Below are 288,358 nucleotides of genomic sequence, written 5' to 3' on the forward strand. Positions count from 1 at the left end.
TAGATTTTGAAGATAACATAAAAAATGTAAACTATTGCACTAATAGTTTCTATACTGCTCACATTTTGAAATATTTTGAATACATTGGATTAAATAAAATTAAATACTATTGAATTTAATTTCACCTGTTTCTTTTTTTATTTTTAAGTGTGGCTATTAGAAAAGCTTAACATACATATATAGTGTGGCTGTATTTCTATTACATTGCTGTGATCCTTCAGTCCATCATGTAGATCATTTCTTGGTGGTAAGCCTGTCTTCTGTTTTTTCTGAATTCTTGCAGTGCTAAGCAGAATTTTCTGAGGGGAAAACACTAAAAAATGGTGCTTGTTAACTGGTTACTGCTGAGCTAACTTCCCCAAAACATCTTTTTTTTTTTTTTAATGCTGTTATTCTAGTTGCAGAATCTACAGATTTCCTATTGTTAACTGTCTCAAAGTCAGATTGCTTTGCCTGGTTCCCCAAATCCTGTTACACTTGTCCTAAAGTAGTACCCCTGTCCTTCATTCTGTTTTCCAAGCTATTTGAAGTCTTTGTGCTTTGTGCAGGCTGCTCCTGCTCAATAGTTCTCTCCCTAGGTTCTCATCTGAAACAAGCCAATCTTCAAGATATGGCTTCAAAGTTCTACCTCCCACATGATGTTCTTTTCTGTTTATTGGAACTCACCCTGATGTCCACCTAGTTATTATTTGTCAGAATTATAGTTTAAACTGTAATTTATTTAATTACTCAGCATCTTCATTGCCATTACAATCCAACTTAATTCCACAAATATTTTTTAAACCCTGTACCAAAAATGGGGCTAGGTGAGCAGGAGGATCACCTTTATAAAAGGCCTAGGTTTGGAATTGGCCCTATAAATAAGTATGAGACACATGCTCCTGCTCATTGCCTTTATTAGCATAGACCTGACCACAGGCAAGGGCCATGTTTATTCTAATTACATAACCCCCATATTAGAAATTGCTAGTAAGACACCAACATGCCAAAACATTTAAATGGCCTCACCCAGGGTTCAAATCCCATGAGCTAGGAGTGGAAACTCTGGGGTCTAATCAAAAGTGTCTCCTTAGTTTTCTTTTTCATGAATGAAAGATCACTGTTTAAACAGCTTCTTGTTATACATGGAAGGCCTTATTGCCAGATGTTTTACACTCTGCAGTCAGATTACTTTGGATTTGAATTTCGACTCCTCCAATGAGTAGCTCATTGTAACCTGGGCAAATCACGAAATTCCACATCTCATTTTCCTATATGTACAATGAAGATAACAATATTACAAGGTTGTGATAGGGGTTAAATGACGCAGAATACTCAATGTTAGCCCTCAGTGTATGTCCCTACAAGACTATTTCTCTCCCTTATAACGTAAGACTGTCTTGTCTTTTTTCTATGCGTTCCTCTAGTTTCCAGGGCGGTGCCTGCTTCAAAACTGCAGATGAATAAACGTAGAATGAACAAACAAGTCCATCAGGTCACTTTTATTTCTGCATTTCCCATGCTGTGCCAAATGAGCAAAGCTAAGAAAGCAGGTGAAAGTGGTCTTTTTGTAAAATATCTTCCCTTACCGGGTTTTACCCGAGGCCCTCAACGACGGGCACATCTCAAAGCCGGGGAAGCTCACAGCGGGCCGAGCCAGTCACAGCGCTTTTCAGGGATCACCTTGCGCTCAGGGTCTGGCGTGGAGATGGGCTGGCCGGCTTCCCGGAACGTTCGGCGCAGGCGCAGCGCGCCCGGGGTCTGCGTTCCTTCCTGCGGCGCCACCCGGAAGTCGCGGCCGGTCCCTTCCTCCCTCCGCCCCCCCTCGCCGGCAGGGGCGGTGCGTGCGGGGCGGTCCGGCGAGGAGGCGGGACACGTCGGCGCTAGAACCACCGCCGCCGCAACTCCTGTTCCATCTGCCGCTTCCTGGGGTGAGTCCGCCCGCGGTCCCGGCGGCGTCAGGTGCGTTTCCCCAGCCGGGCTCCTGCCTGCGTCCGCCGCCGCCGCCGCCGTCGCTGTTCCGGGCTCCCTGCCCCGCTGCCGAGATGGCGACTCGCTCCTGCCGGGAGAAGGCTCAGAAGCTGAACGAGCAGCACCAGCTCATCCTGTCCAAGCTGCTGAGGGAGGAGGACAACAAGTACTGCGCCGACTGCGAGGCCAAAGGTAGCGCGGACGTCCCCTTCTCTGATCCGGGCCTCCTGCCGCCGGTGACCTTCCCGTGGCCGCGGTGCCCCGGGCCCGAGCGGAGGCGGCGGCTGCGCCCGGTCGGCCCCGGCCCTGAAGGGAGGGCGGGCGCGGGGCTGCAGTGGACCCTCACCTCCGCCCAGAACGGCGGTGAGGTCAGGCCCACGGACGCCGTCCCAGCCTCTGCTCCTACCCGGCCCCGGGGTTGAGCCCAGTGTCCGCGTCGCGAAGCTCGGACCCTGCACCGGGCCGGGGCGGGGGGGCGGGGCGGGGCGGGTCTAGGAGCGCGGACCCGGCGCCGGCCTGGGCAGTGCTGGGGGTTAAAGGGTTGCCCTTCTCCCGCCGTGGCTCTCAGGTACCTCTGTGGGTGAGGCTACCCTTAAGTCTCCTTCCCCGTAACTTCCTCCTCCCTCTCCCAGCTCCGATGCTCGGTATTCCAGGTGGAACCCTACCTGCCTGCCCGCCCACCCGACAGCTTTTGTACAGGGCTTTTGCTTCTGCTTCCTGAGAAAGAGTATAGGATGGTGGTCCTTATTGGTGGGTTGTAGTTTTACTGAATTTGGGAGGGGTCATTATTATTATCATTAGTAGTAGTAGTATTTCTTACTTTGGATATTAGCCAGATTGAACAGGAATTTTATTACACGAGTCTCTTGGACAGTGGGCTTCTGTTCCTGAAGATTTTATTAATTAGATTGTCTCTCAACCGCTTATTTGGGCGAATATGTGAACACAGGTTTGTGTGCCCCATAAGCGTTCAAGGTACATTTTAAAGATTCAGAGATGGAAAAAAAAAATCTAATTTTAATTTGTTCAGTTGGAGGGCTTTCAGCCTCAGCCTTTGGAATATTTTTAGCCTATATGTTTTGGATTTGGAGATCTGATTTATATTTAATGTCTTATAACTAATCTCATGGGAGAAGTTTCAGATTTTTAAAACCAAATCTCTCATGTGGTTATGAAGAGATCTTGCTTATTTGTAAATTGGTTTGTTTGTTTATTCGGTGAGAAATAGGTAGTTCTCCAGAACAGGAGTCAGACAGTCAGTCTTTGGGAATGTCATTTAAGATTTCTGCATTATTTGACCTAGACTTTTCCTGAAGCTTTACTGTTCTTCCAAAATACTGTACAAATGAGTCACATTTCAGTAGGCTGATGTTTGATTTGACTAAGCCACACAGCATCAGTAAGTTACTTTACTACCATAACAGGTTCTGGATTACTGTAACTAGACCATCTTATGAGCATTTTTCAATATAGTAACTTGATTGCACAAACCTTATATTTAGTCTATGTGACCTTTCAGGTGATGAATTAAAAATGCCTGATTATTGTAGTAATATTTGTTTACCTGATATTATGTGTGTGGTGTTTTTTGGGGAATACTGTTCTTTATTGAGGCTCAATTGCTCACTCATCACTGCACTAGTAGAACACTGTATTTAGGAAGTAAGGAAGGAGGAAAGCATGACACAGGTGCAGTATCCTGTTATTGATACTACTCTTACCAAATCTGTTGAGCAACTGGAGAATAAGAACAGGCAAATGGAGCTGCACTTTCTCCCCCTGGCCTCATTCATGATTCTGTTGGTTATTAGTTGGTGGCACTTTATGGAGCAGTGAGGATTTAGAGCCCCTTGCAACTCTATCTGATTCATTAGTTTAAAACTTGGGCTGCATGTTGTCATCCTTTTTTTTTCTCTCTTTCAATTCTTTGTCTTTTTTTAAAGATTAAAATATACTGTTACTTGATTTCATTAATTAAGGAAATATATATCTCTTTAATTCTGCTGTAAAACATATATATAACTCTTATTGACCTATGAGGATTTGAACCGTGCTCTCTTTAAGGCAAAGTTAAACATTTGACAAGTCTAATCATACTAGTGTCCTGGTGCACGGATTCATGCAAATTGAAAGGAAATTAATTAGAAGAAATATTTTAATACCGCTATTTGCCCTTTATAATAGAAGTGTCAACCAAATTCACGATCGACAATGACAGATAGAAACACATGCATATGACTGGCGTCAGCAAGAGCTTTATTAGTATATGTATCCCACATGTGTGAGTCAACTTATCCTTTTATATATATACATATATATATATATATATATATAGATATATATATATAATAAACTTGTTTAATTAGACCTGCTTTCTGATGTAGCTAAACTTTTTCCAGCCCAGTGAAGCACCCCAACTTCTCTTTCAGGTAATTGTCAGCAACACAGCAGTAAATACCAATACAAAGCAGATTATTATTGTAGATCACGCAGGGATAACAAAGGGTAAAATATTTAACTGCAGCAGTGTTTGACTATATTCTGCGCAGTGAGAAAACCTGAAGTCATTTTCAAGGTCCACCATTCTTTTTTTTTTAGTTGGTCAAGTTTTTAAACTTTCTAAATCTCCGTTTTCTGGCTAATGAAAAGAAAATAGGATTCTACCGAGTCTCTTATCTACCTACTCCAGGACTTCTGTGAGGATCAAATGAGATGAGGCACGGGAAAACGCTTCACAAACATTTGGTTAAAGTGTAAAATGTTTGCACCTGCCTATAAAGCAAGTCGTGTTCCTGGGCTGAAGAAACTCCAAGGAGGCTAGTTGCTAGGGAGAGGAAGTCGGGCGTTGCTATGTGATGTCATTACCCGGAGCCCACAGCGATGGTTTCAGGCTGGGCTGTGGGTTGCATTTTGTGCCATGGGGTTTTGGCAGCGTTGGCTGCGATTTGGTGGGGTGTCACTGGAGTGGTGATGGGGCCTGTGTCCCATTTGGGTGAAGCCGAGTGTTGGTTTGTTGGTGCCAGACAGGTCTGTGGTGCTATTTATTTTTAAACTAGAGGTCTGGTGCATGAAATTGTGCAATGGGGGACAGGGGGTCCTTCAGCCCCGCCTGTGCCCTCTTGCAGTCCAGGACCCCTCACTCCTTACCATGCGCCCCGCCTGCTCACTGCTCCTTACTGCTCAGCTTGCTGCTCCTTAGTGCTGCCGTGGAGGCGGGAGAGGCTCCTGCCACTGCTTGCTGCCCTGGCCATCCGTGAGCCCAGCTTCTGGCTGAGCGACGCTCCCCCTGTGGGAGCGCACTGACCACTAGGGGGCAGCTCCTGCATTGAGCGTCTGCCCCCTGGTGGTCAGTGCACATCATAGGACCGGTCGTTCTGGTTGTTCCGCCGTAATGGTCGCTTAGGCTTTTATTATATAGACTAGAGACCCGGTGCATGAAATTCGTGCATGGGGGTGTGTGTCCCTCAGCCCAGCCTGCACCCTCTCCAATCTGGGACCCCTCGAGGGATGTCCGACTGCCCGTTTAGGCCCGATCCTGGTAGGATCGGGCAGTCAGACATCCCTCTCACAATCCAGGACTGCTGGCTCCCAACTGCTCACCTGCCTGCCTTCCTGATTGCCGCTAACTGCTTCTGCCTGCCATCCTGATCACCCCCTAACCACTCCCCTGCCAGCCTGATTGATGCCTAACTGCTCCCCTGTCAGCCTGATTGCCCCTAACTGCCCTCCCCTGCAGGCCTGGTCACCCCTAACTGCCCTCCCCTTCAGGCCTGGTCCCCCCAAACTGATCTCCCCTGCAACCCTGGGTCCCCCCCAACTGCCCTTCCCTGTAGGCCTGGTTGCCCCCAATTTCCCTCCCCTGCTGGCCTGATTGTCCCCAACTGCCCTCCCCTGCAGGCTTGATCGCCTCCAACTGCCCTCCCTTGTAGGCCTGGTCCCTCCCAACTGCCCTCCCCTGCTGGCCATCATGTGGTGGCCATCTTGTGTCCACATGGAGGCAGCCATCTTTGACCATATGGGGGCAGCCATCTTTGACAACATGGGGGCAGCCATCTTGTGTGTTGGAGTGATGGTCAATTTGCATATTACACTTTTATTAGATAGGATACTGTACTTTGTTAAACTCAAGCGTTTTCCTGCTGCTGCTGCTACTACTACTACTAGTCTTTACACTGCATGAAATAAATTGATTTTTCCTTCTATTTCTTGAGAGCTTGTTTGAAGGTTCTAGCAGGGGAGCGCAGCTACTCGTATACCCTTGACCGAAGACCGGTCCTCTCCTCTGGGGGGAAGGTCGTCCTCTTCGACCGAGCGTGCAGCTTCGGGAGGGACGCACATGGATCGGTGAGGGAGGAGGGGGACACCCGCCTAGCCAGCCAGATCAGCCGAATCAACCCTGGCGATCAATGGGGTGACAGATGTCGCAGCCAGATCGCCCTCACATCCATTCCTTCTATTTCTTTTTTTTTTTTTCAATTTTTTTAATTAAGGTATTATACGTGTACATATCTTACCATTGCCACCCCCCCACCCCACTCCCATATATGCCCTCACCCCCCAGAGTTTTGCATCCATTGGTTATGCTTATATGCATGCATACAAGTCCTTTGATTGATCTCTTATCTCCCCCACCTTTCCCTAACTTTCCCCCTGTAATTTGACAGTCTGTTTGATGCTTTACTGTTTCTGTATCTGTCTTTTTGTTCAAGTTTATATGTTCTTTATTATCCATAAATGAGTGAGATCATGTGGTATTTTTCTTTCATTGACTGGCTTATTTCACTTAACATAATGTTCTCCAATTCCATCCAGGTTGCTGCAAATGATGAGAATTCCTTCTTTTTTATGGCAGCATAGTATTCCATTGTGTAGATGTACCACAGTTTTCTGATCCAGTCATCTGCTGACGGGCACCTAGGCTGTTTCCAAATCTTAGCTATGGTGAATTGTGCTGCTATGAACATAGGGGTGCATATATCCTTTCTGATTGGTGTTTTTAGTTTCTTCGGATATATTCCCAGGAGTGGGATTACTGGGTCAAATGGGAGTTCCATTTTCAGTTTTTTGAGGAAACTCCATACTGTTCTCCACAGTGGCTGCACCAGTCTGCATTCCCACCAGCAGTGCACGAGGGTTCCTTTTTCTCCGCATCCTCGCCAACACTTGTCGTTTGTTGATTTGTTGATGATAGCCATTCTGACAGGTGTGAGATGGTACCGCATTGTTGTTTTGATTTGCATCTCTCGGATAATTACTGACGTTGAGCATGTTTTCATGTGTCTCTTGGCCTTCCTTCTGTCTTCTTTTGAAAAGATTCTATTTAGGTCTGTTGCCCATTTTTTTATTGGATCATTTATCTTCCTTTTATTAAGTTGTATAAGTTGCCTGTAGATGTTGGAGATTAAACCTTTATCAGTGATGCCATTTGCAAATATGTTCTCCCATGCAGTAGGCCTTCTTGTTGTTTTGTTGATGGTTTCTTTTGCTGTGAAAAAGCTTTTTATTTTGATGTAGTCCCATTTGTTAATTTTCTCTTTAGCTTCCATTGCCCTAGGGGCAGTGTCAGTGAAGAATTTCTTTTGGCATATGTCTGAGATTTTGCTGCCTGTGGATTGCTCTAGTATTTTTATGGTTTCCCGTCTTATGTTTAAGTCCTGTATCCATTTTGAGTTTATTTTTGTGTATGGCGTAAGTTGGTGATCAAGCTTCATTTTTTTGCATGTATCTGTCCAATTTTTCCCACCATTTCTTGATAAAAACTCTCAACAAGGTGGGAATAGAAGGCTCATACCTCAACATGATAAAATCTATATATGATAAACCCACAGCAAACATCATACTCAATGGACAAAAACTAAAAACATTTCCCCTAAGAACAGGAACAAGACAGGGATGCCCACTCTCACCACTCCTGTTTGACATAGTACTGGAAGTATTAACTATCGCAATTAGGCAAGAAGAAGAAATAAGAGGCATCCAAATTGGAAAAGAACAAGTAAAGCTGTCTTTATTTGCAGACGACATGATACTGTACATAAAAAATCCGAAAGACTCCGTCAAAAAACTAATAGACTTAATAAATGAATTCGGTAATGTAGCAGGATACAAAATTAACGCCAAGAAATCTATGGCCTTTCTATACACCAATAGTGAACTTACAGACAGAGAGACTAAAAACGCAATCCCATTTACCATTGCACCAAAAAAATTAAGATACGTAGGAATAAACTTAACTAAGGAGGTAAAAGACCTATACGCAGAAAACTACAGGACACTGAAAAAAGAGATAGAGGAAAACGTAAACAGATGGAAGAACATACCATGTTCATGGATTGGTAGAATCAACATCATTAAAATGTCCATACTACCCAAAGCAATCTATAGATTCAATGCACTCCCCATTAAAATACCAATGGCATATTTCACAGACCTTGAAAGAACTCTCCAAAAATTCATCTGGAATAAAAAAAGACCCCGAATAGCCACAGCAATCCTGAGAAAGAAGAATAAAGTAGGCGGGATCTCAATACCAGATTTCAAGCTGTATTACAAAGCCACTGTTCTCAAAACAGCCTGGTACTGGCACAAGAACAGAGATATAGATCAATGGAACAGAATAGAGAATCCAGATATCAACCCAAACCACTATGCTCAATTAATATTTGACAAAGGAGGCATGAACATACAATGGAGTCAAGACAGTCTCTCCTTCTATTTCTTAATAGGACATCAAAAAAACTTTAAGTTCCAATTATCAAAAGTGTTGACTGACTGCCTTACATTCTGACCACTGGGAAAAGTTAATTTAACAAACAAGATTTTCTTGGCAAATCAGTATTTTCTACAAAGATTAGGTATCATGTCAAATACTGTTGAGTGTGCTAAAAAGTTTTGGGTTATGGTCCAGAAACTAGTTAGGGAACTTAGTAGACATGAAACAATGATCAGTTAAATTCTAATCTATGTGTAGACTATAGATTAGTTAAATTTAGCAATGGGAGAGCTTAGTGTGATCTGGAGATGGTAGAACTTTAAGGTTGGAAGTTAAAAAAAATCAACTAATAACATTACATATATATGTATAAGTTGTATAGTGCTTCCCTCTAGCCAGGTACTGTTGTGAACACTGCATATATTAATTTAATCCTCAAAACAACCTTTTGAGGTAGGTACTATTATCCCATCTTACAAACAAGTAAACTGAGGCACACAGAGCTTAAGTAGCTTTCTCAAGGTTATATAGCTAGGAAATGATAGAGCCAGAAGTTTTTTCTTTTTTAAAAAGAAGTTTTTTAAATTGATTTTAGTGAGAGAGGGAGAGAGCGACAGAAACATTGAACATCTGTCTCTCTTATGCCCCCCACTAGGGATCAAGCCTGCAACCCAGGCCTGCACCCTGACCAGGAAGTGAACCCGTGATCTCTTGGTGCATGGGATGATGCTCAACCCGCTGAGCCTGACGGCCAGGCAGAGAGGCAGAAATTTTTTCATTGAAAGAAATTTTATTTATTATTTATTTATTTATTTAAAATATATTTTTATTGATTTCAGAGAGGAAGGGAGGGAGGGAGGGAGAGAGAGAGAGAGAGAGAGAGAGAGAGAGAGAGAGAGAGATGGACACATCAATGATGAGAGAGAGGCAGCACGCCCCCTACTGGGGATCGAGCCTGCAACCTGGACATGTGCCCTTGACCGGAATTGACCGGAATTGAACCCAGGATCCTTCAGTCCTCAGGCCAACACTCTATCTACTGAGCCAAACCCATTAGGGCTACCCTAGCTTTTTTAATCATAAAAACAACATGACAAAATTGAAAGAGCATTGGCTTAGGTTAAGTTAGTAAAGCTAGGTTTGAGTTCAAGCTTTGCCTCTGATTTGCTTGGTGACCAGTTATCTGTGTATTCATTAAGCCTTAGGCTAAAGAGTTACAGTAAAACCTTGATGTAATGGATTAATTCTGGTAAGGGGGTGTCCGTTAAAGCGGAAAGTCGGTTACATAATGAAGTAGGTTTTCTGAGCATGTATGTTAAAAAATTGACAAATTAGTTTACCTGTTTTTACTTATGTGGACACGTTTGTGTAATTAAAATTAAGTGTATGAAAAGTTTAATTTCACAGAAAATTTTTCTATATGTATTACTGTAATTTTAAATTTATACTGAATAGGTCTAGTAAATGCATGTATTCACCAGTTACCAGGAGTAAACAAATGCACATGCCTGGGGCATGGCTTAGTAAGGGTGGGAACATCAGCTGGTACCCATTCAGACTGCTGCAGTGTGATGGTGTGCTAAACATTCACTGAATGATTACCAGCGGTGACTCTTAGATTTAAATATATAGACTATAGTTGTAGATACGTAATATTTATGTCGGCAAAATTACTACAGTGTTTTTTTCCACTAACATATGGCCTATTTTGCCTAATTTGTTAAAAATAACTGAATTAATAACAAAAAATAACCTGTTAATTTAATTATAAACATACGTTGGTTAAAAACATTTAAAGATTAACAGGATGTTAATTTTTACATATGACATATGGATCAGAAATTTTGTCCGTTACATCTGAAGTTCATTAAATCGAGGTCTGCAAAATTGAGGGTTTATTGTATTTCAACTCTGATGTGATCTGTATTCTTTTCTAAATCCCATGCCTCATGTCATTTGTGTCAGTATTGACTGTTAATTTAAAATGTCTGTTATTGAGGGTTTATATTTTTGTCTTACTGAACTTGAGCTTATGATGAAATCTTTGTATTTTTTAAAGCTTTTCATTGATGACTTAGGTCTTGCTAAGCAAATTTACCTGGTATTATCTTTAATTATCTCAAGCCATATCATATACCTCATAGGAATAGTTCTCTAGGTGAGGAGTCCTTTTGATTGAAACTGTATTTTTAAGCTTTCTTGGAGAAAAATAAAATCAAAGAAAGCACTACCTCTTAAGTAACTACTAAAGTCAGGATCCCTTTATTCATCATTTTAAAGAAACGATCTACAGGTTTGTTAAATTTTCGGTCACCATGTACCTTTATCAATGTCAGTATTTTCTACTTACAATGCTAGACAGAGTTAACTCTGAATGGCTTTTAGCTATAGTACCATATAGAAAGGATTTTAAAAAATATTTCACATAAAACAGAGCTAAGATAAGTATGTGCAAATTTCATGCCCACATATATTTTGAATGGTAAATGAAATGTGAGGATTTTGAGGGTCCAAAGAGGAGAGAATTATAAGCTTTTTAGTAATTCTCCATTCTCTCTGCCCTCGGGTGCGCCCCCACCCCCCCATATACCCCCCACAATTTTTGGTCTCCATTTCACAAGAGAGATAAGTGATTGCTTTTAGGAATAACTGTTAATAGACCTTCAGAGGTCTGTCAATAATCTTTTGTAAAGAGTGCATTTCAATGACCAGTGATCACATGAAATTCAAACTTAAAAAGAAAATAAAGGGAATTTTTAAAACTCTGTGGGAAATCATATGCAAGATAGCTTTACCTTCCAATATAAGAAAATGCATAAAAAATATGGTTTGCCCTGTCCTGGTGGCTCAGTTGGTTGGAGCATTGTCCTGTACACCAAAAGGTTGTGGGTTTGATTCCAGGTCGGGGCACATGTGGGAGCCAATCAATATTTCTCTCTCCCTCTCTCCCACTCTCCCACTCTCCCACTCTCCCACTCTCCTACTCTCCTTCTCTCCTTCTCTCCCTCTCTCCCCCTCTCCCTCTCCCTCTCTCTCTTTCTCCTTTTCTCTCTAAAAGTCAATAAAAATATATCCTTGGGTGAGGATTAAGAAATAAAATTTTTGTTTAGTCTAGATGTTTATGCATTCTACTCTTGAAAGTTGCTTTTTGGTGTGGGGTGGTGATGGTGCATGGTACCAAAAAACAGGCAGAAGTATTTTATTGAAGTGAAATGATCATCACTGGTGTATTAATTTTCTTTTTTTTTTTTTGTCAAAAAATATGGATATTTTATTCCTGCTCTGGGAAATGAAGAAAGAGAAAGATAGAGAATATATCCTTCCACAAACCATTCTAATTTAGCTGACATTAATGTCACAAGTTGGGAACTGATAGTGAGAAAAAGCTAAAGCAAATATATGTATGTATAAGTACATACATATTTTTTCAGATCTTAGTCCAGTGATGGCGAACCTATGACACGCATGTCAGCACTGACACACGTAGCCATTTCTGATGACACGCGGCCGCTGAGGCGGCCGCATGCCGAGGATGAAACATTTGCTGCTCCTGAGGATGAAACATTTGCGAAATAATGTTTTTTCCTCAAAGTGACACACTACCCGAGTTATGCTCAGTTTTTTGGCGAAGTTTGACACACCAAGCTCAAAAGGTTGCCCATCACTGTAGACTTAGTCTCAGAATTGTTTACATATTTACTCCATTTTTTGTTTATAAATACCCTTAAGTCATCAAATGCATCTTAATACTACTACCTCTGCCTCTTCACCAATCATTTAATATTGTTTCGATTGTATTTTCTGTTTGTGTTTTAATCACTTCCTTGATTGGTCAAACTATACATTAGAAGATTTATGGGATAAATTTGCTTTAAATTATGCTCTATGCATCACAATTACCCATTACATGATTTCTTTCATTATCATTTGGAACTTCACACATCTTGTAATTCTTTACGTAGACTATTTCAGCTTCTAGTGCTGTACATATCTACATCTTCTGGAGGGGACTGTCCATGACCCATGAGCTTGGGGTCAGGCATAAACTATGTAGCACCTGAGGTGAATTCTGATTTTGTCTTCATTTCAGATCTGAGTTCTGTTGGCAAACCCACTGAGTGCTTCGGGTTGTGAGCTGTTTTTGCAGGTATTTCTATTTCAGCAGAGCTTTCTAGCTTAATTTTTTCTTTAGGTTCAGGAAGTGACTCCTTTTTATTGTTTTTTTGTCCACAGTGATTTAACTGCTTCATAAATGTTCTGACTTGTAGCATATGCCTTTTTCCCGGTGACCTTTGCAATTATTACGGACTGAACTGGGTAACGAACAGTTGCTCCTAAAGTGGCCAATCCCGATGGATAAGCAATTTTCTTAAATCTAGAACCTTTTCTTGCTGAAACCAAGCCTGCTAATCCTGAAACTGTAATCACTCCAATTTTCGGAAGAAAATCTCGTGGTGGATTCTTCAGATAAACATGTGCATCTTTTCCAAATTGAACTGTATCCATTATCCCATTTTTCACAAAGACATAAACACCCTTGCACCAGCCAATATAACGACCAGTTGTAGTGCGGATGGAGGCAAAGCCCATTTGTAAATTACCAGGCTGCTCTTCAACATATTTAGATTGAAGAGGTGGTGAAGTATATATGGGGAGCTGCTCTGGTTTCATTAGCTGCTTTTTGGATTCCTCTTCTTTGGCTGCATGCACACTTATAGATGCAAATATCAGCCCTGCAGGAATGATTGTCAGTTTTCTCATCCTTACGGCCGCCATGTCTGTGACCCTGTCACACCCAAGTTTTCAGACGGAGACTGGTGTATTAATTTTCTACTGCTGCTATAACAAATCACATCAGAACTGACCCACCCAGAAGACACTGCGGCTGTAACTGGAACTGTTAAGTCTAACAAAACACCAATACCAAGTTAGCTATGATGCAGGATTAGAAAGCTACAGTTGTCTTACAACATATATAAGTTGTCAATTGGGTCCTAGAATGTGGGATTTAGCCAAGCATCCATATCAAAACTGCTTCTTCACACGAGAAGTTGGATTCTAACATTCTGTGATCTTATTTATTTCTTTTTATTATTATTATTTTTTAATTTCTTTATTGATTAAGGTGTCACATATTTGTCCTCATCCCCCCATTCCCATCCCACACCCCTCCCCATCGATGCCCCCACCCCCGTGTTGTCCTTAACCATTGGTTAGGCTCGTATGCATGCACACAAGACCTTTGGTTGATCTCTCCCCCCTACCCCCACCTTCTCCTACCCTCCCTCTGAGGCCTGACAGTCCGATCGATGCCTCCTTGTTTCTGGGTCTGTTCTTGTTCATCAGTCTATGTTGTTCATCATTTCCCCTAGATGAGTGAGATCATGTGTTACTAGAAATATACTTATAAGAACTGAATGTGAGACGAGCAATAATGGTTATGCTGACAGGCAAATGAATCAGTCTGTAGTGAGTTTCTTTCTGGACCAACAGTTCTTTTGAGACCCAATTTCAATGTCCACCGGTTCCTTATGTGTACATGTCGGCACTGACTTTTCAGCTCTGGAGGGTGGACAAATGGTGGTAATGCAGGTCTGACTCCCTCTGGTTTGGTCTCGCCCGGACCCAGGGGCATGGCTTCACCCAGACTCAGGGGCGCGTGGCCTCACCCGGACTCAGGGGCGTGCGGCCTCACCCGGACCTGGGACCCAGCCTCACCCGGATCCAGGGGCGCACGGCCTCACCCGGACCCGGGATCCAGCTTCACCCGGACCCAGGGGCGCGCAGCCTCACCCGTACCCAGGATCCAGCTACACCCAGACCCGGGGGCGTGCGGCCTCACCGGGCCCGGGACCCAGCCTCACCCGGACCCAGGGGCGCGCGGCCTCACCCGGACCCGGGGGCGTGCGGCCTCACCTGGACCCGGGATCCAGCCTCATCCGGACCCAGGGGTGCGGCCTCACCCGGACCCGGGACCCAGCCTCACCCAGACCCACGGGCGTGAGGCCTCACCCAGACCCAGGGGTGTGTGGCCTCACCCGGGCCCAGGGGTGCGCAGCCTCGCCCAGACCCGGGACCCAGCCTCACCCGGACCCGTTACTCAGCCTCATCCTGACCCGGGTCCCAGTGGGGCTTCGTCTTCCCGATCCCAACTTTCATCGGTCAATTCCTTCTCAGCAATTCCTCCGGCCATTTTCTCAAAGCTCCGGGGTGGCTGCCGCGGAACTCGCTGGGCAGCGGGCTCGGCGAAGCTCCGGTGTGCCCGGTGCGCGGTGGCGGACTGGTCCGGGGTTGCTGCGTCGGTGCTCGGGTCTCCAGCGGTGGCCGGTCGTCGGGCGTGCGCACCTGGCCGCTTCCGGGGCGCTGAGATTCTCGAAGGACTCGGAGGTCAGCAAGCGCGGAGTCTCCCACCCCATGTCTCCCAGGGGCTCATCTGTCTGTGCTCGGCAGCGAGTGGAGCCGTCCCCTCAGCCGGAGACCGCCGGGGGAACTGCGCCGAGCACGTTCCAGGCCGCCATTGTGTCGCCAGAGCCGTAGTTCTTAAAGTGTGATCTTTGGCTCACCGGCATCAGCATCATCCCGCGTACCCCTCTCTTTTATTCTAGTTGTAGAGCATCTGCTCAGCCAGCCCTCCGGTGGTTCTGGATGGTGTCTGCTCTGTTTTCCATTGTAGTTTCAAAATTGTTGTGGTAGGCAACAATCAGGCTTCCGCCCTATGCCTCCATCTTGGTCCTCCTTTGTGTATTTAAGTCTTGATTGTTGTTGGTGTCACTGGGAGGAATTTTCCTCCAGGCCAATTGGCTGTGAGGACCTGCTGTATCTATAAAGGAAGAGTTGCTGTGCAGGAGACACGTTTATTGGCCGGGACTTGTTCCAGTAGGGCTTTGGTGCTCACTGAGTCTGCCTCTTGAATGTGTCCTTTATGCGAGTGGTTGAAATCTGGTGTCGTCTCACACCGACCACTAGATGCCCTCGTTTCTGGGTCTCCAATGGGGTGCAGGTCAGCTACTGTCTGAGGCCACTCAGCAGGAGTTACAGCAAAAACTGCAGTTTTCTCCTCTTGCTTGAGTGTTTTTGGAGCAGTCTGACTGGAACTGCAGTTTATTTGGTTAAGCTGCCACAGGGCAGGCCATTTATATGCAAAAGCTGCTGTTTGGAGCCTGGGCGGGTTTGTAGAATGTGCGGGGCGGGGTCTCAGGGAGTCACTAGGCTAGGGCGTGGCAAACAGCAATGGCTGCAAGTCTGCCTTTTCTGCCTTTCTGTGTTTCCAAGTCCCCGCGTCCCGTGCTTCAGTGCAGCAAACACTGATTGCTGGGCGCACCCCTGCAAGAAAGTCACTCTCATCCTCCGACACGATGGCCGAGAGTCCAGCCTCTCCCCGTAGGTGTCTGGGTCTCCCGCGCGTCCCCAGAAACTGGATTTCAGAGTGATGGGGAGCTAATATCCCCTAGGGTTGGGAAAAAAAACCGTGCGTCCCTTCACCCGCCACCAGCCTGATTCACGCGCCTCTGCACCTCAGCTACTCCACGTCTGTTCCTTCTTTTTCCTTCTTAGTTGTAAATCTACCATTCAGCCAGCTCTCCTGTGGCTCTGGGTGGCAGACGCCTTGTCCTTTAGTTGCATTCTTGAAATTGTGCACAGCGCAGTTCATCTGTCTAACCTTGCCGCCATCTTGGTTCTCCTCTCCTTATCACATTCTGTGATCTTGTCTTCCTGCAGAAAACAGCCAAAAAGGGCAGGATGATGGAAGATAGTGTCCATCTCACTTTTGCTTTTATTTTTTAAAAATATATTTTTTATTTCAGAGAGGAAGGGAGAGAGAGAGAGAGGAAGGGGGGGGGGAGAGGGAGGGAGGGAGGGGAGAGAGAGAGAGAAAGAGAGAGAGAGAGAGAGAGAGAGAGAGAAAGAGAAACATCAATGATGAGAGAATCATCCATCTGCTGTCCCCCACATATCCCACACTGGGGATTGAGCCTGCAACCCAGGCATATGCCCTGACCAGGAATCAAACTGTGACCTCCTGGTTCATAGCTTGACGCTCAATCACTGAGCCATGTCTGCTGGGCTCACTTTTGCTCTTAAATATTTCATAAATGTATCTAATTGGTGTAAACTAATTCTCATTCAGAACTCTTAACTACAAAGGAATCTTAGAAAAAAATGTTTTAGCTTTCTGTTCTCTGAATACACGAAGGCACTCCAGAAATAGGGTGGAATAGAGGTTGTGTGATCAAGTCAGCAAATTTCTTGTATCAGAATGAATAGAACATCCACATCTTGACCTGAAGAGAACCAGAAAGTCCTCAGTCAACCAATTTTTGTGTGTCTTTGGTTCTTTCTGTATCTCTGGGTATTTTAAAGGACTCTTCATGCCTGCTTTATTCTTTATTGAGTACTTTTCCTTACTTGTTGATTCGCTTGCCATATACTTCATTAGCTCCTAAGTCTATGTGAACTACTATTTGCCTTCCTGTAGGTGGTTGTCTCTTTTTTTGGGGGGTAATATTCCATATTCCTGGGTAGATGACTTGGCCCATCCTGGGCCAAATGCCCACCTCTGGTCATTTTAGCTTGGAGGCAGGAGGATTGCAAGAATAGCAAGTAGGAGTTTTCTTTTCTGTGGCCTAGATCAGGCAAGTTCTTTAAGAAGGAGGTGTGGTGAAATAAGTCAGTCAGAGAAAGACAATCACATGATCTCACTCATTTGTGGAATCTAATGGACAAAATAAACTGATGAACAAAGGAGATCCAGAGACATAGAAGCATTGGGTCTCAGAGGGAAGATGGGGGTGGGTGGGGAGGGATCAACCAAAGAATTTATATGCATACTAGTATATGCATAATCCTTGGACACAGACAGTGGTGTGGTGAAGGCCTGGAGTGCGGGGTGGGGGGCATACGAGGTAGAGGGGGTCAGTGGGGAAAAGAAAGGGGAGATCTATAATACTTTCAACAATAAATATAAATTTAAAGAAAGAAGGAAGTATGGCATAAATAGTTAATATATCAATGCAAGATTTAGAGGAAAATTTGATTCAAAACAGAGACACATCAGTTGGTTTCCTCCACTCCTACTGGGGCCAGGGTTTGAACCTGCAACCTAGGTTTCCTTGACCAGGAACTGAACCCGAGACCCTTTGGTGTGCGGGCCTATACTCTACCCACTGAGCAACTCTGGCCAGGGCTATGGGCATTTGCTTTCTAATTTTTGTGGTTACAAACAGCACACAACTATTTCCTCAGAATAAAATCTCTTATGTGAAAGATGTATGGTAGAGTATACCTGATTAAAGCCTGTTTGATTTGTACTACCTGGAATTGGAGCCAGTTTACCTTCCTACCGCTAGTATATAAAGTCTGGCTGACTCTGTACCCAACCTGTCACTGGGTATTCACGATTTTAAGTTTTTTTAAAAAAATCTTCACTTGATATGTTTACTGGTTTTAGAGAGGGGAAAGCGGGGTGGGGGCGGGAGAGTGAGAGAGAGAGAGAAAGAAAGAAACATGGATGGGAGAGAGAAACATTGATCAGTTGCCTCTTGCACCCGCCCTGACTAGGGATTGAATCCATAACCTGGATATGTGCCCTGACTTGGAATCAAATCCACAAACTTTTGGTGTATGGGACGTCGCTCCAACCAACTGAGCTACCTGGCCAGGGCTGGGCATTCATGTTTTTGAAAAGTTTCCTTAATATAGTTGGTGCAAATGGTATCACTGCATTTTGTATTTTCATGATACTCTCCAATATGCTTATTGGTCATTTCCATTTTTTTAATGACTTGTCCCTTCAATTTGGGGGCAATGGTGGACTATCTTTTTCACATTTTTCTATTGACTAGTCACATTGGACCATAACACAAAATTCCAGACAACATTCCTCTGGTAGGCCACACTTTTTTTAATTTAAATATATATTTTATTGATTTTTTACATAGAGGAAGGGAGAAGGATAGAGAGTTAGAAACATTGATGAGAGAGAAACATCAATCAGCTGCCTCCTGCACACCTCCTACTGGGGATGTGCCCACAACCAAGGTACATGCCCTTGACCAGAATCGAACCTGGGACCCTTCAGTCCGCAGGCTGACGCTCTATCCACTGAGCCAAACCGGCCAGGGCTAGGCCACACTTTTCAATCCTAGATTCTGTAAACCCACGAATAAGAGATGTTTGAGCATTTTGGACAGATTTTCAGTCTCTGATCTACATTTTTTTGTAACTATGAAATGAAAGAAAGTTTAGAAATAAAAGAGACCAGGCATGGTATCTGGTCTAATCTCCTATTAGAGTGATGAAGCAGATCAAGAGAGGTTAAATTACTTGCTCAAAGCTGTGTCCAAGTTATCTGGAAACCTGTCTTGCTTTGTGCACCCACAAATGAATGTCACCCTTGTAAAAGGTCACTTTAGCCCTAGCCGGTTTGATTCAGTGGATAGAGCATCGACCTGTGGACCAAAGGGTCCCAGGTTCGATTTCGGTCAAGGGCACATACCCTGTTGCAGGCTCCTCCCTAACCCTGTCCCTGGTCAGGGCTTGTGCAGGAGGCAACCAATTGGTGTGTTTCTCTCACTTCGATGTTTCTCTCTTTCCCTCTTTCTTCCACTCTCCCTAAAAATCAATAGAAAAATATCCTTGGGTGAGGATTAACAAAAAAAAACAACAACAAAAAAGTCACTTTAAGCTTTTTATTTTTTTCCATTTGCTTTACTTTCAGCCTTGTACACAGTGAGAAAGGAGATAAATTCTGGGTTTTCATATTTAACCAAACCTTTGTGTAAGGGCAGAATATCAAATTAATAACCAGAGTGAGGAATGATTACACATTAAATATTTACTTAATCGGTTTATTTAAACAGATTTGGCAATAATGTAAACATGTTTTGAAACTTGGAATGCTGTTTATTGGAGGTGTTAACAAGAAGCAAATGTTATCATGAAAACTGTAAATAGTGTGGAGAATAGCTTAAAAGTGAGAGGTGTTTGTAAATATTGTCCAGTCTAGTTTAAAAGAGAGAGGCATTTGTAAATATTGGATATCTTTGGGCTTGAGAGAGAAATTTGCAAATAAAAAGTACTAGCCTGTTTGTGAAAGAGTAAACAAAATAAAGGAAATCTGTAATGTGCTTGCTTAAACTTTGAACTTTTAAAGTCAATTTTGAATGATGCTAAACCCCTGAACAGAGAAATAGGTTTGACAAGGCTTAAACTTTAGGACAGTTAGGTGAAACAAGAGTTATTGATTGTTAAAATTAAGCTTTATTTCATTTTTTCCTTTTATCTTTTACCATGCTGATCAGTAAATTCTTAAATGATTACCATTGTTTAACATCTTTGCCAAAGTAAATCAGCATTTGGAAAATAGCAGGTGAATGTTTTCCCCTTAAGAACCTCTAAGTTTTCAGTATCCTTATATTTTGAATTTATTTATGTATCTTTCTTCTTCCCAAGTTTAAGGGATGACTATAATAAAAATATGGTTATATAATATATAGCAACATATTATTTCTTCCCCCAATTGACTGAGTATTGCTTTGCTGTTTTTGAGAGGCTGCTGGTTCATTAGCAAAAGCATAGACTTTGAAGGCTGACTGCTCGGGATTAAAACTGCAGTTTTCCCATTGCTGATTTCTTTCTTTCTCCTCCCTCCCTCTTTCCCTCCCTCCCCTCTTTCCTCTCCTCTTTCCCTCTTTTTCCTCCTTCCTTCTTTGAGGTGGGAGTGTGCTATTTAAACTTAAGCCTCATGTCATTACATGTAAAATGTGTCACAGGGATGTGAGGATTAACTGAGTTTGTGAAGTAATGTCTGGCACAAAGTAGCGTTTGATAATTATGTCAGGTTTCTCTTCTTTTTAAGCACTCAGTCATTTCTTTGCAGGAAGCATTTGTGAATTATATTTTGTTTGGTAAACAATGTAATTGAACAGATTTTGAGACTAGATCCACACAAGAATACTTTTTGGAAGGTTCAGGAAAAAGTAGTCTCTCTCTGTCTCTCTCTCTCTCTCTATATATATATATACACACATATATATATATATCTATAGATATATGTCTATATATCTACCTCTATATATATATACACACACATATATAGATAGATATATATCTATAGATATAGATATATATCTACATATATCTATAGATATATATATCTACATATGGCTATATATCTATATCTATAGATATGTATATATATCTATCTGCTGTTCCACTAGAGTAGACATTAGGAAAAGGTATGAGAGGTATGCAACAGAAGCCCTGTCCTGCCCTTTAGGAGTCTTGCCTTAAGGAGACAGATAGTCCATAAGCACAGAGTACATTCTGGATACCTGAGTGGAAAGAATAGTGCAAGCATTAAGTGTTACAGAAGTTCAGTGAAAGTTGAAATCACCAAGAGTGGAAGTTGGGGGAAGCCTTTTAATAAAAGAGGTAGTTCTTGAGGAAGAGTAGAATCAAACTTAAAGGAGAAAAGTGGCAAAATTATTCTAGGTAGGGAGAAGCTGGTAAACAGGTTAGTGCATAGGATTAGTGCACATGCTTTTTACTAGTACATTCCTGGAGGCAGGTATAAGGTACCAGGCAGAAATTTAGGGGAGGGTGATACAGAGGGGAGTGATTGTTGATTTGGGAGCTGTCTGCATGGAAATGTTTGCTAAAGCCACGAGTGGATTAGACACTTGTAGATCAGAGAGTCTGTGACCAAGACCGTAGGAAGTAAAATCACTGTGAAGGAATTGAATGATTCCTGGAAGACTGCAAGGAAAACTAGAACACAAGAGCCTCAGGACAAGTGTGTTGTGAGAAATGGTTATAGTCAGGAAAATTAAACGCAATAGGGAGGTAAAAGGGACTAGAAAAGGGCATTTTATTTTGGTAGACCTTAAAACTATTTTCTAGCTCTTAAGAAAGACTAAGAAAGTCTTAGTGAAACTGAAAGACTTTTGAAACTTGAACCCAATCTGCTTTTAGGCTGTTTTTACCTGCTGTGCATAGTCAAGGAAGTGAATCTTCAATATGTTGGCACCATTTCTCAAGTTTTCTCAGGCAAATGTTTGCCGTTTTTTTAGCACCTTTACCACATTTCATTACTTGTTTTGTTTCCTGCATTTAGTTTACTTTTGAAATGAATGCTTTATTTTCCCATAGAATTCGGACAACTTTTATACTCTGTGATGAAGTTATGTATAATTTATTTTGCACCTCAAGGAGTATTGTTAATATATATGTAAATGGCCTTGATAATAAGGCTTGGGTGACATTTTATTTGTCAGGGTTATTTTGTTTTGTTTTTTATAGTTAACTCTTGGATAAACCGATAAAATTGACAAAAACTGATTTTGGGGAGAATTGTCAGTTTATTTTTGAAAAATATACATTTATTTTTAGCATATCCTCTCTTATTTTCAAGAAGTACAATTACTTTTGTGAAAGTGAATATACTATGTCTTTAGATTGAGTGTATTGGACTAAACATTAAATTGGCATGTGGTGTTTATAACATATCTACCCTCTGCTGGTGAAAATGCATTATTACTCTTAATACAGTACCTTCAGTGATTTCTTTGGATTAAATAATACTGTATAATATTATAGAGTGACCATAAAATTAAACTTGGGAAAAATACCTTTATTGTTTGAAAGGAATAGATTTTTTTTTAGGGCAGCCCTGCACAATGAATTATTCTGCCCAAACAGCTATGGCTGAGAAATATTATACTGACTTATTATTAGATTGATGATTATTATGTGTGTGTTTGTGTGTATTATTTTTGAATTTTTCTGTAAGTTCTAAATATGCTCTGTTCAATGTGATATGTGGTAGCCACTAGTCATATGTGGCTATTTAATTGAAGTTAAATATTCATTTCCTTCATTCCACTAGCCTCATATCAAGGCTTAATAGCCATACATGGCTAGTTGCTACTGTGCTAGATTAAAGACTATCACAGAAAGTTCAACTCAGAGTCATGTTCTAATTTTTAAATTTTATATAATAAGGATTATTATTTTTATGAAGTAATCATTGTTCTTGAATTTGAAATGAATTTTTTTCCACATACCTTTTTAACATAAAATCAGTTTATCAATAAAGAACTCCAGTTAACTTAGTAAGGGAATTTGTTTAGGAAGATTTTAGTTAATATTTTTTTGTTACTATATAATTTACATACCTTACATATATTTATTACCAGATGATTACAGTATATAGTTTTCTCAATGTAGAACATTGAGCATTTCTAGTGTTTTTTTTTTCCTTTGTTTTGAAGATTAAAGTTACTAGTAACTTAAAAATATGGCCATATTTTCTCTGTGCCGTTTAATTGAGGTAATAGCTCCTTCCTCTTTTTGGTGTATGTTTGGGGTGAAAAGAGAGAAACAAAGACTTTATGACAGTGTGAATCATAGCATAATATATGTTGGTTAAAAAAAAATAAGACACTTTGCCCAGCTACCTCTAATGGTAACATCTTGAGAAATGATAGTACAATATCTTAACCAGGATTTTGACATGATGAGATCTATTCATTTTACTGTGATTTCTACAGTTTTATTTCTACTCACACATATGTACATACGTATGTATTTAGTTCTATACAGTTTTATCACATCTGCCACCATGGTCAAAATGTAGTACAGTTCCATAACCACTAGGATCTCTTGTGTTGCCCTCTTATAGTAACACACACCTTCCTCCCATTCCTCCCCACCTACTCTCTTTCCCCAATCTGTTTTCTACTTATAAAATTTTGTCATTTCAGCCGAAACCGGTTTGGCTCAGTGGATAGAGCGTCGGCCTGCGGACTCAAGGGTCCCAGGTTCGATTCCGGTCAGGGGCATGTACCTTGGTTGCGGGCACATCCCCAATAGGGGGTGTGCAAGAGGCAGCTGATCGATGTTTCTCTCTCATCGATGTTTCTAACTCTCTATCCCTCTCTCTTCCTCTCTGTAAAAAATCAATAAAATATATTAAAAAAAAAATTTTGTCATTTCAAAATCCTCCTATACAATAAAAGGGTAATATGCAAATCGACAAAACGGTGGAATGACTGGTCGCTGTGATGTGCACTGACCACCAGGGGGCAGACACTCAACGCTGGAGCTTCCCCCTGGTGGTCAGTATGCTCACACAGGGGAAGCGTGCCCTGAGCCGGGCTCACGGCAGTGGTGGGAGCCTCTCTCACCTCCGTGGCGGTGCTAAGGATGTCCAACTGCTGGGAGTGGACATCCCCTAGGGGCTCTTGGACTGCAAGAAGGCACAGGCTGGGCTGAGGGACCACCCCCCCCACCCCAGTGCACGAATCTCATGCACTGGGCCTCTAGTTGTTATATAAATGGAATCATATGATACTTTTTAAATTGACTTTATTACTCAGTGTAATTCTTTGGAGATTTATTCATTTTTCATATATTAATAGTTACCTTTTTGATAATAAGTAGAATTTTATGGTATGTATGTATCTATGTACCATAGTTTTAACCATTCATGTAGTGAAGGACCTCTGGGCCATTTCTAGTTTTTGACTATTACAAATAAAGCTCTACATTTATGTACAGGTTTTCATTTGTACATAAGCTTTTATTTCTCTGGTAAATGCCCAGTAGTGCAATTGCTGGGTTGTATGGTAATTGCATATTTAGAATCACAAAATTGCCAGACATTTCCAAAATGGCTGTATTATTTTACATTTCTACCAGTAATACATGAGTGATCCAATATCTCTACATCTTTGCCAGGATTTGGTGTTGTCACTGTTTTTTATTTTAGTCATTTTGTTAGGTGTGTAATGGTAGTGATGCTGGTTTTGATTTGCATTTTCCTACTGACTAATGGTGTTGAATATCTTTTCATGTGCTTATTTTCCATCTGTAATATCCTCTAAAGTGAAATATCTGTTAGTCTTTCATTTTTTTAATGGCTTTAAATAATTTTTTGTCTTTCAATTATACAATATTATATTGTTTCAGGTGTACAACCCAGTGATAAGACATTACATAACTTACCAAGTATCATCCCGATAAATCTACTACACATCTTACACCATACCTTGTTGTTACAGTATTATTGACAATACTAGAGGCCCGGTGCACGAAATTCGTGCACGGAGGGGGGTTGTCCCTCAGCCCAGCCTGTACCCTCTCCAATCTGGGACCCCTTGAGGGATGTCCACCGGGATTGGGCCTAAACGGGCAGTCGGACATCCCTCTCACAATCCAGGACTGCTGGCTCCCAACTGCTTCCTGCCTGCCTTCCTGATTGCCCCTAACCGCTTTTGCCTGCCAGCCTGATCACCCCCTAACCACTCTGCTGCCAGCCTGTTTGCCCCCAACTTCCCTCCTCTGCCGGCCTGGTTACCCCTAACTGCCCTCTCCTGCAGGGTTGATCACCTCCAACTGCCCTCCCTTGCAGGCCTGGTCCTTCTCAACTGCCCTCCCTTGCAGGCCGGGTGCCTCCCAACTGCCCTCTCCTGCTGGCCATCTTGTGGTGGCCATCCTGTGTCCACATGGAGGCAGGATCTTTGACCACATGGGGGCAGCTATATTGTGTGTTGCAGTAATGATCAATCTTCATATTACTCTTTTATTGGATAGGATAGAGGCCTGGTACAGGGGTGGGGGCCAGCTGGTTTGCCCTGAAGGGCGTCTCGGATCAGGTGGGGGTTCCCTTGTGGTGTGGGGCGGCCTGAGCGAGGGGCCTGTGGTGGTTTGCAGGCGGGCCACGCCCCCTGGCAACGCAAGCAGAGGCCCTAGTATCTGGAATTTATTTTCCTTCTACAATTGAAACTTTGTAGCCTGGAGCGGAGCCAAGCCTGGAGCTCCCTCCGAGGCCGCAGCCATTTGTGTTGGGGTTATAATTGAAACTTTGTTGCCTTAAGCAGGTGGGCCTGGCCAGGGTGTGCGGAAAGCTTTGCTTCCCCTGTTGCCAGCGGCAACCCTGGCCTGCTCTCTCAAGCTCCATTCTGCCGCCATTTGTTTGAATTTGTTTACCTTCTATAATTGAAACTTTGTATCTTGAGTGGAGGCTTAGGCCTGGCAAGGGCAGGCGGAAAGCTTGGCTTCCTCTGTTACCTAGGAAACCTTGCTCTCTGTGGCTGCAGCCATCTTGGTTTGGGTTAATTTGCATACTCGCTCTGATTGGATGGTGGGCGTGGCTTGTGGGCGTGGCTTGTGGGCGTGTCGGAGGTACGGTCAATTTGCATATTTGTCTATTATTAGACAAGATATGCCCTATGCCAAACTTTACATCCCTATGACAATTCTGTAACTACCAATTTGTACTTTTAAAAAAATATATATGTTTTTACTGATTTCAGAGAGAGGAAGGGAGAGGGAAAGAAGGAGAGAAACATCAATGATGAGAGAGAATCATTGATTGGCTGCCTCCTGCATGCTCCCTACTGGGGATTGAGCCCACAACCCGGGCATTGCCCTGACCAGGAATCAAACAATGCTACAGTCAATTGAGTCACACCCTCCAGGGCCCAATTTGTACTTCCTAATTCCTTCATCTTTTTCACTCTTCCCCCTAACTCCCCTCTCATTTTAAAGAAGATCCTGTGACATTTCTTGTAGTACTGGTTTGGTGGTGATGAATTCCTTTAGCTTTTTCTTGTCTGGGAAACTCTTTATCTGTTTTTCAATTCTAAATGATAGCTTTGCTGGGTAGAGTAATCTTGGTTATAGGTTCTTGCTTTACATGACTTTGGATATTTCATGCCAATCCATTCTGGCCTGTGAAGTTTCTGCTGAGAAATTAGCTGACAGTCTTATGGGAGCTCCCTTGTGATAACTGCTTTTCTTTTGATGTCTTTAAGATTCTCTCTTTGTCTCTTTGACTTTATTACTCAGTGTAATTCTTTGGAGGTTTATTCATTTTGCATGTATTAATAGTTCTTACCTTTTTGATAATTAGTAGAATTATTGATATTTTAATTATGATGTGTCTTGTTATGGGCCTCTGTGGGTTTATCTTGTTTGGGACTTTCTGTGCTTCCTGGACTTGTATATCTATTTCCTTCACCAGGTTAGGAAAGTTTTCGGTCTTTTTTTTCACATAGTTTTTTGTGTGTTTTTTTAATCTTCACTGGGGAATATTTTTTCCCATTGATTTTTTAGAGAGAGTGGAAGGGAGGGGCAGGGGAGAGATGAGAGGAAGAACATTGATGTGAGAGAGCCACATCAGTTGGTTGCCTCCTACACTCACCCCAACTGGGCTAGGGAACCTGCAACCCAGGTATGTGCCCTTGACCGGAATATAACCCCTGGCCCTTCATTTTGCAGGCCAGTACTCTTACCATTGAGCCAAGCTAGCCAGAGCTTTCACATAGGTTTTTAGTTCCTTGGTCTCTCTTCTCCTTCTGGCACCCCCGTGATGCAAATGTTGGTGTGCTTAAAGTTGTCTCAACACTATCCTCTTTTTTTAAATTCATTTTTCTGTGTGCTGTCTTAATTGGGTGTTTTCTGCTTCCTTGCTTTTCAAATCTCTGATTTGATTCTTTTTATCTTCTACTCCACTATTGATTCCCTGTTTTGGTTAATGTGTTCCTTTATTTCTGACTGGTTCTTTTTTCTGTTTCCTATCTGTTTGTTGAAATTCTCACTGAGATCATTGAGGATCCTTATAACCAGTGTTTTGATTTCTGCATCTGGAAGATTGCTTGTCCCCATTTTATTTAGTTCTTTTCCTGGAGTTTTCTTTTCTTTCATTTGGGACCTGTTTCTTTATCTCCTTATTTTGGCAGCCTCCCTATATTGGTTTCTATGTATTAGGTAGAGTTGCTGTGTCTCCTGGGCATGGTAAAGTGGCCTTTTGTAGTAGGAGCTCTTTAGGGTCCAGTGGCATAGCCTCCCCAATCACCCGAGCTGGGCACTGAGGGTGTGCTGCCCATAAACTGTGTACACCCTTCTGTTGTAGTTAAGTCTTGATTTCTGTTGGCACGTCAATGTACGAGATTTACCCCAGGCAGATTGGCTGCAAGGACTGGCTGTGACCACTATGGAGTATCAGCTGGACTTACTTCAGTGGGACTCTGGTGCCCACTGAGTTAGCCCCTTGAGTGTTTTACTTGTGGAGGTGTTTGTGAGGTACTTAAACATGGTGCAGAGCTGCCACTGGGTGCACTGGCTCTGGGGCTTCCTAGGAGCTGCAGGCCAAGGTTAACTGCCATCAGTGTCCTGCCCGGGGTCACCTGGCTTGAGCTACAAAGCGATCTGCAGATGGCTGCTACTTGTGCTGTGAACCAAGGCCAGCTGCTGATAGTGGCAGGCCTGGAGCTACTTAGGAAGAGACACATGGCACCTGAGGCCAGATGCTGCTTGTTTGAGAGATTTTAGGACAGTCTGAAGCATGAACCAAGACAGGCCTTTTGTATGGAAAAGCCACTGGAAACAGCAAGTTGGGCAGGGCAAGGTCTCAGGGAAGTATCAGGGTGGGGTCAACAATGTTAGCGAGGTTGATGGGAGACAGATATGGTGCTTGCCTGCTGGCTCTGTGGGAGGAGGGCTTAGAAAAGGAATAGTGGCCTCTGCCAGAACTTTTGTCTGGGAGAAAGCTGTTCCGGCTCTCCCTCAGTCTGTCTCAGTCACATTCCCACTGGTTATATTTACAGCCAGAAGTTATGGGGACTTCTCTTCCTGGCACTGAAACCTTTTGCTGGGTAGGGCCTGGTGTGGGGCTGGGACCCCTCCTCAGGTGGGACCTCTGCTGCCAAGATATTCCTCCCGATTTTTAACTTCTACAAATGGGTGTGGGACCAGTCCATTCACCATCTCTGCCTCTCCTACCAGTTTTTTTTTATTGATTTTTTTTACAGAGAGGAAGGGAGAGGGATAGAAAGTTAGAAACATCGATGAGAGAGAAACATGGATCAGCTGCCTCCTGCACACTCCCCACTGGGTATGTGCCTGCAACCAAGGTACATGCCCTTGTCCAGAATCGAACCTGGGACCCTTCAGTCTGCAGGCCGATGCTCTATCCACTGAGCCAAACCAGTCAGGGTTCCTACCAGTTTTGATGTGGTTTCTTTTTTTTTTTTTTTGTTTTTTATATATTTTTTTATTCTACCTTCCCCTCCCAATCCCCATGCTTGTCTCCAAGACCTGAAACTGACAGCCACCCTCAGTCAGTCAGTGTGGTGGCCGTGGGGCTGCTGTCGCACTGGAATGGAACCCGTCAGCCACAGCAGGGCCACAGGTCACGATGTGGTTTCTTTATTATCCTTAATTGTAGGACTCCTGTTCAGCTAGATTTCAGGAGATTCTGAATGATGATTTTTCTGTAGTTTAGTTGTAATTTCAGTGTGGTTGTGGGAGGACTGGAGTACCATATTTACCTAGTTCTCCATCTTAACCAATGGTTTAATCTTCAGTCTTTCATTTTCTATTTGGATTTTTTTCACTGTTGATTTTTAAAAAAATAGACTTTTTAAGAGCAATTTTAGGTTCACAGTAATATTGAATAAAAGGTACAATGATTTCCCATATATCCGCTCCCTCTACACATGGATAGCCTCCCTCATTGTCAAAATACTGTTGAGTTTTGAAAGTGCTTATATATTCTACGTACTAGTCCTTTGTCAGATATATATAAATATTTTCTACTCTAGCTTGTCTTTTTTTTTTTTAATCCGAGGATATATTTTCCTTTTTTTTTTTTTTAAGAGAGAGAGAATGGATGGAGGGGAGGGGAGAGGGGGCACACGTGCATGAGAAACATTGATGTGAGAGAGACAATTGATTGGTTGCCTTCCATTTGCACCCTGAACTGGCCAGGGATGGAGCCTGTAACCGAGGTACCTGGCCTTGACTGGGAATTGAACCTGCGATCCTTTGGTTCATGGGCTGATGCTCTAAACACTGGGCCAAACCGTCCAAGGCTGTAGCTTGTCTTTATATAATTGTCACATGGTCTTTTATAGATCAAAGTTTTTAATTTTGATGAGGTCCAATTTATTGATTTCTCCTTTTATGAAAACTTTTTCTTTTATGGTTTGGCAAGTCTGAGAACTCTTTCCTAACCCAAATCCTGAAGTTTTCTTCCCATGTTGTTTTCTAAAAGTTTTATAGTTCAGTATTTATGGCCATGATCCACTTTGAGGTGCTTTTTGTATATGATACAAGGTATAGATCAAAGTTAATTTTTTTTAATGTATGGATATTCAATTCTTTCAGCAGCATTTCCTGAAAAGATTATTTTTTCTTCCCTGAAATTGACTATTTCAGAAATCGATTGACCATGTATGTCTGGGAGTATTTCTGGATTTCATTATGTTCAGTTGATCTATTTTCATGCCATTGTTACAGTGTCTATAATGCTGTCTTTATAAGTCTTGAAGTCAGGTAGTATAAAGTCCTTCAACTTTGTTATTCTTTTTCAGAGTGTTTTTGCTATTCCAGCTTCCCTGAACTTCCATATGAATTTTAGAATCAGTTTGTTAGTTTCTGCAAAGTAATCTTCTGGGATATTAATTTGAATTGCTTTGAGCCTATATATCCATTTAGGAGAGAATTGACATCTTTTACAATAGTGAGTCTTCTAATCCATAAACCAAGTATATCTCAACATTTATTTAGATCTAATTTAATTTCTCTCAGCAATATTTTATAGTTTTCAGTGTAGAGGTCTCTTGTCAACTTTATCTCTAAGTAGTTTTTATTTTTAAATGTTATTGTAATGGTATTTTTTAAATTTCAGCTTCTGATTGTTGTTGGAATATGGAAATACAATAGGTTTTTGCATATTCATCTTTTGTCCTGCAACCTTGATAACTCATGTATTTGTTTTAGTAGCTTTTTTGTAGATCCTGTAAGATCTTCTACATAGCTGATGTCATCTTAAAAAATGACAATTTTTTTACTTCCTCTCCAATTTGGATGCTTTTATTTCCTTTTTCTAACTTTATTTCACTAGCTAGAACCTTCAGTAAAATAGAAGTGGTGAGAATGGAGTTGGTTGTCCCCTTAAATATGATGTTAGCTATAGGTTTTTCATAGAATATTTTTATGAAGTTCAAGAAGTTACCTTGAACTAGAGATTGAGCCTGAAACCCGGTTACCTGCCCCAACTGGGAATTGAACCGTGGCCTCCTCGTTCATGGGTCACTGCTCAACCACTGAGCACACTAGCCAGGCTTTTTTTTTTTTTTTTTTCTTATGTAGTTTTGCTTTCATAGTTCTTTAATATAATGAATTACATTGATTTTGCATGTTAAACTAACCTTGCATTCTTGGGACAAACCACACTTGGCCATGATGTAGTATTATCTTTTTTATCTGTCCCTGGATTTGATTTGCTAAAACATTATTAAAAATTTTTGCAAATATTCATGAAGGTTGTTGATCTGAAGGTTTTGTTTCTTGTTATATCCTTGTCTGGTTTTGGTATCAGGGTTTTGTTGGCCTCTTAGAAAGAATTGGGAAATATCCCTGCCCTTCGCTCCCTTTAGTTTCCTGAAGCATTTGTGTAGAATTTGTATGCTTGGTAGATTTCCCTAGTGAAACCACTTGAGCTTGGAGTTTTTTCCGGTGGAAAGTTTTTAATTACAGATTCAGGTTCTTTAGTAGATATTGGGCTACTCAGGTTATTACAATTTTTTCCTTCTAGAAAGATCTCATTTGTGTCCTTCAGGGTATTAGTGAACTCATTGTAAAGTATGAATGTGAAGTTATTCATAATATTTCCTTATTATCTTTCTAATACTTACAGAATCTGGTGATGTCTCTTCTCCCATTTCTGATATTGATGCTTTGTGTTTTCACTTCTTTCCTAATCAGTCGGGCTAGAGGCTTATCAATTTTATTGATATTCTGAAATGATTACCTTTTATTTTAATTGACTTTGTTTTTCTTCCTGTTCTCTATATTATTGATTTCTGGCCTGATCTTTATGTCACCTTTGTTTTTGAAAGATATTTTAGTATGGTAAACAGTTCTAGGTGGATAGTATTTTACTTTCTGTACTTTTAAGATGTTGTTTTACTGATTTCTACCTTGTTTTGTTTCTGATGAGAAATCTGTCATCATATTTGTTCCTTTGTACATAATATGTTCTTTTTCCCCCAGATGCTTCAAGATTTTTCTACTTATCTCTAGTTTTAAGCAATTATATTATGGTGTACCTTTAGGTGATTTTCTTCATGTTTCTTGTATTTGGGATTCTTTGAAATTTTTGGTCCTGTAGTTATATATTTTTCAGAAATTGGGAAATATTTCTGCAGTTATTTAAGTACTTTTTTCTGTTACCTTATCCTAATTCAGGGATTCCAATTACAAATTAATTAGGCTGCTGAAAATGGTGAGTGTGTGTATGTGTGTGTGTGTGCGCGTGTTTTGTCTTGGTGTTTCATTTTGGATAGGGTGTCCCATACAAATTCTCTCTTTGTCTTTTGCCCTTGGCATGATTTTTGTCCAGTCTCTTCCCGTACCCCCCACACAGACACCCCTTTCCCCCAGGGAATTATAAATCCACTCCCATTCTATGCCTCTGATTCTATTATGTTCACCAGTTTATTCTGTTCCTCAGATTTTTAATTCACTTGATTTTTAGGATCACTTGTTTATAGATAAGTATTTGTTGTTCATAATTTTTATCTTTACTTTTTTCCTCTTTTTAAAGAATACCTTTCAGCATTTCATATAATACTGGTTTGGTGGTGATGAACTCCTTTAGCTTTTTCTTATCTGTGAAGCTCTTTATCTGCCCTTCAATTCTGAATGATAACTTTGCTGGGTAGAGTACTCTTGGTTGTAGGTTCTTGCTATTCATCACTTTGAATAATTCTTGCCATTCCCGTCTGGCCTGCAGAGTTTCTGTTGAGAAATCAGCTGACAGTCATATGGGTGCTCCCTTGTAGGTAACTGTTTTTCTCTTGCTGCTTGTAAGATTCTCTCTTTGTCTTTTGCCCTTGGCATTTTAATTATGATGTGTCTTGGTGTGGTCCTCTTTGGATTCCTCTTGTTTGGGGTTCTGTGCGCTTCCTGGACTTGTAAGTCTATTTCTTTCACCAGGTGGGGGAAGTTTTCTGTCATTATTTCTTCAAATAGGTTTTCAGTATCTTGCTCTCTCTCTTCTTCTGGCACCCCAAAAATTCGGATATTGGTACGCTTAAAGCCATCCCAGAGGCTCCTTATGCTATCCTCACACTTTTGGGTTCTTCTTTCTTTCCGCCTCTCTAGTTGGGTGTTTTTTTTCTTCCTCATATTCCAGATCTTTGGTTTGTCTCTGAGTACGGTGGTCTGCAGTTGAGTTTCTGTATATTCTTTATTTCAGACAGTGTATGCATAATTTCTGACTGATCCTTTTCCATTTTTTTGGTATTCTCATTAAGGTCCTTGAAGGTCTCTTCAAGTTTCTCTGCGGTTTTTAGAAGATTCTTGGGTAACCTTATAAATGTGGTTCTGAACACTGTGTCGTCCATTAGTTTGCTTTCCTCCATCTCTCCTACTCGTCTCTGCATTTTGGCTGCCTCCCTGTGTTGATGGAGTGGCTTTGTGTGGTCAGTGACCTATAGGGGCCGGTAGCTCAGCTTCCCCAATCACTCTAGGTAGTCGCTCTTGGTACACCCCTTTGTGGGCTGAGTGGAAAGTCTTGGTGTAGTTAAAAGCCTTGATTGCTGTTGGTACACTGGGAGGATTTGACCTCCAGGCCAATTGGCTGTGAGGACCTGCTGTTTCTATAACGGAAGAATTGCTGTGCTGGAGACACAGTAGGGCTTTGGTGCTCACTGAGTCTGCCTCTTGAATGTGTCCCTTATGAGAGTGGTTGAAATCTGGTGTTGTCCCCACCGACCACTAGATACCCTAGTGTCTGGATCTCCAATGGGGTGCAGGTCTGAGGCCTCCCAGCAGGAGCTACAGCAAGAGCTACAGTTTTCTCCTCTTTGCTTGGGCGGTTTTGGAGCAGTCTGACTGGAGCTGCAGTTAATTTGGTTGAGCTGCCACAGAACAGGCCATTTATATGTAAAAGCCGCTGTGTGGAGCCTGGGCGGGTTTGTAGAATGTGCGGGGCGGGGTCTCAGGGCGGGGCGGTGTCTCAGGGCGTCACTAGGCTGGGGCGTGGCCAATGGCCATGGCTGCCGTCAGCAGTGTCTGCCTTTCCACGTTTCCAAGTCCCCGTGTCCCGCGCTCCAGCGCAGCAAACCCTGATTGCTGGGCGCACCTCTGCAGAAAAGTCACTCTGACTCTCCGACCGATGGCCGAGAGTCCAGCTTCTCCCCATAGGCGTCTGGGTCCCCCGCGTGTCCCCAGAAACTGGAGTTCAGAGTGATCGGGAGTTTGTCTCCCTTCGGTTTGAAGAAAAGCCGCGCGCCCAGTCGCCCGCCACCAGCCCGCTTCGCGCGCGCCTCTGTACCTCAGCTCTCCAGCGTTTGCGTTCCCTTCTCTCCTTAGTTGTAAATCTACCACTCAGCCAGCTTTCCCGTGGTTCTGGGTGGTAGACGTTTTGTTTTTTAGTTGTATTTTTGAAATTGTTGTGCGAGGCGGCAGTTTAGTTGTTTAACTTTGTCGCCATCTTGGTTCCTCTTGCTTTTTCTTTCTTTGGTGCAGTTATTTGTAACTATCTACTCTTCCAGATCTTGCTTTTTAAGTCTTGTTAGGTGAAACTGGAGCAGTGTTTACCCTAGAGTTAATTTTTCCCATTAGTGAGGCAAAGATTCTTTGGATTACCATATCTAATGTGCCATGAATGATTAAGGTTTTTAGTCTGGCATACACATATTCCTGACTGTTCTGAGCTTTAAGATTGTTCCAATTGTTTTGAGTAGTTCTTTCTCTACCTTTTTAAGTTTCCTCACTTGTATGTAATGGTTAATAATGCGAATTTTTTTCAATAGATGGAGTTACCCATATGTTGATATACATGCGATTTGATATGTATGCTATTTTCTTGTAGTGACAGCAAGCTTCAAAACTTCATGTCAAATTTTCTGAAGGTGTTAACATCATAGATATCTTTACGCTTAAAAATGTTGAATTTCGTGCCAAAAAAAGAGCATTTGCGGGAAGTTTTAATTCATTACTTTATTTTGAAGAAAAGTGCTGCTGAAAGTTATCATATACTTCAGGAAGCTTATGGTGAACATGCTCCATCTCAAGATACTTGTGAACGCTGATTTAAACGCTTTAAAAGTGATGATTTCAATGTGAAAGACAAAAGAACGTCCAGGTCAACCGAAAAAGTTTGAAGACCAACAATTACAAGCATTATTGGATGAAGATGCGTGTCAAACTCAAAAACAACTTGCAGAAAGATTAAATGTTGCTCAGCAAACAATTTCCGATCGTTTACAAGCAATGGGAAAGATTTCAAAGGAAGAAAAATGGGTGCCACATCAACTGAACGAAAGACAAATGGAAAACCAAAAAGTCATCAGTAAAATGTTGCTTCAATGGCACGAAAGAAAGTCTTTTTTGCTTCCAATTGTGACTGGCGATGAAAAGTGATTTTGAGAATCCCAAACGCTCAAAATCATGGGTTGATCCAGGTCAACCATCAACATCTACTGCAAGGCCAAATCGCTTCGGAAAGAAGACAATGCTTTGTGTTTGGTGGGATCAGGAAGGTGTGGTGTATTATGAGCTTCTGAAACCAGGTGAAACTGTTAATACTGATCGCTATTGACAACAAATAATCAATTTGAACCACGCTTTGCTTTGATCGTGAAACGACCAGAATGGGCCAGAAAACACGGCAAAGTAATTTTGCTTCATGATAAAGCACCATTACACACTTCAAAACCAGTTAAAGACAGGTTAAAAGATCTTGCCTGGGAAGTATTAACCAACCTGCTGTATTCACCAGACCTTGCTTCTTCAGATTACCTCTTGTTATGATCGATGGCACACGCACTTTCTGAGCAGCACTTCAAAACGTACGAAGAAGTGGAAAATTGGTTTGCCTCAAAACAAGAAAAGTTCTATTGGGACGGTATCCACAAATTACCTGAAAGATGGGGGAAATGTGTAGATAGCGATGGACATTACTTTGAATAAAGCACTTTTGATGTTTCTCTTGAAATTATCATGTTTTCTTTGATTACAAAATCCGTATTATTAACCAGTACATCTGGTATTAATAAGTACTCAAGGGTGACCTTTTGCAGATCGATCTAAGGAGTTCTCAGTGCATCTCTCTCCTCTCTTGTACACTGCCTAATGAAATGTAGCAACGTTGGTCTCTATGGACTCCCAGCTCCAGGTCCTCGAGTTAAGGAGACCACTGGGGCCCTTCTGGGTTTATCTTTCCTGTGCCATGGCCAGGAAACTTTGCCCCAGGCAGAACTGAGTTCATTGTAGTCCTCTCACCTAGTTTGTTTTCATCTCTTCAGGAATGTTGTTTTACATATTTCGTTTGGTTTTATTTATTTATTTATTTTAAAAATATATTTTATTGATTTTCCACAGAGTGGAAGGGAGAGGGACAGAGAGCTAGAAACATCGATGAGAGAGAAACATCGACCAGCTGCCTCCTGCACACCCCCTACTGGGGATGTGCCCGCAACCAAGGTACATGCCCTTGACCGGAATCGAACCTGGGACCCTTCAGTCCGCAGACCGACGCTCTATCCACTGATCCAAACCGGTTTTGGCATTTCGTTTGGTTTTAAAGTTCTTTAAACTGTAGGTAAATTCAGTGTCTGTTCATATTGTTTATAAATAGAACTCAGTATAGCATTTTAGTAGGAAAAAGGCATGGAAAGAAAATTACTTGAAACCTTTTGTTTCTTTTTACTAAAACAAACTTTTCCTAGGTTCTTGGAAGAAAATAGTGCTAACCTAAAAAATAAAAAGCCAAAGTGAGAGGCAACAAACTGTTTATTTTAGATCAAAGAATAAGCTATCTGAGAAGTATTGATTCAGGCAGAAACTCAAATACTGTACTGATTATGGGGTCAAGGGGTGGGGTATTTATGAGAAAGGGAAGGTAAATAATTCCATAAATAGGGATTTCTATTGGTGCTAATAAACCAGGGAAGGAATTTCTACACATGTGCTAAGTTGTTCTTTACCTTACTTATAACATGGTGATGCTAATTCTACAGACTTTATAATTTTTAGCCTCATAGTCAAGGATGTCTGCTTTCCTGTTAGCTTTACAAACAGTTGTTTGGAATACAGTGCTGTGTGGCCTATTCCAAAGGTTATTTTTCCCAGTTCAAACATTCCAGATGTTTGAGGAGTAAGATAAGCAAAGTAATTCAATTCTTCTGAGATGGCGTCTCCTTATATATCATTTTCACAATAGTTATATTTAAAATATTTTAGAGCATCTGTTACTAACACAATATAGGAGAAAATATGGAACTATTGATGTTGCTACTACTGACAAGTGTTGCAAAACAAGTTAATCTACTAAATCAGTCTCCCCATTCTCTGAAGGCTAAATCAATTTATAGAGGAAATCTCTTATGATGTGCTCTTCATATATAAATTTGATGTTATTTTGCTGACTACTGATATCACAAATTTTTTTAATATCAAATGAAAATATTTGCTTATATTCTGTGGCATATTATTAAATACTAGAGGTCTGGTGCACGAAATTTGTGCACTCAGGGGAGTCCCTCAGCCCAGCCTGCACCCTCTCCCAGTCCGGGAGCCCTCGGGGGATGTCTGACTGACAGCTTAGGCCCGTTCCCCGGAGGGAGCAGGCCTAAGCCATCAGGCGGACATCCTTAATGCAGCAGAGGAGGTGGGAGAGGCTCCCACCACCACCGCTGCGCTCGCCAGCCTGTGAGCCCAGCTTCTGGCTGAGCGGCGCTCCCCCTGTGGGAGTGCACTGACCACCAGGGGGCAGCTCCTGCATTGAGCATCTTCCTCCTGGTGGTCAGTGTGTGTCATAGCGACCAGTTCTGCAGTTTGGTTGACTTGCATATTAGCCTTTTATTATATACTAGAGGCCCAGTGCATGATCGAATCATGCACGTGTAGGGTCCCCTACATGCTTTCGTTTTCGATCACGGGGGAACTGGGTGCCTGTCTGCTGGTGCACCAGGCCTTTCAGAAGCCTCCGGTGCGGCAAAGGCTTCTGAAAGGCCTGGTGCCTGAGCGGACAGGCACCCAGCTCCCACGCTTTTGCTTTTGATCGCTGGTGCACCAGGCCTTTCAGAAAAGGCCTGGTACCTGAGTGGACAGGCACCTAGCTCCCCTGCTTTTGATGGTCTGCGGTGGGACGTGAGCTCGCTGCCCCAGAGGCCCCTTCTGTGCCGCAGCACAGCCATGGCACAGACGCTGAGCTCGAGCCACCGCTGGCGATGCGAGCTCAGCGTCCCACTGGCCCAATCGGCCACCCCGGCCACCCCACGTCCCGCCCCCCCGGCCTCCTGGCCAATCGCGGGCATAGCGAAGGTACGGTCAATTTGCATATTTGTCTATTATTAGGTAGGAAGATTTCATGTTTCAAAGATCATCTCATTCTATTTTGTACTATTTAAAACATCCATTTATATACTCATAGCTTGCTCAAACTGGTACAGAATTTAACTTAGTCTTTGCATTTATTCTTCATGCTAGAAGTGTAAGCAAGCATCTTAAGGCATTTTTAAAAAGCAACAGTTCTAATATAGAAAGACACAAACTATTAAAATTATTTTTTCCACTTCAAGCAGAAGGCTGGTATTAAGCCAGCATCTAAATATGAAGAAAAAGCAAGTTGCTTCTTGTTAATATGTAGTTAACAAACAAGTGCAAAGTATGAAAAAAAATTGAGGCTTTTTAAATTATATTTTCTTTTAAAAAATGTATATTTTTATTGATTTCAGAGAGGAAGGGAAAGTGAGAGAGAGAGACAGAGACGTCAGTGATGAGAGAGAATCACTGATCCGCTGCCTCCTTCTGCCTCCTGCACGCCCCACACTGGGGATCAAGCCCACAACTCAGGCATGTGCCCCAACTGACTGGGAATTGAACTATGACCTCCTGGGTCATAGGTTGATGCTCAGCCATTGAGCCACACCAGCCGGGGTATTATATTTTCTTAAGCTGTGATTTTATTCATCTCACTGGCTTTTTCAAAATTGTTCAATGACTCCTTGTTGCTAGTAATATAACATCAAATTTGGGAGTTAAGGTTCTTTGCATTGTCTTCAGCCTATATTTTCACTTACGCTAACCCTCTTTGTTTTCTGCTAGCTGTTGGTGACCAAAGATACTATGTGCTTCTACCTCTTCTTGTGCTGTGGTTTTTATCCTACCAGAGTAATGTCAGGGCCTGAAGGCTATTTCCTCTGTCTGGAACCCTTTCCCCAGATATGTAATTGGCTTCTTGCTTTAGAACTTTGTTCAAATGCCACTTTATCAGTGTTGTGTTCCCTGGCCATTGTATTTAAACTAGCATCCCATCTTTTTTCTAAGCACTTCCTATTCTTTTTACCTATTTAATTTTATTTTCTCCTTAGCATTTATCAGAATCTGACATCCTATACATTTTGTAACGTGTTTGTCTCCTTGCTCCACTGAATATATAGCTCAAGAGGGAAGGGACTTTAATCTGTTTTATTTTCCTACATCTAGAAAGTTCTTGGCACATAGTAAGCATTCAGCACATTTTTTATGACAATGAGTCAATGAATGAGTGAATGAATAATTAGCTTTCTAAGTCTTTTCTGCTCATCCAACTCTCATTTATCTTTCCAGGCCCACTTCAAAGTTGCACCACATTCACGAAGCTGCCTTTGAATGAAGCTGTCTCTAGTTACTTCAAAGTAGCCCATCATGATTTTTTTTTCCTCCTTTGAACTCGTGGTATTTTCATATCAGTATGAGAGAATTTTCTAATAGATATAATTATACATGATTGGAGAAAGCTGCAAGATGGGATCATTCTATGACTTAAATTGTTTAAAGAGTGACAGAATGACCCAGTCAGTAAAGAAGATGAGAGTTGATATTTAGTAGTCTTCCTTTATCTGTGGGGCATACATCCTAAGATCCCCTCGTGGATGTCTGAAACCAAAGATATTCCAAACCCTATATATGTTGTTTTTTTCCTATACACACATACATACCTGTGATAAGTTTAATTTATAAGTTAGACACAGTAAGAGATTAACAATGATAACTAATAATAAAATAGAACATTTATAATAGTATACTGCAATAATGTTATGTAAATGTGGTTTCTCAAAATATCTTATTGTAATCATCCCTTATTTTTTGTTAATGGTTTGATATTACTCGTTTCAGGGGGATCCCTTGCTGAAGTCTTCATATAGGCTCAGTGCTTTCTGGAGCAACACTGCCCATCACTTAGTACACATTTTCTTTTCATATTTTCCATACACAGGTTTAATGCCTTTTTCATTTTAACCAAGCACTTATACACTGTGGCTGTAAGTTATGCACTGGGAGATGCAGCAGCAAAACTAGCACAGCATGAATTTCTTTCTTCACAATTTCAAGATAGAAGATTCATTCTTACTGTAGATCTTAGCACCTCAATATATATATATTTTTCCTTATTGAGAACTTTAAACCATTCACTTTAAAGCTTCTCTTTAGCTTATTCGAATTGTCAGTATCACTACCCTTGTCCATTGGGGCCATTATTAAGTAAAATAGAGTTATTTGAACAGAAGCACTGCATTACCAGGACAATCAGTCTGATAACTGAGACAGCTAAGTGACTAACAGCTGGGGAACTGGGGAATACATATATCCAGCTTGTATATGCTAGACAAAGGGATGATTCATGTCCCTGGCAGGACTGGATGGTGAGAGATTTCACCATGCTACTCAGAATGACATGCAGTTTAAAACTTATAAATTGTTTGTTTCTGGAATTTCCCACTTAATATTTTCAAACCACAGTGGACCACGATTTACTGTGGGTAACTGAAACCATGGATAAGAGGGAACTACTGTGTATAGTTCTCTTTGTGCTAGGTGCTTATATATTTTATGTCCTTTAATATCAAGGGACCCTGAAAGGTGTAGATGAACTTGCCCTATTTTATAGATGTAGAAACTGACATTTAAGAGAGGTCATATAATTTGTCTATTGTTTCATAGCCATAAGTGTCTGATCGGTGATTTAAACCCAGGTCTGACTTTGTATTGTGGGAAGAGCTGTAATACTGCTTTCAGTGAGTAATTACTTCATGAGTTCAAGGTCCATAATGATTGCGTGAAGTTTGGCAGTTTCGCATTTTGACCAAGAAATGAAGGTCTGAATGGGGAAGAATGATGACACTTGGTTAGGAAGAGAAAAAAAATTGGTAGTGGTATAATTAGAAACATCAAAAGGAAAACAGAGGCATCAGTTTACCATTTTTTCAGATCTTGGCCTGGTCAAGATTTTGACTACAGAATTAGTGGATCTTATTTTGATTTAAAAAAAAAATTCTTACTGGAGGATATGGCTTTTAAATTGATTTTTAGAGTGAGAGAAACATTGATTAGAGAGAGAATTGATCAGTTTACCATACCACCCTAATGTGCCTTGACTGGTAATCAAACCTGCAATCTTTTGGTATATGGAATGATGCTCCAACCAACTGATCCACCTGGCCAGGGCTTATTTTGATTTTTTTTTTTAAAAAGAGACCCTTATTATTAGGATTTATTGCTTGGCTTTTGTTTTATATGATTCAAGAGATCTTAAAAATTAAAATGAAAAATCTTAATATTAAGCCAGTCTCCAGAAGATGATAGTTACTATGTTCAATTAGATATATATTAATACTTACCAAAAACTTAACCTGTGCCAGATACCATGGCTTCATGCCTGATAATTTCTCTTTATCTCAAGTCCTCCACATCTTTTTTTATTAAATTAAATTAATTAATTAATCAATTAATTATTTTTTAATAAATCTTTATTGTTCAGGTTATTACAGGTGTTCCTCTCCCCCCCCCCCCATAGCTCCCCTCCACCTGATTCCCCACCCCACCCCATACCCTTACCCCCCCGCCACTGTCTTCATCCATAGGTGTAAGATTTTTGTCCAATCTCTTTCTACACCCCTCAGACCCCTTCCCCCTGAGAATTGTCTGTCGCCTCCCTTTCTATGTCCCTGATTCTATTATATTCACCAGTCTATTCTGTTCTTCAAATTTTTTTATTCACTTGATTTTTAGATTCACTTGTTGGTAGGTATGTATTTAATGTCTTTTTGTTGTTCATAATTTTTACTTTTACCTTTTTTTTCTTCGTCCTCTTCTTAAAGAATACCCTTCAGCATTTCATGTAATCCTGGTTTGGTGGTAATGAACTCTTTTAGCTTTTTCTTGTCTGTGAAGCTCTTCGTCTGACCTTCAATTCTGAATGATAGCTTTGCTGGGTTGAGTAATCTTGGTTGTAGGTTCTTGCTGTTCATTACTTTGAATATTTCTTGCCATTCCCGTCTGGCCTGCAGAGTTTCTGTTGAGAAATCAGCTGACAGTCATATGGGTGCTCCCTTGTAGGTAACTAACTGTTTTTCTCTTGCTGCTTGTAAGATTCTCTCTTTGTCTTTTGCCCTTGGCATTTTAATTATGATGTGTTTTGGTGTGGTCCTCTTTGGATTCCTCTTGTTTGGGGTTCTCTGTGCTTCCTGGACTTGTAAGTCTATTTCTTTCACCAGGTGGGGGAAGTTTTCTGTCATTATTTCTTCAAATAGGTTTTCAGTATCTTGCTCTCTCTCTTCTTCTGGCACCCCAAAAATTCGGATATTGGTACGCTTAAAGCCATCCCAGAGGCTCCTTATGCTATCCTCACACTTTTGGATTCTTCTTACTTTCCATCTCTCTGGTTGGGTGTTTTTTTTCTTCCTCATGTTCCAGATCTTTGGTTTGACTCTTGGGGTACAGTGATCTACAGTTGAGTTTCTGTATATTCTTTATTTCAGACAGTGTATGCATAATTTCTGACTGATCCTTTTCCATTTTTTTGGTATTCTCATTAAGGTCCTTGAAGGTCTCTTCAAGTTTCTCAGTGTTTTTAGAAGATTCTTGGGTAACCTTATAAATGTGGTTCTGAACACTGTGTCGTCCATTAGTTTACTTTCCTCCATCTCTTCTACTCGTGACCTGCTTCAGTGTCTCCACATTTTGGCTGCCTCCCTGTGTTGATGGAGTGGCTTTGTGTGGTCAGTGACCTATAGGGGCTGGTAGCTCAGCTTCCCCAATCACTCTAGGTAGTCGCTCTTGGTACCCCCCTTAGTGGGCTGAGTGCAAAGTCTTGGTGTTGTTAAGCCTTGATTGCTGTTGGTACACTGGGAGGATTTGACCTCCAGGCCAATTGGCTGTCCTCAGCTGTGTCTACGCCGGGAGACAGCCTTATTCAACTAGACTTGTAAAATTGTAAAAGCCTCTGTGCTCAGCTTGGATGGGGCGGAGTTTCACGGTGGAGCCTACAGCCTTGGCTTTCCGTCAGCCCCGCCCTATGAGGTTCCTGGGTCTCAGTGTCCCTCTGTACTCCCTGCAAGCACCTCTGAGAGAAAGACGCCCTGGAAGGCGCCCTGGAGTTTCGCCCGCTGCCAAACAGTCTGATATCTCCCCCAATGAATCTGGATTCCCAGATTCTCGCCCGGAACTGGGTTTCAGTGCAGTCGGAACTGGGGCTCAGCGCAGTCCAGAGCTTTTGTCTCCTTCCCGCTAAGGCAATTCAGCAGCACAGTCAACAGTCCGTCCTCCGCGCATTCACGTGCACGCCTCTGGAGCTCTGCCTTTCACCGCTCCCCTGAGTTTCCGCCTTATAGCCCAGATTCCCCCAGTATGAGCCTGGGTCCCCAGGGTCTCGCCTGGAACTGGGGTTCAGTGCAGTTGGAGCTGGGGTTCAGCGCAGTCCGGAGCTTTTGTCTCCTTCCCGCTGGGGCAATTCAGCGGCACAGTCAACAGTCCGTCCTCTGCGCGCATTCACGTGTGCGCCTCTGGAGCTCAGCCTTTCGCCGCTCCCCTGAGTTTCCGCCTTACAGCCCAGATTCCCCCAGTATGAGCCTGGCTTCCCAGGGTCTCGCCTGGAACTGGGGTTCAGTGCAGTCGGAGCTGGGGTTCAGTGCAATCTGGAGCTTTTATCTCCTTCCTGCTAGAGAACGCCAGCCAGGCACTCAGCCGCCCCGTCCTCTCCGGCTCCGTCCTCCCCTCACGCGCATGCGCCCGAGTCTCTGCCCGTGTCTCTGTACCTCAGGCTTTTACGGCTCCTCTGATTTTCCTTGTGGTTTTCTCTTTCCTTCTAGTTGTGGGCGTTTCAGTCAGCCAGCTTTCCTGTGGTTCTGGATGATGTCCGTTTTGACTTTTAATTGTATTTTTGAAATTGTTGTGCGAGGCTGCACATTAGGTGTTTACCTATGCCGCCATCTTGGTTTCTCTCCAAGTCCTCCACATCTTGAGATCATCTGCTAGTGTCTTCTCAGCTTCAACTACTAGTTTCTACTGCTTGCCATTTTTCCATTTCTGGTAAAGGAAGAAAAAAGCAATGATATTTCATACCTACATTTAAAGAAATATATACAGGTGTTTAAAAAACAGCCTTATTGAGGTATAATTTATATACTCTAAAATTTACTTATTTTAAGTGTATAATTCAGTGATTTTAGTATATTAACAGAATTTTGAAACTATCACCATAATAGAATTTTAGAACATTTCCATTATTACACAAAGATTTATCATGCTTATTTGCAGTAATCCCTCCCCCCCTTCTACCCCATCACATAGTACAGGTTCTTTTGCAAATTTGTAGTTAAATTTACTGTTCGGAAAATATATTTCCATGGGTTGTTGTTTGCTTCTCTTGGTCATTCACAAGTGTACCTAATCCATAATATAGCTGACCGTGACCAATGAAAGGCTAATCACTTTTGGGTAAAGAACAAAAGGGCCTTGTGGTAACGAAACAGAAAGAGTGTCTTCCTGGTTTCATGCTTGATCCTGGACAATATTTTGATGCAGGTAGCTTCTCTTTCAGATCCTTTTATTGCTTTGGTGTGTACATCCTCTGGGCACCCTGTGATGCTGCCTTTTGAATTACCCTTTACATCCCAGTTGATTTTGCCCTCCTCCTCTCCTCTGTTCCCCCTTGATCAAAATTCTCTATCTTTTGCTGTTTCTTTCTCCAACAGATAAAACCAAATCAAATCTAGTTTTACTGCCTCTAACCTTGTGTATTATGAGGAAATAAATAAAGTGAATTTATAATAATTTGGGAAGGATTGATAATTCTGGAGAGATGACAATTATTTGCATTATTAAATCCTTATTAACCTCAACAATTACCCCTTCTCTCCCCCCCGAGTGCACAAAATTTGTGCAGAGGGGAGTTGCTCAGCCCAGCTTGCGCCCTCTCACAGTCTGGGACCCCTCACTCCTAACCGCCTGCCCGCTTGCTCCTTACCACTTGGCTGGCCACTCCTTAGGGCTACTGCAGAGGTGGGAGAGGCTCCCACTACTGCCACTGTGCTCGCCAGCCATGAGCCTGGCTTCTGGCTGAGCGGTGCTCCAGCTGTGGGAGCACACTGACCACTAGGGGGCAGCTCCTGCATTGAGTGTCTGTCCTCTGATGGTCAGTGCGCATCATAGCGACCGGTCTTTCTGGTCATTCCGCTGTAATGGTCACTGGGCTTTTATTATATACTAGTAGATGATTTATCCTTCAGTAAACCTAATTTTCCACTTTCTACAGCGCTTTTGTAGCTTGAAACTATTTTTTGTCTCTATCTGAAAGTTATTAGTCACTTGGTACTGATTTTAGGTGCATATATATACACACCACACTTTAAAAAATATCAAATCAATATTTAAATAAGAGAATCTTAGCAGTAACCAGGTGCTGCAATGATGTAGTTTCTGGCTACAGCATTATACAGGGTGTCCCAAAAAAATGTATGCATACTTTTTTCTTAAAGCTCAATTGATGTTTCTTTTCAGGACCCATTAGCATGAATAATTATCAAAGTGCGTATACATTTTTTTAGACACTATAGTATATTTGAAACTAAGGGTTGGGGGGGGGCACTGTACATTTTACTTAGAATGTACCTTGTCCTTATACCTTATCCAGATTTTACCAGCTATAACTGGACTTACCTTTCAGTAATCACCTCAGACTATCTCTACAACGTGTGCATTAATATCCCTTTCCAACATTCATATTTTCTTCTTCTATGCTCCACCATCATTTGCACCATTGTATGTAGAGTGCACATAGGTGTGTCATATTATGTATAAATTGATAAACCTGTGTGTGTGTGTGTGTGTGAGAGAGAGAGAGAGAGAGAGAGAGAGAGAAAGAGAGAGAGAGGCGGGGGGAGAGAGAGAGAGAGAGAGAGAGAGAGAGACAGGGAGGGAAAATGAGAGAAGAGAGGGAAGAAAGAGAGAATAGATGGACTGGTGGAAGGGTTTTTAACCTAAAAATTTGACTAGGTTTCACCAAGTTGTTTTTAAGAGGTTATACCTATTTGTACTTGGCTTGGCCTTTTGAGTTGGAAACTTTATGTTTATGCTCTTTTTAACAGCATTTACTTGTCACAGAGTAGATAAGTACTCATTGAATAGTTTGGTGAATGAAAATTAGGATTTCATGCCAATAATTACCAGGTGTACCAGTTAATAATGCGGATTTTGTAATCAAAGAAAACATGACAATTTCAAGAGAAACATCAAAAGTGCTTTATTCAAAATAGTAATGTCCATCGCTAGCTACACATTTCCCCCATCTTTCAGGTAATTTGTGGATACCGTTCCAATAGAACTTTCCTTGTTTTGAGGCAAACCATTCAGAAACCAAATTTTCCACTTCTTCGTACGTTTTGAAGTGCTGCTCAGAAAGTGTGTGTGCCATCGATCAGAACAAGTGGTAATCTGAAGGAGCAAGGTCTGGTGAATACAGCGGGTTGGTTAATACTTCCCAGGCAAGATCTTTTAACCTGTTTTTAACTGGTTTTGTAGTGTGTGATGGTGCTTTATCATGAAGCAAAATTACTTTGCCGTGTTTTCTGGCCCATTCTGGTCGTTTCACGATCAAAGCAAAGCGTGGTTCAAATTGATTATTTGTTGTCAATAGTGACAACAACTTTCAGCAGCACTTTTCTTCAAAATAAAGTAATGAATTAAAACTTCCCGCAAATGCTCTTTTTTTGGCACGAAATTCAACATTTTTAAGCGTAAAGATATCTATGATGTTAACACCTTCAGAAAATTTGACATGAAGTTTTGAAGCTTGCTGTCACTACAACAAAATAGCATACATATCAAATCGCATATATATCAACATATGGGTAACTCCATCTATTAAAAAAAAATCTGCATTATTAACTAGTACACCTGGTAATTGACTAGCATTTTGAGCAGCTATTATCAGGGAAATTTTAGGTCAATTTATGAGACTACTTTTTTAGAGTGGACAATACATTTGTAATTTCAGTTAGGCTTTTAAAAACCTATTTTTATGGGTTTCTAAAATATGATAGCTATATTCCAAAGAAAGAGGCATTGACAAAATTACAATATTATTTAATTTGGTCAAAAGTGATTAGGACTAAAATTTTCCATAAGTGATAGCAATTTTTTTCCTTTTAGCAACTATAATGAAATGGTTTTTATAGCTTCAATTGTTTAAAACTTAAAACATCACCTAACATCTATATAAAAAGGCTAAGCATGTTTGACCGGTAGCTATGACACACAATGACCACCAGGGGGCAGACACTCTGACCGCTAGCTATGATGCGCACTGACCACCAGGGAGCAGACGCTCAACGCAGGAGCTGCTGAGCTGCAGTGACTTGTCAGTGGTGGTTCCCAGGTAATGCACCCCGGAACCATAGAGGAGGGAGCCTGATTCCGGGGTGCATTACCCGAGAACCGCCCTCTCACAATCTGGGACCCTTTGGGGGATGTCGAAGAGTTGGTTTCGGGTCTGATCCCTGCAGGCCAGGCCGAGGGACCACACCTGCGAAAGGGACCCTGCTCACTCTGCAGATGCCCTTCAAGCCACAGGGCTCCCCCAAGTGCAGTCTGCCAGGGAGGGACTGCGGGAGGTTGGCTCCAGGGCGTGTCTGGCCTGACTCGCCCAGTCCCGCCCCGCCGGCCACCTTCAATTAATTTCCATTCAATGTGCACGAGTCCATGCACCGGAGCACTAGTCCTATATAATAAAGGGGTAATATGCAAATTGACCATCACTCCAACAACAAAATGGCCATCCCCATGTGGTCAAAGATGGCTGCCCCCATGTGAACACAAGATGGCCGCCCCTATGTGGACACAAGATGGCCAGCAGGGAAGGGCAGTTTTGAGCGATCAGGCCAGCAGGGGAGTGCAGTTGGGAGGGACCAGGCCTGCAAAGGAGGGCAGTTGGGGGCAATCAGGCCTGCAGGGGAGGGCAGTTAGGGGAGACCAGGCTGGCAAGGGAGGGAAGTTAGGGTGACTGGGCCAGCAGGGGAGGGCATTTGGAGGTGACCAGGCCAGCAGGAGAGGACAGTTAGGGGTGACCAGGCCTTTAGGGGAGGGCAGTTAGGGGTGACCAGGCCAGCAAGGGAGGGTAGTTAGGGGCAATCAGGCAGGCAGGCAGAAGTGGTTAGGGGCAGTCAGGCAGGCAGGCAGGTGAGCGGTTGGGAGCCAGCAGTCCTGGATTGTGCGAGTGATGTCCGACTGCCCGTTTAGGCCCAATCAGGGATTGGGCCTAAACGGGCAGTCGGACATCCCTCAAGGGGTCCCAGATTGGAGAGGGTGAAGGCTGGGCTGAGGGACACACTCCCCGTGCACGAGTTTCGTGTACTGGGCCTCTAGTTTAATTATATTTAGCTTTTGCTCATTAGCTATGTCCCATTTTTTTGGTTACTGCTACCATTATTGTTGTACATGTTCTTATACATTTTTATCCCCGTATAACCTTTGGTTATTGTAAAAATGCACCACTGTATTGGGTGCTAAGCTTTTTACCTGCATTGATAGTCCTATGACATTATGCAAATGATGCTTTCTGCTTAATTTGACCAGTTATTACATCAGGAAAACTGCTCTGGAGGAAAGTCTCCATTTGTATTTTGCTCTGCTCCCTTATAAGATATTCTGAGGGGGTTCATTCTGTTTTATGAATAAAAATGAAGCTGCACTTGTAATGCCTTGAAAATCTTTTGTTTTCCCGTTCCTGACTCATTGCCTTTTTGGGAATTGTTTTTGAGGAAAGTTAAGATATACTTGTTTTACAGATCAATATATAAACTTCTCTAGACAAGAAAAAGTATTGTATTTTGATTTTCCAAATTTCTTAATATGACACTAACTTATTCGTAAGTTGTGCTTTAAAACGTTCAACATATTTTTCACACAAGTCTCATCTAAGTAATTGAGGTCAGCCAATCCTAACTCTCTTTTATAGGTGAGAACCTTGTTGCTCAGTGTGTTGCCAGCCCAGTGTAATTTATACAGCACAAAGGTGGCAGAGTAGGTTGACAGCACACAGTCTTTTGGCATCGAATTTATTTTGACACTATTAGCAATGAAACAAACATTTAAATAGATCATGTCCCAGATGTTTGTCACTTTTTAGGTGTCATTTCTAAATTTAAAAGTAGGATATTTTAGCATAAATTGTATATACATAATCTATCACCTAAGTAATTTGGGAGAGTATATTTAGTTTTACTACATTTTAATTACTAGTTTTAATCTCATTTTGTAGATTGACTAGCTGACCTTTATATAAAAAGTATGTGCTTAAAACAGAAGCGTAAATTTTTTTAAAAGCTTGATTTTTTTAATCTATATCTCTTACTGTATATGTTTTTATAGTCAAAATAGAGGCCCAATGCACAAAATTCGTGCAAGGGGCTCGGCTCTCACAGCCCTCACTGCCTCGGCTGGCCGTCGCAGCCCCGGCTTCATCTGGAAGGTCGTCCGACAGTTGTTCTGCTGTTTGATCTAATTAGCATATTAGCTCTTTATTCTATACTAGAAGCCCGTTGCATGAAGTTTCGTGCAATAGACTTTCCTTCACCTGGCTGCCAGAACCAGTTTTCCTCTGGCTACCGCCGATTGGAGCGCCTCCCGAAGGCTGGGGGCGGGACTCGGGGTGGCCGATCGCGCTGGCGGGAGGCGCTCCGATCAGCGGGTGGCCAGAGGAAAACTGGTGCTGGTGGAAAACTGGTGCTGGCAGCCACGCAATCGGCCACCCCGAGTTCTGCCACCGGCGCCTTCCGCCTGCCCCATGGGTCCTCCCACAGCGCCGCCCCCCGCTCCTCTCGCCAGCCCAATCGGCCACCCCAAGTCCCGCCCCCAGCCTTCCACTGGCCCAATTGTGGGCGTAGCGGTGTGATGGTTATTTGCATACTTCCCTTTTATTAGGTAGGACTAGAGGCCCGGTGCACGAAATTCGTGCACGGGGGAGGGGTTGTCCCTCAGCCCAGCCTGCACCTTCTCGAATCTGGGACCCCTCTAGGGATGTCCAACTTCCCATTTAGGCCAAATCCCAGTGCATGGGCAGTCGGACATCCCTCTCACAATCCAGGACTGCTGGCTCCTAACTGCTTGCCTCGCTGCCTTCCTGACTGCCCCTAACCACTTCTGCCTGCCAGCTGAATCACCCCCTAACCACTCCCCTGCCAGCCTGTTTGCTCCTAACTGCCCTCCCCTGCAGGCCTGATCATTCCTAACTGCCCTCCCCTGCAGGCCTGATCCCCCCAACTGCTCTCCCCTGCAGGCCTGATCCCCCCAACTGCTCTCCCCTGCAGGCCTGGGTCCCTCCCAACTGCCCTTCCCTGCAGGCCTGGTCACCCCCAACTTCCCTCCTCTGCTGGCTTGTCACCCCTAACTGCCCTCCCCTGCAGGCTTGATCGCCCCCAACTGCCCTCCCTTGCAGGCCTGGTTTCTCCCAACTGCCCTCCCCTGCTGGCCATCTTGTGGTGGCCATCTTGTGTCCACATGGGGGCAGCCATTTTGTGTGTTGGAGTGATGGTCAATCTGCATATTACTCTTATTATATAGGATAGAGGCCTGGTGCATGGGTGGGGGCCGGCTGGTTTTCCCTGAAGGATGTCCCAGATCAGGGTGGGTGGGGGTTCCCTTGGGGTATGGGGTGGCCTGGGCGAGGGGCCTGTGGTGGTTTGCAGGCTGGCCATGCCCCCTGGCGACCCAAACGGAGGTCCTGGTATCTGGGATTTATTTATCTTCTGTAATTGAAACTTTGTAGCCTGGAGCGGAGCCAAGCCTTCTGCTTGCTGCATGGTGGCAGCCATTTCTGTTGGGATTTATGCATCTTCTATAAATTGAAACTTTGTAGCCTTAAGCGGAGGCATGGGCCAGCCAGGGTGTGCGTAAAGCTTGGCTTCCTCCATTGTCGGGGGCAACCCTAGCCTCCTGCTCTTTCCAGGTCCGTGGCTGCCGCCATTTCTGTTTGGATTTATTTATCTCCTATCATTGAAACTTTGTAGCCTTGAGTGAAGACTTAGGCCGGCAAGGACAGGCAGTAAGCTTGGCTTCCTCCATTGCCGGAGAAACCCAAGCCTCCCTCCTGCTCTCCGTGGCCGTAGCCATCTTGGTTGGGTTTATTTGCATATCTGCTCCTGATTGGCTGGTGGGCGTGGCTTGTGGGCATGGCAGAGTGGTGGTTGATTTGCATATTACTCTTTTATTAGATAGGAAGTTATTAGCTCTTTATTATATAGATGATTCACATAAATCTGTTAGTATAAGCCTCTGACTATTTGACACAATTTCCAGATATTTTTATTTTTCCATTTTTACTTTGTTATACAGGGAATATGTAAAAATAGTCATAAGAACATTTAAACTTAAGAAAAAATATTCAAAGGTATGAAGAATAGTAAAGCTTGTATTCTTGTATACTTATGTGAGTTTCTCTGCTGTGTTTTCCAGAATTTTTTTTACCATGATCCTAAGAACTAACATTTTATAGCACACCTTACTTCATCTGTTAAGTTTTTAAATCTCAGGGTTATATTGGGGATTCATCTGATATAAGGCTTCTGGAGCCAGTCCTTATTTCTCATACTTACCAATAATACTAGTAGATTAAAAAAATTTTCTAATATGTTGAATACAAAATGGGGATTGTAACAATTTTAAAGGGCATTTTTCCTAATTACTAATGAGGTTGTGTATGTTTTTATAGGTTAACTAGAGGCCCAGTGCATGAAAATTCATGCACTGGAGGGGGGTTCCCTCAGCCTGGCCTGCCCCCTCTCACAGTCTGGGAGCGAGCCCTCAGGGATGGGAGGCTACCTGGCAATCACAGGAAGGCAATGCCCCATCACACCTCTGCTGCTGCCACTGCAGGCAGCACAAGCCTCGGCTGGCCCTGGTTACCTGGGAGGCTGGGCAACTGCCATCCGTGGCTTGCCTGTGCCTCGGGCCGGCTCTGGGCAGCTGAGGGGCTGAGGGGACTGGGGACTCCGGAGGCAGGCACGCAGAGCTGGGCCCTGCCTTGCTGTACGCCTGCCACCCGGCGGGGCTTAGGGGACTGGACACCACTATCTTGTGGCTGTGGGTGCCGCCATCTTTGAGGGCGTGACAGTCAATTAGTATAGTCCCTCCTTATTGGCTGTGGGTGCTGCCATCTTTGAGGGTGGGACAGTCAATTAGCATCTTCTCTCCTTATTGGCTGCGGGAACCACCATCTTGGTGATGGTGTGAGGGTCAATTAGCATATTACCTTCTTATTATATAGTATTAGCCATATATCCTGTAAATTACCCATTCATATCTTTCCGTCCATTTTTTTTTATTAGGTTGGTTATTTCTTACTAATTTCTAAGGTTTATTTTTTAAAATCTCTTTGATTTTTATTTGTTAGTAATCTTTTAATTAAAGAACTTTTTACTGTGGGATGTTACTACTCCTGGTTCAAATATGTGGAATGAAAAAACTGTTCACATGAATTGATTAGATTTTGGGGAAAGTTCCTAGTAAAGCAAAATTAGTAAACTCAGTAATGTTCTTGAAGGTTGATTTATAACCTTTAGTATAGCCAAGACACATGTCTTCTTATCAATCTGCTGCTGGTGCTATTTGAAAATTTGAGCATGTAAATTCTGTAAGCCTTCATTATAATTGTATTAAAAAACACAGAATGTTGTTTATGTGCTGTCATGATATTTATTTTAGTTTTTAATATGTGCTTTTCTTTGTTTCTTCTCCCTAATTAGGTCCCCGATGGGCTTCCTGGAATATTGGTGTGTTTATTTGCATCAGATGTGCTGGGATCCATAGAAATCTTGGGGTTCATATATCCAGGGTCAAGTCAGTCAACCTAGACCAATGGACACCGGAACAGATACAGGTAAACATTTATTTCTTACTGATAAATTATTAAAAATACTTAAAGTGAATTTAAAATCTTCAACCCTTCTTGCATTTAAGGAGTTATATTGAAATGGCTCTGGTCGTTGTGGTTCAATGGTAGTGTGTTGACCTGTGCACTCTAGGGTCATGAGTTCGATTCCAGGTGAAGGGCACATACCTGGATTGTAGATCTGATATCCTCCCACCCCCAAGGCAGATGTGGGAGGCAGACAATTGATCAATTGATGTGTCTCTCGCACATAGATTTTTTTTCTCTCCTTTCCTCCTTCCCCCCTCCCCCTCTTCCACTATTTCTAAAAAATTGATTGGAAAAAATATCCTCACACCTTGGGTGAGGATTTAAAAAATATATTGAAATGTAGTGGGTTGAAATAGCACATGCCACATTTAAAATATGTGTTATTTGAATTGTCATTGGCAGTGTTTTTTTCTTCTTGGGACTGTAGTAAAGTTAGTTTATATAATCTATTTTTATCTAAAATGTTGATTTTGAAGTATTTAAAAAATGAATTCCTTTTCCTTGTGTTGATGAAATTTGCCCTCATAATTCCATAGTCTGTTTTGTTTTTCTGTCAGTAGAGGGAGCCTGTGTAAAGATAAAGAATAAACCATCTCTAGCATAAAAACTGAGTATTTCCCTTCTGTAGAGAGGTGTTCTTGATTTTCAGACAGGGCCTAATAGTTTAGAAGGCAGCCCACTTAGCAGATGTTCTAATTACTGATCTGGACTTATTTTGAATGGTTTAGCTTTGTTAGAGATAAGTTTGTAATTTTAAGGGTTTGCCATTTTTCCAGTATGACAGTCTTAAATTCTCAAAATCATAATTTCTAATCCTTAAGGTTGATTGCTGGTATAAAAACTATGATTTCTACTGGTTTTATTTTATAATTCACAGTGAAATTATACTACTTTTTCTTATGCCCCTTTCAAAGTACTTTAAGTCAGTATGAAGGCTAAATACACAAATATATGTAGTTGAACTTTAGTGATATACAGTCCTCCCATCAGAAAACAAAAACAAAAATAACACGAAAATTGGCACGAATGGGGTGAGGTAAGAGTAGAAAGAATAGAATACTTTAGGGAGTGGGTTATTTTTAAAAAGATATGATAATTTGGTTAAAGAAAGTAAAATTTCTATATTGAAGACATATTTTTACCAAAGTAGATTCTAGAGGTAGCAAAGAATTAAATATGGAAAAAAACTAATCTTAAAAGTACTCAATGGGAAAAAAAAAAAAGAGTAGAGATCATCAGGCTATAAAAAGGCAAGCGTAATTTATTTAGTTCCGTTTTAAATAAAGTTTTGAGCTTTTTACTGGCTAAGGCATAAAAGAAAATATGATACTGTATGTGTTTTCAAGATCCTTGAGCAGAAAATTTACCTGTTACATCAAGGAAGCGGAGCTTATGAACATTTCACATAAGTTAATGTTCTTTTTTTGTTAATCCTAACCTGAGGATATTTTTCCATTTTTTTTTTAGAGAGTAGAACGGGGGTGGGAGAGGGAGAGAGAGATCGATTGGTTGCGTCCCACACATGCCCCCACTGGAACCTGCAACCCAGGTACCGGGAATCTAACCTGTGACCCTTTGGTGCTCAGGCTGATGTTCTAACCATTGGGCAACACTGGCCAGGGCAAGTTAATGTTCTTATTAATATTTCTGTAGTGATTGTGATAACAGATTTCATTATATTGTTTCTTAAAGTTGTCCTTAAGAAAATGTGAGGTGTAGCTTGAAAATGTAACTTGGTGGTTGTAATGAGTTATGGAGGTAAAAAGCATTCAAAACCCGCAGTGTATTTATTGTCTTTTTAATGGTTTATTCCAAACCAAGGTTTATTCCAAAACATAAAATCCCTGGACAATTCAGTTCTCCAGAAATAATATTTTTCTCAACTAGGCTGTTGAAAGGAGTTGAGTAGCTGTTCTTTTCCTATAGCTTAGAGCAGAACTTCCCACTCATAGGGCTGCAGTTCACTGGTTTTCTGTGGAGTAGGTTACAGGTATACCACAAAATACTACTGTATTATTAAAAATGTAGGGATTTTGAAAACAATTATTAAATAACATACAATCTTTGAAATTGTATTTGAACACTAGTCATATGGTTCCAACTGTCAACTTCCTGAAATAATTATTATTTTGGAATGTAAGATTTTGGTTAGTACTTGTCAACAGAGAATGCTCTGCATGGCTCCATATACCACAGAGTTCCTCTTCCAGGTGTTCTTTGATGAGAAATGTGGTTAGGATGTACTTATTTAAAAAATAAATCACATTAGTAGACAATAAAGTTTTACTTAAAAAAGGAAAAAGTAAAGAATAGAGAAGTCTAATCACACAGATGGGTGTACCATCCAGTATTCTTTGTAAGTAAAGCCAAAGTTGTTGCTTAAAAATTATTCTGGAAGTTCTGTGCAGTATTAATGAGGTAAATGGTGAAGACCCCAAGGTTCTATACCATAGAACACAACCTTTATTTTAGCCTAGAAAATTTCAAGGCAACTGATTCTAGAAAGAGAGTAGAACAAAGTGATTAAGAAAGTTTTTCCTACACTGCCAGAGTTAGACCTGGGTAGTTAGAGGTAGATATTTCATGTGTCTGTTTCTTCATTTGTGAAATGGGAATAGTAATAGTGCCTACTTCTGTCGGTTGCTGTGAGGATCAAATTAATATTGGTAAAGTATTTAGAATAGAACCTGGCATATTTTAAACACCCAATAATGTTAACTTGTCAGTTAGTAGTAGTATTAGTCCATTTGTTTATTATGTATAAAACCCTAACTATTGCTGCCTTGAATATCTTTCCAATCTTGGGCAATTTAGCTTTCTAATGAATCTTTTGTGATAAATTGGTTGCTAAATGTAGTACTGAGTAAATAAATAGATTCATTGTGTGATATTATTGCGTGTAAATGAATTTTTGAGAATATTTGTGAAAAATTTATTTTTAGTAGTATTGGATGTGAAGGCATTTGAGAGGAATAGTTAGATAATCATATCAGTTGTCTATTGAGGTTGCTCCTTATTTAGATTTAAGCATATCGTATTTCCTGTGGTGGAGATAATATTTCATAAATTCCAACTCTATACTGTGGCATTTTATTTATTTAAAAAAATTGAGGTGTAGTAATAGAACAATTTACAGATATAAGTGAGTTTTATATGTTTTGGCAAATGTCAATACTGTGTCACCTACAGTCCATTGAAGATATACAGAGCATGTCCATCACCCTAGAAAGTTCCTTTCTGCCAGTTTCTAGTCAAGTCCCTCAAGTGCAACCACTACACTAATTTCTATGCTCTTAGGTTGCTGTATATTGGAATTTTTATCTTTTGGAGTTGGTTTTTATTAACTCTGACTCTTAATTCACATTAGGGGAAGTAAAGATTACATGTAATTTAGTGTTCCTTATTCCTATGATATTTTATAAGAATATCCTTAAGCCCTAACTGGTTTGGCTCAGTGGATAGAGCTTCGGCCTTCGGACTCAAGGGTCCCTGGTTCAATTCCGGTCAAGGGCATTGTACCTTGGTTGCGGGCACAAACCCAGTGGGGGGTGTGCAGGAGGCAGCTGATTGATGTTTCTCTCTCTAATATCGATGTTTCTAACTCTCTCTCTCTCCCTTTCTCTCTGTAAAAAACCAATAAAATATATATATAAAAAAGAATATTCTTGACATAAAAAGTGCTTGGGCAGTATTTATTTATAGAAGAGAAATACTTTTACTGCATATAGTTCGCCCCTATTGTCTTCCCCTCCCACCACCCCAACATTTCATGAAAATAATGTTTCTAATTTTCAAAGATGATACTTAATTTTGGTTAGTTGTTTTCTTTAGATTCTTTATTAATTAATGTAGAAAGGTGATTTAATCTCTGAGCCCAGTTGAGCTATTAAATAAAAATGTTATTTTTTATGTGACTGTAAAATGTAACTACTTAAGTTTTGCCTCAAGGTTTCTTATCAACTGGTATTATATGTATAACATATTTATATAGATGTTGTTTATGTGAAAACTAGTAGCCGTTTGCACGAAGATTTGTGCAATAGACCTTCATTCACCCGGCTGCCTGCACCAGTTTTCTGCCGGCACCGGGGACCCAGGCCTTGGCTGTGGCCACCGCCCTCTGCCTTCTTTCAGGGTCGGGGCTTGGCCCCGGGCGGTGGCCTTGGGCTCGGCGGCACCCAACATCCCTGCTAAGGATCGCAAGAGCCGGCCCCCAGTGGTTTCCTGCGATCCGTGCAGGCTCCCCACTGGTGCCCAAGGCCGGGAAAGCCTCCGCCCGAGGCTTTCCCGGCCTTGGGCTCCGCCACACTCCAACGTCCCTGCAACGGTTTCCTGGTGGGCGTGGTTGGTGAGCGTGGCTTGGTTAGTGGGCGTGGCTTGGCGTAGCGAAGGTGCGGTCAATTTGCATATTTGTCTATTATAAGGTAAGATAAGTTTTTAGGGCTTGTGCCATATCATAGCTATGTTAGAATTACTGTATGCTTATTTTTAAAAGAAAATAAGTTATCTACCAAAACTTATTTTAATTAGCATTAAATGCAGTTATTCACCTTAAATTTTAATCAAAAAAATTTTTTAATGTGGTTCGTGATTAGATTAAATGTCTATTGGATTGATTATTAGATGCTTCTCATTTTTTTGGAAAGGACTGAATTTTTAATACTTTTATAAGTAACTAGAGCTTTAACTTTGTTTTGTTTTGTACTCGTTCATTAACTCCAAGTCTTTTCATTTTTTCTCATTGTTTAACAACTCTTAGTTATTAATTTTCATTGTCTGTATTGAAGGAGTTAAAATGAAGAATATTTTTATTGTAAGGAACGTTACTTGTGGTCTCCAGTTTCTTAGATCACTTTGTGTAGAGTCTCATAAATATTGCTGCCAAATAAAACATCTTGGTGAGAATTGGTCCATATTGCAAGTACTTTTGGACCACTTTGAATGCATTGTGTATCTATAAATCTTTTAGTAAACTTCTCTTGCAGGCTCTTTGTTTATTACTTATGAGTGTCAGTTATTGATATGATACTTAGTGTTTTCTTGGGAACACCAAGGCCATACAACTAAAGTTCATTCATTTAAACTTTTTAAAAAATATATATTTTTATTGATTTCAGAGAGAAAGGGAGAGGGACAGAGAGATAGAAACATCAATGATGAGGGAAAATCATTGATCGGCTGCCTTCTGCAGGCCCCACACTGGGGAATCAATCACGCAACCTGGGCATGTGCCCTTGACTGGAATCGAACCGGGCACCCTTTAGTCTGCAGGCTGACGCTCTATCCACTGAGCCAAACCAGCTAGGGCCATTAATTTATAAAATATATTTTGGCGATATTTACATTTGAAATTGTCCAGTTTCCATAGGCATGTGATTTTCCTTAGTAAATTTGTCTTCTACATTTTATAGGTGTTTTTACTCCCTCTTTTCATATCTTTATCATTTTTGCTTTAGCTTTGACTACATTTTGGGCTAAAAGCATTTTTTGTTTGTTTTAAAAATATGCTTTTATTGATTTTAGAGAGGAAGGGAGAGGGATAGAGAAATAGAAACATTGATGAGAGAGAAACACATCGATCGGCTGCCTTCTGCATGCCCTCTACTGGGGATCGAGCCCGCAACCCTGGCATGTGCCTTGACCATAATAGAACCAGTAACCTCTTGGTTCATGGCTCATTGCTCAACTGCTGAGCCAAACTGGCTGGACCAGAAGGAAAGGTTTTTTTAAACCCTGCTCATTTTACTTAGTTGTTTATATTCTAACAAAAGAATAGAAACATTCTTCCTTCTCATTTTCTGTCCACCCCAACCTCTGAGTGTTTTTGCTTTGACTTCCTGCTGTTTGTTCTCTTGTTTTAGGGGTAAGGTGGGAGATGGTGTTGGTTGCTAGTTTCTCTACCTTTATTTTCATCCTCGGCCTTCTTTCCTGCTTTTCCACCTAATTAAAAAATTTAATTCACTTGGATGCATCTTTAATCTCTTTTTTCTTTGAAATATGTTGCCTCACCCCATTCCTTCCATAAAAAAGTCTCTCTCTCAATACTCTCTTTCCCTTATCATACAGTTCTTGACTCTGTATACTTGTCTATTCATTTGCTTCTTCAGCGAGTAAGCATTTGTTAAGTACTCACATTGTGCCAACCATTATCTTTTAGGGACTAGCTCTTATCTTCCTTTAGCAGTTGAATTCCTTAAGCAAGGTCTTTACCTGAATTTTCATTTCTTCACTTTACTTTTCCCTCTACTAACTCATTTTTATTCCCATCATTCTGCTAAATTTGCACTCACTGAGAACACTAGTTATCCCTAATGGCCAAATGCAACTCTCCATCTTCCTCCTGCTTTATTTGAACTGCTGTCTTGAGCTTTCTCTTATAAAAGATGCTAAAGTTATTATCCTGCATCTTTTATTTTGTTTATTTAGTTTCTGGGTTTTTGTTGTTTTTATTATGTTTCTACTTTTCCCTCCTACTGGAGATTTTCTACAGTTTTATCTTTATCTCTCTTGCTCTTTTGTCTTTCTCCATAGGAAAACTCATTTACTGTCACACATTCAGTTATGTTTTTGTGGACATGGGTTTTCCCTCTCTTTCCAGTAGTGAATTCTGCCATGAGTTTCAGATCTTTTTTTAAGGTTGCCTCTTGGAGACCTTTGTTCATGGATTTACCATTATTAAGAAACCTTGGATATCCTTGGTATGAAGTAATTTTTTCAGGCATCTATTTTATGTGCATGTTCTATGAGGCTGAAGTTAGCCGGTTAGGTTCATTCTATGGCACTGAAATTTGAATATGACTTTACATTTTTTACTTACTTTTGTATATTCAGTAACTCTTGTGAAGTAATTTTAAATCTTGTTGCTTTATGAAAAATGCTTGGCAATTAAGCAAAGACAGCTAGATGTTAATGCAATGATAGAAGTTAAGAGAAAGGAATAAATATGACCACACGTGGGTTGTGTGTATGTGTGTGATAACATTATGCATTTGAGTAGAATAAGGAATAGAATATCAGAATTAACTGTTGCTTTATGGAAGTATCAACAAAACCTCTGTATGTTCCATATGGAAACAGGAAAAAGAATTTATGAAATTGTTTCATTGTGAGAAATTCTGGCTCCAGTCATAGTCATTAATGGTAGATGTTGGTTTACTTGCAACTTGACAAATCTAGGATGTAGATAATTATCTGGTTGTCCAGACTTTCTTATTTTTAATGTCATTGTTCCAGTTAATATTAAAAGCTTGTAGTGTTCTGTGGTTCTTTCTTTCTTATGCTTCTATTCCATTAGTTCTTTTTTTTTTCCAATTTTTTTTATTAAGGTATTATATGTGTACATATCTTACCATTGCCACCCCCCACCCCACTCCCATATATGCCCTCACCCCCCAGAGTTTTGCATCCGTTGGTTATGCTTATATGCATGCATACAAGTCCTTTGATTGATCTCTTATCTCCCCCACCTCTCCCTAATTTTCCCCCTGTAATTTGAAAGTCTGTTGATGCTTTACTGTCTCTGTATCTGTCTTTTTGTTCAAGTTTATAATGTTCTTTATTATCCATAAATGAGTGAGATCATGTGGTATTTTTCTTTCATTGACTGGCTTATTTCACTTAACATAATGTTCTCCAATTCCATCCAGGTTGCTGCAAATGATGAGAATTCCTTCTTTTTTATGGCAGCATAGTATTCCATTGTGTAGATGTACCACAGTTTTCTGATCCAGTCATCTGCTGACGGGCACCTAGGCTGTTTCCAAATCTTAGCTATGGTGAATTGTGCTGCTATGAACATAGGGGTGCATATATCCTTTCTGATTGGTGTTTCTAGTTTCTTCGGATATATTCCCAGGAGTGGGATTACTGGGTCAAATGGGAGTTCCATTTTCAGTTTTTTGAGGAAACTCCATCTGTTCTCCACAGTGGCTGCACCAGTCTGCATTCCCACCAGCAGTGCACGAGGGTTCCTTTTTCTCCGCATCCTCGCCAACACTTGTCGTTTGTTGAATTGTTGATGATAGCCATTCTGACAGGTGTGAGATGGTACCGCATTGTTGTTTTGATTTGCATCTCTCGGATAATTACTGACGTTGAGCATGTTTTCATGTGTCTCTTGGCCTTCCTTCTGTCTTCTTTTGAAAAGATTCTAGTTAGGTCTGTTGCCCATTTTTTTATTGGATCATTTATCTTCCTTTTATTAAGTTGTATAAGCTGCCTGTAGATGTTGGAGATTAAACCTTTATCAGTGATGCCATTTGCAAATATGTTCTCCCATGCAGTAGGCCTTCTTGTTGTTTTGTTGATGGTTTCTTTTGCTGTGAAAAAGCTTTTTATTTTGATGTAGTCCCATTTGTTAATTTTCTCTTTAGCTTCCATTGCCCTAGGGGCAGTGTCAGTGAAGAATTTCTTTTGGCATATGTCTGAGATTTTGCTGCCTGTGGATTGCTCTAGTATTTTTAAGGTTTCCTGTCTTATGTTTAAGTCCTGTATCCATTGTTCTCAAAACAGCCTGGTACTGGCACAAGAACAGACATAGTAATCAATGGAACAGAATAGAGAATCCAGATATTGACCCAAACCACTATGCTCAATTAATATTTGACAAAGGAGGCATGAACATACAATGGAGTCAAGACAGTCTCTTCAATAAATGGTGTTGGGAAAATTGGACAGATACATGCAAAAAAATGAAGCTTGATCACCAACTTACGCCATACACAAAAATAAACTCAAAATGGATATTCCATTAGTTCTTAATTTGTTCATTCCTTGTGTTGCTTTCCATTCTCATTTTCCCTACTGTATGTTAGGTTTTAGCTTATTTCTGATGTTCCTATCACTGTCATTATTCATGTATTTTACACACCACATCCAGAATAATCTTCCTAGAACACTGCTCTGATAATTGTAAGAGATTTACATTGATTCTCCTCTGAGAATCATAAACTTTTTATTGTCCTTCAATTGGTAGTCAAATACCTCTGCCATCTGGTTTCATCCTGTGTCTTTGACCTTACTCCAGATGCTTTACAACATAGAGTTTTGTCTGTATAGAGACAGCTCTTCCTGTTGAAGAAGTCTGATGGCATGTTCTTGTGTTTTTGTTGTTGTTGTTCTGCTGTTGTCCTTGTTGGAAATGTCTTTTTGCATGCAGTTCCTTCTATAAAACTAAATTCTTCCCATTCTTTAAAATCCAGCTTAAATTCCTACTCTAATAAAATCATCTTCTGAATATAGTTTGTGCTTGATTATATAATATATTTTATTTACCCTTGTGCATGTTTGTTGAGTTAATTGTATGCTTCTGGTAGCTAGAAACTTCATCATATGTGTAATTTTTAGTCCTTGTGATGACTACCACAGTACTGGCAACACAGTATGTGCTTAATTTTTTTAATGACAAGCTAATAACAATCTTTGATTTCCTGTAATTCTGTGAGATAATGCTTGCTCTCGATGAATGGAGAGAATGGAAAAAACAAACAATACACACAAAAAAACAAGCATTTCCCTCTACTTTATTATCTATTTTATGTATATAGTGTTTTGTTTTTTTTTATTTTTTGATCTCTGTCCTTTTATCCCCATGTTTCTACATTTTTTCGTTAAAAATATTTTTTTTATTGATTCAGAGAGGAAGGGAGTGATAGAAACATCAATAATGAGAGAGATTCAATGATTGTCTGCCATCTGCATGCCCCCTTCTGGGAATTGAGCCCGCAACCTGTGCATGTGCCCTGACTAGGAATTGAATCATGACCTCCTGGTTCATAGATAGGAACTCAACCACTGAGCGATACCAGCCAGGCTCTATATACTTTTTAAAAATTCCAAAAATACTGCAATTAAAGGGAGTATGACTTAAGTTAGTATGTGTGAGTTCCAAGATAATATACGTAAATACTAGAAGGGTCGTACTTTCCAGAATTTCAAACCATCCAAACTGAAATTGATTGCCTTCGAAAGTAGTAGTGAGTTTAACATTATTAGAGGCTGGACAGTCACTTGGAAATGTGTAACTGGTATTCAAGCATTGAATGGGCTGATGGGGAGTAATGTAGATGACTCTGAAGTCTCCTCCATTATTGAGATTCTTTGATTGTATGCCCTTTGGTTACCATAGCAGTTCAAAATCATTTTTATTATTTGCATTTGAGTAAAAATAATGTTACAGTTAGAGATGTGACTCAATTTTTTCCAAAAGTCAAATTCCACTTCAAAGGATAAAAGTTTCCCACACTCTTGGATAAGTCAAAAGAATGTGACAAGATTTTCAGGTTAAGTTCGAAAGACAGGTTCTAAAGTGTTTTGAACAAACATATTGATTCTTTTTATTTCAGAAGGAAAAAAGTCATTATCTAAATGGGTTAGATTTGTTATAACCTTGTTTTCCTAGAAAAACTTTCTATAAGGTAAATTTGTAGCCTTTAGTTTAATTTAACAATAGATGTGTCATAGTATTGACCAGCTTGTTTTAATTAAATGTTTGATCTTTCTTAGAAACAAGTTTTTTCCCAGGAAAACTAAAATCACAGGTTTTCACTCATCTTCATCAATAAGCTTTGCTGTATTCTGTGGCCTTAGGTTGAATTCCCAATAGGCCAAATACAAGGAGAATAGGCAAAATAAAATTGATAGATACTTTAAATACTTCTCTTTACAAAAAACCCCCACAAAACTAAAATTAGAGGTACTTATATTGATGGTCATGTTGTGCCCATCTTGGGATATAAAGTTTTGTAAGAGATGGAGGATGAAAGTGGCTGAACTACACTAAAGAAGTTTTCTTCTCTTTGACATAGTATATTTTAGATGAAGTTATGATAAATTTTATTCTTTAATTTCATCTAAATTCCTTTCAATGTTAAATTTGTGAAATAAAATGGCTTGCAATTGATAGAAGTACAGCATTCCTGTGAGGTACCTCTGCCACCTTTAATAAAAGAGAAACCTGGAACTAGAATTATTGTTAGGTAGTTGAAACTTAAAAATTTACATGAATCTTGCAGTTGTGCAGGTTTGTTTTGCTTGGAACAGGATCCAGTAATGCAGTGCATTGATGAAGGTGAGATAAGTTATTCTGTTTTCCATGGGGGTTCTGCATATAAATTATATTATAAAATTAATTTTACCTGTTTTTAGTTTTATTTTACTTATTTGTTTTTTCAATATATTTTTATTAATTTCAGGCAAGAAGGGTGAGGGAGAGAGAGAGAGGGAAACATCAATGATGAGAGAATCATTGATCAGCTGCCTCTTCATGCCTCTGTTATTAGGGATTGAGCCTGCAACCTTGGCATGTGCCCTGACTGGGAATCGAACCGTGACCTCCTGGTTCATAGGTTGGCACTCAACCACTGAGCTGTGTCGGTTGGGTTATTTTATTTTTCAAAAATTTATTGATTTTTAGAGAGAGGAAAGGAGAGAAAGAGAAACATTGATGGGCTGCCTCCCACAAAGCCCTGACGGGATCGAACCTACACCTTTTGGTGTATGGGATGACACTTCAACTACCCTAGCCATGCCAGCAAAGGCTATTTTTATTTTTTTTAATGAGGTTACCAGAAAATTTAAACCGATGTAACTGGCTCAGATTACCTTTTTGTTGCACAGCAGTAGTATAGATATATCATAGTTATGCTTTTAGCTGTAGCCACTGCAGCCTTTTTTTGCTTAATGTTTGCATGATACATCTTTCATGCTTTTGTGTTTGACCTATCTATATCTTTAAAAGTAAAGAGACTCCTTTTAGACAAGACATGCCGGCATGTGGTATGGTCTTTTAATATGTAGTTTCAAATTTTTTTATTTCGGTAACTTAAAAAAATCGTTTTTTAGTATTCTGTTTCCTGGTTTGACTTTTCTTCTTCTGTGACTTCCTTACCTGTATGTTGGATCTTCATTGCTTAACTCCTATATTTGTCACTTCCTCTTGGATCCCTTTCATTACTTCTTTTTAAAATTTATATTTAAGTACTTTTTTTTTTTGCCTCTAATTTTCTTATGTTTACTAGTATTTGTTCTCATGTTCCATTTTATTTCATATTCATTTCAGAAATATTTTTCTTTTATTTCTAATTCTTTCCTGTGTTTTTATTTTAATCTTCAATGTTTCTAATTTCAGATTTAGTGTTCTTTTATAACTGGACATCTTTTAACTCATTTTACATGTTCTTTCATTTCTTGTATGTCTTTTTATTTTTTAATTCTTTATTATTGAAAGTATTACATATGTCCCCTTCCCCCCCATTGTCCTTTTATGTCTTTTAGCTTGTTCTGAAGTAGGTTACAATTTTGATCTGTTTTCTAGACCTATTCCAGTGTTTCATTATAAAGATGTTATTCTGCTTCTTAGTCTCTTGTAATAACTTTGTATGAGATTTGACCTTGATTCTTCTCTGTTGATTATTACTAATATTTTTTTTCAAGAGAGAGAGGTAGAGTGGGGTGGGGGAGAGAAACATCGATTTGTTGTTCTACTTATTTATGCATTCATTGATTACTTCTTGTATGTGTCCTGACCTGGGATAGGACCTGCAACCTTGGTTTAGCGCAAGCATGTCAAATTCAAAGGCTAACATGGGCCACAAAACAAGATTTAAGTTTATGTGGGCCGCAAAAAAAACAAAAGCTTCAATTTTCATAGAACCGAGGTTTATTTCGATAGAGTCATGCTGAATACAAAGGGCTGAAATAAAATGAGTAATTGTTAGTATAAAATAATAGAACATTTTAATAAAATTAATATTTTTTCTTGAACATTAACTTACCAGACACTGAATAACTGCACAAATTAATAAGCGTAATGCAAATAAACCTATTTTTTTTGTTCTCCGAAAGCGAAATATTTCCTGTTGCGCACACCAAACAAGTCAGTCCAAGACTAATGACGTGGCAATTGGCTGCTAAAAGATTCGCTGCTAATAGTGGAGAGAAATGGTGCACCTGCGCGTAAGGTGCGTAAGGGAAATGAATGTAACACGATTATAGTAATCAGTCATTAGCAAACATTATAGTTCGTTATTAATAATTATATATAACACTAGAAGAGATTCGTGCAATAGGCCTCCCTTCCCTTGGCTTCCAGCACCAGTTTTCCTCCGGCACCCGGGACCCAGGCCTTCACTCCGGCCGGAGTCTGCTGTCTTTGTCTTTGTTGCAGACTCCGGAGTCTGCAGTCTTGTCTTCGCTGTGGCACTCCACTCCTGTAGATCCATTTGCCCCCCGACCCCCTCTCATAGCAGGCGTCCTGCCCCACCTGGCCACTCTGCGCCTGGAGCAGCTGGGTGACAGCCATCTTTGGCCTTCCAATTTGCATACTCACTCTGATTGGCTGTGGGCGTAGTGGAGGTACGGTCAATTTACATGTTTGTCTATTATTAGGTAAGATGATATTGTAAAAATTAAGTTAAGAAATTTTACATACCATTATATTAGCTGGGCTGCAAAAATATTCGTTGTAGGCTGCATGCGTCCTGTGGGCTACGAATTTGACATTCTTGTTTGTAACGGGCCAGCACTATAACCACTGAGAAATACCGGCCAGGTCCCTATCACTAAGTTTTGTTATAAATATTGTCCATGGGTTTTGGTTTTTCTATCTAGCTACTCTTTTTATGAGGAGCTTCTGAGAGTTTAAAAAAAAAAAAATGTTACCACTGTTACAGAATACCTAAGATAAATAATATTTAATAGAATGAAGTTTAAAAAGCTAATTTGGAGAGTTCCATCATTTAACCACATTAGTATGTGTTGGAATGTTGTTTAATCTCTCAAGGTTTTGATCCTTAGATAAATGTTCATAGTGCCTTATAGCACAAGGCACATAATAAGCTTTCAGTACACACTTCTTAGTACACATTTATTCAAGAAAACCAAGGTCAAGCACCTTTTTTTCTTATTTTGTGGGAAGAGTGCTCATTATAATTCCATCAAGTTGATTAACTTTCAATTGTGGCCTCATGTACATACTTAACTTTTTAAAAGTTGATTGATCTTCAATTTATGCCAACTCTTTGCCAGGATCATTGTGTCCTCAAAGAAGAGCAGAGCAAATGGGCAGCCTAGTGTTGGGTTTATGTATTGTCTACATGTGCAGAGTAAGGTGAAGAAAGAAAGAAAAGTGATGCTGTCTGTAACAAAATTTAATCTGTGAAGTTTAAAAAGAAGTTTGCATTTTTAAACAATCCTTTTTGGGAAAAATCACTTTAATTTGAATTTTAATGTGCAAGATTGTGCCCTATATTTTCTGCTTTCTCTTGGATTGTTAACTAGTTGTTTTTAAGGTTGAACTTTTAAAAAGGTCAGTAGTAAAATTTAGAATTCTCTTTTCCTAGTAATTGGTTATAGTTCTTAGGTCATAGCAGTGGAAAGAATGGTAAGATGTTAGTGGAAGTCTTTCATTAATTTAACTCTGTCAATTATATATTGCCTAACTAAGTAGATCTAAGGGAGTATAACTAAAGGAATAATAAATTATTTGAAGAGTTAGAATCACTAAGACTGACAGAAAGAAGAATCCAGGATGATTTTTGAGCTGAAGCTTAAGCAGCTAGTAGGAAAGAAGTGGCTTGTTCCTAGAATTCTAGTGTTATGAATTTCATTGCAAGTATAGATGACAAAAGACTGATGTGAAACTTTATCAACTTTGTCATAATAATGCTTAATTTTATTGCTTAAAAAGAAAGAATGCATTCTCTGAATTTATAGCAACTAGCAAATGCTGCAGAAGATAATCAAGATCTGAGAATTTTTAGATACCATGAAAAATATGAAAACTGGTAGCTTTAATTCCACATTATTAAAATTTAAAATTTTTAAATGTGTGGTTTACTTTTGTTCTTAAAAAGAACTTTTAAAACAGAAAGAGAACAACTCCCCTAAAGCACAATTTTTATGAAAACTGACAAAATGGACTCTGTATTAAATATTTCCAAAGAGTTCCTGAGACCAAAAATGGTGGCCCTTCTTTTCCAGCAGCTGGAATCCAAAAGATCTTGAAACCAGTCCTGAAAAGCTTGCTCCTATGCAAGAAATCCTGGTGGCTTTTGAAAGGAAGATAGAGAACTATTCTGCAAAATTTCAAGTGGTAGTAGAGGTGAGTCACTGACATGAAGAATTTATTCAGGGACTACAAATATTCATTTTCTCATTTTAATTGAGTTTTTCTTTTCTAAATATATATTCAGCTAAGGCAGTTTGAAAATCTTAGTCTTTGTGTTCTAAAAATTTTAATGAATAGAAAGTAGTAGAGCAAGCAGTATCTCCTCTCCTACACAAAAACAAATAGATTGAAATTTTAAGAAGCAAAAACAAATACATTGAATTTTCAGTGATGCAATCTTCAGCAATAATACCATTTCCTTAAGATGATGATGCTGGGAAAAGACACGGTAAATAAATACTGTATTTATACTTTAAGTGTATTTCTACTGTAAGGTATACTTGGGTGAGATTTATAAAAAATGTACTAATTTGATTTGATTTATAACCTTTTTGATCACCAGAAGACTTTGTTCTTCTAGTAGGAATGGAGGATACCAGTGAGGAGGGTCTCCTTGCTCTGGATAGCCTGGCTAAGTTCCCTTTGGGTAAAAACAATGCACTCTTAATATAGCTTTTCTCTGATTATTGCTTTGGGAAATGGGAAATACATGGGCATGGTACAAATTTCCAAGGGCACAAAAGTTATAAAGTGAAGTCTCCCATTTCTGTCCCACAGTTGTCCAGTATCCCTCAGTAAGAACAGCTGTATTGATCAGTTTCTTGTATATTCTTACTAAAATATTTTATGCATATATACAAACATACAAGTGATACACACTTTTAGTTGTTTCACATCCTTACACACTAATCTGGAGGTAAGATTCTTTCCCCCCATCCATTCCTCGGAAAATTGGGTAGAAGAGTACTAATTTACGTGGTTTTATCTTTCTTCCAGATTTAACATAGGCATGTAGCATCCTTCCTTTATACACTAACTAGAGGCCCGGTGCATGAAATTCATGCATGGGGGGTGGTGTTCCTGAGCCCAGCCTGCACCCTCTCTAATCTGGGACTCCTCAAGGGATGTCCCAACTGCCCGTTTAGGCTGGATTGGGCCTAAATGGGCAGTCGGACATCCCTCTCACAATCCCTTGCAGGCCTGATCCCTCCCAACTGCCTCCCCTGCTGGCCTGATTGCCCACAACTGCCCTCCCTTGCAGGCCTGGTCCCTCCCCTGCTGGCCATCTTGCAGTGGCCATCTTGTGTCCACATGGGGGCAGTCATCTTGTGTGTTGGAGTGATGGTCAATTTGCATATTACTCTTTTATTAGATAGGATAGAGGCCTGGTGCACGAGTGGGGGCCAGCTGGTTTGCCCTGAAGGATGTCCCGGATTAGGGTGGGGGTTCCCTTGGGGTGTGGGGTGGCCTGGGCGAGGGGCCTGTGGTGGTTTGCAGGCCGGCCATGCCCCCCGGCGACCCAAGTGGAGGCCTGGTATCTGGGATTTATTTATCTTCTGTAATTAAAACTTTGTAGCCTTGAGCGGAGGCCAGGGCCGGCCAGGAAGCTTGGCTTCCTCCATCGCAGGGGGCAACCCAAGCCTCCTGCTCTCTCCAGCTCTGTGGCTGCCGCCATTTTTGTTTGGATTTATTTATCTTCTATAATTAAAACTTTGTAGCCTTTAGAGGAGGCCAGGGCTGGCAGGAAGCTTGGCTTCCTCCATTGCCAGGGAAACCCAAGCCTCCTGCTTGCTCTGTGGCCGCAGCTATCTTGGTTGGGTTAATTTGCATACTCACTCCTGATTGGCTGGTGGGTGTGGCTTGTGGGCATAGTGGAGGTATGGTCAATTTGCATATTACTCTTTTATTAGATAGGATATGTAAGATTCTATTGATTATTTTAATGTTTTGTAATTTTGCCTTTGGGACTTTAAAAGATCTTTCTAATTGCTATATTGTAATCTAATTATTTGCAACAATGCAATTGATAATCTCAGTTCTTTATTTTGTAGCTGCTCCTCTCTTACCCACTTATTTCATTTTTTAAGAACAGAAGTAAACCTGGAAAGGCAAATCAATACATACTTTTTATGAAAACTATACATACAATTTATGAAAACTATGCAGATAGCTTCCTAAGTAATACATTAGTATGAATTTCAGTTTAACAATGAATGGTTATTAACCAGGTACCTGCTAGTGTCTGAAGGAGAAAGTGCAGGAAACATTTGCAGGGACAGATAGGAAGTAGGTACAGAGACAAAGGGGAAGATGCACAACATGAAGGACAAGGGAGGTAGGTCCAAGCAGCCATAGTTTTTAAATTTAGCCAGTGGATGGACTGAACTGTATTTGGCTTTTGTTGGGCTAGTAGGACAAAAGAAGTCATAACCTGGAGATACAATTAGTTGTATCTATCACTTAATTGGATTTCACAAAGAGCTCTACTTTCCAATATTTTGGAAGATTCAAGAAAAAAAAAGATGTTTTATTCTCAGGAGAATGAATCATTAACTTGGAATATTAAGTGGCTTCTCATTTATTGTTATTTCTGATATTGACAATGATTTAAACTAGAGCACATTTTATTTCTGTTTCTGTTATCTTTTATCTTCACATTCATTTGAAAGCTCTTTTTTTTAAGTTAAAACCATTTATGTGTGCTGCTTATTTACCATCCCCCCCAAAAGCAACTAAGAACACTTTTAGAATATAGATTTTGTTTTTAAAACAAAACTAGAATAGAATGTGAAATGTTTTCTACTTAGAAAGTTTCAGAAATAGAAATGCTTCATCCACATTAGATTGTGATGATAACATGTCAGCGCACATATGCTTTTCAGCATTTCATTTTAAAATAGTATTTTTGAAATTGAATCACAAATGATGTGTGCGGCTTTGGGAAAGTGTTAGTCTTTGTACTGGGTTAAGTGGAGAAACAACAGATAGATTATGGATTGACAAGGACAAAATACTTTTTTTTAGTAGGGTTTTGGGATTTGTAAGTGATTTATTATACCATTTTCAGGTGAAGCCTGCCTTTACAATTATAATGGTGATAATTTTGGATGAAGTTTTTTATTCAGAAGGTACAATGTAAAATTCGTCTTTCTAGGAATGTATGATATAAAATAGGACAGATTGAATTTAATAGATATAGTAAATAATATTAATTTTAAAATGTGCTCTACCTAAATGGCAATTTATTTAAAAGAAGTATATGCTCCTTTCCAGACCCCCTACCCCCCCCCCCCCTTTTTGTTTTCTTTTTGCAACCCCTCTGCTCTTCCAAGCTCTGGAAAACTGAATTATAAATGTCAGAGAATAAGCAACTAGAATTCTGTCAGTGCATTTTTCTAAAGCATTTTTTATGTGAGAACCTAAAAGAAGTAATATTTAAATAACAGGAATGATGCTTTAATAATGGAGGCAACACTTATAGTATTCTGTTTTATGTTGACATTTCCTGGATACTTCTTTTGACTAGTTGATGCATGGCAGTAAGGATTGGGACTGAAAAAAATTTGATCCTAGTCTCCTCTGTAACTGATTCATTGTATTATCCAGTAGAGCAATCATATAACCTCTGTCTGCTTCAATTTCCTAGAATTGTGAGCCTCTAAAGCAAAGAGCATGGTGTTTGTAAGCCCTGCAGCATGTAGTTTCCAGTTTTGTTAGATGCAATCTGAGATACCTAAACAACTGATGCCTCCCACATACACACAAACCACATTTTACAAGACCAGTGCTCTAACCCCTGAGCTATAGGGCCCAGTCAAACCACATTTTAATGCCATCTATATATATGTAATATATATTACACACACACACACACACACACACACACACACACACACACAATACTAGTGGCCTGGTGCACGAAATTTGTGCGGGGGGGGGGGTGTCCCTCAGCCAGGCTTGCACCCTCTCCAATCTGGAACCCCTTGGGGGATGTTCCACTGCCGGTTTAAGCCCGGGGATCGGGCCTAAACCAGCAGTTGGACATCCCTCTCGCAATCTGGAACAGCTGGCTCCTAACCGCTCACCTGCCTGCCTGCCTGATCGTCCATAACACTCTGCCTGCTGGGCTGCTTGCCCCCAACTGCCCCCCCTTGCCAGCCTGATTGCCCCTAACTGCCCCCCCCCCCGCCAGCCTGCTCAACCCCAACTGCCCCCACCCTGCTGGCCTGCTCACCCCCAACTGGCTCTCCCTGCTTGTCTGCTCGCCCCAACTGCCCCCCCCCCCGCTGGCCTGATCACTCCCAACTGCCCTCCCCTCCTGGCCTGATCGCCCCTAACTGCCTCTGCCTCGGCCTCACCACCATGACTTTGTCTAGAAGGTCACCCAGTCTAATTAGCATATTACCCTTTTATTAGTATAGATTAGTATAGATAGATAGAGGCCTGGTGCATGGGTGGGGGCTGGCTGGTCTGCCCTAAAGGGGGTCCCAGATCAGGGTGCGGGTCCCCACTGGGGTGGCGTGGCCAGCCTCGTGAGGGGCTGAGGGCCGTTTTCAGGCTGGCCACACACCCTTCGGGGTGGGGGTCCCCACTGTGGGGCATGGCCGGCCTGGGTGAGGGGCTGAGGGCTGTTTGCAGGCTGGCCACACCCTCATCGGGGTGAGGGTCCCTGCTGGGGGTGGGGCAGGCCTGGGTGAGGGGCTGAGGGCTGTTTACAGGCTGGCCATACCCCCATCGGGGTGAGGGGCCCTGCTGGGGGTGTAGCCGGCCTGGGAGAGGGACTGAGGGCCGTTTGGGGGCAGTTTGTCCGGAAGGTCGTCCAGAAGGTCTCCCGGTCTAATTAGCATGTTACTCTTTTATTAGTATAGAAGATATTAGGCATGCAGTTTATAATATTTATATATAAAAATAAAATATTGAAGGTAATGTTTATCATTATAGTCATTAGGATGTTTTTTTTTTTATTTTCTGCTGATTACCAGACAACAGAGTTTGCTCTTCAAGACCAATAGAATAAATTTTCTTAAGTGTTCTATAGAGCCCTTACCTGTAGTGTCTTGATACTTGCAAACAACTAGTTTGTACCATACTCCTATTACTTCCTCAAAATTCCTTCTTCTGTTGTTTATTTTCCCTGGTTTTAATCTCCAAATAGTTTAATCTTCTAACTCTACTGATCTTTTCATTGCTGACTTTCCTTCTGCTGTATTCTACTTTTTAGAAATTATCTGAGCTTACTAATATCTTCCTTCTTACAAAATGATCCTTGAACATTGGTGATTGTCATTGAATCATTGTTTTCCCCTGTCCCAGCTAACAACCACACACCTGTGCACTTGCACCCAGTCAGTTTTTGGTAGTGGTCTCTTGTAGAAATGACATTATTTCACATCACTACTTCCTTTCAGATTTTATACCTCTTTTTTTTTTTTGTTCTAATTGCGATGAATAGCATCCCTAGTACAACTTTAGTTTGGTATAATGTACACGTATGCCTTATTCCTAAGTATTTTTTTTTCCAAAAAAGTGTAATGACCTACATTAAAGACTATTATATATAACTAGAGGCCTGATGCATGAAATTTGTGCACTGGGAGGGGGGTGTCCCTTAGCCCAGCCTGCACCCTCTCCAATCTGGGACCCCTCAAGGGATGTCTGATTGCTGGCAGTTGGACATTCCTCTCACAATCTGGGACTGCTGGCTTCTAACCACTCGCCTGCCTGCCTGCCTGATTTCCCCTAACCACTCTGCCTGCCAGCCTAATAGCTCCCTAACTGCTCCCCTGCCAGCATGATCGTCCCCAACTGCCTTCCCCTGCGGGGCTGAGTGGACTGGCGGACTGAGGCTGGATGAGGCGGGGCTGAGGGGACTGGGTGCCGCTATCTTGTGTCTGTGGGCGCCCCATCTTGTGAGGGTGTGGCAGTCAGTTAGCATATTCCCTCTTTATTGGCTGTGGGCACCGCCATCTTGGGGGGTATGACGGTCAATTAGGATATTCACTCTTTATTAGATAGGATGTGTATAGTCCTATCATTGAAAATAAGATATCGCTGATTGTAAGGTAAACCTCCAATTTACAGACTAATAAGAAAAATATTATTTATTATAAGATAACATCAATTATAAGACCTGTTACTACTTCATACATGTTAAAATATGAAGAAAAATGTAACAAGGTCACATAAATGAGATGTGGCATGTATAGTAGATACTGTTTTTAGTCTTACTAATTTTTTTTGTTAAAATTTCCATGTATTGTTTGCTTGATAAACTTTTCAAATTTTTTTACTTTCATAGTTTTTGTGAGCTGTTTCTAAGTTAATTTTTGCTTCATTGCATATATGATGCAAATTAAGAAATTATCTTTTCTTGGTCTAATTCTTTCTAATTGCTTAATGTCTTTATGACCACATAACTTGATTATCTCTACTCTACTTTCAAATTCCCACCATGGCACAAAGACTCATCATCATTTGAATATTTGAGATGGGAAACATTTTTTCTCTTTTTCAAAAAGAGCAAGCTGTATTGAAAATTTCTCAACTCTTCTCCTGCCACACAGAATTACATATTAGCACTATGCATAACTAACTTCCTGGTAGGATGTGTCATGATGTAATATAGTCCTCTGACCCTGTCTTGTCAATTCATTTTATACAGACTTTTTCTCATCTCATATACTTAAAAAATTTATTTTAAAATTATAGTTGACATATGATATTTTATTAGCATCAAATACATTTTTGAAACTTGGGTTTATTTTGCCTTAGCTTCTGTTTTTGTTTTTTTTTTCTTCTCTAGAACTAAATAAAAACACAAAAATTATTTTTCCCAGCCCCCTATTACTTCACTTTCTCATTGTCTCTAGAAGAATGACTTACAAATCACGTTTAATTTGAGAGAATATGTATGTTGAGGTGGGGTTGAGAGCCATAAGTTAGGGTATATTAGTATTTTGCATACCTTAAAACTCTCAGTTGGGAGAAATGTCACTATTTTTTTTATTTGAAGGAAGATAAACTCTGTGTATCCTTGAGGCCCACAACTCAAGGTCAACATTCAATAATCTGTTAAATCTGAATTGCCTTTTCCAGGATTTGGGGGGTAGGGGGTAGGGAGAGAGCAGAGAGGTGGAGGGAGGTGTTCAGGAAACCAGAAAAATAAAAGGAATTATAAAAACGGGTTTTTCTACCAATTAAAACGTTTTAAGGAACTCAAGCCATATGTAAATAATGTAAAATAATAATAGAATAATGCTTTGTTTATAAGTGTTAATTTAATTTTTAATGTAATAGATTATCCAAGAAGTACTATATGGCTAGTTTTTACTCATAGATGATACTGAAATGTAATTAAACTGGTTGAAATTATTTTCAAAAACTCTTGGGGTTTATAGATTTTAGGGAGGAAGATCTATGAACTCCTGAACTTGTATGTAAAATTTGGCCATTGGGCACAGTTTTTTTGTTTGTTTGGTAGGGAGAGGATCCATAGCTTTCAGCAAAATCTCAAATAAGTTAATAACTCCAAAGAAATTAATCCACTTATATAGAGGTCAGCACTATTTCTCTTTTATCTGCTTTCCATAGTGATCTTGAGTATAAATCATGAACCCCCAGAGTATTTTGAAAATCAAAACAAAGAAAATTTGATCTTGAGTTGTTTACTTTGAAAATGGTGGTGTTGTTCAAGTGGTATATTTAAAACAATAATACTGCACATGAACAACCCTAGGAATTCACTTGTAGGAAATAGTGAGTATAAATGAAGATGCTATTATATGCACAGAAAAAGGCATTAGAAAACTGGATCCATATATGTTGAAAAAAATGTGAAGGATTAGAAATATGTTCTTATTTTGAACATAGTACTTCCATAATTGTGACTTAAATCATTTTTTTAAAGTGAAGTATATGTACTAGAAATAAACGTTACCTTGTATATGTATATACTAGTGGCCCAGTGCATGAAATTTGTGCGGGGGGGGAGGGGTGTTCCTCAGCCCGGCCTGCACCCTCTCCAATCTGGGACCCCTCAAAGGATGTCCTACTGCTGGTTTACAGGGACCGGGCCTAAACTGGCAGTTGGACATCCCTCTCACAATCTAGGATTGCTGGCTCTAGCCGCTCACCTGCCTGTCTGCCTGCCTGATTGCCCCTAATCACTCTGCCTGCTGGCCTGCTCGTCCCCAACTGCCCCCCATGCCAGCCTGCTCACCCCCAACTGCCCCCCCTGCTGGCCTGCTCACCCCCACCTCCCCTCCCCACTGGCATGCTCGCCCCCAAATTGCCCCTCTGCTGGCCTGCTCACTCCAAACTGCCCCCCTGTCCTGATCACCTCCAACTGACCCCCACTGATGGCCTGCTCACCCCCAACTGGCCCCCCTGCTGGTCTGCTTACCCCCAATGGCCCCGTCCCCCACCAGCCTGATCACCCACAACTGCCGTCCCATCCTGGCCTGATCACCCCCCAGCGAGCCAAGCTCACAGCCCCTTCTTCCTTCCTTCCTTCCTTCCTTCCTTCCTTCCTTCCTTCCTTCCTTCCTTCCTTCCTTCCTTCCTTCCTTCCTTCCTGCCTTCCTCCCTCCCTTTCTTCCCTTCCTTCCCTTCCTTCCCTTCTTTCCCTTCCTTTCCTTCCTTTCCTTTCTTTCTTTCCTTTCTTTCTTTTTTTTTTTCCAGTGCCTCCTTGAGTGGAGGCCAGGGCCGGCTGGAAGCAAGTACCTGGGATTTATTTATCTTCTATAATTGAAACTTTGTAGCCTTGAGCGGAGGCCAGGGCCAGCCAGGGCGGGCGGGAAGCTTGGCTTCCTCCATCACTGGGGAAACCCAAGCCTCCTGCTTGCTCCAGCTCCGTGGCCGCCACCATCTTGGTTGGGTTAATTTCCATACTCGCTCCTGATTGGCTGGTGGGCGTGGCTTGTGGGTATAGCACAGGCATGGTAAATTTGCATGTTTCTCTTTTATTAGTGTATATGTGTGTATATATGTGTATATATGTGTGTGTGTATAGGAATTACTTTTTAAAAAAATATTTTTACTAGAGGCCCGGTGCACGAAATTTGTGCATGGGTAGGGTCCCTGGGCCTGGCCGGCGACTAGGGCCGATATGTGGGGGGACTGGCAGGGTGATCGGGGCCCCCACTCGCACCCGCCTTGGCTGGCCTGGTGCCGCCCACTCGCTGGCCCCGCCCCCTGACGCTGCCACCAGTTGGGGCCTGCGGGCTGGGGGCAGCTTCTGCATTGAGTGTTTGTCCCCTCGTGGTCAGTGCATGTCATAGCAACTGGTCGTTCCGTCGTTTGGTCGATTTGCATATTAGGGTTTTATATAGATAGATTTATTTCAGAGAGGAAGGGAGAGGGCAAGAGAGATAGAAACATCAATGATGAGAGGGAATTATTGATTGGCTGCCTCCTGCACATCTGACACTGAGGGCAAGTGCACAACCCGGGTATGTGCCCTGACCTGGAATTGAACCATGACCTCCTGGTTCATAGGTCGACGCTCACCCACTGAGCCACACTGGCCAGGCAGGAATTACTTTTAAATGCTCGTGTGAATAATGCAAATACTTGATTTTTGTTTTTATTATAGTGCATGCAGGATATGGGAAATACTAAAGCAAGACTACTCTATGAAGCCAATCTTCCAGAGAACTTTCGAAGACCACAGACAGATCAGTATCCTTTTATACTTCTTTATTGTGGGTTTGTAAAGAATGAACTCATTTTTATAGTTCATATTTTAACTATGCTTAGGAAGATGTGGAAAGATGTGAACTTTATCATACTGTTGCTCATTAAAGATAAAACTTGCTTTGTCCTGGGCTGTGCTTTGTATATAGTAAATTTTTGTTAGGAATCTGGTAATACATGATCTACGTGGTATTTTTATGTAATTTTTACTATGTATAAAATATTATACCTATTCTTCTTGATTGATCTCTATTTCTTTTATTTTTCATTAAAATTTTATTTACATATTTATTCTGAGAGTTGGGGAGAAAGAAGGATTGATTTGTTGTTCCACTTATTTAAATGGTTGCTTCTTGTATTTACCCTGACCGGAGATCAAACTCTATAACCTTGGCATATTGGGCCAATGTTCTAACCAACAGAGCTTCCTGGCCAGGGCTGTGATTTCCACTTCTTGATTGGAGAGTTTATTTTAGACTGTTTATTAAAGATTTATTTGTGTATATCGTAAATATTTAAAAAAATCTTTTCCAAAGGGATTTTCTTTGATCACCTTTATATTGTAATTATATTTATGTGAAGTAGTTTGGCATGTATACATTTAAATGGCAAATTACGTATTTAGTGTAAGTGGAGTACTGAAGTAATTTATGCTAATATTCACTACTGATATTCCATATTTGCATAGGTTGCACAACTGTATTTACTTTACAAATCTGTTCTAATAAATGAATAGAATATTTTCTCACAGGCATTTTAATTAGGATGTTTTCACATTTGCTAAAGATAAACATTTGATTCTGTAGGATTTCTTAAACTCCTATTGAAGTTTGAGAAAGCAGCTTATCAAAATTGTGCTGCTCTATAAAGAATAATATCTAATTGATTGTAGGCATTTGTGATTCTATCCATAGGTGACATTTGCAGTTTTGACAGTAAAATGTAGTTTCTTAAAAATCAGTTATATATTAGTTATATATTATCCACTTGTGTACCAAAACAGTTTGAATGGTCAAACAGTGAAAAAAAAGATGATCTTTTCACACATGAGATATAGGTCATTATATATATTTTCATATTTATGTAGAAATCTTTTAAGTTATATTAAAAAAATTAGTATTTGTATTTGACTTTTTCTGTTTCTGCTTCCCCACCTCCTTCCCACACATTTAGCAATCTGGTATCCAAGGCTATTTTTATTATAGCAAGATCCTAGGGTAAGAATGGGAGGTATATTTCAGACATAAAAATTGTATGAGAAGTATTAAAGTGTGAAGAAACATAACATTTTAAGGTCTTGATGTGACAAGATTTGTTTTGTGGGTTAAGTGGCAGTAGAAGCTTATTTTCCAAATTATGAAGAATTTTTAATACTATGTAGAGCAGTTTAGACCTCATTTCATTGGCCTAAAGGGTTGAAGGATTTGAAAAACCTCGAAGGATTTTGAAGCAGGAGAAACATTGAAAAACATTAACTTCTCCACAAGGAAGATTAGTTGAAGGAGATCTTGGGGTCAGAGAGACCATAAAGAATATTTAGTATAGCCCTGAAGTGAGTAATAAGATATAAATTAAATAATGACATTGAAAATAGAGAGCAGGCAATTGGGAAGATTAGAAGGAAATTTGGGTAAGTAGGAGCAGTTGGGTTAGGTTTAGATTGGCTTTGTTTCTGAGAAAAATACTGAGATGACCCCAGATATTCTAGCTTGGCTGAGGTTCTGTGAAATTCAGTGGAGAGAAGGAATTCAGTACCAATGAAAGTTTAAGGGTTAGAAATGAAAGATAATGAGCCATGCTTTATTACTTTGGGCAGGTTGAGGTGTGTGTTGGACACATACTTAGAGATACCCATTTAGTAACTGGAAACATTAGTCTGCACCCTAGAAGAAAGAAGAATGCTTATTTGATTTTTCAAATTAAATGTGACTACTACTAAAGCATTTACAAATTATGGTCATATTTATATGAGGTATTGACCTCTATTGTTCACAATGAGTATGTTCTTTTTTCTCTTCCCATTTGTGGAGATAAAAGTTGTCTCTACAATGAAAATTGCTCAATTCATCCACAAAGGGCCAGCTTTTTTGATGGTTTCATCTTTTTTTTGTTAGAAAAATATAATATGAATTTAGATTTATAATTATGAGCAAACTTAACATTTAGCTGATTTACATGTAAAATAATTTATGTAAATATAACATTGCATTTTATGAAAATCTTGGCACACTTGTTAATTTTTGGTATAAAATTGGCTGCCAAAATGCTCACATATCTAAATAAGCAGCCTTTTAGCAGCCCCAGCACTTTACACTTGAAAGGGTCGCCAAGGCTACTTTGAAAATAAAGGTGCCCTCCAAATTTGACATTCTTCTTAAGATTTTAAAGCATGTATTATTATTACCAGAAATTAACGGATTGATTCACAAATGAACTTGTGTTGAACAATAACATTCTGAAAAGGTAGATATCAGACATTCCTAGTTTTGAATCACAACTCTCCTTTGTACTGTACTAGTAGAATCCCAGAGAACTTCTAAAACTTTCTGTGCCCCAGTTTTAGATGTAAATGGCACTTACCTTATAGGTTAAGAGGAGAAAAAAAAGATAATGTAAAGTGCCTTTAACATAGGTTGTAGAAAACTATCTTTAAAAATCGGCTTCAGTCATTTCACTTATTTTAATGAATTGAATGTTTAGATTTTCTGTCTTGCCACTATGAAAGGCCTTTGAGTGCTTTCATAATGCCTCAACTCTTTTATATCCACTGAGTAGTGATCTGTCAACTCTTTCTATTATCTATTGCCTCAACTGTCAATTTTTAAAAGGCTTTTGTTAACTTCTAATATGGAGTTACTGACTGAAAATACATTTTTTGACTGAAAATACATTTTTTTACTGTTTTAGGTAACTTTTCTTTTGAACAGAAGAGTGTCTTAACCTGGGGATCCACAGAGATTGTATTTCACAGTAATTCATTTCCTTTATAAGTCTATGTATTTTATTTTATGCATTAAGAATCACTATTCCAGAAAGGAGTTCACAGTTTTTACCTGTGGGGTTCATTGTACTAAAAAGGTTAAGAATCCTTGATGGAAGAATTTCCATTTAGTGATAAAGCAGTAATTGAGTGGAAAGAGAAGTCATCTATATCAGATAACTCCCAATTCTCAAATCCCACTAGAAGTGGCTCACTCCATCAATAGGAAAGACTAATTTAGCTACCTTCAGAAACATTAAATAGTAATCTTGGCTTTAGCTTCTTGACTTCTTCCCCATTTCTCAGATTTGGGGGAGAAAAAAAAATTGGCGACCACTCAGAGGCAGCATGTATATTGGGAAAAAATATAAGTAGTACAATCTCAATCGTTTGATGTTTCCAAGTTCCTGATTCTTTATCTATGATGTGAAAATAATAATATACACATTACTAGGCTGTGGAAGGATTAAAGGAAAGAAACTATGGACAACACATAATGTCTGGTATACTGCGGGTACTGTATGGGTATTTGTTTCTTTATACTGAAAATCCAAAATGAACCTTAATTGAGTTTAGAATTTGGGGAAGATGGAGTTGAGCTTAGGAATGTCATGGAATGGGAAATACAGTTACTTTCCTTTCCAGAATTGGGTTGAGTGGTTTTGTTGGTTGGGGGAAATTTCCTGAAAGAGACCAACTTTTTTGGTAAAAAGAAAAGTAGATTATATAATTTAGTTATAGAAATAGTGTGAGAGGAAAACATAGACTGAGGAGTAGGAAAAATGAATTTAGAATTTAAACTTTATGGAGAGGAATGAATCAAGGGGTGTGTACATGCCTCTGAGCTCATGCTTTTCCTTAAGTTATTTGTTTTCAGAGCAGTGGAATTTTTCATCAGAGATAAATATGAAAAGAAGAAATACTATGATAAAAATGCTATAGCTGTTACAAATGTAAGTAAAATCTTCATCTGTCACTAATTTAAGTTTGTTCAATAAATCTTGAACTTTAACATACAATACCACTCAATTTATTTATTGTAAAAATATACTAGTTATATACTTTGTCAAATTTGTATATTGGAATTTTTTGTCAAATACGTTAATGAGCTCTCCTGGAGCAGAACTCTTGATTTAGAAAGGAGCATATTCTAAGAGTTTAATAATTGTCTAAATGGTGTTTATTTCCAGAAAAATAAAGCCAATAATTGAACAAAGGGGGAGAGGAAATTATTTTACTACATTCTGGAAATTTGTGTAAAATGAAAAGGCCAATTTATCCTCCCCTAAGGGCTTTAGTGGACCTGTTAATTGATTATTATCAAGCCTTTTGATAACTAATAGTTGAACCTTACTAAAGTGATCAAATATATATCACTGTTTTTCTAAATGTTTTTTTTTCTGATTATATTTTCCCATTCCAGTTAGTTATAATTTAAGACTAATTGTCTTTATTGATGTGATCATTTTTTTGGCCTTTGATTTTTAGATTAATAAGCAAGCTATAAGTTAGTTAATCTTGTGGTTAAGTCTGGCAAGCAATTTAGAGACAATGATTTCATCTCATTTTATATGCAAACTGGGTTTTTCTTTTCAGTCCATAAGGAGAAGCAATATACTAAAATATTTAATAAAATACTAACAAAGTAAGGATATTTTAATATATTGTCTTTGACCATGAAAAATCTTGTTAAAAAATGTTCTATCATATTGTTAATATGTATTTTTGAGCAAAGATACCCTGTGTGTAGAGTTTGGGCTGCATTTACAATGAATGTAGGAGAGGAAATCTTTTGAAAGACTGACAAAAATTGACTATATTGAGAATGACATTTATAATGTGATAACTAAGTTTAGTTATAGCATTTTGGGGAAAAGAGGACTAACTTTTAAGCAAGTAATATGTTTTCATGTGAAATTTTAAGAAATCCTTTTAGCATGTTTTATAAAATACTAGAGGCCTGGTGCACGAAATTTGTGCACTTGGTGGGGGGGGGGGTCCTGTGCCCTCTCGCAGTCCAGGAGCCCTCAGGGGATGTCTGACTGCCACCACCGCCGCTGCACTCACCAGCCGTGAACCCGGCTCAGGGCTTCTGGCTGAGCGGCGCTCCCCCTGTGGGAGCACACTGACCATCAGGGGGCAGCTCCTGCATTGAGCATCTGTCCTCTGGTGCTCAGTGCACGTCATAGTGACTGGTCGTTCCGCCTTCGGTTGATTTGCATATTAACCTTTTATTATATAGGATACTGCTTTACATTAAACATTCTTTGTAATATTCTAAACTTTAAAAAAATTTATTGGAATGACAGTTAAAATTATATATGTTTCAGGTGTACAATTCTATAATACATCATCTGTACAGTGTATTGTGTCTGTATTGTTCACCATCCCAAGTCAAGTCTGTTTCTATCATCTTTTATCTTCCCTATGCCCTCTTCTACCTCCCCCATCCCTTAAACTTTTAAATTAAATCTATATTTATAGTATTTTTTCTTCATGAGAACAGTATAGAAATTACCTTTATATAGTAATGCATACGAAAATGGTTTTACCTTTAAATGATAGCTGTTGTTATGGAATTGTTTTTCCCCCCCTCAGGTGTGACAATGGTATAATACTTAGTTAAGATAATTTTTTCATCAAAAAAGATGTATTTTGTGATACCAGCAGTCAGCAAAATAACATCAAATTTATATATGAAGAGCACATCATAAGAGATTTTGTGTACCAGGCCTCTAGTATTGCAATGATTATTTAAAGTTTTCACATGTATCTTCAACATCAGTGTGTGTCATTACTAGAGCCATTTTTGAGTTATTTAACTCAGTGTTTTTAATTTAAAAAGTTTTAGTTACAGTTGACATGCAATATTATTCATTTCAGGTGTACTAGTATGTCATAGTGATTAGATATTTACATACCTTAAGCGATTACCCCAATAAGTCTAGAATCCATCTGACACCATGCATCGTTATTGCAGTGTTGTTGACTTTATTCCCTATGCTGTACTTTACATCCCTGTGACTTTTTATAACTGGCAATTTGTACATCTTAATTTGTTCCTTTTTTTCACTCATCCCTAAGTTCCCCTCCCATCTGGCAACCATCAAAATGTTCTTTGCATCCATGTATAACTAATTTTTAATAGGCTCAGTGAAGCCTAGCAGCTGAGAGACAGAGCGGGGGTGGGGGGGGGTCAACAAACATGGTACACTGTTTTGGTGAATATTAGTGAAGTTCATAAAGATGTTATTCTATGATTTTTTACATTTTTTTAATCGTTTTGAAAATAAAAATTCAAGGTAAAAGATTTTATACTCGAGTTTATATTATTTTATTGTTTATTTTTAAAAATTTATCCTTATTGTTGAGAGTATTACAGATGTCCACTTTGTTTTTTTTCCTCCCATTGACCCCCGTCCTCTGCGCACCTGTTCCTGCCAAGCCTTTGCCACACTATTATCTGTGTCCATGGCATATATGCATATAAATTCCCTGCTTAATCTCTTCCCTCACCCCATTGCCCCCCCTCCTTTTCTTCTGAAATTCATCAGTCTGTTCATGGTTCTATGTCTCTGGATCTATTTTGTTCATTAGTTTATTTTGGACCTGGAGAGTATTATGCTAAGAAAATAAGCCAATCAGAGAAAGATAAGTATCACATGATCTCACTCATATGTGGAATCTAATGAACAAAATAAATTGAATTTATATTACTAATGTAATGAAAATTCAGAAGAGTTCACAAGAATCATATTTAACCCAAGATACAATGTATTATACCTCATCATTAATAAGCAAGGTAATGATTTTTTAGGTTTATATTCTAGTAATATTAAATTATTTCTTCCTCTTTCATGGCAATAGATTTGCAAGTAACTAATCTTATATATTACTAGGAATTACATTATATAGTTATATCCAGTGTTTTTTCTTCATTAATAAATTGTACATTAATTCAAATAATTTTTGATTACATATTGGTCACAGTCTCCTAGGATACTGAAATAAGAGGACATTACCTTTTTGAGAGAGATTTAATTTCATAGTGGGGATGAGACTAGGTTAAAAAAATAAAACATAATATAAAACAAAATATAAGTATCTTAAATATAAGGTGCTAAAGGAATGCTATGGCACTTAAGGGGATATCTATGGAGGGACATTTTGAATATTGGTTGTACTCTGGTAAAGAGATGCCTTGAGTGGCTATTAAGCTTCATATAGCTGTTATTCCTATATTAAATGACTCCAAATTGCTCTACCTTTATAGTTTTTGTGTCTGATTTTTAGAGTTTTTCTGTCTTCTCTTATTTTAGCTGTTACTTTTCAGTGTTGCCAGTATGTGTTACTGCTTGTATTATTTTCTTATTTTAAACAAGAGTAAGTGCCTGAAAAGGTGACCCTGCTTCTCTGTGTAAGACAGTAATTTTTTAATCTTTTAAAAAACACACTGATACATTTCTTGCCCTTCTGAACATAAACATTTCAGAACGTTGTGGCAAAATACAAAATAATAAACTACAACAGAACAGTGGCAAAGAGTTGGCTGTTCTCCCCTCCCCCAAATATTGCCCTCTTGCCTCTCAGGCCATTTAATGAGTTTGTGAGCTACACCCCACGTGAATCCATAATGTGGAGTATAAAAGGGGCCAGGATGGTACTTCCTTCATCCCTAGGGATTTGTCTTGTGAAGAGTGGCTTTAGTGAACTGTTAATAAACATGGTGTCTAGTTATATAAACATGATACTTCTGAGAAAGTAGGGAGGTTTTTATGTGCTGCTTTTATGGAAGGAGTTTGTGATATAGGCCATATGATTTTGAGTGCTGTTTAGCACCATAAGCATGAATTAAGGGAGAAGGTTTAAAGGGTGGAAAGTGAAGTTCAGATAAAGACAAAAACAAAGGAAAATATGTTCCAAGTAAAAAGGTTTTTCTAGAATTTTTACTGGTTTGTAACCTCAAACAACAAAAAAAGAATTTTTTTTTTAATCTTTTAAAGTAACTGCGTGGTGCTGGGCACCAGTGTGGGCATATCCTATCAACCCTCATTCATATCAATCCTCACTATTTTCCCTCCCTCGCTTTTGAGGTCTGTGGTAGGGTTTTATTTTGATACTAGATATGAAATGACAGAGATTGGTTGTTGAAGTTTCCTTGGATTATAACTTCCCTTTTTTGTTCAGTTAGTCATAAACAACAAACATTATTGAATGTATACCATCTGCAAGGCACTGAGATTCAAATGGTATATTTGTCCAAAAGTAGCTTACCCTCAAACATTATCAACCTGTACATGTACAATGACCAGAATGTGGTAACTGTTATGACAGAAGAATAAAAGTACTATGGGGACACAGAATTTAGGTAGCACTAATTTCCACTAGAAGACTTTTTAAAGGAGGTATGTTTAAGATTATCCTTAATAAGAAAGTAAGATTTCAGAGAAAATAGGATGAGTGTTAATAATGTAGGAAGGCTGAGGGCACATATTATCCCATCTATGCTAAAATTACATGAAGAGGAAAGAGAGTTCAGGTTTATTATTTGGTGTTTGGGTTTGGTGAATAGTCTACAAAACTGTCTTGTCTAGTGAGTGTGAAGGAGGGCTATCTGGAGTGGGTAGATGATGTGAGAATAAATGCATGAGGAAGTAAGTCTTGAAAGACAAGTAGGGATTGTATAGAGGACTTGAATACCAGACTGCTCAGGATGTTTTTTGTTTTTTTTTTTAATTTTTATTAAGGAATAGTTATTGGATTAATTTTATTTTGCCACTTAATAAATTACTGGAAACTTAGTGACTTAACACAGATTCACCATCTTACAGGTTCTAATAGTCAATCTGGGATGGGTTAGTCTCAGCTCTAGATATTCCCAGACTGAAATCAGAGAGTTGGCTGGGGTGTAATCTTTTCTGTTTAAAACAAAAAAAAAATCATAAATATTCACTTAAAGTAAGATGACCGTCATTGACCGGCTGCCTCCTGCATGCTCCCTACTGGGGACTGAGCCCACAACCTGGGAATGTGCCCTCACTGGAAATCAAATCTTGACCTCCTGGTTCATAGGTCAATACTCAACCCCTGAGCCACACCAGCTGGGCTACAATGAATTATCTTGAATTAATAACCCTCGGCGTGTGTGTGTGTGTGTGTGTGTGTGTGTGTGTGTGTGTATGTGTGTGTTTTGTCACCTGTGTCCTTGACCATAATTGAACCCACGGCCCTTCAGTCTGCAGGCCGATGCTCTAACCACTGAGCAACCGGCTAGGGCCCTCTTTTATATTTTTATATTCAGCTTTACATGAGTTTGGGCAAAAAGGTCCTTTTTTGGTTGTTAATCCTCACCTGAGGACATTTTGACCATTGACTTTTACTTTAGAAAGAGTGGAAGGGAAGTGGGGTGGGGGGAGAGAGAGAGACAGAGAGAGAGAGAGAGACAGAGAGAGACAGAGAGACAGAGAGACAGAGAGACAGAGAGAGAAAGAGAAAGAAAGGCATCAGTGTGAGACAGCACATTGATTGGTTGCCTCCTGCATGTGCCCCCACTGGGCTGGGGATCGTACCTGCAATCCTTGACTGGGAATTGAACCCCAGACCCTTCCGTTTGCGTTCAACCCTATAACCAATGAGCTACTCCAGCCAGGGCATGGGCAAAAAAGTTCTTTATGATAGGTTATCATCTTAACTGTTTTTATGTGTTTTATCTCTTATTTTCTGCATAAAGTAGCAATTAAAGATTGCTTGCAAGTAAATTTCCAGTGGGAAAACCAGCTTTGAAGCCATCTTTTAAGATGCTGTTTGATTTCTAACATATTTTCTTCTATGTGTAATTTCCATTAGTAGTCACTAAATGTCTTGTTTGCACAATTATAACAATGTGCAAGGAAAAAATAACCCTGAAGTTTATGAACTCGGATTGTGATTCAGAAATTGCAGCCATAACCAACTTAAGCAGATTGGATTTGTCATTTCACAATGTTATTTTGACATTACATAATGACCTTTCTGTAGCAGTACCTTTAATTTTTAAATTCCTCATAGGCACTGTTGATATGACTGGGTAATAGAGAGATGTCATTTTTATGGCTCCAAAGATGTACATATTTGGTAAATGTATTTCAGTTATATTTTGGCAGTAAAGAGAGCAGGAAGATAATGTTTCTATTAAAGTGATCAACTACATATATAGAAATTCAGTAGGAACATGTGTGAGAAGGCTTTTAGATGAAATCCTTTTTCATGTATAAATGCCTCTGCTGCATATATAACTGTCTCATAATGCTCTGGGGTAATTCAGCAGGTACAGCTTTGGAAATGGTGTTTGTGTGTGATCTTAAAGAAGGAAGTGTATAAATTGCTTTATAAGTCCATCTGCTGCTTTGCTGTTATATTGCATTAATCCACTTTTTTTTTTTAATATCCCAGCCTTTTTCCCCCTGTTTTCTTAATCAGTAGATTAAAACTTTAATTTCCCCTACTTCAGATCTGTTTTATTTTCCATTCTTAAAACAGTTACTATAAGTTAAAAAACACACAAACTCATTTGTACCTTCTTGCTACTTGGGACAATATGTTTTCATACATTAGTATTTCAATAGTAATATTGACTAAAAGTGAACCCCTGGCAAAGCTTAATTATGTTTTAAATACTTTCAGTATGACCTAGTGTTAGTAAATTTTATATCCTAGTGAAATCCATTTTTAATCATTCACTATTCTGTAATAAATATTTTATTTTAAGAAATTTTATGTGGAAATTAAAAAAGCAATACATTCTTCTTGATGCATTCTTTTCCTTTGTTAACATATTCCTAAGTACTTCTGTATTTCAGCAATACATGGGTTTTTTTCTTTTTCTTTCCTGTACCTATCAGTTCTGATTACCTTCTTTTTGTTTTTTTCTCTCCTGACTTTTCATCTGATTCCACAGATTTCTTCCTCTGATGCTCCCCTTCAGCCTTTGGTAGCCTCTCCTTCTCTACAAGCTGCTGTTGAGAAAAGCAAATTGGAGGTATGCTAGTATTTTAGCCAGCTGCATTATGTAGTGTTCAGTGGTAAATGAACTTCCTTTCTCATTATGCCATACATAATTTGGAATGCTGTAATAGTTGTTTAAATTTTGTAATGGTCTTCAGTATTAAATATGTTAAATACAACTATTTCCAAAATATTTTCCTATGCCACAGGTAGGATTAAAGAGCTTTAATTTATATTTAATTTAAAAATCACTGATTTATTGGTACCATAGGTATATCTCAATATTTAAGAAGGAATTAACTTTTCTGTTTTTTCCATTACTGCCTTATACTTAACGTTTTTAATAGTTGCTGTTGAAATCTTTGATTTATTAGTAAAATCTGATTGAAATGTTTTGTTTCTATGATTCTGTTGTTATAATCACTTAAAGACAGTTAATGTTTTTTTAAGGATTAGTAACAGTCATGTGTGTAGTATAGAATGTATGTAGTATAGGATCATGAGTTTACAATAATCAATGATAATTTTTAGACTGTGTTTGGGTAGCAGTGGTTAAGGGTACATGATGCTACCATTATGGATTTTTTTTAAAGCCATCCCTGCACATATTTCAGGTTTAAAAAATTTTTTTACTCTTTACCTTTTTCATTTGTTATCATGAATTCATTTGAGATATTGTTTGAACTAACACTTTCTCTGTGTCTACCCCTTGATAAGTGGTGCACTAGACATGGAGGATACACAGGCAAATAAGATATGGCCCCTGACCTCAAGGAGCTTGTAGTCTAATGGTGAAAAATAGATAATTAGGTAACTTTACAGCTTTCTAATACAATATAATATGTGCTGTGAAAGACATGCATTCATTGTGCTGCAATTAATACAGGAGTCATACTTTTGATGCATCTTAAACTCTTAATAAACATTAGCTACAAGGATGAGAGTACATTCCAAGTAGAGAAAGCATCTTGTGCGGGAAAAATCTGTCAGCAAAGTGGAATGTTTGGGGATTTGCAAATAAAATGACATGGCTGGAACAGGCATAGGATAGGGACAGAAGTCAGAGAGGAGTCTTCTTGTGAGCCTGCTGAAGGTAATTCAGCAGGCCCTGGCACTTTAATAAGTTCTAAGGGTAAAAGGGATAACCAGATCTGGTTTTTATGTCATAACACAGCTCTACTGTTTCTGTGGAGAGTGAATTTTGTGTTGATGGGTGTGGAAAAGGCTGAGAACCTGTTGTTATAACCCATGAATAAAATGATGGGAGCATGTGCTAAAATGGAGGCTGAGGGAATGAAAAGGAGACTATAGTTTTATCTTGAGAAGATAGAATCTGTGGGAATTAGTAATCGATGGAATATGGAGGTACTTTGGGGAAGATTTGATGACTCCCAGTTTCTGTCTTGAGCATTTTAATAGATGATGATGATACTGAGTGAGAAAAGGATAGAAGCTGAGGAGGAGTAACAGGTTTGAGGAGAGAAAAGGAAGGGAGATGAATTAAAAGTTGTATCTGTTTGAGTATGAGATGACTGTAGAACATCCAAGTGTCTAAGTAGGTGGTTGGATATATAGGTCTTTCAGTTCAGAGGAAAGAGCCAACTGGGAGGGAGGGAAGAAAGGAAAAGCATTTTATAATATACTAGAGGCCTGGTGCACGGATTCGTGCACTGGTGGGGTCCCTCGGCCTGGCCTGCGCCCTCTGGCAATCTGGGACCCCTTGGGGGATGTCGGACTGCTGGTTTCGGCCTGATCCCTGCAGGGTCAAATGGCCGCTTAGGCTTTTATATATATAGATAAAGAATTTTTGCATATTTCATTTATTCTTCACTTAGAAAATGGGGATACTATTATTTACCTCATAAAGTTAGGATTAAATGAGTCAAAGTAGTGTTTAGCATATGGTAAGGGATCAGTAAGTGTTGGCTGTTGTAAGGAAAAACAATACCAAATAACAATGATCCACTGGACGACACTGAGTAGTAAGACTTGAGAGTTTGGTCTCTGTTGTCCCATGACCCTGCCATTGATTAGCTGTGTTGTTTTGTGCCTTACTTTCCTAAGATTTTGTTTCTTCGTTTGTAAAACAACAACGACAGTTGTTTCCAGACAGTTATTATAAAAATTAAATTAGAAAATAAGGTGCTTATTACACTGCCTGGCCCATGGGAACTTTTATTATATCTCTTCCGTTATAGCCTAGTAATTGCCAGTATTACCTTTTCTGATTTACAAAGCAAACATTCTTTTGTTGAAAGCGGTTGTGTCAAACACCATTTTAAAGGCACAGGTGCAAACTCAACCTTTAGGCATTTAGATTAACTTTTGTGTGATATTATTCTGCCTTTCCTAGGTTCATCAGTTTATATTTTTGTGTTTACTACCAGGAAACTAAGGTTCGATCAGTACCCATTTGCAGTAGTGATTCAATTCTGGGTTTCTACACATCTCTCCTCTGTAATGCCTATGAATAATGCTCTTTGTTTAATCTTTATTTTTATTTTTTTTAGGATTTTTTGAATTAAATGTATTGGGGTGACATTGGTTAATAAGATTACATAGATTTCAAGTGTACAATTTTATGATACATCATCTGTATATTGCAGCGTGTGTCCACCTTCCAAAGTCAAATCTACCATTTTCATATATTTGACCCCCATAATATATTCTTTTTACTCCCCCAATCCCTTTCCCACCGGTAACCACCATACTGTTGTCTGTGTCTATGAGTTTTTGTTTTTCCTGTTTATTTGTTGCTTTCAGTTTTATATCCCACATATGAGTGAAAGCATATGGTTTTTAACTTTATTATTTATTTCACTTTACATGATCTTCTCAACATTTATCCATGTTTTTATTTCATTTTCCTCTTTTTGGCATGTTTGTGGTCCTTTAGTTTTTAATATTATATCCTATTTCATCCTTCTTGAAATTGCAAATTGTGAACATCATGATACCATTATAGTTTACCTTGACTGTTGGAATACACTTAACTAGTAAGTTGGCTCTGGTCCCAAAATACTGTATCTATATTTACCTTTTTTTTTTTTCATGAGAAAATAATTATATTTGCTATTTTAAAAATCACAATACTGTGTAGTGATAGACTGAAAATATTTTGTGTCATCTCAAAAAAGTGAAGTGATTGTACTGTACCTTTCCCCTTTATATTTACGTTATAATCTGTCTTTATCTGTGTGATAGGAATTGTATTCATCAGTTAGTTTATTTTTTCTTCTTATTCAAATTTGAACTTTTTGGTTGCTATTAGGAAGCTTATGTAAAGATGCAGTGAGACTTTATTGAATAGAGGTCTCATTTGTTTAATTACATAAATTCTAACATATCAAGTTTTAAATGTCTAACCTCCATCGTTTTTTTAAGAAAAGATATATTTTTTTAAAAATATATTTTTATTGATTTCGGAGAGGAAGGGAGAGGGAGAGAGAGAAACATCAATATGAGAGAGAATCATTGATTGGCTGCCTCCTGCATACCCCCTATTGGAGATTGAATCCACAACCAGGGCATGTGCCTTGATCAGAATTGAACCTTGACCTCCTGGTTCATAGGATAATGCTCAACTACTGAGCAATACTGGCTGGGCAAGAAATGATATTCTTAAAAAAATTTTTTTTATTGATATGAGAGAGAGAAACATCGATTTATTGTTCCACTAATTTATGCATTCATTGGTTGCTTCTTGTATCTACCCTGACCGCAGATTGGACCTGCAACCTTGCGGTATCGGGATGACACTCGAACCAACTGAGCTAACTCTGAGGGCCAAGAAAAGATGTTCTTTATTGTGTTATCAATATATAACCTCATTGAGAATATGAATTTGCTGTTTACTTTTATATTTCAGTATCACCAGATATTGTCATCATTGAAAATTTGTACCTTTCTCAAATGACAACTCAAACTAATAAAAATGTGTTAAGAGCTGACATTTTTTAAAAAGTAAACTTAGCAAAACTTTGGGCTGTGTTTTAGAAAGAAAAGGAAAAAAAAAAAGAAGAGAAAAAGAGAGAAAAGGAACCAGAAAAGCCTGCAAAACCTCTTACAACTGAAAAGGTAAAATTTCCTTTTTTTTTAAAAAAAAAAAAAATCTATAAAGACTATCATTTTATTTGCATACTTATATGAGAACTAGAGGCCCAGTGCACGAATTTGTGCACAGGTGGGGTCCCTTTGCCTGACCAGCAGTTGGGGCTGATCGGGCCTTCTGGTCCCAGTTGGGGCTGATCAGGGCCGGCTGGCCAGGGGGAGGGACTGCAGGAGGTTGGCCGGCCGTAGGAGGTTGGTTGTTGGAACGCACTGACCACCAGCGGCCGCTCCTGCATTGAGCATCTGCCCCCTGGTGGTCAGTGCGTGTCATAGCTACCAGCTGGTCATCCGGTCGTCCGGTGGTAATGGCTGCTTAGGCTTTTATATATATATATATATATATATATAGATGAGTTTTGGGATATTCACAATATGCAAATAATAATTCTTTGAACAAGTATTTGTTGCGTGATTACTATGTGCTAAGTATGTCCTATTGATAGCTTGTTCTATATGATTTGTAGTCAGTTATATATGTGTGGGTATAGATAACATGAGTTCCTCAAGGCAAGTATTCCCTTATTAATGACATAAAGAATGGCATTTTAGCTTACTGGTATATGCACAGACTTCACTAACGTTCAAAGAATGTAAAAGACCCAACATATCTGAAAGGGCCTTCAGGAAAGACTCCATGCTTAAGGTTAGCATTTAAACTAGATTTTGAAGTGTAGGTAGATAAGGTGGAAGGCAGGAATATATCATTTGGACTGAACACCTTGAAGGATAGGCATGGAAACTGGAAACAGACAAAGTAACTATGCTTAGGAAAAGAGGACTAGAGGAGTTTGAAGATATATATCTATGATAGAAAGTAGTGAAAAAGTAGTCCAAAACCGTAGATTGCGCTCAAATTGTAGAAGATCTTAAAGTTGGGTTGATTCTTTATTGGAGGAAAGGCTGTGGGAAGCATTTTTACTTGCCTAAAGCAGACGATACAACTAGTTCACAAGGGTTCTTTTGGAAGATTATTTTGGCAGTGATCTGCAGGATAGATGTGATTAGACAAACTAGAAGTAGACAGAACATTAGATTGTTTATAAATAATTATGGCTGCTTGGCTTTGAATGCATTTCACCATAGAACTATGGAAACATGGTAGGGGGATTGTCAGTAGAGGGAGCATTCTTGATTTTCTTATTGAAATTTTAAAAATTGACTTTATGAGGGTATAAATTACATACTACAAAGTATACAGTGTGAATATGTACTGGTTCTTTCTCTGTCATTTGGTAGAGTCTCTGCATTCAAAGAGTTATAAACAAGCCTTCAGCAAGTTAAGATGTACTAAGCATCCAAAGACTCCTCAGTTCTTCATGTAGCAGTCAGTTCCATCCACCATCTGATTCTTCACCTGTCTTCCTAGCAGTCTCCCTCCATTGTTCATACAGTCAGGCTTGTCCATTGTTACCTAAACAAACCCTCCTTCTTTAAATTGCTTTTCCAAAAATCTCCTTTCCTCTCCCCACCTCTTACCTAAAGCTTACTCATTCTGTTGTTTCCATGCAGCCCTCTAAACATCCCAACTAGATACGTTTTCTCCCTTCCTCAAAATTCTGCTATTTCCTTCAAGTACTTAGGTTTTATTAAATCAAGGTCATGCCTCATCTGTAATTCTTGCTTAACCTGCAGAGGTCGAGGACTCCTGCTGCTCATGGTAGGAGCCTATGAGAGAATACTCACACAGAGGGAAAAACTTTAGTTTCTATCAAAATTTTGTGGTCAAGATAGTGCACAGTGTGTAAAAAGAAAGATATTTAAAATTACAATGGGAAATCGAAAGAAAAATAGCACAAATAAAGAAGCTTTACTTCACATATAGGCATTTTTCGGTATGTTCTGAGCTGATTTTTTGAGGGTGTATATAATCAATCTACAGAGGAGAAACTAGTAGTAATATCGGTGAAAATATAGGGTGGGGCAAAAGTAGGTTTATAGTTGTGAGTACATGAAACAGTTTATTCTTGTATTATTTTTTTATTATTGTATTATTTTGCATATGAACAACTGTAAACCTACTTTTGTCCCACCCTGTAGTAGCAGTAGTAGCCAGAATAATATCATCATAAATAGTAGTTGGCTTTATTGGTCATCTGCTTATACCAGGAGCTATGCCACATGTGCAATTTTTATGTACAGTTGTATATGTACAACTTATATATAAAGTGACTACCCATGTATCTACTGCCTAAAATAGGAAATAGAACATGGCCAGCACCCCAGAAGCTGTCTCCCATAACTCTTTCCAATAAAAAAAAATCACTTCTCCTCAGAGATAATCATTTCCTTGCATTGTAGAAGTAGTTTCACCTTTGCTGCATGTGTTTCTAAGTTATGTGATTTGTTTTTCTCTATTTTTTGAATGTATGAATGGAATAATGCCATAAATATTCTTGTTTTTTGCTTTTATTAGTCAACCTTTTTTTTTCTTTTTTTTTGGTAAGGGTCAATTGTGTTGTGTATAATTACAGTTTATTCAGTTAATTGGCCCTCACTCCAGAATCGCTGATTTAAATTCTACATCCATGAAACTGGGTCTTGATAGAAGAACAAAAGCGTGTCTGCTGCATGACTCACTGGAGAGCACCAGTGAGAGAAAGGCTTCTCTTGGGTGTGAACACAAATCCTTTTCTCAGCAGTTTTACTCAGACACTGAAAGGAAATGATATAGTTATGTATATGAAAAAAAGTTTGTGATAATGCCATTAAGTGGGAGGTAAAATATAAGATCAGTTAAAACCAAAATCAGCCATTTCCTTATTAGAAATGATCTAAAGTAAAATTTATCTTGTAAAATCACAATTCTTTTAATCTAATTCCTATTTGATTAGAACCACCTGCATTTGGAGGCAAACTAGAACAGAGTGTTTGAATAAAAATTTGATTAGAATCATAGACTTGAGCCACAGAAAGCATTGGCCCTATAACTTTATCATAAACTTTAGCCATAAACTTTATCATCTTCTGGAGTATCACTTTTGTGGTACTTAAAAAAAAGGATCCCAAATTCATCAAAATTTAGCAGGGCCTGAACACTGGGAAAAATGAAAAGATACTAGTAAGTCTAATTGCTTATAATAAAGTAGAAGTGGCTAAGCTCTTCATAGTCTGGCCATTACCTGTTTTCATGTTTTGTTTTAGTTAATCCTTTCCCAAATCTATATAATTTCCAGGGAAACTGAGTAGATATTTTCTTCTGAACATTCTATTGCCATGTTATTAAGTACATGAAGTATGGCATATATTTTGGTTACATTTTAGCTGAATGTTCTACTTATCTGGGTTATAATCTTTTTTCTTCTAGTCATGCTATTTCAAAAATTATTTTTTAATATGACATTTAAACTTTTAAAACAAGGTACTGATTTATTTTACCTGTAGTGGTAATGTGTTGAACTGATCTGTGGTAGTGTTGAATGGGAAAGTCACAGGCACTAGACTAGTAAGTCAATATACTAGAGAGTACTGAGAAAAGGTCTGCTTGTCCAAGTGGGTAATGATGAGCCACCAATGCACATCCTACATAATAATAGACAAATATGCAAATTGACCATACCTCCGACACGCCACAAGCCATGCCCACCATCCAATCAGAGCGAGTATGCAAATTAACCCAACCAAGATGGTTACAGCCACAGAGAGCAAGGTTTCCTAGGTAACAGAGGAAGCCAAGCTTTCCGCCTGCCCTTGCCAGGCCTAAGCCTCCACTCAAGCCACAAAGTTTCAATTATAGAAGGTAAACAAATTCAAACAGAAATGGCGGCAGAACGGAGCTTGAGAGAGCAGGCCAGGGTTGCCGGCAGCAACAGGGGAAGCAAAGCTTTCCGTGCACCCTGGCTGGGCCCACCCGCTTAAGCTACAAAGTTTCAATTATAACCCCAACAGAAATGGCTGCCAGCCGCGGAGGGAGCCCCAGGCTTGGCTCCGCTCCAGGCTACAAAGTTTCAACTGTAGAAGGAAAATAAATTCCAGATACCAGGGCCTCCGCTTGGGTTGCCAGGGGTCGTAGCCGGCCTGCAAACCACCACAGGCCCCTCGCTCAGGCCGCCCCACGCCCCAAGGGAACCCCCACCTGATCCGGGACACCCGTCAGGGCAAACCAGCTGGCCCCCACCCCTGTAACCAGGCCTCTATCCTACCTAATAAAAGAGTAATATGCAGATTGATCATCACTGTAACACACAATATATCTGCCCCCATGTGGACACAAGATAGCCACCACAAGATGGCTAGCAGGAGAGGGCAGTTGGGAGGCACCCGGCCTGCAAGGGAGGGCAGTTGAGAAGGACCAGGCCTGCAAGGGAGGGCAGTTGGAGGTGATCAACCCTGCAGGAGAGGGCAGTTAGGGGTGACCAGGTCGGCAGAGGAGGGAAGTTGGGGGCAAACAGGCTGGCAGCAGAGTGGTTAGGGGCAATCAGGATGGCAGGCAGGCAAGCAGTTGGGAGCCAGCAGTCCCAGGATTGTGAGAGGGATGTTCGACTGCCCGTTTAGGCCCGATCCCACCGGGGGGTCCCTCGAGGGGTCCCAGATTGGAGAGAGTACAGGCTGGGCTGAGGGACAACCCCCCGGTGTGAGCGGCGGCTCTGCCGCCGGCAGCAGGTGCAACCAGGGCTGGTGCCAGCAGCAGGTGTGAGTGCTGGGTGGGACCATAGCATGCAGGAGCAAAAAATTTTCAGTAACCACCAGAGATGCTCATCCCGATGACAGCAACTGGCGTCTTGCCTTGGTCTGGTGCCCCCACTCACCTGCTGCACTATTCCGCCATGACCAAGGCCCACCACATTATGTGCTCTGCCACCTGTTGCTGACACCTGCCATGTTCCGCTCGCACCCCCTGGTGGTCAGCGCATGTCATAGCAACCAGTTCAGTTGTTTTGCCGTTCGGTCTATTTGCATATTAGGGTTTTATATATAGAGATACTTAGAAGCCAGCTTTTAACCACAGTGGAAGAATGCTTAAATCTCCAGACTCTCTTCTTTAAGTAGGCTAACCTACCACATATAAGTGAGCTAATCGATATAACCACTAACTAATTCAAGGGAGCAATCAATAAATAGCTGCTGGGTTTAGTCCTTATAGAGTCTAAAGTTTGACTTCTTTGTCCTTTTTCTCAGTAAAATCAATGTTACAAAATGTCTCTCTAGGTGGCATTTGAAATTGGTTTTGGATTGTCCTGTTTTCAAGATGTTCTATTTTTTATTCTTGAAAAAAATAAAAAAAATATATGTATTTTATTGATTTTTTTATAGAGAGGAAGGGAGAGGAATAGAGAAATAGAAACATCGATCAGCTGCTTCCTGCACACCCCCTTCTGGGGATGTGACTGCAACCAAGGTACATGCCCTTGACTATAATCAAACCTGGGACTCTTCAGTCTACAGGCCGACACTCTATCCACTGAGCCAAACCGGTCAGGGCTATTCTTGAAAAATTTTTATTTGTTGATTTGAGGTGGAGGGGAGGGAAAGAAAGAAAGGGAAAGAGGTATTGTTCTATTATTTATGCATTCATTGATGGATTCTCGTATGTGCCCTTACTGGGGATCGAACCCACAACCTTGGCATATCGGTATGATGATCTAACCAACTGAGCTATACCCAGCTAGGGCTCAAGATGTCCTGTTTTTTAAAGAATAATTAAGGCAATTTAAAAAATTTGTAATTATATCGTGAGTTTATATCTATTTGAAAGTGACATTTTGTAACTTCATAGAGATTTTATTTTAGAAGTTAAAAATTAGTTTTTTAAATTTCTTAACCTTTTTATTGAAATATAACTGCCAGGGTTCTTTTCCCAGCCTTACAAAGGGTTCAGCATTTTGGAGAAAGGGGCTGCGCGTAGATGATTAAAGAGTCCAGAGACAAAGGATAATTTTGAAAGGCTTTGGGGGTCAGAGGATCTTCAGCTAAAGGAACTAAAGACTCCCCTCCTTGACTCAGGACCCTGCTTTTATTAATACAATTTGTCCTAAGGCAAGGTGAAGATATACACTTCAAAGGGTAAGGTTTCAAAGGGTACAGAAGCATTGTCAGTTTGGGGAATGGCCTACAGCTGTTCAGGTGTTTGGCCAACAGGAGGCAATAAAATGCCCTGAGCTGTCTGGCAGCAGACAATCCTATTCAGATTGGTGGGAAGTGCCATTTAGCCGTTTCCAACAGGTAAACTACATATGTGGTTCACCCTTGTTGAGCCCCCCAAGCTTCACCAACCTTTTGGTGAAACTCTTGTAATTATTACATGCTGGAATTGGTTCCCGGCATATAACGTATAGATCTTGAGTTTATATCCCAGTAAATTTTTACAACTATATACACTAGTGTAACCAATGCACAGATCACTATTCAAAGCATTGCTAGCACCTCTCACTTTCTTGGTCCTCCTATTCAGCCCTCTTCCAAAGTTAATCACTATTCAAATTTCTGTTAATATAGATACATTTGATCTGCTTTTAATTTCATGTAAATGAAGTCATACAGCACCTACTATTTCTGTGTCTGTTTTTTTTATGTTTGAAAATAATTTATTTTATTGTTGATAGTATTACAGATGTCTCTCATTTTCCCCCTTCCTCCCTCCTGTCTGGTTTCTTTTGCTAATCATTGTGTCTGTGAGATTCAGTTATGTTTTTTGTGTGTTCTTTTCTTGTTAAGTATGACTCGTGTTTACCTGTGGCGGCATACTTGATTTTTCCATTCTATAGTTGGTTAACACAAATAGTTTTTGGCTTAGGACTTTGGTGAATAAAGCTACTATGAACATTCTTGTACATGCCTTTTAAGAAACATATTCACATAGCTTATTGGGTGTATACCTGCGGCAGAGGAAATATATATGTCCAGCTTTAGTATGTTTGCCTAAGAGTATTTCATAGTCATTTTACCAGTTTATATTCTCTTCAGATTGTATGATAGTTAACAGTCATTTTGCATTTTCAAAAAACTTGGTATTGTCATTAAAAAAATAATCTGGTGGGTATAGAAACTAAGATTTTTATTAATTGGTGCTAATTTAGCATACAAAATATCCTGGCAATTGAGGTTATCTTTAAAAGAGTAAATAATTTAAATAGCTTGAAACAGTTGTGACTACAACATGAAAGTTCTTTCAGCCAAGACAGTTTGCTTTTTTTCTCACTGTTTTACCTAGTTTAAAAAAGAAAGAATTGAGTAGCTAAAATAAGAATTATTGTTTTACAGAAAGCAATAACAAGATGATAGTAACCTTACTTGTTAGTTAAATAACTGTGTATTAAAATGCCCTCAACCCTAAAAGAAAAAGGAACCAGTTGAAGTTATAATAGCTTTTTAATACTTGTCCATTATTAAAGTAAATTGTGGAAATAAAGAATGTGTAAGTTGTGGCAGAAAACCATATTTCAAGTTCTATTACAGGCTTGTAGTAAATTGCAACATTTTTTTCCGTCATGGAATTTCTAAATGTTTTTGCAATCATTTAAAGCGTTATTGCCAGTGAGACAATAAAAAGAAAAGAAATCCAATTACTTCATGTGCAAAGCTTTCATTTCCTATTTAATGAAAAAAAAAGGAAGACTTTTGTTCCACTAAGAATGCAAGCTTTATAGTCCCTCACAGTAGATTAGAAATTTCCTTTAATAGAAAATAAGAAAACTATGTCCTCAATAAATGCTCTGATGAAAGGTAGTTTTATTAAGTTAAAGCCTGTGCGTAAGAATGTTGCAGCCAAGCCCTGGTCAGTGTTGCTCAGTGAATAAAGCTTCGACCCACACTGAAGGGTTGAGGATTGGATTCCTGGTCAGGGGTCAAGGGCACATACCTCCTGGGTTGCAGGTTCCATCCCCTGTGTATGGGTGGGGGGTTGTATGGGAGGCAACCAAGATGTGTTCTCTCACTTCTCTCTTTCTCTGTCCCTCCCTCCCTCCTCCCCTCTTCCGTCTCTCTCCCTTCCTCCCTTACTCATTTCCACTCTCTCTAAACATCAATGGAAAAATATCCTCCAGTGAGGACTAATAAACAAACAGTAAGATTGTTGCAGCCAAGTTGGAAAGGTCAACAATCGAAAGTAATACAAAGAGTAAGTGCTTACTTGATGCTTAATATATACCAGCCATTGTTCTAAACCCTTTATATAGGGTGTCTCCAAAAACACACTTTGAATACCATTATTTATTCCAGTGGGTTACATCTGAAAAGAAAGAAACATCAGTTGAGCTATCAGCTGTTAAAGTATGTGTACATTTTTGGGGGCACCCCATATATATTATATATATACATGAGGTTGATACTGTCATCCTCATTTACTGATGAGAACCTGAGAGACACAGGTTTGGTAATTTATTCATGGTCACACAGCTATTGAGTAGCCAAACCAAGATTTGAATCTGAACATCCTGCCTTCAGAGTGTATGCACTTAACCAATATACTCTATGGCCTCTTGGAATACTACTAATACAGCCAAAGTGGAGAAAGAAAGAAGGGCGAAAAGTCAAGGGATTAAATAAATATCTAATAAGTGCCATGAATTGTACTAAGCATTTTATGTGTGCTAATTCTCACAGTAAACAGATAGTTTTAAGATAGTCATCATACAAAGGAGAAACAGAAGATTCAAAGAGTGACATTTTACCTAGGGTCACACATCTCGTAATTGCTTGGATCTAATCTTTCTAAAAAGGAGGCCATTGATGGGGAGTTCATTATTTTCATTGTCTGCTATGGATTAATTTAAACAACTAATACCCATTGGGAAGTAGCAAGCTATTTATATCTTTGGGACAAGTTTTCTAATACCATAAGAATGATTTAGCATACCATCTATGCTAAATAATGGCAACATGGTGTAGTAAAAAGAATATGGACTCTGGGGCCAGAAAGACCTCAGTGTTTATGATTAAAGTTTAAAGTGGTGATTTAAGGTCATAGTTTATAAGCATATTTAGATAGGTCACATCATCTGCATAATCCTAAAGATACTCACAAATTATTTAACAAATGTGTGCCCAGTGACTGATATGTGACAGACACTCTACTAGGCACTTGGGATACAGCAATAAACAAGTCTGACAGAAATCCCTAACCTTTAGAGTTTACAGTCTGATCAAATGGATTCAGTTGCTCTCTGACAAGTTAGGAGCCAGCCTGCCTGATATAGTTCATTTCCAAAAGCCTCCAGGGTCAAAGGTGTTTTGGTCCCATCTGCACTAGCTTTCTTCAGGACCATCAGTTTTCTATATTTTTGCCCAGATGTTCTAATTTCAATACGCATTTTTTGAGCATCTTTTATATAATGAATCCTGTTCAACATTGGGGGTTTAAAGATGACATCAGAAAAAAGTGTTTCTATTAAGAGCTAGTCTGGGAGAAAGAGGGAGAAGAGAGGAGGAAACCTTTTGTCTTCTGCCTATGGTCTCTCCATAAGCCCTCTTCTACCCTTTATTCCATAGAAGCTAGTTAGAACCTACAAGTAGGGGTGTAAGGCTTCATTAGCCTTAGTCATTCACTGTTCCTGGTGCATGGTAATCCCTCAAGTATTTCTTAAAGAAAGGACAGGAGAAAGGTATACTTCCAGATGTATGTATATTTTGTTTTCCAGTTTATCGGGTTTAATTGCAGTTGATCTTTCAATGATATTTTCATATCTCCCTCTTTTCTAATGTTTTAATATGCATACTAGTCATTGTATGTAGGAAGTCCTTATTGAAAAAATTTACTACCCAGTCACTGCAGTTGACTCATCATGCTATGAAAAGATCTTAAATAGATAATGTTGGAAAGCTGCTCTAATTACATCAGTGCTACTTATGTCAAATGAGAATTTGATAGAGCTAAGCAGTTAACAATCAAAAGAAGAAATATTGCTGAAGATGTGATGTGGGACATATGTTCCTTAAAGTAGAATGATTTAAATCAGGGGTCCTCAAACTTTTTAAACAGGGGGCCAGTTCACTGTCCCTCAGACCGTTGGAGGGCCAGACTATAGTTAAAAAAAAACTATGAACAAATTCCTATGCACACTGCACATATCTTATTTTGAAGTAAAAAAACAAAATGGCAAAACACCCGCATGTGGCCGTAGTTTGAGGACGCCTGACTTTACAGTCTCATTCTATTCACTTCCTTGTGACTACCTTGTTCTCCCTGATGATACTCCAGTCTGGCAAGTACTGATTCAACTCAATTATTGTCCTATTCCATGCTCTCATTTAAGCAGAAACTCTGTCTGCTGACTGGTCTCACTTCCAGTTCATGGCTGCAAATCTCAAATGGGCATTGAATGTTGACTTGCAGTCCTATTACACTTTCCTCTTTCCATTTACTTTTCCAGGGTTATTTCATGCTTTCTCTTCTCTCTGTAAACATGTTGCACACCCCATTTCAGTAATGTTTTTGCTTCATATTTGATTGAAAAAATAGCTATACAGGAACTTCCTTATTTTCTATCACCAAAATAGCCTGCCTCGGTGCCCTACCTTTCCTCTTGGTGAAATGTGGGCTCTGAATATTCTACCTTCACAACTTTATTCTTTATTGATCCCCCTCCCCTGCTTCCTAATTTTTTTCTTTTCTACTGTATCTTATTACCTCCAATTATTTTCACCTCTACCTACCACTTTTTTTTTGAAAGGGTCATTTTTGGTCATTGTGTACATTTTCTTATTTAAGGTTTTCTCCTCATTGCATTTTACTCCAGTTTCTGTTTTAATCTTTCTCCTAACACTCCTCAAATCAAGGTCACTAGTTATCTCCATGCTGCCAAATCCAGTTGATTTTTCTGTTCTTTCTTTCTTCCCATCAGTTTTCTATTCATTAGGTAACTCTCTTTTTCCCTTGGTTTCCATGGACCCTATTCTCCTGATTTTATTCTCACATGAAGTTGAATGTCTATTCCTTTTAGTAAGTATCCTTTGTTGGCTTCATCTCCTCTGCCAAACCCCTAAATATAACTCCTCAGTTCAGTGCTGGGCTCCCTTCTTTTGCACTCTCTGCATAAATGCCCTCAACTACTTCCAAAGCTTTATTTATCAAGGATATGATAATGGTTGCCAAATTTGTGTCTCTGAGCTTGACCCAGCCTCCAAACTCTAAACTTGTATATTCAGCAGCTTCCTGTCAATCTCCATGTGACAGATGTCTTGAGCTGAACATGGTCAAACCAGAATTCTTGATCTTTCTCTATATGCTGCCTCCCCCATCTCAAGAAACCACATCACTAGTCAGCTCACTGAGTTGCTTAAGGTAAAATCTGAGTTGACTTAGTTTGACCCAGCACTTCCATCAGTAAATATCCTAGTAACTATACCGTTCTTCATCTTTATTGTTACCGTTGTCTTTCATCAAGCCACCATTATCTCTTCCCTGGACCCTTTCAATAGCCTCCTAAATGTTTTCCCTGTTTATCTACTATGTCTTTTTAAAAGTAATTCAGATTATGTTACTTGCTTACTTGACACCTACCAGTGACTTCCCATTGTACTTAGAATGACATCCTTAGACCTTATCTTATATAGCCTTACTAGAGGCCCAGTGCATGAAATTTGTGCACGGAGGGGGGGGGGTCCCTCAGCCCAGCCTGTACCCTCTCCAATCTGGGACCCCTCGGTGGATGTCCGACTGCCAGTTTAGGCCCAGCCCAGCCTGCACCCTCTCACAATCCGGGACTGCTGGCTCCCAACCGCTCACCTGCCTGCCTGATCACCCCTAACCACTCCCCTGCCAGCCTGATCGACACCTAACTGCTCCCCTGCTGGCCCGATTGCCCCCAACTGCCCTCCCATGCCAGCCCACTCGCCCCCAACTGCCCTCCCCTGCTGGCCTGGTCGCCCCCAGCTGCCCTCCCCTGCAGGCCTGGTTGCCCATAATTGCCCTCCCCTGCTGGCCTGATCGCCCACAATATCCTCCCCTGCCGGCCATCTTGTGACGGCCATATTTGGCCACATGGGGGCGACCATCTTGTGCGAGGGCGTGAGGGTCAATTTGCATATTACTGCTTTATTGTATAGGATACATTGAAGCCTTTTGCCCCTGTCTGTGTCTCTGACTTTACCTTTTTCCCCTCTTTCCCTTATGTATTGTGCTTCAGCCATCCCTGTTTTTGTGTTCCCAGAATAAATCAGACTCATTGTGAACTCAGAACCTTTGCACTATATGTCCTGCCCAAGATGCCTTTCCTCATCTTCCCATGGTGCTTTCTTTTTGTCATTCAGATTTTAATTTAAATAGCAGCAGAGAGAGAGGCCTACTCTGAACACTGAATACAAAGTAGGTAAGTAGCTAGTCCCCAGTCACACTTGATTATAACATCCTATTCTAAAGTACCCTGTGGCACTTATGCTTCTGGTTTATTTGTGATCAGTTGTTTTATTGTCTGTTTCTCCCCTTTCCACTTCCCCCAAATGGCTGTAGTAGAATACCAGTGCCTAGAATAGGGCTAAGTATATAGGGCAGGGGTGGAAATGTCTGGTCCACAGGTTGTATAAGGCCGAGAAATCATTTGGTCTGGCCCTGCCAAGGCATTAGAGGTGAGTTAATTAAATGTTTGACCAAATATGGCAGGCTAATTTTTAAGTTGATAATTTTGTATGGCCTGCGAATAATATAAATATCCAAATGGCCCTTAGCAGAAAAAAGTTTCCCTACCCCTGAAGTAGAGGCTTAATTTTTTTTTAGGGGGGGGGGGAGAGAGTGGCAGAAAGACTGTCAATGGAGTAAGTGGTCCTTGTGCAAAAGGATGATTGGCAAAAATGATCCTTTAGATTTTGCTGTTGTGAAAGTTGAACATGAAGACTGACACATTTTAGTGAAGTGAAGGTAACTGAAGGGTATTTGCTACTTAAGACCAAGAGAAAAGTTTAGTTCTTGGCTATTTACTTTGCCTGAAATGCCAACAGCTCACTATCAAGTCACTTTGTAGAGTGAGTCTTGAATGAACAGAAGCCAGAGGTGTTGGATAATCCTTAGGGGGTTTATTCAAGTGACACAGCCACCAGCAATGAGACATACAGCTTAGTGTTCAGGATATATTTTCTCTCCAGCTAATAGCCTACCTTAGGAAAAATTTTTTTTTAAATAAAGAGAAGAGATAAAACCATCTATATTAATAAAAGGGTAATATGCTAATTAGACTGGATAGACCGGATGTCTTCTGGACATCCTTCTGGACAAAGCCATGGTGGCAGGAGCTGAGGCAGAGGCAGTTAGGGGTGATTAAGCTGGCAGGGGAGAGCTGTTAGGCGTGATCAGGTCGGCAGGGGAGAGTGATTAGGGGTGATCAAGCCGGCAGGGGAGAGCGGTTAGGGGCGATCAGGCCGGCAGGGGAGAACGGTTGGGGGCGATCAGGCAGGCATACAGAGTGGTTAGGGGCAATCAGGCAGGCAGGCAGGTGAGTGGTTAGGAGCCAGCAGTCCCGGATTGTGAGAGGGATGTCTGACTGCCAGCAGTTGGACATCCTCTGAGGGGTCCCAGATTGGAGAGGGTTCAGGCCAGCTGAGGGACACCCCTCCCATGCATGAATTTCGTGCACCAGGCCTCTAGTTAACTAATAAAAGTAAAAAATAAAAACATGGGTTTAATGCATGTGAACTCCATTAGTGAAAGTTGTTATTGTAGTTGTGTTGGTGTGGTAACATTAAATTATATCTTTGGATGGATTTATTACCAAATTACTAGAATACTTATGAATTTAGACATATTAAGTATCAAATAATGTCATCCCGCTAATACTATCTAATAAAGAGGGAATATGCAAATTGACTGTCACACCATCACAAAGATGGCGGCACCCAGTCCCCTCAGCCCCACCTGAGCCCCCCAGTCCTTTCAGCCCCACTGGGGCGTGGGTGACAGGCGTGCAGTGCGGCCGGACCCACCCTCAGCCCCCCAGCCGCCCAGGGCCGGCCCGAGGCACAGGCAAATGTCGAATAGCGTTGCCCAGCCGATGCCCAAGGCGCAGGCAAGCCTCAGATGGTGGCTGCCCAGCCGATGCCCGAGGCTCAGGCAAGCCTCAAATGGTGGTTGCCCAGCCGCCCAGGGCTGCCCAAGGCTCAGGTAACCAGAGCCGACCGAGGCTTGCGCTGCCTGCAGTGGCAGCAGCAGAGGTGTAATGGGAGCATTGCCTTCCCCTGATCACCGGGTCACCTCCTGCCCCTGATAGTTCCCGGACTGTGAAGAGGGGGCAGGCCGGGCTGAGGGACCTCCCCTCCAATGCATGAATTTTCATGCACCTGGCCTCTAATAACTATATAAAGTAACATCTGAAATAAAGTAGCTATAAAGTATTAGTTCTGTTCTTTACTAATAGTGATGTTATTTCATTAGATGTTTTACTTTATTAACCCTTTGCACTCGCTTGCTTTTTTCTCGATTCCTGCTACCGATGCTAACCGTGTCAAGTCACACTCGACATCCGAGTGCAAAAGGTTAAAACCAAGAGCTTTAGAGAAAACATCCTATATGTTTGAGAATGGAGTTGTTTCTGTGAACTTGTTTTCTCTATAGACTTAGTGCATCATCTTAAAGCAAGCAGTGAAATGATGAAATTGTTTACTATGTTTTTTGTGATCTAGTAATAAGTTGCTAATGATTTCTAGAGAGTTCCTTGCCTGGCTATAAAGGAAACTTTGAAATAATGTAAGGTGTCTGATAAAACAGGTTGACATAATATAATACTATGCACATATGTTTGGTAATGCTTTGTTTTGGTCATTGTACTTGGTGATATGATGAGACAAAACCATCAGCTTCTAAGCATAGTAAAGAAAGAGAGAAGGAAGAGATAAAATTATAATAGTAATATTAAAATCTTAAATGTTTATAGTGTTTTTTATATTTATAGTTTGGAAAGCACTGCTGTAATATATATTTGATTTTACCTTCACTTATTCTTTCTCTAATTTCTTCCTTTCTTTATGTAGTTCTGAGTTTCTAACCTATATCATTTTCCTTCACTCTGAAAAACTTGCAGCATTTCTTGCAAGGCAAGTCTTCTGGCAACAGATTCCCTCAATTTTTGTTTGTCTAAGTTTTTATTTTTCCTTCTCTTTTGAAAGATAATTTCGCAAAATACGGAATGCTAGGTTTGTGAGTTTTTTTTTCTTTCAGTACTTTAAATATTTGAAGTGCTTGTATGGTTCTTCTTGCATGGTTTCTAAGAAGTTAAATGTAATTCTGATATTTGTTCCTCTGTAGATAACTGTTTTCCTCCTTTCACTTCTTTCAAGATTTTTTCTTTATTTTTCTGTAGTTTGAAAATTATATGCTAGGTGTAGATTATTTTTAGCATTTATTGTGATTGCTGTTCTCTGAGCTTCCTGGATCTGTGATTTGGTATTCAACATTCTTTGAGAAACTGTACAAAATAAGATGAGAACCAGAAGTTTAGAGATAGACAAATGCCCAAATTTTATGAAGGAAAAAGTAAGTGGATTTTGAATACTGTATCATTGAGCTTGATATGAATTCTATGCAAAATTCAAATGGGATTTTTTTTAATGACTTCTTTTTCAAAGTGTTAACATTACTTACTAGTTGCCTACATGGGTTCCCAAAGAACAATTCCTGTCAAATTAAGCTGAATGGTCAAGATTCTTAGCTATCCTCTGGTTAAGATGTAGACAGGTGGGCCTGATGATCCGATTGTAGGTAGATTGTTGGATGGACAGCTTTACCCAGAGAATACAGTTAATTGGATGGATATCAATATCAAAGGTGTTTGCTGCATTCTTCAGGGCTCAATCCTAGACTTTGTTCTTTTCAGTATTTTTATAAACTGGGCACATTAATGTCATATTGTTCAAATTTTTAAATGACTAAGCAATAAAGGTTAGTTAAGACATTGCATGACAGAATCAGTTCCTCTGAACATGTTATACACAAAATACCAACAAATTGGATAAAAAATAAAAATCTGAAATAAGTTCCTCAACTGCCATGAATATAATAGCACAAAAGTAAGAGACTGAGGGTTGGGTGTGAATTAGTGGTCTGTTGTGACTGCTGGGAGAGGCATGCTCTACTTATTCCTCCATGTTTTCTGCCTGGCTGTATCATGGAGAATAGGGGTAAGTGGATAGATGCTACAAGTTGCCTGAAGAGGATGTTCTAGCAACTTAAGTGTTTAGTTGAAAAGAATTACTTTGTTACTATAAATGATGGTTTCTTTAAAATTATTTAGCTAAGCAAGGTAAATCTTATCTATACTGGAGGTTGAAAAGTATAGAGTGTAAAGCATATTATGTTAAACTTCTGAAAATTATATATAGTTAAGGCTGAAAATTTTGTATTTCAGAAGGTTATTAAAGAATTGATATCTGTGATGGTAGGCTAATTGGTTAAAAATAATTCTGAGGGAGATAGTAGTTATTAAAAAGTAAGGATAGATATATGTTCTTAAAAATTATATATCTGTATAGCTAACAAAAAGTGAACTCAACTAAGTTAGGAATTCTTTAGGTAGTTATAGAAGAAATGATCTTATAGGAATAGTTTGAGAAAGGAATGAGTGAGTGAATGTTTTATTTTCTTGGTTATAGAGAGGTAGACTTTTGAGTTAAGAATCCAGTAAATACAGGGATTTTTATCCAGTCCTATATAGCATTTTTTTGTATGAAAGAGAAACATGGTTTGGAATATGTAAGTGTGACTTGAGCTCCTGAGAACTAGAATATTATATTTAAATTGTAACTGATAGTGTAGACTCAGGGGAAAAACATTATCAAATAACATTTCATTAGGCTTTTCTTGGTGCAGTGGTCTAACGTTCAGCAGTGTAGGTGAGGGGAGTAAACTGTGCTCATAAAGACTTCCAGGCCTGCCCCACTTCTGCTAACAGGTGCACATTAACAGTAGTTAGCAAATAATGTCAAATGCAGTTCTTTTAAAAAGTGTCATTTCATATGAAGGAATTAAAATGGTTAAGAACAATTACATTAAGATTATATTTATACTAGAGGCCTGTTGCACAAATTCATGCACAGGTGGGGTCCGGCTGGCCTGCCTCGATGGGGGCCAATCGGGGCCAGGCCGGTGGTGGGGTGGGGGCGCTGTGGGAGGTTGGCCAGCCAGCCCTGCCCCCAATTGGGGGCAGGCCGGCTGTGGGGAGGGGCTGCGGGCTGTTGGCCAGCTAGCCCTGCCCTTGATTGGGGAGGCACTTGGGGGCTGGACTGGCTGGGGGAGGGGCCGTGGGCGGCTGTGGGAGGCCGATTGGGGCCCCCATTGGGCTGGTTGGCTGCCACAGTGTGCCTCATAGCGACCAGTCGTTCTGCCATTCCGGTCACTTGGCTTTTATATACATAGTCACTATTTTGAGATACTAAATATGTAAGGTCTGTCACTGTGAGCTCAATAATCATGTTTACTTGTTTTTTTATACAATAATAAATGTTCTAAGCTTCATTACACTATGCTTCATATGCTTTATTACACTAACTTTGTACAAAATCTGTATAATTGAGTTTTAAAGACTTGATTGGTTTAAGAAAAATTAATACATCTGATTATTTACTTTAAAGCTACAGAAGAAAGAAGATCAGCAATTAGAGCCTAAAAAGAGCACCAGCCCTAAAAAAGCTGCAGAGCCAACTGTTGATCTTTTAGGACTCGGTAAGTAATGAAGCTCAAGTCACCATTATAGTTACAAAACAATTGAAACCTTTACTTCAAATGAATATAATAGCTTTATTATCAGCATGCTAAAAGTTAACTGTTAACTGAATTTAAAAATGTTATGATTACTTTGCTGAGTTCCCACAAAAAAGGAAGTCTTTAATAAGATTGCTAGTCTCTGTCAGCACTGTCTTCTTGGAAATCCAAGTAATGAGTTCCTTGGGGAAAGAAAGATATCAAAGTAATCTTCAAAGGCTTGGTAGATGGTGACATTTCAACATTTAAAATAAAGAATAGATTCATTCCCCCCGCCCCCCTCTCTAATTGAGTCTGTGTTGGGGATGGGGGCCGAGGAGAGGTCCCCTAGCAAAATAATTCTGGGATAGCCTTATTATAAAATGTGCTGGTTTAAAGAAAATTTAATTTTGGTTAACTGAAGCATCATGCTTTATATCTTTATCTACTAACTAGGTTCATTTTATATACCTGATGACAATAGACTCATTTTAATTTACTGTTGTATTTATTCTCATAGCTGATAGATATATGTTGTCTGCCTGGTAAGTAAACAGACTTTCATTCGAGGATTGCTTGTACTGTGCTTATCTACCAATATTGTCAGCTCTTTTTAAAATTTTCTTCTCCTTTAAAATAGCTTGATAAATGGTGATTTTTGGTAATATTTGAGCCTTCAAGCAGTAATTAATTAAAAACATTTTTTTTTAGTTTGGAGAAAGATTAATAATTAAAAGGAAATAATAACAGTTAAAGGGTAGAATTGAACTTCACACACTGCTTTTCTGAAAATTGATCTTAGTTCTTACTGGGTAAATTGTTTTCAGTTTCAAGAATTACAATTGAACATTTTATTTATTTCTCAGGAAGCTGATATAACATGCAAATATACAACCTAGGGTTAAAAATCTCCTATGGTAGTAAAAATAAGTAGTATATTAAAATATTTAAGAACTGTAATTTTGAAAATAGAACTTAAGTCCAGGGCTCTAAATATAATTATGTTGAATTCTAGTCCTCATAATTTCTTGAATTATTTCCTTTGATGTAGATGAGATAAAAGAAAAAAGATAGTACTAAAGTTAGAAAAGAATCTTACTAAAACTGTATGCATCTTTGTCCTCATTGCAGCATTTTTTCCCCAGTCTAGGTGCCTGGTTTATAACTTAAAAATGTAAGATATAAACTAGACCTGACTCTCTTCCCTAGAGACCAATTCACTCATTCAACAAATACTCATTAAGTGTGTATTATGTGTCCAGGCCCTGTTGTAGGAACTAGGGAGATAGCTATAAAGAAAACAGATAAAAATACCTAAGGTCTTTGTGTTTTCATTCTATCTGAGGAGACAGTGAATAAACAGTTCAGTAAAATATATCATGGGTCATATGTGGTAAGTGTTATAGAGAAAAGCAAGCAAAAATGAGTGGTTGTAATTTTAAATAGGGTTAGGTGTATTCACTGAGATATCATAGGAGCAAAGACCTGAAGAAACTGGTGCAAGAGCATTCTAAGTAGAGAGCACAGCAAGTGCAGAGCCTTTGCAGTAGCAGCTGACTTGATGTGTGCAAGGACCAGCAAGGATGACAGTGTGGCTAGAGGGGAATGATCTGGGGCGGGGGAGGAGGGTTACAGTGGAGAGGAGTAAGGGGTGAAGAGAGAGGAAGCTAGATTGCGACTTTGACTTTTACTTTGAGTGTCCTGGAAATATATTATAAGGATATGAGCAAAGAAGTACATGATCAAACTATTGTAGCTACTATGTTAAGAGTAAATTGTAGCAGGGCAAGGCTGGAATCAGGGAGACCAATAGGTGAGAGATGAGGATGGTTGAGAGTAGGTGGTGGCATTGGGAGTTAAAAGGAGTAATCAAGTTCTGGATATATTTCAAAATAGTGCCAATAGGATTTGCTGACCAATTGAAAGTATAGGTTTGTTTTGGGAATAAACCTGTAGAATAGGTAAATCTGATTATTCAGGACAAGAAAAATTACTATAGCAGTGTCTTAAAGAGCAAAAAGGGGAATGGGATCTAGTAGACAAATGGAGTGACTGGCCTTGGTTACTCAACTGTTACTGGAATGATGTTGCATAGCAAATAACCCCCTGAGCTCAACTTATATCAATATTTACTTATCTTACTCTCAGCTCTGTGGGTGAAGTCAACTAGGGCATCTCTGCTAGAACATTTGATGTTTTCTGCCTTTCTTACAGGAATAAGTGTTTCCTTGCCTTCTTAATCTCAAAGTCAATACCAAAGGTTTTAGGGCTTGGTGATTGCTGCCCATGTTACATAGCAGACAACTCCAAAAGTCTTAATGGCTTGTGTCAGTTAATGTTCATTTCTCTCACTGCAAGCTCTCTTTTAGACAACAGGAAAACTTCAGGAAATTGTCTGTAGGGGAGAACTTACGCTCTCTTAGGGCATGAAGGTAAAGGGAATGTTTGAAGAAGAGGTTAAGGATACATAGAGGAATTTGCTGGTTACTGACAGTTTTAGATCATACACTGGAAGAGTTCCAAAGGTAGGAGATGGGGTCAGAAAGAAGGATAATTTGCTGATGGAGTTTCAGCAGCAGGAAACTGGGAGTATCTTATGCAGAGCACATACAACTCTTCACTCATACTTGTTATCAGTATCCTAAATTCTTTAAAGAATATTTTGAGACATTTTTAAAAACAGTATTAAACATGAGATTTGATAAGTTTATGAAAGCCTAGGAGACCACAGAGAATCACAGGTCTCTTTCAGCTCAAAACATACAGTGGTCCTAAATCAGGTTTTATTATTGGTATCTACCTTGGGCAGCAGACTGTTTTTCTGGCTAAGCATGCCACTTTCCCCTAATGGGACTCTGGTTTCCCCCTGTAAATGGAAACATGCTGAGGAGGGAGCAATATGATTTATACTCATGAAAAAATGACAGCATATCCCCATATAAATGAGACCAGAACAGGCATTAACTTAAAACATTTTCAGTAAATACAGAGAAAACCCCTACATAGTTCATTTAATTCACTTTGAATAGTCTCATAATAGGGTAATAGTTAAGATCATTTTTTAGTACAGTCATGCGCCACGTAATGACTTTTTAGTTGCTAACGGGCCATACATGCAACAGAGGTCCCATAAGATAATAATGGAGCTGAAAAATTCCTTTCACCTAGTGACTTCGTAGCCATGGTAACGTGTTAGCACTTGTGCATTGCTCATGCATTTGTGGTGTAAACAAACCTGCATTGTCAGTCACACAAAAATAGGGCACGTGCAATTATAGTAGTAGGCTGTACCATCTAGATTTGTGTAAATACACTCTATGATGTTTGCACAATAAAATCTCCCTAACAACACATTTCCCATTGTGAAGCAGCATAAAACTATAATTAGGTCTTCCCTTTAAATAAGACTTTGGTGAGCTCACACTCTTATCTTCAACCTGATGACTCAAGCTAACCCTACTTTTTTCATCTTACTTTTCCTGGTCTACTCCCAATCCCAAGGACAAACATAAAATGCTCTCTCTATATTCTTAGCAAGGATCAGCATTTTTTTTTTTTTCTGAAAAGGGCCAAATATGTTGACTTTGCAGGCCATGTGGTCTCTGTTGTAAACATTCAGTTCTCCCATTGTTGTGTGCAACTAGACATAAGTACATAAGCAAATGATCATGGCTGTGTTTCAGCAAACTTTAAAAATAGGCAATGGGCTGTTGTTTGCTGACCTCTGCTTTATGTTCCTGATTATACCTGCAAGAACTACTTCATATTTAGGTGTTAATTCCTATTTGAGTCCTGTAGAAATACTATTTATTTCAGTGCTTCAGAAGTGGTTTTTACCTACTCTCTAGTCTTGGATATAACCTAAGATCTTGGGGCCCCAATTAACTAAGGGCCAAACTGAACAATCCCTGGGTGCTATAGACTCAAATCAAACTTGAGAGACATATACAACTTGACTTGGATATGTACCTCCTAAGTTAGAAGAGAATTGAAAGCTCTTAGGGCATGGGTGTGTGTGTGTGTGTGTGTGTGTGTGTGTGTGTGTGTGTGTGTGTGTGTGTGTTTACATGTCCCTATCTGCGTAGTTATTGTAGACCTTGGAATAATTTTCTTAGGCTAGTATTTATTCTTTGTTGGTTATTACTTAGTTTTTACATGATAAAAACTGGCAGACTGCTTAGCAACTGTTAGTGTTACCCCTCTTTCCCTCCCCCCTCACACACTAATAATACTTTCATTCAGCAGTTGGCAGTTGTTATTTTAGGGTAGAAGACCCTGTCTGAGAATACCAGTAAAATCTTAAAGGGTAAATGTGTGCTCTAAATATAAGCCTTGAAAAGAATCATAAATTGCTGGTGTTAAATGTGACCTTACAGGTTTTAGTTTAGTCTTTCGCCAAAGGTGGAAAACCCCTCCTTTTGTGGGGTTTCCTACAAGCATACTTAAAAGCAGCCTGGCCCCTGTCAGGAGGCCTTGGCCAGCAGCTCTGTTGGGCACAGAGGGGTATGTGTGTGACTGGATGGACTGGGGAAGGTGTCAGGGAGGATCTCATCCTCTCAGTGCTCCCAAAGGCATCTCACAAAGAAGTATAATCTATGATAATCCTATCTAATAATAGAAAAATATGCAAATTGACCATACCTCCAACACAAGCCACGCCCACAAGTCACGCCCACCATCCAATCAGGGCGAGTATGCAAATTAACCCAAACCAAGATGGCTACAGCCACAGAGAGCAAGGTTTCCTAGGTAACAGAGGAAGCCAAGCTTTCCACTTGTCCTTGCCAGGCCTAAGCCTCCACTCAAGCTACAAAGTTTCAATTATAGAAGGTAAACAAATTCAAACAAATGGCAGCAGAATGGAGCTTGAGAGAGCAGGCCAGGGTTGCCGCCGGCAACAGGGGAAGCAAAGCTTTCCGAACACCCTGGCCAGGCCCACCTGCTTAAGGCTACAAAGTTTCAATTATAACCCCAACACAATGGCTGCCGGCCTCAGAGGGAGCCCCAGGCTTGGCTCCGCTCCAGGCTACAAAGTTTCAATTGTAGAAGGAAAATAAATTCCAGATACCAGGGCCTCTGCTTGGGTTGCCAGGGGTCGTAGCCGGCCTGCAAACCACCACAGGCCCCTCGCTCAGGCCGCCCCACGCCCCAAGGGAACCCCCACCTGATCCGGGACACCCTTCAGGGAAAACCAGCTGGCCCCCACCCCTGTACCAGGCCTCTATCCTATAATCTAATAAAAGAGTAATATGCAGATTGATCGTCACTGCAACACACAATATAGCTGCCCCATGTGGTCAAAGATCCTGCCCCCATGTGGACACAAGATGGCCACCACAAGATGGCCAGCAGGAGAGGGCAGTTGTGAGGCACCCGGCCTGCAAGGGAGGGCAGTTGAGAGGGACCAAGCCTGCAAGGGAGGGCAGTGGGAGGTGATCAACCCTGCAGGAGAGGGCAGTTAGGGGTGACCAGGCCAGCAGAGGAGGGAAGTTGGGGGAAAACAGGCTGGCAGCAGAGTGGTTAGGGGGTGATCAGGCTGGCAGGCAGAAGCGGTTAGGGGCAATCAGGAAGGCAGGCAGGCAGGCAAGCAGTTGGGAGCCAGCAGTCCTGGATTGTGAGAGGGATGTCTGACTGCCCGTTTAGGGATCCGACTGCCCACCAGGATCGGGCCTAAACGGGCAGTTGGACATCCCTCGAGGGGTCCCATATTGGAGAGGGTACAGGTTGGGCTGAGGGACAACCCCCCCCTCCCCCCCGTGCATGAATTTCGTGCACCAGGCCTCTAGTAAAAGCATAATATGCTAATTAGACTGGAAGTTCTTTCGGATGACCTTCTGGACGAAGCTGGGGCTGCGAAGGCCGAGGTGGCCGTCACAGTGGGGGGGGCGGAGGGGGGCTGAGGCAGAGGCCAGCAGCCGCTGCTGCAGCAGGGGCAGAGCCCCTTGCACGAATTTCGTGCATTGGGCCTCTAATCTTAGTAATAGGAAGCTGGCTCAGGGTGTATTTGCTGCTTAAGTAAAATGATCTGTTCTTAGGCTTACTTTACTAGAGAAGTTTCTGCCGGAACATTTCATGTGTTATTTTAAATTATTTTAAATGTTGAAATGTATACAGGCATTCTTTCTATTACTGTGCTTCACATAAACTGTAAAAAAAAATTTTTTTTTTTAAACTACTTGAAGGTTTGTGTCAACCTTGCCATTTTTCCAGCAGTATTTACTCACTTTGTGTCTCTGTCAAATTTTGGTAATTCTGTCAGTATTTCAGGTTTTTTCATTATTATATTCGTTATGGTGATCTGTGACCAATGATCTTTGATGTTATTGTTGTAATTGTTTTGGGGCCTCCACAAACCATGCTCACATAAGATGGCGAACTTAGTCCATAAATGTTGTGTGTTCTGACTGCTCCACTGACAGGCCACTCCCTATCTCTTTCCCTCTCCTCGGGCCTCCCTATTCCCTGAGACACAACAATATTGAAATTAGGCCAATTAATAACCCTACATGGGTCTCTAAGTGTTTAAGCAAAAGGAAGAGTTGTGCATATCTGATTTTAAATTAAAAGCTAGAAATGATTAAGTTTAGTTAGGAAGGCATGTCAAAAGCCAGGATAGTCCAAAATCTAGGCCTCTTGTACAAAATAGCCAAATTGTAAATGCAAAGGAAAAGTTCTTGAAGGAAATTAAGATGCTGCTCCAGGGAACACATGAATGATAAGAAAGTAAAGTATCCTTATTGCTGATATGGAAAAAGTTTTAGTGGTCTGGATAAGAGATCAAACTAGCCACAGTATTCCCTTAAATTGAAGCCTAATCCAGAGCAAGGCCCTAATTCTCTTCAATTCTGTGAAGGCAGAGAGAGGTGAGGAAGCTGCAGAAAAAGTTTGAAGGTATAAGGGCTGATTCATGAGGTTTAAGAAAGGGCCATCTCCATAAGTGCAAGGTGAAGCAGCAAGTGCTGATGTAGAAGCTGCAGCAAAGTTATCCAGAAGATCTAGCTAAGATAACTAATGAAGGTGGCTACACTAAACATCAGATTTTCAATGTCGATGAAACAGCCTTCTACTGGAAAAACATGCCATCTAGGACTTTCATAGCTAGAGAGAGGTCAGTGAGTGCTTGGCTTCAAAGCTTCATAGGACAGGCTGACTTGACTGTCTTGTTCAGGAACCCAGTGACTCTAAGTTGAAGCCAGTGCTCATGTACCATTCTGAAAATCCTAAGGCCATGACGAATGTTGCCAACTCTACTCTGCCTGTGCTCTATACATGGAACATAAAGCTGGATGACAGCACATTTGTTTACAAGATGGTTTACTTAATATTTTAATGCCACTGTTGAAACCTACTACTCAGAAAAAAAGAGATTTCTTTTAGAATATTACTCTCATTGACAATCCATCTGGTCACCCAAGAGTTCTGAAGGAGATGTACAATGAGGTTAATGTTATTTTCATGCTCACTAACCAACATCCATTCTGCACTCCATGGATCAAGCAATAATTTTGACTTTCAAGTCTTATTATTTAAGAAATACATTTTATAAGGCTATCACTACCATAGATAGTGATTTCCCTGATGGATCTGGGCAAGGTAAATTGAAAGCCTTCTGGAATGGATTCACCATTCTAGATGCCATTAAGAATATTCATGATTCATGGGAAGAGGTAAAGTATCGGCTTTAACAGGAATTTGGAAGAAGCTGATTTCAGCCCTCTTGGATGTCTTTGCGGGGTTCAGATCTTTAGTAGAGGAAGTTCAGCTGCAGATGTGGTGGAAATAGCAGAAGAATTAGAATGAGAAGAGGAGCCTGAATGCTTGAATTGCTGTAATCTCATAATAAAAATTGATGGATGAGGAATTGCTTATGGATTGGTTGGCAAGGAAATGGTTTCGTGAGATGGTATCTACACTTGGTGAGGATGCTGGGGAGATTGTTGAAATGATAATAAAGAATTTATAATATTACACAAACTTCCTATATAATAAAAGGCTGATATGCAAATTGACCGAATGGCGGAACGACCGGTCGCTATGACACTCATTGGCCACCAGGGGGCAGACGTTCAATGCAGGAGCTGCCCCCTGGTGGTCAGTGTGTTTCCACAAGGGGAAGCGCTGCTCAGCCAGAAGGCGGGCTCATGGCTGGTGAGCGCAGCGGCTGTGGCAGGAGCCTCTCCTGCCTCCGCGGCAGCACTCAGGATGTCCGACTGCCGGGTTGCAAGAGGGCGCAGGCCGGGCTGAGGGATCCCACCCTCCCCAAGTGCACGAATTTTATGCATCATGCCTCTAGTAGTTTATAAAGCAATCACAAGGTTTGAGGGGGTTGACTCCCAATTTGTTTATTTAATTAATTTATTTTTATTCTTTAAAGTATTACATATGTCTCTTTTTTCACTGATTGACCCCCCACACACACAGCCCCAGTGTTGTCTGTGTCCATTGGTTATGCTAATATGCATGCATACAAGTGCTTTGGTTGATCTCTAACACGCTCCCCCCCACCCCCCCATCTTCTCCTGATGTTGGACGGTCTGTTCAGTGTTACCTTGTCTCTGGATCTATTTTTGTTCATCAGTTTATGTTGTTCATTATATCCCACACTAGAGGCCCGGTGCACGAATTCATGCATAGGTGGAGGCCCTCCACCTGGCTGGCAGTTGGGGCCAATCGGGGCAGCAGGAGGTTGCTGGCTGGGGGAGGGGCCGCGGGAGGTTGGCTGTGGGAGCGCACTGACCACCTGGGGGCAGCTCCTGAGTTGAGCGTCTGCCTCCTGGTGGTCAGTGTGCATCATAGCAACCGGTCGTTCGGTTATTCGGTCGCTTAGGCTTTTATATATATATAGATATGAGTGAGATCATGTGATATTTATATTTCCCTGACTGGCTTATTTCGCTTAGCATAAAGCTCTCCAGGTCCATCCATGCTGTTGCAAATGGTAAAAGTTCCTTTTTTATAGCAGTATAATATTCCATTGTGTAGATGTACCACAGTTTTTTGATCTACTCATCTGCTGATGGGCACTTAGGCTGTTTCTAAATCTTAGCTATTGTAAATTATGCTGCTATGAACATACGGGTGCATATATCTTTTCTGACTGGTGTTTCTGGTTTCTTGGGATATATTCCTAGAAGTGGGATTACTGGGTCAAATGGGAGTTCCATTTTTAACTTTTTGAGGAAACTCCATACTGTTCTCCACAGTGGCTACACCAGTCTGCATTCCCACCAGCAGTGCACGAGGGTTCCTTTTTCTCTGCATCCTCGCCAGCACTTGTCGTTTGTTGATTTGTTGATGATAGCCATTCTGACAGGTGTGAGATGGTACCGCATTGTTGTTTTGTGATTTGCATCTCTCGGATGATTAGTTAACTTTGAGCATGTTTTCATATGTCTCTCGGCCTTCTGTATGTCCTCTTTTGAAAAGTATCTATTTAGGTCCTTTGTCCATTTTTTGATCGTGTTGTTTATCTTCCTTTTGTTAAGTTGTATGCTTTCCCTGTAAATTTTGGAGATTTTAAACCCTTATCTGAGATAGCATTGGCAAATATGTTCTCCCATGCAGTGGGCTTTCTTGTTGTTTTGTTGATGGTTTCTTTTGCTGTGAAAAAGCTTTTTATTTTGATGTAGTCCCATTTGTTTATATTCTCCTTAGTTTCCATTGCCCTAGGAGCTGTATTGGTAAAGATATTGCTATGACATATGTCTGATATTTTCTGCCTATGGAGTCTTGTAAGATTGTTATGGTTTCCCATCTTACATTTAAGTCCTTTAACCATTTTGAGTTTATTTTTATGTATGGTCTAAGTTGGCGATCTAGTTTCATTTTTTTGCATGTATTTGACCAATTTTGCCAGCACTATTTATTGAAGAGACTGTTTGACTCCATTGTATGCTCTTGCCTCCTTTGTCAAATATTAATTGAGCATAATGGCTTGGATCTATTTCTGGGTTCTCTGTTCTGTTTCATTGGTCTATATGTCTGTTCCTGTGCCAGTACTAGGCAGTTTTGAGAAGTGTGGCTTGGTAATATAATATAGCTTGATATCTGATATTGTGATCCCTCCAACTTTGTTCTTCTTTCTCAGGATTGCTGTGGCTATTCAGGGTCTTTTTTTATTCCAGATGAATTTTTGGACAGTTTGTTCTAGGTCTGTGAAATATGCCGTTGGTATTTTAATGGGGATTGCATTGAATCTATAAATTGCTTTGGGTAGTATGGACATTTTAATGATGTTGATTCTACCAATCCAGGAACATGATATGTTCTTCTATTTGCTTATGTCTTATTCTTTCTCTTTTTTCAATGTCCTGTAGTTTTCCAAATACAGGTATTTTATCTCCTTGGTTAAGTTTATTCCTAGGTATCTTAATTTTTTTGGTACAATGGTAAACGCAATTGTTTTTTTAGTTTCTCTTTCTGTGAGTTCATTATTGGTGTATAAGAAAGCCATAGATTTCTGGGTGTTAATTTTGTATCCTGCTACATTGCCAAATTCATTTATTAAGTCTAGTAGTTTTTTGATGGAGTCTTTGGGGTTTTCTATGTACAATATCATCTCAGCTGCGAATGACCATTTTACTTCTTTTTTTTCCAATTTGGATGCCTTTTATTTCTTCTTGTCTGCTCACTATGGTTAGCACTTCCAGTACCATGTCCAACAGGAGTGGTGAGCGTGGGCATCCCTGTCTTGTTCCTGTTCTTAGGGGAAATGGTTTTAGTTTTTGCCCATTGAATGTAATGTTGGCTGTAGGTTTGTCATATAAGGCTTTTATTAGGTTGAGGTATGATCCCTCTATTCCCACTGTGCTGAGAATTTTTATCATGAAAGGGTGCTGGATTTTGTCAAATGCTTTTTCTTCATTGATTGATATGATTATGTGATTTTTGTCTCTCAATGTGTTTATGTGTTGTATTACATTTATTGAGTATATATAGAGTAGAGAACAGATAGGTCTGAGTTTTGTGAGTGAAACTAATTAAGCAATTAGTTGAAGAAGAGAGCAAGGGAGGAGAGGAAAAACAAGCATAAAATAAAAACAAAAAAAAAACAAACAACAACAAGAAAAAAAAATGGCTAGTGCAGAAAGAGAAAAGAGAAGGGTGCATGGACTTGGAGCAGGAGAGAGGAAATTAGATATATGAGTAAGCCAACAGAGACTACTATAATAGTAATGTGTCAATAAAGCAGATAAAGAAGATCAATTTTTAATAAGGAGCAAAAAGAGAAAAACTAAAGCAGGGACATGAGAAGAGAAACAGGATGAAAAGGGAGAAGTGAGGAAGAAAAGGCTGGCAAAAAGGAAAAAATGAGATAAAGTAAAATAATGCTATAAAAATAAAAATAGAATGTAAAGCACTAATCCAAAAGAAATAAAAGGTTAAAAAACTATAGAATAAAAGGCTAATATGCAAATCAACTGGTTAGTATGATGTGCACTGACCACTAGGGGCAGACGCTCAACTCAGGAGGTCAGTGCACTCCCACAGGGGGAGTGCTGCTCAGACAGAAGCTGGGCTCATGGCTGGCAAGCACAGCTGCCATGGCGGCTGGAGCTTCTCCTGCCGCTGCAGCAGCACTAAGGACCCCTCGGGGGATGTCCGATTGCCAGCTTAGGCTCGCTCCACGTGGACATCCTCAGAGGGGTCCTGGACTGCGTGAGGGTTCAGGCTGGGCTGAATGACCTCCCCCGCTCCAGTGCACAAATGTCATGCACCGGGCCTCTAGTAATAATAAAAAACAGTAATAATAAATTAAAAAAATAATAAAATAAAGAAAAAAAAGAAACTTTAATTTTTTAAGTAAAAGAGAAAATAAATAAATGAAGTAGTGAAGTGTTGTTCGCTTCAGCTGAGTTTTAATGTCCCATGCGGGCTGGTTTAAGACCCCTCTCTACTGTTGTCTGCCATGTCTCAGTTTCCTGTTACGTAGTCAGCACCGTGTTGAAGTTCCCAGCAACCCACTACTCCTCTGTGTCAGACTCCACCACCTTGGTTTCAGGCAGGCAGGATCAATCTTCCCGCTTTGTTCTCCTGCCTGCTTTCAGTCGTATTTACACAAGCGTCTATTTCTGACACGGGCTCTAGGTTGCCGTGTTGCTGTATTAGTTTCTGGGACCAAATGGCTTCTCAGCCCAGTCCCTGAGGGCTCCCTGGGTGTATTCAGAATCCTTGTTTCCCTGCCGAACTCAAGGCTGGGTACGGCTGTGCTGTCCTCAGGAGAAAAAAAGCTGTTCAGGGTTGGAGGGACAGGACTGTCTCAGAGCCGGCTTCCCCGTCAGCTCTCCATATTTTGCTCCCAGCTTCCACAAAACCAACTTCCCCTGCATCACAGTCTCAGTGAGTGTAATTGAAAGATCCTATGTATTGGGTTTAGCGAATAAAAGCAAGGAAAATACAAAGACAGAGCAACCGTGCCACTGCGCATTTCTCTCCCCCCGGCACTGTGCAGCTGGTGCAGAACTTCAGGCTGCCTTTCTGGGCACAGCCTCCCACGGCTGTGGACTAAGATCTAGAGTCCTTGGCTGCCAGCAGCCCTGTGGACCCCCTTCCACAGTTGAGAGTCACGCATTTCCCCAAGGGATGTGGGCTTGGTGCAGTGCAGTTTCCTTCTGATCCTCTAGTCCCGGTTGCGCGTCTCTCTCTCCAGCCCAGATCCCCGACCACTCTCCAGGCATCCTCTGTCCTTTGGGGCCACGGATTGCCTCACCAGCTGTGTTTAATTTGCCAATTCCAGGTGTATGTTATTCGATTCAGCTGTTCCTTCTGCTCCGTGAGAAGGCTGCAGGACCCGTTCACCTATTTGGCCACCATTTTGTCTCCCCCTGGACAAACGTTTTAGGAGCCCAGGGCCGGGGAGGCTGGAGTCTCAATGTTTGTGGGTTCGCAGCCAATGCAGCTGTTCCCTGGGCCTTGTGGTTGTAGGGTCCCAGAAGGTATCCGAGGTCTCCCGGGTGGAGGTGAGGGTGGGCTTTTGGTCACAGCCGCTCTCCCCTTCAAGATGGCGTGGTCTCTGCGGCAGAGCCAGCTGCCCCAGGAGAGATTTCAGCAGCAGTAGAGGCTGCCCAGCTAGGGGAGCCTGGTCCACCAGCCCCCAACAGTCCTGTGGAATATAACTGTCCCTCACTCACAAATACAGACACGCCCCACACGTCCATGCACTCCTTTTCGCTCCTTCACTCGCTCACTCACACTCTCTTCCTCACTGCTGTCCTGTCAGCCGCCATCTTCAATCAGGATTGACTCCAATTTTGAAAGAAGTTCTATGGTAGGTAAAATGCTATCAAATAGCATTGCATGCTACAGAGAAATCATTCATGAAAAGAAGAGTCAGTCGATATGGCAAACTTCATTGTGGTCTTATTTTAAGAAATTGCCATAGCCACCCCAGTCCTCAGCAACCACCACCCTGATCATCAGCAGCCATCAACATGGAGGGAAGACCTTCCATCAGCAGAAAGATTGATGTGCTGAAGGCTCAGGTGATGATTAGTGATTTTTAGTAATAAAGTATTTTTAAGTTAAGGCATGTACATTGCTTTTTTTTTTTAGACATAATGTTATTGCACACTTAATAGACTATAATGTAAATAACTTTTATGTATACTAGAAAAACAAAAAATTAGTGTGATTCAGTTTATGTGATACTCGTTTTATTGTGGTGGTTAGAACTGAACCTGCAATATGTTCAAGGTATGCTTATGAAGGAGTGGATAAAAGTTCCCTCAGTTTTTTCTTAATGGAAAAGTTCAAGGAATATACAGTTTGGGGCAAGTTTTAAAGTTTTTCATTCATGCTTATATTTCAGGAAATAAAACTTATCACAAGGGTCAAGTTAAAATGGGTTGACAATGCTAATTAATCATAGGTATAACATATAACATACCTAATTGTCTAATAATGTATATTCCAGCTTTATATAATGAAAGAGATAACACCATTACCCTTTCTTTGTCTAAAAATATTTTTTGTTTCCAAAAGATTTTTTTGGATAGAAACAAACTAAAGAATAAAATACCAGTAGAAAGTGCTCTACTGACTTTAAAGCAGATAATTCCTATGGAGAAATTTCTATTTCTCAAAGTCCATATGCTTTAAAATAAAACAAGTTTGGGAATGAGCTGAGTAGAAGAATACCAGCCTTAGCAGAGGGGCAGGCCTAGAAAACGGCCAGTGTCTTGAGCTATGCATTGACCAGACCAGGAGGATGTGTGTGTACTTGTGTGCGCACCTTCTCCGGGGGAGGGTAAAGAGAAGCAAGACCCTAGTACAAGTGCCTGAAGTAATTTCATAGTCTGTTATGTTTTTCATATATGGTTTAAAACCTGATAAAAACTTACATTGCTTTTGCTCAGAAGAGTGTGTTCAGTGAGCTATTATAAACTATTACCACTCTTTCAAAGAGGGGGGTCTTAGGAATTGGTTTTATTTTTGGTAATCATACCTATGGAGGAGAGAAAATGCAGATAGGTGAATATACGTATTGCTATCAGAGAACTGGCAGGAGGCAGATACTTGCTGGCACCAGAAATGGGTGGTGAGGGGGCGGGATCTCCATGATATCCCAAACTTTAGGAGCGAGCACTTCTTGGTAGTGCTAGAACAGCACAGAACCTCTGGTGGACAGGATAGCAAAGAGACAATATTTAGGTGCTTCACAGAGTGAAAACTGACATGTGAATGACGCTGCTTCTGATTGCCTAAAAGTGGCTTAAACATATAAGACATTTAATTATCTTACTAGATGAGAAATCTAGAGGCCTGGTGGCTTAGGGCCATGCAGTGTTGAAACAGCGAGGTCTGGAGTCACGCTTCTCTTTCCTTCTTCCCATTCTGCCACCCTCAGCACAGCACTGGCTTTAATCTTGAGGTTTGCACCCTCATGGTCAACAAATGGCTGGTACAGCTCTCCGCACCTCATCCTCACAGGACACATTCAAAGGCTGTCTTTTTTTCCTACAAGTTTCTTTTCTCGGGAAGAACTTTTCCCAGAAAATTAACCTAGCACTGTTCTCAGGGTCCTCCTGACCAGAACTGTGTTATATGAGCTCGCTCTAGTTGTAATGAGACTAGGAAAATAATATTCGTCCTTTACAGGGGGAGGTAGGCTCTGCCATCCAGAAGCACCACACAGGGCTTTAACAGCTGTAGTACCTGGAACAGGTTCATTGCCACCTTTACAACCCTTACAACCCTTCAGGATAGTAGACAGTATTTTATACATACTCGCACACACTCACTTTTCCCCTCCACTTTCCTTATCTGGGAAATGGAAGTAAGAACCCCTCTGTGGTTGATGGCAGAATAAATGAATAAATAAATGGGAAACACGGTAACGGGCATTCAGTGCTGGGCCGAGACTATAGCCTGAACATCAGGTCAGAGGAGGTCAGTGAGAGGTAACTTGGGAATGAAAACCAGGGCCGTAAAGCATGATCTTTGGCCAGTGGAGGATTTGTAGCTGCCTGAAAAACGGGAAACTGGGCAACCTCAAAGAAATCTAGTCTGTCACCATTTGTTAAACATTTAGGAAGAAATTTGTATTACACAATTTGGTATTTCATATTTGTATATGTCTTATCTATCTGAGGCTTTAAAATGGTATAGAAACATTTTATAGATATTTATACATTTATATAAATTAAGATATTTAAAACTATGAGTTCTATGAAGTTTACTTTTTAAACCACTTCTTAGCAATCTCAAGACAGCAATGTGTGTATCTCCTGAACGATGGAGAGTGCTGCTGGGCTCCTCTGCACAGTACTGTCGTACCCATTCATACGAGCATCTCTGCTTCAAAGCCGGCCACGTTACACGGAGGGGCTTGGAAAGGGAGCGGTGAACAGAACAGAGGTTCAGGTCGTCTTTTAAGACCACTTCAGTCATTTTAGTCAGCCTTAAAATTGCCTATTTAGCATTAAGAAAGATTAATTGAAAATAAAAACAAAATAGTTCCACTTAACTCTCAGGCACCTATATTTATTTAAGCACTTGAAAACAGTCTATAGCTTGAAAATTTTTATATGCTTCAAATGGACATTTGTGACTTGAATTTACAAGGAAACACATGGAAGTTTATTTCACTTATAAAGCAAGTTATGTTTTAATATAAAGGAACTCCAAGTAATATTTTTATTAAGGAAAAAGCTTTAAATGGTTTCAGGAGTAGAAAATAAAAAAGTTTCTTTGAGTAACATGAAAACTTACAAAGCTTTAAGAAGACAGAGTTTTGCCCTTAAGGAGAGAACCACTGCGTCTCATGGAAGCAGCCTTTAATCATTGTGTCTCCACTTTAAATTCATCCTTTCTCAGGATGATGCCTCAGTAGTCACCAGTGAAGAATTAGACTTGGCGTTTTCACCGTTGCAAGGGTGCACTCAAAGCTGAATGTTCGTGTTCAGTCAAAAGCGGTAATGAAAAACATAACATCCATTTCCTTATCATATTCTTATCTGCCTTAAACTAGATTAGCAATACATAAAACCTCATGTTGCTCTTTGACTTTTTTTTTATTATTTGTGCAAATAGATTATGACCAGCTAATGCCTCTGACATTCAATAAAGGATGAATTCAATTAATATTTATTGAGCCCCAGCAGAGTTCATGGAACTCTAGTAAATACCAGAAAAATGCAGCTGTGTGTGCAAGTGGGGGATGAGGTTGCAGTCTGGAAACTAGAAGACGGAGTTATTGCTGAGGGAAGAAGTGGGATCTGTTAGAGAATTGGTTTCAAGAATTCAGTTTGAAATCTGGAATAATGCTGAAACTCCCAATTTAAATTATATTTTCTTCAATTCAGAGAGTAATTTTCTTGCTGCTGCTAAGTCAGAGGGAGCAGTAAGTGAGGTTTTTTGTGCCCACTTGTTTCAAGTAAAATCTAATGTGTTATGGAGGAATGAATGAATAGTGGTTGGAAAGTTAAGCACCTTCCCAGATAAACACAGCTCTTGGTGCCTCACTTGTGTAAAGCACCAAGTTATGTTTTAATATAAAGGAACTCCAAGTAATAATTTTATTAAGGAAAAATGCTTTGAGTGGTTTCAGGAGTAGAAAAGAAGCTTTAAACGGTTTCGGGAGCAGACAGCTTCGGAGTTCCAGTCAGGTGCCATGATAGCACCTTTGGAACCCATCTGTAGGAGAGGAGAGAGAGTAGGATGTGCTCTGGCCCCGAGGTGGCTGGTAGAGGAGACTAACCCATTCAGTTGCCTGGGCTGCTGTGGACAGAGGGGCTGTGAAGGACACATTTCTGATTTAGAGAGAGAATCCCATCTCGTCACTGAAGGATAGGAGAGAGGAAGCCCCGGGTAAGGATCCCAGTCAGGAACGTAGCAGTTGTAGTGCCATAGTTGAACAGTCTTGTGGAATCTGTCTGTAAAAACATAGGAGGAGGAGCCAGCCAGATGTCAAGAGCAGGGGCTACAGGCTCTTTAAGAGAATGTGGCTCTAGACTCAAAGGGAGTCTACTGCTAAATGAGGCAGTGGTTAAGCAGGGCAAGGACTGAAGAGGGATTTTGTAGGCAGATCACTGGTACTTTTCAAAAATAGTGTCATTATTTCACTTTTACTCCCAACAGAAGTAGGATCAATCATCTGACTTGTTTCCACCATGGCTCTACTGTCACCAAGAAATCCTCTCATAACCTGTGTTTGGAAAGCATTTCAATTCATCAATCATTTATTGAGCATTTGCTTTGTGCCAAGCATTAAACTAAGCTGCACTCTCTCTTCCTGGTGAGAGGCTAGGAAGGAGTGGGCAGTGGCTCTGGGCATAAACATGATCGATGCCAGGATGGAGTACAGAGGCCTACAGCATACTGAGGCATGCCTGTCGACCTAAGTGTAGTCAGATGCCATTAAAAACTAAAGGTCTCTCTATATAAAACCCTAATATGCAAATAGACCAAGTGGCGGAACAACCAAACAACCGGTTGCTATGACGTGCGCTGACCACCAGGGGGTGCGCGTGGAACATGGTGGGCATCGGCTGTGGCGGGATGGTGGAGCGGGTGAGAGGGGGTGCCAGACCAAGGCGGGGCGCCGGTCGCTGTCATCGGGGTGAGCCTCTGGTGGTTACTGAAAATTCTTCACTCCCTTGTGCCACAATCCTGCCAGGTGCTTGCACCTGCTGCAGGCGCTGGCCCTGCTCACACCTGCTGCCAGAGCCACTACTCACACCTGCTCCTGGTGCCTGGTGCTGGCCCCGATTGCTTGGCACTATCAGCGGGTGCAAGTAGTGGCTGCCAGCCCCGATCGCCCTTCAGGGCTTCTCCACCTCACCTTGCTCCTGAGGGGTGATTGGGGCTGGCAGCCGCTGCTGGCACTGGCCCCAATCGCTCTGCGCTGTCAACAGGTGCAAGTGGGGCCAGCACCATCAGCACATGGGAGTGGTGGCAGTGGGGGCGGGGCTGCCGGCAGACGGGACCAGGGGCCGCAGCAGGAGGGACAGGGCAGGGGCACGGAGGATGGGCCGAGACCCACCCCGGTGCCTACCGCAGCCTCACAGCCCACAGTTCCTTTCAAGGTGCACAAATTCGTGCACTGGGCTCCTAGTGAAATTATAGACACTTGGGAAGGCTGCCACTTTGCATGCAGCCTTGGCCTTTAGGTGGGACAGTTAGTAGGCCTGAGTGACCAGATGTGGGTGATATGGCCTACAGTGGAAGCGTTGCCGCGTCTTGTGGGCTCCAGAGTCATTTGTTGCCTCAGAAGGGAGGTCAGCCAACTACTGTGGCTGCAGTTGGTATAAAGCCAATCCCCTGCCCCCAAGGCCTTCCATAGAGAGGTAGGGCAACTGTCTATTTTAGCCCTGGATGAGGAAGAGGCACCTGTTTGTGCTTGGGGCACCAGGAGAAGCTTCTCAAACTGGTTATAGCAGCTGAGTTTTCCCGGTGCAAGACCAGACTTCTGTTGAAATCTTAGGCTTATTGTGTAAATCTTCTTGGTAATGTGATGGTTAACCTGAGATGCTTTGTGTCTGATCAGAGTACCTGGCAAAGTACTAGTGTTAAAAGTGTGTTATAAAAATGCAAAATGTATTTTTATTTCCCATCAATTTATAAATTATTGTTCAAAGGAATTGGGAATGCGCCAAGAAGAAGACACTAAATATTGTTGTAAATACTTTGTTTACCTTAACTCATTTGGATTATTGGTATCAGATGAGTTCTGGCATAGCCACAGTTAATAGAATCAATGGTCTCATTCACCATATTGAGGATTTCTCGGTGGTAGAGATTGGCCTTCATGACTTTGTCATATTTGAAATGTTACCTTCTTTTTAAGCATCTATCAGTGTCACGGTGTGAAATAGGCCAGTAAATGCATGCTGGGAATGCCGTATGTTCATGTGAGATGCAGCACTGCTTTCACAACTTTTTTCCTTTAACTCAAATCATTTTAACCTTTTCTTGTAAACTTGTGTTATGTGTGCAGTTTAAAAATGATCTACTAACTCAGTGTTCAGATAAAACACTAGTATGAAATCTTAAGATAACATAGAAAATGGTTACCCACAGCAACTAACTGTATGCTTGATGTCCTTGCCTTTAAGATCGAAATTCCTTCTTCATTTTACTGCATTGTCCTGATTCCTTCTGTTTGCTCATTGCCTTTTTAAGGGGTCCTTTGTGCTTCATTATCATTTTTTATGATGTTGTCCCAGCTAAATTTCTTCCATTTGCCTTAGGCTTTTCTTGTACTCTGGATCTCCCGTTATTTTTATTGTCCACCAACTACTATTTCTGCATACTGATTAAAAGGGGTTGCTGCCTCCTCCTGCTGCTGGCTGCTCCCGCCACCAGTCTGTAGCACCAGGAACACCACATGAGGTGCATGTCTGTGGTGAATTCTGATGTTATGCACAGACATCCACTTCTCTGTTAGCAGGCACTGTGTGGATTAGTCTGAGGTCCCCCCCATCCTGGAGGAGGTATCCATTTGTCTGGGTGTGTGCACGTGTGTATTTTGTGCACACAAAATGTAATCCATGCGGACTTAATTATTTTTCTTAAGCTATTTGATTTATGATTTCTAAATTTTTAAATTATATTTATCTGAGAAACTGTTTTCAACATCTTGGTATTCTGTTGCTTTTGTGGCCTCTGAGCTTTTAATCATTCAGTCAGCAAATTAGTGGACCCTGGATCAGAAGGATGCATTGAACTCCCGGTGATTTGTGAATATTGTTGACTGATTGATTATACGCCACACTTGGTTCCCTCAGCCCAGTCGGCTCAGTGATGACCACATCCACCTGCATCCCTCACTGTAAACTGAGACGACACTGGGCTTGGTAAGAGGAGAGTGGAGTGGGGAGACGCCGAGCAACTGTGAGTGTGGTGCTAAATGGTTTCTGCACTGTTTCTGTCTCTGCTTCTCTAACTTAGTAGAAATAATTATGAACTATTTAAAGGTTGGTTTTTATTTTCAGAATTTTAAGGGATTTATTTTTAATTAGGGTCAGTTGTAAGTACCTGAGTTTTGATGAAATGTGGTTTAAGGAAAAGAGTACTCACTAGTCTGGAGGTCAGAAGACTGTACAGTGCAGGTTTTTTTGCTACTGAACTAGGAATATGACATTGAGCAAGTGTTTTAATCTCTTTGTGCCCTGGTTTCTATAACTGGAGATAATGGAAGGAGATGCCCTTCTCATATTTCATGGAGACAAAAATGATGATAACGTGTAAATATTCTATAAAAATGTATAGGAAACATGATGGTTATAATGATAATGATAACTAGTCTTTAACTGTCCTTTTTAAATACTGAAAACAAAAACAACCTTCAAAGTGAATTGAAACTATCTTTTTAAAAAAATGTATTTTGCAAACCAACTGTAGTGAGTCAAATTAACAGACATTGAAATCCGTTGGGAAAACCCACTGGGAACTTGTATTTACTGATTTTTGCAAGTCTGAGTTTTCAATTAGGTTAAAGGTTTGTTTTTCAGAAATTCTGTGACTGCTTAGCTTTTGTAGTAAGGAAAATTGATGGGGTGAAATCATCATATGAGGGGATCAGATGGGTAGAAGAATGGGTTAAAGAGAACACAGGGCAAGTATGCTGTAGGTGTGGGAGCAGAGGACAATCACCTGTGCCTATCACGTGGCTGTAGAGAGGGAAACCTGGTCAGGCCCGTAAGAAAGTTTTTCGGAGCTAAGAGAAAATTCTCCCCATCACTTGAACATAGTATCAGCCTGGCCACACAATTGTTGTCCCTAAGCAGGTGCTCCTCTCTCTCATTCTGAAGGATTCCAGAGTCCCTTGGACTAACACTGTGAGTTAACTTTCATGGATGCTCCTCTAATTGTGGTAGGTGGTTGGTTACAAAGAGAGCCCAACTTTGTTTGTGCAGAATGCCTTTCTGAGCTTTCAGGAGGACAGTTCTTCAAAGATGTTTTAATGGAATGTGAAAATGGAGCTGTTTCCTTTGCAATGGTAGAAACAGAAGTTATGTTACCTTGCAGTGAAGGAAGTGAGCTGTGTGGGTCTTATATTAAGAACTGTGGGTGTTTACTGTTCTGTTTTTGTATAGCGAAAGCCTATAAATTACCTAAATGCCCAGCAGTGAAGGATTAAATAATCACTTATTGTAGGTCCATGCAATATCCTAGAATGCAATCCACCCCTTCCACACATACATCATTTTATTTAAAGAAAACTTTTTGTATTGTATTGTATATACATTGTTTATAAGCATAGAAAAGGTATGGTAAGGGACTTTTTTTGTGGTGAAATACACATAAAATTTAAGATTTTAACCAGTTTTACTAGTGGTATTAAATAAATTCACATTATTGTGCAGCCATCACCAATATCCATAGTAGGGAACTCTTACTCATTTTTGTAGGGTTTGCATCTTTTACAAGAACGTGTTGCTTTTAAAGTAAAAATTGAGGAGGATTACAACCTCAGGCTTTGCTCTAGTTCTGCGACACTAGACAAGTGTACCTTTTTTTTTTTTTTTTGCCATCTTTAAATGAGGATAATTGATAGTGCCTCTCTCATAGCATGGTTATAAACATTGAACAAATGCATGTGTTTATGTGTGTATTTGTGTTTTTTCAGGTTTTGTACAAAACAAGCACTATACTAAGTGTTGGCTGTTATTTTTACTAGTTATATATGTGTGATCCTAAGGTGTAAAGGGTAAAATAAGACTTCAAAAACCAAATGAAATGCTCCGTGTTGTTTTACAGATTAGATATGGTACTACCAGATAGGATTTAGATTTGAAAGTATAAATAAGTTAATATTCTTAATGAAGTATAATGCACTACTTAGAACAGACTTAAAGTTTCTGAAAGATGTACAGTATAAAAGTAATACAAACAGGCCATTTGCTGTATTAGGTTAACCCCCTGGTTCTCACACAGTGCATCCTTTGCTCACTAGATTGACAAGGCCTGTGGTAAAAATCAGTTGATAGTACTTAATTCACCAAAGGAAAAAAGGTAATAGAGTCAAACCTTGTTTCTTGAATGTCTCCCTTTTCAAACAATCAGGTCTTGACCAAGTTGTTCCGTTTTCTACCTGACTACCCTTTCAGGCTGATCCCTTAGCATGACAGAGTCTCTGAGACAACAAACAAAGGAGAGATTGCTTTTGTTGCTGGCTAAATAAATGATTAGCACAATTTTAAAACATAAAGAGACCATTAAGAGTGCTAATGTTGCTAAAGGTATGAAAGTGCTCACAAAATAATCACAGGCAATTGAGTAGGTAGAAAAACTGTTGTTGATTGGAGAAATGAAAAGCAGTTTGTCAGTGATAGCATTTCAGAGGCAGCGATATATTAAAAATTTGTTTAAGGCCTGCCCTTGTGGCTCAGTGGTTGAGCGTCAACCTATGAACCCCAGGAGGTTAAGGTTCGATTCTCTGTCAGGGCACATGCCCTGGTTGTGGGCTCGATCCCCAGTGTGGGGTGTGCAGGAGGCAGCTGATCAGTGACTCTCAATCATTTCTTTCTCCCTCTCCATTCCTCTCTCAAATCATTAAAAGTATACATTAAAAAAAAAATTTGTTTAAGGATACTAGGGGATGGTTTGATAAATTTAAGAAGTATTTATTTATAAGTTAAACAATATATTGGACATGTTCTGTATACAAGAAAGGTTAAAACGGAGTCATTTGGGAGTCTGGAACGAATTAATTCAATTTACATTATTTCTAATGAGAAAAAATGATTGTTTTCAAACAAATTGCTTCTCAAACAGCCTTCTGGAATGAATTAAATTCGAGAAGCAGGGTTCCACTATAATAGTATTTTCCCATGTTTAAGGATTTCCCCCCATAAATTTATCCTAATTTTTAGTGTTTACTAGTATTCCTTCAAAAAGCAAAGACATTTAACTGTAAAATTGGAAATAACTATTTTCTGTTTTAAACTTTTTTCTTGGTTGTAGTTTGTTTTGGGGAGGACATGTGCTTCTGTTTGTGAGTTGAAATTGCAGATATATAAGGTAGTCATATTTAGTTATTGAATTAAACATGTCTTTGATGTGGATGTTCCCCTACTTTGCACGCTACAGTTTATGGGTTAAAGCACCACTGGCTTACATGGCATTGGACAGAGTTTATTTACTGAGCTATTGTAATATCACAAAGATGTTCCTTTAGTTGTGTTTTTAATCTAGAATACCTTTTTCTTTTATGCTGTTTCATTTCTGGTTCATATTTACATGATGTGCTATATACATAATGTGCTGTATACATCATGTAAATGGAATGTGGAATGGATGGAAAATATAAAATAGATCTTCAAAGAGGTCTAATTTCAGAATGAATGTTGCCTTTTGAAATGGTTAGAAATGAAAAAAAATTACTTTCATGTATGAGTCATTTGAATGCTTTTATATCCTAGTTGTGTCTTAGCTTAAAATTCTATATCTTGTAAATTAGTAATAATCTGTACATTGCGTTATTGCTTCACCTTTAACTTGTCCATAGTCCTAGGTATATGGCTCTGATAATGTGATATCACTGGGAGTGACTGAAAACTGTTTGCAGTTGATTTCTTCCAAACTAACTTCTGTGGGTTTTACATACTCTTTTATAAATTAGGTAGTAAAAAAATCTTATTGTTACAATTTATTCATTGAAATTTAATCTGTGATTTCCTAAAGCTCCAAACAGGGAAATAAAAGATATCAATTTGTATAGTTCTACTTCAAAAAGGAGAAGAAACCTATGAGTTTCTGTGGGTTGTGGTAGAAATACTGAGTACATAGTAGATATTTTATTAACAATATACACTGAGTGGCCAGATTATTATGATCTCTGAACGCATAATAATCTGGCCACTCAGTGTGTGTGTGTGTGTGTGTGTTAGAGGCCCGGTGCATGAATTCGTGCATGGGTGGGGTCCGGCCAGCCTGGCCAGGGGGAGGGGACATGGGCGGTTGGCTGGCCTTCCTGCTGGTCGAACTCCTGGTCGAGGGGACAATTTGCATATTAGCCTTTTATTATATAGGATATACACTGAGTGGCCAGATTATTATGCATTCAGAGATCATAATAATCTGGCCACTCAGTGTATGGAACATCAAAGAGAGATCAAATGAAATTGTAAATTGTTAAAATAGAAGCCTGATTATGATATAAGTCCCAGAGATTGGAGTTGTGATGCTCAGAACTGTTATTTGGTTATGGCCACAAAAAAACAGAACCATGTGAGATGTTCCATGTCCTGGAATACCATGCTCTGAAACTCCCCCTCATCCCACTCCAATTCCCACCCCTTACACTGTGTAATTTTTGCACTAATGTAAAAGGATATATTTTAAAAGTTTTTTTGAATGATAGGGTAAGTAGGAACTGATATAGAATGTTTGTCCCCTATCAGAGTTCCTTTCCCAGTACAGCTCAGTGGCTTGGTACTGCCAAGAAATGGTTTATTTCAAGTTTTATGGATACTTCTTATGGAACCAGTGTATATTTTCTTTCTTTTCATCCATTTTTTTCCTTATAGTAACTTTAAAATGCAACATTTCAGACATTTTAAATAATCAAAATTTATTTCTATGGTAGATATACTAGTACATGCTATGAAGTGATATCCAAAACACACACATTTATGAAGAGGCATTATTTGTAAGAACATGGTATCAGATCCTAGTTTAGCTAATCAACTTATAAGTAGTGTCTGTCTCATTAGGTTATGGGGATTAAATGAGTTAATATATGTAAAGTACTCAAAACAGTACCCGGCATATAAGGGAGCATCAGGATACAGAATAATGTGAATGTATGACACCCACCATTTATTAAAAACTTTAAATATATATAATATATGTATGTATGTATGTATGTGTTCTATTTGAATATAGAATATGGTGGATAAAATTATCTGGAAGAATAAATAAAATGGAAATGGTTTCTTTGAGTAAGGGGATAGAACCTGGAGTAGAAGGGGAAGACATATTTTGTTGTCAACTTTTTGAACTGTTCTTTTTTTTAACCATATGTATTTAAAATAATGCCATGTTTCAAGTACTAAGAGATTCTACTTTAAGACAAGAATCTATGCTCTTTTTAGATGGTCCTGCTGAGGCACCAGTGACCAATGGGAACACAACCACAGTGCCAGCTCTGAATGATGATCTGGACATCTTTGGACCAATGATTTCTAATCCTTTACCTGCAACTGTCATGCCCCCAGCTCAGGTATGTTGTAAGAGTGTGGTTTTACACAATCACTACTTACTTCCTTTCTGAAAACTTTCAGAATTTCCATCGCTGATTTGAAAGCCTCCTGTTCTTTAGTCCAGGGGTTGGCAAACTAAGCCGGCAGCTTGTTTGCACAGTTTTATTAGAATTCAGCCTCTCCCAGTCATTTGCATATTGTCTGTGGCTGCTTTCCTACTAAAAAGTAAGTTGAATAATTCCAACACTGTATGACCCACAAAGCCTAAATATTCACTGCCTAAAGTTGGCTAACTTTTGCTTTAGGTAAACAACAGTGTTTAGAATGAACAAGTAGGAAAACTCAGACTATTTCAGCCTTGTCTGAGATCATCAAGGCCACTTACCTCTGAGGTTTTTAAACTGAGGGTATATAACTATTGACTGGCAGCCAGTAGTTCTTTCTTATGCTCTATTGAGCCATCCCCAAGACACTTATTTTCTTCTGATTGCAGGAAAACTGGGAATAAGAAATTGTAGCAAATTCATTATTCATATTCTTTTTTATGAAGATAAATTGTTTTAAGTTAGCCTTAAAACCTACCTTCCTTTTTTATTTTGGTGATGTTTAAAAAAACAACTGAGAACAAAATATTAATGATCAGGACTTTTTCTTCAGTGTTAATGGTAAAGAAATTTTGAATTGCCTTCTGAACATTAACATGGAATTTCTTTTTTAGCCTTTTATTAAATTATAAATTGTTTAATACCTTAAACACTATTTCAGGTATAGTATTTAATACATTAAATACTTTAACAAATAAAATTGTAACATTTTAAATGCATAACATAATGACTTGATATTTAGATATACATTGTGAAAGGATTCCCACCATCAAATTAATTAACACATTTTTACTTTTTTGGGGGGATGGGGAAGGACACAGGTTCTACTCTCCTAGCAAATTTCCATTATGCAATGCTATCTAATAAAGAGGGGATATGCTAATTGACCCTCATGCTGTCGCAAAGATGGCAGCGCCCACAGCCAGTAAGGGGGGAATATGCTAATTGACTGCCCCACCCTCAAAGATGGTGGCGCCCACAGCCAATAAGGAGGGAATATGCTAATTGCTGCCACGCCCTCAAAGGTGGCCATGCCAAGTCCCCTCAGCCCCGCGGGGGCAGCAGGTGCACAGCAAGGGGCAGGCCTGGCCTTGCGTGTGCCTGCCTCTGGAGTCCCTCAGCCCCCCAGCCACCCAGGGCCGGCCCAAGGTGCAGGCAAGCCTCGGATGGCAGCTGCCCAGGGCCGCCCAAGGCTCAGGTAACCAGGGCCAGCTGAGGCTTGCACTGCCGGCAGTGGCAGCAGCAGTAGAGGTGTGATGGGGGTGTCACCCTACCCTGATCGCTGGGTCGCCTCCCGCCCCTGAGGGCTCCCAGATTGTGAGAGGGGGTAGGCCGGGCTGAGGGATCCCCCCTCCAGTGCATGAATTTTCATGCACCATGTCTCTAGTCCAGTGGTCGGCAAACTCAGTCAACAGAGCCAAATATCAACAGTACAACGATTGAAATTTCTTTTGAGAGCCAAATTTTTTAAACTTAAACTTCTTCTAACGCCACTTCTTCAAAATAGACTCACCTAGGCCGTGGTATTTTGTGGAAGAGCCACACTCAAGGGGCCAAAGAGCCGCATGTGGCTTGCGAGCCGCAGTTTGCCGGCCACGGCTCTAGTCTATAATAATAAAAGGGTGATATGCTAATTAGACCGGATGAAGCCAGGGCTGCGAGGGTAGCCGGTGCAGGCAGCCCGGGGAAGAAAGGCCTACTCTTGCACGAATTTTGTGCATCAGGCCTCTAGTGCAGTATAATCAACTGTAGTCACAATGTTGTTATGCATTAGATCCTCAGACCTTATTTATCTTATAGCTGAAAGTTTGTACCCTTTTACCAGGTTCCCTGTATTTCCTCTATGCCCAGCCTCTGCAACCACCATTCTGTTCTGTTTCTATGAATTTTATTTTTTTACACATATAAGTGATAAATGCAGTCATGCAGTATTTGTCTTTAAGGTGAAATATATGAACTTTCAGGAATATTGATTACTCTTAAGCATACAACTAAGATTTTATGTTAAACTTACACTTTACAAATAAGCAGCCAGTTTGGTTCATTACAGCATAATTTTTGAGGTAAAATATTTCCTTTTCTCTAGAAAAACTGAACCAATAGGAATTGTTTGGATGGAAAGTTTTAATAAGATAGAAGTTATGTCTTATTGAGAAGACTAATTACATGTATTTTTATTACACATATTGTTATTATGATAGTCACTGTATAATTACCACTAGAATTGAGAAAATACACTGAGTGGCCAGATTATTATGATCTCTGAACGCATAATAATCTGGCCACTCAGTGTGAGTGTGTGTGTGTATTAGAGGACTGGTGCATAAATTCGTGCATGGGTGGGGTTCAGCCAGCCTGGCCAGGGGGAGGGGACATGGGCGGTTGGCCGGCCCACCTGCTGGTCGAACTCCTGGTCGAGGGGACAATTTGCATATTAGCCTTTTATTATATAGGACAGTGATGGGCAACCTTTTGAGCTTGGTGTGTCAAACTTCGCCAAAAAACTGAGCATAACTCGGGTAGTGTGTCACTTTGAGGAAAAAAACATTATTTCGCAAATGTTTCATCCTCAGCATGCGGCCGCATCAGCGGCTGCGTGTCATCAGAAATGGCACACGTGTCATAGGTTCGCCATCACTGATATAGGATATACACTGAGTGGCCAGCTTATTATGCGTTCAGAGATCATAATAATCTGGCCATTCAGTGTAGATTCCTTAGGAATAATTAGTTTAAATGGATCTTTATCATTAATATTTATTTCTAGAAAAGAACTTTATGGGGAAAGCAATTTCTTTTGGTCTGGCGTTCTAGTGAGGTTGCTTTATCTGCTAGACTTCTTTAGATACCATTGGAGTATGAATTGCTTTGCACCTGCTTGGAGAATTAGACCTCACATCTGAGGCTTCGCTGTACTTCACGTGTTCTGTTTGATATCAGAGCAGCAAGGGGGAACAATGCAGACCATTTAACTCTTAAGTATCGCCATGACGAGGAGTGTGTGTGTATAGCTTTTGCTGGCATGCACTGTATACAAGAAAGGTTAAAATGGAGAATCATTTGAGTTTCTAAAACGAATGAATTCAATTTACATTATTTCTAATGGGAAAAAATGATTCCATTTTCAAACAAATCACTTCTTATACAGTCCTTCTGGAACAAATTTGAGAACCAAGGTTCCACTGTACTACCTGTGTGCAAGATAGAGGAGATTAAGTGAAAATTTTTGTTTTGTATTAAAGTCTACATTTCTTTGCATTTGTATTCATTTGCCCCTTGTCCAAAAGTGGAATACAAGATATGGTTGAGAGTGGGGGTGGTTAAAGTATTGCTGTCCTTCATTTTTGGATAGATTAGAAGCATTCTAAGGTTGTGGTTAAAACTGATCTAGATTAGCCCTAGCCGGTTTGGCCCAGTGGATAGAGCGTCGGCCTGCGGACTGAAAGGTCCCAGGTTCGATTCTGGTCAAGGGCATGTACCTTGGTTACGGGCACATCCCCAGTAGGAAGTGTGCAGGAGGCAGCTGATCGATGTTTCTCTCTCATCAATGTTTCTAACTCTCTATCCCTCTCCCTTCCTATCAAAAATCAATAAAATATATTTTTAAAAAAACAAAAACTGATCTAGATTAGGTTTATAAGAATATCCCAATGCAGCTTTTGAAAAGCCTCCCCCCCCCCCGGACAAAAGCAGCCTTTGCAGGACCCTCTTACAGTCTTTTGTAGTTGTAGAAATGTTCTTTATTACAAGGGATACCAGTTCCTTGAAGCAGTAGTTGCTGAGGGAGATGCCTGAGCACCTCCTGGGAATGGTGATTCTCAGGCAGCAGCCACATACCCTACCTGTTGTTGACCTCATTGTGGTCAGGATGGGATACAAAACTCAGCATCAGTCTAGCAGGTAAACACAATTTATTATGTACTAATAAGAGTTTCAATCTACCTATTCTACATTAATACATTCAAAATAGTAACTCTCATACCTTTATCCTAAATGTTTTTGTGTGGGATTGTGAATGATCCTCTTTAATGCACCATTTACCTTCTACAAGTTGTTGAATTTCTAATTTCATAACTTCACTTGGATTTTAAGTAATGGATGAACCATGTTTTAGTATGCACAATTCGACAGTGTGTTTTGGTATTTGTCTCAGGGGACGTCCACTGTACCAGCAGCCGCCACTGTGTCTACAGTAACATCTGGGGATCTGGATCTATTCACTGAACAAACGACCAAGTCAGAAGAGGTGACAAAGAAACAACTCTCCAAAGACTCCATCTTGTCCCTGTATGGCGCAGGGACTGTGCAGCCGCAGAGCGCTCCTGGTAATTCATTTTGAAGTCTGCTTTCAGGGACTGCAGTGGCATTACTGGAAGTGAGCCTTTGTGGTTATAATATATCAATTACATTTCTTCCCCATTTTTCTATGTAATGGGTGCTTTTGTTGTTGCAATTTACACAACTACAAAACTGAAATGAATGAAGCATTAGAATTAAAAAGCAGGTACAGGAGTCACAAAACTTTATTCATTTAGAATTAACAAGCTGTTCACATAATGTTGTTTCACAAGCTCTTAGGACATGGATTATCTTTGAATAATTATTTGAATTTGATTTGCATGAAGTTTATAACTGTACAGAATGGTATTTTCTCTGCAAGTAAACAATAAGCAGTCTGAATTATTACATGAATTCCAAAAAAGGTTTGAGATTTAAAAAATAATTATAATAAATACTAGCAAGGTAAGATTTGTTTACACAGTTTTAATCTGTCAGACTACCTCTTTAAATAATGAGCTCCCACTTGCTTCCCTTAAAGCCAGGCCAGTGAACTTGCACCTGTGTGTTTGGTGGTGGGAGCCAGTGGGTTAGGTTAGCAGAAACCGCACGTCATCTCATGCTACGCAGGTTGGTCTTCACCATGGATATTTTTCTATCCATGTATTTATTCTAATTAAAGTGGCTCAGGTTCATAACTGATTTGTCTGCTTCTGGAAATAACCAGCTCTGAGAGTGTAGGCTATGAGTTGGTCTGAGCAGTAGGAGCAGCCAGACCAGAATTAAAAATTTTGCTATGGGTAGTTCAGAAAAATGGCAATTGTTTTTCTGTGATTATAGAATTGAGTGCAGCTGTATACAGTAGCCCTGTTCTCTTCATTTTCTTTTCATGGTTCTTATGATGCAGGTGTATTTATGGGACCCACAAATATACCATTTACCTCACAAGCACCGACTGCATTTCAAGGTTTTCCATCAATGGGTGTACCTGTGCCTGCAGCTCCTGGCCTTATGGGCAATGTGATGGGACAGAGTGCAAGCATGATGGTGGGCATGCCCATCCCCAATGGGTTTATGGGAAATGCACAAACTGGTGTGATGCCACTGCCTCAGAATGTGATTGCCCCCCAAGGAGGAATGGTAGGACAGATGGGTGCACCCCCGAGTAAGTTTGGCCTGCCACAAGCTCAACAGCCCCAGTGGAACCTGTCACAGGTAAGGGTCTTTTATTCTCCACTTTATCCAGAATTGAAGAAATCAGACTTAACTTTCTAAATTATTTTATTTGTACTTAAATCTAATAATCTGGCAGAAAGAGGAGGGATAATGCAGTTATATCAGATAGACAAATGACCTGTCTTTGTCCCTACTTGATATTCTATAAAGAAATGTGAAGTATTTTTTCATTTCTAATATAACTGTAATGGTGGACATCCCTAATTTAGTTGTAACAGCTAGAAATTATCTTGGCATCTTAAGAAATTCCCTATCACCTTTGAAATTAGTAACATGCTTTACCCAGCTCCCTGTGGGGCGTTTTATAGTCTACTTTGGACCAACCTGTCTTCACTAATTTGGGAAGGGGGTGTAACTTCCATAAATTAGGGGAAAAATCTAGGCTACTGTCCATGATTTATGAAAAATCTTTTTGTTCAAACATCTCTAACATTGTATTTCCTTTTTACTTACCCTGTAATTAGGTTTATATTTAAAAAGAGTACCCACTAGTTCAAGAATTCCCGTAAGATGTGAACAAGTCCATATTTGTTTCAGACATCCCTTCATATTATAAAATCGTTTCTACCTAAGTTAGTTTAGTGCCAAGATATGACACATTACCAGTACACTACCTCCTTCAAATGAGTTTCTCTATATTAGGTGCTCTGTCCTGACTTTTCTTCCCTTTACACTTCCTCTTTGATGAGATCCCACCTGCTTCTAGCATTTTGGCTCCTGTTCTGGTCAGGTGTTTCACCTTGAGAACATTTAAGGAATAGTCAATAGTGATTTCTAACCAACATTAGCAAAATCACTATATAGCCTATGAATGCTCTCAAGTTATTTTTACTATTTAAAGGAATATCTATATGATACTGGTCTCTAATCTCTGGGGATCTAAAAAATGGTAAGTACCAAATGGCAGTAACAGCTTGTGTGTGCCAGAATGCTTAAGTAAGCTCAGGTTAATGTGCTGGATGAACCAGGAAGGAGCCGACCGTTACTTCCAGGCCTGCTGAAGGCTGTTCTCCAGTACTCCCTACATGAGAGCTATTGGCCAACGACAAGGTGGTTAAAACAACCTTGAGTAAGTATCAGAAGTGATCTGCCGCTATAGACACTTATGCCTCATTAGAGTGATGTAATTCACATTAGTGTCTTTGAAAAACTGCAAACAAACTTGTTAAAAAGAATACAATCCAACCCTGAGCATAGGTTTTAACTCCAGTCTGTACTTTGTAGTCAATCCTCTTGTCTTTCCTTAACCTGTCATCTTAGAGGTTAAGAACCACAAGGAAAGGGTTAAGATGCTTATATACATACATGACTCCAGTGGAAGAAAAACAACATTAAATCTTATACCTTATCAAATAATGAAAATTTTAGATGTTTGACCTTTTCTTTAATATTTACAAGGTATATAAAACCATTTAAGATGTTAATAAAAACTGAATAATAGCTATAATACACAATTTTTAATTTTGGAGTATTTTACCTTATAAAATTTCCTTAGTTTTTAGTAAAGCACTACTTGAGTTGAAAGAATATTGGACTCATTAATTATACCTAGATAAAACTGAAAGATTGCTTTGGCACTTCTTTTCAGTTGTGATTAATCTTTTGGGGCAAGAAATTGAGTCTAGAAAATGAATAAATATAATACAGTGCTAAAAATGGGAAGAAAGCTGTAGTTGCTTTCTGCAGAGAAATAAACATGTGATGGTTTGCTTTTACCCCGGGGCTTTGACTGATTTTTACATGGACAAAAAATACTTATTGTAATTGCTATTAAGCTTCAGTATCTCTTTGAGACAGCTTCTAATAAAATCGGGTAACTTAAAAAATGTCTAACTTTGGTTAAAGAAATAAGAATTAAAAGTGAAGTGAGCTGCTTAAACTGAGCCCTGTGTTCTCTCACAGGTGAACCAGCAGATGGCTGGCATGAGTATGGGCAATGCGAGCCCTGCGCTGGGTTTTGCCCAGCCCCCCAGCACGACAGCAGGATGGTCTGGAGGCTCATCGGGTCAGACTCTCAGCACACAACTGTGGAAGTGAGGACTGCACACGAGTTTCATCCAGAGCTACCACCTACATTCCTTGCTGAAATGCATCTAGTTCCCCTGTTTATTCATGTACATATATATTTTTTCTTTTTCCCCATTTGTTCACATTAAGAATTATCTGATTGACTGTGTTGGTTTGTACTGATTAAATTTGATGTGGTGAAAAGCAGGTTGAGAAACTATTTTATGTCCAGGGCAGCTTTGCTCATAGTTCCCATAACTTCATAAACCACGTTATTTGAGAAGCTGCTCAGTCAACTTGCATAATCAGTTTTACTCAATAAAATTATAGCTCTAATGTTTGCATATAAGGAAAATAGTTATCATGTTAGTAATACCTCTAACAGTATAAACCCCACCCCCAAATTAGCCAGTAATCTCGTAGGAAGGTACTGTATGATCAAATGGTTAATCATAAATAGAATGTAAATGTATCACTGAGCACTGTTTTCTAGTGTATCAAAATTCTTTTATTTCATCATTTCCTTCACTGTGCTATTGTTATGATGTGCTTAACAGGGAACGTGGTTAGTGAAAGGAAAAGATAAACCTGGATGTTACTATAAAACTTAGTTTAACAATATTTGAAGAATTTGAATTTTATCTGCCTCTTGTAATTTGGATCTCCTCTTATGTACATAGTGCTAATATGAAGACCGTTCTCTGCACTATATGCAAACAGGGTAACCAAACAAAGCCACTTCCAGCCCTTGAAGGTGTATCCAGGTTTATGACAGTAACTGTGTTTACATTTTATGGTGCCTAGTATTGACAGAATGTTCTATCCCTATATTAAATAGATGAATCCATAGACTTCTTTCTTTTGTGGGTTTCATTTCCTACAGTGTATACTGCCACCAACCTTACATAAATTACTTAATGTTGCTAAGTCAGGAATCGGGGACAAAATACTTGTCATCTGTTTCTAAAACCTGTTCAGTTCTACCAAATATAAGGCCAAATGGGGAAAAAATGAAAAGTATATAAGATACTAAAAGTGGTACCTGCAGGGTCATTAGCTGTACTGTACAAAGATCTTCCAGTTTAGTTGTAGAGAAAACATGCAGAACAAATGAAGACAGAAACACATTTTATACCAACTGATTAGCTTATGTTAACTGACAAGCTCTGTCTAAACAGATGTCCATCAGATGTCAATAAAGGCTGTTGTACTGAAGTAAAATGAACAATACCTGAATGCTCTGTAGCCTAACCTCCAAACGTCCTCTTCCACACCCACTGCTGCTCCCAGTTACACCTCGATCTTCACTGTGTCCAGGTGGTGCTTGGGCTCGTTGGCTAGATTAACCTTCTCTGTGCGAGTGTGCCACACAAGGACCTGGGGAGGGAGGGAAATCTTTGGGGTAGCCAGACTCCACGCCAACATGCAGCTACATCAGGCAGCACATGTGAAATGAATACCTTGGTGCAGTTACTTGCTTTCGGCTCCAGTTCTTCAACGGTGGTTATCTGTTTTAGAAAGTCAGATTCTTGCATCCCTGGCTGGGATCCACGACGCTTAAATACAGCTTTTGGATTGGACAAGATGACTTGAAGGCTTACAGCAAATCCTTTGTGAGAAGTTTTTTTTAAAAAGCACAAAAAGAGAGAGACTTTAAAATATTGGTATACTTTTCTTTTTTCTATATAACTTTGGTCACATCAAGAGCAACTTTATATGCTACTATGTGCCAGGTCCTAGTTCACAAAGTTGAAAAGGAGCATTACCTGTATTATAGTCTCAAGAAGAAAAGCAGATACTACAATATAGTGCTCGGTGCCTTCACAGAGGTGTACACCGGCGGGGTGGGGTGGGGATCTGTAAAAAGTCTAGTCTCGATAATAAAGGGTGGATTCTACAAGCTGCTATTTCACAGACGTCATCACACCCAACATTTGACACTCTGGGGACAACTAAGACCTAAAGGTGGCAGGAAAGCATTCACACTCAGCCTAATTGAGCCGGAGGTAATTATGCGAGAGCCCGCCCAGTTCTGCCTCCTTTAATATCTCTGAGTGGATTATCAAAACCAGCGCTGGTTTTCCTTGAGTTTAGAAGACAGGGATAGAAGGAAAGTTAGTTTGCTAGAACATGAATAATAAATACTCAGTTGGTTTCTGATGGGTTCAATCTGAAAAATGTGGGTGGGTTGAAAATCAGTGTAGGATATATTAGGCCATTTAATAAATTTGGTTTTTTATATTTCATTTTTAAAAAAATACGTAGTTTTATTGATTTCAGAGAGGAAGGAGAGGGAAAGAGAAACATCAATAAGAGAATAACTGATCGGCTGCCTCCTGCACGCCCACACTGGGGATTGAGCCTGCAACCTGGGCATGTGCCCTGACCTAGAATGAAACTGACCTGGTTCATAGGTCAACACTCAACCACTGAGCCATGCAGGCTGGGCAATATTTTTTTTTTTTTTAAAGGAAATTATTATCAATTTCCTTCAATGGTTTGGTCATATGAAAGAGAATTACTATTTAATCTGTAGTTTAACAAACTGTGTTAAAGGCTTAGCCATTGAACACTCTATAAGCTATCTGAGCAAACAAATGTTAAGACCTTTGTAACAAAGCCTGAAGCCCAGCCCGCTGCTGTTAATGTCTAAGCTGACACTGTAAAGGTAGGCACCCTCCCCATGTTAAAGCTACGAGGACCAATCCCTAGGAACGTTGCTTAGCAACTTTTGCCCTTCTCTACATTAACTGAATTGATTTATGCTTATTTTTGCGAAAGTATAGTTTGCAAAGTAGGGACCACATCATACGAGGCAGTAAAGGGGGAACTGTGAGAAAAACCACAACCAGCATTCTCATAACCTCTCCAGAGGCAAGACGGGCCAGTCCCATGTTCTAGATGCTGCTGCCTTTATGGGAAAACTTCCCACTAAGCTACCTACAAACAACTTGGTACAGCGTGTGCTGAGTGAGGCAGGACAAAGAATCATAAAGCATTAGCCTGAGGACTGGTCCGAGTACATTTCACCAACCCTGGAGAGAGGCAGCACGTTCTAGCAGAAAGACGACAGAATCTGAAATTTGGAGCCTTTTGGTTTTGCCTGGTTCCTTGCACTTTGGACACTGGTCAAGTCCCTTCACCGTTCTGGATTCTGAAACTTGCCCCTTTTCTCATCTGCAAGAGAGGTGCCATACCCTCTCAACTTGGTGTCTGACGTAAAATTTGTGAATGGAAAAACTCAGTCACTAACTGCAAAGCTCCCTTCAAAAGATACTACAGTATATAAATAATACCACTGTAAGTATCGTGAGGGGCAGGTGGGATTAGCCCCCTGCCTCTGTTGACAGGGAAAGGGCTTGTGAAAGTCTAGGTAGCCAGCCAGGCCACCTGCGTTTCCCGCCACTTTGCTAACAAATCTGAAGCCTCAGACAGAAGAGCCACAGGCCTCCTCAACCAAAAGCCAAGGTTCAAATGAACACACAACGCGTGACTTTCCTAGTAGGTCAGCTCCGGTTTTAGTATTGAAAGGTTCCTGGCTTTTTTCGTGAGCTAGTAAATACGCTTCAGCTTTGTTTCCTTCTCCGAGGATCTGCCCCTTACCCTCCCACTGAAGCGGCCGGTCTGTTTCTCACGTGGTTTCATGGTGTTGGTTGTATTTCCTCATTCTCATAAAAATACAGGGTCCAAACTCTGCAGAAGTCGTCCCGAAAATGAGAGGAAGCCACTCTGATCTGATTTCCTTCATTCCCCACTAAGACTTGAGCGCATTCATGGCATCGTGACCACTCGGGGATTCAGATTATTTTCTTGCTCTCCTTAGCTCAGGGATATCCTCCTAGCTTTTAAAGCAGAGTCCCAGGGCAAATCTGCAGCGTAAAGCAAAGCAGCCAGCCAGCAGTGGGGCTAATCACTCCTGCTCCAAGGCCCTTTCCTGGCTTCCCTGGACAAGGGGATGGGCCTGGAAGGCTGGCACCCTGCAGAGGGGTCTGAGTGGGCAGCTGACCAGCGGAGCCAAGCGGTTTTCTAGTTTCTATCACGCAGTGGGGTGGGGCAGTTCAGATGCTCTTCACTCCCACCTCCACTTTCTCTGCTCGGCTCCAGCTCAGCGAGCTCTTCACAGGAGGCAGTCACAGGGAGCACAGCACACAGGAACAGTGTTAACTAGGCCAAGCCCTGGTTGCCTTGTGGGGAATCATCTGACCTGCTGTGAAGCCTGGGAGAGAGCTCTCCCTCTGGAAGCAGGGCTTTTAGCTCCTAAACCATTACTTTCAATTCAATCCTTGACTTGTCTCCATTTCAAACTATATATGCCTCAAATATTACATTTACCCTTCACTATTTTTAGTGAAATTAATTTAGCTTTAAAGATGTTTGCAGAGGCTATTGAGATACTCTGAGCCTTACAAAAATCATGGGAGTAGGATCTTCTGTCCTGGGCAGTTGTGTAAAAAATGAAGTACAAATGAAACCTGGTTATGCTGTGAACGCAGGATTTCCTGACTTCCAGTGGCATGGGGGACGGGTAAGGATGTATCTCCTCTCGGTCAGAGGGACAGGGCCTGCTTTAGTAGGTGTTTGATTAATAAATGGAAACATTTGAAGACATTCAAAGTTCAACAAATAATTTCCATTTGGGGACAAGATGGAGCAACAAGGGCTGGGTTTTCCCTACTGTCTTACCTAAATCCAGATAAAATGCTTGAAAAAATGGTTTCTAGACATGGGAAAAGAGGCATACAGGACAAAGATCTCTGAAAAACAAAAAAGAAAAAGAAACACAAGCCCTACAATTGCCTCAGCTTCTTGTCTGAAGGGAGTAGTCCACAGGCCCCACCGTGGGGAGGGAACTCACAGCTCTGCAGTCCCTAAAGCTGAGGAAACAGCAGGAGGCCGAGACCGCGAGAATCCACAGCACAGAGCACCACAGAGAGCCGCCGGTCTGCAGAGGGCTCTGCTCACGTCCGACTGAAGATCAGAAAATGCTCTTGTAACTCCCTGCGGCCCAGTAAAGAGCCTGGAGAGAAGCAGGTGGGCTGATTCTTGGAACTCACTCAGGGCTGGGTTAGGTCACATTCCCACCAGCCAGCGTGGAATGGTGGTTGGGACACCTGAAGAGGAGCTGGAAGATTATTGTGTTCACTGTGGTGTCACATTAACCCTAACCTAAAGGTTGAGCTGGTTCTGCCTATCAAACCTTTAAGAGCAAGCCCGGAAAGGATCACAATGCTTCTGAATAACTTAGTTGTATCCCAGAAAAATGTAAAATACACAAAAAGGGGAGGCAGTTCAGATGCGTTTCACTCCTAATGTGGATGTGTGTGTATAAATGTATGGTATACATAATATCTAAAACAAATAAGCATGTATCTTTATAGTACCTAGCAACATAAAATTCAAAATGCCTGATACAAAAATTCCCAGGTGTACAAAGAGGCAAGAAACTATAATCCTGTAATTAAAAGAAAAATCAGTCAACAGAAACAAACCCAGAAATGACACTGGTGGCAGAATTATAGAACAAGGACATTAAAACATTATAAATATTCTTCATATATTCAGAAAGGTAGGGGAAGATTGAACATGCCAAGCAGAGATATGGAAGACATAAAAAGTCCTAAAGTGCTGGCCACAGTGGCTCAGTGATTGAGCATTAACCTATGAACCAGGAGGTCATGGTTTGATTCCCAGTCAGGGCACACGCCTAGGCTGTGGGTTCAATCCCCAGTAGGAGGTGTGCAGGAGGCAGCCAATCAATGATTCTCATCACTGATGTTTCTATCTCTCTCCCTTTCCCTTCCTCTCTGAAATGAATAAAAATATATTTAAAAATAGAAAATAAAAAGACTCAAAGTGATCTCATTGTGATGAAAAAATACAATGTCTTGAGATGAAAAACCTACTGGTTAGGATTAACACATGATAACACATTAGAAGACAATGACAGAAACTACTAAAAGGAAACACAAACACGCATGTGAATACAGAAACAGAGTAAAGGAATGAAAGGTGGGAGAAGGTGATAGAAACATATTTAAAGAAATAACAACTGAAAATTTTACAATTTTAAAAAATCCTAAGGATACATAAGACAGACAACACTAACAACCAACTTGACATTCACAGAGCAAGCCACCCCAGGGCAGCAGAATGCACAATCTTTTCAAGTACACATGGCACATTATCAAGATAAGCTTATGGTAGGGCCATGAATCAAGTCTCAATAAATTTAAAAGAATACAGATTGTACAACGTATTTCTCTGACCACATGGAATTAAAATAGAAATCAATAATACAAGACATCTGGAAAATCTAATATTTGGAAACTAAACGACATAATTCTAAAGATATGGCTCAAAGGAGGAATCGAAAGGGAATGAAAACCGAACAAGCCACCAAAACCTATGGATGGCATTTACAGCAGACTTACAAGGAAAATGAGTATTTTTTAAAAGTACTAAACACTTTTATTAGATAAAAAGGAAGGTCTTGATTCAATGTCTTAAGTTCCTACCTTTATACACTAGAAAGAGTAAATGAAACCCAAAGTGAATAGTAAAAAAAGATATGAATAAATAAAAGAGCCAAAATCACTGAAATAGAAATGGAAAACAATAGAGATCAGTGAAATTTAAACCATGCCCTTAGGGGGAAAAGGTCAACAAAATTGGTAATATCTACCCATACTTAGGGAAAAAAAGAGAATACACAAATTACCAATACCAGAATGAGAGAGGAGTAGCAGTACACATTCTATAAAAGATTCAAATGATAACAAAGGAGTATTATGAGCAACTTTATGGCAGTAAATTTCAAAATATAAAAATGGACAAATTCCTTGAAAGATATAAGCTATCAAAGCTCTCGAAGAAATGGTCCGAATAGCCGTTCACCCATTAAATAAATTTATAGTTGAAAATCACAATCCTCCTTAAACTATCCCAAAAAATTCACAAGGAAGGAAGACTCCCAAGCTAATTTTACAAGGCCAGCATTATCCTAATTCCAAACCCTACACTACACAAAAAGAAAATTATAGGCCAATTTCCCTGATGAACATAGATGCTAAAATCCTCAACAAAATATTAGGAAATTGGACCCAGCAATATATTAAAAAGATCATACATCAGGAAAAAGTGGGATTTATTCCAGGGATGCAAGGTTGGTACAATATTTGCAAATCAATAAATGTGATACATCACATAAACAAAATGAAGGGTGAAAACACATGATCATATCAATAGACACAGGAAAAGCATTCGACAAAATCCAGCACCCATAAAGATAAAAACTCTCAACAAAGTGGGAATAGAGGAATCATACCTCAACATAATAAAAGCCTTACATGAAAAACCTATAGCCAATGTAATACTCAATAGGCAAAAATTGTTTCCCTTAAGATCAAGAACAAGACAGGGATGCCCACTTTCACCACTCTTATTTAACATAGTGTTGGAAGTCATAGCCACAACAATCAGAAAAGAAGTAAAAGGCATCCAAATTGGAAAGGAGGAAGTAAAACTGTCATTATTTGCAGATGACAAGGTATTGTATATAGAAAACCCTAAAGAACCCACCATAAAATACTAGATTTAATAAATTGGCAAGTAGCAGGATACAAAATCAACATCTAGTAATCAATGGCATTTTTATATCCCAATAATGAACTCTCAGAAAGAGAACCCAAAAAAGCAATCCCATTTACCATTGCAACAACAACAACAAAAATAAGATACCTAGAAGAAAACATAGGCAGTAAAATCTCAGACATCTCTTGGAGCAATATTTTTGCTCATTATGTCTCCGAGGGAAAGGGAAAATAAACAAATGGGACTACATCAGATCAAAAAGCTTCTGCACAGCTAAAGAAACCATCAGCAAAGCAAAAAGGTAATCCACAGTATGGGAGAACATATTTGCCAATGATTCATCAGATAAGAGGTTAATCTCCAAAATATATAAGTTATATAACTCAACACCAGAAACACAAACAATCCTATTTAAAAAATGGGCAAAGGCCTGACTAGACATTTCTCCAAAGAGGACATACAGATGCCCAAGAGACATATGAAAAAATGCTCAAGGTCACTAATTATCAGAGATGTAACACCTCATACCAGCCAGAATGGCTAACATTAATAAGTCAACAAAAAATAAATGCTGGCGAGGATGTGGAGAAAAGGGAACCCTAGTACACTGCTAAGAATGCAGACTGGTGCCCTAGCTGGTTTGGCTCAGTGGATAGAGCATCAGCCTGTGACTGAAGGGTCCCAAGTTTGGTTCTGGTCAGGGACACATGCCCGGGTTGCGGGCTCCATCCCCAGGAGGGGGCATGAAGGAGGCAGCCAGCCGATCAATGATTCTCATCATTGATGTTTCCATCTCTCCCTCCCCTTTCCTCTCTGAAATCAATAAAAATATATACTAGTGACCCAGCACGCAAAATTGTGCGAGACGCAGACACATGGGAAATTGTGCGAGACCCAGGACCCCAGACCCTGCTGCGCCGCGCGACTCCCCCAAGTGTTGCGAGACCCAGAGTCAAGTTCCACCACGCCCCGGGACCCAGTCAAGTCCCCACCCACCTGTGCGCACCTCCTTGCATACGCAGCCTCCTGCTGACCCGTCTTTGGTCATTATAGCATTAGGGCCACTGGGTTTTTATAATATAGATAATATAAAAAAGAATGCAGACTGGTGCAGCCACTATGGAAAACAGTAAGGAGTTTCCTCAAAAAAATGAAAAATGGAACTGTCATTTTCCCCAGCAATCCCACTTCTGGGAATATATCCTAAGAATGAAATTGGCCTTTTTAGGATATAATTAAATGGCTTTTAATATATTTATAATTCTGAGTACATTTTTTGAAAAGACTATTCTTTCTCTATTGAATGGTCTTGGCACCTGTGGCAAAAATCAACTGACTATAAATGTAAGTTTATTTCTGGACTTTCAACTTATTTCCATTGATTCACATGTTTATTTATGCCAGTACCACACTGTCTTTACTACTGTAGCTTTATAATAAGTTTTCAAATCAGGAAGTGGAAGTCTTTCAACCTTGTTATTTTTCAAGATTGTTTTGGCTATTGTGGGTCCCTTGCTTTCCCATATACTAGTAAATGGCCAACAGGTAAATTAAAGGTGCTCAACATCACTAATCATCAGGAAAATGCAAATCAAAACCGACAATGAGCTGTCACCTCACACCTGCTAGAATGCCTATTATGAAAAAGACAAGAAATAATACGTGTTGGCTCAGTGGCTATCCTTCTCAAACTATTCCAAATAACTCAAGGGGAGGGAAGACTCCCAAGCCCATTTTACAAGGCCAGCATCACTGATCAAAATCACAGACATTACAAAAAAAAAAAAGTTATAAGCCAATCCCTGATGAACATAGAAGCAAAAATACTCAACAAATACTAGCAAACCAAATTCAGCAATACATTAAAAAGATCATACAGGCCACTGTAGAGCCAAGGTGGGAGGCTCAGAGCAGGAGGTAGGAAGAACCTGGGGCAAGGAGGGGTGATGCTAAGTGCCCTCCACCCAGGACGCAGGCTGGCCCGGGGGCTACCATGCTGCTCCTGCTGAGCACTGCAGTGGCCAAGGCACTGCCATCGCCCACCCTCTGACCTCTGATTTATTCCAAGCAATACACGGAACCTCTCTTACCATTTCCAGTCCAGCCTCAACACCGCCAATTTGAACCTGTGGGAAGATGGTTTGAAGCTTTTGTTAAGAGAAACAAATGCTTCTGCCTCTTTTCAGAAACTGGAGGAGAAGGAGGAGTTATCAGAAGCATCAGAAGATGGAGAATTGCAGTTAGAATTCCCCCTGCTGAAAACGCTGGATCCAGCGACTCACAGCACCAAGACCACTATGCAGCACTTGGGCTGGGCCATGTAAGACACAAGCTCCACAGACACGGATCAAAGCAGCCCATGGAGCAACGGTTTTAAAACATCACCCAGACGAACGGAAAGCAGCTGGCGCACCAACAAGAGAAGGAGATAATGACTACTTCACTGGCATTGCTGAAGCTTATGAAATGTTATCCGATCCAATGAAAAGACCAGCATTTAACAGTGTAGATCCTACTTTTGATAACTTGGTTCCTTCTAAAAGTGAAGCAAAGGATAATTTCTTCCAAGTGTTTGAAAAGACATTCCAGATGGTCAAATAAAAAAATGTGTCCCTAAACTTGGTGATATGAATTCATCATTTGAAGATACAGATGTATCTTATTCTTTCTGGTATAATTTTTATTCCTGGAGAGAATTTTCTTATTTAGACGAAGAATAAAAAGAGCAGAATGTCCTGATGAGAGGAGGACTTAAAAGCAGAAAGAGCAACAAGAGCACAAAGGAAAAAGAGGAAACGGACAGGATAAGCACAGTAGCTGACAATGCATACAGCTACAATCCAAGAAGAAAAAATTAAGGAAGAAGAAAAGGCCAAGAAAGAAGCAGAAAAGAAAGCAAAAGCAGAAGCAAATAGAAGGAGCAAGAACCTAAAGAAAATCAAAGACAAGCGGAATTAGCAGCTGCTTGTTTAGCTAAAGAGAAAGAAGAGGAAGAAATTAGACAACAAGCACTACTGGCAAAAGAAGGAAAAACATGCCCAGAAAAGACATTAAAATGGAAAGGCAAAAACTTTGAAACTCATGCAAGACCTGGACTCACTTTTCTGATAATGAGGCATAGTGGGTTAAAATGATGGAAGAAATGAAAAAAACTGTGATTGCCTTGAACTAGCAAGTTTACAGTGCTGGAATGAAACACATCATCAACAAAGAAGTAGGAGGGAAAAAGAGAAGAAATAAATGAGCAAATTAGAAAAGAGAAAGAGGAAGATGAGGCTCATGTATGACAAGCGTCTAAAGAATGCAGAGAAATCAGCTGGCGGTGGTGGGAATGGCAGTAAAAATTGGCCAGATGATGATGTGAAATTACTGAGGAAAGCTGTGAGCCTCTTCCCTGCTGGAACGAATTCCAGATGGGAAGTTACAGCTGTAACATACCTTCTCCTGGAGTCAAGAGAACCACCAAAGATGTTATTGCAAAGCAATGAGTTTTCAAAAACTTGACCCTCATCAAAAAGATGACATAAACAAAAAGGCTTTTGGTAAATATTAAAGAGCATGGAGTGGTGCCCCAGGTGGACAATGATACACCTTCAGAACAATTTGAAGGTCCATGCACAGACTTCACACCCTGGACCACAGAACAGAAGCTTTTGTAACAAGCTCTGTAAACATACCCACTTAGTACACCTGAAAGATGCGGGGGAAATAGCAGGACAAAGAAGTGCTGCATGAAACAATGTTAGGAATTTGTTGAGATGGTAAAAGAAAAGAAAGCTGCTCAACAGCAAGTACTGAATGCAATTAGAGCAAAGAAATGACATATCACAATCTTTGTTGCGTGTGCATTTTTATCATAAAACTGGAAATACTGAAACAAAAAGAAGATCATGATCCAGTGGGATTTATTCCTGGGATGCAAGGTTGGTTCAACATCTAGAAATCAATTAACATGATACACCACATAAACATAATGAAGGATAAAATTATATGATCATATCAATAGATACAAAAAAGGCATTTGATAAAATCCAGCACCTATTATGATAAAAACTCTCAGCAGAGTGGGAATAGAGGGAACCTAGCTCAACATAATAAAGGCCATATATAACAAACCCACAGCTAACATCATACTCAATGGGGGAAAACGAAAAGCATTTTTCTTAAGATCAGGAATAAGTCAAGGATGTCTCCTTTTACCACTATTCATGGAAGTCCTAGCCAGAGCAATTAGAAAAGAAAAAGAAATAAATTGGAAAAGAAGTAAGCCCTGGCTGGGTAGTTCAGTTGTTTGGAGCATGGTCCCAATGCACCAGGGTTGCAGGTTCAAACCCTGTTGGGGCATATGCAAAAGTCAGCCAATGAATGTGTGAATAGGTGGAACAGCAGATGGATGTCTCTCTCTCTCTCTCTCTCTCTCTCCTCCCTCCCTCCTTCCTTCCCTCCCTCCCTCCCCCCTTTCCTCTTTCTCAAACCAATTAAAATTTTTTTTTAGGAAAGAAAAGTAAAACTGTCATTATTTGCAGATGATATGATATGATACTATGCATACAGAACCCTATAAAAATTCCACCCCAAATTATTACAACTGATAAATATATTCATTGAAATAGCAGGATACAAAATTAATATTCAGAAGTTGGTTGCATTTTTATTTTATTATTATTTTTTAAAACATATTTTGATTCAGAGAGAGGAAGGGAGAGGGAGAGAGACAGAAACATCAAAGATGAGAGAGAATCACAAATTGGCTGCCTCCTGCACACCCTCTACTAGGGATCAAGCCTGCAACTCAGGGGCATGTGCTCTGACCAGGAATCAAACCACAATCTCCTGGCTCACTGGTTCATGCTTAACCACTGAGCTACACTGGCAAGGCTTGGTTGCATTTTTATACACCAACAATGAACTATCAGAAAGAGAAATTACTAAAACAATCACATTTATAATTGCATCAAAAAAAAAATACCTAGGAGTAATTTTTTTAAAATGTTTTTTATTGACTCTTTTTTAGAGAGAGACACAAAAGGAGAAGGAGGGAAAGAGAGAGAGAAACATTGATGTGAGAGAAAAAACAGTGATCAGCTGCCTCCCACACCCACCCTGACCAGGGATTGAGCCAACAACATGGGCATGTGCCCTGACTGGGAATGGAACCGGTGACCTTTTGCTGCACACGACAATGCTCAGCCAACTGAGCCACACAGGCCAGGGCCTATGAATAAATTTAACCAAAGAGGTAAAAGACCTGTAGTCAGAAAACCGTACAACATTAAAGAAATTAAAGAAGATACAAAAAAAAAAAATGGAAACATAAACTGTGCTCATGGATAGGCAGAATTAACATAATTAAAATGTCCATATTACCCAAAGCAATCTATAGATTCAATGCAATCTTTATCAAAATACAAATGGCATTTCCAGAGCACTAGAATGAATAATCCTAAAATTTGTATGGAACGACTAAAGATCCTGAATAGCCACAGCAACCTTGAGAAAGAAGAACCAAGTTGGGAGTATCATATTACCTAATATCAAACTATACTACAAAGCTATAGTAATCGAAACAGCATGGTAATAGCATAAAAACAGACAAATAAATCAGTGGAACAGAATAAAAAGCCCAGAAATAAATCCATGCCTTTGTGGTCAATTAATCTATGACAAAGGAGGCAAGAATATACAATGGAGTTAAGACATTCTCTTCAACAAGTGGCACTGGGTAAACTGGACAGATACATGCAAAAATAATGAAACTAGACCACCTTCTTACACCACATACTAGAATAAACGCAAGATGGATTAAAGACTTAAATGTAAGACCCAGAACCATAAAACTCCTAAAAGAAAACATAGGCAATAACCACTTTGACACTGCTCTTAGCAATACTTTTTTCTGATATATCTCTTACAACAAGGAAAACAAATTAAAAAATAAACAAATAAGACTCATCAAACTAAAATTTTTTTTGCGAGAAAACCATCAATAAAACAAAAAGACAACCTACCAAAACAAAAAGACAACCTATCAAATACAACCTTATTGGATGTATCAGTGATGAAAGTATTCATCACTGATACATCCAATAAGAGGTTAATATCCAAAATATACAAAGAACTCATACAACTTAACACCAAAAAACAAAAACAAAAACAACACCCCCCCCACAAAACAATCTGATTTAAAAACGGACAAAGGACGTAAACAGACATTTCTCCAAAAAGGACATACAGATAGCCAACAGTCAGATGAAAAGATGCCCCATGTCACTAATCATGACAGAAATACAGATTAAAACCACAATGACATATCACCTCACACCTGTAAGAATGGCTATCATCAATATATCAATAAACAAGAAGTGTTGATGGGGCAGCAGTAGCCAACCTTCCAGGCCACACGGACCACTGGTGGTCCGCAGGCCACCGGCGGCGACCACTGGACTAGGGTCTGCTTGTGCACTGCTGCTGGGGTTGAAAACTGGCAGAGCCGCCTTGGAAAACAGTAGGGAGGTTCCTAAAAAAGCTAAAAATAGAAATACCAAGTGATCCAGCAATTCCTCTTTGGATATTGATCCAAAGGAAATGAAAACACTAAATCAAAGAGCTATATGGACTCCCATGTTCACTGCAGCACTGTTTACAATAGCCAACATAGGGAAGCAACCTAAGAGTCCATTGATGGGTGAATGGATAAAGAAGATGCGATACTCACACACATGCACACACAATGTTATATTACTCAGCCATGTAAAAGAAGGAACTATTGCCTTCTGCGACATCATGGATGGGACCTTGAGGGTACTAAGTCAGAAAGAGAAACACCATAGGATCACACTCATATGTGGAATCTAAAAAAACACACAAAAAAACCTCAGAGATTGGTCGTTGATAGAAGCAGAGGGTAGAGAGTGGGCAAAATGGGTAAAGATGGTACAAAATTCCATTTTCAAAATAAGTAAGTCCTGGAGATGTAATGTACAGTGTGGTGATCATAGTTAGTAACACTGTATTGTACCTTTGAAGGTTGCTAAGAAAGTACATCTTAATAGTTCTCATCACAAGAAGAAAAAAATCTCAACTGTGTGGTGATGGTTGTTAAGTATACTTATTATGGTGGTCATTTTGCAATTTATATAAATATAGAATCATTACTCCATACATCTGAACCTAAAATAATGTTATATATAAATTATATCAATAAAAAATGGCAAACTTCTACTTAAGTGCTTTTATTTCATAATCTTGTACCTTCCAGCCCTGGCATCTGTGAACTATTCAACTGAAAAACAAATACGTGAATAATAGTGTTTCAGGAATCATTTTCACTAGATTTAAATCAGATATAGAGAGCAAAAGCAAAGGCTATATTAAAGGAACGTGTCCTTTATTTACCATCACCTCTAAATTGTCACCGTTCCATGCAACTGTTTATACAGGTTTTCATGGTTCTAAGACCGAATGTGCTTTGTAACAGCCATGATAAAGATTCCTTCCTAATCTATTGCTTCCCAAGTGCAGACAAAACTATAGCTCTCCACACTTACTTCCAATTATACTTTAGAATAATTTTCTTCTAGTGCAGAAAGGAACGAGAAGCACGGCCTGGCTGTTAAGTAGGCAGTTGGTCTGCCCGGGGACACTGGCGGAAACTTTATGATTGCTTCAGGGAAAACCATTCTAAAAAGAATGCTTGTCTAGTTTTAAAAACTCCTCAAGAGCTATTTAGCAGCCATTGTTCCCTGTGGAAAAAAATGAAACATTTTTCATTTCTAAGAAGCATTCTTTATTTAATCTAGGAACGATTCATTTAAATCTTGACTCGGAAAACAATAAACCATCTCAGAAAACCAAGCTGCTAAGGAAACAATCAGGAGGCTGAACAAGGATGAAAACTTGATCCTAAGAATAAAATAAGCTTAATTAACTGAATATTAAAAATATCCGTGAGCGACTTCCTAGTAGGCTGGTAGCAGGGCACGAAGGCATGCCTACTACTGAAGTCTAGAGGGGGGAGTGGTCCTGTTGGCTAGCTCAGTGGTCGGCAGACTCATTAGTCAACAGAGCCAAATATCAATAGTACAACGATTGAAGTTTCTTTTTTTAAAAAAAATATTTTATTGATTTTTTACAGAGAGGAAGGGAAAAGGATAGAGAGTTAGAAACATTGATGAGAGAGAAACTTTGATCAGCTGCCTCCTGCACACCTCCTCCTGGGGATGTGCCCGCAACCAAGGTACATGCCCTTGACCGAATCGAACCTGGGACCTTTCAGCCCACAGGCTGACGTTCTATCCACTGAGCCAAACCGGTTAGGGCTGAAATTTCCTTTGCGAGCCAAATTTTTTAAACTTAAACTACTTCTAACGTCACTTCTTCAAAATAGACTCGCCCAGGCCGTGGTATTTTGTGGAAGAGCCACACTCAAGGGGCCAAAGAGCCACATGTGGCTCGCGAGCCGCAGTTTGCCGACCACTGGGCTAGACAGCCAACAGGGCTCTGCTGGGAAATGAACCGTGTATGTGGTGAGAATGGCAGAATCAATAGGCTTGGCGCTGCCGGTGTGAGAGTCACTGCCTCGTGCTTTATGTCACCTTTGAGATGTTCTACTTCACATTATCCGTGACTACTACTGAATGTGCCACTAAGCCATGCTATCCCAACCCAGAAAACACAGGAGAACGGGTGGAGAAGATATCCGTGTAACTACTCTACAAACCCCAGTGGGTAAAAGTAAAATAATTTTCAAAATAACAAGAGTTGGCAAGGACATGTAGAAATTGGAACTCTTGTGCATTGTTCATGGGACCATAAAATGATGCAGCCATTTGGGAAAAAATATGGTGGTTCCTCAAATATACAATTTCCATGTGATCCTGCAATTCCACTTCTAGGTATATACCCAAAATAACTGGAAGCAGTGAGACTTCAACAGTGACTGTGCACCCATGTTCATAGCAGCATTCAGAATAGCCCAAAGGTGCAAACAACCGAATGTGCGTGAATGGATAAACAGAATGTGGTCTATATGTACAATGAAAAATTATTCAGTTTTAAAAAGGAATGAATTCTGACATGCTACAACATGTACAAACCTTGAAAACAGACTAAGTAAAATAAGCCAGACACAAAGGACAAATATTGTATAATTCCACTTACATGAAATACCTAGCACAGTCTAACTCCCAGAGAAAAAGTAGAATGGTGGGTACCAGGGAAGGGGTTGGGGGGGTTTGTGATGATGATCAACCTCTAGAGATGGATGGTGGTGATGGTGGCACAATGTGGATGTTCTTAATGCCACTAGACACTTAAAAATGTTTAAAAAGATCCAAGCCGGTGTGGCTCAATGGTTGAACATCGAACTATGAACCAGGAGGTCACGGTTCAGTTCCTGGTTATAGGGCACATGCCCAGGTGGTGGGCTCCATCCCCAGTAGGGGGCGTGCAGGAGGCAGTAATGATTTTCTCTCACTATTGATGTTTCTATCTCTCTCCTTCCCTCTCTGAAATCAATATATTTTTAATTTTAAAAAATATATATTTTATTCATTTTTTACAGAGAGGAAGGGAGAGGGATAGAGAGTTAGAAACATCGATGAGAGAGAAACATCGATCAGCTGCCTCCTGCACACCTCCTACTGGGGATGTGCCTGCAACCAAGGTACATGCCCTTGACCGGAATCGAACCTGAGACCTTTCAGTCGGCAGGCCGACACTCCATCCACTGAGCCAAACTGGTTAGGGCTCAATATATATTTTTTAAAAATATATTTTATTGATTTTTTACAGAGAGGAAGAGAGAGTGATAGAGAGTTAGAAACATCGATGAAGAGAAACATCAATCAGCTGCCTCTTGCACTCCCCCTACTGGGGATGTGCCCGCAACCAAGGTACATGCCCTTGACCGGAATCTAACCCGGGACCCTTGAGTCCACAGGCCGACGCTCTATCCACTGAGCCAAACCGGTTTCGGCTCAATATATTTTTTAAATGGTTAAAATGATAAATGTTTTTGTATATTTTACCACTATAAAAAACACATTAGCATTTCCAGTGCATAACTTATATTGTTGGTGGTGCTTTTCCATTGCTATGACTTAAAAAAACAAACAAACAAAAAACCTCCGTTCCTGTGCTCAAATTTTCTTCTGGCTTGACCAATGGAAGTGCTTTGGAAATAATTTTACTGAGCATTCTCAAGTGTTTTGTTGTGTGGGGCTATCTCACCTCAAACCTCCAGAATGGCTTGGGAGGGGGCCATGTCTACTAATGGACTACAACGAACCACAGGAAGGAACATGAGAGTACACTAGCTGTTCTTAACACTGGCTGTGTTTTATAATCACCTCAAGACTTAGAAAAATACATACACATACCCAATACCAGGCCCCACACCCAGAGATGATGGTTTAATTGATCAGCAATGGAGCCCAGGTCTGGGTATTTTTTCAAAGCTCCAGGGGTAATTCTGATGTGTAGTCAGGCTGAGACCTACGAATTAGACCCTACTTTCACAGCTCTCTGGAGCACAGCTCGATATTCCCCCTTTAAAAAAATCTGACCATTAAAGAATAATGGCAATGTGATCTCACAAGGAGTAAGAGGCTGTTATCTTTTAATTTTGATAATCTTTAAACTAGAAAAGAAAAAGTTAAAATTCATGAACTCAGCAAAAATTTATTCATGCTACCACTGCCAGGGGCTGTGCCTGACCTGGAGGTACCGGGGGAAGACCTGGGAGCCCCCTCTCCCCCAGAGCAGATGACGCAGTGGGCAGGCAGGACGCGGACTTGAGTGCCACCTCAAGGACAAGTGAGAAAGTGCAGGATTCTAGAGAGATGTGTGGGAGCTTCATGGAGAAAGTGATTCCTGCACCACTAAAGCTTTTCGAGAGGTGGCCAGAAACGAGCCAGGCAAACACGGGAAGACAGTGACGCTCCCCACTCTGGGCTGAGGGCAGTGGGCGCCACTCTTAATGACCGCAGGCCCTTCCGCCTGGGGCAATGCTGGGCCGACCCTGGCACTTGGCTGGATTGGAAAGGAGGTGGAGTACAGTGCAGAGTGTTTGGGGATGTCAGGGGGCCCAGGAAGAACCAGCTAAGTTCTGAAGTCAGTGCAGAGAGAGACCAGTGGTAGTCACGGCAACCAATCTATGTGCCAAGGAAAACTGGCAAGCGTGCCAGCCCCCAGGTCAGGGGTGTAGAGCAATAAGCTTTAATTCTTATTATCTGCACTAATAAATTGTCTATAACAGATTCCAAATGAGAATTATATCTACAGATACTCTCCTAGGGCTCTTCGGAAAGTCAAGGTGGTGAAAAAGGGCCTCCCCCCCAACCCCCTTGTCACCTAATTAGAAAAGGTAAGACTTATTATTATTACCTTTTTTAATGTTTTCATTGATTTTTAGATAGAAAGGAAGGGAGAGGGAGAGAGAGAAAGAAACATTGGAGAGAGAGACATATTGATCAGCTGCCTCCTGCACACCCCCTACTGGGGATCGAGCCGGGCATATGCCCTGACTGGGAGTTGAACCCGGGACCTCTTGGTGCATGGGAGTACGCTCAATCCACTGAGCCACACCAGCCAGGCGAGACTCATTCTTTTAAGTTCTTCCTTGTGCCATCAGTCGTTCGTACAGAGAATTCTGCCTTCTCAGCAGCAGGGCCAAGCTGGCACGCACACTACACCGAACACCTTGCAAATCTGAATGTTATAAATGACATTTCCTTTTGAAAGCTCAAATGCTGTTTTTTATTTTTTTTCAAGTGCTTTTTGTTTCAGTTTTTCAGCTGGGAAATTAAGAAAATGAACACATATCTGCCTCTCAACAACTTTTTAATAATCTTTTTGTTTTCTTTTTCTCTTGGTAAGTCGTTTTTTAATGATGTTTTATCTAAAGCAAGATGTTTATCTCCACGTGGCATCCTACACAGAGTTAATTCACTGAATGATAATGAGCACAGGTCCACCAGCCAGCAAAGAGACCAAGTTCATCGCAAGCCCAAAGCAAAGAGTTTGCATGGCCTTCGAACGGCCTTGGAGAATGATTTGAAATGGCTAGATGTAGTGAGGATTCGAACATTCATATAAGAGCTGGAGCTTCTGCGCGTATCTATTTTCACTTCCACCTCACCAAAAGGCAGGTGTCTGATCCCTAACCTACAGTTAGGAAACCCAGAAATACAGCCTGCCTGTGCCCAAGCGGGGTCTGGGGTCAGCGATCCCCTACCCCACAACTGCCTGCCCCAGCCCAGAAGTGACCTCCACAATAACCAGTCACACGGCACTGAGCCGATTCCCCTGGACCAGTGGTCGGCACACTCATTAGTCAACAGAGCCAAATATCAACAGTACAACGATTGAAATTTCTTTTGAGAGCCGAATTTTTTAAACTTAAACTTCTTCTAACGCCACTTCTTCAAAATAGACTCGCCCAGGCCGAAAACCGACTTCTGCGCGTGGGCCACGAAGTTTCAATCGCACTGTACGTGCGCGCCCGCACGTGGTATTTCGTGGAAGAGCCACACTCAAGGGGCCAAAGAGCGGCATGTGGCTCGCGGGCCGCAGTTTACCGACCACTGCTCTGGACAAATGTATGAGCCAGTCAAGCCCAGAGACACAGCTGATCTTGCTTCTTGGTTAAGAGCGTACCAGTCATTGCGTGTCTACAGCGTTGTACCAGGTGCTCTGCATGGGAGGCCTTGCTCGGGAAGACTTCCGTCTCCTCTGCTCTGCAGATGAAGTCAACAGAGGCTCAGAGACCAAGAAGTGGGTCACGTGGCGGTCGGTGGGCGAGAAGGTTCAAGCCCAGTGTGGGGCGGGGGGCTCTCTGGGGACACACTGACCTGAGTCTGAATCCCAGTTCCACCGCTTCATCACTGTGCAATGGACAAGCTACTTAGTGTGTCTAGGCCGCAGTTTCCTTATCGTTGCAGAGGATGCAAATATTGGCACATCCCTTCAGTCTTGAGAAGATTATATAAGAAAGCACACAGAATGCCTAAAAGTGCCTGCTTGCCTGGTACATGCCTAGTAACAATAATTAAGTCTGCTGGGCTTTCCTGATGTCAGAGAAAACTTCTGGTTTTCAAAATTCTTAGTCCTGAAGGTCAGCTTCATTCCATTGAAATTTGGAAGGGAATTATAATATGCGAATGCAGAGCTGCTACGTGGGAGGTAGGCTAGGGCCCTGGCACCCCGTCTCCCCACTTCCCCTGCAGCCCTTAAAGTCCCTCCAGCTCCATCCCCATCTCCATCTCCACCTCCATCTCCACCTCCTCCAAGCCCAGTGTGAACATGGCCGCCCCATCGCCAGCCGCCGGAGAAAGAACCCTGATGATGGGCACACATTTGCACAGGTGCTCCTGACCCCAAACACCCACCTCCACCCAACACAGCTACGGTGCATGTGGACAGGGCTGAACACACAGCAGCCATTGGATGCTCGCAAGTCTCTGGAATGCATGTCATTCTGAGAACGAGTAAGAAATAGCAATAGGCTTCCTAGGGCCCTAACACCCCCTGTCCCCCCCCCCCCCCCCCCCCCCGCCCCACCATCCCTGCAGTTCTGTAAACTGTTAGGCTTGCAACTGCAGCCTCTCTGGGATGGCTCCGTACACCACTCCAGTGACAATCACATTGCACTGCCCAAGGTCAAGGTCGCAAGTCAGTCCCCAGATTCTGCACTAAAAGCTACCATATGACATGTCAAGTCACTCTACTGAGAACATTCAGTAAGTTCCTTTCTCATACAAAACATTCACACATTGAAAACACATAAATTACAAAAGGCTCCCAAGTGACAAGGTTATTCCATTTCTTTGCAGTATTATATTTATAAAACAAAGTACAACGTCGTCAGTTTTGGCTGTGCTCACCTGGCTTTGATGGTCATCTGATCCGGGCTGGGCTGGAGTCCATTTCTGCATTGTCTACCAGGAAAGGGCTTGCCAACTAAATTAACCCAGGCAAATCCCCTTGTCAACAAACATCAGAAGAAGGCCCAGTACAACTGTGATGTCTAGAGAGCCCAAGGAGAGAGAGCTTCAGTCGTCTGCCTTATGTGGCCCCTTCACCACCTTCAGTTTAATAGTCATCATTCATAATATTTAAAAAAATATATTGCCTCGTAAGCCGGCAATGGCGACAGGCACTCCTGTATAAGGCAATTCCTCGGCCCGCTTTAGGGTTGGGTGTAGGTACACGAGGGACTAGGACTGGGATGGAGCGGAGGGCAGGACAGTCGTGGCTGCTTTCCACCTGGGGTGGGGTGGGGAGTGTCAACAATGGCAGTTACAGATGTCACACCACGCGGTGAGTGTTGCGGTGCCGAAGTACAGGGTGCCAGCAAAGACTCCCCGAGAAAGTGAGTTTTAAGCTGAGAACTAAAGGCTGAGTAGGGCTGAACTACGGAAAGAACATGCCAGGCATGGGCACGGGTACAGGCCCCAAGGTGAAGGTCAGGATGTGCAGGAGGAACTGTGGGAGGTGGTGTCCCCAGTTCGAGTGGAGGGGGCGGAGGGAGTATGGGGGAGGATTGGCGGGGGAGGGCAGGCAGGACTTGGAGCACGGGAGCAAGGGCCCGCCAAGACCTGGCTGGCACTCCTGAACGATTCCTCTTGCTTCTCAGTCGACGGGACTGGGGAGGGTGGATGTGGGAAACCCCCCCTCCTCTCAAGCCCTTCCAAACTCCACGACCCTCCACAAGGAGGGCACACCCACAGTGAATCCGGAGTCGGAGACTTCAGTCAGGGAATGCGATCTTTCTTCCTAACATGCAGGTTCCAATCTTTACACAACTGGGATGCTGGTTTACAGACTGTTCGAATTTCCAAGATTAACAGATTGTTCAAATTTCCAAGATTAACAGATTGTTCGAATTTCCAAGATCACCATATTTTCTACTCTTAGGTACAACTCAGATAATACAACAAATTACATCAATTAAATCGAAACCAAAATTAAGTTCATATATCTGTTATCACCATACCAGACAACAGTATTAAAAAGATCTTAATTTTGCCCAGCCAGCATGGCTCAGTGGTTGAGTATCAACCTATGAACCAGGAGGTAACGGTTTGATTCCTGGTCAGGGCACATATCCGGGTTGCAGGCTCGATCCCCAGTGTGGGGTGTGCAGGAGCAGCGATCAATGTTTCTCATCATTGATGTTTCTCTCTCTCTCCCTCTCCCTTCCTCCCTGAAATCAATAAAAATATATTTTAAAAAATCTTAATTTTTGCTGGTTTATGGACAGAATCTGAAATGGCTTCCTAAAATTTGATAAATGCCTAATAGCTATTGTGTAACAGCCACTCCCCGACCTCAGCCTCGTTTCTCCCTACCTCCTCAATCTTTTCACGGATGGAGCTTCCTCTCCCTCTTTGCTCTAGTGGAAACTTTCCTCAGACAATTGTACTGATCTTGTAGTGGCCTGGAATCCAGGCCCTTCATGCTTCCTCTTACCTCATTTCCTGGGAACCGTCTACAAGGTCCTGGTTGCTATAAACCATCCCAACACTACATGGTCGCTCTCATACTTCCACAGCCACCAAGCACCTTCTCCCCCACACCCATGACATGGGGCATCCAATCACTGACTTCACAACTCACCCACCTCTGCTTTCCAGGGGCTGTTGTCATCTCTTCACCCCAACACCCTCTTGTCGGGCCTTGACCCCTTCCCTGGCTCCTCCTCCTACAGCCACTTTATTTTTATTTTTTGTGAATTCTCACCTGAGGATATTTTTTCCATTGATTGTTAGAGAGGGGGAGGGAGAGGGAGAGGAACATTGATGTGACTGAGACTGATTGGTTGCCTCGCGCACATGCCCCGACCAGGCAGGGGAGCGAACCTACAACCCAGGTATGTGCCCTTGACCAGAATCAAACCTGCGACCCTTCAGTGCACAGGCCGAAGCTCCAACCACTGAACCACACCAGCCAGGGTTCACGTAGCCACTTTAAAAATTTTTAAATACGTTTTTATTGATTTTAGAGAGAGAGGAAGAGGAAGAGAGATATAGAAACATTGATGAGAGAGAAATATCCATTGATTGGCTGCCTCCTGCACACCCCCTACTGGGGATCCAGCCTGCAACCCAGGCATGTGCCCTGACTGGGAATGGCACTGGGGACCTGTTGGTGTATGGGACAATGCTCAATCCACTGGGCCACACTGGCCGAGCCCTGCAGGCACTTTAAGTGACTGCTCCTGGGAAGCAATCCTAGGCCACTACAGTCTCCTGTGGGAGCTCACCCATTGCCAGGGTGTCGACACCACGTCCACCAGACTCCAGGCCAGAAAACTAAACAGTCCTCCTAGACCTCGGTAAGCCACACATGAGGAAGTTTTATCACCTTACAACAAGCGTGTCAAACTCAGAGGTTAACACGGGCCAAATAAACAAGGTTTAAGTTTATGTGGGCCGCAAAACAACAAAAGCTTCAATTTTCATAGAATCGTAGGTTTATTTTGATAGAGACATGCTGAATACAAAGGGCTGAAATAAATGAGTCATCGTTAACATAAAAAGATAGAATATTTTAATAAAAATTAATATTTTGTCTGTAACATTAACTTATCAGACACTGAATAACTGCACAAATTAATAAGCATATTGCAAATAAACCTATTTTTCTTATTCTCCGAAAGCGAAATATTTCCTGTTGCGCACACCAAACAAGTCAGTCCAAGACTAATGACGTGGCGATCGTTTGCTAAAATACTCGCTGCTAGTATTAGTGGAGAGAAATGGTGCACCTGGCTTGCAAGGGGTGTAAGGGAAATGAATGCAACAAAATTATAGTAATCAGTCATTAACAAACATTGTAGTTCATTATTAATAATTATGTATGACAGGATATTGTAAAAATTAAGTTATGAAATTTTTATTAAAACGTTTCTTACATACCGTCATATTGGCTGGGCTGCAAAAATATTTGTTGTGGGCCACATGCGGCCCATGGCCCATGAGTTTGACCTGCTTGCTTTACAATGTCTCATCATTATGAGTTATGAAAAAGCCCATGGGCAATGCTCAAAGTGACCCTGAGACGTCACTTCAATGTCCCCTTTGCTTTGGGGAATAGAAGTACTCGCAAAACAAGGTGCAGGAGACACTCTTGCTTATGAGCGGAAAGTTACCCGTTACTGAGCCTCTGGTATAATAAAAAATTCGTCTGATCTTTGTGCCAGGTTCTTGACAAGGAGCTTGCAAAAACCCTTAGAATTTCCTGAGAGACAGGAGTGACTTTATTCCCTTTGAGGGTTTCAGGATGGGGCTGGTCACCACAAAACCAGCCACATGATCAGAGGCAGGAACCCTGGGCCACCCCCACCTCTGGGGATGGAAGCTGGAGACGGAGCTCAATCACAAGGCCACTGATTTAATCAACTGTGCCTGCGTAGGGAGACCCCAATACAACCTCTTAACACCAGAGGTCAGTGGAACTTCCGGGTGCTGGGAAGGCGATGCAGCCGTATTCCATGAGAAAAAGGCACAGGAACCTGGGTTCTCCCCCAGACCTCGCCCCGTGTGTCTTTCAGTGGACTGGCCCTTACGTGTGTTTTACTAGTAGAAACAGATAAGTAGGGCACTATCCTGGGTTCTGTGAGCCCTTGTAATGTATGTTTCCTTCAGAGGGTTGTGGGAAACATCAAATGAATAGTAAATTTGTCAAGAAATACAGGTGGCCTGGGTCCCCCCCAGTGTGGCTGGTCTGAAGTAAAGGCAGCCTTGCTGGGGACCAAACCCTCTAACGAGTGGGGTCTGCGTTAACTCTGGGTATTTTAGCAGCCGATTGTCACGTCATTAGTCTTGTACTGCAGTCCGTATGCCCAGTTGGATTTCTACGGGAACACAGGCCGTATGGGTGCCAGGCACTCAACTCGAAGCTGTACATACTGCCATTAGAGGGGCACAGGCCCTGCCCGCCACCTCCTAGAGTGAAGAAAAAGGTGCATGCAAATGTTGAGAATTCAAAATAAATACCTCAGCCTTCAGTTCTGCATCTGAACAAATCCATGCCTCCCGGTGCGGCTGAAAATTACTTTAAGCTCCGTTCTTTCAAGTCATGATTCCTACTCACACTTCCCTAGAAGTGGCCACAGTGAGCCTGTCACTTCAAAGCAACACCCTGACCTCAAAACCGAGCTGAAAACTCTGTGTGGACTGCCCTTCTTTTAGGCAACAAGAACCAGTTCGTGGGCAGATGCCCGAGGTGCAGGCCCTGAAGCCCGAGGCACAGACTCGTGGACACATTCCCGGCCTCACCAGCTTGGCAGAACGGCCATTGCCCAGTTGCCAAAGCCAGCCGCACGCTGCTGCCAGGGCAGGGGCTGCCTCCGAGGCTTTTTTCCGCCGTGTGGACGGGGCGTCTTAATTCTTTTTTGCAGTAATCATCAGAAAGCTTTTAGAAAAACTTCCCCCAGTGCAACAGAAATAATCTCGATTTGTGCCACTAACATTGTGCATACAGGATCATTTCAGAACAATGTTTCCTCGTCTGATAGCAAAAGTAGCCTCTGCCAAGTCCCATATGGCCAAATGCACACACAGAGTCCAACCCTATGAATGACATGGAACGTTTCAGTCGTGGTATCTTACACTCAAATGAGCTTCTAGTGACGGGCTAGGCTGTGACTTCAGAGAGGTACAAACAGGACAGACCCTGAGGGGCTTTTACTGAGTGTGCTCAACCCCCAAAGGCAAGACCGCTGTGGAAAGGTTAACATTTTGGTTCTTTATGCTTCCCGTTTCTTAATCAGCTTGTGAAAATCCGAGAGAGAGAGAGAGGAGGAGGGAGAGAGAGAGAGAGAGAGAGAGAGAGAGAGAGAGAGAGAGAGAGAGAGAGAGACACCCCAGCTCCCTCAACTATCTCAGACCCTTTTCCAAGCAGCCTCCTCGGGCTGTCCTGGGCGGGGCAGCGCAGTGGCCTTCCAGCTTCAACCTCTCTTTCCAGACATCGTGGGTGTGTTTGCCCACATAACCTGACAACAGGGTGGGAGGTGCCCTTTGTACATGAAGGTCCAAAAGGTCTTTGCCTTCTTCTCATGGAGAATAAATGAATCTTACGTGGAATCTAAACAAAGCTGTGAATTATCAAGATGCAGAATCAGAACTGCCTCAAAATCAGGATCATTCATTATCTCATCAACCAAATTACTCTCACTTTAAGGCTTCCAAAAATATCAATAATTTACTGAAAAGTAATTTGCAAAAAGAGCATGTTTGTGTGTGACGTGAAGAAAATAATTTAGTGTGACAAAAGTTGTTTTCTTATTTATTCCTACTTTAAAACTAGGATAATTAATACAAAAGAGCAAATCATTCGTATTTTATAATATACTTTATATTATGCTTTGAAAATATACTGAAATGTTTGGAAAAATCCAAACATCAGTCATGTTGTGGAAAAAAGTTCCCCAGAGAATCTGGCAGTGAAAGAGCATCGGATAATTTGTCACAGGCCAGGCAAAACGCACAAAACCCACGTGCCTTTCTTGAATTTTAGTTATCTCTATTTGGATACAAACTCTGGGGGGAATCAATGCAAAATTTTCAATGGGTTTCTTGGATACTTAATCATCTACGTAAAGTTCATACAACAAAATCCAAGGAGACCCGTCCAAGTTGCCCTGACCTTGAAGTTACTTTGCAGGGTCATGGGCAGAGACCCTGTGTGTACAGAAACGTGCCTGGGAAGTTTGAGCTGAAGCAAGGCTCTGAGGAAGGTAAGCACCAAAGTCTATCCTCACTCAGAATCCAGGGACCCACGGGGGGAAGCCAGGAAGAGAGAATGCATCAGAGGAGACCTCAGTGGCCATCCATGCCACTGCTTCCTTCTACACGTGAGGAAAGTAAGTCCCAGGAAGCGACGGAATATGTCTAATGACCTCCACGTTTTCTGTCCAAGGTTACATACATGTCTGATCAGCAAGAAGCCAGATTCTCCCAAGACACATTATGGTCAGCCTTACATTTTCAGAGCCACAGACTTAGACTTAATTGAGGAAAGGCCTCTTCTGAGAAGCCCCAGGACCTCCCAAGTATGGCTGACCTACCTCTCTGTCTGCCTTCAGGTAAATGCTTTGGTTGAGATGCCACCTCGGCTCTTTGGCTACAAGAACTGAAGACCAAAGCATAAGGCTGGTTAGAAGAGGGGTGGAGAAGTCAGGAAGGAGAGAGGGGCGCCTGGGAGAGGGTAAGAGATCTAGACTGTCCTTGGAGTTCGACCCAATGACACATAGTCTCCAAAAACTGGCACTCAGGAAATGTTTGTTAAACACTGAGGAAATATACCAGTTCGTCTTTCCCATGATGCAGTGCGACAGAGCCGCCACACTGCCATCCACAAGAGCATCCAACAGCTCACGCTCCTGATATTCTTCATAAACTTGCTTCCTCCAATTTCTAGTATTGTCAGAATAAAAGTGATGAATCCAGTTTAGAACACAGCCGTCACCCCATCAGAATTCTGAGCATAGAGATTCTGACGGCAGTAGGGAAATATACACAAAAGATTGGCCAAGCACAGGCTGACAGACAGAGCAGTTTTTCAGAACTGAAGACTGATGACATCAATTTTGAAGCTTTTCTGCCTTTGTCTTCGAGGTTATAGATGTTGGTTATTTTTTTTGCCTCTAAGCCTCATGTTTCAAACTGCATCGTTCCACAGTTATCACAGGCATCATTTTATACAACCCACAGAAAATGAGTCACTTTATGATAAAGTAGCATTTTAGAATCTGTGGTCTGCTACAGGGTCTTATTTAATTCAATTGTTTGGTTAAAAAAGAAAAAACTTTGATATATTCAAAATGAACAAATGCTTGAAAAATGAGTAACCCTGATTTTATATATTAGTTATTAAATGTATCAAGAAGTACAAAATTTATCAATAAGCATTAAACTGATTAGCTTGTCAAACTCATATTGATAGATCCTCCCTCCAACTGGTGGGCGGAGTTATGATGTAACCAGTGTCTGCCCCCAGGGCATCCCCGAGACACTGAACCACCAATCAGCGCATGCCGAGTGCCCTGGGGCCCACCCCTTTCTGTTCCTCCCCTCAAAAGGCGTCTTCACCGCTCCACAAGTTGCTGTTCTCTCTCCATCTGCGAGTTAGCCCGTTGGGTTCCTCCTCCTTCTCCTCCCCCTCCTCTAATTCTGGTTTCTCTACCTCCTCCGTAATGTAATGAATCTCGCTCGTTAGTGTGGAATAAACCTCCTCTTGAACATGTCTTGGTCTCCGACTCCCGTTTCCTGCCCCTCGAACCTTACACATATCACTATTAAATATATCCATAAGCGTGTGAGTTACTGTAACAAGCTGGACCTCAGGAGAGAGGTACCAAAACGTAAGGCCAGGGCCAGTTCTCACCACTGACTCCCAAAGCCCAACTCTGCAGCTGGCACATAAACATTTGCTGGATAAAAGGGTGGCCGCACAGACAAGTGCCAAAATGGAACGGAATGAGCATTTTCTAATCACCCCCAAAATAAACTTCCATTTGAATGAACCAAAGGGCCTGCTTTGAAGGTTTACAGAGCGAATCTGCTGCGTATGTTAAGATCAGAGTTTTCACCCAAGGGGTCTTTTAAAGCTTCCTTCGCCTAGTGCCCTGTGACACTGGGAACATCCGTGAGAACAACCGAGCGGACGCAAATGTCATCCACACTCCTCACCTGCCATGTCGATGGCAAAAGGCCTGTCTGCTCTCCAGCCGGTGTACCAGCCAACGACTTTGCCGTTTTCCACCAACGGACGTTCATAGCGTCGCCCACCAACCAGGCCCACTGGCCAGACGGAGACCTTGCGTGTGGTTCGCATCTATAGAAAGGGGAGAGAGAGTTGGTTTAAGTTTCTTCAGGGAAAAGAACTTGGAGGGAGGGAAAGAAGGGGAGCCTGGCAGAAGAAATGCGAAGGGGTGGGAGGATGGCGATTCCCAAAAGTTGAACGCTTCCAAACAGAACCCTTCTGCTGACGGATTGCTCCCCGATTCCTGTTTGTCTGCCCAGCACCAGCGGCTGTGCACTCTGTCATAAACTAAGCCTCTGGCTCAGGCGGGGTGGAGAGGACTGAAGTGGATGTCACTGTCTGAACATCACTTATTGGAAGCCACATTGTGACTATCAAATATTTCCTATTTGCTCCTAAGGTGGATCTTTTAAACAAGTGTATCTTGGGAAGTGAGGAGCTTCAGTTCCTCTTTAGGAAACTTTATTACTCAGGAACAGCAAACATGTGACTCGGAGGAGCCATTGGCGTTGCCTTTCTCTGAATTCTTTATTGCTACAGACACAGAAACCTTGGCTGGCGACATTAATAATGGGAACCAGATACAGAACAGACACCAGGCATCCTCCTGGGAGACAAAAGAAAAACATATGTAAATTTGCCTGTCTTTCAACGGCAATGGGGCCGAATTATAGAAGAAAAGGCAGCTGAAGCAGCTGGTCCTCTCCCAATACACCCTGCGGTACCTAGCGGAGTTCTGGTTAAAGACAACCCTCAACTGAAATTCTTTTGTTGGGAATTCTTTAAGGGGAAAGACACACTCACAAGAAGCTCAATGATACCAGGCAGCATTTTGGGGGAAAAAACACACCACCATCTTCCTGGACAGGTGTTGAGCAGAGCCAGAGTCAGCCCACATGGCACCTTAGGCAAATTAGAAAAAGGTGCCGCTTTCTCGGGCAGACACACTCCACACTGGGCCCATGGCTTACGGGCCCAGCCATCAAAGTACCCGCTGGGTTCCAGCTCCACTCACCCTCTTACCTGGGTGAGGTAGTGCTGTTGTTAAGGTAATTATAATCTCAACACCAATACTTTACCTTTCATTTGCTATAGAACTGGGTCATGATCAGTAACCAATGGCTAAAATAATGATTATCAATCAAGGATTTTTTTTTTATAAAGGAAAGAAAAATTATATATTTGGGAAAGATTTTCAAATGCAATTCAAATGAGAAGTCAAATTATTAAAGATTAAAAATAATTAGATGCTCCCATTTGCCAAACATCTCAACTTGACTCATTTATTAATATCCCACCTCATCCCAACGAGAGGACTTAACGGCGCGAAGTGCACCAAGTAATGAAGATCTCACTATGTTGCGCTTCCCCAAACCTGAAATTACTCCTTTTTACGTCTACCCCTTTCCCAATAAATTAATCACTGTGGCCTGTTCTAGCTCATACTGACACATATGATGATTTTTTAAAAGTTCTACTGAGGTATAACAATGGATACACTAACTGAAATGAAGAATATACTAATATACTACAAGGTATCAACAGCAGATGAAGCCGAGAATCAAATCAGTGATTTGGAAGATAAGGAAGCAAAAAACACTCAATCAGCTGGGCAAAAGGAAAAAAGAATCTAGAAATATGAAGAGCCTCTGGGACAACCTCAGGCATTCCAACGTCTGTCACATGGGGGAGCTGGGAGGGGAAGGGAAAGCAAGAAACTGACAGTCGATTTGAACAAGTAATGACGGAAAACTTCCCTAATCTGGTGAAGGAAACAGACATAGTCCAGGAAGTGCAGACAGTCCCAAACAAGATGAACCCAAACAGGCCCACACCAAAAACACATCATAATTACAACGCCAAAGGTTAAAGACAAAGAGAATCTTAAAAGCAGAAAGAGAAAAACAGTTACCTACAAGAGAGCTCCCATAAGACTCTCAGCTGGTTTCTCAACAGAAACTGTGCAGGCCAGAAGGGAGTGGCAAGAAATATTCAAAGTGATAAAAAGCAAGGACCTACAACCAAGATTACTCTACCCAGCAAAGCTATCATTTAGATCAGCAGTCACCAACCAGTGGTCCACTGGTGGTCTGTGAGGTCTGAAAGGTTGGTGACTGCTGATTTAGATGGAGCTCGGATAAAGAGCTTCACAGATAAGAAAAAGCTAAGAGAGTTCCTCACCACCAAACCAGTATTACATGAAATGTTAAAAGGTCTTCTTTAAGAAAAAGGAAAAAAAACAGATAAAAATATGAACAATAAACTGGCAATAAATATATATCTATCAATAATTGAATCTAAAAACACCCCCAATAAATGAATAAGAAGAACAGACTCATAGTTATAGAGAACATTTTGATGGTTTCCAGATGGGAGTGGGGTGGGGGAGACGAGTGAAAAAGATGAAGGATTTAAGAAGTACAAATTGGTTGTTACAGAATTGTCATGGGGATATGAAGTACAGCATAGGGAATATAGTCAATAATATTCTAATAACTATGTATGCTGTCAGATGCATGCAAGATTTCTTGGGATGATCACTTAGTAAATTACATAATGTCTAATCAATGGAGGGGTACACCTGAAACTGATATTGTATGTCACTATAATTGAAAAATTAAAAATAATTTAAATAAAGAAAAACAATAAAAAGAAAGATATACGGAAGTACAATTGACTGCAGAAAAGCATGAACAGCCCTGACACTGTTCTCTTTAGAAAGGCCTGCACACAAGGCTGACCCTCGGCTGGCATCTGAAAACCTGGCTTGAAATAAACCCTACCCTGATAAGGTTGTTTGCCTGCCTGGGGTACCACACACCTGCTTTCCTTTGGGGATCTGAAATATTGGTGACCAGACTCCAATAAAAACTCTGACCCTGGCATGGGTTTCCCGGGGCGTGAACACTATGTCCCGTGATTACGTCTTTGCTGGAGGGAAGGTGTGCTCCCTGTGAGCCTTCATGGGAGGGAGAGAATATGGAAGCCTGCACCTGAAGTCCTCCGGGCCCTTCTGATGTCCCCCCCCCCCCGCCCCTTCCAGTTATGCATCTTTACTGTGTCACTGTAATAAGTCTTAGCCACAAGTCCTCAAATAATGTCATTTTGTTCAACTTGGCTTGATTATAACTTTGATGAGATTCTGTAGGAACTTACCTCTTATTTATATTAACTAGCCTATGGTAAAATGGTTTTGTTATACATAATTTTGCTGAGTCACAGAACCTATCAATGATGTTAAGTGAGAACTTACTGTACAACTAACTATATGCTGAGTGCTATAAGTCCTAGTCAGTCAGTTAATATGGGTGGTCTTGGGGACCCCTGGAAGAATAAAATGCACTTTTTAAAAGGTAAAATTTGATACACTGGGACACATGTATGTAGCTATCACAAGGAAGATAATAAGCATCTCCATCATCTCCTGTTTCTTTGTGCTCTTATTTTAATCCATCCCTTTCTTTTTCTAAAAAAATATATATTTTTATTGATTTCAGAGAGAAAGTGAGAGGGAGAGAGAGACAGAAACATTGATGATGAGAGAGAATCATGATCAGCTGCCTCCTGCACGCCCCATACTGGGGATTGAACCTGCAACCTTGGCATGTGCCCTGACTGGGAATCGAACCATGACCTGCTGGTTCATGGGTTGATGCTCAACCACTGAGCAACACCAGCCAGGGCTAATCTCTATAACTATACATTAGTTTGCATTTCGTAGAATTTTATATGAATGGAATCATACAGTGTATACTTTTTAAAGATTATATATTATTCACCCATGCTGTATGTAATGTGTATTCATAGTTCATTCCTTTATATTGCCAAATCGTATTCTACTGTATGGATGTGCCACAGTTTGTTTTTGATTTTTTAAATCCATTTGCTTATTGAGGGACACTTCAGTTGTGTTAAGCTTTTGGCTATTATATATGAAGTTGCTATAATACTGTGGATTTCATTTTTTTCCTGATACACACCTAAGAGTAGAATGGCTGGATTACATGGTAGCTATACATTTAACTTTTTAATAAACTGTCAACTTATTTCCAAATAGTTGTGCCATTTGACATTCCCACCAGCACTGTATTGAGACTTCCAGTTACTCCACATCCTTACCAATTCTTGGTATGGTGTTAATTTTAGCCATTCTAGTAGGTTTTAGTAGTAGCTCACTGTGGTTTTAATTTGTATTTTTCTAATGATTAATTATGTTTAGTGTTTTTTCATGTGCTTATATGCCATCTGCATCACTTCTTTGATAAAATATTTGTTTAAATATTTTGCCTATTTAAAAAAACTCCTTACTGCTGAGTTTTGAGAGTTTAAAAAAATATATTCTGCATACCTGCACACAAATCCTCTCCAGATACATGATTATAAGTATTTTCTCCCAGTCTGTGGCGCATCTTTTCAGTCTCATAATAGTGTCTTTTGAAGAACAGAAGCTTTTAATGTTGATGAACGCCAATACATCAATTTGTTCTTTCATGGATCATGCTTTTGGCGTGATAGCTAAAATATTTTTGCTTAACCCAAGTCACAGGGGTTTTCTACTCCTTTCTAGAAGTATTATAGTCTTAGGTTTTACATTTAGATTATGATGTTTTTATAAAATATTTTTATTGATTTCAGAGAGGAAAGGAGAGGGAGAGAGATAGAAACATCAATGATTAGAGAGAATCATCCATAGGCTGCCTCCTGCACGCCCCTCCCACTGGATATTGAGCCTGCAACCCAGGCATGTGCCCTGACTGGGAGTTGAACCGTGACCTCTTGATTCATAGGTTGATGCTCAACCACTGAGCCACACCAGGGGGGCTAGATTATTATCTATTTTGAGCTAATCTGTATATATATAGTATGAGAGACTAACTGAAGTTCTTTTTGTTTTTTGCATATGGAGATCCAATTGTTCCAACTGTATCTAATTGTTTGGAAATAATTGAGCTGCCTCTGCATCTTTGTAAAAAATCATATGTCATATGTGCGAGTTTATTTCTGGACTTCTCCTCTGATTCATGGGTCTGTTTGGTGATTTTGATGCTAATATCACACTATTTTGACTTACTATGACTTTACAATTACTCTTAAAACCAGGTAGTGTTAGTCTTCCTACTCTGTTCTTCTTTTTCTAAGTTGCTTTGACTGTTCTAATCCTTTTCATTTCCATATGAGCTTCACAGTCGGTTTGCCCATTTCAGCACATCCATTTGGTGAGAAATGACATCTTAACAACACTGAGTCTTCTAACCATGGACATGATATATCTCTCCACTTATTGAGATCCTTAATTTCTCTCAGAAATATTCTGAATCAATAACAACATTTAATGCTTTTATGTTCTAGCTCTTCTCCATTAAGTGGGGGGGAACACCCCCAGAAAATTTACTAAAATTTTCACAAAAATACAGCTCTCTCCCAACTCACTTCAACTTCAGACTCCTATTCACTTCCATACTGCAGAAAATAAAATCATTTCGATTTTTGGGGTCTTACCATATCAAACATACCAAACATACTAAGAAACAAAGCTAAATCTAACACATAGGTTTTTCCTTAAACTAACAGAATGGCTTTATGGCACTAAAAATAGCACTGTGTTCTTTTTTGATATTTTCTTAAAATGCCTATGATTTTTCATCTCTCAAACTGCTTTTGCCCAGTTGCACAAAATTTTCAAAGCTGTGAAAAACTGGTAAGCAGATCCTATCTCAGACTTGAGAATGTATGGGTTGTGCTCTGCATACAGCAGGTGCCAAAAAATTCCTGGTAAGTGTGTGAACACCAGGGAGCAATTGAAACATGGGTCACGTGTAACCAGCAATCAGAGCCTGTGTAAGGGACAGGCTCACAATCAAAGACAAGAACAGTTACTAAAACAGCAAAAGGCAAAAATATTTTTAAAATAGTAAGAGAAATGACCACTAAAGACAATATAACAAACCATAACTGTGGGACCACTAGAAAGAAAACAAATATGGCCAAGCATGCCCTGACTGGGTAGCTCAGTTGGTTGGAGCGTTGGCCTGCACACTCAAAGGTTGCAGGTTTGATTCCGGGTCTGGGCACATACCTAGGTTTCAGGCTGGATCCCAGGTCGTGTATGGGAGGCAACTGGTTGATGTTTCTCTCTCACATCAATGTTTCTCTCTCTCTCTTCCTCTGTCTCTAAAATCAATAAAAACATGTCCTCAGGTGAGGATTAAAGAAAATATGGCCAGGCATCTTTGGTGGAAGGCTTTTTCCTTTAAGTTAAGTTACGAAAAGACACATGGGATTTTGTCCACAGACCACACAATGGCTTAGGGTTCTAGACAATGAGGTGAATCAAAGAAGCAAAACTTTACATTTCTGTGTCAGTTTCATGCTAGAAAGGATAGATTTTGCTCAGCACAAAATTTCTACGAGGATCTCAGAACTAACATTTGTTCACACTTTTTTTTTTTTTCTCCCAGAGTGTCTGGTGTTAAAGGTGAAGTGATGACTATTTGAATGCAAGTGATGAGGCAAGATTCTGTTTCCCAGAATGCTAAATAAAAAAGTTTGTCATTTAAAGAGTTTAAAACTTCAGAAAGAGCCAGCTGCCCTTGCCATGTGGGCACCGCTCTGAGATTCGGTGTGGATGCTTCATCGCAGACTCAGACACACAGCTCCCAGACATGCCCATGGTACTATCTAGAGAGTGCCAGACACTCCACAGGAAAATAGCACAGCTATTTACAGAACGCCTTCACGTCACCCCCGGGATCTATCCTCTGTCGATGTCCTTTTCTCTGAATCTGTGCGCTTTGAGGATCCTTGGCAGCTGTGTTCTTTTCTGAGAGGGGGGGAAACATAACAATGGCTGCTCCTATTAAAAGTAAAACCCTTTCCTATAAAATATTCTCAGCATTTAAAAGGGTTGCTACTTTCTTAACATGAAATAGTGGTTACATAAGAGACACAACTTCAGGTGCCTGGTATGAGCTCTGACCTAAAATAAAGGAAGAAAGCCCTGGATAGTAAGATAAAGAAGCAGCAGTTCATATATTTATGTTATAATATTACAGATAGTTCAGATCCCCAAAGGCATTATCTTCCTGTTTATTCAGTGCCACAGTCTGTCATTGATTCCTCCTCCCCCCGCCGCCCCCTCCCCCGCCTCCCCGGACTTGCATGGCAATGGTAACCAGTCAAAATCACTTCCGGCAGAGCCATCTCCATAGACCCGATGGATAAAAGGGCACAAAGATGCACTTGGTACATCTCTACACTCCCCCAGGCGAAGTGCCATTTCAACCACCCCTGGGCAGGTGGGGCTTGTTTGTCTTCATCTCCAGAAAAGGAGGCGGCAGGGAACTGGGGCCCATGTGTCTGGTGACCCTTACCAACAACCAGCTCCTGTTTCTTTAGCCAGCTTTTTCACGGCAGCTTTAAGCTACATCCTTTTGGTCCCTCCTTGAGAGATGGCCAACAGCCAGCTCCAGGGACGGCCGCACTTCAGAGGAGCACACGCATGTGATCATAATGCCCTTAGAGTAAAACAGAGAAAGCTAAATGCCTTTAGCATCCTTCAAGGCATACCACTAGGTGAAACCTTGTTTCATGTTTTCCAAAGGGAAATGAATAAAGTCCTTGATCTTCTGAAATTGAAAACGCTATAGGCAACCTCGGGGAGTAGAATTATAAAGAATGTTGCACTCAGTATCCTACCTTTTAAACTAATAATTTCAAAGGAAAAATGAAAACCCAACCACATCCAACAGGACCCAATAAATTAAAGAAAAGAGCAGGCGAATATGAAGGAATACAGGAGCGGTGACCTAGCGACGAGGGTCCTTCCAGTTTCACTGTCCATAAACATTTGATAATTTCCAACACAGAAATACATTTATACGATCCAACACGCCAGACATTTTCTTTGGAACAAGTCTGAAAATTAACGTCGCTTCTGCTCTTTCTCTTTCTTGCATCTGCCCCCTAATGACGTCACCATATATTTCCTTCAACTAATGGTTTCTCCGCTCAATGCTCTTTGTTCCACAGTGTCCTTAACGTAACTGGATGTTGCCCTGTACATCTGTTTTCGGTGCCTATTTTGGTTTCCACATACCACCACCCACAGCATGAACCTTTGAGGTGCATAAACTACATATTTGAAGGAGTTGAGACTTCTAGAAAGCAGAAATGTTCCTTTTGTTATATTCTCAACCCTTCTCCTATGTCACTGGGTAGAAGACAGAGAATAACCTTTCTTCCATCCCCTTTGTACTTTTTCACTAAATATGTATCACATATTTAATGTATATCCAGTGCTGTGCTAGTCCCTGAGCAAGGCAGGCGTCATCCTTACCTGCAAAGTCAACATTCTGGGAAAGATAAAGCAACAACACAACTAACTGCAGAATCAGTTCCTGAAGCTCTGTGCTGATAAGGGCTGAACGGGAAGTAGACGATGCTAGGAGAACATGTTGCAAAGAATCGAACCTGCTCTGGGGCCTGCTGAGATTTCCTCGAGGACCCCAGCATGAGCTAAGCCTAAAGCACGAGTAACATTAACCAATGTGGACAGAAGACACAAAACCTTTCAGGAAGAAAGAAACTTAAGTGCTGCTGGCTCTTGATAGGAGCGTTTCACTGCATTCCCTGATTTTAAAAAAGATCCACTTCGGGTGGTGGATGCTGGGAGCCAGGTTTCTCTCTGTTGGAGTGAGAACTTACAGATAAGCAAAAGAGAAAGCTAGAATGATCCAAGTGGTTTTGGAATAGAGTTGGTGACAACAGCATACACACGTTTAGCTTAATATAGAGAAAGTTGTAGATAGGCGTGCGTGTGTGTGTGTGTGTGTGTGTGTGTGTGTGTGTGTATACTAGAAGCCCAGTGCATGATTAAATCATGCATGTGTAGGGTCCCCTAGGCCTAACCTGCCACCCAGGCCATATCCACTGCCCCACAAAGCCTAGTAAGTTCCGCGGACACTGCTAGCAGCCTACTCCCCGCTTTTGATGGCAGGGGGTCCGCTGGTGCCAGAGTGGACACACAGCTCCCCACTTTCGATCGCGGGGGAGCTGGGTGCCTGTCCGCTGGTGCACAGGGCCTTTCAGAAGCCTCCGGCACGGTGGAGGCTTCTGAAAGGCCTGCTGCCTGAGCGGACAGGCACCCAGCTCCCCCGCTTTTGATGGTCCGCGGCAGGACATGAGCTCGCTGCCCCAGAGTCCCCTTCTGTGCCGCAGCACAGCCATGGCGCAGACGCTGAGCTCGTGCAGCCACTGGCGACGCGAGCTCAGCGTCTCACCGGCCCAATCGGCCACCCCAGCCACCCCGAATCCCGCCCCTCCGCGCCTCCTGGCCAATCGTAGGCATAGCAAAGGTACAGTCAATTTGCATATTTGTCTATTATTAGGTAGGATATATATATATATATATATATATATATATATATATATATATATGATAGGCATGTGTATATACATGGGTTAGTATACACACATGTATTTCCTTGCTTTGTCAGCTAAGAGGCTTAGAAGCAATGGCACTCCAGTAGCAATGAGCCCACTTGGCCCCCAGATCTGGGTTTCTAATATCATGTGGTAAAAAGGACCAGAACTACTTGAAGTAGCTGATTCAAGGGCAGGGGCAGAAAACATACAAGGTGACCTTAGGGTATGTTTAGAGCTAGAAAGTAAGGCAGTGCATAAAACACCTAAAACAAACAAAGCCCTGCACGTTGTTGGGGTCATGTGAAAGGCCCACAGGAGCCGAAACCGGTTTGGCTCAGTGGATAGAGCGTCGGTCTGCGGACTCAAGGGTCCCAGGTTCGATTCCGGTCAAGGGCATGTACCTTGGTTGCGGGCACATCCCCAGTAGGGGGTGTGCAAGAGGCAGCTGATCGATGTTTCTCTGTCATCGATGTTTCTAACTCTCTATCCCTCTCTCTTCCTCTCTGTAAAAAATCCATAAAATATATTAAAAAAAAAAAAAAGAAAGGCCCACAGGAGTCTACTGAAAGAGTCCCAAATGGCCAAAGAACCAACCCTACCTCAGCTAGATGATCAAGGCTAAGATGATAAATCATGTTGATAATCTGTACCCTTGACATGATGGACTGAGAATGGCACTTTACCTCTGTGGTCTTTACTAACAAACACCATCCTCTAATAGAAAGAGCCAGGGCCTCTTGGAGAAACAGCTGATTCTAGGACTGGGATGGAAAATACACAAGGTAAGCCTAAAGCATCTTGTAGCGCCAGAAAGTAAGGTGTTTAAAAAAGAACAAACAAAACCTCCAAACAAACCCACACTGAGGAGGACATGTCAAGAGAAAAGAGCTGACAGAAAGAGCCCCCAACCCCAGAACAATTTCAGCCACAAATCACACTGGGAGCATGTACCCGAGCTGATGTTACAAAAATGGCACTTGACGCCTGTGATCTTCTGCCCTAAAACCCATAACCACATTCTAATCAAGAGAAAAACCTCAGAAAAATTCCACTAGAAGGGCATGCTACAATATACCAGGCCCAGTACCCCTCAAGGCCACCCACAAGAACACTCTGAGATACTGTCACAGCCAAGAGGAACCTAGGGAGACACGTCAATGAAATGTAACGCAGTGCCCAGAGTAGCATCCTGGAACAGAGAAAGGACACCAGGAACAAACTAAGGGCATCTGGATAAAGAACAGACTTTAGTTAATACTGACCCATGAATTATAACACACATACCACACCAATGCAAAATGTTAATAATAGGGTCACTGGGTATATGGGAACTTTCTACTATCTTCTCAGATTTTCTATTTGAAGTCAAATATTAAAAAAAAAAAAATCCTTTCCAAATGTGCCTGAGGTGACCATTCCTTCTCTACCCACCTCAGTCAGGTATGACATACTAGACTTACTCTCTAGCCTGAAGTCAATTTTCCACTCACTTTCTATGCTCTTACTTACTGTGCAGACCAGAGGTCACAAGCTGGAGCATTTGGCCATATGTGGCCCTACAGGAAAGTTCCGTTTGGCCTGCACCGTTTTGTGTTTTAAATTGAGACGTGTTAAAATCCAAAGATTTCAGGTCTCTCTGAAAATCTGGCAAACGAGGCGAGCATTCCTTGTGGCAACAGTGGCACAGAGAGGCTGTCCCTTCCAACAGCACCGGCCCCGCCCCGTTGGCTGCAGTCCCCACCGCTCCCCTCACAGCCCCAAAGCCGAGTCTGCCTGCCAATCACTGTTCACTGCTAGTTTGCGCTGTCATGGGAGATAGTCCTCTCTCCAAAGTGGGAAAGTGAACAACAGACCAAATGGGCCACGCATTTCAAGAAAACAGGGCGGCAACATTGCTGTCGGATTGAAATGAGGAATGTTTCTCTGTACTTCATATGCAAACTATGTATATAAAAGTCACCATTAGAAATAAGAAAAACTATGAGAAATAGAGGGGAAAGGGATATAAATGAAAAATAAGTCAGGTTGAATTTTTAGTCCTTTAAGTTTTAATGCAAATAAGGTAATACTTGCTTACACATGGTCAGTTTCACTTAATTATATCACTTGCTCAAAGGCATATGAATTTGTGAATCCTGTTTCGAACTGTCTGGGAGGAGCTAGCTTGAGCTATTTTTATTATAAAACTGCAGTAATCAATACAATGTTGTGCTAGTATAAAGACAGACAGGTAGATAAGTGGAAGGGATTAGAGAGTTCAGAAATACTTCTTTCCACAGATGGCCGGTTGATTTTTTTTTTTTCTAAGATGCCAAAACAACTCAGTGGGGGAAAGGTTAGACTTTTTAATACATAGTTCTAGAACAAATGGACACCTATGTTAAAAAAAAAAAAAAGGAAAAGAAAAAGAACTTCAAGCCCTCCATCTCACAATATTCATAAAAATTAACTTAAAGTGGGATCATGGACCCAAACACAGAACACTTATATCACTTATAGAAGAAAATACTGGAGAAACTCTTTGTGATCTCAGGGTAGGCAAAAATCCCTTAGGACTTAAAAATATGAGCCCTAAAAAATTACACAAATTGGACTTAATCAAAATTAAATTTTCTAATCTCTAAAAAATACTGTTAAAAATATTCAAAAGTCAGTCACAGACTGGCCCTGGCTGGGTGGTCCAGTCAGCAGGAGTGTTGTTCCACATACCAAAAGGTTGTGGGTTCAATCCCGTTGGGGTGCATATGGGAGACAACCAATCAATGTTTCTCTCTCACATATATGTTTCTTTCTCTCTCTCTCCTCCTTCCTCTCTAAAATCAACAAAAAACATATCTTCAGGTGAGGATTTTTAAAAACAGTAAGTCACGGACTGAGAGAAAATATCCCACTATATATACCTAACTGAAGACTTGCATTCAGAAAACACAAAAAATTCTTACAGCTCAATAAAACACCTAAAGCATGAGTAGCATTATCCACTATGGACAACTAAAAATGGGCTAAATATAAATGAACATTTCAGCAAAGAAAAACAAATAACCCAGCAGCACATGAAAAGATATTCTATTTATTAGTCATTATGGAAGTTAAAACCACAATAAAATACTATTACACGCCCACGAGGATGGCTAAAATTAAAAGACAGAATACCAAGTGTTGATGAAGATTTGGAGCAACTGGGTCTCTTACGCATCCCTGGTGGGAGTATAAAATGGTGCAACGACTTTGGAAAACAATTTAGCAATTTCTTATAAAGTTAAGAATATGTACTTATCATATGACCAAGCAGTTCCATTTCTAAATATTTATTCAAGAAAAATAAAAGCATATGTCTACATAAAAACTTGTACCTAAATGTTCACAGTATTTTTATTCATAATAGCCATAAGCTGGAAACAGCACAAATGTACATTAACTTGTAAAATGATATATAAATTGTGATATATCCATTCAGCCTATTACTACTCTGCAATGAAAAGTAATAAACCATGGATACTCATTACAACATGAATGAATCTCAAAACATAATGCCGAATGAGAAAGAAACCAGATAAAGGCTACAGATTATACATTTCACGTATATGAAATTCCAGAATAGGCAAACTTATCTACAGTGATAGAAAGCAGACTAGGGGCCATAAGTGGTGAAAACTGACATTAGGTGATAGTTACAAGGGTGCGTATGTATCTACATTTAAAATGAGTACATTTTATAATAGGTAAACTGTACCTCAATAAGCTGATTTAAAATAAAAACAAAATAATGAGGAGGTTTCAATATGAACTCATAATTAAAGAGCCTAGAAATATTAATACCCCAGTAGTCGTAAATACACTTAACACCCAGATCTTGGATTGTAAATATCATTCTCCACTAAAAGGAATTAGGGCTCCTTGGAGAAGTGAGTGATTCTAGGTTGGGCACAGGTAAATTATGAGTCTAGAATATTTTTTAAAAATGCAGAGAATTGCTCAAAGATAAACACAGACATGTGCAATAAAGACAGAAGCTGATTTGAAGAGTTGCTGGCCAATCTGGGAATAATTTGAGCATCATTTAGGACGACATTGCTAGCTTAAAACACATTGTGTGTGTGTGTGTGTGTGTGTGTGTGTGTGTGTGTGTGTGCGCGCGTGCGGGGAGACTGACAGTCCATGGCTATAGGTGTGTGTGAGAGGAGGACAGACAGTGCATGGTTATAGGTTCTTTAAGAAGAATGTCAGCCATCTAGCAAGTGTAGAAGGAATGAAACAATAAGAAAATCACCATTTGATACTCCCAGTGTAATAACTAATTCAAGCAAGAAGCATTATTCGATGCTAGAATGCTTGGGTGAAAGATGGGAAACAGCATATTCACACTGTCTCAAGGTATCAATCTATGGGCTACTTACTAATTACAAAGGAAAAATGTGTTTTACAGAGAGATTTGGCAGTCACTACCTTAACCAAGTGGCCAAGTTTGGCATCACCAGCCACAAGGTGACCTAATAACAATAAATACCTCTATTGGATGCAGGAGGAGGAAGACAATAACGAGGTTTGGCATGAATATATTTATGAGGAAACATGACTGTTGGGGAGACTGAACAGCTACACGTAATTTCTGTGTATGGACTCATTATAGCCAACTCTGGGAACTATTTAAATTTTTTTTTCCTCAAGGCTTCTAGGAAAGTAGGCACCATTACAGAAAAGGATTCCAGCCTAAGAGTATGATGCTATTGTGACAGTACTGGAAAGGACAAGAGAAAGAGGTTACTACTTTGGACGTCCCCCCACCCCCACTGAGCCCATCTTCTTTTCCGCCATCAATGTTAAAATACATTCCTTCTACGAGAATCAAATAAGCTTCATCTACTGTCCTATCCCTTTTATAGGTGTATTTATTGTAGCAAATGTATAGTTAAGTTTGCATAGGACTTTTGCAAATTAGCATGCTAACAAAATTTGTTCCTTTTAAAATTTTTTTCTATGACTGTGAGTTCTTCTTTATCCTTTTAGGTTTATCAACCCCCCCCCCCCTCTTTTTTTTTGCTTCATGTATTTTGAAGCTATGTTATGTGGTGCAGAGACCTTTAGATTTGTTATTTTTCTTGATGAATTGACACTTTTATCATTAGGAAATGTTCCTCATTATCTCCTGTGACCTCTGTTTTGAAAGCTACTTTGTCTGATATTAACATAGCCACAATAGCTGTCATATGTTCACATGGTGTATCTTTTCCCAGCTTTTACCTTTATCCGAACTCTGTCCTTATATGTAAAGTGTGTCTGTTGTAATAGCAGATAATTGATTCATGTTCCTTTATCTATTTTGCTTCTCTGATACACTCCTTTCAAGTTAAGGACCCACACTTTCTGATTTTAAAACTTACTACAAAGCAACAGTAATAAAAAACAGTGTGGTACTGGCATAAAGACAAACATACAGACCTATGAAATAGACTAGAAAACCCAGAAATAAACCCTCACATAGATGGGCAAATGACTTTCAACAAGGGTGGCAACACCATTCAATGGGAAAAGGACAGTCTTTTCAACAAATGGTGGTGGAAAAAACTAGATATCCATATTCAAAAATTAACTCAAAATAGATGAACATTAATTAACCAAGTGTAAAAGCTAAAATTATGCAACTATTAAAAGAAAACATAGGGGAAAACTTCATGACACTGAATTTGGCAACAATTTATTGGCTATAAAACCAAAGGTAAAAACAACAAAAGAGAGAAAAAAAAACAACAACAACAAAAGAAAAAACAGATAAACTGAACTTCAAATTTAAAACTTTAGGGCACCAAAGGACACTATCAACAGAATAAAAAGGCAAACCTCAGAATGGGAGAACATATTTGCAAGTCACATATCTGATACAGACTTAATATCCAGAATATATGAAGAACTCATTGAACTCAACAAAAACCAAATAATCCAATTCATAAATGGGCAAAGAATGATATATCTGATAAGGGGTTAATATCCAAATCTATAAAGAACTCATCCAACTTAACACCAAAAAAACCCCTCAAACAATCCAATTTAAAAATGGCAGAGGACTGAATAGACACTTCTCCAAAAGGACATACAGAGAGGCAACAGACATGAAAAGATGCTCAGTGTTACTAAATCAGAGAGATGCAAATTAAAATCACAATCATATCACCTCACACCTGTCAGAATGACTATCATCAATAAATCAACAAACAACAAGTGTTGGTGAGAATGTGGAAAACAGAAAACCCTCATGCACTGTTGGTGGGAATGCAGATTGGTACAGCCACTACAGAAAACAGTATGGAGGTTCCTCAAAAAATTAAAAATGGGACTGCCTTATGACCCAGCAATTTGACTTCTGGGCATATATCTGAAGAAAATGAAAACACTAATTTGAAAGAATGCATGCACCTCTACGTTTATTGCAGCATTATTTACAATAGCCAAGATATGGAAACAATTCAAGTGCCTATCAATAATTAAGTAGATAAACCAGCTGTGGTACATACATATAAGGAAATATTACTTGACCATAAAAAAGAATGAAATCTTACCATGTGTGACAGCATGGATGAATCTAGAGTATTATGCTAAGTGAAATAAGTCAGTCAGAAAAAGACAAATACCATATGATGTCATTTATATGTGGAATCTAAAGAACAAAATAAAGAAACAAACAAAGTTGCCAGGTGGGTACTGGAAATATTGGGGGAGGGGGCACTCTGTAAAGTATATGACTGTCTAATTACTATGCTGTGCACCCGAAATTAATCCTTTATAATAAAACCCTAATATGCAAATTGGCTGAAAGGGGAACAACCAGTGTGCATGACATGCACTGACCACCAGGGGGCAGACACTCAATGCCGGAGCTGCCCTGGTGGTCAGTGCACTCCCACAGGGGGCGCGCTGCTCAGCCAGAAGCCAGGCTCACGGCTGGCGAGTGCAGTGGGGGTAGCAGCAGAAGCCTCTCCAGCCTCCATGGCAGTGCTAAGGACTTTTTGGGGGTCCTGGACTGTGAGAGGCCGCAGGCCAGGTTGAGGGACCCCTCACCCCCAATGCACGAATGTCGTGCACCGGGCCTCTAGTATAAAATAATACTGAATGTAAACTGTAATTAAAAAAGGAAATAAAAAACCACATAAAACCCTAAAAAAATTTGGCAAAGGACATGAAAAAACATTTCTCCAAAAAAGATACACAAATGATCAATAAGCCCATGAAAAGGTGGTTGATATCATTAATCATTAGAGAAATGCAAATCTAAACCACGATATCACTTCGCATGCATTAGGAAGGCCATTGTAAAAAACAAAAACAGAAAGTAAGTATGTGGAGCAATTGAAACCCGTGTGCTTGGCGAGAATGTAAAATGGTGCAGCCACCGTGGAAAACAGAATGGCAGTTTCTAAAAAAAAAATTAAACAGAATCACCACTTCTGTACATGCACACACACAAAAACTGAACGCATTCACTCAGACATACATCTGTACACCAATGTTTACGGCAGCATTCACTACAGCCAAACGAAGGAAGCAACTCAAGTAGCCACTGGTGGTTGAATGGATAAACAAAATACGATCTATACATACAATGGGATAGTAGTCAGTCTTAGCGAGGAATGAAATTTTGATACATACCACAATGTGGATGGACCTTAAAGACATTACACTGAGTGAAATAAGCCAGACACAAAGGAACAATTATTATATGATTTTACCTGTATGAGTTCAATTCATAAGAGGAGGCAGAAGGTAGATTATTAGTACCAGGGGCAGCAGAGCGGGCAATAGGGAGTTACTGTTTAATGGGAACAGAGTTTCAGTTTGGGATGGTGAGAAAGTTCTGGAGAGAGACTGAGGCAATGCTTGCACAACAAAGTGAGTCTACTTAATGCACCAAACTTCACACTTAAAAATGGTTAAAATGGTCAATAAAAAATAACAGGAATACTCAATTTTTTATTTTATTTTTTTTAAAAAAATATATTTTATTGATTTTTTACAGAGAGGAAGAGAGAGGGATAGAGAGTTAGAAACATCGATGAGAGAGAAACATCGATCAGCTGCCTCCTGCACACTCCCTACTGGGGATGTGCCCGCAACCAAGGTACATGCCCTTGACCAGAATCGAACCTGGGACCCTTCAGTCCGCAGGCCGACGCTCTATCCACTGAGCCAAACCGGTTTCGGTGGAATACTCAATTTTTGTTTCTCCCCCCCACTGCCTTTCACATGTGGTAAAAGAGACCTAGTAATAAACAAAGAACAGGCGTTTACTTTTAAATGTCACTGGAGTTACAAGAGCCAACCAAATGGACACCTATATTTTAATCTCCAAGACGATCGACTGATTTTCAGAGGAAACCCCTGTGTTTCTCTAAAAACCCAAATCCCTGCCCATAGAAACCATAAGCATCATCAAGCCAACTTCTTAACATTTTGTTTTTTAAATCTTTAAACAAGGTGGAAAAACAAGACCAGAAAATCACAAAACCCGTCTTTTCAGTATGCAGGGCAGGAATCAAAGGTAACAGGCAAATAAATATAATCATGAAAGAAAACTGAAAACAATGAAGGGTTAGGGGTGAACGCCCAACACCAGCTCTGGAGAGCAGGTGTTAACAGAGCTTCTCTGAACCAGCCGAAGCCCCTGACAGAGGAGACCTCTCCGGGCTGTCTCAGCACTTTAGCCGAGGAACTTCTCAAAGCTACAAAAACATCCCCGAACTGTCATTGGACCTTTAAAACCGACACTGACATTTTAATCTTGCGAGGCCGAGTTTATTTAGGTGATAAACAACACATCCACACATGGACCATATTTAAGTCCTCATTCCCATTGGCTCACCGAGCAGCACCTCGGGGCCACCGGGCTGGTTAGCTGGGTGACCTGGGAACATCTTGCCTTCCTGAGCCTCTGCACAGCCCCCGTGGCCACCGACTTACAGAGAAGCAGACGACCACCTGGTGGGGGAGCTGCCCTTTTCACCCATTCACCTGTGCATCCCCCATTTCTCACCACAGCCGCACCCGTCGGCGTCAGGCCCTGGGGGGAAGCTGCGTGTCAGGGCTTCTCCTCATTTGTAAAAGGGACATTGCAGGGTCCACCTCAGAGACATGAGAGTGAAGCAGCAGTGTGCACCTCTAAACGCCTAGCATGGGGCAGAGCACAGATGGCCCATAAACGTTTGCTCCTCTGAGGTCACGAGACGCGAGGGCTTTGGCTCAGCCAAGCCTGGAGCCCACACTTTCCGGTTCCTAACTTAGTGCTCCTTCCACCAAAACGGCAGTTCTCAGGCTGAGGGTGCACGGTCGCTGAGTGTGCACCAAGACTCTCCGTGGAAAATCCTGACCCTCCGCAGTTCCACAATCCCACAGATGGTTCTGTCTTCCCTCCTCCCCTCCCCTCACGGAAGGGCAAGTTCTCACCCACCCTGAACCTTAGAATGTACTGTCCGCTGTGGCCAAACCTCTAGGGCACCAAACAAAGGTAATTAGAAATATCACTGTCTTTATTAAGCAAGTTCATGTCTATTAATGGGTAATAGGTCCTTGTGGAAGACAAGGAGGTTTCTAATTACCTGCTTTCAACAAAATTGAAGGAAGGAAAACCAATGTCATCAATACAGCATTAAGAGTTTCTGCTCAGGGATCAACATATGATTTTTGGCTTAGAGCTCAGGAGTTGAAAAAAGTGAAGAACACCGGTATAAAAAATGCTTTCCATCTTATTTACTTCTTTATGTAAACAAGGCTGACCTAATGGGAAAATAATTTACGCTAAACCTTTTATCTTTCTAGCAACAAGAAATATTCATCAATAATATGGAGTACAGATCAACAAAAAAATGTCCATCCATGTCATTAAGAAACCAATTTCTAATAAATGTAGCTTTTATGCTTAACGATTAATCAACTTTGAAACACTTATGTTGTTTTGATTACTTGTTAACTGCTACTAACTGTACTGTTAACTCAGTCCTGAAGAGTTTTAAGACAGAAACTTATAGCCACAGGAATTTTTGAAAAATGTAAATTCTGTCTACATTCATTTTTTGTTACTGAAGACATACATAAAAGGAGGATAAGTAAATGACCTTGAACTGCAAAATATTATGCTAGAATAAAATTCCAAGGGAGAATAGAAATGGAAAACAAGAACATATAAAATTCCCAAATTATTGAAAAGTATATTTACTAAGTGAATGTTAGTGGGTATACAACTGTTACAGTATTTATAATATACACTGAATATATTTAAATTTCATTTACAAATGTCAATATCTACAATACACCAGAAATCACATGCTTTGCAACTATTTTAAATGTGTGTGTGTGTTTTTTAATTTAGACATCAATTTGAAAATATCCCAGAGGCTGTGTAATTTTACTAAATGTTTTAGGAGTTATGTGAACAGAAAATGCTGAGCGCCACAGCACCAGACCCTGTTGTGACCGCCATCCTTGCCAGAGACTGAGCTGGTGGGCACAGGGTGGGCGTGTGAAGGAAGAACTTTCATAGGCAAGGAGGCAACCAGGGGACCCCATGGGCAAACATGCATACATACACCTTCCAACTTCGACATCTTCCCCATTCTGGCAGGAAAAAAACTTTAAAACATTTTAGTTTATGAAAATTTAAGCAATGTTTGAAAATTGAGGAACAAGCCAAGGGTGGACTTCCCAGTAATTGCCTGTCAGCTCAAGACCGACCAGCTCCATGTCCCAGTTAAGGCTGGAGGGGGCTGGGCACAAAGTAAGGCCGTCAAATAGAATCTTCTCTTCCTCCTCCAGGAGGTGCTGAGTAGAGGAACACTCCTAACCTTCCCAAGCTCAGCAAATGACCTTAAACATTAAACGATGGTTTCTAATTATGTGCTTTAAAAATCTATTCATTTCATTCCTATTACATTGCCCTCTCTTTTATTGCATACTATCTCTCTGATCCTTTCGTTCATGCCAGAAATAATCTACCGTGTAATATGCCCTAGGTCCTGGGACTATAACAGTAACTCAGAGTCACACCCAGGACCTGCAGGAAGTTTAGTATCCTGCCAACTTGTTAGCTTTCACACACTCATTAACCGGCCTCAGACCTCTCAACCCACAGGAGAACACCCTGCTACCTCCTCTCAGCCTAAAATGTCTTAGACGCTTTTGATTCCATCAATCTCGCTTCCTCCCAGGATCCTTCGTAGACAAGCTCTATTTAACTCTTGTCCTCTAATCACTGTAGTAACCCAGTAGTGTCATTAAGATACCCAACTTATGCAGTTCCACTTGGGTATAGAATGATTTGGGAAAGTCAAGCACCTCTGCCTCCCCCTCCCACCAGGCCTCTGGAAGCACAGTCCAGATCTCAGGAACAGTGTTTAGAGGCATCTACCCCCCTGAGGCAGTGCAGCTGTCTGGTCTATCCCCCAATAGGGGAAGTCACCCACAGAGGAGAACAGAAGAGGAAAAGAACTGGTAGCCATCACTTGCCTATAGCTCAGTACTTACAGCAATCACATGAGGCAGGCAGCCCTTGCCCAGGGCATGCAGCCACTAAGAGGTGAAGCTGCATTTGACCATGGGACTATTTAACTCCCAGGCTCCCGTTGGAGCTGCCCACCAGCCTTTCCCACGTGTGAGGAGGTCTAACACTCAACTGGATCACAACTACCTTGACACACCTTAATGGGCACTGACAGGGATGCCATCAGTATTCATGGTCTCTCTGTCTCTCTCTCGCCACTCCCCCCGCCCCTTCCCCTCCTCCTTTAGCATGAAGCCTCTGAAAGACAGAGCAGGGCCACATTGATGTTTTAAGTTCCTATTTAAAGGGCTCAATACAATCCTAGACACACAACACCGACTTCGAAACTGTGATCTGACCGACAATCTGTGCAGAGCTCCTTTCTAGAATGAGCTTCCTTCTGCAATAGAATCCCTCAGCTTCCACGCCTCCTATAACTCATTCATTCACTCAACAAATATCTAATAAGCATTGACCAGGGCAAGCACTGCTCTGGACACTAGAGGCACAGCAGTGGACAATAGAACACTCCTACCCTTACGGAGTTTATATTACAGTGGGAGAAACAGTGAACTGAAACACATAGACTCCATTATATAATGCGATGTGAGATGCTAGAACGAATCCATAACAGTTTATGTTCCCACTTCCTTAATACGACCAGATGTACAGATACATATCTATATAAGTTAAAAGTCAAAGATATGCCTAACGGGTGTTTGGAAAACCAGGTGGGGAGAAAACGAAAGCATGCTCCTCACATGGCTATGTTCACGCTTTTCAGGTTCAGATTAACACAAGGACAGGGCAGTGTCCAGGAAGAAGGATCTAATGGCCGTGATTTAACACCACTTCCAAATACAAAGAAACTGACGGCTGCTTTACAGGACAGGTTTGGGGAGAGACTCTAACTCCTCCCCTGAAGATAGCAAGGACACCCCTCAGGTCTCTGGACACTCACACATCCTCTTTTCTCAGGCCATAGGCCTGGCTCCCTCCACCTGGAGCGCTCTGGATGCTGGCAGGACCCAGATTTCTTGGGAGCAGGTGCCTGTCTGGGTAGCACTAAAGCTTGTGGCCTAGCCTACACTGATTATCACAAGGCAGCCAGGGGACTGGGGGCCTAGGGCTTGCTGCTCTCATGGGGGAGAGAGAACCAGGGGGTCAAGGTGTGTGTGACACCCAACAGCAGAGCCAAGATGGCCACTAGGTCACAGTCAACATCCTCATCGAGAGGATGGACTTCCGTGATGGGTCCATTGCTGAGTAGGGCCTCATGGGTCCCTTCCTCCCCCCCCCCCCCCCCCCCCCGCCCCGGACTGTGCCTAGCTGGTTTGCAGTCTCATCCTTGCCGGTCCTGGGCCTATCCCATGAGGCCCAGTGGCCCTGAGGACAGGAGGGGTCAGAACTCAGAGAGGCTCCCTGGCAAGCGCTAGAGCGGTTTTGGGCCTTTTTTTCTGCAGGCCCAACTGTGCCCTTTCTCTCTTCCACATACATTCTGAATAAACTTTCTCTGTTCCACCTGGGCCCAAGTACTCATCCCCAGCCCAAACCCCTCCATGCACAAACACAAAACCAACCTACAACTCCATTAGCTGCCTCCACTTTACACTCCCTGGCACCTGCAGGTCTCCCAACATGCACTAATCCTAGGGTGCATAGTAAGAGCAGGTGCTCAATCTGGGAGGGCTGGGTGCCCTGTGTTCACAGCTGCAATAATTAAGCACAGCGCCTGGCACATAGTAAGTGCTCAATTAACAGGTTAAGTGGAGAAGGCATAGTGATTAATTATATTCAAATATCTTCTGAATGTGGTAATGTTTAAGCTCAAGTAGGTAGAAGAAATCTTGCCGATACATTATTACTTATAATATACAATTATCTTAGACAACTGAAATCCCAGTTAATGGAGAATGTTCAACATTTAGAATACTCCGCTTTTAGTAGAGAGATGAAGATATCCTATCTAATAAAGAGGGAATATGCTAATTGCCCATCACACCCTCACAAAGATGATGGGACCCACAGCCAATAAAGAGGGAATATGCTAATTGACTGCCACACTCTCACAAAGATGGCAGCGCCCAGTCCCCTCAGCCCCGCCTCATCCAGCCTCAGTCCTTCGGTCCCCTCAGACCTGCCTCATCCAGCCTCAGTCTCCCAGTCCCCTCAGCCCTGCCTCATCTAGCTGGAGTCACCCAGTCCCCTCAGCCCTGCAGGGGAAGGCAGTTGGGGGCGATTGGGTTGGCAGGGGAGGGCAGTTGGAGATGACTGGGCCAGCAGGGGAGGGCAGTCGGGGACGATCATGCCAGCAGGGGAGCAGTTTGGTGTCAATCAGGCTGGCAGGGGAGCAGTTAGAGGGTTATCAGGCTGGCAGGCAGAGTGGTTAGGGGCAATCAGGCAGGTGAGTGGTTAGGAACCAGCAGTCCCAGATTGTGAGAGGGATGTCCGACTGCCGGCAGTTGGACATCTCCCGAAGAGTCCCAGATTGGAGGGGTGCAGGCTGGGCTGAGGGACACCTCCCCCCCCCCATGCACGAATTTCATGCACCGCGTCTCTAGTAATTTATAAATACCTGGTTGAAGAAACAAGAGTCTTATATTCTGCATGTCCCATACATAATGTTTGACTGATGGGGGTAGGAGGTAGGTGGGAGGAGAGAACTACTGAGTTTTTAGTTATTTGGGGGGAAAGGCCAAATAATCTGATTTGTGGTTAAAAAAAAAATCACCTTCTCAGCACAGCTATCTCCAAGCTTTTCCTACCATGCAAAAAGACTCAACCAATGATTTTCATTCATTTTTTTTTTTAATCCAGGGAAATTCCTAACCCCAAAAGAAATCAGACAAGAAAATGAACAAACCTACCAACAAGTGAGTAGTTCAGTGTGGCCGTGTGGGCCCTCAGCAGCCAGCATAACCAGCACACAGCATGAGGCTCCCCGAACCAGCAGGTGTCAGCCACTTACAAAGGCTTCAGCTCAAACAGGTTCAGGTGTGCAGCTCTCCCCTGTCTCAATGGTAACGTGCAACAACTCAGCCTTTTTCCATTCAATTCTGTCTGCCCTGACAAGCCACAGGCCCAGGAGACACAGCTGCTGATGTACACATCAACTGAGGGAAAAGTATTTTTAATGTTTTATCTTCTTGCAGAAATGATCAATTCTTATACACAAGAGTATCTAATTTTAAAAATATAAGACAATAGTTTATGTGCTGACTTGGCAGTTCTCGCCTGACTTGAAAAAACAATCCAAAAATCAAACAATCTATCAGTGAGATAGTGAGGGAGGAGATAACATTTTCTTAAGACCAAATGCTATCAAGAAAAAACGGTCATAAGAGGAAATATGAAGATAGCACAGCCCAGAAGACAGCAACAGTGTCAAAAGACTCCTGCTGATCAAAAGCTTTACTTATCATGTGACATAGCTCCATATGACCGTACGTGTTGAATGAGATGAGCTTCAGGACAGTCCAGAGGGTAGGTTCTAGAACCGAAGTAACAGGATTCAAAATCCTCTCTCTGAACAAAATTCTATCTGCATGATCTTTTCAAGTTATCTCCTGGTACTTCTGCTCAAGTATAAAAAGGGCTACTGATCACAGACTGTATTAGATTCAGGCTTCACTTTTAAAGATCCCTGTACTCATCAAAGAACTGTGTTCATGATTAAACATTAGCATAAGGGTGGAGGGGAAAATGGGGACAGTACTAGTACCTACTTCAGGGGCTGTTGTGAGGATCAAACACATTAATATGTGTACAATCCTAAGGGTGGCTCCTGGCCCATAGTGTCAACTAATGTCAACCGTATTTTGCTTGTATCCATGGCAAAGGGTATTTTTAACATTTACTTAAGGTTGTACACAAAAATTACCAGGTATGAACAATGGATTATATTTTATTAGTTTATTTCTGTGAATTGGAAATCTATTCTAAATCTACCTATTTATTTACCTACCTACCAGGTGTACCAGTTAATAATGGCGGATTTTGTAATCAAAGAAAACACCATAATTTCAAGAGAAACATCAAAAGTACTTTATTCAAATTAATGTCCATCGCTAGCTACACATTTCCCCCATCTTTCTTCGTATGTTTAGAAGTGTTGCTCAGAAAGTGCATGTTCCATCGATCAGAACAAGTGGTAATCTGAAGAAGCAGGGTCTGGTGATACAATGGGTGAGTTAATACTCCCAAGGCAAGAGCTTTTAATGTGTCTTTAACTGGTTTTGAAATGTGTGGATGGTGTGTTATCATGAAGCAAAATTACTTTGCCGTGTCTTCTGGCCCATTCTGGTCATTTCACGATCAAAGCGTGGTTCAAATTGATTATTTGTTGTCAGTAGCGATCAGTATTAATGGTTTCACCTGGTTTCAGAAGCTCATAATACACACCTTCCTGATCCCACCAAACGCAGAGCAATGCCTTCTTTCGGAAGCAATTTGGCCTTGCAGTCGATGTTGATGGTTGACCCAGATCAACCCATGATTTAGTGTGTTTGGGATTCTCAAAATAAATCCACTTTTCATCGCCAGTCACAGTTCGATGCAAAAATGAGTTTCTTTCATGCCACTGAAGCAACATTTTACTAATGACTTTTCGGTTTTTATTTGTCTTTCGTTAAATTGATGTGGCACCCATTTTCCTTCCTTTAAAAATTTTCCCATTGCTTGTAAACAATAGGAAATTGTTTGCTGAGCAACGTTTAATCTTTCTGCAAGTTGTTTTGAGTTTGACACACATCTTCATCCAATAATGCTTGTAATTGTTGGTCTTCAAACTTTTTCAGTTGACCTGGACGTTCTTTGTCTTTCACATCGAAATCATAACTTAGTATCTTGAGATGGAGCATGTTCACCACAAGCTTCCTGAATGCTAGAAATAAGGCGAGCCCCCCAAGTCAGGGGTTCTGGTAGAATACAAAACACTCGGGAGCCAGGCAGCAAGGCAAACGTATTTACTTCTACGTAGCAGGGTGCACACACATGGTCTGGAAGCGCGTGCACACCAAGCAGGCGGGCTGCTTGGGTTTATAATCCCTTACGGCGCTCAATCCTGATTGGAGCTCAGGCGCCCAATCTTTCGCGATTGGCTAATTCAAAGGGAGGGGTTGGACTTTGCTGTTTCAAGATGGCAGCCCCTAGGGGAGCTGCAAGCCATGTGGCCAACATGGTGACTGTATAAACTGTTCTTTGACAGAAAAGATGACTTGTTTATCCTCACATTGAAGTATACGATAACTTTCAGCAGCACTTTTCTTCAAAATAAAGTAGTGAATTAAAACTTCCCACAAATGCTCTTTTTTTGGCATGAAATTCGACATTTTAAGCGTAAAAATATCTATGATGTTAACACCTTCAGAAAATTTGACATATGAAGTTTTGAAGCCTGCTGTCAATACAATAAAATAGCATACATATCAAATCGCATATATATCAACATATGTGTAACTCCATCTATTGAAAAAAATCCGCATTATTAACTGGTACACCCAGTACGTATACAATAGATTGGTATAACAACTGTATTTGTGTTTTGGGGAGAGAATTTGAGAACCATGCAAAACTTAATTTCGTGCTTCCACAGCACTGCAAATCAAATATACAATAACGTGTTAACTTATACAGACTGAGCAAATATTCCATCAGAGTCTGCCCGTAAGGTTTGAATAGACATATCTGAACATTATTGAATTCTGTACCAAAAAAACACTCCTCGAATACCGCTTGGAATTGCTAATAAATAAGACCGTTCACTTTGGTTCTTCTATTTTGCTTTTGTAGCATGCCTTAAAAGCAATTACTATTCCATTACTGTTCACACAAGAGAGAAATTACCAGCTTGTAATTTAGAGGCAAGTGGAATAGGCAGAAGAAAATGGAGTCACCCACATAGTTTCCAAAAAGAACCAGACAACAGCCTAAAAGTTTAAAAGACACAAATTCATTGTACCAAGCAATAATCCAGACACATCTTCATGTCTATTCATGAGAAAGAATAGTCAGAGAAAAGTAAGGGGGCGAATGATGGAAAAAGACAATTGGAAGAGGCAAGAGAGATTGTCTTTTAAAACTGAGTTATTATTTCTGGTCCATTAAATTATCAAAATCCAAATGAAAACTGCTGGTCTCCAAAGAATCCAGTCAAAGACTAGCCATAACTCAATTCTTATCCACAGGGAGACTAAAGAAAATCTATAGATTTAACATCAATAGCCTAAGAAAATTGGCTGTAGTTTTATGACCATATTTTCCCAAAATTCTCACATTTTATCAGACCTATGGCATGATAATATGCTTTTAGATAGGGAGAAATAAAGCACAAGGAACACATTCCAGGTAAAATAATGGAATCTTCTGGGCTTCTTCACTTTGAAAAGATAATTACCAAAATTAAGTATCAGGGTAAAAAGAATGGCAGATCTTTTGTCTCCTTGCAGGAAACATACAGAATTTACTATTGGGGGTGGAGGGAGGGGCGGTTAAAATTGTGAATTTCAATATTCTTTGTATTATAGCTCTAATAAGCTGCCTGTAAAAGGTAGGGGGAGCTTATAAATGTTTCAGAAAAGGAGCAAGACAGAATTAAGCCTCAACTCCTCCACCTTCCTAGCACACAAATAACAGCACCCAACAAAAAAAAATCCAAACAAAGGGCCTGCTCAGCTCACTGCCTGTCAGAACATCTTCAGGATGCAGTCTCATTAACCGAATCCTTTCATGAGCTCCTTAAATGTCTCGGGGTTGGCCTGTCTTCCAGTCTTTCCTCATTAAATTTAAAGTTAAAAATTTTAAAGTTTTTGTTCCTGCCTGGAAAGTGCTATTTTTTAACCTTTCCATTTAATGGACTTGCAAAGGCGAAAGCAACTTCACCTGAAAAGCATCAGCTTTAAACTCAGGAAAACCTGGAAGGTTTTCCAGCAAGGAACAGAAATCTGATCAATAGCTTATTGAAAATATGACTGGATATAGAGTCACATTTATCTGCAGTAGTTGCTTTTATTAAAGCAGTTTAAATCCTTTGCAAATAAGCTTTTTCAGAGAGCTCCATCCATAGGGTGCACAGGCAGGTAGACTACCTGTGGTCCAGAATTCAAACCCCCATCAATGCCACAGGAAGAGCAGTAGTTGTTGAGATACTGGAAACCTGAAACACACACACACACACACACACACACACACACACACACACACACACCCCTGACCACTGTTCCCTCCAATGGCCAGCAGTTTCTGTGGCTGCAACTCACACTAGCCTTCATTTGCAAGTGGATCTGGCTGTTAACGTAGGATTCGTTCAATGCAAATATTTCTTTCCAGGCGGCACAGCTCAGTTGAAAGGGTAGGCTGAAAATGAGTTAGCTGTATGGGAGAAGCAAGCACCATGCCAGTTACCACGGAGAAATAATTGAACATGGGTTGCCTGTTGCGCCTTTAATTTAATTTGGAGACCTTTCATCTTTTACTTTCCTTCATTTGCAGCCAATGCTTAGTGAGCTAATTTGTACCTGGTTCATTTTCTTCCTTCTATCTTATCTGCGTTTACATCAACCATGGAAATTAGAAGCACTATGAATAAAAGATGAAGCCTGACTTGGGACATTCTTTCCTTAAGCACTGTGAATTACTTAAAAGCTAATTTGCGTGTGTGCACATACACAGCGCTGAAATATAGACCTCCGCCCTACAGCATCCCTGATCAGCATTTTCCCTTCCCCCCAGGGAGCTTCTGTGTCAGGCTGTTTTAGCTAGTCCTATCTTTTTTTCCAAGAGAGCCATGTCTACACTGTCATCCACATGGAATCAATCCTAGAACTGGTTTAAGGTAGGCCATCCCATTAATTCACAAAACTAAGGATGCATAAATTCCACTAATCTGACTTTTTAGAGAATCAATACTGCTTGCCATGTGAGGAAAATAATGTGTTGCAAAAAGGAAAACTGAATGTATTGGCATACATGCATGGTGAACAGATGCCTACTCTGTCCAAATGCATCATGTGGGAGGGAGAAGGGATGGTGGTGGACAAAGGGACTAGTCATAAAATTACTGGGTTGGAGGGACCTCTAGGAGCTATAGAATTTAAATTCTACATGTGTCTAGGGTGGTAAAGGCCTGGGGCTGGGGGAGGGGCAGCCTAGAACGGGGTCAACAGGGGGGAAAGGGGACATATGCAATCCTTTCAACAATAAAGATGAAAAAAAGAAGAAAAGTCTAAGTGTGTCATGCATATTGTGTTTTTAAAAAAATTGCTTCTTTGTGTATTTTTGTATACTTGGCACCTCTCCACAAAAAAGAGCTGCACATGCTCTTAATTTTATTCTCATTACTTCAGAAAGTTTTGCTTTTTTCCTTTATAGTTTCCTCTGGCCAGAGCTATCTTTTTTCTCCTCACCCTCTCCTTCCTTACATTGTCTCTCTTTCTCCCCCACCCGCACCCTCCGTGGACCACTAGGGAAAAAAGCCTGCTGTATTCTTCTCTTGCTGCTTAGTAGCCACCACCAACAAGCCTTCCTTTCAGTTTGGGAAGCATCAAAGGAAGACTGTCCTGAATGTCTCACCGCCTGCATTGCCCACTCTCGCCCTCATCTACCACCACACACGACAGGCCAGCAGCTGGGAATAAACTGAAAATCATTCCCTCGAAACAGCCCTGCCCCCTAAAGGGGTAATTAATAATGATGTGCATTACTTCACACACACAAGACCGCAGTTTCACAGGTAAAGGCAACTTCCCAGTGGAAGGAGAAGAGTGGGTTTAAAATTGTGGTGTACTGGCATGCAAAGGTCTGTGCTTCAGAACACAAACCCTATCTTTTGTGGGAGGGCGTGTGCAAGCAGAATAAAAATAAAAGCCCAATTTCAAAAAAATCAGATGCTATCTGTAGTCTTGGTTATAAAGACTACCCCCCACATTTATTTCTTCCGTAGAAACGTGGACAGAAAGCTCTACCTCCTGAAAGGATGGAGAAGAAAAGATAGAAAGCAATTACTGGTCCTTTTATTCACGAAGAAGGAGAGGATGAATAGAAATGAAGGTGGCAATTGCTCTTAAGAAATGGATTTTTTTTTCAAATCACATAGGCAGAAAAATTAAACTGAAGGTGTACAAGTAGCTTTGGCCTGAGGTTAAGAGCACTAAACAGATATTAGAATGAAAGCGTGGGGCATGTATGATTTACCAGACACACAGTCCACTTTACCTGGGTGAGGAGGGGGCGATGGAGTCTTAGAGGCAGGCTATCAAGGAATTTGGGGTAGAGGAAGGCAATGGTCCTACAGGATGTCAAAGAGTCTAAGATACTTTCCAGCTGTATTTGTGTCTGAAGAAGAAACTGACAAAACCTTGGAATGCAGTCTTATTTGCAGAACACACACACACACACACACACACACACACACACACACACACACACAGGCTGCAAAATACCAGCCTCAAGAAGTTAACACCTGTTCTAGCCCAGTGCACGCTGGTTGTGCGCACGTGTGGCCTTTCAAGAGAAAAGTGGGTCTTCCCCACAGCATGGGGCGGGATGCACTGAGACCCTCCAGCAAGCACCAGGATGCAATGGCACCATGCAAGAGTAGCCTTGCTAACTCACCAAAGAGAGAGGCCTTCGAGAAAGGTCGAGAAAAGGAACTGGAAGTGCAGCTGCTAGCTCTGGCTGCGAAAAGACAGAACAGTCTTTTCCACAAGGCAGAACAGTCTCAAGTCATTTGCCAGAGAGTTTCCTTGAAAAAAAGAGGCAGCATGCTGGGTCGGAAAGGGCCTTTGTGGGGTGGGGGAAGAGATGGAGGGAGGACCCCCTTAGAAGGCAATGTTTTCACTAATAATCATTTCCGTGCCAGCGGACTGTGCCAGAGAAATTGGTCTCTTGGCTGATTTTTAAATAACACCTCCTTCCTCTCCGTGTGGTTCTAGAATCCCAGGCACACCTGTGCGCTCTGAAAGGCCTGGGGAGGGCACCAAGCCGCCCCGCACTGCGCAGGGCCGTCTCCCCGTCCCCTCCTGTGGCATCCAGTCTCCCTGACCAACCTCTCCACCTGGGCTCCATCCTTGGGCCACCCAGGCCTGTTCCTGGCGATCATGCCCGCGTCCCACACCTGTGCTACTCCCTCAACCTAATCTCAGGGCCAGGCAGACTGCTAAGCCGGGCTCCCACCGTTAAGTCACGGTGGTCCTCACCCCCTACCCCCCAACCCCACCCCCTTGACCAGCGAAACTCGCCAGGGCCCGCAGAGGCTGTGGGCTGCCCGCGAGCCGCGCTCCACCTGGAGTCCCAAAAGTGCCCTGAGAAGTGACAACTCCCAAGGGTTAGGCGACCCCCGAGGCCCCCTCCCGCCCTGGCCCCCCCGCTGGGGCGGGCCGGCCACTACCTCCTGGAAGAGTTCCAGACTGTAGGTGTTGTCGTCGTCGGCGAAGAAGAGCACGCCGGGCTGCGCGCGCTGGTGCTGGTGCCTCTGGCGCAGCCAGGCGAGGCCGGCGTTGCGCTGCTCCGTGGCGCGCGGCAGCCCCGGCCGCTTGTAGCGCCGCGGCGTGGGCACGTGCAGGTGCGTGCAGGGCAGGCCGGCCCGCGCCAGGAAGCGGCTCACCAGCTCGCTGCGCGCCGCCGCGTCCTCCACCAGGATCCAGTGCAGCTGCGCCACCTGGCGGAAGGTGTTGGCCAGGCGGGTCAGCTCGGCTTTCTGCACCGGGCGGCTGTAGGTGGGCGTGATGGCATAGATGGTGGGCAGAGGCGGCTCCGGCTGCGGCTGCGGCTGCGGCCGCGACTCGTTGCGCTTCTCCGAGCCGCGCCCGGGGCCGCCCCTGCGGAGCGGGGGTCGGGCGCCCCCGCGGCCCAAGGCGTAGGGAGAAAAGTAGGGGCGCGGGGTGAGCGGGGGCGCGGGCCTGCGGGTGTCCACGTCGAGCATGATGATGACGATGAGGATCCAGGGCAGGAGGATGAAGAATCGGCTGAACAGCACGGACTTCATGGTGCGCTCTTCCCCGGCTTCTCGGATGCCCCTCCGAGGGGCCAGCCGGGGGACCCCAGCGCGCAGTTTGGACGGCGGCGGCGGCGCCCGCACTCAAGAAGCCGCGGCCCGCGCGCTCTCCATCGGGTCCGGGGGCGCTGCGGGAGCCGGGCGCCGGGCTCTCAGCGCCTGGCGCGGGGGTCGGCGCGGGTGCCAAGGAGGTAGGGCGACGAGGAGTGCAGGCGGGCGTGCAGGTGCTGCCCCGCGCTCGGGGAGTCGGCGGGAAGCGGACTCGGTCCCGCCGCGCGCTGCCAGCCCCGGAGTTGCGCCGGGCGCCGGGAGGACGCGGTCCCCCTCCGCTCTCTTCCCGAGGAACGGGAGCTGGGAGCCGGCCCCCGGGCCGCCTGCGTCGCCGCTCTGGTCCCGCGGCGCTGCGGGCAAAGGGACTCCGACCGTGGGCTCCTTCGAGGGCTTCCCTTCTTCACATCCCAGCCAGGGCGGCGAGCACCGGGAGGGGACGCGGAGGATGCAGTGCCCCAGCCCCGTTCGCGCGCTGCAGCGGAAGCCTGCACTCCCGTCCCTCGCTCTGCTCTTCTCAGAACCTCTCCCGGCTCCGGCAGCAAGATCCCAAACCGAGGAAAGAAAGAAAAAAGCGAGGGGGCGGGGGCGCTGCGGACGCGGGCGCCCTCCCAGCCCTCCTGTGGGAAGACAGCAGCGCTGCTACTGGCGGCGAGGGGCGGCGAGAGGGGAGTGGGGAGGGGGGCCCGCTTCTCCGCGGGGTCTGGCCCGACGAGCCCGCTCCGGGGGCGGCTGCTTCACCGCCCGGAGAGGCGCGGGAGGAGGGTCCCCGAGGGGCGCACGACCTCCGGGAGGGGGGGCAGATGCTCGCTCGCTCGTCTCCGCGCGCTCCCAGCTTTCGGAAACACTGCAAGGTCTTTGGAGATCCGCCAGGAACCCGTTCACGTGCAGAAAACTCGGGAGACCGAAGGTGTGGAGTGAGAGGAGGAGAGGCGGGGGAGGGCAGCGGGGTCTTCTCTGGCTCCCGGCTGCGGGGCCGGTGTGCTGGGGGGTGCGAACCGCGGCAACGAAAAGCGCTTTCACTGAAAGGCAGACATCGATAGAAGCCCTGGGAGACCGAGTTTGGGGGGTGGGGTGGGGTGGGAGGGGGACGGCACAGAGGTGTTTGGCTGTGAGGTAGCCCTTAAGCAGGAATCAGTCCCAGCGGTTGCTGCCTGGCTGCAGTTAGATCCGTGGAGGGAAATTCCTGAAACTCCACCTGAATGCGTTTAACTTGTGTTCTTCAGTCATCTGGAGTCACAGTTACTCGCAGTTCGCTGCCATCGGAATTATTCCCATTTGAACCTCCCAACGATCCTTTCAAGGAGGCCTGGGAAGTAGAATCACCTCCATTTTTTGGGGGGTGGGGTGGGGTGGGGGGAGCTGAGGCCCAGAGTTTAAAGGGATTTCTCCGAGGCCGGTGGCAAGTAGCCCAGAGAAAATGGAACGTGTGTCCTCGGCTCTAGCCAGTGGCTTCCCCTGTGCGCGGCTGCAGATACCACGGCCCACACAGCCGGACCCAGAGGGGCTGGCCCTCCTACCTGCAAACACGTGCAATCAAAATCCAGCCGAGCCTACGATGATGTGTAGACCTGAGACAGCAAACCATTGGTGCTGCCTGTGGGCCTTTCCTATTTCGTGGGCCTACTAGCTGATCCCTGGCTGTCTGTAGTGCACCAACGAGAACGAAGAGGGACCACACTTCAGAGTCACCTTCCAGGGAGGCGCTTGCAAAGCTGCGGGAAAGCCACTCTCCCTCTGTGATGCTTTCTGAGCCCGTCTCCCCACGGCTGTCTGTCTTCTGTCTTGCTCACCAATAAATTCCCCCGGTTGCGCGTTCTGAGTGAGGGCAGATGCATCAGTGAATTTCCCTAACTGCCCCCCTCTGGGTCTGAAACCCGAGAGTGAAATGTACAGATTGAACAACCACCCTCTCCCTCACCCCGCAAGGGCAAGCCTTCTGTCCCCACCTCCCTGTATCACCCACAGCTCATATTTTAAACTCGGCAGATTAGTACATCCTCATCTCCTCACGTATTCTGGGCTAGCCAAATGGGCCTGGGAACCCAGGTGAGGCGAATGTAGGTTTACAGTTGTGACTACGCAAAACAGAACCCCTAGGCCTGGGGTGCGCCTGCTGAAATCAATGTCAGCATCTTGGGAAAGGAGGAAGGGAAGACAATTTAGTAAAGGCTTTCTTTTTTCGTTAATCCTCACCCGAGGGTATTTTTTTCCATTAATGTTTAGAGAGGGAGGGAGGGAGGAGGAGAGAAAGATAGAAAGAGAGAAACATCAATTGGTTGCCTCATGCCCCAATGGGGCTGGGGATTGGATCTGCATTCAGGTACGTATCCTTGACCAGAAATCAAACCCACGACCCCACTGTGCACCGGCCAATGCTCTAAGCACTGAGCAAAACTGGCCAGGGCAAGGCTTTTCTTAAATACTAGAAAGCAGCACATTCCCCCACGTACCTTATAAAGAAGACCCAAGTCTCGTTCATCCTGTCGGAAATGTTAATGCAGTTGAAAAGAAATGCCGTGTGCATTAGCTGGAGTAAACTCAAGTGGTTACTGAATTACATTAAAAAGCGTCACTAATCTTATTAGTATGGAACTCTTGGTTATTCCCACTACACCATAAAACCTATTTCCTAATTGCTTCTTCTTTGGGGTGAAGAAGCATCCAGGGCTATTCAGAGATGAGACACTTTCAAAATCCATCACATTTTGGAATTTGAGATTTCATCTGGTGTCCAGAATTCACAGATGTCATGCAACACAACACGCAACTAGCACATCCACATCCCGGAGGTCACTTCATCTCTTCTACTGTCCTTTGTCAGCATTTGCATCCAGGTTTTCCTCATTCCATCATCTCTAGGGGCATCACGGTTTTGCAGTCAGGCAGACCTGGATTTGGTTCCCAGCTGGGCTGCTTAGGCAACTTTGGAAAGTCAATGAGCCTCTCAAAGCCTTAGCTTCTCATCTGGAGTATGGAGTCAATAATACATACTTCATGGGCATCTTGTAAGGACTAAGTAGGGTAAGTGAGGTAAAGCATTTTGCAGAGGAGTTTGGCATTGTGAAGGTAGGCAATAAATGGTATTTAAATACAGGTAGCACATCCTCTAAAGATTGTAACTCAGGAGATCTTGCAGGATCATCATCACCCAGGAATGTAAAATGAAATACGTTGAAATAGGGCCCCCACCTGTGAGCAAGGCATTACTGAGTGTGGTAGAGTTTTTCCAGATTGGGGTAGGGAAGGGAAGAAAGAAGAAATCAATTTACCCCAAAGACAAGGTGCAGACTGTCACGAAATAAGGATGACACGATTCTGAGTAGCATTTATTTCAAACTACTGAATATGCCATAATGTTTTACAGTCAGTGTCTCAAAAATGTGGGCCCACATCTTTTATGATCAAATCTCAGTAAAGGTATAGAAATACAAAATTTATTAAGAATGTCCATTTGAAGCATAAAATGAGGGTAAAACCCTTTTAAGTGCAAAATTTTATCACTCTTTAAATATTTAGAGAGTTTATCAGGTACGGGAATGGAAACAACTCCTTTAAATGGAAGGTTGAAGAAATGTCATTTTATGAAGCATAATCATTGGGCAGCTCTAGTACTTTTTCCCTGTGGTTTATGATATTCTTACATAAAACAATTTGAACTTGATCTGTGGCTGGTAATGAAGGTTGGTAGAAGTCACTAGAGTAATTAAAATGATTACCTAACTTCAGAGCTTCTGTACATCCTCTAAGTGTTTATTTTCATTTAATCTCTCTAATTATTTGTGTAACAAATGAGCTTTGCTTCATCTGTACTAATGAAGCCTTGGATTGCTGGCATCAGCCACTGCATTTCAGCATTCAGCTCTTGTTCTCAAATAAACAAACAAAGGTAAAAAAAAAAATCCCATCTGGGGAGTTAACAAAAACATATTGTATAATCACTAAACATTTACATTCTGCCTTGATGAGTAACATGCCACTGTAACTTCTGCAGCAGGGAGACGGCAGCACGATTAGTGCACAGGGTAGAACTGATCCAATCTGACATTTGAGCCTGGGGTTCTGCTAGTGTGACTAAATCAACCTTCAAATGAGCATTTGGGGACATCCTTGATATTCTCAGTCAAGTAAGAAAGAGAGCAGGAAAAAAATATATATATATACACAAGTATTTGCAAATATCTACATGATAATATGGGTATGCAAATCAGGTTGCAAAAAGAATCAGAAGTAATTCATGTACAAGTAATAATGTAATGTGCAGGTATAGATAATCAATACCCACATACATGTGAACATAAATAATTTCTGTTAAAATATCAAACACAATTATGTGAAAAAAGGGTGATATCAAAATAAATAATTCTAATAGCCCCAATTCCAGGGATCCATGACAGTTTCACTGATAAGTGTCAGAAAAATAACATCCAAACCACGATTAAATAGCTCCTTTGGTTTATGTGATTTTCATGCCTCTGGATCCTCTACAAATATCACTTTTGGCCTAGAATTATTCTAAATTACAGTGCTTCCTTAAATTTTAGACATTTGCAGCTATTATGCCCAAAATGTGACATTGGAAGTAGTTCGTTTAGTAAAATTCCATTTTTATAGGATGAGTTGAGATCAAGGTTATTCAGTAAAAGCAGTTTTCTAGAAAAGTAAAAATCTGTAATTTATGCTAATAATTTTATTAAACATAATTCAATTCGGTTTGAATAATAGCTGAAGATATGACATGCCAGTGTGCCTCCATTCTCCTTTATTAATGAATTAGAGGCCCGATGCATGAAATTCGTGCATGGGGGGGTGGTGTCCCTCAGCCAGCCTGCACCCTCTCCAATCTGGGACCCCTCGAGGGATGTCCAACTGCCTGTTTAGGCCCGATCCCAGTAGGATAATCATTGGGTAGCTCTAGTACTTTTTTTTTTTTTTTTAAATATATATTTTATTGATTTTTTACAGGGAGGAAGGGAGAGGGACAGAGAGTTAGAAACATCGATGAGAGAGAAACATCGATCAGCTGCCTCTTGCACACCCCCTACTGGGGATGTGCCCGCAACCAAGGTACATGCCCTTGACCGGAATCGAACCTGGGACCCTTCAGTCCGCAGGCCAACGCTCTATCCACTGAGCCAAACCTGTCAGGGCAGCTCTAGTACTTTTTATGATATTCTTACATGAAACAATTTGAACTTGATCTGTGGCTGGTAATGAAGATTGGTAGAAGTCACTAGAGTAATTAAAATGATTACCTAACTTCAGAGCTTCTGTACATCCTCTAAGTGTTTATTTTCATTCTGAGTAGCATTTAAATACAGGTAGCACATCTGTATTTAAATGCTAGGATCGGGCCTAACGATCCTAGCAGTCTGACATCCCTCTCACAATCCAGGACTGCTGGCTCCCAACGGCTCACCTGCCTGCCTTCCTGATTGCCCCTAACCGCTTCTGCCTGCCAGCCTGATCACCCCCTAATCACTCCCCTGCCAGCCTGATTGATGCCTAACTGCTCCCCTGCCAGTGTGTTTGCCCCTAACTGCCCTCCTCTTCAGGCCTGGTCATCCCTAACTGCCCTTCCCTGCAGGCCTGGTCCCCCCAACTGCTCTCCCCTGCTGGCCTGATCACCCACAACTGCCCTCCCTTGCAGGCCTGGTCCCTCCCAACTGCCCTCCCCTGCTGGCCATCTTGTAGTGGCCATCTTATGTCCACATGGGGGCAGGATATTTGACCACATGGGGGCAACCATCTTGTGTGTTGGAGTGATGGTCAATCTGCATATTACTCTTTTATTAGATAGGATAGAGGCCTGGTGCATGGGTGGGGGCCAGCTGGTTTGCCCTGAAGGGTATCCCAGATCAGGGTAGGGGTTCCCTTGGGGTGTGGGGCAGCCTGGGTGCAGGGCCTGTGTTGGTTTGCAGGCCGGCCATACCCCCTGGCAACCCAAGCAGAGGCCCTGGTATCTGGAGTTTATTTACCTTCTACAATTGAAACTTTGTAGCCTGGAGCAGAGCCAAGCCTCCTGCTTGCTCTGTGGTGGCAGCCATTTCTGTTGGAATTTACGTATATCTATAATTGAAACTTTGTAGCCTGGAGCAGAGGCCTAGGCCAGCTAGGGCTGCAGAAGCTTTGCTTCCTCCATTGCTGGGGGCAACCCTTGCCTCCTGCTCTTTCCAGCTCTGTAGCTGCCGCCATTTCTGTTTGGATTTGTTTACCTTCTATAATTGAAACTTTGTAGTCTTGAGTGGAGGCTTAGGCCAGCAAGGGCAGGCGGAAAGCTTGGCTTCCAAAAATTACCAGGGAAACCCAAGCCTCCCTCCTGCTCTCTGTGGCTGTAGCCATCTTGGTTGAGTTTATTTGCATATTTGCTCCTGATTGGCTGGTGGGCGTGGCTTGTGGGTGTAGCAGAGTTAGGGTCAATTTGCATATTACTCTTTTATTAGGTAGGATTAGGATACTCAAAAACCCAATTAAAAATACAAGCAGGCTCTCTCTCTCTCTCTCTCTCTCTCTCTCTCTCTCTCCCCTTTTCCCCAAAAAAAGAAAAAAAAGAAAAGAAAAAAAAATACAAGCAAACTCTATATCTTTTGCTTAACTATCTTAAAAACTGGCATTTACATTAAAATGCTAATGTGTTAGAAATAGAATTTAACTATAAAACTACACAACCTACCTTTCACAGTTGTTAGGACAATCAAAGGAGATAATGTAGATGAAAGTATTTTAAACACTGTACTTTTTAAAATTGAATTTATTGGGGTGACATTGGTTCACAAAATTATATATGTTTCAAGTATACAACTCAACAAAACATCACCTGTACACTGCATCATGTGCCCGTCACCCAAAGCAGTCTCTTTCTGTCTCCATTCTCCCCTCCTTTGCTCACCTCTTCTTATCTGCCCCCCCTTTCCCTCTGGCTATCACCGCTCTGTTGTCTGTGTCCATAGGCTATGCATATATGTTCTTTGCCTTCTTTCACCCAGCCCCCCAAACCTCCTCCTCTCTGACAGCTGTCAGTCTGTTCCATGTATCCATGGCTCTGTTTCTATTTTGTTCATCAGTTTATTTTGTTCATTAGATTCCACTTATAAGTGAGATCATATGGTATTTGCCTTTCTCTGACTGGCTTATTTCACTCATATTACCATCCAGGTCCATCCAAGCTGTTGCAAAAGGTAAAGTAATTTATACATGTAAAATAGAAGAGATTGGCCATGAGTTGATAGTTGTTGAAGCTCAAATGGGGCCTTCTTATACTATTGGGCCTACTCTTACATATGTTTCAAAATTGCCATTGAAAAGTTAAAATACACACAATAGGTTACGATGTACTGTAGTTTGTTTACTAAAATAATACTGGTGTCACAATCCAGAAGCTGAGTTGGTAGATTGTCCCATATCTCATTGAATCAGCCTCTCAGTTCTGAAAAGAGGTCAGTTAGTTAAACAGCCATGTCCTATTTGAGGAGGCAATGGTGTAGGTGGGTGTGGGGGCATCTAAATTAGTCCTTTATATAGCAGGAGTAACCGGCATTTAATTAGAGGTATTTCTATGGAAACAAAAGAAAAACAGAGGTTAATGATTAGAACAAACTCAATTTTAAGTCTGGAGGGCAGTCAGTCAGGAAGATTTTTAGTTGTTGGGCTTGAGGCATCTTCAGATGGTGGAGGGAGGACAGGCGGTGGCAATCCAATGACTTGATTTAGTTTCTTTGTAGTTGGAATGTCTCTGGTGGGGGCATCAGGCTTTGCAGCAGCAGGTATGAAGGTTGTCCACACATGATTTGTTGTGGTGATTCCTTTGACATTTACATCAGGTCACCCAGCTTGCAGGGCTTCATAAAAAGGGCAGTTATAATTTTTAGTGACGTCAAGTCAGGAGGGTGGGAGAAAAATGGAAAATATTAATTACTGACAAAATACACGCCATCACAGGAGCCAGTCTACAAAGAGGAGGAAAGTTCAGTCAGTGAACATGGCCCTGTTTGACAGCCACAAGGGTGTGTCATCGCTGCTACTGAAACCCAGAATGTCCTCTCTGCTGCCACCCCATTGTCATCAGAGAGCACTGAAGCAGGACTAGTTTGTTTGTAAAACAAATCTACTCTTATTAAACTTGGCTTGATTATTTACATAAGTGCAACAAGAATAGCGATTTATCACGTATTCTCTTTTAAGTCTACTTTGTCAGAACTTTTAAGAAGGAACTTCAGATAGGACCTTCAAAAGTCTGGAGAGGTTGATAAGCCAAGTCAGGAACTTGGCACCAGACTGCCTGCCATACTACCGATCTGGGTAAATTCCTCTCCTTTAGAGGTCCCCAGTGTAACTTCAGTTTCCTGGGTCTACCAGGAAATGACCTTTCTTACTCACCTATAAGGCTGGGAACCCTGTAAGCAAGGTATTGGGCTGGTATTCAAGGGACTTTATAAAGCCGATCTTAGTTCCTGAAATCTGTCTGGTCATATCTAATTCTATGCATATTATTCTCAAACTAGAGGCCTGGTGCACAAAATTTGTGCATGGGGCGGGGGTGGGTAGGGGGTGGGTGGATGTCCCTCAGCCCAGCCTGCACCCTCTCCGATCTGGGACCCCTTGAGGGATGTCAGACATCCCTCTCACAATCCAGGACTGCTGGCTCCCAACTGCTCGCCTGCCTGACTGATTGCCCCTAACCTCTTCTGCCTGCCAGCCTGATCACCCCCTAACCACTCTCCTGCCAGTCTGATTGATGCCTAACTGCTCCCCTGCCAGCCCGACTGCCCCTAACTGCCCTCCCCTGCCAGCCTGGTCACCCCTAACTACCCTCCCCTGCAGGCCTGGTCGCCCCCAACTGCCCTCCCCTGCTGACCAAGTCACCCCTAACTTCTCTCCCTTTCTAGTCTGGTCACCCCTAACTGCCCTCCCCTGCAGACCTGGTCACCCCCAACTGCCCTCCTCTGCTGGCCTGGTCACCCCTAACTGCCCTCCCTTGCCAGTCTGCTTGCTCCTACTTGCCCTCCCTTGCAGGCCTGGTCCCTCCCAACTGCCCTCCCCTGCTGGCCTATTTACCCACAAATGTTCTCCCCTGCCAGTCTGGTTGCTCCCAACTGCCCTCCCCTGCCAGCCATCTTGTGGCAGCCATCTTGTATCCACATGGGGGCAGCCATCTTGTGTGTTGGAGTGATGGTCAATTTGCATATTACCTCTTTATTATATAGGATGTGATGTTCCAGTCAAAGCCGTGGTAATATATCCAATGTTTCCAATTATGTCCTGTTACAAGAAGAACATATTCTAATTGAACTTATTCAAGCAGCTATACTGCCATGAATATAAGAATATTCAATAAGAGTTTCCAAGGTAGGGGGGTGGGGTCAGGCTAGATGGGGTCAATGGGGAAAAAAGGGAACATATGTAATACTTTCAACAATAAAGATAAAAAAAGAAATTTATTTGTTATTGTATGCTTTGTTCTTAGGTTGAATTTATAATTTTATAAATGATGCATCCCTCCCAAGTTCCAGAGCCACACACACACAGACAGCCTTTAAAAGAAAGATGTACACACCTCCCCTCACCCCGGAGAAACAGTAACTGTTGGTAGGATGCTAGCCACAAATGGCATTCAACCCACATGCCTGTACCATCATGTTCTCGGGGCCCCCAACCCGACCACTGGCTGCCTGTAGACACAGGCCCAACCATCTGCACGCCCTGGCAGGTGGAAAGCCAAGGCCATCTCTCGCTACACAAAATAAGGCCAAAAGGAAAGCAATCACTGTCTCTGGTGCAGAAACAATAGTCAATGGTACCAAAACCAAATTCACAAGGGCCACATTTCAAAGAACTAATTTTTTTACAAATGTTTTCCCCCTCCCAATCTGAACTTGTAAAGGAAGGGACAAGGAAAATGTTTACCTTCCTCTATCGACAAGTGCTACAGAGATCCAGGAAAGCTTTGTATGAATTCTTGCCTTCTGCCAGCTTTTGTCTCTTCTCCCAGGACCTCAACCCCAGGCTCTGGAGAGAGTGGCAGTGGCCATCCCAGCCCTTTACGATCATACCCTCATTGTCCAGAAACTGTAGGGGAGACAAAACTAAGGGTCTCTGTTTGGCCCTGAGAATTAAACACACATAAAACTGATTAACAGGAGAAAAGCACATACACTAATATGTTTTAAGTGACATGGGAACCCTCATAAGGAAATGTAGACCCCAAAGAAGTGGCAACACCTATGCTTTTCTACTACATTGAACAGAGAGGCATTGTGAGAAATTAGCTAAAACATATGGGACGCTATCACCAAAGATACAAATTATCTTAACAAGGTCTGTTTGCATGGCATTTCCTCGGCCTCAACTCCCTGTCAATGGTGATGAGAATTTTTTTTTCCCCCCGGTATGTTGAGGACATCGTTCACCTGGGAGTTTTAGCTCCTGCTTTCAGGAAGAAAAGAGGATCAGAGAGCCCTTCTTACACCTGCTGTTTTTCAAGTGCCTTTACCTCAATATAATACTTATGCCAAGTAGCCTACGTTGGGGTGGCATATTCTGCCCCCTTCAGGCTTCTATAGCAAAGTAGCAGAGACTGAGTGGCTTAAACAACAAACATTTATTTGTCACAGTTCCGGTGGTTTGTAAGTCCAAGATCCAGGTGGCAGCAGATTCAGTGGCGGATGAGAGCCCTCTTTGGAGTGGCTGACTGCTGACTTCTCACCGTGTCCTCACAAGAAAGAGAGCGAGAACTCTCTGGAGCCCCTTTTATATGGGCACTAATCCCGTTCTTGAGAGCTCTACTCTCATGATCGACTTACATCCCCCAAGCCCCACTGTCTAATACCACTACATTGGGGGTTAGGATTTGAGGATATGAATTGTAGGAGGACATAAATATTTAGTTCATTGCACAGGTTGATTTGCAGTATCTTATTAAATAAGAAAGTATCTCCTGCCTGTCTCTCAAATAAATCTAGTCCCTGTGGGTAAACACATATTATAGGAGTACCCCACCTCCAAAATATAAGAATTAATAATAGAATGCTATCAATGTTTTAGGTGCAATTTCTTCCAAACCTGGCAGCCCATTGACTTGAATTAGTTTTTAAAAATAATTTTCATTGATTTATTTATGAGCGTGATTTTCATTAACAATTACAGTGCTTATATTCATTAGTTTCTGTTTCTTGAGTGCCATATTAGGTATGACTTGGTTGGGGGTGTATTCGGGGGTCTAAGTGAAATGAATCCCTCAAACAAAGTGGACATGGGTTTGTTCTCTTATTTCTCTGCCCATCAGGAGTTTATAGCTTCAGCCTAAGAAGTTACACACGCAGATTTAGTCCGAAAAGGGACTCATTAAGAAGGCTTGGTTCTGAAGCAGGAATAGCATCAGGGCTGCAAAACTGAGGCCCATTACTTTTCCAACAAGTGCTTGGTATTCTATTCAGATAGAATATAATTAAGCCAGCAAAATCATCATTCCCTAACTAGGGTATAATTGCTTAGAGTTACACTTGAACTAACCCCAAACAAAAGCCCTCCAATTCCAAATGAAGTTCTAATACAATCCCCAAGCAGACAGCTGTCAGAACTGTCACCGTCGAGGTGCTGTCACACTGTAAGGTCTAGAACAGTGGTCGGCAAACTCATTAGTCAACAGAGCCAAATATCAACAGTACAACGATTGAAATTTCTTTTGAGAGTCAAATTTTTTAAACTTAAACTTCTTCTAACGCCACTTTTTCAAAATAGACTCGCCCAGGCCGTGGTATCTTGTGGAAGAGCCACACTCAAGGGGCCAAAGAGCCGCATGTGGCTTGCGAGCCGCAGTTTGCTGACCACGGGTCTAGAAGCACTGGATTATTTAGAAAGTGGAAGTAATAAAGCACAGAAGCCCAACTGTGGGAACACTGTCTGATAGGCAGGTTACTACAAGGCTTAGAAGTTACCTGAGACCCAGGTCAACCTTGTTCACAGGGTGCCAACCTGGCTCCCGGGAAAAAGAGCTGCCTCAGAATGGGGAGAGCAGAGTCCATGCCCTAGATACCCACTCAGCGATTACCCAGCTGAACTTCTTCCTCACTTGTCAAATGAATAGATAACAATACGTGCCTCCTGTTGTCGCTCCTAAAACTAAGAGATGCTGTACACGAACTAGATGAACCAGGTTCTATTCAATGCAGTAAACACATTTTAACACAACAGTCCTTCAAAGTGGGTTCAGAGGGTGGGAAACTTTTCTAAGGTCATCCAGCCAGTAAACATAAGACACTGGATTTGAATCTAATTCTTTTTTCTTTTCTTTCTTTTATCCCAAGGTCAACATTGTTTTCACTATAGCTGTTTTCCACAAATGTAAAAGAGTTGAATGGACAATAGATCTGTATATGGGAGTTATTTCAGCATTGACAGTCCTTGTGATTAAATGAGTGGATATGTTTAAAACCTTTAGAACAATAACATAGTATTCAGTAAGCACTGGCTGCAGCTGTAGTGATGATGGTGATATGATGATGTAAGGTGCACTTTTGGCCTCTGAATATGTTGTGAATCATGACAATTAGAATAGGGCTGATTGCACACATTTAAAGAAGTGAGTAATCAAGTGGTTATTTGTTATGCAAAAGCACAAACTGATGTTAGAAAGAGGCTTGGGTTTGAGGTCAGAAAATCAGGGTCCAAGTTTTGGCCCTTCCCATCTTGTCACTCAGAACAATAAGAACTGGAGCCGGTGGAGGGTGTGGGCTTGGGGGTGGGGGGCGGGAAGCGGGAATTGAGGTTTACCCACACTTGGACAGTGTGTGTGAAATCCTATTTGTAATGGGCACAGCACTATCAAACTGCTAAATAATAAAGAAGGTGATGTCTTTTGGGGACTAAGGATTTATCGATATTCTGTGTTTCCTCTTTGTTCCTGCCAGCATCAGATCCGTGGTAATTGGAGAGAGAAAGGGGTATTTATCTGATGTAATATGGCATACAAACTGTAAGTTCAAAGGAACAGTTCTCTCCCCCAACCCTGCTTTTAACAAGGGCACTTGACTGTCAGGAGAAAACAATCTCCAATAATACAAATTTTAAAAATTTCATTTAGTGTACCAGGTATTGTTAGTTAATATATGTGAAGTTCTTTAAACAGTGCTCACACTTATCAAGTGCTATGCTAGTATTATTGCACAGAGTTATGGACAGATTTTGTATATTAAAGTTTTGAAAAAGAACCATTATGGGCAGGTATATAAAATCTGGCTATAAGTGTTTAAAACTTTAAAGAAGGTATAGTTTTTATTGTGTCAGAAATATAAGATGTAATATATATATATATATTTATACACACACACACACATACACACACACACACACACACACATATATATATTTATATACACACACACATACATACATACCTGTTTTTTCATACATATCTATTAAAATCAGCCAAGAGCATAAGTTCATAGGGCAAAGTCTAGAACGGTCTAAACGCGGAGCTTCCAATGTTGTCTCCTCATGGGGTCATGGACAGCACTGATTTCCTGGCTTTGATGTGACAATACACATGGAGTATTGCCAACCAGGGAAGCTTACCTAAGGCTTTGTGTCCAGAATGCAAACCTGGTTGCTCACCCACAAGGCCGACCCCAACCTCCAGCCCCTTGGAAGGTTGAGCTGCTACCACCTAACTGATGGTCCTACCCCGCATCACACTGTTGGTGTGGCTCAAAGCCCCACAGAAACAGACACTCTCCTCCGGCAGCACATTCCAAGGGTTCAGAGATCAGCTCCCAGGGTCCAAAGGCAAAGGCCAGACATCTCCCTGGACAAGGTTGAATCCTTTACTCCACAGTCACCACGGCTGAGTCTGGGCCATGGCATGCTACCAAAGCAGCAGTGTTTGGGTGGCAAGTCACAGAGTTGGCATCCCATCCTGTCCATCCCACCCCATCCTGTCCATCCCACCCCATCCCATCCCATCCTGTCCATCCCATCCCATCCCATCCCATCCCATCCTGTCCATCCCACCCCATCCCATCCCATCCTGTCCATCCCATCCCATCCCATCCCATCCTGTCCATCCCACCCCATCCTGTCCATCCCACCCCATCCCACCCCATCCCATCCCATCCCATCCCACCCCATCCCATCCTATCCCATCCCACCCCATCCCACCCCATCCCACCCCATCCTGTCCATCCCAACCCATCCTGTCCATCCCATCCCATCCCATCCCATCCCATCCCACCCCATCCCATTCCATCCCATCCCACCCCATCCCACCCCATCTCACCCCATCTCACCCCATCCCATCCCATTCCATCCCGTCCATTCCCATCCCAGTTTCTCTAAGATGTCAAACCTACACCAATTTAGACTCTGAACTTAACTGGCAACATAGAGCAACTGCACGTTAGGTAACTTCTCAAAGGGCATAACTTTAAACTTTCTATGAATTAAAAGTTCCACCCAGAGCCCTAGCCGGTTTGGCTCAGTGGATAAAGCATGGGCCTGCAGACTGAAGGGTCCGGGGTTCAACTCCGGTTAAGGGCACGTACCTCGGTTACAGGCTCTGCCTCATCCCTGGCCCTGGTTGGGGCACGTGCAGGAGGCAACCAATTGTATTTTTTTCACATCGGTATTTCTCTCTGTCTTTCCCTCTCTCTTCCACTCTCTCTAAAAATCAAAGAAAAAATCTCCTCGGGTGAGGATTAAAAAAAAAAAAAGTTCCACCAAGAGAAAGGATGTTTATGAAGGATAGCCAGGTGAATGTGGTGTTCAGACTTACTATAAATAAAGCTAGGCTACCTCTGGAGGCATCTGGGCAAGGGTCTCATACAGGCATGCTTCTACCTCATAAGTGCTATAAAATACATGCCAGGTCATAGTCTCTGCTATTTTGTAGGGAGAAACTGTGTTATTAATGTGCAGGATCTGTGTAACTAGACATTGCCAGCTACTTAGAACAAATAAACACTCTTATGTGCTGTGTAAAATAGAAGATGAACTTAACATTGTGTCACTGGAAGTGCTGTTACCACAACCTGTTCTTTTGGGAAGATGCTTCACAGATTGAGATTCTGACTAATTAGAACACCAGGGAATTAAACCAATCAGAACGCCACAATGCCCTTATTACTCCTTGGTCATCACACATAGGCCAGCTCTCAGAATTCAGTAACTAAAGGGTAGTGGTAATGAATTCAGTACTACATAAGCAATATGGGTCAGCTAGAAAGGTGAATTGCCTGTGGTTATGACAAATAAAAAGTAATATAATATACATTCCCAAATACCTATATTTGGGAGAAAATGTGACAAGGGCAAAATATATTAGTAGGGTTTATAAAAAGACAAAAAAGAGACAAATTTAGAAGACTACAAATTTCTCATATTAGACTCAAAGCCTCATTAACTCAAAAAAATTTTAAGTAAGGCCATAATTAGGGTGAAATTTTAAAATAGCAATAAAGAGTAGGAAGTAAAAATTTCCTTTATTCCACTTTTATCTCACCTCCCTCAAACCCCCAGCATCTCCACCCCTCTGTACTAAGCACTGTTAATAGTGCCTTCGAGTTACAGCTGAGTGTTCGGCTTCTACGGGTCACCACCTGTCTTTGCATCAGGTCAGAGCTATAGATGTGAGCTGCATTTACGCTCCTTCCCTGTATTTGCTCTCCCCACGTTGCCCTTCATTCTGATGCAATCAGCCTGCCCAGAGAGTTATAGGGTGAGACCCAAGAAACCAGGACCGTGTTTGCTGTACAAACATTGCTGAGAGCCTTGTTCATTATTTCCCAGTGTTCTCTCAATGAAGACTTACAGGAGAAATTTGTCTCTGGTCTCAGGACTGGGGATGGAGGAGGTTCTTCAGATTTGTTTTCATCTACAGGACTGTTGCTGTTGCCATGGTCACAAAACAAATCATCCTAAACCTAACGGTGTGAAATGATTATTTATTATGCTCATGAATTCTGTGGGCCAGGAATTCCATCAGGGCACACTGGAGTGTCTTATCGCTGCTCCATTGTCTTGGGTCTCACATGGAAGACTCAGGCTAGGGATTAGGATCTTCTGGAGGCTTGTTCCCTCATATGTCTTATGCTGGCTATGTCTAAGACTTTAGCTAGTCCTGTTGGCTGGAAACCTTATATATAGCAAAAAGCTAGGTAAAAGCTCTTTAATGGCCTAGCAATGGACATCACATAGCATTTCTTTCGTGGCTTTCCATTGGCGGAGTCAATTACAAAGTCATTTCTCACGTCCAAAGGGAAGGGAAATAGTGTCCACCTATATAGCAAGGTTCTGGAAAAGCATGAGGGACTGAAAATAATGCTATGTCCATTTTAGGAAACTATCATTGGTCACAGGACCCTCTGACACATGGTCCACTATGTATACTAATTACTTAGAAATCCTAGAGGCAAATTCTCTTCATTTACTTTCATTCTATCTTACAATATTTTATACTAGAGGCCTGGTGCATGAAATTCGTGCATGGGGGGGGGTGTCCCTCAGCCCAACCTGCACCCTCTCCAATCTGGGACCCCTCGAGGGCAGTCGGACATTCCTCTCACAATTCAGGACTGCTGGCTCCTGACTGCTCGCCTGCCTGCCTTCCTGATTGCCCCTAACGGCTTCTGCCTGCCAGCCTGATCACCCGTAACCACTCTGCTGCCCTCCCCTGCTGGCCATCTTGTGGTGGCCATATTGTGTCCAAATGGGGGTGGCCATCTTTGACCACATGGGGGTGGCCATCTTGTGTGTTGGAGTGATGGTCAATTTGCATATGACCTACACCTAACTGCTCCCCTGCCTTCCCGATTGCCCCTAACTGCCCTCCCCTGCCAGCCTGGTCACCCCTAACTGCCCTCCCCTGATGGCCTGGTCACCCCTAATTGCCCTCCCCTGCCAACCAGGTTGCCCCTAACTGTCCTCCCCTGCAGGCCTGGTTGCCCCCAACTGCTCACCCCTGCTGGCCTGGTCACCCCTAACTGCCCTCCCTTGCCAGCCTGGTTGCCCCTAACTGCCCTCCCCACAGGCCTGGGTCCCCCCCAACTGTCCTCCCCTGCAGGCCTGGTCCCTCCCAAATGCCCTCCCCTGCTGGCCTGATTGCCCACAACTGCCCTCCCCTGCTGGCCATCTTGTGGTGGCCATATTGTGTCCAAATGGGGGTGGCCATCTTTGACCACATGGGGGTGGCCATCTTGTGTGTTGGAGTGATGGTCAATTTGCATATTACCTCTTTATTATATAGGATATCTCTCTAAATCACTGCAGATAATTTTGGAGGGGTGACAAAAATATAAATTAACTCAAATGGTTCTAAGTACCAAATTAATAGTTCTAAGTACCAAATTAATTTCATCTGGAAGAACAAGAACATGACATTCAGGAGTCAAATCCTAACAAATGCTGTCTGCTATCCAAATTTTAACCTTAACTTACATTGACTTAGAATGGAAACCCTGAGGAGTCATTCATCTTTTCAAGTTAATTTTTTGATCCCTACACTGGAATAGTTTCCATTCATCATACTGGAAAAGTATGTTAAATAAGTGAATTCATTTCCTAATTGTTCTGCAGTTTGGAGATACAAATCTCAAATGGTTCTGCAATACTTATTTCATCTACTTAAAATGTTTTGCATTACACCACTTAAAAAATAATAATATACGTTTTCTGAAAAGGTAGGCTAAGAATTTATAAAGATTCTTGGTATAACTTTTTACAAAGAAGATAATATTTAATTTTTCAATGAAACAATTATGTAGTTTTCCAATCTTTTCCACTAAAGATGAGGTATTAATTATATCATTCTCCCAGAGCATAATTAAGATTTTATTTGACACATCTATGTGAGGGATTCCTTGTCTGTGAAGAGCAATGAGTTTTATTAAATATGTCATCTCCCATATCAGATTTGTTATAATCAAATTTCATTTCCCTTCATTTTCTTACTCCACTACTCTAGGCTGCAGAGCCAATTTATTCTCCTGTATATAAATTGATTATTTCATGAAAAGGGAGTCACTATAACTATTAAATGCAAAATTTACCATAACACAGACTGCAATTGCCAATTTAGGCACACCTGAATTAGGAAGCTATGATGTAAAAGGGACTAATTTAACAGCTTGTGATTGTTTCCCATGGACATTAGCCAGAGTAACTAGAAATTTGCAGCAACAGAATGATGCAAAATAGACAAGTTAATGTTTTTAAAAACCATGAAAATTTATATGTGAAACACTGAGTCGTGGCCTTACCATAAGAATTAGTATTAATTGCTTAAGGTTTTACTGATCTTTTAGGGTAACTTTTAAGACAGTTGACTAAATCTTTTACAAACAAAGTAGAACAGTAATCATATGACTATCTAATATCATATCACCATAACATATTAAATCATTGTTCTCCTCATACGCTAGTCAATTTCCTGCGTTGCTGAGTTTGCTTCTCCTGCCTTGAAATGTCCTCCTGGATATCCACCTTGTACCCTCTTGTTGAGTCCCACCTAAAGTCCAATGCCTAGATCACACATCAACACTTTCAGGGGTTTTTTCTACCTCCTCCAAGGCAGATTCTCTCCTGCACTCTGCACTTTGGTGATAGGGCTCACTAGCATATTCTTGCCCTAGCATTTTGTATGTATTTGTCATTTTCCCAGAGCCTCCTCCTTTCAATGAGTCCCTTGTGGGAAGTGCCATGTCTTGTGCATTTCTGTCTCACCCACAGCACCCATACCAGGGCTATGTACATAGAAAGTGGTAAAAAGTGTAAATTGGGTTATAAACTGAAGTTTGTGTGCCCATGAGGTTGACCTACAAATATTTGGAAGCATTATGAGGTAATAACTATTGTAGTCTGGGAGCACACTTTGTCTTGCTGGACGTGTGCGTGCGTGCGTGCGTGCGTGTGTGTGTGTGTGTGTGTGTGTGTGTGTGTGTGACAGATAGCATTCTGGTTGCATTTTGAGACTCTTAACACTCCTATTTGTTTGTTCCCTTTGAATGATCTCATTGGCCAAAACAGTGGCCTTAGAGAATGGATAAAGACCACTATCTAAGCCATGTGCTTCTGTCTTCAATGACTTCCATCCTTTCTTCCCGTCTCTGGCTTGTTGGACTATACATATGGCCTCTCTCTCGTTGCCTTGTACCATTTAGGTTCACAATGAGATTTCAGATTTTCTGCCAGGATCTAACCTGTCATTTTCTAAGGAAGCCCCTTCTGGTGCCACAGCAGGGCCTTGACCAGGCCTCCAGAGTCCCTGACTCTTCCTATCAAGGGAGGAAACTCAGTATTTCTGATATTCTATGTACTACTAATGGAATTAATTAATTTTGGAATGACGATATTAGTATCTTAATATTTGTTAGTCTAAGTAAAAATTAATGAAGGTGATTTCCATACATGGACCTTATTATTTTTGTTTACTTTCACTAGTTAAGTGTCTGCTAGTTAGGTTTTCACTCTTAAGCTCTTTTTAGACTGTATGAAAAACAGGCGAAATACAGTCTTCTACCAGGAGTGTTTTGCAGTGACAGTGAGGGTGAATGGTGCCTGGTGGGCAAAGCATGTGTTCATGCTTCTTCCCCTTGTACTCTGACTTGCTAAGATCAGTATCTTTGTGGATTGGAACAGATTGGCTTCTGGAGATGAGTCCCTTTCTGCACCTCCCTCCCATCATGCTTCTGGCATTTTATGATCTATAAAGATGGTTGGGAAGTTGTGGGCCTGTTTAATTTTCCTGTTGCAGCCTCAAAGGCTGGTTTTTAGCTAATGTTAATAGGCATTTACTACCTTGAGCACAATCACTCTATTTGGTTTTCCTCAAAATGAAGAATTATAGAGCAAATGGGTGGCTGCTCAAGGCTTAAAGCCAAAATCATAGTTTACACGAGCAAATGTGAAGGGTTTTATAGCCCACATTTTTGTGCTTATCCACTCCTCGTTCCAGCTTAACTTTCCTGTTTTTATTATATTTATGTCTCCGTTTTTAAAAACCTGTTTTGAATTATTTTGCTTGGTTATAGTACTTGAATTTTATAAGCAATCAAATCTTTTCTGGTACAAGACAGGTTAAACATAAACAAATTTCAGAAAGCAAAGACATACAGATTTTGACATTTGAGACTTACATGAAAATAATTTTAAGAGGGAGTAAACATATGATAAAACTTTGATTAATCCTAATTTGGGAAAGAGACAATTGCAGTCAAGTGAACCATATGATGAAGTTAAAGCTAATTAGAAGATGGTTGTGGTGCAACTATTGTTCAGAATCTTCCTGACATTATCTAACTTTACTCTGGTGAGTGAAATGTACTGAACTTAATTGATTTTTTCTTTGGTGACTAAAGCTTTCACAATGGCCCAGGGACATCATTGTGAACATCAATTTGGATTTGAACATAATTGGAGACATGTAAGTTTTAAGAGGTGAGGCTGAATTTGTACTGACCCCAGGTCAGACTGGAAATTGATTTAAAAAATTAAATCTCTTCTCTCAGTTTGGTATCAGTAACTCATTTCTTTTTCTTAATAGTGACTGAGAGCAAACAAAATCCCCCTAACTACTCCTCAGGATGAAACACATATATTGAGTGAAAGACTTCTTGTTTAGGTCACTCTGCTTGAATAATTTAATTAATTATTTTGATTGAGACCTTATTATTTACAGCTTTGGGGCCGTGGCACTACAATGAGGGATGAGATCACTACTTTCTAAAGTGAAATGAAAAATTTGGAACGACTCTCTCACACTCAATTTGTCTTTCAAAATTCAGTAAAATATGGCTTGGGCATTTTAAAATTAAGCAAATCATGTATTTTTTAGTAGAAACAATACATTAAAACTGTGCAAAAGAGGATAAGAAAGGAATCTTGTTTGCTAATGTATGGGATAATTGGAGCCAAGTGAGAATATTGAGCCACTAATAAAGAATGAAATTTCATTGAATTACTGGGTGGAGGTATAAAAATCATGCTCCATCTATCTGGTGGCTGGGCATCTGGCATTCTCAATGATTCCCCACATAGCTACACTTTCAAAATAAAATAGGAACAGTCTTTCTGAATAGCCAGGAAATTCTATAGGATGGGATTAGAAACTTACTCAGAATATACTTTGCATCATGTAGAACTTGATTTAACAAGTTTCTCTGGTGATCTCTAGTACTTCCTAGGTTTCAGAAGGCAGAGAATTAAATATAACGAGGGAGAGAGGAGGATAAAGAGGGAGAGAGGGCGTTGAGCTGAGGTGATATGGATTGAGACAAATGTGTCTGCTGCGTTGAGTGAAAGCTCATGAATGTGGGCATATGTGGGAGTGTGTGGTGTTGGGAAGTTTAACTGGGAAGTCAACATATTGAGCAACGGCAACCATGGTGATGGAGAAAAGAGCAGAATCTTCAATTACATAAATATAGTCACCCAGGGAAATTTATTTACATATGTTATCAGCACTTGTTTTGTGATTTTTTTATGGGATGGTCAGTCAGGTATAGGTACAAGAGAAGACGGAGGGAAGGCTCAGGAAAACAAAGCTTCTTATATGCACAGATTCCAGAAGCAGGAGGCATGGCACATGCAGGGCTACATGGGAAAGACACCAGGGGCCAGGAGGCAGATGACAGGAGGGCTCACAGCCTATACTAGAGTTTTGCAGGAGAGGCAAGGTGGGGCAGGAAAAACATAGGATTGGCTAGGTTGAATAATTGTGGTGGGCTTTGGGCTACGTGTGTGGTCTCTAGTTGCGTGGTACCCGGTCCTGGGATGACTAAGGCAGGAATATTGCCCCCTGGGGTGTGTGGGCTCCATAGGGGGAAGTATGGCTCTGGATTAGTTAGTCTGTCTATCAAAGGCATGCCCCCAGCCGGGCCTTTGCTTCCCCAAGAATCCGTTAGCCCTAGGAGGGGCATTCTCTCTTCCCAGCCAGAAAGGTTCTTTAAGATGTCAAAACATCCTAATATACAAAAAATTACAAATCATACACTATAGCATTGAAGGCCATCCCTGAGAATCAAAATGTAATATACTGAAATAAAATCTGTAATGATAAATGAGATGTCAAGTAGAGGTTCAATGATCATACTCCTAGCTTTGGAGAAGTGCAATACGTTTCAGACAGATCTCTTTCTAAAGTAGAGATGCCTGTGTGTGTGCTTAAGTTTTATCACCTCAGGCATAACGCTTGTTTAGCTAAAATTTTATTTATCCAATATAACATTCCTAAGGACTTACGCGTTTTCCAAGATAAATGGTATATATGTTGCAGTGTTATTATTTACTCTGACCTTTATAAAAAAGATAGGTAGACTACAGTTGTGGTGAGGTGTCTGAAAAGAATGTTTACTACTATTTTAATGTTTAAGGAAGAAAAGATGCATGAAAATATGCCTTAACATTCTATAAATTCTATAGCCAACTATCTTGGAATATGTCTGTATTTGTAACAAATCATATCCAACCATGCCAAAAAAAAATTGTTTTCACAGCTTCTCTTCAAAAAGCATTACAACATTTATGTTGTGTATAGACAGTAAAGCACTAAAAAAAGCACTGATTGGTGCCTGACGCAATTTAATCTTTTATTTTAAACATTTGTCCCCCTGGCTGGGTAACTCGGTTGGTTAGAGCGTCATACTGATACGCCAAGGTTGTGGTTTGATCCCTGGTCAGGCAAAAACTCCATGTTTCTCTTGCTCCCTTCCTCTCTCTCTCCCTCTGAAATAAATAAATAACTAAATAAACATTTGTCTTGATTTAAAAAATTGATGTTATCTCTAGAGAACGTTTCTTTTCACTCATTTCCAGGTGTGTCATTTGAAAGGCCTTCATGGGGTGAGGGTTAATAACAGACTTGAGCTGGGCTGGTGAATCATGGGTAGTCAGGGCTCTCTTTGTTCCTCAAATCCTCTGCCTTTGTGCAAGTTCTCTGTTCTGTCAGATAAACACCGTGTGCCCTACTTCTCTCTGTAAAAGCTCCTACTCTACCAAATCTGTTCGATATTTCTCTTTTACATAATGAACCATTGTTAATGGCAAAGGGGGAAAAAAAAAGGGCTTTCCCTTTTTCTGCACCCATTGGAAAAATCCTTAGGTTTTTCAGCAGAGTCTGCTCATTTTAGGGTATGGTTTTGACACCTTACTTTTTTTTTTTTTTTTTTAAGACAAACATCATTTAGATCACTAAGACTTGCTTTAGGTTTTTCTGTTAGCTAATTCAGATGAAAGGATATACATAACACTGTATAAGCCATATAAGATAAATGAAAACCAAGAAAGTATTGCTATGAAAGTGAAATTGAACTATATATCCATCAAAGTCCCCATAAAGATGACATCTCTGAAATATAAGGTATGATTAGAAAGTTATTCAACTCATTTAAAAAATATATAGTGTCAGAACTTACACCTCCAAAGTGAACTTTATCACCTTCAGAATTGTGGCAGGAGGGTTAAAAGAATACTGGCTTTTAAGACCACATGAGTTAGGCCATTCTTCTGGCTTCACAGCTTATTACCAAAGCACCATACTTGCTTGGGCCTTAGTTACCTCAATTATTAAATGGTGGTGATAATACCTACTTCTCAGGAGGATGCATTAACTGGCACTGTTATTCAACCAATATTAGCTCTCTATCCCTCTTTGATATAAGAATGGATACCTCAAAACCTGAGAGCGGGAGAAGGAACAAGACAGACCAAGAGAGATAATTTTGTGTCTGCAGAGGCTGTCTCCCATTAATTTCAATTTGCCATATTTGAACACAAGGCACCTACTGAAGCACATTCCTTTTGAATATCACATTTTACTCTTAAAAGTGGATTCGAATTTTGGATGCTTCTAAAAATACCCAAAGTCAATTCTTGTGACTATAATGAATTATCAAACTTGGGTAAGTTTTCTGGTAACATCACACACACACACACACACACACACACACACATGAGCACACATGGGAACAAACAGTCCTTTTTATGTAATGTCTGACCATAAGGAGACATATTTATGTGCCTTACAACTTCTTTCTAAGGACACTTCCAGAAATGTTTTGAGCCTCGTCAGCACTGTCGCCCTCCCGTGACGAGCAAGCCTGGTGGTCCAGGGCTCCAGGGTTCAGCAGTACCACTGAGGGCAATGAATCGGCAGTAGCCTTTGGAGAACAATTTCTTCCTGGGTTAAATGGAGAGAATACCTCCTGGCTGACCTCAGAAGTTTAAAGGTGGTCACAAGAGATAATAAGTGGGTTATATACATAAAGTGCCACAAATGTTGTAAATGGTGAATTGGAAAGAACTTTAGAAAAATGAACTACTATGTAGCTGTACAAAAGTAGGATCTCTTACCCTCTGAGACAGCATGGAGGGACCTGGAGAGTATGACACTAAACAAAATAAGCCAGTCAGAGAAAGACAAGTATCACATGATCTCACTCATATGTGGAATCTAATGAACAAGATAAACTGATGAACAAAAAAGAACCAGAGACACTGAAGCATGGAACAGACTCACGTATTTCAGAGTGAAAGGGGGGTGGGGACAGGAAGAGATTAACCAGTGAACTTATATGCATAACCCATGGATGGACAATAGTGAGGAAAAGACCTGAGGAGGGGGTGGGAGTTAGGGGAGTGGGGGGCCAATGGGAAGGGGAGGGGACATCTGGAATATTTCCAACAATAAAGATAAATTTAAAAAAACGAACTCTCCATTTTAAATGTAGAAAGTGAGACCCAGGAAAAAAAAATCAAGAACACCAGGGGCAAGTGGCAGGAATTTCCTGAACTTGCTCAACTGATGAGGGGTGACTCAGCTTTCCCATTCTCACAATTCCAGCTGGAAGAGGCCCATCGAGAGGCAGTGATTGTGAGTCTTTGGGTTCATACACAGACATTCTATGAAGTTGCTGCCATTAAGTTCAAGTATAAAAAACTAGAATTGCCCTTAATTAAAAAAAATAAGCCCATAATAATAGAATATTGCCATGATTCTTTTTACCTTCAGTGTCTCTATACAATACTTTTCTGTAGTTCTCAAAAGATACTTTCCCCTCCAGTTTTATTGAGATATAATTGGCAAACAAACAAACAAAAACACTCACATAATTAATGTATAAAAGTTGGTAAGCTTGGACATACGTATAGTCTCAGGTCACCACCACCACAATTAAGGCGATACATATATCACCTCCAAAAGTCTTCCCATGTCTCCTTTTTGTGGTAAGAGCACGTAACATGAGATCTACCCTCTTAGGAGCACAATATCTATTGCTCTCCATGCGATCCTTATAGTGCTCTTTGATCCACTTCTTCAGCCCACCCTTGAAATGTTCCCTTCTGTTTCCGTCATGCTGCTGTAACCAGATCTCTCTGGTGGAATGCAGGACTTGTCCTTACCATCTCTCAATGGGGCACCTTTTCTTACACAGACTTAATGGATTAGGACTAGTTGGATTTTCTGCTAAGTTACATCTCTAAATCCACTTTGCTTTGGTGGCCCTTCCCCATAGGTGCTTCTTTTGAATCACGTTTCTTTTCTCTGACATGGAAACCCCAAAACACCACGCTATGGACGACAACATACAACAGTAAAGCACTGCCACATTGAAGCTTACATAAAGGGCGAACTGATGAATGCAGCCGCACGCGTCTGTGATTAAATCAGAGGTGGGCTCAAGGCTGCCTAGCACTCCAACCTGATTAACTGTTTTCCAAATTTTGATACAGTACAAAGTAACTGACAGTGACAGGGACAAGGGGAAATCAGATGCAAAATTGGATATATCACTGGCAAATGGTTAACAAAACAAATTGCCCAGTGTCTTTCAGCGTTTCCATATTTCTAGAAACAATTGTTTCTGTGACCAAAATTATTTTTATTGACAATAAAATAGTTTTCAGTATCCAGAGGATGGAAGAACATTACTTTGTTAGGAAGAGCCAATGGGCCAATCTTTACCACCCCTAAAGGTGAGAGGCCAGTTTTCTGAAATTCTGTGCAGTTATATCTTCCAAAGTCATCATCCCAAGCTCACAGGTTACCCTGGAATTATATTAAATCCCTATTTTCCCCCAATAATAATTATTTTGAAATGAGTAAAAATAATCACAATAGCTGATAATAAAGCTAATATTTACTAGGGAGCCATATATAGAACCGATATTCTTCTGTATTTGTTAAAATTTCCAATCCTCACAAGTGTATTCAGGGAAAGATAGATAGAGACATCAATGATGAGAGAGAATTACCGATCAGCTGCCTCCTGCACACCCCTTACAAGCCAGCAACCCAGGCATGTGCCCTGATTGGGAATTGAACCCTGATCTCCTGGTTCATAGGCTGATGCTCAACCACTGAGCAACACCAGCCGGGCATCATCTCCATTTTCTATATGAAAAAACTGAGGCCCAGGGTTGCTGAGTACTTTGCACATAGGTAGTGAGCGTTAGGCCTGTCACACCCTAAATTTCATGCTATTTCCAGTCTGCTATGACCCCACTTTGTTCCTGTTGAACCTCCATAGATTTGTGAGTAAAGAGTACAGTATACAACATTTTTTGGACTTTATTTCCAATATTATTCCAGTATAGTCAGGTAATTAACTTAGCTATATAAAGCCAGTGAATTCTGCTCTTAAGACAGAGGCAGGTAAAAGAATATGGGCTATAGACTCAAATGACCTGGCCCTGTCATTTATCAGCCATGAAACTTTAGCCAAATCCCCAATTGCATGAAGTTTTCATAATTTTAAAAATTAATGTGTTATCACAGGGTTTTGTGATTACATGAGATAATATCAACCAAGGAGTTTTTGCAAATTTTAAAACTCTCTATAAACACAGGTTATCAGTATTATCCAAAGACTGTTTCGTGAGTCTGTCTGTCAGAGGAAATCATAAGACTGACCATGTCATTTGGGAGGCTGGGAGGTGTTTCCAGCTGAGACCAGGTGAAATGGCTAAACACTCATTGTGCCCTCTTGTCCTCACTGCTAAGACATGGAAGCACTGGTGTCCTTTTTAGCAATGTCACCTGTAAAGTTCACTGAGGGAAAAGGCATCAGAAAGAAGTTCTGCCCAAACCCACAGGGAGAGCTGGTGCACGTGCTGAGACACCATGCAGACAGGGGCGTGGAGGGAGGAGCAGACTGGCACTGTGTGGTGGGGGAGGGGCACCTGGAAGTCAAGGCTGGACCGTCACCGCGATGATGCTCATGATGATGCTCATTGCCAGGATGCTGGGGTCAGCCCGGCAGTGACAGACACAGAGATGTGCTCTGCAGTCAAGGCATCTGAAGGACATGCATTCAGAGGGGACACGACACAAGTACCAGGATGAGCCAACCAAAGGTAAGGGTTTCCAGCTCCCAGGAGGGACAACATCTTGGTCAAACAATAGCGTGTGTGTGTTTTTAAAAAACAGAAATATATTCACACCCTCATCTATTTTAATCACCTTCAAAGACACTATTTGGTGGTGGCAGTGAGGGGCGGGGAGGATGAAGAATTAAAAAGTTAGGCAGTATAATCAGTCTTTATAGAGTTGTTAATTTGTACATATCTCAAGACAGCTGAAACATAAAGCAGAACATGGGAATAAGTTTATTTCAACTATAGACATATGTGTTGCCACCCCTTGACTAAGGCCGCCGCCAGCTGCTAGCTAGCTGCTTACAGGGCCTCCTCTTCCTAAGCACAGCATAGTGGCAGCAGCTGGCAAATCGGGGAGTAGGGAAACCAGAAGCCAAAAAGCCCACAACAAATGTGGTACACACACACACACACACACACACACACACACACACGCGCACACACACACACACACACACACACACCACCCCTTCCTTCCATTCAGTGCTCAGGCTTCCAGAGGAGGGCTGTATCAGAACCAGGAAGCTGGTCCCTGGCTCAGAGCTTTGCCTAGGCCACCTCTTGTCTGCCCTCCTCCTCTCTTCTCAGGTGCATTGTTAATCTCCTTTTGCTTTAGCTTCTTTATTCCTCTTTTTCTCCCTAAAGTGAAAACATCTTAGCAAATTTGCATATTTGGCTGTCACAGGAGGTCTTGGACAGGCCTTAGTGACTATTGGAACTATTTTCTTTTCTCTCACTGTCTCAGACCAATTTCACAATTGCCTCCCCTCCCCACTCTGCCTCCCGGAGTAAATGACTCCATTGCCCTGTTGCTGTTTCCGTCTGTTGGGGTGACATGCCAACCAACCAATGCTGAATTATTGATACTCCTCCCAAAGTAAGTTAACCAAACAATTCAAAATCAGTGAAAAAGGGGTGGCCACTTGCAAATGAGGTTAACCTTAGTTTGTCATGTGGACAGGAAGCTGATGGCTGCCTCCAAGCCATATCTGCTTGATTTATGTTATCACCGAGAGAGGTCCTCAGTGCCACAGAGGGAAAGGACACACCAGGACAACAAAATTCACATTTTTACAAGAGGATTCTGATGGCTCTCCAAATGAGCCATATTTATTAGCTAACCTTTGTCCCCCTGCAGCAAAATTTGAGTAGCAATAATCACCGTCAAAAGAAATGCCAAGATTTCCTTGAATAACAGATTCTTTCATGAATTTGACCTTCAGTCCTAAGGCAAAGGTGAGTACTGAAGTACAGAGGCTCACCTCCGATTAAATTCCAACGAATATTCTCCTGGGTGTTAGGATACTAGAGCAGGTAATGAACCTGAGAGATGACAACTCGTTGATTTTACTGAGCAGTGTCTCAGGAGATCACAAAACATTCTCTTACATATTCAGTATCATAAATTATATTCTTTAGGGAGCACATTAATTGTTATGCACTGAGTAAACAGCTGCTTTATTTTATACACAGAGGTGCCAGGAGGTACTTGTCCTGAAAATGTGTGTGCCCAGGCTGCCAGGTGTAGTAAATAAATGGGCACGCTGTATAATTGCATTCATTTGGATGGACCTTTTATTCAAGTGCCTGCCAAGACACAGGCACAGACCAGAATGTTTAAAGGATTAACTTTCAGCATTTCACCTGCCTATTTTTCACTCCTCTTTTTCCAAGCCCAGTGAACTGTTACAAACACGGCTCTGCAGCACCATCTAGTGGACAGGAAGGGGGGGTATTGCACAGATAACCGGCAGTAACATTTGAAAACCCAATTTTGGGGATGGCCCAACCTACTGTTCATTGAGTATCTCGGCCATCTTTGGAGAAGAATGAAACATGAGTAGGATGGCAGGAAATGCCTCCACAGTTTGGCTGTAGGGAAGGGTGGGGAGGCTGGCACCAAATGGAGCAGTGTATTGATCTGGGCATTTTCATCAGTGGAGAAATCAGTTATTAATCAACAAAGAACTACTGATTTCCTAGCACAGTACCAGCCAGAAAGCAGTGTATCAGATGTTACTGTTAACAACCAGTGTGTGGGAAGTTACCCACCAGCAGCTATGCCCCTGGCTTTTAGTAATCAGATCATTCAAAGATGGGATCCCGAACTCCCCAGAGTGATGACTGGATGAGACTAAGACTTAAACAAAACACAAATCTAATTTGTATTCTGTAGTTCAAAATGGAGCTAGCCATTAATTCTCTTTACATGAAAAGAATATGAACATGCATATTTATAGCATGTGGGTTCTTTTGCTTAACTAAAAAATGGAATTAAAAGGACCAAGAAAAAAAAATCAAGAATCAACAAATATTTATAAAGTACCTACATAGTAGCAGGTATTCCTCTAGGGCCATGGTCGGCAAACTGCGGTTCTCGAGCCATATGCGGCTCTTTGGCCCCTTGAGTGTGGCTCTTCCACAAAATACCACGGCCTGGGCGAGTCTATTTTGAAGAAGTGGCGTTAGAAGAAGTTAAGTTTAAAAAATTTGGCTCTCAAAAGAAACTTCAATCGTTGTACTGTTGATATTTGGCTCTGTTGACTAACGAGTTTGCCGACCACTGCTCTAGGGGAATAGATATTAACATCCCTGCCCTTTACCATAGCATTTAATACTCTGTGTTGACTCTGTCATAGACACCATGGTGCTGCCACAATGGAAACCAAAGCTTCTTTCATTTTATACAAGTACATGTCAGAGTTAGATTAAAATCCCATTATGGTATGAGATGCGTTTCTCAAAAGAGAAACAATAACCAAATACATTTGGTTTAGCTGTTACTTTTTTCTCCCATGTCATTCTTTTTTTTTAAAAAAAATATTTTTATTGATTTCAAGGAGGAAAGGAGAGGGAGAGAGAGATTGAAGCATCAATGATGAGAGAGAATCATTGATAGGCTGCCTCCTGCACACTCCACACTGGGGATCCAGCCTGCAACTTAAGCATGTGCCCTGACCGGGAATTGAACATAGATTGATGCTCAACCACTGAGCCACCCGGCCGGGCTCCTACCTCATTCTCTAATAAGGTTATCCTTACTGAGAACTTAAATGTTTGGGCCTTCAACAATTGTCTCTAAAACCAGCCTGAAAGCAGTTGCAGATATAGAATTGCAAAGTCCTCAGGCCCCTGGAAGAAGCCTAGTTCCTCAAAAAGCTTGTTCCATGGGGTCCATTGTCAAAGAAAGGAATTGGTGTTGGGGGCTGCCTGGCTGGCTCCATAAGTGGGATTCCACATTCTGTTCTTTGGGAACAGAGCAGTTGTCCAACCGACCATGGAGCTGACATCTATGGAGGATCTAGCAATTTAGGGAGGGCTGAAGAGTGGCAGGAGGAACAATTACAGTGGTTTTTTTCTTTAATGCTATGGATAACTGTAAAAAGCCAGGAATATGGCTACTTAGTTCTTTATATTTTTGTTTTGTTAATCCTCCCTGAGGATATTTTCCCACTGATATTTAGAGAGAGTAGAAGCTGGGGTCGGGAGGAGGTCGACAGAGGGGTGAGAGAGAAGGGGAGGACACAGAGAGAGAAACATCGATGTGAGAGAGACACGTGGATTGGATGCCTCCTGCATGGGCAGGGATTAAGCCTGCAACTGAGATACTTGCCATTGACCAGAATCGAACCTTGGACCCTTTGGTCCTTGGGCTGACGCTCCATCCACTAAACCAAACTGGCTAGGGCAAGAACTTATTTCTTATTTGATTTGAAGAAGTGGTTGGTAGACTTCTGTGTTTTAGACACGGAGGATATAAGGACGAGTTTGACAGTTTCCCTGCAGGGTAGGCACTCCTTGTCAAGCACTGGGAACAAAGAACCACAGGTGATGGCAGTGTAGTGCGAGGAGAGCCAGTGGTAGGAACAGGGTTCTTTAGAAGAGTAGTTCTCACACTCGAAGGTGTATCAGAATCGCTTGGAGGACTTGTTACACTCCAGGTTGTTGGCTGCCACGGCCAGAGGTTCTGGTTCAGCAGGTCTGCAGTGGGTTCTGAGAATTCCCATTTCCAACAAGTTCCCAGGTGAGAGACCACTGTTTTAGAGGCGGAGAATTAGGGAAGGCTTTACTGAGGAGGTGACGTCTCTGCTGGGACTCGGGATAAGTGTTAGGAGTTTGGCAGGCGGACAGGGGTATGAGCATTCCAGGCAGAGAATGGGGTAGGAAGGCGCACCTGGGTATTGGTTGGTGAGCCCTTCAGGGTCATTAGAGCACTGGGCACATGGGGTAGGCAGGGGAGGAGGCCCAAGTTGCAGGATGGAATGGTTCTGAAGGGTCTTGGGTGTTGGGTTCTGAGACTGGACTTTGTCCTGTAAGCAATGGGAACCATCAGAGGTGTTTCAGGAGAGGGACGTGACCAGGTTTGTCTCCTGAAGGCAGGCTGTCTACCATGTGACAAATGGAGAACCAGAGGCAGGAAAAGCAATTAGGAAGCTGCTCCAGCGGTTCAGGCGATAAACACGAAGGGTCTTCAGGAGGCCATGAAAGGAGGGAGGAAAGGGGGCAGCAAATGAGAAAGAGATTTGGGAGGCAGAATCCATTGTAATTAGGGACGATATTTAATGCAAAAGGTGAAGGAGAAGAAGGAGCGGAGAATGGGCCTGTATTGTAATACTGGGGTGCCTGAGTGCAAAGTCTTGGTGTAAGTTGAGATACTATAAGGTAAATAGCAATTTGAAGGAAAATGATTAATTCAATTTTGGGAAGATTAAATTTGAAGCACTGCCAAAAGAAAAAAAAAAGAATAAGACTAGAGAGGCAGAACCTGTATTAAACTGTATGGAACTGATGGATTAGTGACGGGTTGAAGTTTATATTCGTCCTTTAAATATTAAGCCATAAAATGATGGGCTCCCAATTTCCTTTTCCTTATTATTTCGACACATCCAATTGATACCAGGAGTTCCCATAATTGGGGCTACTTAAAAAAAAATATTCAATCCACTACTCGCACACTACTTCTACTTAAAATATGAATGTGGAGATAAAACTATGACACTTGAAATGATATCAAAATTAGACTTTAACTACATATCAAATGAGTGATTTAGAGAAGGGTGAGATTCCCAGGTAAATAGAAGCATCAAAGCATCAAAGCCTTTTCCTGCTTCTTTCCTCTGACACCAATCAGGTATCTCCCCCTTGTTCATTTGTGCCTTTTGGCTAGCAGAAGTTCTCAGCAGAAAATATCACTGAAATGTAACTCAGCTCTGTTCAAGGCCGAGGACATTCTAAATGGGAGCTGGAGGTCAGGTTAATGAGAGAAGCGCTTCTCAGTTTTAATGTGCACCCAAATCCCTGGGGATCTTGTTAAAATACAGATTCTGATTCTTGCTTTAGACCCGAGATTTGGCATTTCTAGCAAGCTCTTGAGTAATGCCGCAATGCTGCTGGTCTGTGGACCACACTGAGAAGAAGCACCGTATTGGGGCACTTTCTGTCATACTGGTTGAAACTACTGGCTTTCAAGTTAGATAGACTTGAGATAGAATATTGCCCCTGTCAGTTACTAACCACCTACTTAGTCAACCTTAATGAAGTTTCCTCTTCCGTAACAATAATGTCTTATTTATGGAGTTACTATTTATTGATGTTCTCTTTGGTGTCCTTGAGGGATGGCTTTTATGCACAAAGACTATTTCAGGGGCCATTTTGGCTTTGCCAATTAATATTCAATTTAATTAAAGTGATGATTTAAAAATTTTAAGAGCTTAGGCTCAGGAGGCCATGTTTGGGTTGCAGCTCAACCATTTCTTAACTTCACGACTTTGGACCAAGACTTATCCTCACTCTTACTCATCAACTCATTTAATCATTACTACAAGCCTGTGGAGGCTGGGTCTCAGTTTCCACTTAAAAAATATTTTTCTTGATTTCAGAGAGGAAGAGAGAGATAGAAACATCAATGATGAGAGAGAATCATTGATCAGCTGCATCCTGCACACCCCACTCTGGGGATCGAGCCTGCAAACAGGGAATTGAACTGTGACCTCCTGGTTCATAAGGTTGATGCTCAATCACTGAGCCATGCTAGCCAGGCTCAGTTTCCACTTTTGTATACGGGGATATTAATAGGATGGTTGTGAGGAATAAATGAGTTCATGTGTGAAAAGCAATTAGAAAAGGTCTGGCATATAAAAATGCTTGTTTCGCCATTCCTTAAGCCTTTAGGTTCAACTCATAAGTCTTGGCTTCGTGTTTATACATCTAGCAGATTTTAACAATCATTTGTAAAGTAGCATTTACAACTAAAGGTGGTTCTGACTACCAATTAGAATGTGTGTGTATGAGTAGGAGTCCCATATCCTATTGGTTAAGGGCTCAGTCCTACAAGACTCGCCCACTCAACACACACACTTCAGCTACCAGGTCAAGTTGTCACCTGTGCTTCTGACCAACCAGCTTTAGATCAATGGCTCCAAAGTCTCACTCCTTAGGCAGAATTAATTTGCCAGAGAGGCTAGCAGAACTCGGAAAGACATTGTACTTACTAGATTACTGGTGTATTATAAAAGGACATAACTCAGGAACAGCCAGATGTAAGGGACGAAGAGGACAAGGTTTGGGGATAGGGCAGGGAACGACCATGCCCTCTCCAGGTGCATCACTCTCCCCAAATCTCCTCCCATTCTTCTCCTTTTGGGTTTTCATGGAGGTCTCATTTTGTAGGCATGGTTGATTAGATCATTAACCCTTGGTAACTGGATTCAGCCTCCAGCCTCTTCCCCTCCCCAGAGGACAGTAGCGGGTGGGACTGAAAGTGCCAACTACCTAATCTCAGGGTTGATTTCTCTGTGGACCAGCCCCTATCCTTAGGCGTGATCCAAAAGTCCCCTCACTAACATAACAAGAGACACCTTTATGATTCTCAGCACTTAGGAAGTTCTAAGGGTTTTAGCTCTGCGTCTGTAACCCAACAAAGACCAAATATATATATTTCTTATTATAAACCACAGTATTACAACAACTTAATTTATCTAATACATTTTAAAATGCACTTATAAATCCAGTGTTCTTTATTTTCTTTAAGAAATTCATTTGCCTATAAAACAAACCAAATCAAGTACAGGCATATCTCGGAGATCCTACAGGTTGGTTTCAGACCACTGCAATAAAGCCAGTTTCGAAATAAGGTGAATTGTAATTTTTTTTGCCGGTGGAAGGTCTTGCCTTCAATTTGTAAAAAAACAACAACAAAAAAAACCCAACATTTTTTTTAAGCAACATTTGTGAAGTGCAATAAAGTGAGGCATGCCTGTGCCTAAATAATTCTCATAAACCTAAAAGTTTAAACTTACATATGGGGAGTCTTACTAGTAAGCAGGGGCATAGCAATGGGAGTGACAAATGTGGTCTGCTTTGGGCACTACAGAGGTGCATTATCTGTAGAGAATTTAAAAACAATAGTAAAACCAATTAAGTGTGTATTAGCCTGCTTTTTATTATCACTGTGTGCTGGCATGCTAACAACAACTGTGATAAAACCCTCTTCCTGCCAGGAGGGACCTCTTCTATCCTCTGTGCCCCTTGGTATACCCACCCCGATCTTAAGTTCTCTTTAATGTTCCCAAACTTCTTGAAATCTTCCAAGTTATCTTTTACTTCTCAACTAAAAATAACAGATCTGAGTAGTCCCTAGGCTTACCTACTAATTACTCTAATATGCCAATCCTACATAATAAAAGCCCAGCGACTGAACGGCAGAATGACCAGAATGACTGGTCGACCAGTCACTATGATGCGCACTGACCACCAAGGGGCAGACGCTAAACGCGGAAGCTGCCCCCATGGTGGTCAGTGTGCTACCACAGTGGGAGTGCCGCTCAGCTGACCAGGATGAGCAGCTGCACCCACTGCGAGCCCCGAGCCAATGGGAGGGAACCTGGGCTGGGATCATCGCCTCCTTGCCCCAGGCTCCTCCTCCTCACTCTCTGCCACCACCTCCAGATGCCCGCAGGCTGCACAGCGCCGCTGGGCTCACAGAGCTGACCCTGGAGGCTAGGAGGTGGGTTTGTGGCTGCCTCAGGACTGAGGTGTACTCTGCCACCTCTTAGTGCTATTGTCCCTAGGCCTGGCCCCGACCGGGTCCCCTGGAGAGGCAAATGCTCCGGCTCCACGGAAGATGCTGGATCAGGGAGCAGCTGTTCAGAGGGTGGGTCCATGGCCGCTTGGCAGACCAGGATGAGCAGTGCTCCTGATCCTCACAGGCCATGCTCCCCACCAGTGCATGAATCCTGTGCACCGGGCCTCTAGTAGATAGTATAAATAATTAATATACCAAATAGCCACTATTTTCCCCTAAGCATAGCTCAAAATATTAATACTATAGGTTTGATTTATATCACCCCTTATACACTTAATTATAAAATTTCCCAGAATTTTACAGTGTTGACTTAATAATGAAGCAGAACATTATAGAAGGAGAACAGTATGGTGGGTTGAGTATAAATTCTTATATTGTAATAATTATGTACAGTGATAGTTACTAAAAAGAGAGAGAGAGAGATTATATAATTCTTGGTGTACACCATGTGGTTTTCAAGACTGTCCTGTCCACTTGCTAGCTGTGTGACACTGGGTTGGTAATAGAACCTCTCTGTGTCAGTTTCCTCATCTAGAAAAATGGGGGTACTAACAGCAAGTAGCTACCTCATAAGGTGACTAAATCTAAATATATTATTATACTAAACTGCTTGGTATATGTTAAATATTGATTGGCCATATAAGCTTGGGCCTATTTCTGAATTCCTATTTCATTTCATTGACTTCTTTGTTTTTGGATCAATACCACAGAGTCTGGATCATTGTAGTCTTGAAATTAGGTAGTATAAATTCTCCATTATTGTTTTTAAAAGTTGTTTTGGCTATTTCACTAGTGTAGCTATTTGGGCCTGACATTTTCTTTGTAAGAAAAATTTTAATTTTAGATTCAATTTTTTAAACAGATATAGGGCTATTAATGTTTTCTTTTTTAAAAAATTCTTATTTTGTCAACTTTGGTAATTTGGATCTTTCAAGGGATTTTTCCATTTAATATAAGTTGTATATTAAGAAAGAAATTGATTTGTGTTACCCATTTTACCCATCTATTCTCTGTATCTGAGCTTTTTAAAAAAAAGATTCCACATATAAGCGAGATACACTATTTGTCTTTCTTATTTCACTTAACATAATGCCCTCAATCTACATTGTTGCAAATGGCAAGATTTCACTACTTTTTATGGCTGAATAATATTCCATTATATATATGTCACATTTTTTTTTTTTTTTATCCATTCATCTGTTGATGAACACTTAAGTTGTTTCCATATCTTGGCTATTGCAAATAATGCTCAATGAACATAAGGATGCACATATTTTTTTGAATTAGTGTTTTGGATTTCTTTGGATAAATACTCAGAAGCAGAACTGGTGGATCATATGGTAGTTCTATTTTTAAGTTTTTTGAGGAATTGCCACACTGTTTTCCATAGTGTTTGTACCAATTTACATTCCCACCAACAGTGCATAAGGGTTCCCTTTTCTCTACATCCTTGCCAACACTTGTTATTTCTTATCTATATATATATAAGCCTAAGCGACCATTACGACCGAACAACCAGAACGACCAGTAGACCAGTCGCTATGATGCACACTGACCACCAGGGGGCAGATGCCCAACACAGGAGTTGCACTCCCACAGCCAACCTCCCATGGCCCCTCCCCCCCGGCTGGCCCACCTCCCATGGTCCCTCCCCCAAGCCGGTTCCTGCCCCTGGTTAAGGCTCTGGGCACCAGAGACTCTGAGTCTGGAAAGGCTGTAGGAGGAGAGTGACCTTGATGCTGATTGAGACAGAGTAGTAGCTCGGAGGGGGCAGAGGGGCAAGGTGGCAGCCTAACTGCAAAGATGTAAAGTAAGCACCACTGCCATGTTACCTCTGCCACTGCAGTGCCGCGCCACTCACCCTTCTGCCCCCATCAGCCACTTCTAGCTTGGCTCCGTGCTTTTCCAGGCTCCCGACTGCTGATTGGCTAGTGTTCCTACGGCATTGTGCCACCATTGGCCGAAGTCAGCTACCTATCACGCTTGGGGGTGGAGCCCCAAGAAAATGTGTGGCTGAGGTAGGAGAGACGACCTGTCTGTCTGTCAGCAACTCTGTACCGGGGAGAGTGAGGCAGCTGGAGTGCAGGCAGCGAAGTAGAGCTGTATTTCCACCTCAGAGCGTAGCTGGTGTTCAGGCTGTTTGGGGCGCTCTGTCTGTGGTCTTTGCTTGCCGCTACCTCAGCACATCTACACAACTAGATTGGGCCAGCTGGCCAGCCTCCCGTGGTTCCCCGCACGCCCCCCCCTGCACCCCCCCTGCACGAATTTGTGCACCGGGCCTCTAGTCCTATATAATAAAAGGCTAATATGCAAATTGATCTAATGGCGGAACAACCGGTCTCTATGACATGCATTGACCACCAGGGGGCAGATGCTCAACACAGAAGCTGCCCCCTGGTGGTCAATGCGCTCCCACGGGGAGTGCCGCTCAGCCAGAAGCCGGGCAGCAGCGGTGGCTGGAGCCTCTCCCACCTCCGAGGCAGTGGGACATTCCCCAAGGGCTCCTGCAAGAGGGCACAGGCCTGGCTGAGGAACCCCCAACCCCCAAGTGCACAAATTTCGTGCACCGGGTCTCTAGTCTTTTTTATAATAGCCATTCTAACAGGTGTGAGGTGATATCTCACTGTGGGTTAGATTCGCCTTTCCCTGGTGGTTAATGATGTTGAGCATCTTTTCATGTACTCAAGCATTTTTTTAAAGCTATGATGATACATATTCTAGGCTTTCCTTTCCTTCCCCCTGGGGAAGAAATTCTGATATGGGTCTTAAAGTGGAGTCCCCAGGGACCATTGTAATTGGTACCACTAGAGGAATGAGCTTCCTTGGGTAGTGCCAGGTTATGGGCCCAGAAAGGGGCTGTAGAATAAGCTGCTCTACTTGCCTGTCATCTGGGCCTTTTGTCAAGACTAGGAAACAGTTGTCTAAAGGTGGAGAACACACGGTGGTGAAGATCTGAGGACTTGCCAGGAGAACTCCACTGTATATCCCTCAGGATCCCATCGGGTGAAAGAAGCAGGTGGCTGAAGAGGACTATGTGGGTTGTTGCCACTATCTCTACCTCTAACATGACTAACATATATCAGTTTACCAAGCAACTGGAACAATAGCTACTAATGATAGTTAACAGTTATCAAGGCCTTTCTGTGCATAGGCATTAGGCTAAGTCTTTCATCTGACTTAAGTCATACAAAGCCCGTAAGCTGGATACTATTGTTATCAGCTCCTTTACACTTGACAAAGTGACTTCCTTCAGGTCACTTACAAGGACATTCTCTTCAGACATGTTTGCATCTGATAAAAAATGGAGAGACTTTCCTCCCTGTCCTGAGTCTGGGCACTTTCTATAACAGAGCCAACTTTGTTTCTGGGACAATGGGAAGCCAAAAATATTTTGCAAAGCTCTCAATAGAATAGGCATCACAATGATTGAAACATTTTTTTCCAATTGTGTGGTCTCTATTACATGGCAAAATAAATGATGCAGAGAAACCCAATACATTGTTGACAAGCTTTGCACTGACAATAGGAGCATGCACACTTCCAAATCCCATTTGTTTCTCTGCTGCATGCTAATCCCAGAGTTTATCTGTTTGAGTTTATTCCCTGAAGAAAATTCTAGACTTAAGATTTCATTCTTAATTCTTTAGGGAAAATTTCCATAGCCCGCATTAATAATCATAAAGAATTCAGAAGCAATGTCACCAAAAGCCCTCAGAAGATTGTTTTGTTCGCTCACATGGAGACAGGTTGGTAATGAACTGATAAATAGAACCTTGAAAAACCAAAATTTACAACATAATACTTGTCATTCAGACATGTTTCAATGTGATGGCTCTAATAATGTGCCTCCTAAGCATTTATTATTATATAAATTTGGATTAAATAGACAAAGAAAGATTTTGGTGAGAGAGAACCAGCTATGTTTATCCAGATTTTCTCCTCTATCAGCAAACTCCAGGCTGTAGGGCTGGCTTCATGGCCACAAAACCCAGGAAGCTGCATGGGACCTTGTGTTCAGAAGGGCCCTGAGCCTGCTTTAAAGCTCTGCTGTCATCATCATGGAATTCTTATAATTTTACCTCTGAGCCTGTTTTTGTAAGTTAAGTCTGAGGGGACAATGGAACTCGCCCCTGAGCAGAGCTATGTACAGTGTGCATGTCTACTGTGCCTGGGCGCCCATCTGCGCGCAGTCCTTGTGATGCCCCATGAGCATAGCGTTCCAGTGGACCCACCGTACGTGGGAGCTCAGGAGACTCAAAGGAATACGAGGTAGGTGGGTTACATGGATGACTGAGTAAGTGGCAATGCTGGCAGCCCCCAGAGGCCACGTTTTCCATTCGAACCAGAACTTGCTTCAAGCATAGAAAGAAGGCAGTGGCATTCTAAGACCTATGAATGGCCAAGGAACCCAATCAGATGCTTTTTCATGCATGTCACTTCCTTGTATTAGCCAACCCCGTATAGAGAAATTCATGACTTAAAAGAAAGGGAAAGATTGGGCAACCCACAGTTCCTTTCCTTTCAACCCTCCCTTACTCATAAATAAGAAGAAGGTAGGGAGTATTGGTAGAATGTGTGCATATTAAGAAGTGAAATAAAACAGTTGAGTTAATTTGGTGTGGCATTGCCACTGTTCTGGTAAGATCAAAATACATATGCATGTATGAGCTACAAAATATGAGCTGTATAATTTTAGTGGTTCTGCTATTATTTTGTATTTAAACTGGCATCATCTATATATATAAAATCCTAAGCGAATGACTGGTCGACCAGTCGCTATGACATGCACTGACCACCAGGGGGAAGTTGCTCAATGCAGGAGCTACCCCCTGGTGGTCAGTGCACTACCACAGCCAACCTTCCGCAGCCGGCCAACCTCCCATGGTCCCTCCCTGCAGCCGGCCATGGAGGGGGGCAGGCCAAGGGACCCCACCCATGCACGAATTTGTGCACCGGGACTCTAGTATGATATAAAGATGAATTGTAAAATGTATTCTAATAATTAAAATTTTTGATTTTTCTTTAATTACAATGACATTACATCACAAATATAAAATACCATGACAAATAAAAAGAAAGACTGCAGGAGGAAAAAGCTTTATGTTTTAGCACCTTTAATGGCACATTTCCCTGCTCTTTGAACGAGGGGAACCTGCATTTTCATTTTGCACTAGGCCCTGCAAATTATATAGTTGGCCCTGCCTGGATGAGCCAGGTCTCCTCAGCCTGCTAGCAATGGTCAATTTCTTGCTCCTTCTCTTTCCGTTCCAGTTGGCCATTCCTAGTTTTGCCCACTGCCTTATCTCTGGCTATCTTGGTGGAGATTTGCCCCAGGATCCTGGAAGCATACAAAAGCTTCCCGATTAAGACAAAGTACTGGCTCAGCATCAAGAACTTTGAAGGATGCTGGTGCCCAGGATCAGACCACCCGATTTCTGGTTTCTGCCTTCCATCCCCAATGGGTTATGAATCCCTAATCTTGCAACCCCGCCCCCCACTCCCCCAAGTTGTAAAATTGCTGCTTGCACTGACATTTGCTCTCAAGGTCTTCCTGTGTTGTCCTTCTGCCTGGGTCTCACCTTGAGGAGCAGCATATGCAACTACTCTGGACTGATCCTCTGGCTCTAGATTCCAGGGTCTACCAGAACCAATGACTGCTTTACTTTTTAAAATTACTTTACTTTTTGAATAGGCCCTACATGCATATGGCACAAAAATTTAAAATATACAAGAGTAATGAGGACAAATATGTGACACCTTAATCAATAAAGAAATTAAAAAAAAAAAAAAAGACATAAGCAGCTTTCTCAAAAAAAAAAATATACAAGAGTATACGATTAAAAGTAAAACTCCCTCTAAATCTTGCCTCTGACTCACTTGTGCTCATTCCTAAAGTCACTTATACTCTGATTAGTTTTTCATGCATACTCCAGGGATATTCTATGCCCATGTGCATGTGTGTTAATAAACACACACATATGTCTATACACATGTATAGACAAATGTGTATATAAATACATATGAATATAGTATATGAATACACAGATATATTTGTTTTGAAAGCCATGAATGCAGCATATGTACCTTATTTTTCTCAGTTAATAATATATCTTGAAGAGTTTTTCATGTCAGTACATATTGGGTTAAATTATTCTTTTTATGCATTGTAGTTCATTGTACTCTTTGAAAAAGACGTTTGAATTATTTTTAATATTTTGATATTTAAAAGAATGCTAAAATAAATTTCTTTCTGCACATAATTTTACACATTTGTAACTATTTCTTAGGTGTGGAATTGCAGGATCTAAGAGAATATAAAATTTTAATTTAGAAATATATCGACAAATTACTCATAAGGTTTATCAACTTATATTTCCACCAACAAGGCATGCAGGTTTGTTTACTCCATTCCTTCACCAACACAGTGGGCCTTTGAACTTACTGCTTTCTGTCACTCTGACAGGAGGAAAATAGGTTTCCTAGGGTCTTTACTAACGACTGGACCTGCAGGATCACGGAGTGCAGATATATTTGAATCTACTTGGTAATGTCAGTCTATGGGGTAGACTTCTACATCCTTGCCAATACTTGGTACACATAGACTTCTGATTCCAATAGATGAGAGGAAATAATGTTTCATTGTGGTTTAATTTGCATTTCTCTAATTACCAATAAGGTTGAAAATTTTTTCATGTGCTCATGGACCATATTTGGTTCTTCATCAATGAAATGCCAGCTTGTGTCTTTTGCCTAATTTTTATTGGGTTGTCTTTTTTTGTGCTGATTTTTGTTGTTATCTATCTATCATCTATCTATCTATCTATCTATCTATCTATCTATCTATCTATCTGAGAGAGCAACAATAACAACAATATATATATATATATATGTTTGATTTCAGAGAGGAAGGGAGAAGGAGAGAGAAATAGAAACATCAATAATGAGAGAGAATCATGATCGGCTGTCTCCTGCATGCCCCACACTGGGGATCGAGCCCACAACCCGGGTATATGCCCTGACCAGGAATTGAACTGTGACCTCCTGGTTCACAGGCTGACGCTCAACCACTGAGCCATGCTGGCTGGGCTTGTCTTATTTTTAATGTTCTGATACTAGTCATTTGTGAAATATGTGTGTTGTAAAAACCGTTCCTAACTTTGTAGCTTGTCTTTCTACTCTCCTCCGGATATCTTTCCATGAACAGAAGTTCTTAATTTTAAATTTACTTAATATGTCAACCCTAAACTTTATGATTTATGCCTTTTATGCTTATTTAAAAAAATTATTTCCTGCCCTATGTAATAATGGTAGATGCTTATACTACCTTTTAAAAAGTTTTATTGTTCCGACTTTCATATTGAAGTCTTTAATTTGCTTGGAATTGAATTTTTATATGGCAAGAGGTAGAAATCCCACTTCATATTTATGGATAACTAATTGGCTCATTACTTTTTATTGTGCAATTTATTGAATAAGTTCCTCCTTTTCCCATGAATCTGCAATTCTCTTTCTATCATGAATCACATGTGCATATATGTGTGGGTCTGCTCTGGACTATCTGTTCCCTTTTATTGGATAATTTGTCTATACCTGCCCCAATACCACACTATCTTAATTGCTATAATGTCATGATAAGTCTTTATAGCTCATGGGACCAGTTCCCATACACACCCTTCCTGCTATTCCATCCAAGAGGTTGTTGACTTTGCCTCTCAGATGGTGCCTCTTACTTTATAGAATTATGCATTACCCTTGAGTTTGAGCTCTGTAGGCATAAGAATTTACTCCTAGCCTCTTTCAGCATCCATCTTGACCATCACTGCATCTGACTGCTCTTCCTTTAATGCTGTAGTTTGGGGTTATAGACACCTCTTAGTTTCACTGAAGATAGAATTTGTGTGTTTCTTCATTGTGCTTTTAGGTGACATTTTAGAAAAGAAGAGACTCGGCCATGTAAAACCTTTCCAATGGGCGTCTTATTTTCATTAGAATGGTCTCATCCTGGGCCTACCTCCTGCTCCACCCCACTTCCAGGCGTGCCTCCCTTGTTCTGGCTGAGGAAAGATTGCATTCCCAGCCCCTTGCCACCTGCGTTGCTGACACTGACTGCTGGCTGGGGTTATGAAGAATGCCTCTGGGCATTGATCAGTGATGATAGACAATACCTTGCCCTTTGAAAGAAAAGGAAATGTGTCAGTACTTTTAGTTACTCTAGAGAAACCTAACAAATTACTGAAACATTCCTCTGGAATCTGAAAGTTCTGTATTTTTATGTCCAGTAGTAGGAGAGCTTGCAGCTTTATCCTTGAGAAATGTCTAGTCAGTTTCCAACCCCTCCACTTCATCTAGAGGCTCACACTCCAGTAAGTCTCTGCACTTCAAGACATCATATACTAGCTGCAACACTCAGAATGGGTTCTCTAGTCATTTTCTTATTCTTTCCTAAACTAGGACTAAGACAACCAAGACCATATTGTTATTACTTCTGTATGTAAACCACAGTCTAAATTTAAAAAAAGAAATGAAAAGTTGCACAGCTGTGGCTGCTTAGCGCTGTGGGCAGGACACTGGCCAGTCTGATAAGACTAGTCCATATTTCTTTCTTTGCCTTGGTTGTCTGCATGTCTTAGTGGTCAATGGGGAAGGAAGGAGACAGGGTATTTTTCTCACACGCATGAGTGTTAGAATACAGTGCTGAGGAGGACATGCTCTGGCGTCAGACTGGATTCAAACCCTGACATTGCCACCTATAGAAAGTGTGTTTTTTAAAATATTTTTCTTGATTTGAAAGAGGAAGGGAGAGGGAGAGCGAGATAGAAACATCAATGATGAGAGAAAATCATTGATTGGCTGCCCCACACCGCGGATTGAGCCCCAACTGGATCACAGGTTGAAGCTCAACCACTGAACCATACCAGCTGGGCCAAAAAGTATGTTTTTGAACAAGTTCTTAATTTCTCTGTGCCTTGCTTTCTTCTGTAAAAAGGGGATAAAGATGCCAATCATACTATCTCACAAGGTGTTTTGGAGGAATAAAGCAGATAATGGGTCTAGCAAGTAGTCCAGAGTAAACATATAGTAATGATAGGATGGGGCTAACTCCTGTCTTTTTAATGAAATATTAATGAGGAGGGTCCAGTTCCTAATAATGAGGCTCAAGAGAAGGGAACACGGGGCAGCGGAACTTGCAGGTGCTGCCTCACCTGGAGCAGATCTCACAGATGTGCCCATTGTCTCAGTTGGCCGGCCTTTCTCTGCGGCCAGTGTCCAAAGGCTCAGGCAGCCACCACACCAACATTAAAACTGCAGCTGCATCCATTATTGGCATAATTCTAGTAGTTTCTGAAGCACATTCTGATACATTTTTCTCTTTGCCCTTTCCAACAACCGTATGAGGAGAGCTTTGTCATTCCCATTTTATAAATGAGACTTAAGTGATTCACCCAAGGTTGTGCTATTATTGGTAAGAAGTGGAAGCTGTTCTCAAACTCAAGTCTTTTCCTTTCTAATGTGCTCACTTTATTAAACTGGCTATTGAATTATTTGGAGATTGAACATAATAGCCTCTAAAACATAATCTCCAGCGAGCTGCTCAAACTTCAGGGTTCATAAAAATGACCAAGGGAACTTTAAAAAATGTGGATTCTTAGGTCCCTGGCTAGAGAGTCCGAGGTTTAGGGAAGGAGCCTGGGTATCAGCCACAGCAATGGGCCCAGGTGGCCAACAGCATCTCCTAGTACCCCCACCTGACAATTGATTCTTTCAATTGCACTGCACAGCAAAACAAACCAGCAAGCTTTGAGCCAAGCTGCAAAGTCTGGAAAATGCCTAACCTGGATAGGGCTTCTGCAACATAACCGTGGGAATCTGGTCATCCCCTTTTAGCAGTACTCATCCATGACCTGCTCTGCCTGGTCCTTAAAGCTTGTTTTGAATATTAATGGCGGCAAGCTAGGCAAATTACAGGGCAGACAGCAGCAAATACACCAGGCCCATTAGGCATGAATGAAATGACCACTTTCAAAAGCTGTTATGGGCCTCACAGGGAAACATACACATGGATAAAAGGAGCTCAAAATGCGCAGCTTAGAAATCCATCAAGAAAACTTACCTCAGGCAAGAACTATGGCTTCTATCAGAGAGAGATTAAATGTCAGTATCTGTTTATCATTTTCTTGTCTTAATAGTTTTACCTTCCTTTCATAACAGTTAACACAAGCATGCGGTTTGTTTTTCTTTTTGAAAGTAAGCTAATTCTTTTCTTGCTCCATTTGATCATTTTTATTTAGCTACCTTTGATGTATATAAAATACTGGAGATGGTTAAAGCAAGGTTGACTGAACTGGTTAGCAATACATGGTTATTCATGGATAGATTCATTAGGGAATTTAAAGATAGTCCCGGAGTAAATGTCCAAAGCTGGCAATAAGCCCTGTGTGAATCTTCACATTACACCCAGGCAGCTGGAGAACCAGAGTGCATGATTCCCTGGCTTAGAGGCAGCTTCAAAGTAAAAAAAAAAAAAAAAAAAGTCGTTTTATAAAAATCAATAGAGTGACCACAATTACCAAGTGCATTACTTCATTACTTCAAAGACACTAAGTGCCATAAATCAAACACATCAGCTAGAAAATGATGATGACGTGACGTACAAACAGGAAAGCTTGGTATCCGCCGAGAAAGGGCCCGAGTCCTGATTTAAGGCTTCTGAGGAAAATGAGCAGTTGCTCTTTGTTTTTTTGCATCACTTTCAAGGCAGTTTGTCCCAGTCTTACGAAGCAAAATATACAGTTTTGTAATCACTGACAGAGTTGGAAGGGAGAAGAATCCAATCATGCTGAAAGATTTGGCGAGAACTGTCTCCATTCAAACCAGCAGAGATTGGCTTGGCTGGGAGTGCGTTCATCAACGCTGTACTCCCACACAGCACAAGAGCTGAGGGCTTTCCAGAACTGCTAAGTAGCAAAGTTCCCAACGTGCTAATCAATTTAAATCTTGGAATGTCAGGGTTTAGAGAGTCTGCAGAAAACATCTAGCCTGACCGCTCACATCTCCCCTACATCCCCAAGTGATGCCTGCACGCTCAGCCCCAGGAATTCTCTCTCCCAGGGCAGCCCACTCTGTTCTGAGGACAGAGCCCATTCCATTCTTGACTGGTAGGAAGTTCTGCAGCATAGTTCAGTTCCATTGCAGCCACGTGGTATCATCTCATGGTATCTGAAGATTGTCTTCATGTAGGTACCTCCCTCCAAGGTAAATATCATTAGTTTCTCCAACTGTTCCTCAGCTTTCATGGTTTCCAACCCTTCTCTTTTCTGTTTAGGCTTCACCAGACAAGCTCCAGTATTGTTCCTTTCACGAGGGTGGTGCTCACACTTGGACTATCCTGGTCAGCCTGACTATGCAGACCACAGTGGTACCAATACCTTCCTCATTCCCAGTATTTCATTTTGTGTTAATAATGAACAACTTTGGTTTCTAAATCCTACAGATGATTCATATTAATGAAATTTCACTCATTTATTTATCCAATATTCATTGAGCACTCATGAAGTGTCAGGTGCTATGCTAGGTGCTGGGGATATACAAGGATTCTATAGTATAATAGGACAGACTTCCATAAATATGGCTAATTAGAAATGGCATGAAAAGGGCGAGACAGAAGAGGGGTACCTAAGCCAGCCAGAGATAGTAGTGGTGGTAGTAATGGTGGGACTGGAGGAGGCCCTGGAGGCTGTATGGGGGGTTCTGGGAAGACATGGAGCAGGGCCTGGCTCCTGATGGGTGATGGGAGTAAGCAGGGGAGAGGAGGAGGTGAGAATGGTGTTCCAGGCAGAGAAATTAGCAAGCGCCAAGACTCAGAGGCAAGAGAGAAAAATGAATAGCTATAGGGGACTCCAAGTATTTAAGTATTAGTGGTGGGAAGTACTGAGAGATGAAGGAAGAGGCTTGTAGGCATGCCAAGGGGTTTGGATTTTATTCTGAGCACACTGGAAGAGCGCTGGAGACTCTGTCCTAAACAGGTGTGGAAGGCCTGCAGGGAAACAGAAATGGAAAACTCCCTCCCAGACCCCTGTGTTGGCACGGCAGGGATCATGAGACTCAGGACACAGCCACTGGGCCTGGGTGCATGGCTTCCTGGGGAGCTTCCTTATCCAGCTTTATTTTTTAAAAAATAAATCTTTATTGCTCAGATTATTACAGGTGTTCCTCTTTTTTCCCCCCATAGCTCCCCTCCACCTGATTCCCCACCCCACCCCATGCCCCTACCCCCCGCCACTGTCTTCATCCATAGGTATAAGATTTTTGTCCAATCTCTTTCCGCACCCCTCACACCCCCTTCCCCCTGAGAATTGTCAGTCCACTCCCTTTCTATGTCCCTGATTCTATTATATTCATCAGTCCATTCTGTTCATCAGATTTTTTATTCACTTGATTTTTAGATTTACTTGTTGGTAGGTATGTATTTTGTTGTCATTTTGTTGTTCATAATTTTTATCTTTACCTTTTTCTTCTTCTTTCTCTTCTTAAAGAATACCCTTCAGCATTTCATATAATCCTGGTTTGGTGGTGATGAACTCCTTTAGCTTTTTCTTGTCTGTGAAGCTCTTTATCTGACCTTCAATTCTGAACGATAGCTTTGCTGGGTAGAGTAATCTTGGTTGTAGGTTCTTGCTGTTCATCACTTTGAATATTTCTTGCCACTTCCTTCTGGCCTGCATAGTTTCTGTTGAGAAATCAGCTGACAGTCATATGGGTACTCCCTTTTAGGTAACTAACTGTTTTTCTCTTGCTGCTTTCAAGATTCTCTCTTTGTCTTTTGCTCTTGGCATTTTAATTATGATGTGTCTTGGTGTGGTCCTCTTTGGATTCCTCTTGTTTGGGGTTCTCTGTGCTTCCTGGACTTGTAAGTCTATTTCTTTCACCAGGTGGGGGAAGTTTTCAGTCATTATTTCTTCAAATAGGTTTTATATGGTAATGCATGTAAGTTGTTTTGGGTGTTGGCCCCTCTGGACATAGAAAGGGCAGTGAGCCTACCTTTCTTTGGTCCTCTAGCCTGTGGACTTCTCCTTCCACATGAGCTGCTGAGACCACATACTTCTGGTCTACCTCCATGTGATCAAAGGAAGGAAGTAGGGACTGTATCTGCCTACATCCAATGGACATTGTCTGTATCTTTTGAACTGCTTGTTGGAATAAATCAAACTGAATCCAAGTCCTCATTCTTTTCCATTTAGCACCGTGGACTTGACTCAATGCTGTAGCCTAATCCAGAAGGGACGTGACAAATCTGACTTCCTGGATTGGAGACTGTAAACTTGTGACACATTTGCCCATGAGCAATCAGGGGCCCAGGTATGGGTGGAAAGAAGGCTGCTGCTTTTCTGGACAGCAGAGAAGAACCAGAGAGGCAAAGGAATGTTGGTGAGTGTTGTAGGCTGGAAAAAAAAAAGGCTTCTAGAAATATATTCACTTCCAAATCCCTGAAATCTGTCACTATTATCTTATATGTCAAAGATGTGGTTAAACTAAGGGTCTTGAAAGGAGATGCTTATCCTAGATTACAAGAGAAGTACCCTAAGTGCCATCACAAGTGTCTTTAGCAGAGGAAGCATTGATACACACCCACCACAGAAAGCAACGTGGAGATGAAGACAAGGAGTGTAGCGTTATAACTACAAGTCAAGGAAGGCCTGGAGCCACAAGAGACTAGGAGCGCATCACTGAACAGATCCTTTCCCAGAGTCTGGAGGGGGTGTGGCCCTGCTGGTGCCCTGATTCCAGACATCTGCCTCCAGAATTATATGAGAATAAATTTAACTTGTTCTAAGCCTCCAAGTGTATGGTAATTTGTTACAGCAGCCACATGAAACTAATACCGTGAGAGAATGATTACAGTGAGGCAACTGTCTTTTGAGCCTTAGGTACATGGGATGTAGGAAGTTGAGCAACTTGTACTCAAGGAATCTGCTGGGGTAGGAGGAGCTATATCCTTGATAAATCCTGGCACCTTTGAGGACCAGGATGTAAAGAATACCTTCATGATGGTACTGAGGCTAGAGGGGTATCAGTTAACGTGTCATGTGATAAATCAATTAATGCAACAAATAGTACCACTTGAAAACTACAACCAAGTCAGAACAAGCCTGATGATGCAGTAGTAAGAATGCAACATTTCTGCCCTAACTGTTTTGGCTCAGTGGATAGAGTGTCGGCCTATGGACTGAAGGGTCCCAGGTTCGATTCCAGTCAAGGGGTCAAGGGCATGTACCTTGGTTGCAGGCACATCCCCAGTGGGGGGTGTGCAGGAGGCAGCTGATCGATGTTTCTCTCTCATCGATGTTTTTAACTCTCTCTCCCTCTTCTTCCTCTCTGTAAAAAATCAATAAAATATATTTAAAAAAAACATTTCTGAAATCTGCACTTGTGTCCAGGTGACAGACGCACTTCCGTACAGCTCAGTGTTATCTAGCTGCTCGGCCTCCTAGAGAATGATGAATTAGCTCCCTCAGTGACTTTAGTCATGGACTGATTTTAGTTAGTTTGTATGTATCAAATTTTAGTAATCTTCAACAACTAATTTAGCAAGTTACTGTAAAACTTATTGGAGTATATACAAAGGAAGGTGTGTGGAATTGCTTGCCATTTATTTGTCTCTACGAATCAAAGCAAGGACCTGTGGTTTGGGAGCAGTCTGAAGACTTGCAGGAGGTCTTTCATAATTCACAATAATTCTCCAGACTGATTTTTTGAATTAATTTGGAGTCTTTTGCTTTGTCACTTAACTAGTTAAAAGTCACAAAATTGTTTTTATGCCTATTCCTCGGTTCTCCATCTTGTCCACAAATATGTCATGAGAGATTGCTTAGTTTCCTCAGGCATTATCAACTTGAGCTAATGTATTAATGACACTTAGTGTTTATTAAGCGCTGTATGTGGATACTTGTCCTTTGGTCTTTCAAACATCCCAATTAGGAAGGGAACTTATGGGTGGAGATACTGTGAAGTTTAGGGGCCTGATAACTTGAACGAGGTCAGTTAGCAAGTAGAAGAGCAAGGCTTCGACCCTAGGCAGAAGGACTTCAGAAACCTTGTCCTTGCTCACTCTGCTGAATAGGGGGTAGAATAGGAATGTGTGAGTCTTCATAACATTGACAGAGAAAAGGTGTTCCGTTCTTCCCTTTTGCCCCACAAGGGCTTTCCATGGGAGGCCCAGGCACCTCAGCCCGGCTGCTGTCTGCAGTCTGGCGGCAGCTGCACAGCTCCTCAGGCGGTGGGGACTCTCAGAACTCTCCAACAGTGCTTCTGCTCTCCCTGCAGTGTGGTTGCCTTCCTGAGCCCAGTGTGCCCCAAGCCCAGGGTGCCAGGACTGACACCTCCACTCAGAAAGACTCCACCTGCGTTTCCTGCAGCTGATATGGTAGGGTCTTCCAGCTGTTATCTCAGGTTCTGGGGCTGGAAAACCTCACATGGTCTCTTCCTTTCCAGAGAGCGCTGTTCTTATACCCCTTTTCCTCAAGGTTGAGGCTTCTCTCCTCTTGCCTTCTACTTACTCTACGTCTACCTGTGCTTCCTCCCTATTCTTGTCTTTCTCAGTCTCTGCTTCTTTTTCTTTGTCCACTATCTGTCCCCCACCCCATCCCATCCAGATTTACTCCACTATTCTCTGGGGACCCTTGTTACACAGATAACAATATTTGCACTAATATCTCATTTCTTTATCAGTATAATAACCCAGTCTTCACAGCAAGTGTGGTCAGCCAGTCCATACTTGTTCTTACTATGAGTCTGTACGGATTCTAGTGATCCAGGCTTCCTTTTCTAAGCCTTCCCTTTTGAGAATTAATTTCAGATTAAGCTTCAGTTTATAGGATTAATGTCTACAGTTTATAGAATTTCTACTTTTGACAAAAATCAGAACAACATTTGCTATCTTCATGCCTCCAGTCCAGTCAGTGGGTCAGGGGCATCATCTGAAGATTCTTTCCACGTTCTGGGAAGTTATTTTTATTTTATTATTTAAAAAAATATTTTTACTGACTTCAGAGAGGAAGGGAAAGGGAGATAGAAACATTAATGATGAGAGAGAATCATTGATAAGCTGCCTCCTGTATGTCCCACACTGGGGATTGAGCCCACATCTCTAGCATGTTCCCCGACCTGGAATTGAACCGTGACCTCCTGATTCATAGGACAACGTTCAACCATTGAGCCATGCCAGCCAGGCGGGAAGTTATTGATGATGCCTTGAGACTTAACCTGTCTGGAGCAGATAGATGCTATCTGACAATCTCTACATCTACCTCAAGCTCCTAATCCCTCTTTAAAACCACACATTTGTTCCATCCTTGTTGGGTCTGAAGACCATTCTCACTGACAGAGAAGATGAAGGGAGAATGAATGCTGGGGGCTGGCTCTGGTCATCTAGCCACACTGCGCCATGCATCCAAGTAGATAACTTGCATTTAGCACCTGGTGGCTAAATTAACCCTTTTAGATTATAGCTGAGGTAACTAATAAGAACCAGAGCTAAAATCCAGGTTTCCTGACTGCCAGTCTGTAGACTTTCCATTTTTGAATGAGGTTTTGCTAATGTAGACTCAAACTGAATAAACATAGATCAAACACATTTGGGACTTTAGATCTCAAAGCATTTTCCAGTTCTTTCTTATTTAAAGAACTTTATTTAGGGACATCTTACCAATCTGTCTCATGCTATATAGAAAAACAATGCAATATTTAAATACTGGGAAACAGGAAAGATGATATATTAACATAAATCTAGGCATAATTGGGGTTTTAGCTATATCAACGGTCCCATTCTTGGAACCTATGAAGTAAATTGATAGGAAGCCCTCTAAAATCCTTTCTTTAAAATTCAGCTTGAAGTTAAAAAATAGCTAAATGCAGATATAAGAATTTATTTGATTATAAAAGCATGCACTTTAATGCAAGATACTTCTGTCAGTATATGGGAGTGGTAAGGACTTTCTCAGTGGGTGTGCCCTGGGGTTGATATAAAACATGGACAAGTTACCCGTTATATGGGGACTGATAGAGTTCCCAACACAGACATTTTCTTATTGACTCTCACAAGAGGAACATTCGGGTTTACCTGAGGCTGACGCTGCAGAGGACCTAGAGGTAGGTGGGGGAAGATCGAATCCTACGGGTGATAGAAAGGCTTATGATCGCAGAGCCAGCAGGGAAGGGCTCTCCTACCATGACACCTCGGTTCAAATCAACCCTTTTCTTTGCAACCTATGGGTGAAAACTTCCATTGTGGTTGAATTTCATTCTTCAGTATTTATTGGCTCTTCAAGTAATGGAAGAGAACAATGGACTAGATTAAGAAATAAGCTGTGATTGCTGCAGCAGGTAGCATTTCTGTGAGGGATGCTCTCTGTTGCTGGGATGGAGGGGCCAAGAGACAAGGACTGAGAGCAACTTCTAGGAGTTGAGAAGTGTTTCTTGGTTGACTGTCAACAAGACAATGGGGACCTCAGTCCTACAACCACTAGGAACTAAATTATGCCAACAACCTGAGGGCACTTGGAAGAAATCATTCCTAGTGGAGGCTATAGATTAGGGCATATCTAGCTGACATCTTGATTTCAGCCTTAGGAGACCCTGAGCAGAGGACCCAGCTAAAATGTGCCAGACTGCTGACCCCTGGACATGGTGAGATAATCAACTTGTGTGGTAAGTTGCTAAGTTTGTGGTAATTTGTTACACAGCGATAGAAAGCAAATGCAGTGTGTTCTAGGATTTTCCCTAAAGATAATTGGGTTTTACCTAGGTTCAGTTAACATTACTCTGAGCCCACTAGATGGATGAGGCAGCTTTAAAGCATGGCTCAGTGACAGTGGAAAGCCGACCTGGGATTGAAAGTTGGTGTGAAAAACCTAGAAAAGCTGTAGCTATCACGACTGAATGAGTGTAGTGATTATGTGCATGGACATTGAATCTGGACTCCTTCACCTTGCTACCCCTGGGACATCAGTTAAGTTACTTAAGCACTTGTCCAAATAGGGATACAAATATTTTCCTTGCATCCTTGGTGTGCAGTTTTGTGAAATGCAGGGTTTAGCACAGTCCCTTGCACATAGCAAATATTTCATAAATGGTCACTATTATTCTAATTAAAAAGTAAAAGCTTTGGGGATATTAAAGGACCATGACAGCAAGAAGGAGAAAAAAGCAAGGCATGTACAGTGCAAAATGCATCTAAGCTTTTGCTGTGGGTCACCAGCTACTGCAGGTACTCAGCAGCCAGATTTTATTCATGAGAAAACTTTCAAAGAGCCTGGAGATACAGCAAGTGGCTTCTTCATCTTTTTTGCAATGAAATAGATTGCATCCCCGGGTTATGTGTCCATCACCCAAGGTCTATTCAGATTCTGTGCTTGTTTTGAATTTAATGCTCTGCCTATCTCAGTGACCCTGAGGCCATTCCAAAGTGAAGCTGAAACTACAGATGATCTAGAAGTAAAGGCACAGAGGCAAAGGGAGGTCAGTCATAAGACTTTCAAACCCCGTGTCTTTCAAACCCAGTGGGCGGTCCTTCTGTTTGCCGGGCTGAGGAGAGCCAATGGCTCCATGTTGCAAGGCTGTGGGCATCCTCACTAGCAATGAGAGCACGTCTATCTCTTCATAAGGGACTTTAGAAACAAAAAGGAGAGGGAAGAAGAAAACACTTGTTACCTATAGATTCTCCCCTAAATTTAGTTGGCCCAATGCATTCTACCTTCCCAACATTGGGAATGGGAAAGAACATGGGAAACTTACATCCATTAATATTTTATGTCCATATATTTCTAGATAAAATTTGGTTATAAAATTTTGAATGAGATGTTTGAATGAGATTTAGTGAATTTTGTGTTGAATTTCCAAATAAAATATGCACAAAAGCATGTGTGTGTGTTTTAACTTTTAAAAACTCTCTAAGATGTCAAATTATTCTTTTCTGGCCCTCAAAGACATTCACTTTGTTCCAAGAGTATCTGTACGGTGGGTTGTATCTGTATGGATATTACATGTTAGTTTTCTGTAACATCAACTAATAGGAATAAAATATAACTAACATTTTCATCTTACACAGAATATTTATTACATGGTGTCAGTCTTTAAATAACAAAACACATTAAGAACTGAGTAACCATCAAGGACTAGTTTTTATCTTATTCATCTTGTGTCTTCCCTATGGCCTTGCTAGGGCCAGACACACAGTAGGGGCCAATAAATATCTGTGGAAAAATGAAATATTTCAGACTCTGTTCTCCAAGCAGCAGGCTGGCCTGGGAGGAAGGGAACAAAACCGTTTCCCTGCCTTATTCCAAAAGTCCATTGAAGGGAACTGGACTGATCCAAGGCCTGGTTGCCAATGTCACGTGACCCTGGCAAAGTCACTTCCCCTCTGGGCTGCAATTTCCTTGTGTGAAAAACAAGCTGGTTGGTCTATTCTCTTTCAGCTCTGATGTACGGGATTTCACAAAGCAGGGAAAATTCCCTGAAGTAGGACAACAATGCTTTTTATGAATATGCAAGAGAATAAACAGCCACACAACAAATAAGGCTTTTTTTTTGGAGTGTGTAAGGGGGTGCTTTCCGTTGACAAATGCTTCGACATTTTTGACAAAGTCTGCTTCAGAGATGTGAAAGAGCTACTGAAAGTGCTCCATTTAAAAATACCTCTTTTCTTCTCCTTGAAAAGCTGTCTGTTATCTACTGGCAATAATTTTATCTGTTATCTACTTAAGGGTAACATGTATTTGTGGGGGTATGTGTGTGTGTGTACGCTTGCATGCCATTACAATGCCTATTTGTATTGTTTTAATTATCATCAAGGGAATTGTCACCATCAAATTCCTGTGGCAACAATTCACTCCTAGAGCCTCACTTCTCCCCCCACCATGTTTTATGCCTGAAAAGGAGGGATGTGGGAGAGGGGAAATGACTCATTTCCAGCTGCTTTTGTCCTCACGTAGAAAGCATAACAGGTTTCAAGAGCAAAAGAGGAATGTGAAGGGAAAGAGTAAAAGGAATCACTCTTTGAAAACGAATGGCAGGTGATAAAAATAAGTTACTAAAAGACAGGGCACCTTTTCATACAGAGCAAGCTTTGATTCCGACAGTGTGAGCTCTTGTTGGAACAAGGGTAGAGAAATGAGGGCCTTGGTTATTTCAACCTTTAACCACCTACCTACCCCAGAAAATCCTGCTGGAACCAATTACCAGGCATTTTACAGGTTTTTGCCACGGGCTCTGCCAAAGATGCCATCTACTCAGGTCCACCCAGCACTGACCTATTGGTTTCCTGACCTGCACAGGTACTCATAGGAGGCAGCTGCCGCATCCAGTCAGCTTGCCCCTCCCCAGGCCCCCAGTTAGACTCACGGTGAGATGGCTCAGATAGCTGATGGGTTAGCAGGACTGCAGTGCATCCTGAAAATGAGGTCACACAGGCTGCCAGCCCTCCTGTCTCTTTCTCGTAATGAGCCACTGGGAAATGCATTGAATGGGTCCACCTTTAAGAAGACACAGACAAATATATCATTTATTTACCAGCGTGGCTTGCACCTGACCATGGAGAAGAGCTTTCAAAATGAAAAAGTACAAAACGTGATGCTGTGAAAGAGAACTGTACTTCTCATGTTATTTCGAATCAGGCCACTGGAAAGAGAGACCAAGTTGCTTTCTTAGACAAATGGCTTGAATGTAAAAGGGAGTCAGAAACTTGGAGATGTTTCCCCCACTCGATGCATTGATTCTTTTAGAGCCCTTTGTTGGCTGGGGAAGATGAGAATGACTCCTTTGAGAAATTCTGCAGCAGGGAAGGGCGATGAAGAGCACTCTGGGGATGGAGACAGGAGACCTGGTAGACCTGCTGGTCTACTCATTACTAGCCCTGTCACTGGGAGCTGGCTTCTTAACCTCTATCTTGGCATCCTCATCTGTCAAGCAAAGGTGACAGTACCCTTCCTGTTCACCTCAGAATGTTTGGAGACTGAAGAGATAATATGGACAAAAGTCTTTGTGAACACTCTTCCCTACAACACTGCAAAGTACGAACCAAGCACTGAACGCTATTAGAAGTGCAAAGCTGTTTGTGTATTATCGCATTTTTGTATAACTCAGTGAAAGATTCTTAAAGAATAATATCCAGACTCTAAGTCTAGCACTCAGAGAGACTGCAGTGACACTAATAAAGGCTCAGGTCAAACAAAACCGTTTCCTTGCCTTATTCCAAACTTCCAGGAGGCGGAGGCTCACACTCCCTTGAGCCCCTGCATGGGGCATTCACTGTATTCAGTGCTGTCAAGGGGACATGTAAAGCTTCTCCTTCCTAAGCCCATATTTTGGACACTGACCTTGGAGAGTTAGCTGGGCAATGTTTTCTTCAACCGAAGCCAGTAAGTTAATAGAAACATGCTCCAGGCTTTTTAGGATTTGTTAGGATTATAATAATTGTCCTTTGCCTACAATCACTGGTCTCACAAAGCATAGTTTCATTTCCAAAATTACCCACCAGATTTCTAAGGCCTAATTTGGAGTGTCACACAGATGTGCATAAAAAAAAAAAAAGACATTTTTGGAGGGAGTAGTATGAAATATGAAGTTTTATATGTTAACTCATTTTTGAGCCATGAAACATTTGCGGAATGCTTAGATCCCTGTGAACTAAATTACAGTTTCCTATGTGCCTAGTCCAGGCACTAAGTGTAGACATTGTGATTTGGGTAAAATAAAACATTGGCTAAAATAAAAGTCTTAGCCACGCTTTGAGAACATTCAGACTTAGGTGACAGAAAACCAAATTATAATAGTTTCAGAGGAACCTCACCATCTTTAAAGACAAGTCTTTTGAAACCAGAATTTAAATTTTTCTCATTAATAATTGAAAACAAAGTCTTATCTTCTGAAAGTAGAAAATAAGCATATATAATTCCAAAGCCAGAAGCTTGAAAATATATGCTAGGAAAAAAAGTTTCTTAAGAATCTGTTTTATTACAGATTCTTAGGTTGGGGGTAATCAACATTTGTTTTATTGACACTGTAGGAATTTAATTGCTTGCTATAGCCACTCTCCAAGGAATAATCAATTGGCCTTCTGTATTATTAAAATAGCTAATCTACATCCCAGCTTTGTCATCCTTTCTTGCCAATATGCCTAATAACATTTCTCCCGAAAGGAACATTTGCATACTCACAGTGTGTAAAGTATGGAAATTGGCACATAGAGCTATAGTTGAGAAAAAATATTACTTTGCCCCCTCCTTTGGAAGGGCTCCATTTGAGTGTATCTTGCATTATTCTCTAGAATTACCCCCCAGTCACCCTCTGTGCCATCTGGAAAGCAGAACGCTCTGCTTTCTAATATGCTCACTGATGAATGTAGTTTCTTAGAAATTATCCCAGTCTCAGATAATTAAAGGGAGTCCTCGCCTGGTCCCTTTGCTCATCTAAAAAACAGATCTTAGTTGTAATTTGCAGAGCCCAAGTGGCTCCCTACAGTACTCACTATCTAGCCCCTATGTCATACCAACGAGGAGACAAATATACCACCTGGGTGTGAAATGAGAAATCAGAGCTATGAGAGAATTCAGACCTTCTTTTAGGCCTTGTGCTAGCGAGTAGGCCACCTACACATTTAATGGGGTAAGAGATCTAGATGTAGAATCACAGAGCTGGAGGGAAGCTTATAGAGTCCAACTCCTCACTTAAGGCCCCAAGAAGTTAGGTGGCATGCTCGAGATCACAAAGAGGACATTGGTGTTGTTTTTTTTTTCATGTAATGATTAACATTTCCTATTTGGAGACTTTAAAAAATATTTTTTTTTATTGATTTCAGAGAGGAAGGGAGAGGGAAGAGAGAGAGCGAGAAAAATCAATGATCAGAGCAAATCATTGATCGGCTGCCTCCTGCATGCCCTCCACTGGGGATTGAGCCTGCAATCCAGGCATGTGCTCTAACTTGGAATTGAACCATGACCTCCTGGTTCATAGATTTACGCTCAACCACTGAGCCACGCCAGCTGGGGAGGAGACTTTTGCTAATAAGTTACCATAAAGGAAGGAAAATATTCTATTTAAAACCCATCTAAACAATCAGCCCACCAACCAACCAACCAACCAACCAACCAACCAACCAACCAACCAACCATCCAATCAATCTGCAAACCTGCCCAAAGCTCCTGATTATGCATATGGGGACATATTACATATATCTCCACAGTCTCCTGTGTGCTTACAGAGAGGGGGTGAGTGTAGAGAGGCAGGGGGCTTTCCCTAATAATTTGTGTAAGTATCATGAGCGTCATATAGGATACCAGTGATCCGGTGCATGAAATTTGTGCACATTAAAAGGGAATTAATAAGAGGAAATATTTTAATATTGCTATTTGCCCTTTCTCTGTAATAGAGGTGTCAGAGATGAAAGAAAATTAGTAAAATGTATATGAAAATCTTCCTCCTGTCAGAGTCTGGGGTATGCCACGGGAACCAGAGTCAAGTCCCCGCCCACCTACATGCACCTCGAAATTGCGCGAGACCCAGCCCCGGCCAGCCCCACCCCCGTTGGGCTAGATCCAGACTCGGCCGGCCCCAGCCCCATCAAGCCCCACTGGGTGAGGGGGCATAGCCTCAGGTCACCTGGCCTGGCACAGGACGGGGGGGCACACCTTGAGGTCCCCTGGTCTGGGCCAGGGGGCGTGGCCTGAGGTCCTCTGTCAAGCCCCATCAGGCAGGGTGCATGGCCTGAGGTCCCCCAGCCCAGGCTAGGGCAGGGGGCACACCTTGAGGTCCCTGTCAAGCCCTGCAGGTGGGGGGCACAGCCTCAGGTCCTCCGGCCTGGTGCCAGGGTGGGGGGTGCAGCCTGAGGTCCCCCATCAAGCCCCACTGGGCGGGGGTGTGCCCTGAGGTCCCCTGTCAAGCCCCACCAGGCGGGGGGCACAGCCTCAGGTCCCCTGCTCCAGCCCAGTGCCATGCAGCCTCAGGTCCCTGCTGATTACTCGTTAAGGCTTGTTACGGGGACTCGGCCTCCACTGTGGGAACAGCCATCTTGTGTTACGGGATCCTTGCCTCCACTGTGGGTGCAGCCAGTTTTGTTACAGTGTGACGGTCAATTTGCATATTCCCTCTTTATTAGATAGGATTGCATTTCCTGCCAAGAGCATTCACTATTCCTTAAGGATCAATGAACAATAAGTAGGTGTAGAGAGCCAGCAGAATAACTTTTCAAATGATTTTGAGATCTAGGTTTGCAGCTTCTGTACATAGCTTTCATTCATGAATACCTGTCACCATTCCTAGCACTGCTATAAAATTTTGCATTTCTACGTTTCAACTGGGTCTTATGTTATAACTTATTCATTATAAATAGGAACATAGAATTGGTAACAGATTAACACTTATAGTAACTATAATAATAATTGAATAAAGTCCATAAAAAGCACACATCTATATATTTTCAATGATCAAAGTAAGAGTTGGTGCTCAAATTACCTGTGATGCCATTATTGCACTGTCACTATTTTTCATTTTTGCACATATTGGGTTATGCCCTGAAACAAAATGAAACAAATCAGCATTTGTTTCTCCTAGATGTATTCCTTCCCCCACTCCTTGTACCTCAAGGGATCACAAAATAACTTCTCTTAGTGTCTCTTTCAATATATGTTAGTGTCCATAGTGACAACAACTTCTTTCTATACCATCTTTTTCACACAAACTGTCAACATTCTGTAAACTAGTTTAAATACTGGCGTTTATTTCCCAAGTGTCTCTGGTTCCTCTAAGCTGGCACCAGCTTCTTTGCTTGGTAGCCTTTATTTTCCTATCACTAATAAGAAACCTAATAATAAATTTGAATAACAAAATAGGGTTGAGGAGTCCAGTCTGCAACTGCTTAATTACTAGTCTTAAAATCACATCCTTACTGTGAATAAATGATGAATAAACAAATTACATATATAATCTGGCTTTCAAAAATAAACTTTAATGAGTTGTTTTTTTTTGGAAAAGCTATAATACTCTGACCACCTCCCAAAGATACTGTTTTGTTGAGTATTTAGTGTTTGAAGTTACAAAGTTTTGAAATAGAGATTTTTATAATGTACTACATGTACAAGGGTCAAAGACCACCTTAGCAAGACCATTGTAGTAGAAACCATAAATACTTTTGTGAGTCCCATTGCTCAGGAACTTTCATTATTAAAGTGTTTTCACTGATGCATAATCGTAAATAATTCATATGCTATGGGGAGAAAACCCTGGGAAGAGGGAGGATGCTTCTCTCTTTCTGTATTTTTTTTTCCCCCCTGATCACAGGATAGGGTAATTTAGTCTGATATATTCTGGTTGTGGAGTGATTAATTTATGAAGAAATCAATAAATCCAAAATAGTCTGTCTTGAACAGCTGTCTGAACAGATGGAAGAATATGAGAGAGCCCTCTACTCTGCTGGTGGTTGCGGGGCTGAAGGGAAGAGAGAACAGGGAAGAAAGATAGCCACACCCTGGAAGGAATTAATATCTTGTTAATTCTAGTAGGAATTCTGTGACTCTTTTCTCACTCTCCTCTGTTTTGCCCAAACAAACACTACTTTAACCTTCCTTTCCTCTCTTTTTGAATTGGTATATTTACTAAGATAAAGTTTTTTGTTTTTTTTTTACACAATATAAAGCTATGTAAGACATAGTTATTTTAAGAACTTAGAAAGTCAGTTTTGAATGCTGATTGCTCCATTATCTTCACAGTTTCTTTGTCTTGCTTTAAAAAGGAAATGCTATCTCAAGCTGTAGAGATGGTAATGCAGGGAGTGAGGTGAAGATGATGTGCACACAGTGTACTAGTACCTTTCTAGCTTCCTACTGAAATTGACTATGATGGCCTGGGGATTCTCAGGGATGTTTAAAACCATCAGAGTCAGTGAAAGAGGGTTTCTTTTTCTCCGCATCCTCTCCAGCACTTGTCAGTTTGTTGATTTGTTGATGATAGCCATTCTGGCAGGTGTGAGATGGTACCTCATTGTTGTTTTGATTTGCATCTCTGGGATGATTAGTGACTTTGAGCATGTTTTAATATGTCTCTGGGCTTTCTGTATTTTTCCTCTTTTGAAAAGTGTCTACAGGTCCTTTGCCCATTTTTTGCTTGGATTGTTTATCTTCCTTTTGTTAAGTTGTATGAGTTCCCTTGTAAATGTTGGAGATTAAACCCTTATCGGAGATAACTTTGGCAAATATGTTCTTCCATGCAGTGGGCTTTCTTGTTGTTTTGTTGATGGTTTCTTTTGCTGTGCAGAAGCTTTATATTTTGATGTAGTCCCATTTGTTTATTTTCTCTTTAGTTTCCATTGCCCTAGGAGCTGTATTGGTAAAGATATTGCTATGACAAATGTCTGCTATTTTGTTGACTATGGCTTCTTCTAAGATTTTTATGGTTTCCCAGCTTACATTTAAGTCCTTTATCCATTTTGAGTTTATTTTTGTGTATAGTGTAAGTTGGTGGTCTAGTCTCTTTCACTGCTGGTAGGAATGAAGACTGGTATAGCCACTGTGGAGAACAGTATGGTATTTCCTCAAAAAATTAAAAATGGAACTGCCATTTAACCCAGTAATACCACTTCTAGGAATATATCCCAAGAAAACAGAAACACCAATCTGAAAGGACATATGCACCCCTATGTTCATAGCAGCACAATTTACAATTGCTAAGATTTGGAAACAGCCTAAATGCCCATCAGCAGATGAGTGGATTAGAAAACTGTGGTACATCTATACAATGGAATACCATACTGCTGTAAAAAAAAAGAAGGCATTCTTACCATGTGCAGCAGCATGCATGGAACTGGAGAGCATTATGCTAAGTGAAATAAGCCAGTCAGTGAAAGATAAATACCACATGATCTCACTCATTTGTGGAATATAAAGAACATTATAAACTGATGAACGAAAATAGATATAGAGAAGTATCGAACAGACTATCAAACTACAGTGGGAAGGCAGGGGAGGGTTGGGTGGGGTAAGAGATCAACTGGAGGATTTGTATGCATGCACATAAGCATAATCAATGGATGCAAGACACTGTGTGTGGGGGGGTGAGGGCATGTGCCAGGGGGTAGAGGAGGCCAAGGGGTGGGGGTGGTCAATGGGAAAAAAAAAAAAGGAGACATATGTACTACTATTTGTAATACTTTAAATAATCCTATCTAATAAAAGAGTAATATGCAAATTGACCACCACTCCAACACACAAGATGGCTGCCCCCATGCAGTCAAAGATGGCTGCCCCCATGTGGACACAAGATGGCCGCAGGGGAGGGCAGTTGTGGGCGACCAGGCCAGCAGGGGAGGACAGTTGGGGATACCCAGGTCTGAAGGGAAGGGCAGTTTGTGGGGACCAGGCCTGCAGGGGAGGACAGTTGGAGGGGACCAGGTTGGCAGGGGAGGGGAGTTGGGGGGGACCAGGCCTGCAAGGGAGGGCAGTTGGGGTGACCAGGCCAGCAGGGGAGGGCAGTTAGGAGTGACCAGGCCTGCAGGGGAGGACAGTTGGGGTGACCAGGCCACCAGGGGAGGGCAGTTTGGAGAGACCAGGCCACCAGGAGAGGGCAGTTAGGGGCGACTAGGCTGGCAAGGGAGGGCAGTTAGGGGTGACCAGGCCAGCAGGGGAGGGCAGTTGGGGGTGACCAGGCCTGCAGGGGGCGACAGTTAGGGGCAATCAGGCTGGCAGGGGAGTGGTTAGGCATCTATCAGGCTGGCAGGGGAGTGGTTAGGGGGTGATCCAGCTGGCAGGCAGAAGCAGTTAGGGGAAATCAGGCAGGCAGGCAGGCAAGCGGTTGGGAGCCAGCAGTCCTGGATTGTGAGAGGGATCCTAGATTGGAGAGGGTGCAGGCTGGGCTGAGGGACACACAATCCCCCCACCCCTGTGCATGAATTTCGTGCACTGGACCTCTAGTAATAATAATAAAAAACACACCCATCTGAGTCAGACTAGTCCACAAGATGAAAACAAAAGTGACTGCTGGGTGGGGAGCAAGTGAAGGTGAACAATAAACCACACTTAGGTTCAAGAATAATGATGAAAGATAAATTCACTTGTGAGGTTTGGACTTACCTAAACTCCTTGAAAATATAGACGACTTCTATTAGAAAGTATAATAGTGAGTCAATTTTCCCCTACTCTAGATATTAATCTTTCAGATGACACTATATTGAGATAAATGAGACTTTATAGGACTGGCTTATTGTATATTTATTACACTTAAATAATTGGTGAAATGCACTTCCACTCCTCAACTGAAACACACTAAATATTTTATATATTTTACATTTGAAATGGAAGGGCCCACTGGAGTTCTAGGAAAACAAACCCTGGATCATTTCCAAAAAGTGGTAATAACAACATTATGTGATCATTATAGTCATTTGTAAATATAAGTATGATAAATGCACCAGCTGCTTGAGGACTGTTGCATGAACTTAGGACTGTTGCATGTTATTAATGAGGGAAATGGTTCATTGAAGCACTTGGAATAATGTAAGCTCTGCTTGGTTGTGACCTGTTAATTGATCAGAAAATCTAAGCAGAGTAAATCTAAATAATATCTTCCTACACAATAATTGAAAAACCACTTACTTGCTTCCCACATTAAGTCCCTTATTATTGATTTCAATACATAACAGGATGGGGAATCATTGAAGTGACTCTCCATTAGATGTCATTAGCATCATGTAAGGTTCCAGGGTTCATCCAGAGGCATTATTCTCTGAAGACTATCTTGATGCCACAGCTGCCAGAGTGCACTTCCACACGGTAGTCAGACTTTTTTGCCACTTACGTTTGTAACTTGATCTATTCATAGGGATGCATCATTATTCATTGTATTACTATAGTAATTTTAATTTAATAGTTTGGTCTGACCTTTGTTAGAACTTGCATGGAATAACTTATAGAACTTTATAACAGTAAAAATTGTAGATACTGTATTTCAGAATAATTAAAATTAGTGAAAGATATAAGTCAGGATTTTGTGTATTTTGAAAGGCCCAAGAAAAAAATGGTTTTTCTTTTTTCCAGAGTCAGTCAGAAAGCCACATCAATTCCTAACCTGAACATTAGCACCTGTAGTGCTAACAAGTCCGGACACTGACAGCACTGAGAACAGAGACCACAGAGCACGTGCTCACAGATGAGATGGGCAGTCTAAGTATCTCCTACTTGGGCAACTAGATCCTTTCAGTCCCTCTGGGTCCAAAATATGAAGTTGTCCTCGGTCTTGTTTTAGCTTCCCCACTTAGTCTTTGTGTATTGAGGCACATGGATGAAAAGATGATGGATTAGTTATTGTCTTAAATCATCTCTCTTCTTGGACTTACACTCTCCATTTCAAACATGAGCAGTGGCCCCAGTCCCAGCTCTGTCACTTATTTGCTGATTGACTTGGAAGAAGATGTTTACCCTCCCAGGCTCTCAATGCCTTCCTCTGAAAATGAGGAATAAACTAGGGCATGAAGTGTCACATGGTCCCAACGTTTTTATGACTTTATAAGTTTACTAGAGGCCCAGCGCATGATATTTGTGCACTTGGGTGGGGGGGTCCTTCAGCCCAGCCTGCGCCCTCTTGCAGTCCAGGAGCCCTGCGATTGATTGCCCCACAGAGGGAGGCCCCACCCACCACCACTGGCTGGGTAGCCTGGGCCTCCCTCTTTGGGGCGATGGTGGGGCAATGGCGGGGCCCCCCCCCCGACCAATCACATCGCACCCACCTTGGCAGTGGCAGTCAGTGCTGAGTCACTGCGGCACCTGCGGTGGTGGCAGTTAGTCCTGGGTTGCCGCGGCGCCTGCAGTGGCGGCAGTCAGTGCTGGGTCGCCGTGGCGCCTGCAACCCAGGAGGGACCGAGAGGTCAGCATTTCAGCCCGCTCGCCAGTCCCCGCCCACCAGAGCCTGCTGTGTGCCCAGCCTGGCGTTTGGTCGTCCCTTCGGTTGTTTTGAACGTTACAGACCCTGGCTCTTTATATATTAGGATAATTTACTAGAGGCCCGGTGCATGAAAATTCATGCACTGGAAGGGGGGTCCCTCAGCCCAGCCTGCCCCCTTTCATAGTCCAGGAGCCCTCAGGGGCGGGAGGCGACCCAGTGATCAGAGGAAGGCAATGCCCCCATCCCACCTCTGCTGCTGCCACGGCCAGCAGTGCAAGCCTCAGCCGGCCCTGGTTACCTGAGCTTCGGGTGGCCTTGGGCGGCTGGGCAGCCGACATCCAAGGCTTGCCTTCACCTCAGGTGTCAGCTGGGCAGCCACCATCCGAGGCTTGCCTGCACCTTGGGCTGGCTCTGGGCGGCTGGGGAGACTGAGGAGACTGGGGGCCTCCGAGGCAGGTGTGCGGAGTGGCTGGACCCACCTGGGGATGGGCCCGGCTGTGCCGCACGTCTGCCACCCCGGTGGGGCTGAGGGGACTGGGTGCCACCATCTTGTGGCTGTGGGCACTGCCATCTTTGAGGGAGTGGCAGTCAATTAGCATATTCCCTCCTTATTGGCTGTGGGCACCATCATCTTTGTGAGGGTGTGATGGTCAATTAGCATATTCCCTCTTTATTAGATAGGATGGGTTTTCACAATAATAAAATATTGAAAACTATTTGATATAAAGAAATTGATTCCACTGTGGTTATTCTTCAATCTCATATCTTAAGGGGCTGAAGTTGGGAAGAATGTCTCCTGACACACAATCTCAATCCATTTGTTACTAGACTCCTCATCAGAGTTTCCTTGAATTTTCTATTTCCAAGAGAAGCCTAGCCTGGAAATCAAGACAACTAAGGAATATGGACCCACTGGGTGAATATTCACTGCAAGGTACTCAACAACTATACATATGCTAGTTTCTTGAGTGTTATCATTGGTATAATTCCCAGTAAAACTGTGGGAGTTACCTGTCACTATCTCCATTTTATAGATAATGAAGTGAGGCTCAGAAATATCAAGTGGCTGAATTAATGTGGTCATTAGACTACTCAAGCAATGCTGTTTCTATTTTACCAAAGCTGGTATATATAAAACCCTTGTGTTGAGGGCTGACTTTCAATAGATCTCAGCAAGGGAGCTGCTCTGTTACATATGAAACACAAAGCTGGTAATTTTTTTTTAATGGTCACAGAAACCATTCTCCCACCTCACCAGTTTCTAGCAATTGTGAATAAAATGTAATGCTAACACTGAAGAAAGAAATTAATAATCAACTAACAACTGAGATTTTGATCTGAATCGTCCTAATTACCTTTTAACACATTAAAAACAACATGAGCAGTGATGACCTCTCTGGAATGGAGGAAGCAATATTACTTTAGAAAAATTAAATGGTTTTACTTTAAATTGGGTGTTATGACCACATATTGCATCTTTTCATTAAGCGTTAAGTGAACAAATGCTTTCATGGCTGTGAAAACAAGGAGGGTGCACAGTCGCCTTAATTAGAAGCATGTATCTCTTCAGTGTAGAGTTCCCTTTGTCCTTTCATGCCAGCTCTCAGCTCTGGCTCTATTGTGCACAGGACAAGCTTCCTGCAGCGTCTGATGCGCAGGCTCTCTGCTGAGTGCTCTATGTGCACTATCCAACCTATGATATATGTGCCATTGTGATCCCTGCTGTACATATGGGAAACCGAGGCACAGAGGAACAATGTCACTTGCCCAAAGTCACATAGGCAGTGAGAATTCAAACCAAGTTTTGATCCAGCAGTCTGATTCCAGAGTTCAGATTCTTCTTCTTCTTCTTTTTTTTTTTTAATCCTCACCCGAGGATATTTTTCCATTGATTTTTAGAGAAGTGGAAGAGAGAGGGAAAGACAGAGAGAAATATCGATGTGAGAAAAACACATCGATTGGTTGCTTCCTGCACAAGGCCCGACTTAGGCCCAGGGCGGGGAGGAGCCTGCAACCAAGGTACGTGCCTTTGACTGGAATTGAACCCGGGACCCTTTGGTCAGCAGGCCGCCACTCTATCCAGAGCCAAACTGGCTAAGGGCCAGAGTTTAGATTGTTAATTCTTCACCATACTGTGCAGGCACACATGTACCTCTGATAGTCTCATAAGATTTTTAAAAAGGCTTTAAATGTGAGAGAGAATTGATGTCAAATCCACTCTGACACTAAAATTGTAGGGTTATTTAAAAATGTGCAGAATGTTACAGAATCTTCTAAGGAATGCCATGCTCCTTGCTTCTAGTCACACTGTCTACAGATGCCACTCCATGGTCATGTGATGCCTCTCAGAATTTAAGCATTTGGTATGCTTCACCTTAAACCTCTAGCTTTTAATCCTGAATCAGTTCTTGTAAAGAAATGGGAAATGGCTTCGAGGTCCCAGTGGAAGAAAGGATGGTTCATTCTGCCTTGCTCTTCTGAGTTTGTTTCTCTACTAAGGTGACCAGCCATGACCCAAGGAGTGAAACTTCCATGGTCATCAATTCGGCAGGCACTCACAGTGGGCATGAATTCAATTTGAATATAACTTGTGAAGTATAGTGAAAGAATATTCCCAGGGAAAAGGCTACGGCATTTATATTTTTTATTTTAATGTTTAAAATTCAAGTTAACTCATAAAAACCAAGTATGAAAAAAAACATGTATTGTTCTCTCCTCACATCCTTGCCCCACTTGCTCAGTTCCCATCCTCTCCGGCCTAATCGCTGCTATTAGTTGCAATATATAGCCTTGCAGAGCTTTATTTGCACATCCAAGCAAATATTAATATTGCTTCTTATTGTATATCCATTTTTAACATAAATGGTAGCAGAGAAGACAGACTAAAATTTGCTTTTGTCACCCAACAATAAATCTATAGTAGCTCTTTCCATATTAGTACACAAAGAACTTCCTTTCTTAAGATTATAATATTTGTCTATCTATACATTTATACAGCTTCCCAGTGTTCTATTGTATGGATATACATCTACCATAATTTCTTTATTTAACCAGTTCCAACAAATAGACATCTGGGTTTTTTTCTAATCTTTTGTCTTAAACAATAATAAATAACCTATACGTAGATAATTTCAGTGGTGTTCAAATATATCTGCAGGGTAAGTTCCCAAAAGTGGAGTTGCTGGACCAAAGATATATGTATTTTTAATTTTGATAGATATTGCAAAATTGGTCTCCATACGGATTTTACCAATTCACATATCCACTTGTGATGGATGAGAGTGACTACGTATTTCTCCACAGCCTCATCAAATAGCATCTATTATGAACTTTTATATTTTTGCCAGTATCTCTAATGAAAATTGATATATCAATTTAGGTTGCTCATCTTTTCATGTTAAGAGCTATTTGCATTTCCTTTTCTGTGAACTGGCTGTTCAGATTCCTTGCCTTTTAGTTCCTACTGAATTGAGTTTTCCCTTGATCTTTATGTTAGCAAGTTGAGCTTTGTATGTTATATTAGTAGCAAATATTTTTCTCAATTTATTTGCCTAGACTTTGCTCCTTATTTTTTTCTTTTGCTATGGAAATGTGCTCTTTTTTTTTTGGCTATCTAGTAAAAATGCATTAATCTTTTATTTCATGGCACCATTAACTCCTTTTAATGTATGGTTAAAAATATGAAAGAAACACCTGTGCAGAAGGTGAATACAAAATCATGAATTTTAACCTGCTCCAATATGTATTATATTTCCCCCCTAAGAAATTGATTTCTGCAGTGTGTGACTTGAAACTGCCAAGAAAGTTAATGCCCCAGGCTCTGGCTACAAAGTAGATTAAACCTGTGGAGTTATAAAGCCAAGGGATATTTATCATGGATTTTTGGAAGGTGCTACCCTCTCCCTGGAAGCCATTCTACATTCTGGCTAAGCTTTCAGCCAAATGTTCATTTTGGGGAACAAAAAACAGGAGGAGAAGAAAAAGGCAGCTTACAGAGGAATTTGCCAACAGAAATGGAATCCTATTTTCTTTAACAAAAACCTTTGTGAGAGGTTTCAAGTAGGCTAGTCTTATTTTGGAAAAAACCAAGATTCCTCTCCAGATGATAATCATGGTAACGATAAAAGATGCTTTGCATATATTTAAAATGTAATCCTCACAACAACTTTAAGAGATAGGGACCATTAGAATCTCCATCCTGCAGACAAGATGAGGTTTAGAAATGTTAAGTACTTACCCAAGGTTACATAGCTAATAGTGAGGGGCAAAGTTGAAAGACAGACTCAAATCTCATCTGATTCCAAAGACCAGGATCTTTTAAGTTCAGTCCTAGTTGCCTCTTCATCCATAAAAAGGCTAGCCTAATTTATCAAGGTCAAGTTGTCTTTAACCAGGTAATTCAGCTTTTGGGGGGGGGGGGGGTAGGGAGGGAGGAGAAACGTGACTATTTCTGTATCTACCAATGGTACAAAAAATCCCTGAGGTTAGTTTCTTCACTGGTTTTTTAACAGTAATGAAAAAAGGTGCTATTGTTACTGGTGGGGTGCCCTGTTTCCCCACTGGTTGCCTGTGGAAGTGAAGCTCTTTGGGGGTGCCACAGGAATAAGAATTTCTGGAGGCCCCCACGGGAGGATGAAGTATTCTGGAAAGTTTTATTTCTGTGGAATTAAACCCCAGAGTTCCTAAGGTGCCATCTCCATCTGTCCCGCCAAGGAAAAAGTCTCATTTCGTCTTTAGCAGAGTTAGCATTAAAGCCACCTCCCAGAGGCCCCGTTCCATGCTGAAGCACAGTCTAGCTGGCTTAGCTTGTGTTCCCAGCTGTAGTCCACTGCACGTGGGGTCCGCATGGCCATGGGCCATGGGGCTTCTAGGGCCACAGGGTTATGGAGGGATAACGGGCAAGTGCAAGGAAGCAGGAGTGAAGCAAGAGGAGCAAGATAGAATTTCTTTGTCTGGGGGATTTTAACTAGCAGAATAACCAACTAAACCTTCAGGATGTCTTGTGTTTGCAGTGGCTCTGACCCCCTGGCCAATGATCTTTGTTTCCAGGTTAGACTGACAGGCGCCTTCCCTACACCACCCCGACTTTACTGAACATGCGCCCATGTCCCCCTTTGCTGGACCTCTCCCATTGATCTGCAGGGAACGGGCCGGCAGTTCCCTGGGGAGTGTGAAGTTGCAGCTTCCTGGTAAAAATGCCCAGATGACCATTATTATAATGTCTGGCCTTCCCTTTGCCTTCTTCCTATTATTAATATTAATAATGAGTTAATTACAATGATGACACTATGAAAGCATTATGTTGAAGCCTAAGTTACCTAGAGCTGTGGGGACAGCCACTGTTTTATTCACCTTTACGTCCCTAGCATCTAGTGCAGTGTCTGGTGTATACAGTCAATGATGTCTGATGAATGAAGACTATACGAATGAATGAATTCTCTCCCCAGTGTCCTCTTATTTATCTAAATGATTGATTTTTAATTTATTTTTTGACTAGTTAATACATTTACATGGTTGAAAACCCAAAAGACACAAGAGAGTATACAGTAAACCCCCATTCCCACTATGTTCTATCTATCCAGTTTCCTTCTCCACAGGTGATCATATTATTGGTTCCTTGTGTATTCTTCCATAAACTTCAAGCAAATGTAATCAAAATTTTATATATCCCTTTAACACAATCTGATTCTTAAAAACATGTATATTCATTTTAAAGATGTAAAAGCTTATTAAAATTTTTAACCATGTAGAAAAGTAGAAAGAGAAATAACCTCTAAGATCTAAATAATCCATTAGAAACATTTGGCGGTATTTTCTTCCATCTGATAGAATTATCAGGTACTCTTTAATTACTCTGTTCCCCCTGCTTCCCCCTAACTCCAGGTCTAATCCAGATGCTAGCAAGAAAGGGCTAAGCAGCACACTCTAATAAGGTTTCTTATTGAATTGCTTTGAACTTTGGCCTCCGCAGTAGAGAAACTTCTTCATGGTGAGACACAGGAGGCAACTATTAAATGGTGACTTCCAGGACCCGAAGGTTCTTGCTTTCTGACACAAACCACGGCAGGGTAAGGACACAGATGACTGTTAAGTATTTTGTAGCAGATGTCCTGAGGGCGGTCTTTCTGAAGAATCTATTCACCCTTGCAGAGATTCAGTCTGGAAGGGTGAAGACTGGAAGGGTGAAGAATTGAACAGTTGTAGGCAGAAAACTGAGAACATTGTGCAGTTAGCCTGTCAGCCTTAAAAAAAGAAAATCCAAGTTTGTGTGGAATAGCACAGACCAGCTGGTGTGGAATGGAGAGATGGATCAGTGGTGAACTCTGCACAGTGACAGAGAATACTGACCAAAGCTACGTCCTTAGCTTGTTTTTTTGAGCTAAGGGTTAGCTCAAGCTAGAGGCTCTACTAGTGTTCTGATTGGAGTGACTAGTAATTTACATCCTACCCCCTATGTAAATAAGCTGGAATAGTGCATGCAGTTACTCTGTTTGAGAGTGTGTGAGTGTATTTGTATTTAGAACACACATACAGACTTTTAATACAGTTAATATTTTCCATGACAAGTAGGGTTCAGCAGTTTCTCAACTCATCACTTTTTTTCCTTTGGTTGTTCTTTTAAAAAGATTTTAAAATTGATTTTTAGAGAATAAGGAAGGGAGGGAGATAGATAGATAGACAGATAGATAGATAGAGAGATATCAAGGTGAGCACAAAACATTGATCGGCTGCCTCCTGCACACCCTCTACTGGGGATTGAGCCTGCCACCCAGGCATGTGTGCTGACCAGACATCAAACTGGCAACCTTTCATTGCATGGGACTACACCCAACCAACTGAGCCAAACCAGTCAGGACTGTTTGATTGTTTTTAAGAATGAGATTAAAAACCCATTCATGTGTGGTTCACAAAGGTGTCTGGATCATAGAAATTTAAACACAATTGTGTTTAATGTAAGTGGACAGACCAGATAAGCAGAAGCCCTTAAATATTACTAGTTACCCGGTGCACGGATTCGTGCACATTGAAAGGAAATTAATTAGAAGTTGGCCGGCAGGGTGGGACTGGCGAGAGGGGCTGGACACACCCTAGAGCCAACCTACCATGGTCCCTACCCAGTGTCTGTGGAGTGAGCGGGGTCCCTCTGGCAGGTGGGGTCCCTCGGCCTAGCCTGCGGGGATCAGGCCAAAACCGGCTATCTGACATCCCCTGAGTGGTCCCAGAGTGCCAGAGGGCACTCTGCAAAGTTGCTGTGGTACAGGGTGTGGAACGCAAATGCAAGTGTGCAGTAAACCAGATTCAGGGCCCACAGTGCCCCAGCAACAACATAACCCATGGCCGAAGGTGGAATAAAGCGGTCCCATGAGGAACTGGGCTCCCTCCTCTCTGGTTTCAGGTTGTGTCACCTGAGAGCCACCGCTACCAAGTCACTGCAACTTGGCAGCTCCTGCGTTGAGCATCTGCCCCCTGGTGGTCAGTGCGCATCATAGTGACCTGTCAGACGGTGGGAGGGACACTTAGCATATTAGCCATATTTATATATATATATGTTGGTATCTTATGATAGTAGAGTCTGGTCTGGGCACACCACAAACCACACAAGCATTCTCCAAGATTCTGTTTGGTAAGTCTTCTCTCTCTTAACTTTCAGCTTCAATGAACTGAGACTAATATGTTCAGTGAAAAGAGTTAAGACATTCTTCTTATTGTAAGTTAGAGTGTAGAAAATACCCTTGCAGTAAATTCACAATGGGAATGTTACAAAGAAATTGCTTTCTATCTCCTCACCATTGCCCCAGCTCCCCTCAGTGCACAGTGATGGTTGATTTATTCCTCCGTCTGCCACCTTAGCCTATTAGAAATGTGACAAAGGCTGGAGACACATGGACTTACAAGGTGTCTGGCACATAGTAAGTGCTTACTTTTATACATTTGTTGAGTGAATATTGAATACACTTGCATTAAAAAAAAGAAATAGGACAGTGAAGATGAAGTACAAACGTCACGCAGTGACCACACAGAAATGATGTTCTTTCTAGACCATCCTCACCACCCTTCACTCCCTGTCCTCTGGTCCTTTGACATGAGATCCTCCTGGGGCTTCTGGTTTACTGTCTTGAATTCCTCCAACTGTTCTAATTACCTCTGGAAGGTAACTATGTCTAATAGTAACAGGTTTAATCACATTATTACTCTACATAAAAAGATATTCTTCACCTAGCATCCAATACCCTCTGCAATGTACCCCACAAGTTTGTTTTCCCACACTATGCTAAACTTGTGTCCTACAGTCCAATTAGGCTGTAATATTTCCACATTTTCCAAGCAAATATCACATTTTCTGCATGCATCTCTCCCCTATCATATCTTTTTTTTTCAACTTCTCTAGAGATAAGAATAATGTGAGGACCTCATTATCTGGAAATTCTGATTCAGTAAGTTTGGATTGGGCCTCAAGAATTTTTAAGAAATAAGTGGCATGGATGATTCCTAACATCAGATAAGTTTGGGAAACTGCCCTGAGCAGAGCATCTTACACATGAGTGCTCAATAAATATCTGTTAAGTAAATCCTATTCCCTGTATAAGAATCGGCAGTTGGACAGACGAGCAGGCAGCCACATATGTACAAGAAAACACTGTTCACTTTGACCACTAACAATACTGTAGGAGTAGCTTAATGACCCTCAATGAAGATAATAATTTGAATGTTAGAATAGTAATTCAACTTGGATGAATATATCCTATTTTACTGTATAGCATGTGAGCACAGTCATAGAAAACTGAATAGGTACATTCAGAAATGTTCAAATAAAGTCATTCATTTCCCTGTAAGATAACCACTCCAATTCCTTAAAATATGTAGCTTAAAAAGCAGAATCAATGTCACCTCAGAATGTCACCTCATGATATGTGGGGAAGAGTTGAAGACAAGTTTAGGAAGAAGACCCACTGATCACACTGCCATTTAGTTTTGACCTATTGGATTTTATTCATCCTTCTTATGTACATACACTTGACCTTCTTTTCTTCAGATGTCTTTTCTTTACAGCAGGAGTCTGCACACTGCCTTCTGTTCTTGTGTCCTCTGACTTCCACTCGCACCTAACCACTGCCAACTTTCTCCGAGTTACTGCATTCAAATTATTGTAAGAGGGACTCCAATAGGTCCATTTAATCCCCATTTCTTTTCTTTTGTTATTTAGGAAGAACTTTCATACCAGTCTTCTTTCTAGGTGGCTGGAACACATACACTAATTATCCTTTACCAAGTATCTTTGTGACCCAAATATACTGGCCAAGGCCTCAAGGCTATGTTTAGAACACAGCCCTCCCTATGTTCAAAGTGGCCAAGGTAGGTCACTCATCAAGGGCCAGTGAGTGGGAGCAATTAGAAGGTCATGGACATGGGAGAGCATTCTGAGGCCTGGCTACTGTGGGATGTCTCTCTACTATATTTCATTCCTCCTTTACTCATCAATGATAACTCAAGGGGCATTTTCTTGGCAAATATATTTCCCTACTATATGTGTGTGTATATATGTGTGTACTTTTTTGAAGACACATGCAAATCCTTAAAGTACTTAAATCATTAACTAAAAATAATGTTAAATAAATAATATTATCAGGCCCACAGGTACATAGAGACAAGCAGGGCAGGCATCCATGAAGTATTCTGGATTTTACTGTTGTCTTTCTCTTACTTACTTCTTCCTGCCCTTTGCCCATGATTGGAAGGACCCTCTCACATTATTGTTTGCAAGTCCAAGGCAGAGAATTGGTAGAGCACCACTAAGTGCATTTGAACTAAGCGCTTCAAAGACAGAGGAGATCGAGACAGTTATGACACAGGGAGGGGAGAAGCATGGGGCTATGTTAGTTGACAATGGCTGCTGTGCCATGTTGGGGGTGGGATCACATTGGCCACCAGGTTGCATCTCCTGGAAATCTGGTTGCACCTGGTCCAAACCCACTTCTTCAACTTGGTGAGTCTCGCTCAGAGCCTTCCCAGGGTTTCAGCTTAGTTCTTTGTCATTCTCTCTATGCCTCCTCACTCCTACAGGTCTACAGGTGCGGCCTCGGTCTTGGCCACATGAGTTTAGGTGCAAAGCCCAGTCCTTTCACCACTTTTTGTTTTTAACAACTCCTTTGATTTTCAACATTGCAGAAATTTTAGTAACTTTCCTGAGAATTTTGTGGTTGCAAGGAGGGGTTTGAATCAGGGTGTGCTCAGCCGTCCACCATCTCCCTGGCTCTTCCCTTCCCACCCCTCTTTGGTGCAACTAGAAAGAAACGTTCTCCCCTAGTCTCACACGTTTTTCCTACATTCAGGCCCCCTCAAGGGTGTATCCACATATCTCCTTGTGAGCTAGGGATGGTTTCACATTAGAGGTGGGATTGGACAGCAGTATCAACCTTCAGTGAGTGATTAATCAAAGCATTCCTTTTCTACTAAGTCATCTTTAATTGCTATTAAATGATGGTCTGAGCAAATGTTTAATAGAGATGAGGATGCAACAAAGAGATGAAACAATGTAAAAGGGTCTTGAAGTTAGAGTCGAATAAGCAAGTGAAAAACGTAAGCACCAATGAAACTATTAAATAAAATATATAGTTATGAAAAGAGATGGATATGAAGGATATTGGGGGAAGGGATATGTTTTCATGGTATCATTGGCTCAATTAATTCTACAAACTAACATTTGTGCCCTTCTCAGCTTTTCAATCTTTTCCAAATCTCCCCTCATCTCTCTCTCTCTCTCTCTCTCTCTCTCTCTCTCTCTCTCTCTCTCTTTTAAACTGGGTGTCTTTTCCCCTAGATAATGTTCTAAATGTGATAAATAAAATAATTTCCTATCGTGTAAGCTTTCTATATTTTTAAAATGATAGTGAATGAATATCAACTTTGAATAGTACACAATTCAGGTATCAAAAAGATTTGTTTTAGAGTATAAGTTGAACAGATCTGGTAACAGATGGCTCAACATCAGTGAAAGGCATTAAATGCATCTTTAATTGGTATTAAATACCTCCCTTTTCCGCAGGGAGCAGAGGAAAAGGGAGATTCGCAAACATTGCAATGACTTGATTGTCTGAGCATAGCCATGGTGCCTTTTTGTTTATCGAGATAGCATATGTTTTTTTCTCATCATTAAATGTCCACTAAATTGTGTTGAAACCTGAAAGAAGATTGTAAGCCAAAACCTGGGAGTGTGAAGAAAATAAAAAATATACGTGAGTGGGGAAACCAGCTTGGTTTTCCGGTCCTAACATTGTCACAGATGGTGTGACCTTTGCTAAAATAGTACACTGGTCTCTGGGTACTTGAGGTTTTTCATCTCTAACTGGTAAAATCCCTGCCTCCTTATCACAAAGAGCAAATGAGAACTTGGAATGGTCAATACTAAGAGCTCTTTAGTTTACAAATTTTCCCCCTTAAAATTGGGCTATCATGAATCATCAAAATTCTGAAAAGCTGTGATATAAAAGGTAAATTCAGTAGCCCAAACAGAGCTCAACTCTGTGCTGCTCCAAGTTAACATAAAAGGATGCAGATTTGGAATTTTAGTCATAAAATGTTCAAAATGACTTTATGGTCATAAATTTGAGATCAAATAAGAAAGTTTTAGAAATGAACTAGGCTAGCTCAGTTGGTTAGAGTGTACTCCCCATGCAGGTTCAATCTCCAGTCAGGACACATACAAGAATCAACCAATGAGTGCATAAATAAGTGGAACAACAAATTTCTCTCTCTCTCTCTCTCTCTCTCTCTCTCTCTCTCTCTCTCCTCCTCTCTCTCTCCTTACCCCTCTCTCATATCAATTAAAAAAAATAAATGAACTAGATTTTCAGATTATAGGTGAATGGTACAGTTTTTCCTCTTTATTTTTAAACTAGAGGCCCAGTGCACGAATTTGTGCACCAGTGGGGTCTGTTGGCCTGGCCTGTGGGATTGGGCCAAAACCGGCTCTCTGACATCCCCTGAGGGGTTCTGGATTGCAAGAGGGTGCAGGCCAGGCCAAGGGACCCCACCGGTGCACAATTGGGGCCGGGGAGGGACGCAGGAGGTTGGCCAGCCGGGGAGGGACTGTGGGAGGGTTCTAGGGCGTGCCCAGCCCATCTCACTAAGTCCTGATTGGCCAGACCCCAGTAGCAAGCTAACCTACTGGTTGGAGTGTCTGCCTTCTGGTGGTCAGTGCATGTCATAGCGACTAGTTGACTGTCTGCCCCCTGTTGGTCAGTGAACATCATAGTGAGCGGTTGAGCAGCCTTAGCATATCATTAGCATATTATGCTTTTATTGGTTGAACAAATGACCTGGCAACCAGACACTTAGCATATTAGGCTTTTATTATATAGGATGATCTCTGTACTCAACTTTTCCTTTCAGTAGTTTTCCTAGGCTGCCAGGCCTTAAGGTTTCCTTTATATCTTTAAAAAATATATATTTTTATTGATTTCAGAGAGGAAGGAAGAGGGAGAAAGAGATAGAAACATCAATGATGAGAGAGAATCATTGATTGGCTGCCTCTTGCATGCCCTCTACTGGGGATCTAGCCCACAACCCAGGCATGTGCCCTGACCAGGAATTGAACCTTGACTTTCTGGTTCATAGGTTGATGCTCAACCACTGAGCCATGCTGACCAGGTTTCTTTTAACCTTTTTAAAAGGAACTAAAGGCAATTGAAAATGGGGGTTATAGATTCAGTGGTTTGGAAGGAACTTGGATTTGTTTCCTTTGCCTTGGTAAAACCAAAATCTCAAATTAAATACACTGAATCATCATTATAATTATATTAATAGGTCTAGTAGTTTTTTTAACCTTCTGATTACCCAAATAAAACCAGAAATTTAAAAAAAATCTCAGAGATATGTTTTCAGGAAAGAAATTCTCAGCAGAGACATTTCAATTTAATTAATTAACATTAATCTGTAGAAAAGTAAATGACAAAGATGATTAATTTATATTCATGGACTATATTTCAGCTCATCTAAGATAATTACTAAGCAAGAATAGTGGAATTTGCTTTTATTTTTTTAAAACAGGACATAATTTACCTTTTATTATTTAAAACTGCTTGACAGCATATCTGCAAGTAAACAGTGTGTATTGACCAGATGCTGGGTGCAAAATAGCATTTCTGCAAATGCTAAACCACAGATTAGAACATGATCTTGAAAATTCTAGGGTCATTATTTTCTCATAAAATTATATAAAAGAATTAAATTAGCATCTAATTTAAATGCAAACCAAAGAGTTTTAGTAACACCTGCCAAGACATAGGATTACAAAGGGAAGCATTTCCACTTAAGGGCTTATTATTTTCTATAGAAATCAATATGATCATAATTTACCTAGAGACACTCTTTTATATATATATATATATATATTATTGATTTTTTACAGAGAGGAAGAGAGAGGGTTAGAGAGTTAGAAACATCGATGAGAGAGAAACATCGATCAGCTGCCTCTTGCACACCCCCTACTGGGAATGTGCCCGCAACCAAGGTACATGCCCTTGACCGGAATCGAACCTGGGACCCCTGAGTCCGCAGGCTGATGCTCTATCCACTGAGCCAAACCGGTTTCGGCTAGAGACACTCTTTCAACTAAATCAAGTAAAATAGGAGGTACACAGGTTAGTCCATAAGAACCACTCAGAACCATTTAAACAGTAACATTTTATTATGTCCAACCAGAAGATAAAATGTTCTCACCAAAGTAGAAACGTTTGGGCTCTGACCCAAGTTTGGTCCTTCATTTTCCACTGTTTGTAAAGAGGGTAATGTATGCTCCTCAGAGCCCTTCAGTTCCCATAAAGTACACACAGAGCATAAACTGTCAAATCACAGAGCAGCAGATGAAGCAGGGGCAGAAAAACCTGAACACTATCATTAAGCCAAAAATGCTATATATTTAAGTGACTATACCATGTATTTATTAAGTGAATATTATGTTTAGCTTCTGGTTTTTAAAGAGCTCAGACAAGTAGGGCTTAATATAGCAGTAGTTAGACATGGAGTTTAGGGGCAATTATTTTTTTTCTAATCATGATTTTCTTTGAAGTTTAAAAATATATTTAAATATAAGCAAGACTTCTCATGAGCAAAATACACCCGGAGCACACTACCTCCTATGGAAGATAAAAATTTGCATGCTGTACTCTTTACTATGAATTCAAAACATATTAGGAAAATTCTTTGCTATTTCCTGAACTCATTTGTAAGAAACATATGTGCCCTATTTAAGTGGAATCCCACCTGAGATAATAGCTATTTATAATTTGTGTTTCTATGACACTTGCTTGAGAAGATGCAGGTTAAATGTGCTTTAGCATTTATGGGTAGAATTTCTCAGAATCATACGGTGGATAGTAATAGAAATGAAAGCTTGAGGAAGGTTTAGGGATTATCTAGGGCAACACCCTTCTCCCCTCTTCCTCCTCTTCACAAACACTTTTGTTGTTGTTCAGATGAGCACACTGAGGCTCAAAGGTATTAAAGGAATTAAGTGATTTTCTCAAGATTACAGAGGTTGTCAGAAGCAGAGCTGAAGCTAGAACCAAGGTTTCTCTCATTCTGAGGCCAGGCACTTTTCTTACGGCTCTCTGCTTCAGTAGTGCAGCTCACAGGGCACCCAGCAGTACTTCTCAGCAGGACTTCTGCATGAATCACACGTGTTTGATTATACCACTCCCCACAGCATGCAGAGCTGTTACCGGGAGATGAGGAGACCTCAGTTCTCGTCTTCTTGAAGGAAAAATTTCAATCAAGAGACAAAGTGTAGAAAAGCAAGCAAGAATTTATTGACCACAGCAAAAATATACTTAGGACAGTGAAACAAGGAAGGGCATAGAAGAAGCAACAGGAGAGCCTAAACTGGGCTGCTTTGCCTCACTGGGAAGTCAGAGAGAAGGGGCCCTGAGAGATAGGCTGAGGGGTTAGCCTGGGACAAGCTGCCACTGTTCATTGATGCTCTGGTTGCAAATCTCGTGGGGTCCCTTAGGGGTTACATTTGGCACAGGCATGCTTCCTGGAGGAAGAGAGTGAGGGGACCTTCATTTTCAGGGGTTTTAAAGCCTGAGCATCTGGGGGAGGTCTTTGGGGCAGATCAACAGAATATTCATCAGCGTTATGCTGATGTAACAAAATGAGATTTATTCTCTTAATTTGTCTGTCTTTGGGTATGGTTGGCAAATGGCACCAACTGGGTTTCTGTTATCTGTCTCCCTGAGTAGGGTGATTTAAGCTCTGGTTGGGGAGGAGACGTACAAATCATTTACTCTTAAAAGTTCCTGGTTTAGAGAATATAGGATTTCCTCGGTGGCTACAAACTGCTGCTTAACTATCTGACTTAGTTTCTCTATTCCGTTTGTCCTGGAATTTTCCAAGCTTCCTGCTATTCTATTTCTATTCCAGGGAAGTTACATTTTCTTTTTTCATGGAGTGTCGTTCAGATATTAGAAGTCACGTGGGATCATCATGGGAATTGGCTGGCTGTGTGGCTTTACTCCTTTCTTATTTCCTTAATCAGTGCATCCCAAATGCTCTGGTTATTATTTGGTTGCTATTATTGCTATTATTTTTTGGATGGCCAATGTTCTTGCCACATTACTACAACATTTGAACTCATCTATATTCCATTTAAGGAGACAAGGCCACTGATCATGAATTTGCCTATGCAGCAATGCCAACTTGCTATAAAAGTCTAAAAGTTTGCCCTTAATTTCTGTACTTATAGTTTGCAAACCAGCCCTGGTCTATGGATCACTCTTTAGTACCACAGGTCTAAGCGATGCACCTGTAAATAAGATGTCCTGAAATAACACAGCAGGGACTCCAGGATTCTTTACTCCCCCAGGTTTCTCCCCAGCCCTCCCCCTGCTCCACCCTATGCCCAGCAGATGACACTTTCTCCCTAAGAAAGCAGGAGCCATCAGGCACCAGGTCTCTGTTCACACTCCCTCAGAGCAGGGCACTTACCAGCACTATAGCCAGCCACTGAAACTGGATATGGGCTTCAAGATCCCGATTTTAGCATCTGTCAGCAGCTCCCAGCTGTGCTGCTTAGTGCAGCACAGGCTGAGAAGCCACAGGAGGCCCTGGAGGATGGCCCTCACTCTGGGGTGAGGGGGGTGGTTCTAACTCAGGGATAAGTCACATGTTACAGGGTGGGGCCTCAGAGAACTCCTCTGGAATGGGGATGGGGATGGGGAATGATGTCTGAAAACTTCTCAACACCTTCACTGTAACCAGAGAGGTATGCACCACTGGTATCTTCAGCTCCACACTGAAGTATGCTGGGGAGATTTCTGTCTTCTTAGAAAGTCAGAGATGTGAGCAATCCACTATGTGAGCAGTGAGTTTTATTTTTCTTATTTTATTTTTATATATTTTTAAATAATTATTGAGCAGTGACTTTTAGAGTGACTAGACGGACACCAGCTCCTTGTCACGGAAGGTGAGTATCAGAGCGACAAATGCCTTTTGGAAGTCCAGGAGGTGAGGAGTGAGTAGGAAAAGTGGAGAGGAACATGTGGAATTTAAATCACAACCTCTGCAACTGGGCACTGGGCTCCAGAGTGAAGAAATCCAGCTGCATTAAGCACAGATCTAGCTAGACATGCTCGAGGAAACGAACAACCTGAGTGAGGTGTTAGGCATCTGGCAGGATGGCCTCTTGGGCATCATTCGTAGCTTCAGGCAGAGTCTCCTCCCCAGTGACCCAGTCTGTTGGAATGAGAGTAAGACTGTTAGAGGCAGACAACTTTGTTGCTCACATCCTTGTTGTCCAATTAAAATGGGATTGAAATTTCAGAGGGATTGACTTGTTCCCTAAGGAAATCACTCTTATTTGGAGTCTTTGACTTGGAATTGCCTAGACCCATTTTAGAGACTCAAATTGTTTTTGGACCTATGTTCGTCAGGATGGAGGCTTTCCTGGGAGCCCACAGTCGCACAGGCTGAGGCTGAGGAAGGTGAGCTTGATCACTGTCTGCCCTACACAACTGATGAGGACAGAGGCATGACTGATAATGATAAGTAAGGAAGAGTAGATGAGTCCTATCCCAACAGAACTCTGTTGAAGCTGTTTGCTGCTTTTCATTTCTTCTTATATTCCTGATTTTTCACTGGGAACATTTCCATTGTGCCTGAAAAACATCTTTTAGTATTTTATTTAATGCAGGTCTGCTGAGGAGAAATTTTCTGGTCTTGTTTCTCTGAAAATGTTTAACTTTTACATTCATTTGTGAAAGTTACTTTTATAGTATACAGAATTATAGGTTAGCAGTCATTTTCTTTTAGCACAAATATTTTGTTTCATTTTCTTTTGGCTTCTATTACCAGTTCTTATAATAAGAACTAAACTGTCAGTCTAATTGTGACTTTTTGGAAAGTAATCAGTCTTTTCTCTCTGTTTTTAGGATTTTTTTTTTCTTTGCCTCTGACAGTTTTACTATGATGTGTTGAAAGAAATGTTTTTGTTTATTCTATTTGGGATTTGCCATACTTCTTGAGTTTTTGGCTTGATGTTTTTAATCAATTTTAGAACACTTAGTTGTCAACTTTTCAAATACTGTTTTTAACCCATTCTCCGTTGTCTCTCCTCCATTTGCACATATGTTAGAACTTCTTATTGTATCTTTTATGTCTCTTTCCTCTCTTTTATATTTTTCATCATTTTTTAATTTCCATAGTTCATTCTGAATAATTTCTTACTTATTTCCTAGTTCATTAATTCCTTCTTCAAATGTGTTTAATCTTCTGCTAAATCCACTCATGAATTCTTTATTTTGGTTTTTATATTTTGCAGGCTAGGATTCCATTTTGTTCTTTCTTTGTATAGCTTCCAGAGCTCAAAAATTCTCAGTTTTATCTTTTATCTCTTTCAAGAGAAAACCTTATTTGAAAGTGTATGATAACAAAAATATTTAATTCAAGCCTCTTTGAGTGAAAACATTGTGCTTTTTTTTTTTTTGGCAGGAATTTAATTGTGTTGCTTTATCCCCTTGTAGAAATTGTTATATAAAACTATTGAAGTATAATATTTAAACAGAAAAGTGCAATATAAGTGTATAGCCTGTAAAATTTCCACAGACTAAACTTTACTACTTGATCAAGTAACTTTCACCTTGATCGAGAAACATCACTACCAACACCCCAG

General features: G+C 41.4%; 2 protein-coding genes and 2 pseudogenes across 6 annotated transcripts; 2 read left to right on the forward strand and 2 right to left on the reverse strand.

Moving 5' to 3' along the window:
• Positions 1-1,797: 1,797 nt before the first annotated feature.
• On the forward strand, positions 1,798-144,344 carry SMAP1 (small ArfGAP 1). 5 transcript variants are annotated; one of them, XM_008140179.3, is made up of 11 exons: positions 1,800-2,142; positions 52,741-52,874; positions 77,456-77,541; positions 81,414-81,489; positions 88,473-88,553; positions 92,516-92,596; positions 110,114-110,204; positions 135,761-135,888; positions 140,126-140,297; positions 141,158-141,465; positions 143,389-144,344. In XM_008140179.3, the coding sequence occupies exons 1-11, from the start codon at positions 2,025-2,027 to the stop codon at positions 143,521-143,523; spliced, it is 1,410 nt and encodes a 469-aa protein (XP_008138401.2). In that variant the 5' UTR covers positions 1,800-2,024; the 3' UTR covers positions 143,524-144,344. The 5 variants fall into 5 exon arrangements, with proteins under 5 accessions (XP_054577665.1, XP_008138401.2, XP_028008080.2 ...); XM_028152279.2 differs by having other exon boundaries at positions 141,251-141,465; XM_054721689.1 differs by lacking the exons at positions 1,800-2,142; positions 52,741-52,874 and adding exons at positions 65,835-65,875; positions 67,896-68,016.
• On the reverse strand, positions 12,631-13,461 carry LOC103284729 (MICOS complex subunit MIC27-like; annotated as a pseudogene).
• Positions 144,345-144,783: 439 nt separating the features above from the next.
• On the reverse strand, positions 144,784-204,776 carry B3GAT2 (beta-1,3-glucuronyltransferase 2). The gene is made up of 4 exons (XM_008140352.3): positions 204,180-204,776; positions 172,779-172,923; positions 144,954-145,102; positions 144,784-144,870 (listed from the first exon to the last, which is right to left on the reverse strand). The coding sequence occupies exons 1-4, from the start codon at positions 204,774-204,776 to the stop codon at positions 144,784-144,786; spliced, it is 978 nt and encodes a 325-aa protein (XP_008138574.2).
• Positions 145,218-154,904, forward strand: LOC103304959 (dnaJ homolog subfamily C member 2-like; annotated as a pseudogene).
• Positions 204,777-288,358: the final 83,582 nt, after the last annotated feature.

The sequence above is a fragment of the Eptesicus fuscus genome, chromosome 10 (assembly GCF_027574615.1).
Source record: "Eptesicus fuscus isolate TK198812 chromosome 10, DD_ASM_mEF_20220401, whole genome shotgun sequence".
Lineage (NCBI taxonomy): Eukaryota > Metazoa > Chordata > Mammalia > Chiroptera > Vespertilionidae > Eptesicus > Eptesicus fuscus.

Excerpts from the sequence above, each read along its gene's own strand:
- SMAP1 (XM_008140179.3), top strand. The coding sequence starts at position 2,025 with ATGGCGACTCGCTCCTGCCGGGAGAAGGCTCAGAAGCTGAACGAGCAG. Across the intron at positions 110,205-135,760 it reads TGTTGATCTTTTAGGACTCG|ATGGTCCTGCTGAGGCACCA; the intron begins GTAAGTAATGAA and ends TGCTCTTTTTAG. Across the intron at positions 141,466-143,388 it reads CCCAGTGGAACCTGTCACAG|GTGAACCAGCAGATGGCTGG; the intron begins GTAAGGGTCTTT and ends GTTCTCTCACAG.
- B3GAT2 (XM_008140352.3), bottom strand. The coding sequence starts at position 204,776 with ATGAAGTCCGTGCTGTTCAGCCGATTCTTCATCCTCCTGCCCTGGATC. Across the intron at positions 145,103-172,778 it reads TTTTGCCATCGACATGGCAG|GATTTGCTGTAAGCCTTCAA; the intron begins GTGAGGAGTGTG and ends CTTCTCACAAAG. Across the intron at positions 144,871-144,953 it reads AAGCAAGTAACTGCACCAAG|GTCCTTGTGTGGCACACTCG; the intron begins GTATTCATTTCA and ends CTCCCTCCCCAG.